Here is a 287505-nt window from a genome sequence, read left to right on the forward strand (position 1 = left end):
TACCCTAGCTTCTAGAGCTACTTCATATAGTACCCCACCATACACCAGTGTATGACCTACCCTAGCCTCTAGAGCTACTTCATATAGTACCCCACCATACACCAGTGTATGGCCTACCCTAGCCTCTAGAGCTACTTCATATAGTACCCCACCTACTTCATACAGTACCCCACCATACACCAGTGTATGACCTACCCTAGACTCTAGAGCTACTTCATATAGTACCCCACCTACTTCATATAGTACCCCACCATACACCAGTGTATGTCCTACCCTAGCCTCTAGAGCTACTTCATATAGTTCCCCACCATACATCAGTGTATGACCTACCCTAGCCTCTAGAGCTACTTCATATAGTACCCCACCTACTTCATATAGTACCCCACCATACATCAGTGTATGACCTACCCTAGCCTCTAGAGCTACTTCATATAGTACCCCACCATACATCAGTGTATGACCTACCCTAGCCTCTAGAGCTACTTCATATAGTACCCCACCTACTCAATAGTACCCATCATACACCAGTGTATGACCTACCCTAGCCTCTAGAGCTACTTCATATAGTACCCCACCATACATCAGTGTATGACCTACCCTAGCCTCTAGAGCTACTTCATATAGTACCCACCTACTCATATAGTACCCACCATACATCAGTGTATGACCTACCATAGCTCTAGAGCTACTTCATAAAGTACCCCACTACTTCATATAGTACCCCATCATACATCAGTGTATGACCTACCCTAGCCTCTAGAGCTACTTCATATAGTACCCCACCATACACCAGTGTATGACCTACCATACACCAGTGTATGACCTACCCTAGCCTCTAGAGCTACTTCATATAGTACCCCACCATACACCAGTGTATGACCTACCCTAGCTTCTAGAGCTACTTCATATAGTACCCCACCATACACCAGTGTATGACCTACCCTAGCTTCTAGAGCTACTTCATATAGTACCCCACCATACACCAGTGTATGACCTACCCTAGCTTTTAGAGCTACTTCATATAGTACCCCACCATACATCAGTGTATGACCTACCCTAGACTCTAGAACTACTTCATATAGTACCCCACCTACTTCATATAGTACCCCACCATACACCAGTGTATGACCTACCCTAGCCTCTAGAGCTACTTCATATAGTACCCCACCATACACCAGTGTATGACCTACCCTAGCCTCTAGAGCTACTTCATATAGTACCCCACCATACATCAGTGTATGACCTACCCTAGCCTCTAGAGCTACTTCATATAGTACCCCACCTACTTCATATAGTACCCCACCATACATCAGTGTATGACCTACCCTAGCCTCTAGAGCTACTTCATATAGTACCCCACCATACATCAGTGTATGACCTACCCTAGCCTCTAGAGCTACTTCATATAGTACCCCACCATACACCAGTGTATGACCTACCCTAGCCTCTAGAGCTACTTCATATTACAAACTGTAACGAGGATATACAACTATATGTACATACATATAGTACGGGTATATATTCTCATGAAAGGGACTTGAACGAGGTCGAAACCCTTCCAGTCATGTCAAAATAGTGAAAGATACTATATCTAAACATTAGAGCATTCCCATACTTCGATCTCTTACATGAGAGGTGCGGGGACTACAAATAACATTTATGTTTAACCACTTGTACATCATTTTATCTTCTGATATCATATTGTTTAGATTTTTAATTCTTTTCATTGTACTACATACTGTTTATGCCACTAAAAACTGATTTGTTCATAATACATTATTTCAATTCATGTCTTTAAGTTCACTGTCTATGTTACATAGTAAGGAAAGGGAAAGGGTTTTTAAATTATCATTTTAGAGGACTATTGTTAGACCATATGTAGGACTGGCTATAGCTAAATACACTATATGACATAGTTCCAGATTTTTGTGGATAGTGCACGATATAAAAAGCACTCAGGACAGTTCCAGACTTTTTTGGATAGTGCATATATATAAAAACACTAAGGACAATTCCAGATTTTAGTGGAAATTGCACAATATAAAAAGCACTCAGGACAGTTCCAGATTTTTGTGGATAGTGCGCGATATAAAAACACTCAGGACTGATTTTTGTTGACAGTGCACGACATAAAACACTCAGGACAGTTCAAAATTTTAGTGGAAATCGCACGATATAAAAAACACTCGGGACAGTTCCAGATTTTAGTGCTTAGTGCACGCTATAAGTATTCAGGACAGTTCAGGATTTTAGTGGATAGTGCACGAAGAAGCACTCGATCATTTCAAGATTTTAGCGGTTAGTGCACGATATAAAAGCACTCGGGACAGTTCCAGATTTTTGTGGATAGTGCACGATATAATAAAACACTCAGAACAGTTTCATTTCAGATTTTAGCGGAAAGTGCATGATATATAAAGCACTCAGGACAGTCCCAGACACTTCTCCTGATTCTTCTACGTATCAGCTATAAGGCAGTGTCTCACTGCCAAGCTGCCAGTAATCTTAGTAGAAGGACCATGTTGATAATCATAGTGTTGTATTGAAATGGCTGACTTTTTCGTTGGCAACATGTTCTGGATGAAGTGTAAATTGTTTGGAATGCAGCGTTTATGGGAGTTTCATAGAGAAAAGCGTTAAAAGTCAGGGTTTCATAAATAAGATTTTAATCATTTTGAAGTGTTAATAATAACGGATCAATGTACATTATATATTTGTACTAAACAACTGTTAAAATTTACATTAAATTATAACAAATTATAACTTGAAATGATTTACAACTGATATCACCTACGTAAATTCCTGTATAAGCGTGCCGTATTAAATATAAAATTGTGCAAAATACAGTTTCAAACAGTATAATAATCCCTTCTTAGAGATATCTTCGAATTTCAAGCGGTGGGGTTTAGACGAGCATGAAGTGAAACGAAAACGGTGTCGCCGGCAAAGCGATATCACAGCTTCTTACGTCGGCATTAAAATAACGGATGCATTAAAATCTCGTTTGGTAGACATTTATCGGTGAGATCTATCCAAATTCCCGCTACTTTAAAGAATCATCTTGTCGTCTGCAGTAGATAACAACAGAGGGGATCCTACTTAAAACTTCATATATTTTTATTCGGGACGATTGTTTGATTACTGATTTTAAATAATTGTTACGTTTATGTGATATGAGAAGTATTTTATTCGCATATTTTCCTGCCTTTTCACACGTCCTATTAGATAGCGTTTTGACATTTTTCACGGGAATTAATACTAAGTTTGAGTACTAGAAATCTGTTAAGAGTATGTAGCCCTGATAATTCAGTGTAATTTCAGCTAAGACATCGAAAACAGGGAATACACGTCTAAATGAATAAATGAACTTCCGCAACAAAAGATAAAAAGATAATTTTTTTCACTTTCGCAGTTTATGTCTCCTAAAAACAATTGAATTAGAATGGCATGTGTGCCGTTTTCGGTCCTTTGTAATTTTTATTTCTCTCAGCATTTTTCTTTGATTCCTCCGCGGAGCGTTCGTATGGTCTGTTTAGCGTCTTCCTGCACAGAGTAACACCAAATCCAGAACGGTCCGGAAGATCAATGAATCCGTCCGCTGGCAGTGGTTCATCTGGAAATAGTCCTCCGAAATATGGGACTATTTTGTCTCCTTTTGGACTCATGTTGATGTATTCGGCCACTGGGCAGTTAGTAAAAGCATACTGAAGATGGTAAGAATATACACTTGACCCATGCGGTATGATCATTGTATCGTGGGCTGCTGCCATAGAAACCACGCGCCTTGCTTCCGTTATTCCACCTAACCACGTGATATCTGGTTGTAGAATGTCAACGCATCTAGAATGTATCAGTCTATCGAAACCGTATCGATTGTATTCGTGTTCTCCCGTGGTCAGTAAAACTTTTGAACCACGAAGATTTTCACGTACTTGAGCGTAACCCTCGTAATCATCAGGTGGTAGAAACTCTTCCATCCATTTTAATCCGTACGGTTCGAGCTCATTGGCAAGGCGTGTAGCATAGGGAACAGTCAAAGCCATGTAACAATCTAGACTCAAAGGAAACTCATCACCAACCTTCTCCCTCCATCCCTTATAAAACTCGATGTTTTTCTTTAAACCTTCATTTCCAGCCGAAGGGCCGTATGGACACGGAATTTTGGCACCGACGAAACCGAACTGTTTAGCGAGATCTGGTCTGGATGTTGTACTATAAACCGGAAGTCGTTCCTTTGTTTTACCCCCTATCATAGCGTAAACGGGTTCATTCCTTATCTTTCCAAGTAAATCCCATAAAGCTAAGTCAACGGCACTAATTGCTTGGATAGGAAGTCCCTTCCGTCCATAGTTCAACGTCGAGCGAAACATTTGATCATAGATAAGTTCGACATTACGAGGATCCTGACCTTCTATAAATCTGCTTAAATGTTTTTCAACTATATAGCATCCAGGTTCTCCACCAACAGTTACCCCAACACCGGTCGAACCGTCTTCTGCCTCCACCTCAACAACAAGTGACCCTAGGGCATTGATACCCCATGATTTCCTGAATGGCTGGTATAGTTCATACATTGACATCTGATTCGCCACCGGCGTCGGATAACCGTTGATCCAGTGTTCGTCGTTGACGTCATGGCAGTCGGCTCCCTGGTCCCCCTCGCTAGCCTTAGATACGTACGCACGCACAGTCTTTATACGAGGAAAATCTCTACAACTCATTGTGACCTTTCCGACAAATGAAGGAGACTGAATTAAATTGATTATGTACGTCTTTATCTCGCTACCTACCCTATCTGTATACGTTTATCTATACGTGCCTAGGCATTAGAAGATTAAACGTTGGTCGCATATTATCGCTTTGATTAGAAGAGACTTAAGGGTCATTTTTCTAAAAATACTACACGTTGGAGCAGTCTCTCAAAATCGTGCTCCGCTTCCTGTACTGTTCAATATTTCCGCTAGGGACGCATACTGGTAGGTCTACAGTTGACTATATGAGTTTCAAACCCGTATATCTGAGACTATTAGCCAAACAACTGAAATAAACACAACAGTACAATTTGAATATGACTACTTGTGTTTTTTTTGTTGTTGTTGTTGTTTTGTTGTTGTTGTTTTTTCATTTCCCAAGCGCTGAATTTTGGCTTCTCTCAGTCGGCTGTCAAAAAAAAAAAGAAAAAAATATTACTTATTCAAAAATCGCTACAGAAAATTCCCTGCAAATGACAGCGCCAACCGTTGCTCAAACTTCAGAATGGATGCCATTCTATGAATTCCCCACGAAAAGACCACCTTTGGCCAGCTCGACGTTTTGACTCTAACTCATTTGACTTTTAGGGTCGAGAATAAAAAAGAATTACAGGTATATTCTTCATACTGCATCTTTTGACTTGAATGAGCTTTGCAACCAGATAAAAAAGGCCGGTAACAGGATGACTCGGTCGTAGATGGGGTTTCGTTGTGTCTTACGCTTAGCTATTAATTGATTGATCACTGGACAAAGCAGCAAAACCTGACGTTGTACTAAGTAATAAGTCTCTATAAACTAGCCCGTAAAATTCGTATTATATAGTGGACATGACTTTCTACATATTCTACATGCGACCGGAGACTATATTATTACCTTTCATTTATATCTGATAAGATAACATAAAACTGGGTTAATTTATACGGTTATTTGAATCTTCAAGTGCAGACGACAAGTTGAAAATTGACGAACAGCCGCGTTTGAATAGAAAAGACTGACTTTTGACATTGATCTAAATTTTCAAGATGGCGTCCACTGCAGACATCCCAAAAACAATGAAAGCATTGTTAAAAGAGACGGAAACAGAATCGTATGTATATACACAGATGCCAGTTCCAGAACCGGAAAAGGATGAAGTTTTGATAAAGGTAGACGTCGTCTCTATATGCGGATCAGACATAGCACTGTACAAATGGAGCGAGATGGCACGTGTTATTGCGACAGTGCCTTTTATCCCAGGGCACGAGACGGCAGGCACGGTCGTAAAATGTGGCCCTGATGCCACGATGAAAATTGGCTCGCGCGTTGGAGTTGAGAATCATTTTTACTGCGGAGACTGTTATCAGTGTAATAATGGAATGAAGGAAATATGTATCAACATGGGTCAGTACGGACATGGGAGGAAGACAATGCACGGAGGGTGCTCAGAATATTCTATCGTGTCACAGAAATATCTGTATGAGATTACACAGGATTTAAGTAAGTACAAGACTTTAGTTTAATTGTTTATGCATGCACGCATGTTATAAGTAAGGTACACTATGCCCAATGGTGTTTGGTTAAGTTCGTTCGGACATCAAATCACTTACTCCTCACCATTGTGGGTTCCAAACCTCGCTTAGGGTTTAGACTTTCTACATGTGAGCCATCCATCTGACATACAACAGGACGATGGTTCTACTCATGCCGAAAACAATGTTCGGAGGTGGCACGTGGAGTCCTCCAGACCTCTACAATCGGTAGCTGCAAAAGTCGCTATCAGCACTAGATGTGTCATTATGGTCAGAAGACACACCATACACGTATATTAAACCTCAAAAGACGAAAAACTATAAAATGAGGTCATACTTAAACTTATTTTTATTCTTTAAGCTGTTGCAGTAACATAAACTCCATATGTCAGCTAATCAATAAGTTTAATATAGGGCAGCGCATTTGTGCTAGGTGCGTAACCTATCATGATCTTTATTAACTCGATATTGAAAGGTCAGTATACTTACACGAACTTTCAAGGTACGTAACTCGAAATTTCTAACTAAATAGCTTTAAATTTCCACATTGTAACTCAAAGTTTCGCCTTACGTAAGTCGAGTTAGGTATCTTGAAATTTCGAGTCGTGAGCTACCATAGTATACTCGAAGTTTCGAGATACGTTACTTGTGTAACCTTAAATTTCCACATTGTAACTCGAAATTTCGAGTGACGTAGCTTGAAATTTTGAGCCGCGAAAACTACCATAGCATTCGTAGACGCGTAGGCTCTAGCCAAGATTACGATACCTTAAAGCTCTCAATAAGCTCTTAAGAAGAGTCGGTCCTCGCTCTTAAAGTATATCACTAAACTATTTTTAAGTTTGGAAGGTTTAAGGCTTAGGTTTGGCCCATTTGGTAATATTGATATACACTACATCAACGTGTAGTTATTGGTCTCAGCTACATTTTTAGACCAAGGTCTTCATGGTACCTTGGTATCTCTAGATTTTGTGGAGAGGTCGTAGAAGGTGACCAGGTAGAGATCGAATTTAGAATATTTCACATATCAGGAAGATAAGCGACCTGTTTCCAACCCCCTACCACCAGAACGTACTATAGGTGTAGGTATATTTCCTGGATACAGTTTGAAATCGGAAGTAACTTACAGGTTAGAGCAATACATTGATGTATGGTAGTATACGTTCCAAGTCCCTTCGTGGGTACCGTATTTCGATGTGTATGTAGATGTATCCACTTAAAATTTGTTACGTCTAAGAGTCAATACAATGACTTACAAAATCAAATGTTGAAGAGGAATAGCCATTAATATTTTTTGCCTTTAACAGATGGACAGACGTTCAAATTTTGTCAACAGGAAGAAAATATCTAAGTCGCATATCTGAATATTTCTAGTTACATTAGTCGTAATTTCAAGTACCTGTGTCGTATTTTGAGTTATTATCTCGACATTTCTAGTAATAAGTAGCATGAACCTGTCTTGAATGCTCTCCCGTACCAGTATGCCGGTTACTAGTGGTTGACTGTTGTTTTTTTAGATGCGGAAGAGATAACCATGTTAGAGCCGCTAGGTGTCGCGCATAATGGAGTGGAAAGGTTAAAGGTCAAGGATGAGGATGTGTTGGTGATTGGATGTGGACCTGTAGGCCTACTAGCACAGCGAGTAGCCAAAGTTATGGGTGCGAAAAGGTATCAATATAGTTCCGTTATATTCAAAATACCTTAAAGTTCTATACAATGCGAACTATCAGACGCGATGGCGATTGTTTTGAAAGAGGTAGATTGTTTCAAAGTTTTTGATAGTACATTTCAGAACCATTACCATGAACCCTGAGCAATGCCACTTGTATTTTATTTTTATTTTAAGGGCAGCAAGGACATAGAATTGTTACACATTTACTGAATGTGAGGAATAGATGTAAAATTCACTGGTACACTTTTTACTTCCCCTCGTGAACTGCATCATGCAGCTGTCATTTTGCTTGGTTGGATTCTACGCTTCCAAAGGATCTCCTTAACGATTATATTACTCTTACAACAGCAGTCTTTAAGTGCTGCGTGGCGGCTGTAAAAAGTCTTCCCTTACATGGACTCAGTGTTGTTACATTTTCTGGTGTTTTTGGATCACGGGATCCATTCAGTACGTCTGCAGAACAGAATTCCTAGCTTAAGTCAGTGCATCGGGGCGTGTAAGGTGTTGCACATTTCATTACCTCTCATGATCATGCTCGATCAAACTGAATCCTATTATTTTGCTTTGTTGCATTCTATGTTCTATGCAGATTCTGTATCAAACTATTCCAAAAAATCTTCGCAATAGTACAGTCAAACCTGTCTTTAAAGACCACCCTTGGAAGAGACAAAAATGGTATTTATTTGCAATTAGCTCTAGTCATTATTCACAGGGTACAGTGCACTGTGAATGATAAAATTTGAAACAAAACCAGCGGTCTTTAAAGCCGTGTGGTCTCTGTTCAGAGGTGGTCTATTGTGCAGGTTTGACTGTATATAGCTGCTAAATGTGAAAGAAACTGGCAACGTTTACGTTCTTGCCAACTATAACTACGTTTTAAAATGTTCTAGAGCTTGGTGATTAATGTAACAGCTACAGTTTATAGAAATAGAATATGAAATAAGTATAAGGTTTATGTTTTAAAGAGTTATTGGAGCCGACATTGAGGAGTGGAAGTTGAAGCTGGCAAAAGACATTGGAACAGATATTGTGATAAACACAAAGGAGAAAGACATAAAAGAGGTAATCTGCCTTAAAATCAGTTCTTGTCGACAGCATAGACTACAGACTGCAGACCTGTGCCGAGAGCTGCTTTATATAAAAGCAGAAGTTCGTTTAATTCCTACATAACTAACTCTAGTTCTATACCAAAGCCCTGTCGAGTACATATACCGATGTATGCCAATGACTTTGTAAAGCCATAACGGAAAGCCCACCGGACTAGAAGCTATCTGTGTACAGGTTAATCCAAACTGGCCGACCGATATGTCTGAAAGGATGATGAAATTAAATCTAAACTACGACGAGAAAGGAAAAATAAATGATGTGACGAAATACAATGCCAGTTCGCTGGTTGGTTCAAAAGTACAAATCAGATATTCGCTAGCTCTATCTCTGAGCAAGGCAGCGTTCTCTGTGGCGAGTTGACATACAGCTGTAATAATTCGTCCCCCAATCTCTGATTCTTCTTGTGAAGTTGACATCTATTAATAGGAATAAGTTAGTACTTTTACGGAAGAAAAATAAAAAGTTCACTGACCGCCGATATATAACCCCTATGTTATTTAAATTGGCATTAGTTCACCAATATAAAACAATCAAACAAAAAAAAAAACAACTGTAGTTTCATTTTTGACAATGCAGGTTATCATGGAAATTACTTCCGGCACTGGTATAGGACGTATATGCGAGTGTAGCGGGAACGCCACAATGCTCAACTCGTGTTTCTCCTACCTGAGGAAGGGCGGCCGGGTTGTGCTGATTGGGCTAACGAAACAGCCACTTCATGTTGAACACCCGCTACCGGATATCAGTACATATATATTTTTTTTTCAAATTTAAACAGCGTTTCATCTTAGATGCAGAGTATTCAGAGAGAAGCATTTTCATATGAGTAATTAGAACAGCTCTTGCTTAAATCAGCTGTCAAGCCGAAATGCAGTAATGCATAGCGTGTTGTACTAAGAAACCGGTCTATTGGGAAGAAAATATGCGCCTTTGTGGAGAGATATTTACTCCTCTAAGGTGTTGTTAACTAAGGTTAGACTATATTCTGTCAATCTATATAAGCAAAATACATTCTCACGGAGTCCACATTTTGTTATAGTACCATCGTACATGTATTTCGAAACCTCTAGCTATTCGTTTCTACGTTACATAGCTGACTAGAATTTACTTACTTCATTTTACACCTTTTACTGTCCTTGTTTTTACCCCTTTTCAGTGTTCAAATGCTTGACAATAAAGACGGTCCACGGTCGCCGTATATACCATACATGGGAGGCGCTGGAAAAAATGGTTGCCGATAAGGAGGTAGATGTGGACAAGGTGATCACACACAGGTTCCCGATGTCGCAGTACGAGGAAGCATTCAAAACCCTCTTCAGTGGTTCTGCATGCAAAATCGTTATGGACCCGTCGAAATAATTTTAAAATGTCGAAGCATTGGACAGTGAATGAAAGTTAATAGAATGTCATTTGAGCCGTGCCATGAGAAAACCAACATAGTGGCTTTGCGACCAGCATGGATCCAGACCAGCCTGCGCATCCGCGCAGTCTGGTCAGGATCCATGCTGTTCGCTTTCAAAGTCTATTGCAATTAGAGAAACTGTTAGCGAACAGCATGGATCCTGACCAGACTGCGCGGATGCGCAGGCTGGTCTGGATCCATGCTGGTCGCAAAGCCACTATGTTGGTTTTCTCATGGCGCGGCTCATTTATTTGTTAATAAGATGTTAACATTACGTTAAACTAGTCACAACAAACGAGAATAACAGGGTATGGTAAAACTTATGTCCGTACCTATGCGTGTAAGCAAAATTGATATTCACAATAAATTGTATGTGTAGCTACTAGTATTTGTTTTCAATTATCAGCGTATAATAAATATCATAACATGGTTTCTTATTTTTATAAATCATATCTCCACAGTTTATGCTATTGATCGGTCTAAAGTTCAGCATGGGCTAAAATCAAAACTTGAAAAGAAAAACAATACGAAAGTTTATTTCATATGTTATATAATAAAACACTTATTGAATGGCTTACGGGTCAAAAGCCAGAACTATTGCCCGAGGTCTGAAGCCATTCAGTAAGTGTATGCTGTTTTGCGTTGTCCCCTGCTCCTGAGAAACATGTAATTTGTTTGGCAAAGTCTAATTCAATGAAAGTGTTAGATTAAACGAAACCTGTGTGCCCATTCAAGGAATAATCAGAAAATGCGTGTTGTACAAACGTGACAATAGAAGTTTGCTGCCAAATTTCAGTTAACGCTCAAGATCCAATAAATGTTTCACATAGACTGGCCTTTACTCACATGCTGACCTTTATTCGGGGGCGACATTTACTCCTGGATTGATTTTACAATGAAATTCCCGCGTGTCGATCATAATTTTAGATAGTTGGCTGTAAGCAGCACATATCTGTTTCACGAAATTTCCATTGCGACGAAAAGCATGATATGTCAAAGTACAGTAAAATTTTGCCACGACAATAAAATAGATTGATGTAATTCTGAGCGGTCTGTGGATTCGCCACTGAATAATGATGCAAAGTTCCGAAGCAAATTCGAAGATAATTCATCCAAAGTTTCATAATTTTCTACAGGAGGTGAAAGTATGGATAGGACACAAAATTCAAGGTCCAACGTTCAGTTGTGACCTTGAACTCTGGCTAGCAAAATTAGTACATGCGTACTACAAATTGTCTTGATGAAGCGGACACGAGATCCAGTTCAGAAAATGTTTCATACAGTTGTGCCCTTGACCTTAGGCTGTCTCCTTGAAAAATCTGTTCTGCACCTCATCTTTTCTCTATAAATAGTCTCCAAGGGGTTGGTTAAAAATGATATGGACTGGTAAAACAAACTAGATGAACGGCCAACGTGAAAACTTTACCCGTCCATCTCCGTTGGGAGTAAAGGAAAAAATGAAACAGACATGCTACATGTATTTTATCTATTAAAAGCTACATCATCGGACGTACTTGATCGTCTTTTACCAAATGCAAGTGAATACAATTCGTCTAATTGCAGATGCTTTGGGTTTCGGTAGGTATTTCAACAACAACACGTATATAAGTTTTGTGTAAAGTAATTTATCGCACCAACGTTTCGACATATCGACACACTTTAAACATTAAATGGTAGAGGAAGACCCCAGTTTTCGGCTCTGTGCACTATTTCCTCGGTGGACTACAAGCTAACTGGATATCTTACTCACATGAAACAATTCTCGAGCAGGATGCGAACTCACAGGCCCCCATCCCGTCGGTGAACGACAAAGAATTGAAAACGGCAACATTAACCACTCAGTCATAGAGGCTCATAACACTGTACCCTTATTAACGTTTTTTTCAGCCGGTTATGTTAAACGTACTTAAAACTCTAACCATGGTTTCTGTGCAGTTGTGTGGTGTTGGCGACCACTACAAATCAATAAGAAATTGTACACTTAGAAACTATTTCTTTCTCTTTGTCTTTCGCCGCTTTAACATATCACGTTACTTAAGGACTATTTGTAGATACTAAATGACCTATTGTCTATTTCATTCTTATTTTTTTTTTCGTATTATATTTTGTTGAAAATGAAAGTCTTTTATAAACAAGGAAAAATTCTATCGTATAAATGAAGTAAAAACTAAAATGGTACCGTATTTTCGCGAGGACTTCATAAACCTAGTGTATTTTCTGTAAATTTTTGCAAACTGTCACCATGTGTCGTTGTGGACTATGTTTATGTTTGTGTTTCAAGAAAAAGCCGGAGGAGGTGTTTGTCAAACCGAGGGTAAGTTAGAAATGAAGCAATGTTGCCTTTAAAGTTTTTGTTTGTTTGTTTTGGGTTTAACGCCGTTTTTCAACAGTATTTCAGTCATGTAACGGCGGACAGTTAACCTAACCAGTGTTCCTGGATGCTGTACCAGTACAAACCTGTTCTCCGCAAGTAACTGTCAACTTCCCCACATGAATCAGAGGTGGAGGACTAATGATTGCAGACACAATGTCGTTTATCAAATAGTCACGGAGAACATACGCCTCGCCCGAGGATCTAACTCACGACCCCGCGATCCGTAGACCAACGCTCTACCTATTGAGCGCCTTTAAAGTGTAGTGGTATCTTTAGATGTTTTATTATTGAATAAAGACTTACTGAAAAGCTATGAAGGTCTTCTAGGTTTCGGTACGTTCGTACCTGATATGCTATTGTCTTCGAACTTCATCGAAATTTTGTTTGACATCTTACATCTCTATGAAAGCAGGATTTGGGCATAGTAAACGTGCTATCTTGATAGATAGGACCATTTGACAGTGCAGAGCGTTTAGACAAAAGTATTTCCCGAAACGCTTACTGTACAAAGAGGCATCAGTATTATCATTATGCATTGCGGTCTAGTTGACCACCAGAGTGCTGCTTGGTAAAGCTAGATACCATTGGGAAATCATGACTTCTGTGCCGTTTTCTAATAGTAGGTTCTAGGTGTTCCGTTATATATTTTTCGTTAGTGATAGTATGCAATTCTATATCATTTGTCTGAAAGAAAACAATAGAATTCTTTTGGCGGTCTACGAACCGTGGCTTTGAATGAGCGTATTGTTTCAAAAAAGTGATCGAAGTTACCGCATTTAAGTTAAGTTTCTGTTGATATGTATTGTAAATTATAATAAAGAAAAAAATGTTGCTATGTTTATGTATTGGGGAGAAGGGTGAGGAAATAACACTGCAGCCGGTAAGTTATTTTTAACTAAATCACTTCAAACAGACCATCTGAAATTTAAAGACAACTTATACTTTATGAATAATAACACCCCATTTTGGTTTTACATAATTCATACTTATTTGACTGTGAAACAAGATATTGATTATCAGTAGTGTAAAAATATCTGAAACTATTCTTACCTAAATAAAAAAAACGCCCATTTCGGTTGTTGAGTTATAAATTAGTCTGTTGTATTCATATCTCAGATGGGAGTCGGACCCAGTACCACTACCCCAAAGAACCTAATTCTGTATATTCATGGATTGAGCGCCCCCTCGCGGGCAGTATGGATGACAGCCAAGGCAGCTAGTATACCAGTCACTATACGATATCTAGATCTGTTCAAGGGAGAACATAAAACGCCAGAATTTGCAAAGGTATGGAGTTGTCATAATTAATGAACTTCTATGATGTACAGATAGCAATAATACATTTTAAAACAAGTCTGGAAATTTATTTGTATCCATTCTGTTTTACGTAATTTTAACTCTGTGTTAGATTTATTGCCGATGTAAGTCAAAATGAGCTATTTACTTGCGTGTCAAAGACTCCTGACTTCTAGCTTCATTTCTTAAAGGGATTCTGGCTTTTCTTAGAATATATCAAATGCATGCATAGTCAGCATGGCACCATGCCTAATGACCATTCTCCTCCATTATACGATTATTGATTTACAGATTAACCCCGACACAACGGTACCTACACTACAAGATGGCGACTTCTCCTTGTGGGAAAGGTATTGTCTTTATTTGTACCCTATCACTCAAAAAAGTAATATGGTGGGGACCACGGAAAAGCGGAAACCTTTAAACTTAAATCCAAACTCAAAAATTATCTTGGTTCAGAATATGTTCTTTTTTAAAAATAATAATCCCTCTAACACAAGAAACCCCTCTAAACTAGAAACCCCTGTAATTTGGAAACCCTTCTTAGCTGGAAACCTCTTAAGACTGACATTTCCCTTTGGTTCCGAGGATGTTCGTTTTACGGAGGGTTCCATAACAGTTAATACTTCAAAGATCTTCGTTTTACCTAAATAATTCATTGTTGATGTCTTACAGCCGACCAATTATGACGTATATCGTGTCCCGATACGGGAAGAACACGAGACTGTATCCCAAGGATCTGCAGCAGAGGGCTGTATGCGACAGACTTCTGCATTATGACCTCGGTTCCGTCTACAAAACGATCAGTGAATACATGGTAAGTAACCATCATTTATTTCGATGGCATGTTATATATAGAAACTTTTCCAAAACAAGATCTGAATAAAGTACAGTATCAAAGTATACGACGGAGGAATTGTTACTAGAAATGTTAACACGGGAGATGACTATTCTCACTGTTATGTTAGGGCACAGAAGTCTGTATCCTTTCAGTAATATGTTGACAATCGCCAATCTGGACTGAACCCTAAGCAAGAACCTTGGATTTTGAGCTAGGGGTTAAAGTGTCGCCGTGTTATCATGAATTAGGACAATACAAAAAATACACATTAAATAGTTGACCTTTAAATATATGACCTATCCATTTAAAATCACATGTATGGCAAAGCGGGGACTTATTGTAATGATAGTTACTTGTGCCGAGGTGTTTCAAAATTATACAAGCCGTGACATGTGATTTCAGAATACACCTCAAACTAATATGCTCATCCCCACTCACCTTCTTTAAAATGCAAGGACACAAACATGTACTCACATATGGACAAGAGTGATATTCTATGCCCCTCCAACCCACCATATTTAACTGCTGGGGCATAAAAACGGCCACGAACATTTGGCCTGAGATAGTTTTTAGGTGTTTTGGAATACCTGGCTGAAGATACCTTCTCAAAACAATGTGAATATATAGTTGGTTAGTGTAGGCAATCTTAGTTTTATTTATTTATTTACAGCAGTAATAATTTACCATTGTGTTGAAGAACTGGTGTAGACAACTAATAATGACAAAACCGTCATTTTAATCTGCAACTAGGTCATTTAGTATTCTTGTTTTTTGAAAAGCTGAGAACATTTTCAGTAATGAGATTTACGAAGCTTGCTCTTTGTCTGCAGAACGTCAAAGTCCGATCTTATTTTTCAGTATCCACAATTATTTCAAGCGAAGCCCCCAGACACAGACAAAGAAGGCGCCATGAGAAAAACGTTCGACTACATGAATCGTCAACTACAGGGCCAGAAATATATGTGCGGTGACGACATGACTATTGTTGATATTTCCATGGCAACGAATCTTGCTCTTGTAGAACTGAGAAACTATAAACTCGACACGTGGCCTCTCCTTTGCACATGGTTTCAGAGGATGAAAAGTTTGTCCTACTGGGCCGAGTGTAATGCTGGACTTTATGAATGGAAATCACCTATGTTAGAATAATTTTTATCATTACACAGAGAAAGATGCTAAAATCTGAGACATAATAAAAAATAACACTGAATATCAGAAAGTTTCAGACATATTGTAGACTTGATTATATTCATAAAGGTTTTATTTTTCTAGTATTTAAAATCAGTGCAAAACATGAATTCAGAATGTTGTTGCATATGCAGCAGTGTTTCCTCATTCTTTTTGTTTGGTTTAACATCACACTGACATGATTATAGGTCATGTGGTGACTTTCCAGCTTTTGATGAGAGAGGAAGACCCCAGATGCTCCTCTGGTCATTATTTCAAGCAAAAGTAGCCACCCAGGTTGAACCACTGACTTCCCACAAGACAGCTGGATGGATTTCTAACATACTAGTAGCAGAATTCTATGACAAGAGCAGTCTAAGGCAAGTGACTTGAATTTAAGTAACCTTAACCACTTGACCAAGGAGGCCCCAGTGTTCTCTAATAACATAAACAACTATCAATCTTGAATTTCAAACAATGCAAAAACATGTTTCCAATCAAGTTGGGAAATAAAAGTGATATAAAAAAAATATTTTGGACAAAGTGCCCTTTAAAAAATCTCACTTTCAATAACGAAAAATTTGCCTTTTGACACCAATTTGACATAATTTCATTCTGGTAAAGGGTTGGAAGACATTACACCTTGTTGGAAACTGTAACTTCACCTGTGAGAAAGGAAAGGGAGAAAGAAGATGAATGCTTTAATCATTTACATGTATTTTATGTTATAGCTCACATGTATATATATACTAAAAATCATGCTGTAAATGTACCAAGTAAGTATAGAGTTTTCTAACATGAAAAGGAATTCAAATCTGAACATAATATGTTTTATGCTTTATGTATGTATATAAAAATACAAATAAAACGAGTTTGTAAAAAGAAGCTATAATTCTCAATATTTTCCCAACAAAAAAGTTAAACTTTACATCACTTGTAGAAAACAATATTTAAGGTTTACTATAGCACATGCACAAGTTTTGCTTCTCCACTAACAAAATTCAAATAATACAAGCAACAAGATCAAATAATGCCAACATTCATCACAAACATAATCAACACGTTTCAACAGAAAATCATTAGTTCAAACTTTAAAATTATCACCAGTCGAGATAAAAACACCAACACCAGGCACTACCGGGTAGTCTCTTTTAACAGTTTTTCACGTTAAAAAAACCCATCTTTTCAGATGCCTCCTTGCAAAAACAACATATTAAGTCAAACACAAAAAGACAACTAGAGCTATCATTAAGGCGATTTTATACTTTCAGACTCTGTCCTGATACAGGGAAAGCACAAGAGCTTGAGAAAGCAGGGCAATATACTAGGACCCCAAGTTCTAGATCTGAGGAGGAGGATATATAATTTAAAGATGGGTGTGGGTGGGGGGGGGTTCTGTGCAGCAGTGAATACTATGGCACAAGAAAATGAGTGATTTTGGGGGGAAGGGGTGTTAATACTGGTGTGTGGGAGTTGGGTTTGGGGACAGTTAAGTAGACTGTTGCACTAAACAAATCATTTTATCACACACCTTAATTCCATGTTTAATGTCAATACCTTGAAAAGTTTTGAAGCTGTGCTCTGGAAAAAAATGTAATCAACAATTTTTAACACGTGATCTTGACCTCTGACCAAGTTCATGCACTCTGCACATCGTATCATTGTTACCTACCTACATGCCAAGTTGGAAGTCTATACTTTAGTTATGCTCTGGGCACAAAATATGACGGACAAATTTGACCTTGCTGTGACCTGCGGCCTACAGACCTGGTCCATGCACTCTACACATCATGTCATTGCCACCTACTTATATGCTACTTTAAAGTGAATCTATTGAATGGTTATTATGTTACGCTCTGGACAAGAAATATGACGAACAGACACACACGCTATCAGAGAAGAACAATTAAAGGTCATATGGTGATTTTTCAGCTTTTGACGAAGGAGGAAATTCTCAGATGCACCTCTGTGCATTATTTTATCATGGGCAGGCACCTAGGTAGAACCACCGACCTTCTGTAAGCCAGCTAGATGGCTTCCTCACATGAAGAATTCAACGCCCTCAGTGATGCTCGAACCAATCTCGGCGAGGTGCAAGTGATTTGAAGCTAGTGATTGTAACTATTCAGCCATCAATTATATACACTGACTGAAACTGAAAGACAACAATTATTATGGAAGGCTGACATTAACACTACTGTGGCAATGACACAAATGATATCTAGCTGTTATGGTATCTAAATTATGGAGTTGGCATCACATGATATAACAATTTACATTTAAAGTTAGAGAATGACTAGAGTAAAATATTTACACCTGTTTAAACAACAAATTTACTTAAGCAGCTTGGAACAATACTGATCACATAACATCATTTTGCGAGTTTGCGACACAATGAAATAACAACAGCACCGCCTGCGGCTGCCATTGCTCATCTGCAGGTGCTGGACAATATGTAAGAAAAATGTTATGGTTCTTGGCCTTCTTACTCATCTTAATTGATGACAAAAAAACAATATGAAGTTTCAAAGCTACTGTAAGTATTCAAAAAAAAGTGAAATTAAACAAAAAACAACCAAGAAATACTGATTAAGTTAAAAAGGTCCATAATCCTGACAAAATGCAAGAGAGTAATAGTTCTTGACCTACATACTAATGTAATGATAATTAACAAGTGTACAAACTTTTAAAATTATAGCTCTTATAGAATTAAAAAAGTGGACCTAAATAAAAAGAAATTCAAATTTTCTAAGTATATAAAGGGCCATTATTCTGACTGAATGCAAATCAGACTTATGGCTCTTGGCCTACATACTCATCTAAGGTTGATAAACAAGTCTGCGAAGTTTCAAAGCTAGTGTTCTTATAGTATTCAAGTTAAGTGGATCTAAACAAAAATTTTAACCAAGAAATTCAAGTTTTTCTAAGAACGAAAAGGGCCATTCAGATAAAATGCAGGTTAGAGTTATAGTTCTTAATCTACTTACTCATCTGATGATGATAAACAAGTGTGCAAAGTTTCAAAGCTGTAGCTCTTATAGTTTTGGGGAAAAGTGGACCTAAACAAAATTTTAACCAAGAAAATCAAATTTTCCAAGTGCAAAAAGGGCCATAATTCTGACAAAAATGCAAATCAGAGCTATGGTTCTTGGCCTACATAGTCACCTAATGATGATAAACAAGTGTGCAAAGTTTCAAAGCTGTAGCTCATATAGTTTTTGAGAAAAGGTGGACCTAAACAAAAATTTCAACCAATGCCGACTCCGACAAATAAAGTGACGACAATAACTCGTAGATTTTTTTTCAACAATCAGGCGAGCTAAAGATGTATTTTCCAACAGCATAATATATAGTATTTGTTCTCATGTACAGTTTGAATGATTGTATCTAAACAAAATTATAAAGCTTATAAAAATGTTCCGTCATCATCAATCTTGTCAATGACAGTAGAAAGAAATAAGTGGATAAATAATTGTTTTCTTAAGGTAGTGGACCTGTAACGGCATTTAGTAATTTCCGTGCAATTACATATTCTTGTATGGAGTTTCTTTATTTTTGTTTTTTTGTTTGGTTTAACATCACACTGATACAGTTATACGTCATATGGTGACTTTCCAGCATTTGATGGTGGAGGAAGACACAAGGTACTCCTCCAGTGTCTGGGCGGAACCACTGACCTTCTATAAGCCAGCTGGATAGCTTCCTTTCATGAAGAATTTTACGACCGAAGTGAGGCTTGAACACATACTGATGAGGGGCAAATGATTTGAAGTCAGCGACTTGAACCACTTGGCCATGGAGGCCTTTTGTATGATGTTTCTGTACTTTCATAAGATATTGTGGTTCAGATTTATACCTGGCTTTTTGTTCATACTAGAGAATGCCAAAGCCACAGTTTACAGAGAATGTCACATATATATATATATACCCAAATATATATATAAAAGGCCTCCTTGGCCAAGTGGTTCAAGTCGCTGACTTCAAGTTTTTCTGAAGACATACAGTTCTGTTTGCAATTTTTACATCAGTTTAATGAGTTATTGCCTCCCTTTGATATTCGTTATTACTTCAGGAATTAACTTTCTTTATCAGGATATGCTGGGTTTTTTTTAAAGTATACAGAAAGCATTATGGAACTGTAAGCACACTGACTTGACCTCTGTTGGAAACTATTACATGATTACATATTTAGAAATCACTGATCTATAGTTTGTGCTATTGACTGGACTACTGTAAGTCGATACTAAATCTTGCTGTGCTAAAGTCAAAACTTGAAGAAATATATTATGAAAATATGTTTCTGATGCCATTTAATAAATATTTTTGATAAGATAAACTGTAAGTTTAGATGTTGAAAAATATGCACTTAAGTTAGAAAACTGAAAATTATACACGTGAAGCCCGAGATTTTTCCAAGTTTCAAAAAAAAAAAAAAATTCCTGTCCTGGCTTTTGAAACAAGTATTGCTGTTTATTTTCAATTTCAGTGTAGATATAAGTAATGCATATAGATGCATTGGTACAAGTCAGATATATTACTGTCCTCTGAATAATACCTCTGATTCCCCCAAACTTTAGTTCTCTTTTGATGTATTTTTTTGACGGACCGTCAGGGGAGGTAACTAGAGTCATGGATTGGGACTTGGTCAGCTCTAACAACTTATGTTTTTGTTTCATTGTACCTAAGTGATGTTTAGTAAAAGGAGCATTACATGGATACCAATAAAGTATTCAATAAGCACTTACAAGATACTTTATGTAGTAGACCTGTAATGACAGTTGGAAATTTTGTTGGGTTACACATTAAAAGTTGATATAAAAGTTAAAATTGTATGAACCATAGAAAGTATGGAACAGCTCAAAAACACAGATTATCGAATCAGTGGAGAATTTTTAGTCAAAATTAAAATCAATTTAATTTTAATCTATGTTGCAGTTATGTTGGAGTTATGCTTCACTGTTTTCTCACAAGCCTCTGTTACATGGTGGTAGCTTCCCGAAACTTCTACTTCCAGTAATTGTCTTTATATATATATATATATATATATATATATATATATATATATATATATATATATATATATATATATATATATATAGGTTTGTTTCCTTGTCAACACCTTGTATAAACCTATTCTGCCAAACTAGCTGTTATTTTGACCTCAGATCAACTAGAATAACATTTCTATCATCTACAAATCTTGCATGGGAACAAGTCTGAAAATAAAAGAATTTTCTGTGTAACATTTTAAATGTAGTTAGAAAAAAAATACATACTGAATATTCTACAACAATCAAATTTCATTCGCTGGAGCTCAACAAGACATGAAAAATTGGTTCGAGTAATTGGTAGTTTGAGCCATCAAAAAGTATACTTTGTATGGGGATTTTTGCTAGGACCCGACGAGTTCGAGCCCAGGATGGCGTTCAAGTTATCAGACTTCGAGTGAACAAGTTCAACTATATTTGATTTTCAGTTGTGCTGAACTAGAGATGTTAATAATATATAAATTAAGTTACTTATGTGGTTTATAATAGCAGTAGATTGTACTCAAACATGTTTAAAGGCCTGGTTTAACTCTGAGTGACATTTAGCTCATTCTTGAAGAAAACCACAATCTTCAGTAAAAAATGGTAAAAATCTTGTGGAGCTGCTTGAAATCAATGTTCAGCTATAAAAGCTATAAAAGTGTCTAAAAATAAATGCGTGACCACTTCATTTAGTTTAAAGGCATGTCTTCACATCACAAAAAACATGTAAAAATCTCAATACTTTGTCTTAGATCAGGCTTCAATCAATGCCGATGTTGAATATTTAAACACAAAAGTAACACAGTAATATGGAAGAAACAATGGGAAAAAAGTTTATGTTCACTTCTTGTTCATATTACATTTAGATCTCATTTTATCCCTTGAAAAAAGGAAAATGATATAAACATGTTTATCACTAAACTGGATTAAGTAATAGAAGTTACAGGGAAAAAATTCATCAAACAACAACAGCTACGAACCTCAAACACAGGTGGATGTTTTGTGTGTTCATGGTGGCCCCTCTTACTACATCTGGCAACTTCTGGTAGACCACGATCTGGTGTCAACATGAAAACACCCGTTCTGTAATATATCACTTGAGATTTAATAATTTAATAAATGAGCCGTGCCATGAGAAAACCAACATAGTGGGTTTGCGACCAGCATGGATCCAGACCAGCCTGCGCATCCACGCAGTCTGGTCAGGCTCCATGCTGTTCGCTTTTAAAGCCTATTGGAATTGGAGAAACTGTAAGCGAACAGCATGGATCCTGACCAGACTGCGCGGATGCGCAGGCTGGTCTGGATCCATGCTGGTCGCAAAGCCACTATGTTGGTTTTCCCATGGCACGGCTCAAATGTTACAAGTAATTGATATAATAACAAGAGCTGTCCATAAGACAGCACGCATGACTTTTCTCAGTGCTTGGCTCTGAATTCGAGCTTTGCAAGTAAAAACTTTATAAACTCTTAACCAAACAATTCTAAGTTAAAAAGGGGCAAAACTCTGTCAAAACTCAAATCAGAGTTATGGGGATTGTTTCTCCTGGAGTAGACTTTAATAGTAAATGACTATTTCAGGTTTCAAGTCAAAAGCTTTGACAGTAACAGAGATAATTGACTTTATCAAAAACTTTCACAAAAAAATTCTAAATTAAAAAGGGGCGTAACTCTGTCAAATTTCAAATACTTTGATAGTATGATTATTTTAAGTTTCAAGTCAAAGCTTTAAAAGTAACAGAGATATTTGACTTTATCAAAAACTTTAACCAAAAATAATCTAAGTTAAAAAGGGGCATAACTCTGTCAAAATTCAAATCAGAGTTATGGGGATTGTTTCTCCTGGTGTAGACTTTAATAGTAAATAGTTTAAATCCTAATGTCTTTAACCTATTGATCTCAAAAACATTAGGAATTCTACTAAAGTAGTGCTTAGTCACCCTGTAAATTCTGAAAGCTGAAGCTAGTATACTTTCTGACTTAACTGTCCGGAAATGGTAAGTGATGGACTGACCATACCGTTCCATAATATGTACCTTTAATTCAAAACAGATATATAAAATACAATATCTCTAAGGAAATCTAAATTTTTGGCCAGACCCGAATGCTTTTATGGCCTTGGAATTTTTTGACAGGAAAATAATTTCAGAAAAGTCCCAAGAATTTACCAATCTACCTAGCCTAATTTTTTTGAGCATGTTACTGGAAACAAACAATTTTTTTTTAGGCCTTATATATTTTAGGTCAATTGTAAACAAGTTTTACAAAGTGTATCAGTTATTGAAGACATCTTGTTCTTGATGGTATCCTTTGCAGTGAGGAAACAAGAGAAGAGGCCGGTTTCCCTTTTCAATATTAAGCATCAAGCAAGGGAGCTACTGGTACCATTTTCCATGTCTTTGTATGACCCAGCCACAGCGAGCCAGAAATCAAACCCTAAACCTCCTGCACACGAAGTAGACATTCTTGCACTAGGCTATCAAGGTGGTATAAATTTATAGCATATTCCGAAATACACACATGGAGAGACTGCAAAGTAGCGTTCCAACACTGTACCAATTATATATGTACAAAATAATTAATCTATCCTCATCAATATTGTTGTTTGTACAATTATTTTGGAGGAAATGAATTAACAAGAGGGCCAAGATGGCCCTAGGTCGCTCACCTAAGAAACACTCCATAACAGTGTAAAACATGTTTGACCTAGTGATTTCATGGAAACAAATATTCTGACCAATTTTCATTAAGATTGGACCAAAAAATTGGTCTCTTGCGATAAAACAAGCATTTTCTTAGATATGACCTAGTTTTTGACCCTAGATGACCCATGTTCAAACTCGACCTAGATTTTATCAAGGCAATCATTCTGACCAAAATTCATGAAGATCAACTGAAAAATACAGCCTCTATCACATACAGAAGTTTTTTCTTTGATTTGACCAAGTGACCTAGTTTTTGACCTCAGATGACCCATATTCAAATTTGACCTAGATTTCATTAAGGCAATCAACCTGACCAAATTTCATAAAAATCAATTGAAAAAAACAGTCTCTATCACATACACAAGATTTTTCTTTAATTTGACCTAGTGACCTAGTTTTTGACCTCATATAACCCATATTCGAAATTGACCTAGATTTCATCAAGGCAATCACTCTGACCAAATTTCATGAAGATCAATTGAAAAATACATCCTCTATTGCATACACAATGTTTTTCTTCGATTTGACCTAGTGACCTAGTTTTTGACCCCAGATGACCCATTTTCGAACTCGGCCTAGATTTTATCAAGGTTATCATTCTGGCTAAATTTAATGAAGATCAGTTGAAAAATACAGCCTCTATTGCATACACAAGGTTTTTCTTGGATTTGACCTAGTGACCTAGTTTTTGACCCCAGATGACCCATTTTCGAACTTGGTCTAAATTTCATCAAGGTTATCATTCTGACCAAAATTCATGAAGATCAATTGAAAAATACAGCCTCTATCGCATACACAAGGTTTTTACGTGATATGACCTAGTGACCTAGTTTTTGACCCCAGATGACCCATTTTCAAACTCGGCCTAGATTTCATCAAGGTTATCATTCTGACCAAAATTCATGAAGATCAATTGAAAAATACCGCCTCTATCGCATACACAAGGTTTTTCTTTGATTTGACCTAGTGACCTAGTTTTTGAACCGAGATGACCCATTTTCGAACTCGGCCTAGATTTCATCAAGGCAATCATTCTGACCAAAATTCATGAAGATCAATTGAAAAATACAGCCTCTATCGCATACACAAGGTTTTTCTTTGATTTGACCTAGTGACCTAGTTTTTGACCCGAGATGACCCATTTTCGAACTCGGCCTAGATTTCATCAAAGTTATCATTCTGACCAATATTCATGAAGAAGAATTGAAAAATACAGCCTCTATCGCATACACAAGGTTTTTCTTTGATTTGACCTAGTGACCTAGTTTTTGATCCGAGATGACCCATTTTCGAACTCGGCTTAGATTTCATCAAGGTTATCATTCTGACCAATATTCATAAAGATTAATTGAAAAATACCACCTCTATTGCATACACAAGGTTTTTCTTTGATTTGACCTAGTGACCTAGTTTTTGACCCGAGATGACCCATTTTCGAACTCGGCCTAGATTTCATCAAAGTTATCATTCTGACCAATATTCATGAAGATTAAATGAAAAATACAGCCTCTATCGCATACACAAGGTTTTTCTTTGATTTGACCTAGTGACCTAGTTTTTGACCCGAGATGACCCATTTTCGAACTCGGCCTAGATTTCATCAAGGTTATCATTCTGACCAATATTCATGAAGGTTAATTGAAAAATACAGCCTCTATCGCATACACAAGCAAAATGTTGACAGACGATTAGAAAAACTTACCTGAGCATAATTGCTCAGGTGAGCTAAAAAGCAGACCCGATGGTCCAACGGTAAGATGCTGGAACTCACAACCAGGGGTCAAGAATCAGATCTCAAGATCCTCCAACTAAAATTACAGCAGTTTTGAAAGTGACTTTAAATCAAGGTCCCCTGTAGGGTGTTTTACACCTTGCAAGTTAAAGAACCAGGCTGGAGAATCTTCTGTATCTTGCACTACCTTCATAGGCCTAAAATAACTAACATTCTTCTGGCAACTAACTGGCAACTAAAAATAAAAGTAGAAACACACTCTTCAGGACTATACCGGTACTTACTCATTAAACTTTGGTGAGACCACAATAGCGACAGCCTCTGGCATCAGTTGTTGGTAAGGATAATGTGTGTGTAGATCTACACTTGATAAAAATGCTGTTTGGGTTGGATGGGTCTGAAAGGAAAAAGAAAAGTTGTTTAAAACCTCTAAGTAATGGCACTCCTCCTACAGTTTTTTGAAAGGGAATAGTCCCTTAAAAATAAACAAGAGGGTCATTGACTCTAAAGCGCTCACCTGTATACAAGGTTTCAAGTGTATTTGTATAAGTAGAGTTAGGTTTCTTCTATGTTAGCCTATATTATATACATGTCACACACACTTTTGAACCTAGGGCAATAATTTGAACAATTATGGTAGACATTTCCAATCTGATATCACACGCCAAATATCAAGGCTCTAGCTATCATTGATTCAGAGAAGAAAAGTGACCACGCCCCCTGGCAGCCATGTTTTTTGACAAAACGGAATAATCTGGACAATCTTGGTAGAGGGTCACACAAGGACCATTTGTACAAAATTATTTTAAAATCGGGCCAGCAGTTTCACATAAAAATTTTTTTTAAAGTTTCTACTACATACATATAGGGAAAAGTGACCACACCCTCTGGTGGCCATGTTTTTTGACGAATCAAAATAATTTGAACAATCTTGGTAGAGGGTCACACAAGGACCATTTGTGTAAAATTATTCTAGAATCGGGCCAGCAGTTTCACAGAAGATTTTTAAAGTTTCCACTATATACATATAGGGAAAAGTGACCACGCCCTCTGGCAGCCATGTTTATTGACAAATCAAAATAATTTGAACAATCTTGGTAGAGGGTCACACAAGGACCATTTGTGTAAAATTATTCTAAAATCGGGCAAGCAGTTTCACACAAGAAGATTTTTAAAGTTTCCACTATATACATATAGGGAAAGTGACCACGCCCTCTGGCAGCCATGTTTTTAGATGAAACAAAATAATCTGAACAATCTTGGTAGAGGGTCACGCAAGGACCATTTGTGTAAAATTATTCTAAAATCGGGTAAGCAGTTTCATACAAGAAGATTTTCAAAGTTTCCACTATATACATATAGGGAAAAGTGACCACGCCCTCTCTAGCAGCCATGTTTTTTGATGAATTGGTATAATTTGAACAATCTAGGTAGAGGGTGACATAAGGACTATTTGTGTGAAATTATTTTAAAATTCAAGAAGGATTTTTCTATCTGGCAGCCCCTATGTGCAATCAAGCGGAACTGTTTGAACAACTTTGGTAGAGGACCCAAGGAACATCATGGCCAAGTTTTATCAAAATCCATTCAGTGGTTTTGGAGGAGATGTCGTTAAAACACAAATGTTACGACGGCACATTTGACAAACACACGGATGACGGACACAGCATGATCACAATACCTCACCATGAGCACTTGAGTTGTCTTTCAACTGTCATTTATATCACTACATGTCAGACTAGAAATACATTCAAAGGACACAGATGTCCCCACTTTGTAATGTTAAGACAAGTAAGTGCAAGTCTGGTAATGGCACTTGACAATGGAACATATCTGTATTGAATTTACAAACTGAAAAAGAAAACTAACAGCAAATATTAACTTCATCTTTAAATGTTTAAATGTTACATCTCCTTGTTATGGTGAAAACTGTTACCAAATTATTTGAATATCCTTCTATCATAAGAAAACTATACACCATCCAAACAAGAAAAATAACATGACATCTTTGACCTCTAAATGTAATCTAGGGGTCCAAGTCTCTCAATCAACTTATTATCTTATTATGTTAATTTGTTTTTGAATCCCAATGTCTTTTGTTGAGTTTGATGTCACATCAACACAATTATAGGTCATATGGCGACTCTCCAGCTTTGATGGTGGAGGAAAACCCCTGGTACCCCTCCGTGCATTATTTCATCATGGGTTGTCACCTGGGTAGAACCACTGACCTTCGCAAGCCAGCTGGATCGCTTCCTAACATGAAGAATTCAATCCCCTAGCAAGTCTCAAACCCACATCAGTGATGGGCAAGTGGTTCAAAGTCTGCAACTTTAACCACTTGGCTGGAGAGGCCCCTTATTATGTTGATCCGACAATGCACACCAAAATTATCTGCAAGACAAGATTTTGTGCTCACACAAACATACCCACGTACAGACTCACACACACAATTATGGATAGGGTTACACTAACATTTAATGGCGGGTGCATTAAAACAAACCAGAAAGTCACAGAGCAACACAACAAAATAAATTTATCATGTTTAACTGAACAATTACTGAATGTAAAGACACTCATTCATTGAGAAAAGACTGAGGCTTTTAGCCATTACTGGGTAACAAAATTTTTTCTTCATTCTGCACAAAGTGCTCATTCACAAGAAGCAAACTGAAAGCTTTTGCTATTGTCCAACTGAACTTAACCAATATATATGAAAACAGATAATTGAAATGCAAGTAAAATTAAAACTGGCTTATCATTATCATAGAACACTGATACGGGATGTTGTATTGGACTAAAGTGAATTTAGCCAGACCTTGATCACGTGATAAGCAAGTACTGACCATTATCCACGTCTTGTAAAACCCATGAGAGCAGAATACATCCAAATGACTGTTGTAATACTAGTAATCCTTTTATTATACGTATATCATTTTACTCAAGAATGACTTTTAACCCATCTGAGACAAGGAACTATTTATAAACCAGATCATAAATATAAATGAAAGCAGTCCAGGCACAGACAAAATACTGAATCAGATTTCAACAGACTGCAATACAGACTTTGTTTGTCAGTTCTTGTTTATTTGTGTATTTTCACAGAATATTTGTAGGTATACAATACATGGACATACATGAATCCAGCCTAGGGATAGCAAGTCATTGCTGTCTTGAAATTCAAACAAGTCCTCTTCGTTTTCTGCATTACAACTGTCGGACGTACCCGTCTGCTTCGGTACCAACACATGGGTAATAAAGAACACTCCATGATCCTGGAAGTACTCAACAACATGTAAATGCAACTAATAAACTCAAAATTAAGACAAAAGGCACATTAGGTTGATAAAAACAATTTTCTACATTCAGATGAAAGAATGCTCCACATTTAGAAAAAGGAAAGCTCCTCATTCCTAAAAACTTCTGAAAGCTCAAAAATATATTATTAAAGAATGGCAGAGAACATATTTTTTTCTTTAATCAATGAATATAAGAAAGCTGACAAGAGCATATAGTTGATAGCTAATACTTCTTGCTTTCTCAAATATAAGTCTAATATTTTGATGTAAAATTTGAAAAATGATTTGTGATAAAGAACCACTGTATTGAAATAGCCAAACAAAATGCTCTCTATCTTCACTGGCTTTTAACATTTAGTGCAGTTAATTCTGTCGATTTCTTGTTACACTCAATCCAATAAACTGAATCCCAAAGGACATGTAAAATCCATATTCAATCTTATGTGCAATAGTTGATATTAATGAATTCATGTCCCCAGGAAAAAGCTGTTTTTGCAAAACCACAGAATTTCTTGCCCAGAAATTAAAATTACTCTATAGCAATCATTACTGACAAAACAGAAATTTAATGTATGTGCCCAATTTAAGTTCATTCAAACCATAATCAAAATTAGTTCAATTACCATTTTTCCTGATAAAATGCCACAAGTTTCCACATTTCTCCTTGTATTTTGTTCCGCAATATTCATAAACTTTGTAACAATATCTCTCGGAACTAAAACATTCTTCAAGCCATATTTGTTTTCTCCAAAACCATCAGTTATCCCAAATTGGTCCTGTGGAGGTTTAGTAGATCTGTCAATTTCAGGCCTGAAAGATCATTTTGTTTGGTTTTAAGTACAATTTAGGTCATATGTTAAATTTCCAGCTTTTGACGCTGGATGAAGACCCCCAGGATCCTCTTCGAGCATTGTTTCAGGCAAGGATGGGCACTTGGGTAGAACCATACCCCATCCTTAAATCAGCTGTACCATTTCCTCATATGAAGTATTCTACACTTCAAGTAAGGTTTCAAGTTCACATCAATGAGGGGCAATTCAGAGGCCCTAACAGGTCTGAAAAAAAAGGTAAACTGTATTAAGGAAGCTATTGTCACAAGTGTCAAAACAAGGACTGAAATCAATCAACTGTAGTAGTCAGTGTAATATCAATTCCATATATGGGTCAATGACAAAATATCAAAATTGAGATAACTAAATTTTCATAAGCATCATTCTTTAATCTTTCAAATCTGAACATTTGGAAAAGTAATCTTTAAGAGTTACAACACTATTAAGTAAATAACCAAACGCATTTTCAGATATAACAATAGGATGTCATTAAAGCAATCTGACGTTGTTGCTCATGTTATGTATATTTCAAGTCACTTATGAGACAAATATTGCATTTATTTTATGTTTTTCAAAGAAATACTGAAATTTATCAGTGAAACAAAATTGATATTTTCACTGCTTCAAACAATGAAAATATCAATTTTATTTTTCTCTGGTACAGAACTACACTTGAATGCAAATAAAATATAAATTATATATATAATCGTAAATTCCTTGCAAATATACTTCAGTAAAGATTTAGATGTATATAAATACTTACAGGATCGTAAACATATACCTTCCATCATAATAAAATCTGAAAGAAATCTGGAAACTTCACAGAACTATTTGACAGTTTTTCTACAAAGATATCATGACGTCATGATGTGATGCACGTGACACTGCGTGGGTAAAATGGATATAATTTGTTTAAAACCATTGAAAATACATAAAATAAAAAGAAAATTTGTTTGTTTCAATATAAAATCGAAATATATTTCACTTGTGAACACCATAATTTACATTTTCACTCCTAGCTGCGCCACTTGTAAAAATATTTAATTATAGTGTTCACTCGGTGAAATATATTTCAATCTTACACTGAAACAAACAAATATCCTCTATCTACTTTCAAGTTTCTGTTTGGTCACCAGAAAAACAATGATTTTTCCGGATTCCTAAACTGTTTATCATGTGTAATCATGCAATGTCACTGATATAGGTTTTCTCATGCAATGACCAATAAAGTAACAGTTTTTTTGTAGAATAAATTTACTAAACTTTACCTGTCAGGTATATTAGGCGTGTAATCCTGTGACAAATTTTTCTCTAATTTCGGTCGCTGACCTTGACGTAGATCATTTGGTACAAAACTCAAGCTTCCGGATGGCACGCTTCCTCTTTCATTATTCAATCCCGATGATGGTCTGTTTTCTCCCGTGTCATCGATTAAAATATTTGGATCCCTTCTGTCTTTATCTTTCTGCTTTTCCTTTTCACGTTCTTGAAGTTGGCGGAATTTCTCTTCTTGTTCTTGTAACCATAATTCCTCTGACTGTTCTCGTAGTTTTCTGCTTCTTTCCTCTTCCTCCTTTCTTTGTCTTTCCTCTTCTGCACGTATTTTTTCCTGTTCTCGTGCAATCTCTTCTGCTTTTTTCCTCTACAATACATTAAATCAAGAATATCCAAAACATAAGCAATAGAAAAAAAGTGAATGCAATAGAAGAAGTGTGAAGATGTGTGTTTGTTGAGGTGGGAGAGGAGGGGGGTAGGGGGAAGTGGGAGCTGTAATACTAAGAAACAATATCGCAGGACACAATCAAATGAAAAAGAATGAAGTGTAAGTGTCGGGATATGGCCTAAGTGTATGACAGCATATCAGTCAGAAATAAAATATAAAGTGTGTAACGTGTCAGAAATGTGAAGAAAGAAAAAAGATTTGGGTGAGGGGATGTAATAGTGTGAGAATGTGCGTGTGTGTGCTTGGGGGAGGGAAATTTCCTCAAATTATTAAAATTCAAAATTTTGATATTTATAGTGCTAACAGCATGTCAGTCATGTAAAGATGCTTTTTCGTGTGAAAAAAACTTTACTAAACTGGCATAATTAATGCCTATTGGCTACTGTTCTTAATAAATAATAAAGTCTTTAAGAAGATCAACTGGAAGCATAGAATGCAACCAAGCTAAATAATAGCAGACTCGGTTCTTAACAAAACTTTATATCTGTCCTTACTTCTTCTTCTGCCCTTTGTTTCTCTTGTTCAGTATACTTGACAGTCAATTTGCCTTTCAGTTCTTCAGCTACAGGAAACACCTGCTTCACTTTCTGTACAATAAAAATAATTACAACTTAAACTGATCAGTGAAAGATGATAGTAGATTTATTTTTCACCATTCTGATCATTTTTTAAAAACTAATCAAATGTCTTTGAAGATATATACCACTGTTAGCAGTGACCTCATATTACAATGACGTGATCAAGTATAAATGGTTGAATTTTCTAAATATTCAATATTAAAGCTATCTGACACTGTGTAAAAATGATTTACTGAACTTTAGCATAAATAATGCAAAACTAATTCTGTCACACTATAAAGAACTGATGCAGTCAAATAAATACATAAATCCTTGACTGGTATTGAGACCAGTGAAGTTAGATAAGATTATCTCAAAAGATTGAAAAAAATAAAAATAAAAAAATATGTCACGGTATAGGACTTGCAGAACGGGGGGAAAATGTGCAGCCAGACCGGGACTCGAACCCGGATCCTCAGAATACCATTCTGATGCTCTACTGACTGAGCTAACCGGGCGCAGCGGCCTACACATTTTCTCCCCGTTTTAATATTCAAGTCCTATACAGTGACAATTACATTCAAAATACTGTGTCTTACAGGTGACATATAATTATACCTGTCTGATATTGGCTACTTCATTCTGTGGAGCTTCCTTGTATCCAGGATGCCTTGGCAGCTTCTCCACAAATAATCTGAAAAAATATGTAGAACTGGTTATTCTTTTTAAAATAACAATTACTGCATTGTCTGACAAATTGACATATATAACTGTCAGTCACTTTAATATGCTTCACAGAACGAAACACAAATTTTGAATTTCAATCGTAATTACTTCACATGCTATTAGCACCAGATTTACTCTTCAACAGGAAGAAGATGAAAAGAGTGTTGTAAACAAACTATGTGGTCTAAAGATCTCTAATTTTCTACATATTAAATTACGAAAAAAGAAACCATAAAGCTTTGTTGGTCAACCCTGAAACTTGACATTCACAAGAGCTATCACAGGAGACAGCGCACTTGATTATTTTGATGATGGGTCACAAAATAGGACACATCTGAAGAAGTTGGAGTTATTGCTTGAGTGTTAATGATTTCATAGTGGATGACCATATTGGACAATAATGAAGTCTGAGTCCAACATATCATGTAATAACAGGGATAGCGTTAAAGTGTGTCACAACATTATTTAAGGTCTAAAAGGGACATAATTCATTGAATATTTCTGTAAGGTAATTCACCATCTGTCATATCATGTGGCTAATAATGTGGAACAATTATTTTACATTTGAATCAAATTCATTTCATAATAAATGAGAAATAGCAAAAGTGCATCCCAACTTTTAACATGAAATTCTTAGTTAAAAGGGGGTATTATTCATAAAATATTTGTGCCAGAGTTATTGACCTTGTGTCATATGATGCAGGTGATGATGTGGAACAACTACTTTTAAGTTTGAAAATAACAACAGAGACATAGTAAAAAAGCATCAAAATTAAACAGAAATTCTATGAAAAAATGGGTATAATTTGCAAAATATTTGTGCCAGAGATATGGACATTGAGAGATATGATCCGGACAGTGATATGGTAGAATTATCTTATGTTTGAATCAAATCCATCAAGTAATAACAAAAATATTGTGAAAGTGCATGAAATTTAACTCGAAATTCTTAGTAAAAAGGGGGCATAATTCATGAAATATTAGTGCAAGAGTGGCCTTTGTGTCATGTTATGTGGGTAATGATGAGGAATAACTAGTTTGAGTTTGAAGCAAATCCATCAATTAATAATAGAGATAAAGTGAAAATGTTTCAAAACTTTTAACCAAGATATTGATGTGCAGACAAGACACCCATGCTGGGGCAAGTAAGACAGATCTCCATATACTCCACATAGTCAAGATAGCTATAAAGCATTCTTATCAATAGATTGATAAAATGTATGTGTGGTATTGAAACAGTGTTATCAAAACATACGTGATAAACTTCATGTATAATATGAATGCACTTTCATATTCTCCTTCGTCTTTATAGACCTTGGCCATTCTCAACATTTCAAGACCAGATCGTAGGTACCGCCGTGCTGGCACAGCAGGTTCTGCTTCCACTTGACTTGCATGATTGCACAGTTCTCGTACCTTGGCTGCAGGATCTCGTATGTAAGATAGACTTAGTGCTAAATTACTCTTCACTGAAGTGGCCATATTTCACATCTGCGTGTCTCTATGCAAAAAAAAAAACAAAAAAAAACATTATACTGACAGAAATTCATTATTTTCTTTCAATAAAAAAAAATAAGCAATGTGCACCACTAATGAAAGGAGTAATTACTTCCATTACACTTGAAACTTCTCATTGAAAAATGCCTGAAAGGAAGGAAGTATTACACTGAACCATGGGTAAGATCAAATATCCTACATGTACATGACTGGGTTTCACATTTTAATACACCTTGTATGACAATGTTCTAAAACAGCAGATTTTGTTCTGTTTTAGGCCTAGGCGGAGGTGTTGAAATCCCAGTATTTTTCACAAGTGAGACTGAAAAATATACTTGGCCACAGTCAAAATTTACTAGCCCGGATTTTCAACATTAAAACCTGCATGAAACCACTAATAATTCTTTGTTTAAAACAAAAATCTACAGGTAACAAGAGCTGTCTCAATATGATGACACATGCCCCCGATGACACTTTGAATGAACAGTTATGGCCGATGTTAGAGTTTAGGACCTTTGACCTACGGAGCTGGGTTTTGCGCGCGACACGTCGTCTTACTGTGTCACACATTCATGCGTAGTTATTTTAAAATCCATGCATGAATGACAAAGATATGGACCGTACACGCCCATCAATGCACTATCATGAAAAATGACCTTTAACATCTAAGTGTGACCTTGACCTTTGAGCTACGGACCTGGGTCTTGCGCGCGACACGTCGTCTTACTGTGGTACACATTCATAGCAAGTTATTTGAAAATCCATCCATGGATGACAAAGATATGGACCGGACACGCCCATCAATGCACTATCCTTTAACGTCTAAGTGTGACCTTGACCTTTGAGCTACGGACCTGGGTCTTGCGCGTGACACGTCGTCTTACTGTGGTACACATTCACGCCAAGTAATTTGAAAATTCATCCATGGATGACAAAGATATGGACCGGACACGCCCATCAATGCACTATCCTTTAATGTCTAAGTGTGACCTTGACCTTTGAGCTACGGACCTGGGTCTTGCGCGCGACACGTTGTCTTACTGTGGTACACATTCATGCCAAGTTATTTGAAAATCCATGCATCGATGACAAAGATATGGACCGGACACGCCCATCAATGCACTATCCTTTAATGTCTAAGTGTGACCTTGACCTTTGAGCTACGGACCTGGGTCTTGCGCGCGACACGTCGTCTTACTGTGGTACACATTCATGCCAAGTTATTTGAAAATCCATCCATCGATGACAAAGATATGGACCCGACACGAAAATTGCGGACAGACTGACAGACCGACAGACCGACGGACCGACAGACGGTTCAAAAACTATATGCCTCCCTTCGGGGGCATAAAAACACTTATAATACAGTGTATCTGGGATATAAATTAACACTCAGACCCTATTAGCCAACTGGGCTCCTTACTGGCAAATTCTAGGGGCCCAGCCTAAAAGTTAGGGGCCCAGCTATTTTTAGCGGAAAAATATACTAACAGCGGTTTAGATCGACATACTTAATAATAAGTCTTGTAATTTGCTTCCTGCCAAAATACATCAATTTTTTAAATATAATTACAGAACACTCATCAAACTCACACTGAAAAGGAAAGCTGTAATCAACCAGTGCATGACATGTTCTAAATATAGGACACAGCCTCTCAAACACAGACGCATTTAAGTTTGAGCGATTTTTGCAGCACTAGAGGATTTGGGTTATTTATGGGCATTTTGATTGAGGCTGCACGCTTATGGACGTCTGCATTCTAGTATTTTGTTGTATTGTCGAGTTACAGGACTCGCAATTACGAAATTATTACTTGTACAAAAAGTACAAACCATGTTTCGGTCGGTGTTCTATGCAGCCGCAGTCTATTAACAGCCCATGTTTCATTAAAGTCCTCATTGGCCTTTAGGTCTTTAAATAATCCTGATAATATTTCCTTTTGACGCCGCGACCGACCATTCTAAGCTCTTTAACAACCTTCAATAAACCTCTACTTTCTAGTCTTGTATTTCTACGGGCGCAGCCATTGTTAGTGACGGAGTAAATGATCCGCGTATTCCGATTGGTCGTAGTATATATCGGTAATTTTGATTGGTCGATTTAAGTGACGTAGTGCATATTAATAAGACAGTCTCGGAAAAACCCAGAATATTGACATTAATAGAATCCAAAGCCATTCGCCGGCTGGGCGAATATTTTGGAAAATTGACTCGACCAGCTTCAAATCTTGTCACACTGGGCGACTGGGCGAGTGTTAATTTATATCCCTGTGTATTACTTTAACTGTGACACAAAATAAGCTGCCAACACTTTTGCTTGACAGTATGCAAGTCTGAATTTAAAACAAGTCCACGAGGCAGTGGAACATTTAACAGAACATTCTGACTTGTACTTGCGAGATCTCTTTGTGCTTCTTTTTTTGCCTGACTGTTGACTCTAGTTTTTGTCGGCAGATGAAGTTGTAACAACCAATTTTTAAAATTTTCAAAAATTGTTTACGCCTCCAGTTTCTATTTGCCAAGTTACCATGTGCGAGACCAAGACAAAGAACCCCAATCAGAATGCAGAAAGAGATGCTTTATTTAGCAGTTTATGGTTTTTCAAAACTGCAGCAATCAAGAAGCCCTCGGTGGGTAAAACATTCTTTTTGTACGTTTAATTATTTTATAATCTCCATAAACTTGAAGCAACAGCGTTTCTAAATCATTCTTCCCTTTTCTCATTTTATACCTAGTCAAAATAATTTGTTTATATTTGTGACAGGCAATCTTACCGTCAAAACTTAGAAGGACCAAAATAATGGAGGATAAATCATAGTACATCGTCATGTGAAGTTATTGGTTTTATCGCTTGCACGTATATTGCAGTGTAGGTCTACGCGGTAGATGTTTATCGTGTACAGTACATACATAGGTTAAATTCATAATTTTGGAAAATAGTTGATAATTTTTACATAAATCAATGACTTAAATCCCGGCCCTTTTGATACATGTAAGTTTCATTGAATTTTTCTCATATTCGCAACAAAATCAGCATTTAAACCTAATTCGGCAGCTATAACAATTTCATCAGAAATTTTCTCCACTATTTTAGTCTTTCGAGTGTTTGACGTGAGTGGAGATATGTCCCATTAGAAAAATAACTCAATATTTCCTAGGATCATGTCAATTTGTTGGACTAATTTTATACCTGAAAATTTATGCTTTTTCATGGGAAAACGGAAAGAAAAAATGTACATGTCTGCCATCAGAATGTCAAGACTTGGACAAGTTGGGTATAGAAATTCCATACCCCTGGGCCTAAGAGAAGGACTTCAAGACTTAAAGTAATACAATCTGTTGGCACTGCTTTCAATAATTCTTATCGTAATTGCCCCTAATTTGTCCATAGTGCATCTTTAATAGTCCTTAGTGGCCCATAGTGCCTCCTTAGTGGTCTTTGCTAGGAAAACTGCCTGAAATAATTTACTCATATCTTTTTTATTTTAACATTTATTTTTTAGATTTTTCTTAAGGGTCCTTATTGTACCCTAAGTCACCCCTTAGTGGTCCTTAGTGCTCACTTAGTGGTCCTTTGTGCCTCCTTACTGGTCCTTAGTGGTTTATTGCAGGACCGCTTCAAGAAGGTGGACTAATTTTAAGCCACTTCCTGAAACTTAGAAATGGCATTAAAACATGCCTGGTTTTCAAGGCGATAAAATGATACTGTATTCAATCTTGATTTCCATTTGAAACGAAATAATTTCACTTAACCTGAATTAAAAGGAAAAACTAAGCTTGTTTATGACTCATAGCCTTATGCATAATGATAATAAAAAAATTAAATTTGTAGAAAAATTTTCATATGCATTTTTATTTTAACTATTGTCATTGTGATTCAAGCAGCCAAAATAGAGTCAACGATTGAATGTGAGCGCATACATACATTTCTTAAACTTGCATTACTGTAGAAAGTTCCTGACGCCTTTTTGATTTTGTTAAAAGAACTATTTATCAAATTTTGCAATAAAAAATTGTGTGTATTTTTTCGATATCTTGGTCAAGTAATTTTGACGCACAAATCAGAACATATCCGACTGAACTGTGATGCACACCACTGATAAAATACGAGCAGAAAGTTACAGAAAATGCTGTTTCTCTGTTTATTGAAAAAAACTTCATCAGTCATATTTTATATCAATATTAAATATGGTGTTAAGTGATACTTTTGTTTGAAAATGAATCTGTAAGTTTTACATTGCACATCAACTTAAAAATATTATATTTTACGGACTGAAAATAACAACAAATTTGATTGGTCAAGAGGAGTCCTTGACGTTCAGCTGGAAACAAACTTTGGAATATTTTCACATTTTGCCAAAATATTTGATATTTGAACGGTATGTTTGGAGTGTTTTAGGTTAGAACATGAAGAAAATGCTTAGGAAATATTTAAATAAGGTATTGCAATCACTGACTTAAATAGACAGTATGATTAATCTGCCTGAAATGACTTTATTTTAAAAGCATGATTCTCAACATGTTTGGACTGTTCAATTCTCTTCAAGTGGCACTACCTTATTTGGTTTAATTTGTTGAAAAGTTAATGTGTATACCTTATTTTCATATCTGAATTTTTAAAATGATGCATATTTTGACTGACAGTGCAGTGTAGCTGAAAAGTGTATGAATGGAACTCTGGGTCGGAGACTTCACCAGGATTGGGTAGGGTTCTCACTAGTAATTTTAAGTTGCAGTCCTGGGCACAGGTACATGACACATACAAAAATTCCACCTATAGTATATATAAAGAGAGTAAGTTTGGTGACCTGAATTATTGATAGGTGGTACACTAAGTGTCAAAGTGGTACATAAAGTGTCTGGTACATAAAGTGACTGGTACATAAGGTGTCGCACCCGAATATAAGTGCTTATTTCAAACCTTCTCTCTTTATATATACTATAGTAGAATTTTCGGTATGTGTCATGTACCTGTGCCAGGCTGTGGTACTGGGACTCCCAAAGCTGAAAAAGTTGCAGTCTTAACTAGACTGACCGATAGGCTTTGGCTGCTATTGTACTAGCTAAAACAATTCAGCTTCAGAGTAGTTCTGGCTTCCATAACTTAAACTGACGCTATTTTATATTCTAATGGCTGTCTGATGGTCGCGTACATAAGTTATGTCATAACCCCATTTGTTTACCTAACCAGGTCAAACCACAACATCTGAGCACTGACTGTCGCGAGAAACTGATGACATTATGCGAAGTTCGTGGCACATGGTTATTTTTTGAATTTCAGGATTAAGTTTTTTATATTTAATGAATTTAATTGACTTAAAAATGAAATAATTTTTAACAGGGTTCATAAAATCATACCTTAGAAATTTTAAATTCACAAAAAATCCATAACGATTCTAAATAATTTCTAACAAAGTTCATAAAAGCATACCTTAGAAATTTTAAATTCACAAAAATCCATAAATAACGATTCTTTACAGCTAGATTTGTTTTCAAAATGAATAGTACTTTGATCACATGCCAAATGCAAAGGTGGGCAAAATATTGCAGACAGCAGTACTCACTTGAAACTTTTATGTACAACTCATTTTCAAATAGTGTTGCGTGGTTTATTTTATGCCAGATTAAAAGAAAAATGGATTAAAATATATTAAATTAAAAGTGGAGTCTGTGGCATTTGATTTGACGAAATTATAGCATGACAGACTTCTGGCACGATTTCTGGTTAGGTTTCAATTCAGGGTACATTTCAGCACAGAGATCCAAAACAACAAAATTATACCATCTCTAAAGCTGAATTGTTGTAGTTCTTAAAGTTTGTGTTACACTTGCTGTAGCAAACATCTTAAAAAAATATTTCACCTCGAGTCATGGAACTATGTACAGTGACACAAAGTCACAAAGGGTGTGGTAGATGGGTCAACATCTGGCATGGCTCCTGTTATATCAGGCGTCCCTCATGGGTCCGTCCTGGGACCTCTACTATTCCTGCTCTACATAAATGACCTACCGGGTTCTGTATCTTCCAATTTGCGTCTTTTTGCAAATGACATCTAACAATTAAGTCACAGGCAGACTCAGCTCAACTGCAACAGGACCTTAACAGTCTGTCATTATGGGAGCAGAAATGGAAGATGTCCTTTAATGTGATCAAATGTCATATCATGCATGTTTCTAGATCCAGAAAACCAGTAAATACTGTCTATACCTTACATGTATGATCAGCCTTTGTTGTCAGTCAAGCTTAGTAACTTACCTAGGTGTAGAAGTAACATTAAATTTATCTTGGTCCCCTCATATAAACAAAATGTCTAGTAAAGCATGTCAAAGTCTTGGTTTCTTAAAACGAAATATACATTCTGCTGAGAGGAGTACCAAAACAGCTGCCTATAACACCATTGTTAGACCAACTTTAGAGTATTGTTCCAGTGTTTTGGATCCTTACCATCAGAAGGATATAGATAAATTAGAAAACATTCAGAGGCAAGCTGTGAGAGTTGTAGTAAATAATTATAGCAAGACCCCGGACACAGTCACAAATATCCTAACAAATTTAAGTTGGAATTCCCTCCAATCCACAAGGAAATGTAGTTGGTTGGTTTTATTTTATAAAATGGTTCATAATCATGTTGATGTCGATCATAAACAATATCTCCCTCCAATCACTAGACAATCTGGACATTACCATCACTTAGTTCTGCAAATACCTTCTACCAAAGTTGACTACTACAAATACTCATTCTTCCCCAGAAGGCCAGAACTAGGGTAGAGTGGAACATCTTACCATCTCATGTATTCAGTGCTGAAACAATCTTCGGATTCAAATCAGCACTGGCTGCATCGATGTTCCAACCATAATGACTATATATACTTGCTTTTATCCTGTTTTTAACCCTACTAATATTTCTCTTTTCCTGCACAACAGCTTATGTATCATTGTATGTACATGTTTTACATTTAGGGCTATACGGTGTTAGGTTTTACAATTTCTTTTATCACCAACTGTCAGGGAGTACTAGGTGGACTGAGTAGCTTGGGAAGTCTGATAGTCTTTCACTTTTAACCCCCCAATGCATGGCCAAAATGTATCAGTAATTGAACAAGGCCATTATCATTAAAGAAGAAGAAGACAGGAGCGGAGTGGGGGAGTGGGGAGGGGCACCTTTGTCCTATGGACACACATCTAGTTTTAACTGCAGCTTGGTGGAAAAGATGAAAGCCTTCCAAAGGAGTAGACTCATTTAGCATGTTTAAAGGCTGTAAATATTGTAATTTGTTGTCTATAAGTAATTATGTTTGTAAACAGGAAAGTGCCATTTTGCACACCTGAATAGTTTATTCTGTGATGGATCCAAATATTATACTGTGAATCCAGTGGCAATATCAAAGAAAACTTACTTTGGTTACTGCCAAGTATTTGCCTCTTTCACAAAACATTAGAATCAGTTATGAAGTTTCAAATTAATTTATTTTTGAAATTTCAATGAATTTGTGCATTTTGTCATGCAACTGTGAAGGGGCTGAACACTACCGTAGATACCCATGTATAATGCGCAGTTTTTTGACCCCCGGGACCACCCCCGAATCGTGGGTGCGCATAATACACAGGTATAGACAATTTTCCAACTTCAAAACAAGTTTGTTACCGATGTTCGCCATTTTGGTAAAGGGAAACTACTCCCGGCGCTTACTGTCTCCGCTAAAATCTAAGATTGCCGTTACGTTCCGTAAAAGATCGAATTGTTTATTTTTCTTTCAAACAAAATTAATTTCATATAAATTTAAAAGTATTTTGACGAAAGAAATGTTTATAAATCACAAAAATTATGTTACTAATTAAAGATCGAGAATTATCTTAAACCGAGATCAAACTGTGAACAACATAATTGACACGAGGTGACACGTTGATTGCCGGTAATTACTGGCTTTATGATCGTGACAAAAAGACTATCACACCTTTTGTTATCAGTTTAAATTGAGAAGCTCATGTCATTTTGAAAGATACCATTCCGAAATATTGAATCAGCTGCTATTTATTTATTCAAAATAGTGAATTAAAAAAGGTAAAACAACAAATATAACAATAATTTACTGGTTTTATTTTCGAGAAAACAAAAATCGATAGTACCCTGAGACCGATGCTGCTCTCCGCCGTGGAGATAAAATTTATTACCGGTGTCGATGTAAACTCTACTTTCGTTTTCCATCCACCTCAAAATTGACCAAAAATTTTTTTTTTTTTTTTCCCCAGGATGTTGGACTAAGATCGGGGGTGCGCATTATACACGGGTGCGCATTATACACGGGTATCTACGGTATTTTTGTGTCTTCTATAGTATGGATGGATATGTACCTTAGACTAGTGCTTATCCAGCTGTTTATTTTATAACATATACCCACAGACAAAACTAATAGTAAATACCATTCATTTTGATGAATTGTATGTCTGTCTGGTTAGCTCATTAGGTATTTAGACAGAAGGTTGCAAGTTCGAATCCTTGGTAAATGTTCTCTGTAACAATTTGACGGAAGACTATTTTGTCTTTAGTGCTTTGTCCTCTACATTTAAAAGGTTTGTTTCATTTGGGATGTTACTAGAGGAGAATGTATCTGATACTGAATCTAGATGCTTAACTGCCTATGATTGCTTTGAATGATATCAACTTGTACAAACAATGTGTGTAAAGTTTAACTGGGTCAGTAGGTCATAGGTCAGGGTCACAGCATACTTGAGTCTGAAAATAAGAAACCCATTTATCATTGACTGGTCATCATGCTTACACTGACCTGTGGACTAAAAATATTTCCTATCAATTAATCATGAATGCTTTTTCCTTTCATATTTAAATTTCTCATCATTATCGTAGGAGGAGGATTGCCTGTGGTTCTTGAGATGAAAAGGTCAAAGGTAAAAGTCGCAGAGTACTTAAAAACTGAAAATAACATGCAGATTTACCTTTTGACATCATGAGCAGGATGGGGGTGTATGTGTTTTACAAACTTTTGTTAAGTTTTGTTGGGAATGGCACATTCTTATCAGTTTGTTTGGCAGTATGACGGTATCTGTAGAATTGGTGAATGTACTATATGAACCTGGTACTCAGAACTTACGTACTTGACCCATTAAAAAACAAGTGCAGGTTATCGAGTAAAGATCCCTGTTTGATAGGCAGCATGAGGACTGGTGTTTGCTGTCATTTGTATTACTAAAGATAATTTATATAATTATGATTGATTGCTATGAAAATGAATACAGAAAAAAAAAACGTTTTGCTGCAAATTATTTTAAATAATTTCATTTGGCTGTCAATTTTAAAGAGGTAATTTATCAGTTTCTCTTTTTCACATTCGTTTAATCAAGGTATATTTAATTAACCGCAATTTAGCAAATGCTTTCTATGTATGCATTCTTACGTATAAAAAACAATAATGGACAAAATACAGTTACATCAATTTACTGATACAGTTCAATGAAATACGTATATAGCGATACAAATTACGCATGATTGCCATGTATATAAGTACAGATAACGTTTTTTTATGCCCGTTTTGGAAATTACATTTGGGCACAAGATGGCATTGTTTACATTTTTGAATAATAGAAAGTGCATGATTAGTTCTTGAAGAGTGCAAAAGTTAATCGAACAAATTGGTATAAATTGTCCAGCGACTGTTTAAGGAACTAAATACAACTACATGCTTAACCTAGTAAACTAATTAAAATTTAGTATTTCTGCTATTAAATAGATTATTATAGAATATAGACCTGTTTAATTATTGATTGGACACAAAGGCCTATAAAACATAATCACGTTTACAGGGACCATGATATACAGATCCACCCTATGACACTAGAGCTGCATTAATCAATGCTATAACAAATACCATGTGACCACAGAAATCACATGACTGTAGAAAAGAATTCTATTTTTGATTATTTTTGCATTTGAGTTACCTACATTAGCGTTGAATCACTTCAAAATACTCAAAACAATTTCAGTAGCTATAATTCACATGTTATGTGAAATGACGAAAAAAATGTCAAAATTTTGATAAGAATGTTACAGAGGATTCTTTACTTTGAGGGATTTGGTAGGAAATTAACAAACTACTACATTAAGTCTAGAGTGGTTTGAAATTTGACCATTGTGGCAGTTATTCATTTTGGTTGTTATAAGCGGATTAATGGTTACCTTCAAGCAGTCAAAGGGTTTCAGTGTTCTGTTGTAGACAGCTATATCTCGAGTTGATGGAAATTGTCAGTGAACTGACTTGCAGGCAATATCATAATGCCAGCATGTAATTGTTGCACTCAAGAATTGATTGTTCTTTGTCTGAACTGAGCAAGGGAAATTCGTATTTTAATTTATGGCCAGTCAGCAGAAATTGGACATTTATTTGTTCATTGGCATTAAGAATTAATTAAATGCCCTGTAGGGAATATTACTCAATCTTTGTACTTTTTGGTTTTATTAATTCCTCATTTAAAAATACTTTGTTCTAAAATTGATAACAACTAGGGATGGATCTAGGACCTTGAACAAAAGGGGGAAGGTTTCATGGTAGTTCTAGGGAAAGGCTCTGTGTATAAAATCAAAGCAGAATTTAGCAGATATGTCAAGGGATGGACAGTAGGTAATATTTGTGTGTGTACATGTGTCTGACCTCACAACTGTGTCCCAATTGTATGATGCTTATACCAGGCCTTTTTTAATCCCCCGCCACAAGTGGTGGGGGGTTATAGGAATGGTCTCCGTCCTTCCGTCCGTCTGTCCGTAACACTTTCGTGTCCGGTCCATATCTCCTAAACCCCTTAAAGGATTTTCATGAAACCTGGGTCAAATGATCACCTCATCAAGACGATGTGCAGAACCCATGAGTCAGCCTTGTCTGCTCAAGGTCAAGGTCACAACTCAAGGTCAAAGGTTTGAGCCTTCCATTTTGTGTCCGCTCTTTATCTCCTAAACCCATTGAAGGAATTTTATAAAACTTGGGTCAAGTGATCACCTCATCAAGATGATGTGCATAATCCATTAATCAGCCATGCCAGCTCAAGGTCAAGGTCACAACTTAGGGTCAAAGGTTTGAGCCTTCCATTTTGTGTCCGCTCTATATCTCCTAAACCCCTTGAAGGATTTTCATCAAACTTTGGTCAAATGATCACTTTACTAAGGCAATGTGCAGAACTCATGAGTCAGTCATGCTGGCTCAAGGTCAAGGTCACAATTCAAGGTCAAAGGTTTGAGCCTTCCATTTTGTGTCTGCTCTGTATCTCCTAATTCCCTTGAAGGATTCATTTGAAACTTGGGTGAAATGATCACCTCATCAAGGCGATGTGCAGAACTCATGAGTCAGCCATGCTGGCTCAAGATCAAGGTCACGACTCAAGGTCAAATGTCTGAGCTTTCCATTTTGTGTCCACTCTGTATCTCTTAAACCCCTTGAAGGAATTTTATAGAACTTGGGTCAAACGATCACCTCATCAAAACGATGTGCAGAACTTATGAGTCAGCCATGCCGGCTCAAGGTCAAGGTCATAATTAAGGGTCAAAGGTTTGAGCCTTCCATTTTGTGTCCACTCTGTATCTTCTAAACCCCTTAAAAGATTTTCATCAAACTTGGGTCAAATGATCACCTCATCAAGAACTCAAGAGTCAGCCATGTCAGCTCAAGGTCAAGGTCACAACTCAAGGTCAAAGGTTTGAGCTCTGTATCTCCTAAACCCCTTGAAGGATTTTTATGAAACTTGGGTCAAATGATCACCTCATCAAGACGTTGTGCAGAATTCATGAGTCCATAAGCATCCATAGCAGTGGCGGGGGATTTAGCTGTCTTTCAGACTGCCTTGTTGTAAATTTCCAAAAACTGTATACATGGGGGCTTTGCATCCAAGTCCTCACCCTAAAATTACCCATTTTGTTCAAGGGATACTATAACAATATGATTGGCTAGTGACTGCCTTTGCAGATCTACATTTTTAGGTCACAGAAAATATATGCGCAGCAGGTTGTAACAGGGGTCAAGTTTAACAATAGTTTGTACTAGCTAAAATTAGCTAGTGCCCTTTTTGGTCACTAGCTAAAATGAAAAGCTACCGGCTAAAGTTAATAATATTTACTCTACTATTATTTTACTGGCCAAAACTTACTGATTGATCTCTGTTAGTAGCCAGTCACAAACAAAAATATTTTCAATTAGCTTAAAATAGCTTGTGCCATTTTTGTTGAACAATAAAATATCATAAACATAAATGATAACATTTCTTTCATGAAGAAAAATGTGTACCTTCAAAACAATTAAATTTTATTAAAGCTCTGAAGACATTTGCTTGTTATATTATTGACTAGCTGAAATTAGCTAGTACATTTCAAACCCACTAGCTATTTTAAAAATCCACTAGCATTTAGCTAGTATGCTTGTCTAAATTTGAACCCTGTTGTAAGAAGGGGGAGTTGGGTTTACTTTTTCTAGACCTGTGTTTCTCAGTTAATCACTAGCTCAGCTGTATTAACCTCTATATATCTTCTTCAAGGTTGTACTCTTATCAAATCAGGTCAGTTTATGACATACTGCAGGGTAGAATAATATGTTTTGAACATCTTAATTATTTTCCTGTCTTCAGTTTCCTCAAATACCTGGCATGTACTGTTTAAATACCATTTTATTTGGAAGTGTTCCAGACAGTTTTTGTTTTGAAGTCATTCCAGTGTAAAGGTGTAAACTCACCCTGTATAATATGTACTGCTGTGCTGGCTCCAAAAAGCAGTAGCCGGATAATACAGAAGTGCTGTTTGATCCATTGGATTAAATATCTGGTTACGAGTTATAGATATTTGACATATATAAAATATTTATAGTTTATTTGCTATTCTGTGTTCAAATTCTGCAGAGTATTGCGAAAGAAGTTGTAAATCAGTAAACATTTATGTCATATTTCTTAATTATTTTAGCCACAACACAGATTTAGGTATCAGTACCTACTTCCTTATTCATTTGTTTGTTTCTTGTGATTTTGTGAATTTTTTATTGCCATTATTCAAAAAGCACTCTATTAGATATACTTGCCACATATAAAATTTATTACAAAAATTATAAATTATTATAAAATTTACAGCAGTGAAATACATTTGAACCTGCTTTAGCGGCCACCTGTATTATACAGTCACTTGCCTGAAGCAGCCATTCAGCTTATTCCAAATTGACTTTTTCGTTTAGTTTCAATTTCTCTTAAGCAGCCATCGCCATTAAACAGCCATGCTGACCGCTTAATACAGGTGTGTCTGTATTCATTTCTGAAGCAAACAAAAATTTGAACAGTATGTACAATATGAATAAGAATTTGACACAAGACAGTTTGTCAGCAATCATTCATCCTTCACCTCAGATTTATGAAGGAAAGTTGTCAGTTACTTGTGGAGGTCAGTAGTAGACAGGTGGAGAGGCATTGCTGTTAAATTACAGACTTACTGTTCAAAAAATGGTGTTTATGCGTTGAAAATGCATTATTTACCTGTGGTTAATGCATTTAACAAAGCAACAAATATGTACATTAATTTGTACAAGTTTTACTTTTCTCTTTACTTTATTTCCCCGCTTTTCAAATTGTACACAAGTGCAGTAAACTGAAGATGTTTGCATTGTTCAATCAGGATTCAAGGGTGTTTTGAGTCCTAGCGTTTCATGTAGTACTTACAGTGTGGAAGTGTGATATTTATAACTCTTATCTTGGTCAAAGTTTTGAATTTTTTTGGCTTCATAAGTTTGAAACATGCATGATAGAGCTCAAAGATCAATAGAGACTATTATTGAATGACACCTAAAATTGTGTGCATTTAAAACTAGTGACTTGAAAACTGATTATGACTTTTTTACATACATATACATGAATATAGTTTGTATAATATTATTATTGGATTACGGTCATACAAGTGTAAAAGTGGAGTGAGTTTTTAAATAAGTAAAATGTTCATTTTTATATCCGGTATGTTTTAATGTGTGATGTTTATATTTTGTAACTTTTTAGATTAATATATACATGAGGTGTTTTATTTTAAAAAGGTAATAAAATGTAAATGTTAAATGAAATGATCTTTAGTTTAATTACAGTGACGTATGTTCATGGCTTTTAAAGGTTTTTCTGAACCTATAAACTTCTCTTTGATTAATATTGTTTCATCTGGTTATGTTACAATTATGTTTTTAATTCATGATAGTTAATGTTTTATTGTTGCAGTTCAGTGGACTCTGGCCTTGTATGATATTAACTGTCAGATCCGTGTATTTTTGAGTGTTGGCATTTTGTACTGGGAATAACAAGAAGAAAGTTTTCTGTGCAGAAAGGGAGTGTGCTGATTAAGCATTGTGTTGACAAATCATAAATAAATTGTTCATGACATGAGTGTTGACCAAAATTTTAATTGTAAATAACGATTTGTCATCCAAATAATACCCCAAATAAGGTAATTAAGGATGTGTGGCTGTTTTAAATAATAAAATTATGTGATACATGCACTGCTTTTGGTAATATCCATGAGCCCCAGTGCTGTTATTTTGGAACTATTAAACTTCCCTGTATAAGGTTTGTGTAATTAATATAATGACCATTTTCTGAATTGAAGATGAATGCTGCATAGTTCACAAAAAGTATTTCTGACCTTTCCATAGTGGTGTATTATATAAAAATTTGGTTTTATACCACTTTGAAAGTATCCTTGAAATTAAACATCCAGAAAAGTTATTTCAGTATCAGGTAAGTTATTTCAGTATCAAATGATGGAGAAATGTGGATCATTATCGTCTTGTCTGCATGGATCATGAAGTTGCTATTTAAAATGATGCTAGTACATGTCTATCAATAATTGGAAAACCTGGTTAATACTGTGGAACTCGGCTCTCTTGAGTATCGGTGTGTCGGGCATGTTGACCCGCTTAAGCAAATTAAGTTGTCCCAAATCATTTTCTGTATATTTTCTCTGTTTGAACAAGAAACCCAGGATAACGCAAAGAATTTTTCTCATCCCCTAGCTACCCAACTTTTTTTCTGGGCTTGAGATAGGTTTTCATGATGTCATTGCATCATACCAGATACAATGTTACCGCAGAAAAGCATGCAGATGATTTTCATAAAAAATTTAAGCCAAGCTTACAGGAATAAAATAATGTGAGTACTTTTCATTATAGGTGTGTAATGGTTGTGCAGAGGCATTGTTTTTAGCTCACCTGAGCACGAAGTGCTTGCTCAAGGTGAGCTTTTGTGATCACCCTGTGTCCGTTGTCCGTCCGTCGTCAACAGTTTGACTGTTAACACTCTAGAGGTCACAATTTTGGCCCAATCTTAATGAAACTTGGTCAGAATGTTACCCTCAATAAAATCTTGGACGAGTTCAATAGTGGGTTATCTGGGGTCAGAAACTAGGTCACGAGGTCAAATCAAAGGAAAAGCTTGTTAACGCTCTAGAGGCCACATTTATGACTTTATCTTTATGAAACTTAATCAGAATGTTAATCTTGATGATCTTTATGTCAAGTTCGAATCTAGGTAATGTGGGGTTAAAAACTAGGTCACCAGGTCAAATCAAAGGAAAAGCTTGTTAACACACTAGAGGCCACATTTATGACCATATCTTAATGTAACTTGGTCAGAATATTAATAATGATGATCTTTAGGTCAAGGTCAAATCTGGGTCATGTGGGGTCAAAAACTAGGTCATCGGGTCAAATCAAAGGAAAAGCTAGTTAACACTTGAGAGGCCACATTTATGACCTTATCTTAATGAAACTTGGTCAGAATGTTAATCTTGATGATCTTTAGGTAAAGTTCAAATCTGGGTCATGTGGGATCAAAAAGTAGGTCATTAGGTCAAATTAAAGGAAAAACTGGTTAATACTCTAGAGGCCACATTTATGACCATATTTTAATGAAACTTGGTCAGAATGTTATCTTGATGATCTTTAGGTCAGTAGGTCAGGTGAGCGGTACAGGGCCTTCATGGCCCTCTTGTTTTTTATGTACCTAAAACTTCGGTACGCAGTCCCCCAAATGCAGATTAACTCAGTAAGGCTTTAACTTGTGACCTTTTGTTTTGTTGTTTTATGTCTTAACCATTGAATTACAAGACAGCCTCTTATTCACTTAGGTCACAAATCAGAAAATACTGCTTGGAAATGTTAAAGGATCTTAGCAGGTGAGCTCAGTAGTTACAAATCAAGAGATCATGAGTTTGAACCCCTGGATTAGGCAATGGCCTGCTTGAGTCATCCTCTCTGTCTGATCGATGAAAAAGTGGAGAAGCTTTCACCGGCTTTTGGAGAACAATGTAGTCCAGGAACTCTGGTCAGGTTAATTGATAGGCATTGTAGAAGAATGTTTAGTTGACACATTCTTGGCCATTGCATTACAAGAGTGCAGGAAACTTGAAAAAGCTTATTGTTTTTCCCTTGAACTTATTATTACTACTTTATTCTTTAATAGATAAACATAGACAAAATATTAAACTTTCAAAATTATTATGGCCCCCTTCGAAGAAGGAGGGGTATATTGTTTTGCAGATGGTCAGTCGGTCGGTCTGTCGGTATGTAGACCAATCCGTTTCCGGATGATGACTCAAGAATGCTTTTGTCTAGGATCATGAAATTGATAGGGAGGTTGTTCAAAACCAGCAGATGACCCCAATTGATTTTGAGATCAGTAGATCAAAGGTCGAAGTCACAGTGACCTGGAACAGATAAACAGTTTCCGGATGATAACTCAAGAATGCTTGGGCCTAGGATCATGAAAGTTGATAGGGACGTTAGTTATGAGCAGCAGATGACCCCTATTGATTTTGAGGTCAGTAGATTAAAGGTCAAGGTCACAGTGACCCAGAACAGTTAAATGATTTCCGGATGATAACTCAAGAACGCTTGGGCCTATGATCACGAAAGGTGATAGGGAGATTTACCATGACCAGCAGAGGACCCCTATAGATTTTGAGGTCAATAGTTCAAAGGTCAAGGTCACAATGACCCAGAACAGTTAAACATTTCTTGTCGATAACTTGAGAATGCTTTGGCCTAGGTTTGGAAAGTTTATAGGGAAGTTGATCGTGATCAGCAGATGACACCTATTGATTTTGAGGTCGGTAGGTCAAAGGTCAAGGTCACAGTGACCCGGAACAGTTAAACGGATTCCAGATGATAACTCAAGAACACTTGGACCTAGGATTATGAAAATTGATAGGGAGGTTAGTCATGACCAGCAGATGACTCCTATTGATTTGACATGAGGTCAAGGTTACAGTGACCCAGAACAGTTAAACCATTTCCAAACAATAACTTCAGAATGCTTGGGCCTAGGATCGTGAAAGTTGATAGGGAGGTTAATCATGACCAGCAGATGACCCCTATTGATTTTGAGGTCAGTAGGTCAAAGGTCAAAGTCACATTGACCCAGAATAATAGAACTTTTGTGTACAGTGACCAAATAATTTCTGTTTCTTGTGCAATTAATGAATGCATCAAGCGGGGGCATTTTGTGTTCTACATGCTCTTGTTTTAATTTAGAAGGACATAATTAGAACAAAATATGTGTCATGAAAGTGAAGAAGTGTGTCATAGAAAGATATTATAACATAAGGATTTTTTTAAAATTTTAATTAATTTACTAAGTTGGTCAATACAGCCTGTGTGTATGGGTTTCTAATGTATTATCAAACCCCTGGATTGTTTTTTAGTGGTTGATGATATCAGTGAAATTGAAATATTTTAATGTTAAAAGATTATCTGATTACATAAACAAGTGATAACCTACTTTAAACAAAACCTTGTGTTTACATTTTTAAACCCTGTGTAAATTACATAATACTGATCCCCAGTGATAAAGTGATTCAGGACACCAAGGCATTTCATGTTTCATGATAGTCGATAAAACAGCAATTAAACATATTGCTTGTGCATTTAAATAAAAGTGATAATTTGACAGGTAAGTGAGTTTTAACTGCCTAATGGGTATATGGCAAAATAGCTCTGTTGGGTACAATGCAGATACCAGTTGTAAATCATCAAATCCTTTTGAATATGAGTTCAAATCCTCAAGAAGATTTTTTCTGATCACTTTTTGTGCCTCCCCCGTTTTAAAAAATGTAAGGGGGAAGGGGTGGATAGGGGGCACACTGAATTTGTGTTGGGCATTACATATGTAACCTCAAAAATTATTTCACCCAAAGTCATCTAAACCTCACAAGATTGTTGTTCAGCTTGTGAAGTTGTACCTGCTATTTTAATTGGGATTTCTACTGGTCACACCAGAGTCATAGCCTTTGGTATAATCCAAAAATATACATAAATGGTATACAAGTTTGTATGGCATGTATCTCAAAAAGTGTTTGACTTAGAGTCATCAGACTTTAATGGATTGTTATATAAGCCAGTCAAGTTGTTAACCCGGCATTCTGCTTTGAATTTCTGACTCAGCCAGTCCACTTTTCTTTGGATGACATCTCTTAAAACTTAACCGGTCAGTTTCAGTTACTGTTTGTTTGGTTTTTTTTGCAGAATTTTACTACTATTTTTAGTATTACTATAACAGCTGTTTTTGCTATATTCAGTATAGGAGAAGCCTCTTGTGAAAAGTACATCACAACTTGATAATTGCGCTGTGCTTGCTGTAGGTAAATTAGAATGAAGACAAAAGTCTGAGATTTCCAGATTGTACAAGTGCCATTTTCTAGAGAAGCTAAAAGCACTTTCATGTGATTATGATTTGAATGTATAATCAATAAGAATTTTGTCAGTATAATGATATATGAATTCAGAATTACTGAGTCATTTAATGTCCAATTATGCATTTTTAGCTATTTATAAAGTAGTGTTTCCATTCCTTTACATTGTGTTTTCCTCTACCAAAGATTTTACTAAGTAGAATATGTCTTAAAGCTTTGTTCACTGTCCATAAGGAGGGGGCTTTGTGTTTTAAGCATAGTTCAAAGAGGATTTTTAGCTCACAGGAGCACTTCCAACGGAGCACAAAGTGCTTAAATGAGCAATTGTTGTGCCACCCCCTCCCACCTCTCCTTCGAAGAAGGAGGGTATATTGTTTTGCAGATGTCGGTAGGTCTGTTGGTCTGAAAGTTGATAGGGAGGTTGGTTGTGACCTGCAGATGACCCTTATTGATTTTGAGATCAGTAGGTCAAAGGTCAGTGTCGCAGTGACCCATAGCAGTTAAACAGTTTCTGAATAATAACTAAAGAAAGTGCGACCCGGGATAGTTAAACGATTTCCGGATTAGAACTCAAGAACGCTTCAGCCTAGGATCATGAAAGTTGATAGGGAAGTTGGTCATGACCAGCAGATGAACCCTATTGAATTTGAGGTCAGTAGGTTAAAGGTCAGAGTCATAGTGACCCAGAACAGTTAAACCGTTTCCGGATGATAACTTGACCACACTTGGGCTTAGGATCATGAAAGTTGATAGGGAGGCTAATAATGACCAGCAGATAACCTTTAATGATTTTGAGGTCAGTAGGTCAAAGGTCAAGGTCACAGTGACCAAGAACAGTTAAACGGTTTCCAGACTCTTGGGCCTAGGATCAAGAAGGTTGATAGGGAGGTTGGTCATGACCATCAGATGACCCCTGTTGATGTTGAGGTCAGTAGGCCAAAGGTAAAGTGACCTGGAACAGTAAAATGGTTTCCAGACGATAACTTTTGAACGCTTGGGCCTAGGACCATGAAACTTAATAGGGAGGTTGATCATGACCAGCAGATGAGCCCTATTATTTTGAGGTCAATTGGTCAGAGGTCAAGGTCACATTGACCTAGAACAGTAGAACTTTTGTATGCAGTGACCAAATAATTTCTGTTCCTTGTGCAATGACTGAATTAATCAAGGGGGGCATTTTCAGCTCTATGAGCTCTTGTTATCACCCTGTGTCTGTAAATAGGTCACATCAATTTGTAACTGTGTCACAAAGGTAAAAAAACTAGGTTGCTTTGTCCTGTGTATGATTTTTATCAGTGTTTAACTAACTATGTGTACATTATATTTTCACATGTTCACCTAACAATATGTTGCTTTTATTCAGTGTATTACTGTTTAATGATTCATCTCTACCACACAACATGTGACCACCAGATAGTGGATTAAAAGAAACAAACATATGTTGCATTCATTCAGTTAATTCTTTAAATAACCCTTATTATGCTGGACATGATTGATTCTGCCTTTGCGACCAGTGTAGATCTTGATCAGCATGCATGAAAAGCATGCACATCCATGCAGTCTGCTCAAGATTTGCATGGTTTGCAATTCAGTCAGTATCTTTTTGGTAAGCACCCCTTTTAACAGTCGGTGATACTGTCCAAATTGAAGGATGGACAAGTCCATTATAGAAATTTAGCAGGTTATGGGTTAAAGCATGTTCAGGATCGTAGTGTTCAATATTTTTGTTTTGGTTTAGTAATGTAATATATTTATTAGTGCAAATGAAGATTTTCTTCACGGATGATGATATCAGACTTGAAATCTTATCATCATGAGTGTTTCAGTGACACAGTAGGATATTACAGATAAAAAACTATGATAAAATACAAGGTCGTCTAGGCTTTGTCTATATTAGAATATGCCCTTAAATATTGTCTGGGTATAAAAGTATTTAAAAGTAGTCTAAATTTATATGGCTTTAATAATTGAGACTAGAATATGATATGTCTGCATAAAGCATTACAAGGTCTTTTCTTGAATACTGTCTTCTTTTAGCAGTGTAAGGTTGACTTACTAAGACTACATGTCTATGAATTTCTGTTGTATAAAACAACACCAGTAGCCTGCATCTATATGTCCTTGAATTTCATCTGTATATTATGAGCAATACAAGTTTGTGTAGGACTTCATATCATTGAATCACATCTGAATATAACAATACAAGGTTGTGTGCATGTCTACATGTCTTTGAGTATGGTCTGCATCGGCATTTTGCTTGAATATCACATAGCAGTACAATATTACTTGCATGTACATGTCCTTAAATAGTTTTGCATCTTCATGTTCTGAAAAGTACATAGATCTGTCTTCATTTAGCAATACAAGGTCCCTTAAATATCATCTAAATGTTTAATAGCAATACAAGGTCACCTGTATCTACAAGCTCTTTAATATTAATATCATCTGCATTAAGCAGTTCTGGTCACCTGCATATCCTCTTTATACTTTTAAATGTCAGCTGTGTTAATCAATACAAGGTTGTTGGGTTCACATGTGCTTGAATATTTTCTGCATATAGCAATACAAGATCGCATGGTCTACATGATTGTGAAAAAATCTGGATATTCTTGAATAACGTCTGCAGTTTGCAATACAATGTTGTCTGCTTCACAAGCCAGTAATAATTGTCTGCTATATAGCTTTTGTTCTAATCATCAGACAATGATAGACATGGCAAAAGGTACTTTACTTGGGTTTTACCAAACTTGTTAAGGTATCATATGTCACATGCAACATGTCTCAATCCTGCTGAAAATGCAGTGTCTCATATAATTTCTTCAAAATATGACATGTGACCGCAATAGGTTGATATAATGCTGTTTAAGGATAATAGCATTCATCTTGCTTTGTAACATACCTTCAGGGGCCTCCTTGGTTGAGAGGTTTAGGTATCTGACTTCAGATCATTTGCCCCTCATTGCAGTGGGTTGAAAATGTAGAACTCTGTCCTGTGAGAAAGCCATCTAACTGGCTTATGAAAGATCATTTGTTAGAGCTACCCAAAGGGCCTGCCAGTGCCTTAAATAAGCTCTGAGTGGCGCCTAGGGCCGTCCACCATATAAAAACTGGAAAGTCACTGTTGTGTTGGTTTGACTTTAAAAGCCAATGAAGTAAAATATGTAAATAAATACAGCATATCTCGGGAAAGTCTGGTGGAAACACTACCTGTCTGTGCTCTGTGCTACTTGCACTGTTTCAGCTAGTCAGCACAAGCATTGCAAGTCTTGATCCCATGGCCAATGACTGTTCTTTGATGTCAACTGCTTACAACCCCTGATCCACTTTTGATTCAAACGTGTTTCTTTTCTGTATTTCAGTTTGTGAAGAATTAGGCTGCTATGGATGAAGTTTTGTTTTGAGCTATGAAAGTTCCAAGCCACCATTCCAGAGAACAAGTTAGCATGGCAGATTCAACCAACATGGTAAGTGCTACCTACTGAAATGAAAGTTTCTGAAAAGTCAAAAATATTGTCACCACATTGACATAAAACTTCTTGTACTGAAGTGACAAATATCATTGTCTTTAAGGTGATTTTTCAATTCCCAGGCAAGGAATCTAAAACGTGAATATTTATCTTTGAAACAGACCTTGATTACTATTAAATAAGCAGTTTCAATTCCCTGGATTGAAAAGCCCATTATTAAATAGACTTTAGCAATGCTACCACATTAATTGTTGAGCTATCAGTTGTACATTAGGGATGAATTGATCTCATGCTCCTGCAGTGGCACCCAGATTAATTAAAGTAAAGTTTCTGAATAATAATTTAGGTGATCAGCATGAGGTAGGAATTGATTCATATCATCCCTGGATTCAGTTTATCAACCTCGGGAATAAGTGCCTGCATCACTCTGGAATGAATTCTCACATCAGACTCTAAACATGATGAGTGCTTGCCTTAGACTCGCTAACTCCTGTGAGGAGTGCTTGCCTCAAACCCTAAACCTCTGTGATGACTGCACATCTCAGATTCATAACTCCTTTGATGAGTGCTTCTCTCGGACTAAACTGCATACCTCAGATTCCAGGGTTCGCACAGGCCTTGAAAAGTCCTTGAATTCGATGGTAGTCCTTGAAAACTCCTTGAAAATGACAAAACCCCTAAAAAACCTGGAAAAGTACTTGAATTTTGAAAAAAACTCCTTGAATTTGACCTTTCACTCCTTGAAAATATTCTTTCCGTAACTTTGCTTTGCAAAAAGAATTTAAGGCTTAAAATAAATCGGAGAAAATGAAAATAAATTCGTGAAATTGCAGGATCGGGTCACTCGTATGCTGTTACAGTGGTCTACGGCCACACTTTAACGATATTTACAGAGTGCTATTTCTACTATATCACCGTTTGCATGTTTCCGTTTCCGTTTAAAAAAGTACGGGGAATAATAACTCGCAATTTTTAGCTATTTGCGAGTGTTTCCAGTGAATTAAAATGAGTAAGAAAAATAAACATGTTTACTCAAGTAAGCGGGAGACAAAAGACAAATATAAACAGTGGCTGAAGCCCTATAGAGCAGACAGAACTAAGTGTATTTGTACGTCGTATGACAAAATTTTGAGGTATCATTAGTAGGAGTGTGCTAAAAAATCACAAGAATAGTGATAAACCTCAGCAGAATAGTGAATTACATCAATCTAATAATCGAATTACGTCATTTTCAAAGGTGTGACAAGTGATGGTTGTTTTATTTTTGCATTACATAATAAAAGTTTTTCAGATTAGGTCGTGGTTTTGAAAAAAAATAAAGCTTGAAAAATTGTAAAAAGTCCTTGAAAAGTCCTTGAAAAGTACTTGAATTTTGTCTCTGATATTCTGTATGAACCATGGATTCATAACCCCTTTGATTAGTGCTTTTCTCAAACTAAACTGCGCACCTCAGATTCATAACCCCCTTTTATGAGTGCTTCTCTCAAACTAAATTGTCCACCTCAGATTTATAACCCATGTGATGAAAGCTTGCCTTAAAACCCTTAACCTTCATGATGAATGCACGCCTCAGATATGAGTGCTTGCCTGTATAACAGTGTCCATGGTAAGCACACACCACTTCTGGTCTTGGACAAGGTTGATTCGTTGCAGAATAAACATATATTAAACCCCTTCTTTTAACTAAGTCATTGTTCAGTTGACTATAATATATGATTAGGCTTTTGATGAAATAATATTGCTGAAAGACTGATTGCAGCACATACTTGTGGTTTGTTTGTTGAACAATGTGTACAGATATTTTCTCAGAAGTTTCTTCTTTTAGGTTTTTTGCTTATGAAATTAGTCTTGAAATCTTGCCACTTAATTAATGATTATATTGTTTTGATATTCATTGAAGAAGATATGAGATTGTATTTCAAGAAGAAACCATACAGATTGTTGATAGTTTTTCTGGCTTCTGTCTCCTTTTTGAAAGATATAAATTTCTCTCATAACTTAATTACCTGTTGAAGAGTGATTGTTTGAACCAAAATCTGTTTGGCTGGTGCTACATTACTGTTGCGTCAAGAATTTCAAAGCTTCTTAATTGGTGCAAAAGAAGCCTGAACATCGTTTATTCATGATGAAATATGTTAACCTGTGCCCCGCTAAATTTCTAATATGGACTGGTCTGCGTATCATTCAATTTAGGCAGTACCACTTACGATTCATAGGTGTTCACTGAAAATTTTCTGACCGAATAGCGAACAGTGCAGACCATGATCAGCCTGCACTGAGGCAGAATCACTTGCGACCAGCAGGCTAAAGGTTAATGTATCGTTCGGCTGTAGTAACATTGTGAACATCTTATACTGATTACTGAAGTTTATAAAGACACAGTGTAATACTATGAACTGTTTAAACAGTTTAATGTTATATTTTATTAATAAGAGAGACAGAAGTTCATTATTAAGTTGGGGGAGTGTTGTGAATTTCATTATAACATTTTTGGGAGTGTTATGATGCACATTGAGTAACAAGATGGAAGGTTAATTTAGTGGTGTGATGTATAGCATGGACAATTAAATGTCAGCAGCAAATCACTGAGGTGTATAGAAGCCCTGGAGGGACAATTAAGGAAGCCCTGGAGGGACAATTGATTTCCGTACTTCCCACTTCTCACTTCTAACTTTTGCACTTCTCACTTCCAACTTCTTGACTTCCTACTTCTTATTTCTAACTTCCACACTTCTGACTTATAACTTCCGCACTTCTGACTTCCAACTTCCTGACTTTCGACTTCTTATTTCCAACTTCCACACTTCTTACTAACGACTTCTTGACTTCTTACTTCCTTCTTCTGACTTCCAACTTCCGCACTTCCGACTTCCAACTTCCTGACTTCTTACTTCCGACTTCCAACTTCCGCATTTCTGACTTCCAACTTCCTGACTTCTTACTTCCGACTTCCAACTTCCACACTTCTTACTTCCGACTTCCAAAGAGGGAAAGTTGGAAGTCAGAAGTGCGGAAGTCAGGAAGTTAGAAGTCAGAAGTGTGGAAGTTAGAAGTCAGAAGTGCGGAAGTTAGAAGAGGGAAGTAAGAAGTGTGGAAGCTGGAAATCAGAAGTCGAAAGTCAGGAAGTTAGAAGTCAGAAGTGCGGAAGATAGAAGTGTGGAAGTTGGAAGTAAGAAGTCAGGAAGTCGGAAGTGAGGAAGTTGGAAGTCGGAAGTAAGAAGTCAGGAAGTTGGAAGTCAGAAGTGCAGAAGTTGGAAGTCGGAAGTCAGGAAGTTAGAAGAAGGAAGTAAGAAGTCAAGAAGTCGTAAGTAAGAAGTGTGGAAGTTGGAAATAAGAAGTCGAAAGTCAGGAAGTTGGAAGTCAGAAGTGTGGAAGTTAGAAGTAGGAAGTCAAGAAGTAGGAAGTGAGAAGTGCAAAAGTTAGAAGTGAGAAGTGGGAAGTATGGAAATCAATTGTCCCTCCAGGGCTTCCATAGACAATTGATTTTCGTACTTCCCACTTCTGACTTCTAACTTTTGCATTTCTCACTTCCAACTTCTTGACTTCCTTCTTCCTACTTCTAACTTCCAAGTCAAGTCAAGTCAAGAAGTGTGGAAGTTGGAAATCAGAAGTTGAAAGTCAGGAAGTTAGAAGTCAGAAGTGGGGAAGTTAGAAGTCAGAAGTGTGGAAGTTAGAAGAGGGAAGTAAGAAGTCAAAAAGTCGGAAGTAAGAAGTGTGGAAGTTGGAAATCAAAAGTCGAAAGTCAGCACGTTGGAAGTTAGAAGTGCGGAAGTTAGAAGAAGGAAGTAAGATGTCAAGAAGTCGGAAGTAAGAAGTGTGGAAGTTGGAAATCAGAAGTCGAAAGTCAGGAAGTTGGAAGTCAGAAGGGTGGATGTTAAAAGTCAGAAGTGCGGGGAAGTTGGAAATCAGAAGTCGAAAATCAGGAAGTTGGAAGTCAGAAGGGTGGATGTTAAAAGTCAGAAGTGCAGAAGTTTGAAGTAGGAAGTCAAGAAGTTGGAAGTGAGAAGTGCAAAAGTTAGAAGTCAGAAGTGGGAAGTACAGAAATCAATTGTCCCTCCAGGGCTTCCATAGAGGTGTAAAAAAATGCCACAAACAGTGAATAACAACATGATCAAGGACATGGTTAAAAACCTTTGATTGTACATCTGCCTTTTGAACCAAGCTTTACATCAGACAGCTTGATATTTAATTTGGGTTGAATCAACTTTAGGACAAAATTAACTATTATCTGACCAAACCTTTTCCACCCCCCAAAGTTTTTAGGCGAGCACTTAGAGTTTGCCCTTGTCCGTCCATCTGTCCATCTATCCATCCGTCTGACTTTGTGCTATATGTATATAAAGTGCTTAAAACTTTTGTGTTTCATATATATTAAAAACATTTCACCTAGCATCATGAAACTATGTAGGAATATTTTTCATTATGTGAATTTGTGCACCTGTGTTCTTTTTTCACTCTGCAAGACAAGAGTTATTGCCCTTGACTGAAAAATACACATAATGTGCTTAAAAGTTTGTGTTGCATATGTCTCAAAAATATTTCACCAAGAGTCATGAAACCTTGAACATTGACAGGAAGCAGGGGGGACAGGTCTGTGTCCTATTTACAGACATCTTCTTAACATTTGTTACATTATTATGTGGTTTTAATATCATAATGTAGTTATTACATTGCTGTTATTGCCAACAGCTTGGAATTCTTTCTGTATCATACAACATTGATTTTATGTATGGTACATTATATTAAGCCAATCAGATAGCGTTTTTGTGGTTGGTAGAAGACCTCTATTGTGTTTAGGTCATTTGAGACTGGAAATGATTGGACATGTTTTCCAGTAAATAACTGAAGGATGTTTGGGCCTACAGAGATAAAGGATTGTTGCCTTGGTGACGAGATGACCCCTATTGTTATTAGGTGATTTGGTCAAGGGCCAAGGTCAAGGTCAAAGCATACTCAAGACTTGAAGGTACTGCCTACAGGTCACAATTTAGGCATATTTGTTAAACTAACAGCTGTATTTGAAATGTAAGAATCCATGTTCCAACAAAATAGCTGTTTTAGTTGGAAACAGAGAATTTTATTCTGATGATATCATAGTATTATGGTAGTGTGAATCCTTACTTTATATCTCAGAAATGTCAGAATTATGCTGAAAACATGTTTTAGTCATCGTTTTGATGTTTATAATGATATTTTGGCATTTTCTGGCTGATTGTTATATCACCTGTTATTTTGTTAGCTCTGTATAACAGGGTTATTAATGTATTTGTTGAAAATTATTCTGTGTAAAATGTCAGCTGTGTCAGACATTGATTCTGTAGTTTATTTGATTTGTGTGGTAATATTTTGGTATTATTTTGCTTTGAAATATGTGAGCCGCGCCATGAGAAAACCAACATAATGGCTTTGCTACCAGCATGGATCCAGACCAGCCTGCGCATCCGCGCAGTCTGGTCAGGATCCATGCTGTTCGCTAACAGTTTCGCTACTTGCAATAGGCTTTGAAAGCAAACAGCTTGGATCCTGACCAGACTGCGCAGATGCGCAGGCTGGTCTGGATCCATGCTGGTCGCAAAGCCACTATGTTGGTTTTCCCATGGCACGGCTCATGTGTTAATTACTTTCTGTCTGGATTGCAGTTGATATTTGAAAGTTTCCAGGCACTGCTTACAATATTAGTATAATTACAGCTCTGCTAGTAAAAAGTTATTTTGCTTGTTTTTTCCTCATCATTAATCAAATTTTTCTTGGCCAAATTTGGCACAGGAAGCCAAAAGGAGAGTCTGCCAAATAATGTTGCTGTTTTTTTATTCCCGATATATTAGCAAATAGGAGATTAACGCTAAAGTGAATTTAAGAGAGAGAATTTCCTAGGATGTTTTCTATCTCGTGGAAAAAATGATAATTACTTGGCTTTAGGTCCAGTCTGTCTTGCCAAACATAGACACTTCCCATTTTGTTGTCAAAATAAATATCCTGATATTGCATTGCCAATCTATTGTTGGTTACTTGAAGCTATTTATATAACAGGACATAGATGTGTTAACCTGCTGGCAACAAATGTGAGAACTTTTTGAAATCTCCCAGAAGCAGTTTCCATTTCTCTGAATAATTTACTAGACCTGACTTTGTACATACAGTTAAATATAATATTGTAATAAAAGAATGACAACATAATTTTACTAGCATGCATAATATTTTAATATTATGCCGCACCGTTAATCATCTTGTGCCGCACCATTAGTCGTCGTGGTGAGGACGTATATTAGAATTTAATATCCATTTCAAATGAGTGCATGCATGTGTATGTTTATGTGTGTGTTCAGAAAAATATGTCTGTGTGGTTGGATTTCAAAACAATTTGGTATATAAAAGAAACATACTTAGAGATCAATGATTTTTTGTATACGTTTAAAATGATATTCAAATGACTTGGCAAAACATTCAGCTTCCCTAAGGTTTGTTCTAATAGTTGTGCTTGACAGCACTCAGGCCCACCAGACCTAAAATAGAGAAAGAATACCCCTAGCTTTTCTCTAGAATTGTGTGAGGTATTTTCAATAAACATGGTCAGAAGTATCCTCAATTCATGGAACATTTCTCAAGTTTGTTACAGTGGTTCTGCTTGATTTCACTGTGGACATCGAACATGGTCTATTGCGTCGTTGCTTGTATATGTCTGCTACGAGTGATTTGAACTATAGGGGTTCTATATAGGCCCTTTATGTGACTGATTCGTTCCAGACGGACTACTTTGCATTGAGCTCTTTTGTATTGGTTGCAGTTGTTTCTCTCCACCTTACTCATACAGCCTTCATGGAACTTTTGTATTAGTTAAAGATATCCTCTGTGTATTTATCTTTTGCTAAAATAGTTCTTTTTATACGCCCGATTGAAAAACGGGACGTATTATGGGAACGCCCCTGGCGGGCGGATGGCGGGGCGGCGGGGCGGGCGGCGTGTCCACAGACCTTGTCCGGAGCTATCTTCTACATGCATTGAGATTTTGGATGAAAACTTGGCACTATTATCTGCCCAACTCACCCCCATTGAGACTGAGTGTCTGCGTCCATAACTCAGTTCCTCCGTCTAATGGTCTAATGTCACATTAAGTGTCAAATGGTTCAATAAGTATAACATTTCACCTGAGCATCATACTTGATATTTTCATAGTAATTTGGGGTTTTTTTTGAAGAAAGTTGGCACGAAAAATAAATAAGAAATTTGTTCATATGCATATTCACCGAGTCTGTCATGCGAAGAACAGGTCTAGGTCCTAAGCAAGGTCACACTTAAGGTCAAAGGAATATCAAAATGAATAATTTGTCCGGGCATTTCTTCTTCCAGCTTGGAGGGATTTTTGAATATAACATATGGCAACAATGATTAACCACAAAAGAAGGAGTGTCTGGAAAGACAGACCCTATTAAGGTTAGGTCACATTAGAGGACAAAGGACAGATACCAGAAATAACGAAGCATGTTTTCTACAGGATAAAGGGATTTGTTACTTGGTGACAAATACCCCATCATTGAGGTGATTGTCAAGCGCAGGTCCCTTCTTTGAAGGTACTGCTACCCTTTGGGTTGTTATACTAATAGCTTATTGAATGTAATAACCCTTTTCCAACAGTTTGTAGGGAAAACGAGAACTTTTTCTGATGAAATCATGTAATTTATGAGGTAATGTGGACCCCCTTGACTTTAGATATCTCTACATGCAGAATTTGCTGAAACTTGTTGCATCAGTTTGATGTTACCACATGAGTTTTGGATTTCATGGCTGAGAACACTGTTTTTAGTTAAAGCTCAGGTAACTTAAAAGAGTGAAAAGGTAAAATTCAAGTGTAGACTTGTCCGAGTTTATTATTTGTATGTATAGAGTATTTTGTTTGAAAGTTTGGCATGAAACAACATATGTTTCTCACATGGACCGAGTGCGCATGCGCAAGACCAGGTCCCTGGTCCTAAGTCAAGTCGCACTTCAATAGGTTAAAGCAAACCTACACAGACTGCAAACTTTGTCCCGGAAAAGCACTATGTTGTTCATGCATATGATGGGATTTTGAATTGAAAGTTGCCACACTGTTCATATTATATGATTACGGGCACTGCAGAAAACAGGTTCCTTGTCCCTAATTAATCAAACTTAAGATGGCAAAGGAACCAAGAATGAAAAATTTGCCTGACTTTCTTCTTATGCATGGAGATTACGCAAAATGAACTTTGGCACAAATTTCTAATGCACCGTAACAAAGAGTGCATAAGTAACAGGCCTCTTAGGTCCAGGTCATGTCAACTTAGAGCTCCAATGGTCAAAAAGAATACTCCGAATTTCTTCCATCTAAGTGGTTTTGAAGTAACTTATAACAGACATAGATTAACACCCATAAATGTGAGATTGAATCTCCCATGCGCAGTTCCCTTTTCTTTAATTTACTAACCTTGTTTGTACTACAAAATACTTATATTGTAATAAAATTTTTTACTAGCATGCAAAATCGAATAACCGCCCCTTATTCTGTGTACCGCATCATTACTCGTCGTGGTGAGGTGTATTTTGACAATTAATACTGTAAAGATGCTTTGATGTGTAAATTTTTGTTTGTTGAAAATTTTTTTTTTTTTTTTTAAATATTAAGATCATATTTTCTTAGTTGTTATATAAATAACTTAAAATTAGTAAGTTTTTTAATAGTTGACCCTAGGCCCGAACAAAAAGAAGAACCCCTACTTTCTCTAGTGGAGGTAATAAACTTTAGAGTATACTTTCATAATTTTAAGTTTTTACAGGGTTCTGTTTATCCTGGAACGAACTGTTTTTGTTGTGTACTTAGAAAAACAAAATACCCTTATATGATTCGTAACAACACAAATTAGACATTCCATTTGTAAAGCAGTGCTTATACTAAAGAAATTTGTATTGTGACCGGTGTATATTGTTGCTAAAACATTTGCTTTTTTTATACTAACTTACAGTGTAAATGTCCTCATTTTTAATGAGTTTGGATTGACTAAATATGTAAACTAACAGTATTTGTAGAGCTACATTCAAAATTAAATGTGATGTTAAGCAGACAGGAGTGAAAAAACTTTCAGTTTTTAACTTTACTATTCATGCAATGATAGCTGTGAGTTGGCGTCCAGCCTTTGTTAAAGTTCTTATCTTGGTAACCCATTACATGTATTGGATTGAAACTTTAAACAAGGCGTCTGAGTTACCAAGCTTACTGAAATAATTAAGTTAGAAAACTCTTAGTTGAATTTAATTCAAATTATGGCCCTTTTTAAAAATTAGAAAATTTGGTTAAAGCCTCGAGCTGTATCTTGGTAACAACAATTGGATTATAACTTCACACAATGCTGAGACTGTTCCCAGTCATAAAACCTACTTACCTAACCAAGTAAGATATAACTCTTGATTGAATCTCATTTGAATTATGGCCCTTTTTTACTAAGGTTTCAAATGCAGCTATCAAGCTGTATGTCAGTGACAACTGCATGTATTAGATTGAAACCAGGGTTTTTATGCCCCCGGCATCTACTGATGCAGAGGCATATAGTGATCGTTCTGTCCGTCCATCCGTTCGTCCGTCCGTCCGTACGAGGTTAACCAAATGGGACCGTTTCGTCTAGCATCAATACCCCTTACTAGAATGACTTGATACTAATGCAGATGTAACCTGTGACCATTCCTCATCTTCAGAAATCACCTGACCTCAGTTTGACCTTGACCTTGACCTCATTTTGGACTTAGGTTGCTTTATATGGGCCAACTCTTGGTTAACCAAATGGGCCCGTCTCGTCTAGCATCAATACCGCTTACAAGAATGGATTGATACTTATACAGATGTAACCTGTGACCATTCCTCAACTTCAAACATCACTTGACCTCAGTTTGACCTTGACCTCGTTTTGGACTTAGGTTGCTTTGTATCTACAAGGATGCCACCGGGGGCATCAAGCGTTTATTGAACGCAGCTCCTTGTTTTTTATTCTGTAGCAGCGGCCGAATATCGGCCTCGTCCCCCAGCCGAGGATTTCCCCCACAACCAAGGATTTCCCCTACCGCAGTCGAAATTCCCCTACGTCCAAAATTCCCCCCTCCGAAATGGTAAACAAAACATGGGAGATTACTCCCAGCGATTTTCCCGACCGAATATCGGACCTGTTCACAATTGCAGACGGTCTTTCACAATTTTCAGTGGGTGTGAAAACCTTTAGAAATAGTAGAAAAATGTTAGAAGAGCGTTCAGTGGACCCGAGGTTCCGGTTTTGACCGCGAAAATTGATAAAATCTCGTATCTGACCCGCACATAATATGCCGTGTGCGTCTTGCTTGTCTCGCGGTAATACTCTTTGATGCGTAACTTACAAGATTTTCTAGTACAATTGAAATAAAAAGCCAACAAAAGTATGCATTTAATAATAATATGATGACTCTTGCAAAAGCAACTCTTATTTTAAAGCATTTTTTTGTGAATAAAACCATGTGACCTTTATATATTCAATGATTTCTTTCTTGTATACGGCTAAATTGAGCATTTCAACTCTCCCCACCCACCTTGTTACAATGATAAGTGAACATTAGAGCATGCCCATCTTTTACTAAGTGACAGTGTGTATAGTTGCTAAAAGTTGCAGGAATATGTAATAAAAACATACTTTAAAGTGTTTATTATGCATAATTGTAAATTCCCCCCTGAGTGAAAAAAATCCCCCAAAAGTGCTCGTCGCGCGCTATTTTCTTCCCCCAATGACAGGCTGGGGCCCCTTCCCCCAGTCATAACAAAAACCCCTGGAAACCACGTATTAGATTGAAACTTACACATGGTTTTTTAATCCCCCGCCACAAGTGGTAGGGGTTATAGGAATGGTCTCCGTCCGTCCATCTGTCCTTCCGTCTGTCTGTCCGTAACACTCGTTTCCGCTCCATATCTCCTAAACCCCATGAAGGAATTTTATAAAACTTAGGTCAAATGATCACCTCATCAAGATGATGTGCAAAACCCATGAGTCAGCCATGTCAGCCCAAGGTCAAGGTCACAACTTCCATTTTGTGTCCGCTCTATATCTCCTAAACCCCTTGAAGGATTTTCATCAAACTTGGGTCAAATGATCACCTCATCAAGGCAATGTGCAGAACTTATGAGTCAGCCATGCTGGCTCAAGGTCAAGGTCACAGCTGAAGGTCAAAGGTTTGAGCCTTCCATTTTGTGTCTGCTCTATATCTCCTAATTCCCTTGAAGGATTCATATGAAACTTGGGTCGAATGATCACCTCATCAAGGCGATGTGCAGAACTCATGAAACGGCCATGCAGGCTCAAGATCAAGGTCAAAACTCAAGGTCAAAGGGTTTAGCCTTTCATTTCATGTCTGCTCTATATCTTCTTAACCCCTTGAAGGATTTTCATCAAACTTGGGTCAAATGATCAGCGCATCAAGGCAATGTGCAGAACTTATGAGTCAGCCATGCTGGCTCAAGGTCAAGGTCACAACTGAAGGTCAAAGGTTTGAGCCTTCCATTTTGTGTCTGCTCTGTATCTCCTAATTCCCTTGAAGGATTCATATGAAACATGGGTCAAATGATCACCTCATCAAGGCGATGTGCAGAACTCATGAATCAGCCATGCCGGCTCAAGGTCAAGGTCACAACTTAGGGTGAAAGGTTTGAGCCTTCCATTTTGTGTCCACTCTGTATCTTCTTAACCCCTTGAAGGATTTTCATCAAACTTGGGTCAAATGATCACCGCATCAAGAACTCATGAGTCAGCCATGTCAACTCAAGGTCAAGGTCACAACTCAAGGTCAAAGGTTTGAGTTCTGTTCTGCTCTAAACCCCTTGAAGGATTAAATGAACTTGGGTCAAATGATCACCTCATCAAGACGTTGCAGAATCATAAGTCAGCCATGTCAGTCAAGGTCAAGGTCACAACTAAAGGTCAAAGGTTTAGCTTTTCCCATTTCATGTCTTTCGTCTCCTATCTTCTAGACCCCTTTGAAATTTTCATCAAACTTGGGTCAATGATCAGCGCATCAAGGCAATGTGCAGAACTTATGAGTCAGCCATGCTGGCTCAAGGTCAAGGTCACAACTGAAGGTCAAAGGTTTGAGCCTTCCATTTTGTGACTGCTCTGTATCTCCTAATTCCCTTGAAGGATTCATATGAAACTTGAATCAAATGATCACCTCATCAAGGCGATGTGCAGAACTCATGAATCAGCCATGCTGGCTCAAGGTCAAGGTCACAACTTAGGGTGAAAGGTTTGAGCCTTCCATTTCGTGTCCACTCTGTATCTTCTTAACCCCTTGAAGGATTTTCATCAAACTTGGGTCAAATGATCACCGCATCAAGAACTCATGAGTCAGTCATGTCAACTCAAGGTCAAGGTCACAACTTAAGGTCAAAGGTTTGAGTTCTGTATCTCCTAAACCCCTTGAAGGATTTTCATGAAACTTTGGTCAAATGATCACCTCACATAGACGTTGTGCAGAATTCATAAGTCAGCCATGTCAGTTCAAGGTCAAGGTCACAGCTAAAGGTCAAAGGTTTACGCTTTCACTATCCATAGCATTGGCGGGGGATTTAGCTGTCTTTCAGACTGCCTTGTTCTTCCTGTTTTGGGAACATAGCCTGTACCCCCAATATTGGGAATTTTGACACGTAAATGTTCCAAATTGGGAAATATTTAGTCCCATAGGATACAGTAGGATGTGTTTAAAAACTTTCTCATACACTTGTTTCACATTGTACAACCTCTTTAAGATACTGCAATTACAAAATTGTCCATAATTTGGTCAGTGTTTGTGCAATTTTGATGAAATTTTTTTCAGAATGTAGATTGGGAATTTTTGCACTCATTTTGGGAAAAATACATACTTTTTGGTATTGGGAATATAGCCCAATAACGGCTATAAAAACGGCTGAAGAAAAACCCTGTTATACAATGTTTCTGTCAAGTGTGCTGAAATAACCAAGTTTTGTATTAATTTTTAAGTTGTTATCATATCGGCATAATAATTGTTATGAATTGTGATATAATAACTCATTTGCATAAGTTTTGAGGAGTTATGGCCCTTGTCCAACTTAGACTTCATGTTTTTCTTCAAATGAGAAGAATACGGGAAGAATGTGCTTTCACGTTGGCTAGTACTGGAACTTGCTTAAACAGCCCTTAAATGTACGTCCTCTCAGATCCTATAGAACAGTTAACAGAAACTGCAGGAGAAACATTATACTGGGAGTACTATAAAATTGGAAAAGATCGCAACAAATTGGGCAAAGTCAAGAAATATGTAAAAATATCAGCCAGCTTAAATTTCAGTGTTCACCAAGGCATGTCATTATAGTCAAGTAAAGATAAACAACTTAGCTTGGCGCTTAAGTTTTCGGTGATTCACGAATATTTCTGCTTGCAAAATGTCTGGAATCTGTAACGCGTAAATTTTTTTACCCACGAATATATCCACTTATACAGTATATTATAGTCCGCAGTCTGATACAACAATGATTCATACAATCAATAACTAATACAACTTGCTTGTTCTTTTGTTGGCTAAGGGCAGCCAGAATGTAGATGTGTTCTCCTGATTTAATTTCCAATTTCTGGAGATAGATACAAGGGCAGATTTTCTGGCATCAAATAAATTTGTTTCACGTTCTATATTGATTATAGTACCATTCATTAATGTACTTTTCGTTCATTACATGTACTTTTTGTAGGAATTAGTATAAATTTGCATAGTTTGAAGAGCGTTTTGTGAAATCATTAATATTTTTGGAGAGGTTGCAATATCATTCTTATGTGCATATATGGTTACGAATCTTAGGTGTCAAAATTCAAAGCATTGAGAGTAATTCACAAAATAAAGACAAACTTGTTCAACTTTTCCATTAAGCTTGTCAAACAATTTAAGCGAATGCATATTGTTATGGAGGGATGGAGGGGTCATGTTTTTTCATGTTATAACATCTGCAGAATCCTTCGGGGTTGGTTGGTGCCCGAGCCCAGTAGGGCGAGGGTACCAACATTTCTCGAGGGATTCTGAAGATGTTACAACACAAAATGAACATGCGTCAAGGCTATTCCAGCATTAAACATGTAAGAAACTAATAAACAAATAAATTTTCCCTCAACATCATTCAGTTTGCATGATACGCACTGGAACGTCTGCATTGTTTTTTCACATTGACATCATTTCTGTTTGAATTATCCGTTTTAGGGCTGTAATGCTATTATGCTTTGCCACGGAAAGCGCATATTATATATAAAAAGGTGTTTTAACAGCACGTGAGCGCGAGAATCTCTCTGTAAACACTAGTTTTCTCTCCTGTTTAAAACACCCCCAAAAAGTGACAAGAACATCAGTTTTATGTTAGAATGTAGCGAACTACAGGTACTACAGGTACGTGCATACATTCACATACACATAAACCACAGTAAACATCAAATTTGAAATTAAGTAGGGTAGAGAAAAATCAATCTGACTGAAGTACATCTCTTATTACGCTACGCATAGGATCTGACAACGAGCTATTGATGGCCTCGTTCTGACAACTCTTCCGCTAGCCAATCAAAAGCTACCTTACAACATTCTGCAAGCTTTAGAAAGCTTTGGGTTTTGATATCAACACTTTTTATGTCGAAAGATGTCAGATAGCCGGTTAGTTCAGTCGGTAGGGCACTTGCTCTGTAAACGAGAGGTCCCGGGTTCGAGCCCAGGACTAACTGCAAATTTTTCTTACTCTTTGAAATTCGAACAAGTTTTCTGATTGGTTCAAACAAAATAGATTTACGAAATTAAAAATAGCAATATTGGAAATCCAAAATATACAGAAGACGAATGTGAATGGGTTGTTCTCAGATCTTCGTTTAGAAGATCAAGTACTTAAGTCAGATTGGAGAAAAATATACCAGAAATTTTTGATATATAGTAAGGGTATAGACATAAATAAAAATGCCTAGGTTAGCATGCAACAGTTTACTTCAAAGTGAATGGATATCTAGGGCAATTAAATTTCTGGTGTCTGCACCATGTTCAATAAATCTAAAGATTAATGTTTGGAATCATAAAAGGCTTTCACAGTTATGAGAAATGGTAGTAAATTTCATCAATTTATTATCATTATTTTGATGACAAAAGCAATAAACCTTTTATGTGGACACCCTCGACATTATTTGCTTATCTTGGCCTTCACCTCTTTTAAATTATATTAGCCTATATTTGATTACGATTTGTTTATATGAAATTGATATATAATTATACATACTGATAATGTATATTCAGCTAATTATTTCCTGCAGATTCAACTTAAAGCACCAGATTTAGGGTGGGACAAACATGTATATTTATTTTATTTTGTTTGCACAATCTGAAGTGGTTGCATTGATAAAATGCAAAAGGGGTGTGTCCGAAAAAGGGGTGTGTCCCTACATGGAGGTTCCAATATGACTATTTAATGTGGGTGATGACTTTCATTTTTCTCGAGGAACCAAATTACTGGAATTTTTTAAAAGGATAATATACTTAGGTAAGTGTTATTGATAAACAGGAATTTAAATCTTAATAAATCAATGAAATGTGTGCCAAATATTCAAGATTGTAAATTGTTTAAATATGACTGTTTGAATAGGCTAGAGGGTATTGGCATTAGATTAGAATTAATTCTATCAGTATGACATTTACATGTTCAGGTAAACTTGATCTTACACTCTTTAATTAAGGTCATTCTGCACATTTGAAACAAGTATTGTTCTAAAATGTAGAATTTTATTAAACCATATTTTTTCAAAGCATCATTTTATACATATAAAAACTTAGGATAAGGTCATAAATTATCATTGATTTTTTTGTTTGTCTTATTTGAAAGTGATTGGTCCTCCAGACAATTTTCCCATTGGGCTTCTAATTGGGAAAATTGTACTTTATTGAGATTTTTTGAATTATAGAAGAAGTTTCACAATGAAGTCTCTTACGAAAGTCTTACGAAACTTTTTATAGTTGTAGATATACATATTTTCAATGTTTCAATGATATAGCAAAATAGAATGTTTAGGTACATCTGCTTAATTTATGCGATTATGAGACATATTGTTTTTGCCCTGTCCGTACGTACGTCACACTTCATTCCCGAGCAATAACTGGAGAATCACTTGACCTAGAACCTTCAAACTTCATAGGGTTGTAGGGCTGCTGGAGTAGACGACACCTATTGTTTTTGGGGTCACTCTGTCAAAGGTCAAGGTCACAGGGGCCTGAACATTGAAAACCATTTCCGATCAACAACTAGAGAACCACTTGACCCAGAATGTTGAAACTTCATAGGATGATTGGTCATGAAGAGAAGATGACCCCTATTGATTTTGGGGTCACTCCGTCAAAGGTCAAGGTCACAGGGGCCTGAACATTGAAAACCATTTCCGATCAATAACTAGAGAACCACTTGACCCAGAATGTTGAAACTTCATAGGATGGTTGGTCATGAAGAGTAGATGACCCCTATTGTTTTTGGGGTCACTCCGTCAAAGGTCAAGGTCACAGGGGCCTGAACATTGAAAACCATTTCTGATCAATAACTAGAGAACCACTTGACCCAGAATGTTGAAACTTCATAGGATGATTGGTCATGAAGAGTAGATGACCCCTATTGATTTTGGGGTCACTCCATCAAAGGTCAAGGTCACAGGGGCCTGAACATGGAAAACCATTTCCGATCAATAACTAGAGAACCACTTGGCCCAGAATGTTGAAACTTCATAGGATGATTGTATATGCAAAGTAGATGACCCCTATTGATTTTAGAGTCACTCTGTTAAAGGTCAAGGTCATAGGGGTCTGAACATTGAAAACCACTTCCAATCAGTAACTTGAGAACCACTCGACCCAGAATGTTGAAACTTCATAGGATGATTGAACATGCAAAGTAGATGACCCCTATTGATTTTGGAGTCACTCCGTTAAAGATCAAGGTCACAGGGGCCTGAACATTGAAAACCATTTCAAGTCAGTAACTTGAGAACCACATGACCCAGAATGTTGAAACTTCATAGGATGATTGGTCATGAAGAGTAGATGACCCCTATTGTTTTTGGGGTCACTCCGTTAAAGGTCAAGGCCACAGGGGCCTGAACATTGATAACCATTTCCGATTAATAACTTCAGAACCTCTTGATCCAGAATGTTGAAACTTCATAGGATGATTGAACATGCAGAGTAGATGACCCCTATCGATTTTGGGGTCACTCTGTGAAAGGTCAAGGTCACAGGGGCCTGAACATGTAAAAACAATTTCCGATCAATAACTTGAGAACCACTTGACCCAGAATGTTGAAACTTCATAGGATGATTGAACATGCAGAGTAGATGACACCTATTGATTTTTGGGTCAGTCTATTAAAGGTCAAGGTCACAGGGGCCTGGTCATGTAAAATCATTTCTGGAAAATAACTTGAGAACCACTTGACCTAGAATGTTGAAACTTAATAGGATGATTGGACATGCAGAGTAGATGACCCCTATTGATTTTGGGGTCATTCCATCAAAGGTCAAGGTCACAGGGGCCTGAACATTGAAAACCATTTCCAATCAATAACTAGAGAACCACTTGACCCAGAATGTTGAAACTTAAAAAACTTGAGGTCACTTGATCAAAGGTCAAGGTCACAGGAGCCTGAACAGTGACTTGAGAACCACTCGGCCAATAGTGTAGAAATTTAGTGGGATGACTGGACATGCCAAGTAGATGATCCCTATTGCAGCCAACCATCAGTGTCTCTTTGACTTTTACTCCTTACCCCTATTGACTTCTTGCCTATAGGACTTTGCATTGGGGGAGACATGTGCTTTTTTACAAAAGCAATTTCTAGTTTTGTATCATTTCATATCAGAACCTACCTATTGTCAACATTAACCATAAGGATTTAGACGGTAGGGCTGACTGTTCATCTGTTTAATACATGGTATATAAAAGATTCTGGGCAACAGTTTTGTCAACCGTATAAAGCTTGTGCATTTGAAAGAGTCGGACTTGAACAGGAACCACTAAGTCTTACTACTTAGTACCGCAAATTACATTTCTGATATGAGAATTTGCAGTGTACATAAACTAGTGAATATGCATTTACAGTGTCCCTAAACCTGTAAACAGGCATGTACAGCTTACATAAACTTAGTGAATAAGCATTTACAGTATACATAAACCTGTAAATAAGCATGTACAGCTTACATATATATGTGAATAAGCATTTACAGTGTACCTAAGTCTGTGAATAAGCATTTACAGTATACATAAACCTGTAAATAAGCATGTACAGCTTACATAAATATGTGAATAAGCATTTACAGTGTACATAAACCTGTAAATAAGCATGACATTGTACAGCTGACATAAATATGTGAATAATTTACATGTACAGCTTACCTAAACCTGTAAATAAGCATGTACAGGAGCTTGCATAAATATGTGAATATTAGCATTTACAGTGTCCCTAAACCTGTTTACAAATAAGCATGTACTGCATCTTACATAAACTAGTGAATAAGCATTTAAATTACAGTGCACATAAACCTATAAATAAGCATATACAGCTTACAATAACATAAACATTTACAGTGTACCTAAACCTATTTACAAATAAGCATGTACAGCTTACATTAGACTGGCTCCCGTCCCTATGTTTGTTCTTATTTACATATATATAAGTTTATTCATTAAGAGGGAAGTAACTCCAGGTGGTTGTTTTTACATTGGCATTTTTTATTGCCCCTGGCTCCGAACATAGGTATGGTTCAGCCATCAGATAAAATGTGCTATTTTAGAGGCTTAAGATTTACTTATTTTGCTTGCAGTATTTATTTTAAAAAAATAACCATGCAGCCAGGGAGCCAGGCTAAGCTTACATAAATATGTGAATATTAGCATTTACAGTGACCCTAAACATGTAAATAAGCATGTACAGCTTACATAAATATGTGAATAAACATTTACAATGTATATAAACCTGTGAATAAGCATTTACAGTCTACCTAAACCTGTGAATAAGCATGTACAATGTAATATAAACCTGTGATTAAGCATTTATAGGGTACCTAATCCTGTGAATAAGCATTTACAGTGTACCATAAGCTCTGAATAAGCATGTACTGTGTAATGTGAACCTGTGAATAAGCTTTTACAGTGTACCTAAACCTGTGATTAGAAGCATTTGAAGCATTTGTAGTGTACCTGTACCTGGGAATATAGACATTCTGCAAGTAAAATTTGCAGGTGGAAGTGTGGTCTTTATATACAGGGTTGACTGTAATGTCTCTCAATGCCAGAATTATGTCTCCCTCAGGAGACGTATTGTTTTTGCCATGTCCGTCCGTCCGTCTGTCCGTCCGTCCGTCCGTACGTCACACTTCATTTCCGAGCAATAACTGGAGAACCATTTGACCTAGAACCTTCAAACTTCATAGGGTTGTAGGGCTGCTGGAGTAGACGACCCCTATTGTTTTTGGGGTCACTCCCTCAAAGGTCAAGGTCACAGGGGCCTGAAAATTGAAAACCATTTCCGATCAATAACTAGAGAACCACTTGACCCAGAATGTTGAAACTTCATAGGATGATTGGTCATGAAGAGTAGATGACCCCTATTGATTTTGGGATCACTCCGTCAAAGGTCAAGGTCACAGGGGCCTGAACATTGAAAACCATTTCCGATCAATAACTAGAGAACCACTTGACCCAGAATGTTGAAACTTCATAGGATGATTGGTCATGAAGAGTAGATGACCCCTATTGATTTTGGGGTCACTCCGTCAAAGGTCAAGGTCACAGGGGCCTGAACACTGAAAACCATTTCCGATCAATAACTAGAGAACCACTTGACCCAGAATGTTGAAACTTCATAGGATGATTGATCATGAAGAGTAGATGACCCCTATTGATTTTGGGATCACTCCGTCAAAGGTCAAGGTCACAGGGGCCTGAACATGGAAAACCATTTCCGATCAATAACTAGAGAACCACTTGACCCCGAATGTTGAAACTTCATAGGATGATTGGTCATGAAGAGTAGATGACCCCTATTGATTTTGGGGTCACTCCGTCAAAGGTCAAGGTCACAGGAGCCCGAACATTGAAAACCATTTCCAATCAATAACTAGAGAACCACTTGACCCAGAATGTTGAAACTTCATAGGATAATTGGTCATAAAGAGTAATTGACCCCTATTGATTTTGGGGTCACTCTGTGAAAGGTCAAGGTCACAGGGGTCCGAACATTGAAAACCATTTCAAGTCAGTAACTTGAGAACCACTTGACCCAGAATGATGAAACTTCATAGGATGATTGGTCATGCAGAGTAGATGACCCCTAACGATTTTGGGGTCACTCTGTTAAAGGTCAAGGTCACAGTGGCCTGTTTATGTAAAATCATTTTTGGAAATAACTTGAGAACCACTTGACCTACAATGTTGAAACTTAATAGGATGATTGGACATGCAGAGTAGATGACCCCTATTTATTTTGAGGTCACTTGATCAAAGGTCAAGGTCACAGGAGCCTGAACAGTGACTTGAGAACCACTAGGCCAAGAGTGTTGAAATTTAGCGGGATGACTGGACATGCCAAGTAGATGATCCCTATTGCAGCCAACCATCAGTGTCTCTTTGATTTTTGCTCCTGACCCCTATTGACTTCTTGTCTATAGGACTTTGCATTGGGGGAGACATGCGCTTTTTTACAAAAGCATTTTCTAGTTTACTAATATTTGGAAACAGTTCATGAATGTTGCACTTGCACTCATCATGACAGTTGTACTGAAATCAGTTTTTTCAGGTTGTTTCTGGTTAAATCTGGATGAAACTGGTCCAGAAAAGTATAAATGATATAATTTATGTAAAAGTATAATTCTTGGAATCCGTACCACTAGCTAACGGATTTCCCACAAGATCATTTTTAACAGAAGTTGGCTTCTTAAACTATACACTGTTAAGATGTTATAGAATTGTTTATACATAATTGATGTTGTTTACAGTTTATGATTGATGTTCTAAAATCAAGTAATTAATTTCAAGTACTTGAATCAAGGGTGGGATTTTTCTTCAATGTAAAATGATGTATTACTCCTAATGTAAATAGTTGTTTTGATGTATTTAATTATATTTTTATAACCTGTTCTCCTTTGACAAGACAGTTATTACTTGCCTAATTTACATGCTGTTTATATATTATGTTATTGTAGAAATTGTAATTACAAATTGTAATTAATTACAATTGGTGGACATGATGAAATGAGCATCTCTCTGAAATTAATGCGTTCAAAACAGGAAAAGGTAGAACATTAAACTTTGATGTCATGATTACTCACATTACATCATGTTTACATTGTTATAGTAAAGCAATCAGCTATAGTAACATGTTTGTAGTAAATTTGTCATTGAGAAAACGGATTTAATAGTAATTAGTATTTAGTGTAAGGATAATTGGATAGGTAGTAAAATTTATAAAGATTGGAACCTAAATAATTAATTTCGGTATACAGGTATTGCCGTTTTATTGATTTGACAAAACTAGACTTTTGTGAAAGAAGATCTAAGCAAATAGGCAGATTCTTGCTGATGACTGCTCTTTTATTAAGTCTGTAGGTCTATAAGCAATGAAAATTGTAGTGGAATGATGTAGTGTTACTTTAAACTGTAACCATTAGCATATATTTTGTTCTGTTGAAAAAGAAAATAGAAATATAAGAGTAGCCGAGAATGATAAAATGTGTGTCACCGATAGTTACAGTGACCCATTAGAGAATCCTGTCAATTTCTTTACCTTACACTGATTGCCTGATTCTGTAAATATACACAAAGTGTTGTTTCAGCTGATCAGTTAAATAGTATAGTAGTCGCAACTTGACCGCGATGGTTGACCTTAGGCCGATTATTCATATTGGTTATTTCATTGTAGAAATATGGGGTGCTTAGGGTGGCCGTATATATTTATATGGAATGAGTTTGTATACAGCGTTTTACGTACACACATTTTCAATAATAGGTTGTGCCTTGTTATATATTATAATATAAAGGTCAACCATCAGGGTCAAGTTGCGTCCACTATAGCACTTTACCCTGCTGAATGTCTTAAATGAACTGGTCTGTGATTCAGTTTGGGCAGTACCACTTCAAAGGGGTGTTTAGTGAAAAAATTACTGATTGAATAGCAAACACTGCAGACCGTGATCAGCTTACACGGATGTGCAGGCTGATCTTAGTATGCACTGGTCGCAAAGGCAGAACCACTTGCTGCTCGCTGGCTAAAGGTTAAATGAAGTTGATATGAGTATTTATCAGTCTATGAATTCAGTCATGTGACTGCATTTAGACCAATGGAAAGGGTTATAAGAAACAAATTTGTCATTTGATATTTAATTTGGTTGAAAGTATTACCATTCTGTCAATGATCTTGTCAGTAAATATAATGTTTACATTTTTAGCTCACCTGAGCACAAAGTGCTCCAAGGTGAGCTTTTGTGATCACCCTGTGTCTGTCGTCCGTCGTCAGTCGTCCGTCGTCAACAATTTGACTGTTAACACTCTAGAGGTCACAATTTTGGCCCAATCTTAATGAAACTTGGTCAGAATGTTACCCTCAATAAAATCTTGGACGAGTTCAATACTGGGATATCTGGGGTCAAAAACTAGGTCATATGGTAAGGGGCAGAGTGACCCCTGGTTATGTTATGTGTAAGACCTATGGCAATAGCGTCATGGTCAGTGTCACACTTGCGGGTCTGATTATTACTTTTACACAAATGTTGATGTGTCACACACGAGATTTAGACCTTTAGGTCCAAAATCCCAATCACATTGTCAAGTACAGAAGAGTTTACCCTTATTTGGTTTACATTTCTCAAATGATTAGCTGATTACAACTTGAAGTGCAAAAAGTGTTATTTAACCCTTAGCCTGCTGGCGGCAAGTGGTTTTGCCTTTTTGACCAGTGCAGGCTGATCATGATCTGCACTGTTCACTGTTCAGTCAGAAAATTTTCATTGAACATCCCTTTGAATATTAAATCGTACTGCCCAAATTGAATAATAGGCCAGTCCATTTTAGAAATTTAGCAGGGTTAAGGTTAAAAACCAGTCCTGTAAACAAAAAAAAAGAAGAAAACCAGTAAACACTGAAATATCTGTATCATGAATATCTAATAAATGTCCGTCTTTTATATTTTCAGACCAGGGGACTACTCACCCCAAATGCCACAGTTGATAAATCAAAGAAAATGTTGAGCCCAGGCACTCGAAAAAAATTTGGTGGTGCAACAAGAACATTTAATGTACCGCTTATGGAGCTTGTGCAAAGAGCACCGCAAGGATATAAAGTGCCGTATATCGTAAAGAAGATCTGCACATACATAGAACATCACGGTAAGGGCAGAGTTTTAGTGTATATGCAGTACAGTATTACCTAGTTAATAATATTCCCATGAAGTGAAAATCTTTGTGACTAAAGCATTACAGTCAAACCTGTATTAAGCAGCCAGTCTAGGGAGCAGCATGGTCTGGCTACTTAAGGCTGGTGGCTGCTGAAGTTGATATTAGAACAAAGAAGTAGGTTTGTTAAGTAAGCTGACGGCTGCTTTAGGCAAGTGCTGCTTAAGACAGGTGGCCACAGAGGCAGTCCAGCTATATCAGTAAATAAATGTCAGTTTTCCTGATGGTGTTCGTTCTTTAAAGTGTAGATTGTATATTTTCTTTCACCCAGTTTTGATGAATGGTACCCAAAGAAAGTTTTATTTTTATTGTCGAGCCAGCTTGCGAAAGCGAAGACATAGTTGTCCAACTGGCTGTTCGGTGTATGTGCATGCGTGCGTCTGTGCGTACATCCGTCAGGATTAGTTTATCCGGACCATAACTTTCACATGCATGGAGCAATCTTTTTTATATTTGGCGTGAATGTAAACCTCAGTGAGACGGAGTGTCATGCGCAAACCCCAGGTTCCTATCAAAGGTCAAGGTCACAGAGGTCAAAGGTCAAATTCAATAATGACTGTCCGGAGCATTTCTTCATGCATGGAGGGATTTTGATGTAACTTGGCACAATTGTTCACCATCATGAGACGGAGTGTCATGCGCAAGACTCAGGCCCCTAGGTCTAAGGTCAAGGTCACACTTAGAGGTCAAAGGATACAAGAATGACAACTTTGTCCGGAGCATTTCTTCTTCATGCATGGAGGGATTTTGATGTAACTTGGCACAAATGTTTACCACCATGGGATGTAGTGTCATGCGCAAGAACCAGGTCATTAGGTCTAAGGTCAAGGTCACACTTAGAGGTCAAAGGTCAGATACAAGAATGACATTGTCCGGAGCATTTCTTTTTCATGCATAGAGGGATTTTGATGTAACTTGGCACAATTGTTCACCATCATGAGATGGAGTGTCATGCGCAAAAATCTAGAATTACTTCCCTTTGTTGTTACTATAAATAGTTTATATTGTAACTTTTTTTATTACTAGTCATAGGGAAAAATCAAGACCACTTTTCTGTAGTACAACATGCATGTTACATTCAATTTTGAGGTGTATTTCTCTACTGGTAAGGATTTTTGTGTGAACTTATTCTTTTTTTTTTTTTTTTTTTTTTTTAAGATTTACTTCCCTTTGTTGTTACTACAAATAACTTATATTGTAACTTTTTGCAATCTTTTTTTTATTTGGCATAAATGTTTGCCTCAATGAGTCAATGAGACAGAGTGTCGTGTGCAACTCCCAGTCCTTTTGACAGCTGACGGGCTCGACATGTTGCCCGTGGGCATCTAGTTCATATATTGGTTGAATTTTAGTAAAGAGATGTGTGTAAGTTTCTTAATAACCGCCACAATAGTTTCAATACTGTCCATAATGAATGTACAGTCTTAGGTATTTCAGTGACATAATGAGGAACGTTATGAACAGCTCTGGGTCGTTGCTGCAGACTTCCGGAAAGTTGTCGGTCCGACGGACATGACCGCAAAATTTTGACACGGTCTGCCGTTTTTTCACCCGGATGCGGTCCAACTGACCGGTATTTATTGTATCCCGAGAACCGCAATATCTTGGACAAAATGGCAACATTAAAAAAATACTGGTGCAGAATCCAGAAATTAATGAAAAAACATGCCTGCCGAATGTACAGAAAGCAGAAATGAGTTTGAAATGAAGATGTTCTGTCTTAGTATAAATGATAAATGGGGAAGATTCATGCCTAGCTTGTAAAACAGCGTGTTAAACTGGTAGTTTACTGAGGCTTTTTTGCTTCTGCATTACAAGTTCATTTTCGGTACGGTTGATTGTTTTTTTGGTCCGGCAGATTGCTAGATGTTGCCGGACCGAATGTCCAGCCATATTTCCCAACTTTACGAAAGTCTGTGCTGTGAAAGAATGGATTACTTTCCAGCTTGCCCCCAAAGTTCCTTGTAACCATTTAACAATTATAGAAACTTATCTGAAGGAGTTTTTTTATCCAGGTTTATGTATGTAAGTTGTAAGTTATTTGCAAACATCCAGTGAGTACCAGTCACAGGAAACTATCTTCCAATGTATACAGTGGTTTTAACTGTTAACAATTTGTCATTTTCAGGACTTGAACATGAAGGTATATTTAGAGTGAATGGAAGTCAGCGTGTAGTGGAGAAAATGAGGGCGAGCTTTGACCTTCATGGTGATGCTAACTTTGAGGAGGATCATGATGTTATGGCAGTTGCAGGGCTTCTTAAACTCTTCCTGCGTGAGCTGCCAGAATCCTGTATCCCAGAACACCTGACTAAAAAATTTGTTATTGTTCAAGAAGGTAGGGAAAATCTTTGCCTCATAAATTGGGTTGTGGTAGTGATCAGTAGATACAGTTTTACCCACTCTGCCAAGAGACGCTGTGGTTTAATCTTGTTCGACATAATTATGAAATCAATACAAGATACCAGGTAATAAAACTGAGTTTGCAGGCCAGCCTCAAAACTCCACATCTGATTGGTTGATTCTTAATCTTGAAATTAACCAATGGAAAGATTGCATTCTGAGACTGATCTGCATAGTCAGTTTTATAAACTTGGAGTCCGGATTTATCCAGGAAATGGGTTAGAGAATCATTTACATAATCTTAGGCCATTTTTAGCTTGACTATTCGAAGAATAGGGGAGCTATCCTACTTGCCCTGGCGTCAGCGTTAGCGTGAGCTTGAGCATCACACGAATGTTAAAGTTTGCGTACTACCCCAAATATTTTCAAAGTCCATTGAGATATTGCTTTCATATTTTGCATACTTGTTTACCATCATGACCCCAGTCTGTAAACAGGAGCAGACAACTCTATCAAGCATTTTGACTGAATTATGGCCCCTTTTCTACTTAGAATATGCTTATTGTAATGTTAAAGTTTTACTCATAGCTTATATTATACTATCAAGCACTGAGAATAGTCGAGCGCACTGTCCACTGACAGCTCTTGTTATATATTCTTAAGGGAGGGTATTATGCTATGACGCCGGTGTCCATTTGTATTTCAATTAGAAATTTCGTGTCCGCTCTGTAACTTGACACCACATCGAGACAATGTTTTGGATGGCTCGCTTCAGGGTTAAGGTCACACTTAGGGGTCAAAGGTCATATGACTTTGTTTCATGTTGGCTCTGTAACTCTTGAACTTCATGAAGGATTTTAAAGAAACTTAGAAGTTTAGCACAAATGTTAACCACATCGAGATGATATGCAGGGCCATGTTTTTGGTTGGCTCGCTTCAAAGTCAAGGTCACACTTAGGGGTCAAAGGTCATACCTTCGGGCGTATATTGCTTGGCATTGCAATGCTCTTGTTATATGCTTTTATAAATGGGACTTATTATGTGAACACCTGCAGTGTCGTCCATGAAAGTTTTCTGATCTTTTACTTGAGCAGTTCTTTTCCAGTGTTCATCAAACTGGTCACAATGGTTATGCGCAAAGTGTCTCAGCCAAGTTTGATAACCAGCTAGATCTCCTAGATCTCTGGAGTTATGGTTCATGAATTACTCAAATATTGCGAAAATTGACTGCGTTCTTATCCAATTTTCACCAAACTGGGTCACTGTTCTAATGGATATAATATGTCAGCCAAATTCAATAACCATCTGGATTGTCCGAGTGGCTTTATAATTATGACCGTTTAATTACTTAAGATTTCAAAACAATAACAGCGTCCATGTAATGGTATTAGCATTTCTGGGATGCTGCTTATCCAGTGTTCACCAAACTTAGTCACAATATTTATAATCCATTATCTTTGCCAAGTTTGATAACCTGATCTTTGCTTTTGAGTTATGGCACTTGAATAAGCCTAAATTTAAAATTACTTTTGTACTAAGAGTACTTTAAAAGTTAACAGTAATTTGCTGTACTAGTAATTTGATGTATGTTGTGACAGGTTGGCACTGTATTGGTATTGAATTGAAGCAAAAATGAATTAACTACTGATGTCTACTTTGTTGTCTATTTGTGTTTTGTTAACATTTTCAAGAACTGTAATTGATAAATAATTGTGTTCAATAATTGCCAACAAATATTTTTTGTCTGGCTTTCTAGATAAAGTTGTCCATTATTTACACGGAATCAGACAACACATTCAGTAAGAGATAGATTTTCACCCCTGGAATCTGTATAATATGAGAAGACAGTTCTTGGCACACTGTAAAATAATGAGCAATTACAGTTATAAGAATTCTTTGTTGCAAATTGTTATATAAAATGAGACATAATGTTTTTAGGTCAGCTGAACTTTTCGTATAGATGGATGGTGTTGGGTACAGTGTCTATCCTCCACAATTTACATAAACATCTTCTGTCAAACTACTGGTCAGAATTACACCAAACTTAGTCTGTAGCATCCTGTCAAGGCCCTTCCTCAGTTTCATTCAAATGGTTAAGGGCCAGTTTGAGATAAAAATAGGAAAACCTTTTAATGACTCTTGATGGATCTTCATCAAACTTGGTCTGTAGTATCATTGAAATGTCCTCTCCTAAATTCAGCTCTTATTGTAAGGTGATCTCTCAAGTTTATTCAAATGGGGGCATGTGGCCCCATTTAGGGGCCTCTAGAGCTTATACAGAAATACTTTTGAGGACTTTTCTCATGAACTGCTTAATGGATCTTCATCAGACTTTGGTCTGTAACATCGTTTATAAGGTACTCAGCAAATTTTGTTGAATGGGAATATTTGGCCCCTTTTACAGGCCACTGGAGTTAAAATTAGTTTTAAAAAAGCTTAAAATGAATTTTCATGAACTGCTTGATGGATCTAAATCAAACTTGGCTTCTAGAATCATTGTAAGATCCTATCCCAGTTTTGTTCAAATAGGGACACTTGGCCTTTTAGGGAATACTAGAGTGAAAAATAGAAATGCTTTTAAACAATTTTTGTCGAGCCCGCTTGAGGATGCGAAGACATAGTTATCCAAATGGCAGTTCGGTGTATGTGCGTGTGTCCGTCCGGATTTGTTTGTCCAGACTATAACTTTGACATGCATGGAGCAATATATTTGGCATGAATGTTTAACTCAGTGAGACAGAATGTTATGCGCAAACCCTAGGTTCCTATCTCAAAGGTCAAGGTCAAAGTTGGAGGTCAAAGGTCATGTAAGATCTTGTCCGGCCCATAACTTTGACATGCATTGAGGAATCTTGTTTATATTTGGCATAAATGTTAACTTCAGTGAGACAGAATGTCATGCGCAAACCCAAGGTTCCTGTCTCAAAGGTCAAGGTCACAGTTGGAGGTCAAAGGTCATTTCAGTTCTTGTCCGGCCATGGCCCATAACTTTGACATGCATTGAGGAATCTTGTTTATATTTATGTCTCCCCCAGGAGACATATTGTTTTTGCCCTGTCCGTCCGTCCGTCTGTCGTCCGTCCTTCCGTCCGTCCGTCCGTCCGTACGTCACACTTCATTTCCGAGCAATAACTGGAGAACCATTTGACCTAGAACCTTCAAACTTCATAGGGTTGTAGGGCTGCTGGAGTAGACGACCCCTATTGATTTTGGGGTCACTCCTTCAAAGGTCAAGGTCACAGGGGCCTGAACATTGAAAACCATTTCCGATCAATAACTAGAGAACCACTTGACCCAGAATGTTGAAACTTCATAGGATGGTTGGTCATGAAGAGTAGATGACCCCTATTGATTTTGGGGTCACTCCGTCAAAGGTCAAGGTCACAGGGGCCTGAACATTGAAAACCATTTCCGATCAATAACTAGAGAACCACTTGACCCAGAATGTTGAAACTTCATAGGATGATTGGTCATGAAGATTAGATGACCCCTATTGATTTTGGGGTCACTCCGTCAAAGGTCAAGGTCACAGGGGCCTGAACATTGAAAACCATTTCCGATCAATAACTAGAGAACCACTTGACCCAGAATGTTGAAACTTCATAGGATGATTGGTCATGAAGAGTAGATGACCCCTTTTGATTTTGGGGTCACTCCATCAAAGGTCAAGGTCATTGGGGTCTGAACATGGAAAACCATTTCCAATCAATAACTAGAGAACCACCTGACCCAGAATGTTGAAACTTCATAGGATGATTGTACATGCAAAGTAGATGACCCCTATCGATTTTGGGGTCACTCCATTAAAGGCCAAGGTCACTGGGGCCTGAACATTGAAAACCATTTCCGGTCAGTAACTTGAGAACCACTTGACCCAGAATGTTGAAACTTAATAGGATGATTGGTCATGCAGAGTAGATGACCCCTAACGATTTCAGGGTCACTCTGTTAAAGGTCAAGGTCACAAGGGCCCGAACATTGAAAACCATTTCCGGTCAATAACTTGAGAACCACTTGACCCAGAATGTTGAAACTTCATAGGATGATTGAACATGCAGAGTAGATGACTCCAATTGATTTTGGGGTCAGTCTATTAAAGGTCAAGGTCACAGTGGCCTGTTCATGTAAAATCATTTTTTGGAAATAACTTGAGAACCACTTGACCTACAATGTTGAAATTTAATAGGATGATTGGACATGCAGAGTAGATGACCCCTATTTATTTTGAGGTCACTTGATCAAAGGTCAAGGTCACAGGAGCCTGAACAGTGACTTGAGAACCACTAGGCCAAGAGTGTTGAAATTTAGCGGGATGACTGGACATGCCAAGTAGATGATCCCTATTGCAGCCAACCATTAGTGTCTCTTTGACTTTCGCTCCTGACCCCTATTGACTTCTTGCCTATAGGACTTTGCATTGGGGGAGACATGCGCTTTTTTAGCTCACCTGTCACAAAGTGACAAGGTGAGCTTTTGTGATCGCGCGGTGTCCATCGTCCGTCCGTGCGTGCGTCCGTAAACTTTTGCTTGTGACCACTCTAGAGGTCACATTTTTCATGGAATCTTTATGAAAGTTGGTCAGAATGTTCATCTTGATGATATCTAGGTCAAGTTCGAAACTTGGTCACGTGCTGTCAAAATCTAGGTCAGTAGGTCTAAAAATAGAAAAACCTTGTGACCTCTCTAGAGGCCATATATTTCACAAGATCTTCATGAAAATTGGTCTGAATGTTCATCTTGATGATATCTAGGTCAAGTTCGAAACTGGGTCACGTGGGGTCAAAAACTAGGTCAGTAGGTCTAAAAATAGAAAAACCTTGTGACCCCTCTAGAGGCCATATTTCTCAATGGATCTTCATGAAAATTGGTCAGAATGTTCATCTTGATGATATCTAGGTCAAGTTCGAAACTAGGTCACATGGGGTTTAAAACTAGGTCAGTAGATCTAAAAATAGAAAAACCTTGTGACCTCTCTAGAGGCCATATTTTTCATGAGATCTTCATGAATATTGGTCAGAATGTTTACCTTGATGATATCTAGGTCAAGTTCGAAACTGGGTCACGTAGGGTCAAAAACTAGGTCATTATGTCTAAAAATAGAAAAACCTTGTGACCTCTCTAGAGGCCATATTTCTCAATGGATCTTCATGAAAATTGGTCATAATGTTCATCTTGATGATATCTAGGTCAAGTTTGAAACTAGGTCACTCGGGGTTTAAAACTAGGTCAGTAGATCTAAAAATAGAAAAACCTTGTGACCTCTCTAGAGGCCATATTTTTCATGAGATCTTCATGAATATTGGTCAGAATGTTTACCTTGATGATATCTAGGTCAAGTTCGAAACTGGGTCACGTAGGGTCAAAAACTAGGTCATTAGGTCTAAAAATAGAAAAACCTTGTGACCTCTCTAGAGGCCATATTTCTCAATGGATCTTCATGAAAATTGGTCAGAATGTTCATCTTGATGATGTCTAGGTCAAGTTCAAAACTGGGTCACGTTGGGTTAAAAACTAGGTCAGTAGATCTAACAATAGAAAAACCTTGTGACCTCTCTAGAGGCCATATTTTTCATGAGATCTTCATGAATATTGGTCAGAATGTTCACCTTGATGATATCTAGGTCAAGTTCGAAACTGGGTCATGTGGGGTCAAAATCTAGGTCAGTAGATCTAAAAATAGAAAAACCTTGTGACCTCTCTAGAGGCCATATTTCTCAATGGATCTTCATGAAAATTGGTCAGAATGTTCACCTTGATGATATCTAGGTCAAGTTCGAAACTGGGTCACGTGCGGTCAAAAACTAGGTCAGTAGGTCTAAAAATAGGAAAACCTTGTGACCTCTCTAGAGGCCATATTTTTCAATGGATCTTCATGAAAATTGGTCAGAATGTTCATCTTGATGATATCTAGATCAAGTTCGAAACTGGGTCACGTTGGGTTAAAAACTAGGTCAGTAGATCTAAAAATAGAAAAACCTTGTGACCTCTCTAGAGGCCATATTTTTCATGAGATCTTCATGAATATTGGTCAGAATGTTCATCTTGATGATATCTAAGTCAAGTTCGAAACTGGGTCACGTGGGGTCAAAAACTAGGTCAGTAGGTCTAAAAGTAGAAAAAACCTTGTGACCTCTCTAGAGGCCATATTTCTCAATGGATCTTCATGAAAATTGGTGAGAATGTTCAGCTTGATGATATCTAGGTCAGGTTCGTAACTGGGTCATGTGCGGTCAAAAACTAGGTCAGTAGGTCGAAAAATAGAAAAACCTTGTGACCTCTCTAGAGGCCATATTATTCACGAGATCTTCATGAAAATTGGTGAGAATGTTCACCTTGATGATATCTAGGTCAAGTTTAAAAGTGGGTCACGTGCCTTCAAAAACTAGGTCATTAGGTCAAATAATAGAAAAACCTTGTGACCTCTCTAGAGGCCATATTTTTCAATGGATCTTCATGAAAATTGGTCAGAATTTTTTATCTTGATGATATCTAGGTCACATGTGCTCAAAAACTAGGTCACTATGTCAAATAATAGAAATAACGACGTCATACTCAGTTGAACACTGGGTCATGTGGGGATAGGTGAGCGATTCAGGACCATCATGGTCCTCTTGTTACAAAAGCATTTTCTCGTTGGCAACTGTTAATGTTCAACTCAATGAGGCGGACTCTATCTCAAAGGTCTAGGTCACAGTTAGGGGTCAAAGGGTGGGCTTGACATGTTGCCCATGGGCATCTAGTTCTCATGAACTGCTTGATGGATCTTACACCCTCTAATTTTTCTCAGACTTACTTATATAACAGTAACTTGATAAACATTTTCAGATAACCAATAGCATTGTCCTTCCGGTAGCTCTTGTTGGATTTATTATAATTTTCATCATAATCCAGCATTACTACTGTGATTCCACTGAAATGTCTGTTTTGCTGCAATCTAAGCTAATAAAATATTAAAGGTAATCAAAGAAAAATTGTGATAGCTCTTTTCTGGTAACGTGATTAATGTAGGCTCAGGTTTTGTTTTCAGGGAAGCCAACAACAGATTGTTCCAGACAAATAACAAGCTTTTTTCACAATCAAGCGAAAATAAATTAGAATAATCTAAACTAAAACAACATCATTAGTGCTAACAAGGTTTTCAACAACAAGGCCAATCTCTGTCTGAGATCATTTTGTTCCGCACCTCTCTTTACTGTGACAAGATATTGGCAATTATTTGTGGGAAATAAGTTTAAGATAGTACACAGAATGAGGCACTTTTGTGAAATGAGTTAAGGTGGTATGCCCCTAATAATTTCCATTCGATTACGTTATGTTATAGAATGTGAAGAAAGTACTTGAAAATGCCTTGAAATAGAATTTTGCCTCTAACGTTCAGTAAGAACCACTTTAAAGACAGTTTTGGATTGGCAAGTTGTTTTGGTGAAAATAAACAATAGCAAGTGTTTCTCAATCAACAGTGACAGAAGTAGTTGTGATAAATGGCACTAGAACGCGATATAAGCATATTTTGCATGATTACAACATATTTTGCTGAGTGTTATGTCTGATATATGACCATTTCTCTATCAAAGTAATCAAGTCTTTGATGAGGAAATACAATTTACAGACAAATGTTACTTATTTATTGAATTTTTGAAATTTGTCTGCAAGTAGATAAAGATACATGATCATTTATTGTCTAGAAAGGGAGAAAAAACTGTTTTTAGTCTATGAAGCGCAAGCTTTGCTTGATTATTTCCGTGTTTGCATTCATTGAAGAGCAGGCTGTGCTTGATTATTTCCGTGTTTGATTCATTGAAGGGCCTGCTGTGCTTGATTATTTCCGTGTTTGCATTCATTGAAGTGCAGGCTGTGCTTGATTATTTCCATGTTTGCATTCATTGAAGCGCAGGCTGTGCTTGATTATTTCCGTGTTTGCATTTTTTCTTACAAGCTATTTGGAAAATGTAGGAAGCTGAAAGATATTTTGGCAACAATGAAATGATTTTCATTGCATCTATTCCAAATATTTTTTTTCAGATTACAATACTTGAAAAAGTCATGAGTTTTGTTTGCCATTTATATTTTGGTAAAATGCCATTTTCAGTTGTATTTTAGTTCAGTATTTCCACTAAGAATTACCAACTTCTTCATATGCAACAGGGATCTGTTTGTGGTGTAATTGCCACCAAGGAAATGTTGTCATCTTAGTGCAGAACTATTTTATCAGCTTCTTTAACTTTATACAGTTAAGAAAGTTTAATCTTTAGTCATTGAGACTGGGGGATTGGACGGCGAACTTTAAGATTGGTCTTTCTTAGCCTTCTGTCATTTTTGGGCCTGAATGATGCCACAGTATGTGATCATTGTCACAAAGTGAGACACTTCATTGAAACTGAGGGGGCCTCTATGGCCAAGTGACTTCAAATCATTTGCCCCTCATTAATGTGGGTTCAAGCCTCACTTGGGGTGTTGAATTCTTCATGTGAAGAAGCCATCCAGCTGGCTAACAGAAGGTCGGTGGTTCTACCCAGGTGCACGCTCGTGATGAAATAATGCACGGAGGGGCACCTGGGGTTTCCTCCACCATAAAAGCTGGAAAGTCGCCATATGAGCCATTAAACCCAACAAAATGAATAAGTCATTGAAACTGAGGTGAAAACTCAATGCTGTTATAAATTCATTCTGGCCTTACTGAGATTGCCTTATGAATGGCAGTCTCTATCTATTATTGAAGTGGCTTATTTGAACAGTTTACATTTCAATAAATTTTTTTACTTGCAGAAAATCAACGGAATGCTAAAGAGTGTGTATCCCAGTTGAAAGTGTTGTTGAAAGAGTTGCCAGAGGAACATTACGACCTCCTGAAACACGTCATCCGGTTCCTGGTCATTGTATCTTGTAATGAAGGGGAGAACAAGATGAGCCCTATGGCTTTGGCTATTGTGTTTGGACCCAATCTTTTCAGGTTTGTGTCTCCTGTAAATATGTACATGGCTACTCTGTTCATTACTTGTGACATTACTATAACATCCTGAACATTATAGATACTTGAAAATTCACAATATGTCAAATTCAATTTAATTCATATTCATTTAAGTGTAAGATCATAATTTATGAAGATTACATATAAAATAGAGATATAAGTACATCAACACATAATGATGAAAAACATGCAAAGAAACAGTAGTAATTTAAAGAAAAATAAGTATGATCCTATGAGTTAAAAATAGGTATGATCTTATGAGTTGGGATAACCTATCAAAGCAACATAAATGCATATATTGCCAATGGGGGTCCCATAATTCCAGACAGACAGTATTTTCAGGCATTGCACATGAACAGAGTTGTAGCATTGTAACTTATTGTAAAGAAACTAGGATAGTTTCCTATACCATGCAAATGAATTTTACAAAATGCGATACACCCTTATGCAATAGTTACACATTTTTATAGCTTAAAGCATTTGAGCCATGAGAAAATCAACATAGTGGCTTTGCAACCAGCATAGATCCAGCCCAGCCTGTGCATCCGCGCAGTCTGATCAGGATCCATGCTGTTCGCTAATGGTTTCTCTAATTGCAATAGGGTTTGAAAGCCAACAGCATGGATCCTGACCAGACTGCGCGGACGTGCAGGCTGGTCTGGATCCATGCTGGTCGCAAATGCACTATGTTGGTTTTCTCATGGAACGGCTCATTTATTGAGTGGTAGAGCTACTTGTTTGTAGACAAATAGCACCAGGGTTATTGACCTTGACTAAGACAAAATGGTCACATTTGTATTGATAGTACATTGGGGCTACGTTCCTTGAGCAGCAATCTTCAGGAACATAACCGGGCTTCTGCGGGTCAGTGGTAAAGGTCCCTGTCTTAAAATGACTTCCCCATCATGGCTGTGGGTTTTGAGCCCTGCATGAGTCATCTTGTTACGCAGTCATCCCGCTGGCTCAGGGAAGGTTCAAGTTTTACCCAGGGGCTGACAGGTTTTTGGAATCATGCCCAGAGGAGAAACTGGGGTCTTCCTCCATTATTTAAGCTGGAAAGTCACCGTAAGACCTGAGCTGTGTTGGTGTGAATTAAGACATAAGAACATATTATCCATAACTGATATTGTTATCGTAATTTTCTATTTATAGATGTGGTAAAGGCTTTGTGGCCTTAAAGGACCAGGGCTCCACCAACCAGATTGTGTACAGGTTCATAGTGGAATACAACAGTTTGTTTAAAGAAGCCACAGAAGACCCACCAGCCGTTTACTGGGTAAGTTTATCAGTCTTGTCACTAGGTACATATAGGATGGTATGCCATATCTCGGGGTTGGGAATGTTTTGAGGATGGGTTGCCAAACCTGTGGAATGCAAAGCTTGACATGTATTTTGATTCATGGTTCTGTATATCTTTGGATGAAAACTTTCTTAAAGTCTTCTTTGTTTAATAGGAAAATGAATTGGATCATGTTAGAATGCAGTATAAAGATATTCCTGTGATGTTTTGAATAATTTATATTTGTTGCATACAGATTTGTGTGTCCTTGTATTGTCTCTTTAGTCAATTTATCATTTTGTAGAAGCACAGTTTCTTTTTGTTTTGTGGCCTTTTCTGTTTAGAATACAAATCATTCCAGTAATTTAATAGACAGAAAGATTGCAACCTTAAAACCTGATAAATGAATGTGCCTACACAAAGTGCACATTGATTGATGCAACAAGTGTAGAAGAAATATAGAGGTAGACAGTGACACACATTTAAAGAGAAATTTTGTGAATGCATCATTTTTCATTTCACATGGGAAAGGAAAACATGCATCAACTTTATTTAAAATGCAGTTTAGTCCTTTACTTAGCAAATATGTGCACAAGTTACTCTAATATGTGAATATTACATTTGCTTTCATGTGCTTCTTATTTATACTTGCATACATGTATGATTGAAAAAGGATATGAGCCGCACCATGAGAAAACCAACATAGTGCATTTGCGACCAGCATGGATCCAGACCAGCCTGCACGTCCGCGCAGTCTGATCAGGATTCATACTGTTCGCTTTCAAACCCTATTGCAATTAGAGAAACCGTTAGCAAACAGCATGGATCCTGACCATAATGTGCAGGCTGGGCTGGATCCATGCTGGTCGCAGATGCACTATGTTGGTTTTCTCGTGGTGCGGCACATATTATTATAATAGAAACAGAAACTAAACATTTATTTGTACTTCACAGTCATGTTTTCACATAAATTATATTCTCACATTTAGTTTATAGACTGCACACACTTGCATCTACTTGAAAAGCTTGTAATCTTTGACAAGAGATGCATTTTAATACTGCGTAAAATGCATACTTAACCTTGTTTGTCGATAATTTACACTGCTTTACTTACCGGATCTTACCACAGCAGTAACAACAATTTAAAAACTGGTCGATTTTGAATTAGTTTTATAATTTCCTTAAGATATTTGTGTTATTTTTAAATATTCACTGAAAAATGCCGAGTACTATTACTCAGTATTTTATACTATAATTAGAGTTACAGCTTTTATTCAGTGTTAAATTTTGACAGGTAATGAATTATCCTTAGTATTTTTTAGACCAGTCAGATTGAAGACCCAGTCTTTCAGTCGGTGGTTGTGTGGGTGAACTGGAAACCAGACATTTTGTCAAAACAGCACCTACTAAGCAGTGTATTCACAAAAAATTAGCTGAATTTTTACAGCTTTTGTTACATTTAGTCAGAAATAAATCGGAACAAGGCAGTTATATTGGTAACTTAAACACTAAAATACTGCTATTAAACCAAAGCATTTAAAAAAAATTTCTGGGCTGACAGCACTTTAAAAAATACCGACCTAATTTCGAAAGTACTTTTGCAAAGATTACCTTACCCTTAAGGACTTGATCAGCTAAACAACTAGGAGGGAAAGGTTTTTAAGTAGTCAATGTAACAAGGAGAGATTTATAACCAAACTTAGAAAGTTGTTTTTTTATGATTTGAGAGGATATCAGGTTGTTTACAAGGAAGTAGATTCTTATATTTGATAGTTTAATAAGATAAAAAATGTAAATAAAATTTTATCTGATAAATAAGATAAGTTGTTAAGTGTTGTTTCTTTTACTGTGAAGTTATTGATATTTTGGAAAGAAAATTCATGTATATACCATGACACACAACCGTATATCTCCAATTAAGGACCCCCTTTGAAATACCCATCTCCGTATTTCTAAGAATTAAAGTCTAGCCAGTCTTGAGAAAAACCCCCAGATAATTTCAAAACAATGTCCTTGCAAATCCAACTTCAAAACATAAGTTATCATTCAGATAAAGTTTTCTGGTAAAAGATGAATTGAAAATAGTAAATTATTAGAATTACATGAAAATCTGAAAAGTCGCCACAAGCTCAGAAAATGACTGACAACAAAAACGAACAAATCTAATGAGCAGTGTTGAAGAGATAGGGGATGGTATTAATTACTTCCACTGATAGCTACAGTTTGTGTCAGTGGTCCAACATATGTCAGAAGTTCAGAGTTTTTTGGTTATTAAGGACTTATTTTTTGCTAATGACTTCACAGTAATATGTTTTGTTTGTGGTGAATCGGGTGATTTATACGTAGACTAGAAGCTTTTTGTGTGAGACTAGTCATTAATACAGAATTAAGGAGAAGTGGTAAACACAATAGCAAAAAATGGAAATTTATTTCCCTGATGACAAAGGCTGTACCCTAATGGAAATTTATTGCTAAGAAGATAATGTCTATGTAGAGGCTGGCTAAATTACTTTGCAGCTAAGATTATGATTATGTGCTACCTTCCTATTGTGTAGGGACTTTGCAGTTAATTAAGGAAGGAAATTGCAAAATCAGTATATATAATATTAATACCCCTAGATAAATGCAAGTGAACATTTTTCTTGGATGATTTATACTTCTGCTGGCTTGCATGATTAGTCAGATAAACTGGTATAAAGATTTACTGATTCTATCCCCCACAAAAAACCCTCAAAACACCTTTTGTGTCAGAGCATGCTAGAGTACCAGTAGAAATTTTATTTATTTTAACATCCTGTTTTAATTTCAAGAAATACTCCTGGGATGATTCTGTTTGCCTTCTTGCATATTATTAGACATTGTATTAAATTGGTACCAAAGTTTACTGATGATTTTGAAAAAGATGTTTCCCCTGAGGTTGCTAGGCAGTAATTTTGAAAATTTGAAAAAAATGTTTGATTTATGTAATGCTGACATAATCTACAATATTTTTTGTTAAACGGTAAATCTTCAGTACTAAGATAATAAACTTGTTTTGCATATCTAATTAGGAGAGGAAAAAGCACAATTTAGTCCCGCCCCGACCTCCCCCTCCCAAGTTTGCACCTGAGGAGATAGAGGTAAACTCGAAACCCACACCAGTGCCTAGGAAGGTAAGAAATGCTGCGTGGCTTTGGCTCCCTCTGTTTAACATTAGCACTAAATGTGTCAAGCACTTAATAGGTAAAAAAAAAAGCCTTGGGTTTTCTGTTAAGGTTCGCACATAACATTTTCATTGACATGCATTTGATTTTTTTCTCTAGTGAAAGAGCTGTTTTCCTTGGTATTCTGTAAAAGTTATAAGCTGCACTGTGAGTGGAATATTGCATTTTAAACAAAATTGATAAAAAGAACTATTATTGCAAAATAATTTAATCAAATAGTAATTTCAATTTTCTATGATCGTATAAATGATTAGAGACCATTGTTTTCTCATAGCTGACTCTAATTTGGCTTTAAGGATGTATGCTGCAGTTTTGGGTAAAAATTTCCCAATAATAGAATTTGTTAAAACTTTGTATATAAACACAGTGTCATGTTAGAAACAGAATTATGAAAAAAATCGAAGGTCACCATGCTTGTTCAGGAGTTACCTGCCCTTGAATATGCAAATTTGAAGAAAAATCCAGTTTTAAGGGCAGATAGAACCATAACAAGCCTGGTGACCTATGATTGTTTTTGCATTTTTCTGTTTCTAACACGAAACTGTGTTCATATACAAAGTATGCCCCATCTCATACAAGAAACTGCAACAAGTGCCTTTAATTCATTCATAATGTGATAAATGTTTCATACTTAAGCAAATTTTGAGGTAGATTTTTGTTCTTATATCATGTCACATGCAGGCATAATGTAGCATCTTTGCTTTAGATACTCTCTGCTTCTGAGTATGAGCCTTGCAGTGCATATACACCATATATCCTTTATAGTGTGCTTGAACCTTAACATGTACATCCAAAACTCTGTGAAAGTCCCTTAGTGTTGTTTATCACTTTCTCTTGATTTGTTTCTGTGCTATTTATATTGTTAACATTTACTAATATTACAAATGGAATGCTTTAGAAAAATAAGCTATTATATCCTTAGTATATAGGGGCTATATTGGAGTCACACTTGTCTGCCCATTAGTTTCTTTGTAAAGATAATTTCATATTAAGAAAAGAAGGAAATTATGGATGTTAAACTTTTTGAAAGCTTTTTTCTGTTTCACTCTTATACTTAGAATACAGTGTAGTTGATAATTTTATTAGTTTGTATTAACTGAAAATACAAGTCACAGGGTTTGTGTTTCAACAGTAATCATTTTCTCTCAGTAGATAATGAGTTTTTTTACCATATCAGTGCCATTTTCTTTATGACCTGAATTGATTATCAGGGTTAATTTATGTACAAAATATCAAACACTAAGCTTGGTACCCAATCATACCTTAAAATTATAGGTAACCATGGCAACAGGATGCTTAAAATATATTATACTTTGCCTTTTTAGTTTTGTCTTAAAAAATAATATAAATACCAAATTGGTGCAAATATCTCAAATGATTAAGAATCTGAAGTTGAAGCAAATATCTGATAGAAGATAGGTTGAGATTTAAGCAATTTTTTCCTAATATAAGTGGTATATTGAACCTTTTTATTTCATTGTCACTTATTTGGTGTACATAATACAGGACACATCACAGTTTAATGTAGAATTATGTACAAGGTGTCTTAAAGCCTTAATTTTGTTAGATAATCAAGTGCTGGGAGAAATTTCGTCTGAAACATTGAATTGTTTTATTGAATTGCAGTTTTTTTTGGTCTCATAATGAAGTTGCAGAATGATTTCCACGAAAATCAGGCAAGAATTTGAGTCATTAGATCAGACATTCACCGAAGAGAGAAATGCCAATTAGTGGAGTCAGAATTTTAAATGAGTACTGTAGGTTTGGAAATATTCTTCAGTTTTGTTTTCTCCTAAGTTCAGGTTATTACAGTCCTTAGAAAAGTGATGATACTTACAGTACAAATAAACCATAAAACAGTAGTTATTTTTGTTTTATTTAATAATCAAACACTGTTAATTAATTTTTGTTGTAAGACGTAAGTTAGTTTAATATTAGATATTTTTCATACTAATGATGTTGCTGCTCTTGATTCTTGTTCAACACATTACTGTTTTAATCTTAGAGTCTGATAGATATTATAAAAATAATAGGGGCCTTAAGCAGGCCAAGAAGAACAACAAATTAATATTGATTTTGTAATATAGGAAATTAATTATTCAGAGTTGCTGCCAGATTTTAACAAATTAAAAAAAGCACATCCTTGTATTTCTTTGATACGGATCTTCTTTTTTTTTTTTGCTTCATTGTTTTGGCACTGCATAATCATGTGTGAACAATGTTCAGCACTTGAACACCTGTTTGATTGTTGCACATACCAGAAATATCTAGTGTAAGTATTGCCAGATATTACAATTTTTATATGCACTTTCCAACTTCAACAAAACTGACATTTTCACGTTCTAGGAAATGAACTGTTAAAGCATTCATTTCTCGGGAAATTCCTGGAAATGACATTAAATACTTTTCATTGCAAAAGAGATTATTTTTTGTCCTTGTAAAACTGCCAATAACAAGAGCTGGCATTAAAGAAGATATTTCACCTTATTTATTGATAAGATTTGCAGTACTGCATTTTAACTCATGGGGTATTATATTGATAATTTAAAAAAATTCACTAACACACTCTTAAATCTAGCTTGTAAAAAAAGAAACTAGTATGAATGTAGAATTTCTTTGTTTATTGTAATCCACAAAATTAAGATATACAGAATACCAGTACTTATAAAATAAAACAAGTTTCTGGACAGCAAAACATAATAATTAAAAGATCAATTTATACCTAATTTACTGTCTGCATGGATTTTTCCATACACATAAATATATACAGTGCCACTTGAACAACCTCTTAATTATCTACAGAACAGCTTTGTAAATTTGTAGATTTCTTTTTCAGAGCAAGTTGAAGGGTCATGACGGTTTCCATGTGCCGGAGATAGAGGAACCAGACCATAGCGAGAGTTCCATTTCCTCCAAGGGACGTTACTCTCACTCGTACAGTAGTCCAAACTTCAGCGATGATGAAATGACTGGCAGATTGTCCCCATTCCATTTAGACAGGTATATTTATAATGTAGACAGCCACAGTGCAGTTATAAGGTGGCATCTGTGTTGATTGTGTAACCATCTTGTAACTTTCTTGATGTTGAGTTTTGCAGTTACTTCTCGAATTTGTAACTTGGAACTTTTTTTGTAGCAGTTGATGCATTTGTCACTTTTTTTCACCAGTCTTCAGCCATGCACTTACTTTTGTAGAAATTTGTTTTTTGGCTGATTCTTTTTTTTTTCCAGTTCCAAAATTTGATATTAAGGTCAAGTTTTTTAGTTGAAAAAGAGATGCATTGCAGATGAATTTTGAGGGTGTAGGACAGGGACTTCCTTCTTACAGTAAAGATAAACTTAGTGGTTATAAGCAGATATGAAAGTATTGAAAATTAATCATTTCTAAGTTTTTTACATGGCTGCACAAAACAAGGGACCAATAATTATATTTGCTTTCCAGTATTTCTAACTGCTACCAGGAATTGAACCTGGGCCACATTGATGAGTGTGAATACGACAGCAGCAGTATATGAGAAGTGAAGGTGCAAAATTGTGTATTTAACTTTCATATTTCTATATTTGACAGTGACAGTGGTTTCAGTCTGGTTGAATCACCTGTACCATCAGCAAGAACTTCAGAGTAAGTACTGGGTGTAGAATTGAAAGATTATAATGTTGTTTTCTGTGTTGCCTGCGTAGTGTAGTGAAAAAAATGGTGATGTTTAAAGTTAGCTACAGATTTGATTTACTAAGTCTATGAAACAGTTTGTGGGCATATGGCTTGCTGTCATGCAGAATTGCAAAATTATTTCATCTGGGTGTTGAAGTACATTAAAAACCTAGTTTTAGAAAATATTATAAAGTCAGGTAGAGAGATCTAAAGAAGCATCAATTGTGTACTTGGGTGGAGGTCAAAAACTATTCATCTTGGATCTTGTTTGTTGCACAAATATCAAACATATGAAATATTTTTTCGGGGGTTAAAGCACCATTTTTCAAGGGTTTCTTGGTGATAAAATGGTGTTTCCTAGATTCTGTACCAGTACAAACTTGCTGTCTGCAAGTAACTGACAATTTCCCCTCGTGTATCAAAGATAGACAAATTGTCCTGAGTCAGATCATCCTTGAAAACATTTGCTTCAGTCTTTTGGTCTACTTTCTGCAGGTTAATTATCTTGTATTCATGAACTAGTGGATAGTTTTTCCCTTTACAATGAATTTTTGCAATGTTTTTTGAGGATCAATAGCTTTCAATATCTTATTTTACTTTTTAGTAACAAACTCATCTTTTTACCTCATCATTATGGAGTAGAAACGGAGTATTTTAGGGCAACTTTTTATATAATCGAAAGGAAGTTTGTTATAAATGTTTCATTTATTGACAGCATTTTGTTATGTTTTGGAATGAAACAAACAGCTGTCAGTGGCATTGTTTGTCTTTTCACCTCATCCGTGTCAGATACATTTGTTAGGAGCCTCTCTGTATACATTGAATATTGATTTTGTAGAGAAGTGCAAACATAGACAATTTCATGACATGTCTGCCAATTTAAGTCCCTCTGCAATCCTTAGAAAGCCCCTATGCAGTCCTTAGTAAATTTGAAAGCTTATTCATAGTGGCTACCAGAAACCTCTATAGGCAGCTTTCCAGAAGACTGCTAGTGATTTTCAGTTGGACTAGAAGATGTTCTGATTCCAGAAGATACCATGTTTTTAACCTATACTGTATTGGTGCGCCGTAAAACCCAAATAGATAAAAAATAAATGTTTTTATAGCGTTCCAGGTGTAAAAGATCTGTACATGGGACTCATATCCTAATGTTAGTAGTTTTAGATGGATGAGCAGTGGCTCAAACTCATTACTCCTGGTTTCATAGTTAGACAGTGTTACCACTCAGGGCCACTGCTTCTGCTCTGGTCTTACTAAAGTTCCAAAGCAATCCTTAGATATTTTGAATAGTTTTGCAGGGACAGTCTAGTACCTGAGTTTATAAATAAAAGTTATGTTTTTAAAAATAAAATCTGACATTTTTGCAAGGTCCTAAATATAGGTGTTTATACATAATATTTATAAACACTTAATACAATGAATGGTCTCAGAATGGAATCCCAAAATTGAATGTCATCAAGTATGATAAACAGTAAACAATAAATACACATTGCATACCATTGGCAAAAGTCCAATATAGGAAATTCACAAGAGGTAATAAAAACTTCGATATTTTCACATGATTCTTAAAGTTGGAATCTACTTTCATAATTCCATGTATATGATGGTAAGATTTAGTTAAATTGCATCATTCATGTTGTTTTGTAATAAACTTTTTTTCTCATTGTAATTATTACTTGCATTTACCACATAATAATTTAGGGGTACTGCACCTATTATGTGTTCTATTTATAGCATAAAATATTTGACAGGAGCTGCACCTATAAATTTGTGCTATTTATAGTAATGTGAAATGTCAGATAGGATTACATCACCAATACTGCTTGTCAATGTTAAAGGGTTTGTAACTCTCTTAAGATGGTAGTGCAGGAAACGTGCACAGAGAAGTTAATAAATTATAAATACTGCAAAGAAGGAAGATAAATTTCTGTGAATGGATTGTATAGTTACCTATTTTTTTGAATGTTCTGATCAGATAAAGATTTTATCAATGGGAAATATAATGGAAGTTATTTCAGTTGGAATAGCAGATCTGTGGCATTGGTAAGAAATATTTCATTGATATATTTCATAGGAAAAAATAAAGATGATTTAAGCATTTGATTTAAATTCAATTTTATATTATTTCTTTATTATTGATAGAATTTTCGTTCAATTATTCGAAATTTTATATTTGCTTTAAAACGTTTGCTGTGTCCTTGATTTATTTGTAGTTTGAGTATCAGTTTAAAATTATAGGCTTAGATTGTTATTGTCATGTGATATCATAGACTGACAGCAAGTATAGGTCAAGAAAAGTTATTGATAGCTATTATCAATCTGTTTACAACATAGTAATATACTTTTTACGAAATGTCACCATTTATTATTGTCATTATTTTTTTGAAAGGTAGATTAGATTGCATTTTACAAGATAGATTGCATTTTACATAAAATTAAAATATGCAACAATAAGGCAGTTATTATCATAAGACTATCATTGTGTTTTAGTAAATAACGGAGTGTCTAGAAAGCCTATCAAGCCTTAATGATTAATTTATTCCGTTTTATGGCAGACAAAGGCAATATTTCTCCCTTATTTCAGTGGCTACAGCTGTCTAAATATTTGTACATCTGCATTTGAAATGCACGGTAAATTACTAGACTGATATATTTCACTATATATTAAGTCCATGTCGAGGATTTTTAAAAAATGAATTTGAAACTGGGATATATTAGTCATCGTCTAGTATGTGTTTATGTGCTGGAATTGCAGACCGTGAATGGCCTTGAAACCACCATGTTTATTTCCTAATCCATCATCAGCATTTCTGCGAAAAGATTGGTTAGATTGGGAAATTTGATAAAACAGAAAAATTTAAAATAATGGGAAAAACCTGTCATACGAGTGGGGCAAGATTTTAAAAGATTAAAACAGTATTGTGTGTAGGTGGGGGTGATTATACAGGATACAGACAAAGATTCAGTTTCTGCCTAGCCACAGTATTACTTTAATGCTCCTGTTTGAAGAATAAGGGTATTTTGTTTTGCTAATGATCGATCTGTCAGTCTGTCTGCTGGTCAGTAGATTACTTGGTTTCTGCTTAATAACTACAGAAAACTTGGTTTCACATTGGTCAGACCTGACAGGATGATTGCCTGTAAGATCCTGTTGTCAGTAGATTAGTCCTATTTTTTGCAGGTCAGTAGGTCAGTGTTGCAGTTGTCTCAGAATTGAAAAGATTCCCAACCAGAAACCAAAGATTAAGAACACTTAGGTCTTCAGTCTACAAACTTTATAGAATGATGCCCTGTAGAAAGTAGATGACCCCTATTGTTTTTGGGGTCAGTTAGTTAGAGGTCAAAGTTGCAGTGACCTTGAGACTAAGTACTGGCCTTCAGTCAGTCAGTCAGTAGTTAGCTCCTATTGTTTTGGGGTTACTTATGAGAAAATTCAAGTTCACAGTGACCCCGAGACTGGAAACAGTTTCAGCTTAATATGTCAGTAGATGATCTCTATCATTTTAGGATCCATTTGTCAAGGTCTTTGTCACAGTTATCCTAATCTGAAAATAGTTTCCACTCAATAATCAAGAACACTTTGGCCTACAATTGTCAAACTATAGGATGATTTTCCGTAGTCTGTAGATTATCCCTGTTCTTTTGTGTGTGTGTGTGCGTGTGTGCATGCTTCAAGAATCAAGCTCAAAGTGACCTCAAGACTGAAAATATTTTGTGCTCAATAGCTAAGGAACACTTTAGCCTATGTTAAACTTCATTTTATTTTTACTTTCCTTGCAGGTTTGTGGATAAAGCCATAAAAGCAACTGTGATAGGACATTTATTTGGTGACGAGTCATCACTTCTGAATGCTAGTATAGATACAACAATTAGAGAGGACCAAAGTGAACCAGGTATCTTTTAATGAACTCAATCCAAAGTTTTATATATTATAATATAATGCTGTGTACTTTAACTGAGGTTCCTTACTACTAGGTCAGATATTGTAATAATGTTGGTTATAGTTTTATGGCAATCTTCTCAGTTTCATTACTCGTACTTAACTACTGCACCACCCACACCCCCATCTAATCTGTTCAGTTTATCAATTGCAGTCACCGTTTTCTGTCATTTTCACTTCTCTGTTGGCAAACATTTCCAAATAGTCAAACATGCTGTCTTCCTAGCAGCCCTTATTTAAATTATTATACAATGTAAGTCTACAAAGATTCAATATATAGTATTCATGACATGATTTGGTATAGGATTTTACAGGGCATTTTCTTAGTTTATTGATAACTAGAAACACAAGATGTCCAGCTTTGTTTGTACATGTAAAATATGATTATAAATTTTGGAGACACATTTAAGTTACAATGAGCCCTTTATATAGGACATCAAGTATTCCTTAGACAGGCAGGACTGTCAAAATACTGTCTACAACATGCTAGCCCAAGGTGGCTATTGTCTAATCTTAAACAAATGTCTGCTATTTTGATTTACAATGCAATATAATATGAAAGTTGTCCAAGTAAGATATAATATAAGTATTCAAAGAGTTTTCTTGAATCTGAGGTAATATTTGTAGAAATGAACATCTCATGAAGTTATCATGGAAATGAACTAGTTTTCTTGAATTAAATAGCAGGCTAGGCGACTCATTGCTATTGCTAGAAATCATGGAACGGCACTTTGTTTATTTGTTGTAACCTAATTTTTGTTCAGTAATGAATCTGATTAGTTTTGAAACTAAGCATTTAGTGTTACTTTGAAATATTGTCATACTTGCTCCAGGAAAGATCAAGGTTAACCTACGTATTAGTTACACTAGATTGTTGCCTTCTTGCGTAATAGGTGACTTTCAGTTTAAATTTTTTTATTTGATTTTGTAAAATAGATGTTAAACAGTGATTTTTTTTCTTTTCAGCTGCAGATTTACATGTATTTAGTAACAGTAGCCAAAATGATCTCAATAGGTAAGTTGAATAGTTGCGTCCAGGTTTTGTTTACTCCAAAATTAGACCATGAGCAAATAATTAAAGTTTTGTTTAACCTTTAGCCTGCTGGCGGCAAGTGATTTTGCCTTTGCAACCAGTGCAGACCAAGACCAGTCTGCACATCCGTGCAGGCTGATCATGGTCTGCACTGTTCGCCATTCAGTCAATTAATTTTCAGTGAACACCCCTTTGAATCATTGGTACTACCAAAATTAAATGATGGACCAGTCCATTCTGGAAATATAACAAAATAAAGGTTAAGTGTTACAGAGACCTGAGCATAGAATTAAGACTGGTATGATATAGTCTCAAGATTGAATCTGATACATTGAATGTGTCTTTCTGAATATTGACCTTGCAAAGTTATTTAAAGATAGCACTATACTTTTTCAGAGGTGTCACAAAAGATAAGAAATTTGTTTAATAGGTCTTCCACATTAAAAGAAATTGTTTTACAAACTTGTTTTTCTGAAAGTTTTAATCAAATATTAAATAAAAGAATTTTTGAGATAATTGCTATACCTGTGATTACAAAGAAAGACAACTCTTGCAGCAAATAGGTATTTTGAAGAGGTAGTTGTTAGGTAGTAATAATGTATCTATTTAAGTATTCTCAGTCAGGGGTTTGATTGATCATTGAAGCTGAAGGTGGGAATTGCAAAGTAGAGTGGGAGTCCAGGGGCCCTCCTGTCTAGAATTTTATTTGCTACATGAAAAGTAGCAGAGACTTCAGGCTGACAATGGAAGGGAGGTTATAATTGAGAAAAAAATGTAAAATGATGTTAAGACATCCCAGCTAAGTAGGATATTTATTTGTCTGAGTATAAATTATCGTTGCACCACAAAGGTATCTGTTTCCTGAGAAAAGGCTTTTAAAACTTAAGTTAAATACCAATGAGCATTTTACAATTCAGATATTGCAATGTTGCTTTAACAAAGTGTCACATTTATGGACATATGTGGTAGCTCAACATAGAATTAGTAAAGATGTAGGATCTCTTGAACTGTGCCTAAATAATGCGTAGACAGATATGCTGTATTCTATAATATCATTTTAAAAACTGGAATGGAAAATCCAGGAATGTATACCTGATGTTTTTCAAAGAATGATTTTCTCATTTCTCTGGCTTTGTGTTAATCTAAAAGTAAATTTAACATAAACAGTTTAAGGTCCTCTTAAATTTCTTTTTTTCTTGCAAGGAAAAGAAACATGCACTTTTGCTAGACAATGAAGTCTTGTCTGTTATCATTGATCTTGGTGAATGAGGTTATATATTAACATTAAAACCTGCCTTCTCAGCGAAAATTACAGACTTTGCAAAATTTGTTGCAGTCTTAAGGTTATAAAATTGCCATTTGTTTTTCGCAGCAAAGACACAGAATCTGATTTATGTTTTCAGTACTCCGGTGAATGCTGGTGTGAAAGATCGAATGAAAATGTTCGAGACGTCCAATAACCAGGACAATGATGCTTTAACAAAACCTGTGAAACAGAAACCTAAATCGAAGGCATTTGAAATGTTCGAGAATAAAGGCATTATCATAACTCAGGTACTATTGATATTTGGCTATTATGTTTGTTTGTTTATTTATTTGAGGTAAAATTATTTTTGAAACTTGATATCTTGAATTTCAAGGTAACAAGATAGTTTTAATGGTAGTTTTAATGGTACTTAGATATGGATGCCTTGTAACAAATATTTTAAACTTTCATTATTTTCAGTGAGATTAACATATACAATGACTGAAGTGTAGTGCAAAATTTGTTTTTGTCACTACTTGCCTTAGCTCCAGATGACCTTTCTGAATAACTTTTCTATTGCTTTACTGTTAAAAAAAGAAAATGAAGTTAAAGACTGATATAAGTCTACGCAAATTCTTCTGTAGACCTTATAAATGCATTCTTCAGTGTAGAGATAAAATGCAGTACTTGCATGACAATTTCATGGCTTGACAAGAATCAACCATTTTGAGAACTATGTTGCAGTTTGTATTACAAGGATTAAAAAACCAAGAAAGCCATTCAAAACCCTGATTACTTTCAGACTCTATGAAATTCCATCATTTCCTCAGTTTATTTCCAGTAGCAGAAAAATATTTGTCAATCTGGCTGTAGCATGATTTTTCGATTGACAAATTGTTACAAAAATTGTTGGTAAAACAATAGTCAGTTGTATCATGTAAACTTTTGAAAAATAAAACGAGACAATGAAAAGTTACACCCTTTCCCACACTACTTTATATTGTGAACATTCTTACAAAGGAGGAAAAGAATTTTAAAAAATGCAGGACCGCAAAACATGGTGTTTCAATCTATGGGGGAAAAAAATCCAGGAAAATTTTGAAAAGGAAGAAAATATTAGGGAATTTAAAAGTTACCAGGGAAATGTCTTGGAATTTTATTAAGGATCATTTTGTATTTCAATCAAGGTTTCATATTGAGAATGTGAAACCTTGTTTGAAGTACAAAACATAATGTATATAAATGATGCAGAATATACAAATATGTCTGAAAAATTCACTTTCTTAATTGGAAAATGACACACGTTTTCTTTTAATGTATGCTAAGAAGGATGTCTGGACAACCTATTTATAGCAGCAAAGAAATAGTGCTACTATATTTGATGAACTATTTTACATAGAAGACATATAAGGGTTAAAATTATGTATACTATAAAAGCACATACTTTCACTGGGTCAAAATTTCACGAATTTGAAATTTTGATCGTGCGAGGTTTAGTATTCGTGAAATTGTAAAAATGGTATCCTACTTTGAATTTGAATTATAAAATGGTGAAATTTACGTGAGGTTTAAATTTTTGCGAGATGGGGGGGCCTTGCGATTATACGAAAAAAAAACCCCTTTGAAAAATATTTCGCTTTTACGAGGAAAATTTCATTTAATTTAAAACCTCTGCATTGATTGTAACTGCAAGAACATTTACTTGTTTTCCTTTAAATAGGAATATATATTGAATCCCCCTTTTTCCCTTTTTTAATTTTTTCTTTACCACCAAAAGTTGCATTAATGGGAAAAAAACCCCAAAAGTTTATTTGAATATTTAACAAAAAAAAATTTGTTTAAATTGGACATTGTACCCAATCCAAAATTTTTCAGAACATTTCAAAATGTATTCAGTGAAACCAATATTAAAAGGGTTTTTAACGGGTTTAGATAAAAATATATCCAAAATAATAATGCACGTCAGAAAAAAATAAGAACTTGAAACAAATCATGTTTTTGTTTTTAACCTGCCCTCATTCTCAGTGGATCTCAAAGGGTCGAAATTTAATTAATTAGAAAATGACAAAAATAAAATAGCATGAAGCGCCTTTACTCATTGGGGAAAATTTATAAATTATGTAACGGAAATGGTGCTCTGATTGGTTTGTTTTCTCTTCAAAGAAATGAAAACCCCGGGGAGTTAAGTGTTTTTTCATTTGAGCTGTGCCATGAAAAAATAAAACATTGTGCATTTGCACCAGCGTGGTCCTGACCACCTGGCACCACCAGTCTGGTCAGGACCATGCTGTTCGCTTTAAAGGGCCTTTTGCGTAAGAGAAACCTTTAGCGAAAGCATTGATCATGACCAACGCGGGGGACGTGCAAGCGGGTCATGACCCATGAGGGTTGCAAATGCACTATTGGTTTTCTCATGGTGGGGCCAAATTTATTTTATGGGGGAATTTTATGAAAAAAACCCTTTTCCCGGTTAACTTTTTTTTACTGGAAGATATATGGTAAGTGATGAGCTTGTCATGAATTCTGCAGTGACTTGGTCGTTAAAGGGATAGAATTAATGACTGAAGTCTCAAATTAATTTCTAATGAAAATTTGCAACAAAAAATTGAATGATATTTTTTAGGAAAAAAACAGTTTTCATTATGGGGGAAAATATTTGAGGAGGATGTTTAGTGAATTCTGACATATGACAGTTGTTTGAAAACGTGATGTCTCGCTTCGGTAAATTTCTAATGAAAATAAGCATTGAATGCATGTTATAACAGCCTCTTGCATTATGGGAAAATATAGGTGATAAGACTTCAGTGAATTCTGAAATGATTGTTTGAAGGATAAGATTGTTAATTAGTGACTTGATGTCTCATTTGTCTAAATTTAAAAGAAATTGATCAGATGTATGTAAAAAAAAATCTGGCAATTTCTGATTTAAAAGAAGATATCGTAATTTATTACATTGATTAGCTGCAGTAAATTTTAAAAATAAGGACTAATTGCTTTTTCATTTCGGGCGCACCAGAAAACACCAACTTTAGTGTTTTTGTGACCAGCATGGACCAGCCAGCCGCGCCCCGCCAGTCTGGTGGGGATCCATGCTTTTCGCTTTTAGACACTATTCAATTGAGAAACCTTTACCAAAACATATGGACCCCTGAAAAGACTGCGCAGTGTGCGGTGGTCTGGACCCATCGGTCGCAAATGCACTATTTGGTTTTTAACAGGGGGGGGCTCATTTATTTTATTAGGGAAAAAAATTCAGTTAAAATTTTATTTTACGGGGAACTGTAATAGTGAATTCTGAAATAAGGGGTTTTAAGAATGCAAATTTTTTAAAATTGATAAATTTTACAAAATTTCAGAAAACATGAAAAATATTAAGAGAAGGAAAAGTTACATATTTTTACTGAAAGAAATATTTTTTCTATTTCAGTGCCCTAATATGGACAAAAGAAAACAAAGTTAACCAGAGAGGTGGAGGATGAATTGATCAAGGAACAGGAAGGATTTGAAAAAATAAGGAGAACATCTGATCCACCCCAAAATGATGCATCATATTTAACTTACAGGTTTGATTAAAACTTTTTTTTTATTATGGTTTCATAGTTACGGGAATTTTACTAAAGAATGAAATATATCTAGTATTTTCACAGTGAAAAATATCAAGTTTATTTTTCACTGGGATTTTTCAGTGGTAAGATATAAAATGGGTACAATATAGTTCAAGAAAGTTTGTTTGTTTTACATGTATTACTCTGGTCCCCACAACACACAATTTCTTTGTGGCAATGTCATTTGTGAAAGCTTTTCTTTTTTACACAAAAACAAATAAATACCTGTACCTAATAATGATCCAATAATTTAATTATTTTGAATTGTTTTTTAAAAACTTATACATAAGAAGACAAAATAAGATAATTGAGGGAATTTTCTGCAGTAGACTGTATTTCAAAGGATTTATTATAAAAGTCTTTTTGCTTTTTTGAGTCAGCTAAACGCTTAAACGTTTGACAGTCCTTGCTATCGCCCGATTTCTCTTTCTTAAATGGCCTCACAACACAGCGAAGTGTGTACCCATTAGATTGTCTCTAATTTAAAAGGGTTCATTGATCGAATGAAGTTCATTTATTTTTAAAAAACCCTATTTGCAACCAAATACGAGTTCGTCAATTTATGACTTGAAATTGGCTCCGAAGAACCAGTATTTTTTTTTCCGCGGTAACTCTTAACATAAACACGCATAACGATTCTGCAGGATTTGGAAATACATTTGCGCATATGATAGGGTTTTACAAAAAAATTTTTCCCCTTTTTGTCACAAAAAGCAAATATGTTTCACAACTTAAAATAAAAACGCATATAAATTACTACCAAATTATCCATTTGTTACTCGCCTTTCAAAAAAAAAAAACTTTAAAATTTTTGCGCAAAAAAAAAATTTTTATTCGCTGTGCTTTTTAAAAATTGCGCAGGCTTAAAAGCTTGGAAAACATCCACGAAAAAAAAAATATAGTTCCAGAACATACTGCTAGTTTTTTATTGAGTGGGTCCCTTTGAAAGCTTTGGGAAAAGGTCTCTTATAAAAGAGTTTACCACATCGATGAAATTAAATTAGACAGCTTCATTTTAAATACCCAATAAATATGTGCAGTACGTTAATTCTTCCCGCGGACTTCGCGGAAAAATCCTTACTAATTTGGACCTTGTCTCAAACAGGGGCGTGACCTGTTAAAACAACGTTTTCTATGAAAATTGCGGGGGTTAAATTTTTGCAGTCAGTAAAGGATAATTATCGGAAGAAGAACTCTTACGGGTTTTGTTTAGTTACTACTGATATTAAAAATGATTTTATTTCTTATTTTTCGAGAAATAAACAAACCCGCAAAACTTAAATTGTTTTTTCTTGTTTTTAAAATCGAAAGTAGTTGCTATGGGGGGGCTGTTTTGACTGCTTTTTTTATAAAAAGTTTAAATAAGAGGAAATTTAACCCGTAAACTTCAAGAAATACTGCCAATTGCTGCTAAATGTTTCGTACATCACAATTTGTAAAATATTTTGTTGAAACGGAGAAAAGTGAATCGCCCCGGATAAAATTTTTGGGTAAATATCAGCTGTGTTATAAAATTTTTTAAACATTCAAGTAACATACGATAGAAAATATTGTAACAGAAATATTCCAGAATTTTTTTTTATTACACCTACAATAATCAAAATCAGACTCAATTCTATCTGGGGATGATTGAAAGAAAAAGATGAAGTGCATAAAATTTTTTGGGATATTGTAATACTAAAAAGAATTAGGTAATATTTAAAATTAAACAGAAGTTTTTCCTTTAAAAAACGCCCGAAGGCTTATCAAGGGTCTGCATTTTCAAAAATTTCTTGTGGAAATACCCCAAAACCCTACTTGCAGGAGGGTTCCTCCCACCCCCTTCCCCCCTTTTACAGCCCTAACAGCGGAAAGAACACCCCTTCCCATCCCAAACCCCTGCCCCGACCCGAAAAAAATGGCTCAAAAACATTTTTCTCCCAGTCAGGCCTGTTGTCTAATGAATCAAAAGGGATAATTAAAAGTGGATGGCTTGGGGGATAACGACATTTTTTTTAAAGGGGGTTTAAAAAACGAAATAGAATAAATTATATTTTAACAAAAAAAAACGCATTTAAAATATGGGTTTACATAATTTGACCCCGCAACATTTAATACATTTATCTCTAAACGCAAAAGAAAAGTATACTTAAATTGACATCACTTATAATATAAAGAACAATACCTAACATATGAAAAGGCTATCGCCAAGCCCATTAAAATCGTAAAATACATTCTTTTCGTAAAAACCGTTCAAATTGTATGTGGCAGTCCGCGCAAAAATTTTAAATTATAAATTGTCATTTTTGTCAATTAACTTAGTGTCAGCTGTCAAATTTATTTGTATTTTCAACATTTTTATTTTGCAACCCCCCAAATTTTAGAGAAATAATTGGGTTTAAATATTTTAAAATTCATCAAAGACTAGGAATCGACCGAATGTTCTTTTTTTTTTGTAACAAATCTCTCTTTATTTGGGAAAAAAAACTAAAAACAACTGAAACGGTAGATTACGCAGAAAAATCATTAGCCACTCAGGCCCTCGGGGCCTTTGTTTTTAGATTGAAAGAAGAAATAGAAATTCTTGTCTTTGCACTTTATATAGTATTCTATGAATATTTTAATTCTGGTAAAACACTTTGCTCTTTATAATTCAGTTGAATTGTATAGCTGGGTGAGTGTTTATTACTATGTTATTGAATTAAAATTTTGCTCTTGTTTATAGTTTAAGAAACCAGCAGGGCCTCCCAATCGTCGCTCACCAAGCCGTAGACTGCGTAAAAATTCCATGGATATGGATGAAGAGTTTATGGATCAGCAAGATGATCTTGAAATCATACCTAATGGTACAGTTAAACAGAACGGAGTGATTGACGGACCGAAATCTAGGGAACACCGAACTGATGTGGATGTTAATCAGAATGATGCTAGAGCTCGAATAGCATTCCTCGATATTCGGCAAGAACCCTAAAAAAACCCAACCCCTCACCCGTAATCACCTCAAAGGGGTGCCAAACCGTTTTTTCCCCTCCTCAGATTTCTCGACTTACATGAAAATGTTGGCGGCCAAGGATTATATAGAAAATTCAATGTAAGAAGTCTTTTGCTTGTATTACAATTTTAACCGGGAGAGGAAAGATTTTTTTTTAAAACTTCAGGAATCCAAAACCTAAAGGTAAAAAACGGAAATTTTTTGGCGAAAAAAAGCGTTTGGATAATTTTTTTGCTTTGGGAAAAGTTTTAAATTTTTAAAATTTTCAAACTAAAAAATGGAAAAAAGTAGATTTTTTTTTCGGGATTAAAATTTTTGCCAGGTAACCGGAAATTTTTTTCCACGAAAAAGACTACCCATTTGGAATGGACAGCATTTACCCCTCCTGGGAGAAATTTAAATCCAAAACCCCCTTGGTAGAATTTTTGCTTTTTGATTTACTAAGGGGAAATTTTTTGTTTCCTAAAACAAATAACAGTAATAGGAAATTTTGGGGTTTTTAACCCAGTATTCTTTTATCATTTTTGGTAGAAAGCCGTTTTTGCAGTTTTGATAAATTTCTTTTTGCTCCCACTAAAACTCTTTCCTTTCAAGGGAGTTTTAAAAAAAATTTAAAAAAATAAAAATTGTTTTTAATTTTAGCCTCCACCTCAAAAGCCAGTCAATCATACCAACGTCTGCATCTACCAAGCACGCCAAGCGGGAGGAGAAGAAAATAAAAATGAGGCTCCGCACCGCACCTAGCAAAATTAAACGGAAATGGGTAAACAGGAATCCCTTATAACAGTTCCCGGTAAAATTCCGAAAGTCAAGTTTATGACCTTTAACCACAAGTGTAAACAGTAGAAAAAATAAAAAGTGAAAAAAGTTGGATTTTTAAAAGATTGTAAAGTTTGTTTTTTTCATGATACGTATAACTTTCAACTTAATGAGTGATGTTTATTATTCTTGTTCGTTAGGGGTGGGGGCTTTTACGTGCTAAAGAAAATAAGTTTTGCTAAAAATCCTTAACATTGTAATGTAACTTATTACATTCAAAAGCCACAACTCCCCGAGGGGAAATGGTCATTAATTTGGCATTTAAATCTTCTTTTTTTTGGTGGTAAGGAAACAGAATTCACTTAACACGTCTCATTGAATCTTTTGCACCATGTCTGTTTTTAGTCTAAATAATCAAGTAATACTGGCCTAAAGAAAGAAATTACTTCCTGTGGCTTGTTCCTGCAAATATTTAGCAAACAAAATTTCATCTTTCACAAGATTTAGAATTGTCTGTCTAGACTGAATTGTCCAATAAGTTTTCCATTTCAACATAAAACTTTCCTAATGATTGTTTAAGAACTATACCAGTTCATCTTGATCAAAGTACTGTCAAACCTGTATGTAAGACCATACTTGGGAAAACCTAAAGGTGTAAAGACCATAACTTAAAAAATCTAAAGGTGGTAGCCAAACGAAAAAAGGGCGGGGCGCTGCGCCCGCTTTTCCACTCAAAAAAAATCCCTGGGAAAAAGACCATACGGGGAAACAATAGGTGTAAGGCCCCATACTTGGGGAAGAAAAAAAGCTGAAAGGACCAACGGGGGAAAACCCAAAAAGGTGTAAAGACCATACTTGAGAAAACCAAAAGGCGTAAATACCATACTTTTGGAAACCAAAAGGTGTAAAGACTATACCTGGGGAGACAGAAAGGGGTAGACTATACTTGGGGAAACCAAAAGGTGTAAAGACCATACTTGTGAAAACCAAAAGGTGTAAAGACCATACCTGGGGAAACAAAAAGGTGTAAAGACTATACTTGGGAAAGCCAAAAGGTATTAAGACCTTACTTGGGAAAACCAAAAGGTTAAAGACCATACTTGGGGAAAACCACCATATATAAAGACCAAACCGGGGGAAAGCCAAAAGGTTTTAAGACATTTTTGGGAAACCCAAAAAGGCAACTAAAAGGGGACCCAAAATTTTATTTTATTAAGACCTTATTTTGAAAGTCAAAAGAAAATATTAATTTGCAGTCAAAATTGTTATAAAGACCAAAGAACGGGGATGTGGTATGTTGCAAGGGTCTACTGTTTGGGTTCAAATAAATTTGAAATGATTGTTTGGGGTTAAAATTACTGAAATATAAATTGATTAATATGAACTGAAAGTTCTCAATTTTGAAAATGAAATGAGAAGTTTTTAAAAACAGATGGCTATAGTGCACGGGTTTTTGTCCATAAATCTTTTAAAATTTTTTAAAAAAATATGGACAAGCCCTGTTGGATCTTTTTTGGGCCTAATTGCATTTTTTTTTAATACCTGTTTTTATATTATCGGAAAAGGGTATAAAATAAAAAATTTATATGCTGATATAATCTAGAGAGGAAAAATGTATTTGTCTTAAAGCTACACTTAAAATAGATTTTATTTTGAATCACATTAAGCTTATTTGTAACTTGCTATATAAGTAATTGTAGAATTACAGATTTTGTCAAGGAAATTATGCTTTGGCAAGGTGTAATGTACAGATTTTAGTACATTATATTTATTTTCTAAAAAGGACGAGTTATGATAAAGAAATGGGTAGAAACAAACATGGAAGAAACCCAGGGTAAAGTCATACAGCCTGTGATTTTAGATGTTTGCTCATAAACCACCTATGATTTTTAGCTTAAGCTTTATTACCATTTCTAAAAATATTAATTCCATGCAAAAACAAAAAATGGTACCATTTTTAAAATCATGCTGTGAATTTTTTTAGGTTGATAAAACAAAACTGAAACTATCCAGAATTTACTTTAAAAGTAAAAAGAAAAAAAACAGTTGCAGTTCTTTTGAAAAGGGATTAAGAAAATAAAATTTAAAGGTCCTTTCCGAATTGGTATTCACTTACTTTGTCTGTTGGACCCTGTAGAAAGAGCAAATAAACCCTGTTTTTGTCAAAAACCTTAATTAGATGTGAACTCGCAGCGCATTCTGCAAACTAGCACATGGCGATTAAGAATTTTGCTAGGAAAATTCAAAGGAAATCTTCACTGTTTTGGCTTTTGGCCTAATTTCATAGTTTTGAAGCTAGAAGTATATGTTGCTTTGAGTAAGTTTATAAATGGGGGCAAAATCTCCCTTGGAACAAAAATGTGAAATATGTTTTAAAAATTTTAATGTCCTTCGAAAAGGCCTTCAGCTAAAGCTATAGGGAAAAACATGTCCCAAAAAAGCAATTAAAATTTTACCTCCCTTTAAAACAGCGTTATAGAAAATAGGAACATCACTTACAAAGTAACCGTATAAACTTATTTTGCATATACTTAATGATAAACTACAATCCAATCATTTAGTGGAAAACTGTTTTAACTTGTTGTAAGTTGAAGGAGTTACAACAGTTTTCCTGCCAGCCAGCAAATTTTGAAAGCGCATAACTTAACTAGTAAAGAGAACTCTCCAATGTTCATTTTTAAAAAAAAATATGATAAAAAAAGGAAACTATGAACTAACCTAAATCTTATTACCTTTTCTTATCATAGTTGTTAGGGGTTTGTTTTTTTTCCTTCTGCGTCAGGGGAAGGGAAAAAAAAAAAAGGTGATGTTTTTTTGTAAATTTTTTTGTTTTTACCAAATACGGAGAGACTTTGAGACCCTGATTGACAGTTTAAATGTATGATTGCCTTTTGATAAAAAGGGACCCCTATAGACAATGTTTTTTTTGGTTTTTTGTAACAGTCAAGGCCCGAAATTTTTAGGTCTAAAAGGGTTTCAGATCAAAAACTGAAGGGCCGTTGTTTAGCTCAGTGGCAAAGCACAGAATGTGGATGAGAGATAGTGACTCTCAGGGGGAAGTGTATGTTCTGCAGTTAGATAGAAGACAGTGTGCCTTCATTTTTCTGCCCTGCCAGCTACCTGTGAAGAACAAGGCAGTATAGGAACACTGACAAGGTGATCTGCCAGCTGTTGCATGACAGAAATATTGTTGAAAAACGGCATTAAACTAGTCAGAGAAACATAAAGTGGAGAAAGTATGGAACTTAATGTCTGATGATTTCATGAGATTAAAAAATTACCTTTTATTGTGGCTAAAGGTCAAAAGTAAAAGTGACCTTTAGAAATATTTGCTTGAGGTCATTGAATGACCCATATTATTTGGGCTCATTTTTTCAAAGTTTGACTCTTGATATTTCTTGGCCAGTTGTTTACTTACCACTTTACCTTTGGTTGGAAATATGGAGGGCATATGTGTTCGAGAAACAACTTTTGTTTTATTTGAAGTGAGGTGTGTTTTATTGAAGTGTGTGTTAGTATTACACATATAATACATGTTAAACATGTTAATCTTATAAAGCAAACTTCAATAACTTACAGTCACAAAAAATAAAATTTTTAAAATTAGTACTAGAACAGGTTAATTGAGTTTAAAAAGTACTAGAATACAAACATTACAAAGACGGTTTAAAAATTATGCCAATTTTTCAATTTTTTTTGGTGTCTTAATTATTGCTTTTTTTCATTTATAAAATACTTCATATCTTTTCACATTTACGTTCTTTGCTGAAAATTAATGCTTTTGTATTTTAAAATGTTTCATTTTTCAAGTGTCATTCATTAACACCCAACATATTCATATGTTTTAACACTGATATTTTTTTTGGATGATTTTACCGTTACGAGTTCTGTTGAAAGTTTCTCACCAAAGTTTTGGTTTTTGCCATGTTATTACAGCACCACAATGGATGATGAGGACTTACCTCCCTTTTCACAAGTGGATCAGGACCAATACAAAATGCACAGGTTGGTCACATGATCAGTCAGCTGATCACACAAATAAACCCAAATTTTTTAAAAAATTATTTTTTTTTAAAGCAAGGACCTTTTTTCTTTTTTCCTTTTTAATTTTTGCAAAAACTGTAATTTTTTTTTCGGCATTTTCTGAAAAAAAACCCCAATTTTGTTTAATTTCTGCTTAATTTTTAAAAAAAAAAAAACAGAAATTTTTTTTGTTAGAGATCAAAAGGTTGTAACGCAAAATTTTGATTTTAAATGACAAAAAAATTTTTTTATTTTTTAATTTTTTTAAGTTCAACAGTGTTGCTTTTAATTAATTAAAAATTATAATTCATTTTTTGTTTTTCTTTGGTTTAATACCCCCCCCCCCCCCAGTCCCCATTTTTTTAGCTCATTTTTTTTAAAAAAATGATATTTTGTTATTAAAAAGGGTTGCCTTGGTTTTGCTCCCGGGTTTTTTTATGTTTGGGTCAGGCTTTTTCCTCTTAAAAAGGCTTTTTTTTGAAATTTTTATGTTAATAAAGGACCCTTATCAAAAACAAACTTTTTTGCTTTTTGAAATTTTCCCTTTTGACCCTTAGGAAAAAAAATCTTTTTCTTTTTTTTTAAGTTTAGGCCCCTTTTATTAAATTTCAAATATTGTTTAAAAATGAAACTTTTACCTAAATTCCCGAAAAGAAACAAAAACCCTTGCTTTTTCAAATTTTGGGGCCCCTTTTACTTAGAAAATATCGTTTTTGGGAATTTTTTAAAGTTTTCAAAAAAATTTTTTTTAAAAGGAAAAAACTATCAAAGCATTGCTTTAAAAACTTGCAACACTTGTTCCCCATCATAACTGACCCTTTTCAGCAAGCAACATAACCCCACGCTTTTTGCAAAAATTATTCCCCCCTTTTTTGACTTAAAATCATTTTCTTGGTTAGTATTATTTTAAGCAATTTTTCTAAATAAACAAAGCTATTGTTTTAAAAACTTGCAACAGTTTTTCCCCACATAAGTGGCACGAACATCAAGAAACATAACCTATCCTGCTTTTTGCAAGAAGAGGGCCCTTTTTTGGACTTAGAAAATCAGGGGTAGGAAATTTCTTTTAACAAAAAAAAAATCAATGAGCGCAGCCCCCCGAAAGGGCGGTGCTCTTGTTTAATGTTTGGGTAGTGGGTAAATTTAAAAAAATACCATTTTTTCCTTTTGCAAAATCTTTTGTGAGTTTGTGCTCAATGTATGTGTTATGTGTGTGTGTAATATTTTCACTTTACTTGCATCAATGCACACTATGTATGTGCACGTCTAAGCACATAAGGTATGTGCAAGTGGTGATGACCAGATATTATTAATAGTCAGAATGGTTTGATATTCAAAAGTGTGTTTACCACCAATCATTGTCAGATTTCCTCTGTTCTTTCGCCACAGTGAATTCTTGCTAAGATTTTATAAAACAGATTATGTTTAGCCAAGGCCTGGAGTCAAACCAATATTGGCACGTCATAATGGCCTATGCAGTAGCAATTTTATTCACTCAGTGAAAACTTAATTACAACCGAAATAAAAGCCGTAGGTCACAACGTTTTCTGATGCCCCCTGTTATTACCATATCTCATGTCCTTAAAAGTGCATTGTTGAAAGATTAATTGAAACAATGACTAATCAATTTGTATCATGACTCAGATAATGTTTACTTTTATTAATGAAATGAATGAAAACAAAAAAGTTTCCAGATTCACACATTTTTGACAGTTGGAAGACATCTGTTTAATAATTGCTAGCTTAAATGGCACAGTAACTGATTTTAGTCATAAGTATGAGCTGATGTAATAGTCCAGTGGTGGCACTGTCTGGCTATTATACCAGGGGTCATGAATTTGAGCCCCCCCTTCCTCCCTTTTTAAAAAAAAAATTTTGAACAATCAGAAGAAGTAAAAATCTGTGTACGGTGCTTTTTAAAACCCCGAAATGCTAAAAAATGGGGGGGGTTGGGGGGGGGGGGAAAAAACGGGGGGGGGGTTTATTTTATCATTTTTATTTTAGCTTATTGTGATTTAAAAGCTTAAAAATTCGAGGGCCGCTTCCTGGAATAACCAGACGGGGGCTTGAGAATCATGATTTTACCCCAAAAGGCTCGAACCCATGACCCCTGAATTGAGTGGCCAACACCTTATCCACTAGACCACCGCTCCCCTTTGGTTTCCAATAGGGATACAGGACGGCCATCATGGTGATTTAAATAAGCTTAAAAACAAAGAAACAAGTGACATTTGTATTTTTTATGCAGTTGTGTTTTTTCTATGGATCCTGTGAGAAAAGGGTTATTTTACCCCTGTCCCCTTTTTTTTAGGGAATCACTTGTCGGAAATCTAAATGGAGTATAGTTTTATTTCTGCAGGTGAAGTCGCGTAAATGTGTTGAAATTAAGTGATATACCTGTAAGTTATATTAACAGACGAATATGGTATATCATACATCTTTTATGCTGTTGATGGAAGGAAATATATTTCTTGAAAGTGAGAGCTTTTAAGAATAAAACAGGCCAACTTTTCCTATTCTTTTTAATGACAGTTATTTCTTGTTAGGTCAAGGTCACCGTGAAGTTGCTTGCAGAACTTGAGTATTGTTGAAATATGACAAAATAACTACACATTACGCTATCTGTTTCACATAACACCAACAAATTGCAAATATATTTTAATTCATTTCACTATAAATCTTTTATTAGGAAAATGTCAAAACTATAGGGGATTTAGGGCTGAAATACTCTGTGCAGTTTTAGATCGAGGGCAAGAAATTTTGCATACAAACTTTAACAGTGCAGGAATTCAGTTACAACAGGGAGAAAATGGGCTGTATTAAATATAAATCTTAAAGCAGCTAAAGTGGAAAAACTATGTACATTTTATAGTTATAAATCAACATTTTATTTATAGTCCCCCCATTTTATGCCCCCGGCTCTATTTTATGCGAGAGGGATATATGACGTCCTGTCCTTCGTCCTCCGACGAGGTTAAACCAAATGGAACCGTTTGCTAGCTCTACCCCTTGCTAGAATGAAATTGATACAATGCGAGTAACCTTGAACATTCCCCACTTCAGACAACCCGACCCAGTTTGACCTTGACCTTGACCTATTTTTGGGCTTAGGTGTTGCTTTATATGGGCCATTCTTGGAACCAAATGGGACCGTTTTTTTTTTTAGATCAATACCCCTTGCTAGAATGACTTGATCTAATGCAGATGTAACCTGTGAACATTCCTCCTTCAAACATCACCTGAGCTCAGTTTGACCTTGCCTTGACCTCATTTTGGACTTAGGTTGCTTTATATTTGGGGCCCTCTCTTGGTTAACCAATGGGGCCGTTTCGTCTAGATTAATATTGTTTAAAAAATGATTGTACTAACAGATGTAACCTGTGACCATTCCCCATCTTAAACACACCTGACCTCAGTTTGACCCTTTACCCCGTTTGGGCTTAGGTTTCTTCGTATTGACAAGGATGCCACCAGGGGCATCAAGCGTTAATTGAACGCAGCTCCTTGTTTTAAAATGTAACTGCGTAATTAATAGATACTAAGTTTTGTCTGGAAGACCATTTTGATTTGTACTATAGTAATAATATCTGAATATTGACTGACTGATCAGAGAGTATTTCTGTATATTTTTTAAATGAATAAAAAGGGCAATGTAAGTCCTAGTTACCATTTGTTATAAACCCCCCCAAAGGCGAGGGAATATTTTGGCTTGTCTGTCCACCCGGGGCCAACCCAGGAAGCCCGGTTTGGGAAAATTTTAAAAAAAACTTCATTTACTGTTCACCACTATATGGAAAGGGGAAGTCAAGTTTCATCAGATTGCCCAAGTAAAAACCAAGTTATGGGGCCCTTTGTATTACTAGTGTTTACTATACGGGTACTTAAATATGCAATTCGCTTTTATAAATTGTGTATCTTTTACCTAGAACTATGAAACTTAAAAGAATTTAGATACCATAATGTGGAGTGAACCCCCAATTTTTGTCAGGGTCATAAGTAGTGCCCTTTTAAATGTTTTTAAAAACCACTATTTTACATAACAAACAAAACCATTGGTAGAATTTCATTAAAATTCTTTATTTTTTTTTAATGAACATTTTTATCACAGTGATTGGGGTACCCAAATCCTGGGGCACTCCACCACCCAGTCACATTAAGTTTAAAATAAAGAAAAATTTTTTGCTTCTAGAACATCCTTAACTTTTGCTGATTTTTTTGCCCTTCCCCAAACCACAGACCATTCAGCAGGGGGGTACCAAACAGAATTTGCTTGTTCTTTCCCCCTCGGTAAAGTCAGAAATCAAGTAACCGGGGACCTTTTGGGGACATTTCATCAACAATTTTTAGTCTCTCACCCAAGTTCTTTGTGCTCAAGGTGGGCTATTTTCGATCATCCTGTTTCCTGTTTGGTTCATTGTGCATTGTCAGCAATTATATTGCTTATGAAATTCTAGAGTTCAAGAATTTTGCCAAATGTTAAGGAAACTTTGTCAGGACATTTCGCCACACTAAAATATCTGATGAATTCAGTGTTGGGTCATCAGGGTCCAGTTGTTCGAAACTTTAATAGGTGATTAAGCTAACGGTTGATTTAAATTTTAGAGTTTTTTTTTTGGGATTTATACGACTTTGAAAAAAAAATGTATAGGTAAAACTAGAACAGTGAAAACAATTTACAAAAAATCAAACATCATACCTGTGTTTCTCAACAAATGTAGTATTTTGAATCAAAATTTAACTGGGGGTTAGTTTAACAGCCGGGTTAAAATTTTGAACAACCCGGCCCCTGGTGTCTGTAAGTAAGACGGTAGGTCATATCAAAGAAAAGTCTTAACTGTCAAGTCCCGTTTTTTTTTATCTACATGAATCTTAGTCTATCAAGTGTGAAACTAGATCAGCTTGGGCCAAAAATTTGTTTTAGGGCATCAAAAATGCCCTTTCAACTGCAGAGGCCACTTTCCCACCCGATATACATTAAGCCCGGGGTTTTAAAGTTTTTTCTTTTATGTAATCTAGGCCAAGTTTGATATTATGTGGAGTAAAACAAATATTTTTTCTTGAGCCTTTTTTCTCTCAAGATGTCACATTTTCTGCCTCTGGTCAAAATATTTATCTTTATGAATTTAAGTTCTAAACTGGGTCATTTATATTTGAGAACAAGGTCAGAATGTCATAGAAAAAAAACCCGTTTAATCAAGGCCACATTTTCCTCCCCGAATAACATAAACCTGGGCAGAAATTTGGGTTTGCTTTAAATGTTTATATACATGGAAAATTAAGCCAAGTGTTATTTTTTCAGGGCCTTTTAAAGAAGGTAATCAGGGCCTTCATGTTAAAAGTTGCATTTTGAATCTTTAAAAATTATTTTTTTGCTGAACTTTTTAGAGCCTTTTTTTTATCCCCCGCCACAAGTGGGGGGTTATGGGTGGTCTCCATCCATCCTTCCCTCTGTCCCTAACATTTTATTCCCCCTCGTATCTCCTAAATCCTTGGAAGGATTTTCATGAAAATCAAGACTACGTGCAGAACCCATGAGTCAGCCATGTCGGCTCAAGGTCAAAGGTTTGAGCCTTCCATTTCATGTCCCCTCTGTATCTCCTAAACCCCTTGAAGGATAATCATTAAACTTGGGTCAAATGATCACCTCATCAAACATGGCAGAACGCATGATAGCCATGTCGTAAGGTCAAAGGGTTTTAGCCTTCCATTTCATTCCCCCCTTAAAACTCCCCAAACCCCCTTTAAGAATAAACTTAAACTTTGGGGCAAATGATCACCCCCTCAAGACTGTGCAAACCAATCAGCCATGTCGCTCAAGTCAAAGTTTGAGCCTTTCCCTTTCATGTCCCCTTGTTCTCCTAAACCTTGAAGGGTAAACCCTTAAAATTGGGTCAAAGATCACCTCATCAAGACATTGGAAAACCTGATCAGCCAGTCGGCTCAAGGCAAAGGTTTAGCCTTCCCTTTAGTCCCCCTATATCTCCTAAACCCCTAAAGGGTAATCTTAAACTTGGGTCAAAAGACACCTCAACAAACATGTGAACTCTTTAGTCAGCCATGCGGGCCCAAGGGCAAGGTCACAAACAAAGGGCAAAGGTTTTTGCCCTTCCATTTTGTCCCACCTAATTCCTAAACCCCTTTAAGGATAATATGAAATTGGGGGCAAATGAAAAACCATCAAGACAATGTTTAGTAACCCTGAGCCACCATTTGGCTCAATGTCAAGGGGCACAACTCAAGGGCAAAGGATTTAGCCAAAATCCAAACACGGCGGGGGATAAAGTTCTTTCAGACTGCCTTTTTTTTGTACTACATGTCCATATGTATTTTTTTTTAAAAACCCTTTACTAACCTGATACGATTTTAAAGGGAAAATTTAATACACTTTAGGGTCAAAATATTGGGAATATGACCCGATTCCCATCATGCTTACTATAAAAAAGAAACAGCAAAAAAAAAACACAGCACATCAGATTGCAATATTTCATTTTTTTTTTCCCCCACCCCTAGTACACAGGGATACAGACTTGTTTTCATTATTTATTTAAAAATCTTTTTTTTTCATTTTTTATGGTTTTGGAAAAAAAAGTAAAGTAAAGGGCAAAAACAATTATAGAACTAAATTTAGCAGCGTTTTAAATTTTTATTTAGTTCTCCAAACCCCCCCAAACCCCCCTGTACCCTGTAGCAGAAAAGAGATGGTGATTTTACCCCCACCATGCTGGGGCCCAATTTATCTGCCCTTGTGACCAATTTGATCATGACACCTGCACACGGGAGTCTGACATATCTCACATTTTCTGTTTTAGTATGTCTGTTTTGGTAACAACCCCTTTTAAAAAGTTTAATGGCAGTTCAAAAGAAATGTTACAAGTTCTTTTTAAAAATTTAGCAGGGGAAGGTTAAATACTTTTCTCGTTTAACTACAAGCAAAATTTTTTTTGCTCACCGAGCACAAAGTGCTTTAAAAGGGAGCTTTTGTGAAGCCCTGTGTCTTCTCCCGCCGCACAACATTTTGACTTTAACACTCTTTAGGTCACAATTTTGGCCCAAAATTAATGAAATTGGTCAGAATGTTACCCCAAATAAAATCTTGGACAGTTCATATTGGGGGCTCTGGGATCCAAAAAATAGGGCACCAGGTCAAACAAAGGAAAAGCTTTTTAAATCTCTAGAGGGCACAATTTTGGCCCCAAACTTGAAACTTGGTCAAATGTTACCCTCAATAAAAACTTTGGTGAGTTTGTATTGGGTCATCGGGGTCAAAACAGGTCACAGGTCAAATCAAAAGGAAAAATTGTTAAAGCTCTTTAGGTCACAATTTTTTGGACCAATCTTTAAGGAACTTTGGTCAAATATTAATTTCAATAAAACTTGGACGAGTTAGATAGGGTCTCTGGGTCAAAAAATAGGTCCCAGGTCAAAAACAAAGGAAAAGCTTGTTAACACTTGGGCACAATTTTGGCCCAATCTTTTTGGGAAATTGGTCGAATGTTTCCCCAGTAAAAAAACTTGGACGACATATTGTTTTTGGGGGGCAAAAACTAGGTCCCCAGGTCAAACAAAGGAAAAACAGTTAACCTGTAGAGGCCAAATTTTTTACCTACTTTAAAAAACTTGGTCAGAATGTTATCTTGATAACTATATCAAATTCAAATCTGGACATTGGGTCAAAAAATAGTCACAGGGCAAATCAAAGAAAAAAAATTTTTAAACATTTTAGAGGACACATTTTTGACTGATCTTTAGAAACATGGTCAAATTTAATCTTTATGACTTTAGGGCATGAATTGGGTCATGTGGTTCAAAAACTAGGGCACCGGGTCAAATCAAAGGGGGAAAAAAAGATTAACACTTTAGAGATCACATTTATGACCCTACTTTTTGAAACTTGGGCGGAAAGTTAACTTATGACTTTAGGTCAATAGTTCAGGTGAGCGATACAGGGCCTTCATGGCCATCTTGTTTTTTGGAAGATTTAATTTTGTTTTTGAAACAGGATTTAGTGTCCCCTTTTCAAACTGCATCCTGTATAATTGTATTATAGCTGAATGTGTTATCATTCTGTGAAAAAATCATGATGAAAAAAATAACTGCAAAAAAAAAGCTGCAAAGCATTTGAGCGCACTTGAAAAACCAAAATAGGCTTTGTGTTCAGCCTGGGTCCCGACCAGCTACGCATCCGCGCAGTCTGTTCACTATCCATGCTGTTCGCTTTCAAAGCCTATTGCAGCTAGAGAAACCGCTAGCAAATAGCATGGATCCTGACCAGACTGCGCAGATGCGCAATCTGGTCTGGATCTATGCTGGTCGCAAACGCACTATGTTGGTTTTCTCATGGCGTGGCTCATTTGAAGATTTCATTGGTTATATGTACCTGTGTGATTTCAGTTCTGTTTTTCGAGTTCAAAATCACTTTATTTTTATTTTCGAAGAAACAAGTGGGTCACTATTAAATTTATATCTATTTGTAGAAGTACAATGAAAAAAATAAACAAAAGTTTAGAACTTGTTTTATGTACGGTTTATGTAAGAATGCTTTTACAGTCTGCATATTTATTGCTTTGCTGCACTATTTCTAAAAGATGTACAAGACAGCTTTTGTGAGATTGTATCTCGGTTAATTACCTAATCAACTAAATCCTTTAAAAATATCCCAGACTAACTACCATGGGGGGTATTTGGCACTATTTTTGGTTTTCTAATATTTTTATTTGTTTATTAGAAACGTGTAATTTGCAGTTTTTAGAATTGCGTTTTTAAAATTGATTAGCTTATTGAAATCTTTTTTAAGTAATAAAACTTTTCTTAGTAACAAAGAAAAAGAAAAGGAAATATTTTGAAGAAAATACAGTTTGATAATAGGCATGATACATGATGTAAAATTTTGTATTTCAAATTCATTTTTTCACATACAATTTTTTCAGTTTTCATTTAAAACAAATTTGTTTGGAGACAAACAGGACGTACATAGATTGAAAAATATTTTTATGGGGTTTTTTTTTGCAATAATCAAAAAAAAAATGCTAGTCTTGAATATTTAAAAAGCAAATGGCCTTTTTTGAAAAAAAACAGTAATCAGCAAAACCGGAAAGAAAACCTTACAGCACTAATTACCTTTGACAGTCAAATTGGAAATAAAACATAACATGAAAAAACCCCTCTAAAACGCTTCCTGTATACAAACTTTTTAAAAAATTTTCTTAAAAATCACTTGTGCAACAAAATTTTTAGGCTTGGGATTTTAAATATATATTTTATTAAAAATATGCTTTTTGTTTGATTCGTACTTTTTTTTAAAAAAAAAAAAACCCTTGAAATGTTTGCCATGGATCTGTAAAATCTATTTTGACAAATTTTAGAATTTAAACTGTTTTTAATTAATATTAGATTGTGAGATGCGATTTAATTGAGAGAAATTCTTTCTTCTAAACCCCCTTAAGCTGACAGAATTTCAAAAAATGCAGAAGTTTTTTGCCTTAAACCTACAAAATTCAGTGTTAAAATTGCATTTTAAATTTTTTGTGCAAGATATTATTTTTTGCTGATAGGGCATTTGGCAATCAGTTTATATTTATATAGATACAAAAAGCACCAATGTTTATAGCTTTTAGATATATCATTTATATAGCTGCATGCCTTTAAATGAATGAAACTCGTGTTACTTTTAAGCACATTGAATGCTTTTTTTTTTTCAGTAAAATAAATTTTTTATAAGTTTTTGTATTATCGCAACACGCACTGATATTTTTGTCATATCTTTATCCGCTTTTTAGAATGCTTGCCAATATTAAATTTCATAATTTTGAAAATAGTTTAAATCCTGATATAGCCCGAAAAAGGGGGGAAAATTTCAACTGTACATCAAAAATTAAATGATATTTGATGGGGAATTTGATACAGCTCTCTTTTTTCTGTCTGTTTAGTTTTTAATTGTGATTGGAAGAATATTTATCCCAATTATGTTTAAATTTTTAGTCATGGAAACACGATGATGAAATCACCGCCAAAAAGAAGAGTCAATGAGAAAAATACAAGGTATAGATTTCAAAAATTTTTACAAGTTTCTGCTTAGCCAGGCCAGTAGCTTTTGGGCCAAGAGATAAACTTGAGTTTTTTGAACCAGTCCAGAATGCAGCTTGGGAGGTTTAGTTTCAGGATTGGCCCCAAAAAAGGTTTTAGACTGGCTCCCAGCCGAGTTTTTAGTCTTTGACCCAGGACATTTAAATTTTAAGGCTAAATACAAAACAAATTTTCACCAACACATATTATCATACAACATTATATAACTGGGGAATTCGTAATAAAGTTGTTGAGGATAATCTGGAATTATTAGCATGTATATGTAATATAGTTAGGATTAACTGACTCTTTGGTAAAAAGAAAAAATATCAACTAAAAAAAAATCAACTAAAAAAAGAGGTCAGTAGGATAAAAAAAAACAAACAACAACAAAACTTTTATACAAAGAAATAGGGGAGTATCTGGTGCCTCTGCATTGTTACCATTTATGCTTTTCGGTTTTTGTACAGTAGAAAAGTTAAAATGGCGAATAAAGTCTAAACATAACTTCTCAAAATTTCAGGCTTGAAGAAGAAAATCCGACAGTTTGAAGAGGCGTTTGAAAAGGAGGGAAAGGTTTTAAAATAAGTACTTTCTTAATCAACGGCTTTAGTTATGAAATGGGGGGTATCTCTGATTAATGGTTAAAGGCCTGATTTTAATAACTTTCCCCTCATTACTTTGGTGCAAAAGTTTGCCGATTGTAGAATTCTTTTAAACTTTTGTGAACGAGAGGTTGTGGTTTTAACCAGGTGCCACCCTTGATGAAAAAAAAGCCTTTCCCTTTAAAAGGGGAAAAGGGGGAAAACCCTATGGCCCCATAAAGAAAAAAGAAAAGGTCAAAAAATTTTTAGAAAGTGAAGCTAAATTTGTGTATGTTTTGTCTGTGACATGTGAAAATGTTATTCTAGTGTCTAAACAGCATTCCTTTATGGGAACATTGGTGAACTGTGGGAGTTGATATTTGGAAACAGAAATATATCATCAAATTAGTAGTTCAAATTTATTTAGTTTTGCACAGATATTAAAACAAACAAGTAGTTTTCCAGTCTGTATCAATTTCAGTAGGCCACAAATATAACTTTTTCCATTAATGTTATTTTCTGGAGAATGCCACTATAATGTTTACCTTGGCTTACTACTGTCACTACATTTGCGTGACAGATTTTATCTTGATAGGGGATATTAATGAAATATTTGAATGCAGACAATAGAAACTAAAAGCAGTCTACTTTTAAGTCACTCTGTTCCCCCATAGTCTGAGAAGTGTGATTTTTTTTTCAAATATTTGAAAGGTGTACTTCATGTTATATACATGTAAACGCTGTATATATTTTAATGAAAATAGTAATGTGGGTGATTATATTACAGCCATCGCATGCTGAGAAGGCAGCTAAACCAGAGATAAAGAAGTTTATGATGGAGCTGAGTAGGACAAGAAAAGAAGCTAAAAGTAAGTGGTTTATAAAAAATTGTTTTTATTTTATACATAATTTATTTTAGGTCAGTTGTGAAAAAAGTTCTACAACTTATATTAATCACTCTCGACACCTCATTCCTGATGGAATCCATCGCCACGAGGGTATGAGAGAAGAGGCCAGTTTCCCTCTTAATGCAGAGCGCCAAGCAAGGGAGCTACTGGTACCATTTTTCACGTCTTTGGTATGACGCGACTGGGGATCGAACCAACGACCTCTCGCACTCGAAGCAGACGCTCTACTACTAGGCTATCAAGTGGTTAAAAAAATTGTTTTTGAATGCAAATATAATTTAAGAGCTAATGTACTAAGAATCTTCACTTAGTCAACAAAGGTGTTCTACTTGATCAATGTTATTCCTTGTATTGAAAACAGACTGTTTATTAATTCATGGGTCTGTGATTCTGTTGTAGACAAGTATCATTTTTTGTTTGATTTTGCAAGTTCAGAATATCAAAGGTCTTCAGATTTGTCTGAGTGTTGACTAATAGAGATGACAGAGAATGAAATTGGTCCTTTTGTTTTTGGAAAATGTGAGAAAGTATTAGAACATTCCATTTTGCTTTTAGAATTGAAAGAAGAGGCTGAGATGGGTTCACGGTCCCGGCATGGTAGTGGTGCTTCCTCCACAGGTGAGCGGACGGATCCGCCTGACTTCCTCCTAAATGATCCGAGTATGTCACAGACATTGGATGTAATACTGAAAAAGCTGAAAGAGAAAAGGAAAGAGTCCCAGAGGCCTGAGGATATTGAGGTACAGTGTACAAGTTTTTTTAAGGGTTACAAGACACCCTCACAAGAGTTACAAGAGAAATCTTGTCATAATTTGTGCCACAAAAATTCCACTCTGTAATAACCATACATTTGTATTGGTATTGGTATATTCAGTTGAATTTGTACGGCCTCAGCATTAAGAACAAAACAAAACCTGGCATATAAATTTATTATATAGCAATACATGTTAATCCAAAGGCGAATAAAGTTCACCTTGATACTCTGGGAAGTATTCTTAGAAGCCGAAGAATTTTTAGCTTGACCATACAAAAAATAGAAAGAGCTATTCCACTGGAACATGCATTATAGTGGGCATCCTGATTTGGTTAAGTTTTGATTGTAATATGGTATCTCAGTATCCAATTAATGGGAATGGATTGAAACTTATCACATTTGTTCATTTTAATGATCTGAGATAAAGTGCACATGTTCGATCTATTTTGCATTTTAACTATTAAAGTTATGTCCCCTTTTCAACTTAGCAGATTTGTTATCTCTTTAAGTATCAGAAGAGTTTAATGTGTCAACTGAAAGTTATTGCCTCTTTTGTACTTATATAACATGTCTATGTTTTCATTATTTTAATTTCTTTTGTTGACAAAGATTTTGTTTAGTCAAGCATTTCTGTCCACAAAGAGCTCTTGTGATTTTAGATAGTTTTATCTTCAGTTTATTGTTGTCACTCTCTTATTCTACAAAGACTCACTATTACTCTTGATATATATTTCAGCTGATGAAACATGAACAGGTACAGGATGAGAAACTGGCAGTACAGAAAGCTCTACTTCATTTTGAAGGAATTCATGGCCGACCGGTAAGATTTTTTGATTGTGGGGAATGTAGATTAACCCTTATCATGCTTGACACAATTGATTCTGACCAGTACAGATCATGATTAGCCATGCAGTCTGATCATGACCTGCACTGTTTGCCATTTAGTCAGGTTCATTGTAGAAATTTAGCACGGAATTGGTTAAGTTAAAAAAAATTGAAGTAATACCAGTTTTACGTGTGTTTGATTTAAGACCTTTAGTCATGATTGTTGTGATTTGCTCAGTCGCAACCTCTATGATATAGGAGAAAATTTTGTTGTTTTGGCCCAAACAACTGTATCACAAAGACTCTTACTTTATGTATTTCCAGTTTTACCTCCAGCCTGATGGCGGCAAATGATTCTGCCTTTGCAACCAGTGCAGACCAAGATCCGAGCAGGCTGATTATGGTCTGCACTGTTTGCTATTCAGTCAGTAAATTTTCAGTGAGCACCCCTTTGAATAATAAGTGGTACTGCCCAAATTGAATGATGGGCCAGTCCACTTTAGAAATATAGCAGGGTAAAATAGATGGGAATTTTATTTGTTCATTTGAATTGGAATGTACGATTTGTTTGAGTATGGGTTATGAAACATTACATGGGTTATGATACATCACATGGTATGTGAAACATTACATAGTATATGATATATTACAAAGTATGTGTACCATACATTAAAAGGTATATGATGCATTACATGGTATATGATATTAAAATGTGTGTGATGCATGACACAGAATTCGACAAATCACACAGTGTATAGCCCATAACAAGGTGTATGATATATTAACTGGTACCTAATACACAGTGTACGATACAGTCACAGTATACAATTACCCGGTATATGATACATTGTAGGGAATATGATATATTACAAAATATATGATACACTACACAATGTATGATACACTACAGAAATTATATAGGATACACAAGGAAATGTATGAACTACACAATGTATGATACAGTACATGGTATATGATATATTACACTGTACATGATACAATACACAGTATATGAATGATTCAATTATTACACAGTATATGAAAAACAGAGGTTGTAGTAAACATTTCACAGCTTTAAAGCAATGATAAGATTTTCTAACATACACTGTTAATTTCAGAAATCGAAAGATGAAAAAGATTTGATGAGACCACTTTATGATAGATACCGAACAATAAAACGATTGTTGTCACGGCAACCAATGTCAGTAAGTATATTTGAAGGAGGGATCTGTCTTCTGTTAACCCACTATATCACTATATTTGCGAGGCCCTACATCTCGCGAAAATTAATCCTTGCATAAATATTCACCATTAGTATAATTCAAATGAAAGTAGGATACCATTTTTACAATTTCGCGAATATTGAATGTTGCAAACATACTCAAAATTTCAAATTCACAACATTTTGACCGAGCGGAAATATGTGCTTTTACAGTATATCTGTAGTGTAATTTTCTGATAGGCAAGGTCAGATAGGTTACCAGATCTACAAATAGATAAGTGGCCTTTGACAGAGTGGCCTATGACAGAGTTAATATAACTGTTGAAAAGAGATGAGCACTATTGACAATAACATTGTTGATATAAACACAAACAAAAATTTGCTCTATGATTTCAGCCAAGAGGAAACTTGGAGCTTCAGTCAGTTCCTGAAGATAAACCTATTGATATTCACTCAAAATTTGTAAGTTTATAGCTTATTTTGTGCGATGCAGTTTTTAAGGATTATCTATTCTTTGTTTGTTTGTTTGTTTTGGGTTTAACGCCGTTTTTCAACAGTATGTCAGTTACGTAACAGCGGGCAGTTAACCTAACCAGTGTTCCTGGATTTTGTACCAGTATAAACCTGTTCTCTGCAAATAACTGCCAATTCCCCACATGAATCAGAGGTGGCGGACGGTAGATCTTATCTATTCTTTAAATAAATATAGATAGTTAATTAGTTTCACAATATTTGGACATCATTTTGATCTCTGTAGGAGAAGTTTTGATGTTGTTATTACAAGTTATATTTGATGTTAGGGGGTTTATTTTTTTTGTGAACCAACTGTATGTATCAAAGAACTGGTCAGATTTCTAGGGTATTAAATTCTCAGAAGTGTCAGTATGAAATTTGTGTCAAAAATATTGATAATACTTTGGCTGTTTTGGTTTTGTGCTCTTTGATTTATTTCATTTTTGTCAGTTTGTCATTTCTGTCCTTAACAATCATGAAGTAAATTAAGAGATTTAATTTTTATTCAGACCAAGTTTACATTACTGCTTTACATCCAACATTTAAAAGATTAATTTGCCAGTTTGTAGTAACCCCATTTCTTAATGTTTACCAAGGATGAGGAGCACATTTTTTCTGAGAACAGACAGACCATGTCAATCCGAGTGCCGACAGCGGTAATGGAGAATGACGAGGAAGATGAACATGTGGCACCACTTGGTACGATGGAATTTGCCGTCACGCGGGACTTCTCAATATTGAAACAACGGCCGCTATCAGTGGATGACCAGGGACCTCATTCTCCGAAAGCTCGTCGGAAACTGGAGTTACGGGAAGACATAGAAAATAGAAACACAACACACTCAAATCTCCATGAATTAGCTGTGTATGTAGACTGTGTTATTGTATTTGTTAAAATACAAATTTGCGCTGAAAATAGAGTATATCACCTTAAACTTACCATGATATGCACTCTTACTAATCTATAAGTCATATCAATAATTTGGAAAATGAAGAACTTTGTTTTTAAAGTGTTTTCATGTTCAGTTAAAACAAACAAGTTCTTTAGTTCCAGCAAAGTATCATGTACTTGATTTTAAGGTTTTTAAAAATTCAGTTGGTGTGAGACAAAAATCAGGTCTAACATCACTTCAAGCAGCACTACCAAACTTGGAGGTCAAAGTTCAGTAGGGTTTTTTCCTGTGTGGTCCATTACTCTGCCATCTGTCAAGGGATTTTAATACTGTTTGGCACAAATATTTCCAAGAATGAAACAACTGGTGCAGAACACCCGTAACCCCTGCTCAAAGATCAAGGTCATAATTTATGTCCAAAGTTCAATAGGGTTTTTTCTCTGTCTGGATTGTAACAAATTTGACAAAACATATACCCTGATATTACATATCAGTTACCACTTCCATTCAGATGAAGCTGTATTGTGGGGATGCACTTTTTATGCGCCCGTCTCTGAAAGAGCCGGGCGTATTCTGTGAACACCCATGGCGGGCGGCGTCCAAAGCATATCCGCTTTAGCTTTTTAGCTCACCTGAGCCAAAAGCTCATGGTGAGCCTTGTGACTGTTTGATGTCCATCATCCATCAACAATTTCTAAAAAAATCTTCTTGAAAACCACTGGGCAGATTTACACCAAACTTCACAGGAATTGAAATTAAATTGAATTAAAAGAATTGAACTCCACGCAGAACTCTGGTTTCCATGGCATCCAAAAGGAAAAACTTAAAAAATCTTCGTGTCCAAAATTGCAAGGTGTAGAGCCTCGATATTTGGCATGTGACATCATCTAATGGTCTTCAGTGAAGACTGTTCAAATTATGCGCCTGGGCTGAAAAGAGGCCCAACCCTGGGGGTCCCAAGTTTTACATAGATTTATATAGGAAAAAAATTTAAAAATCTTCTTGTCTGAAACCACAGGACCTAGTCCGTCCTTTGATATTTGGTATGTAGCATTGCTTTATGGTCCTCTACCAAAACTGTTCAAATTGTAACCCTGGGTTGAAAAAAAGCCCCGCCCCAAGGGGTCTCAGGTTTTACATAGACTTATATAGGAAAAAACTTTAAAAAATCTTCTTGCCTGAAACTGCAAGGCCTATGCTTTTGATATTTGGTATGTTGCATTGCCTTGTTGTCCTCTACAAAAATTATTCAAATTATTACCATGGGGTGTAAAGAAGCCCCGCCCCTTGGGTCCAAAGTTTTACATAGACTTGTATAGGAAAAATCTTCTTGCCTGAAACTGCAAGGCCTAGGCTTTTGATATTTGGTATGTAGCATTTACTTGTGGTCCTATACCAAAATTGTTCAGATTATGCCCCTGGGTCAAAAAGAGGTCCTGCCCTGGGGGTCCCAATTTTTACATCGACTTATATAGGAAAAAACTTTAAAATCTTTAAGATACAGCCTTGAAATTTGGGTGACATGTACAGTTTTGCACACTGATCTAAAACTGACTTTCAATGACCATGAATAGTTAATATTTTAGCATCAGTTTGACATTTGATACATGTAGCTCATATTACTCAGGTGAGCGATCCAGGGTCATTATGACCCTCTTGTTTATTTTTTTATCTTGTAAATCAGCCTGAGAAGTTAAAAATTGGTGTAAAAAAAAACGAGAAATCAGCAAGTTTCGAAGGCCTGCTTGATTTGATTAACATGAATTTGTGAGGGGAATATGTGAACTATACCTAAATCAAGTTGAGGTTATTCCTTTTTAGCTCACCTGTCACAAAGTGACAAGGTGAGCTTTTGTGATCGCGCGGTGTCCGTCGTCCGTGCGTGCGTCCGTGTGTGCGTGCGTGCGTCCGTCCGTAAACTTTTGCTTGTGACCACTCTAGAGGTCACATTTTTCATGGGATCTTTATGAAAGTTGGTCAGAATGTTCATATTGATGATATCTAGGTCAAGTTCGAAACTGGGTCACGTGCCTTCAGAAACTAGGTCAGTAGGTCTAAAAATAGAGAAACCTTGTGACCTCTCTAGAGGCCATATATTTCACAAGATCTTCATGAAAATTGGTCAGAATGTTCATCTTGATGATATCTAGGTCAAGTTCAAAACTGGGTCACGTGCCATCAAAAACTAGGTCAGTAGGTCTAAAAATAGAAAAACCTTGTGACCTCTCTAGAGGCCATATATTTCATAAGATCTTCATGAAAATTGGTCAGAATGTTCACCTTGATGATATCTAGGTCAGGTTCGAAACTGGGTCACGTGCCATCAAAAACTAGGTCAGTAGGTCAAATAATAGAAAAACATTGTGACCTCTCTAAAGGCCATATTTTTCATGGGATCTGTATGAAAGTTGGTCTGAATGTTCATCTTTATGATATCTAGGTCAATTTCGAAACTGGGTCACTTGCGGTCAAAAAGTAGGTCAGTAGGTCTAAAAATAGAAAAACCTTGCAACCTCTCTAGAGGCCATATATTTCAAGAGATCTTCATGAAAATTGGTCAGAATGTTCACCCTGATGATATCTAGGTCAAGTTGGAAAGTGGGACACATGCCATCAAAAACTAGGTCAATAGGTCAAATAATAGAAAAACCTTGTGACCTCTCTAGAGGCCATATTTTTCATGGGATCTGTATGAAAGTTGGTCTGAATGTTCATCTTGATGATATCTAGATCAAGTTTGAAAGTGGATCACGTGCTATCAAAAACTAGGTCAGTAGGTCAAATAATAGAAAAACCTTGTGACCTCTCTAAAGGCCATATTTTTCATGGGATCTGTATGAAAGTTGGTCTGAATGTTCATCTTGATGATTTCCAGGTCAAGTTCGAAACTTGGTCACGTGCCTTAAAAAACTAGGTCAGTAGGTCTAAAAATAGAAAAACCTTGTGACCTCTCTAGAGGTCATACTTGTGAATGGATCTCCATAAAAATTGGTCAGAATGTTCACCTGGATGATGTCCAGGTCAAGTTTGAAACTGGGTCACGTGCCTTAAAAAACTAGGTCAGTAGGTCAAATAATAAAAAAACCTTGTGACCTCTCTAGAGGCCATACTTTTCATGGGATCTGTATGAAAGTTGGTCTGAATGTTCATCTTGATGATATCTAGGTCAAGTTTGAAACTGGGTCAGCTGCAGTCAAAAACTAGGTGAGTAGGTCTAAAATTATTAAAATCTTTTGACCTCTCTAGAGGCCATATTTTTCAATGGATCTTCATAAAAATTGATCTGAATGTTCACCTTGATGATATCTAAGTCAGTTTCGAAACTGGGTCACGTGCGGTCAAATACTAGGCCAGTAGGTATTAAAATAGAAAAACCTTGTGACCTCTTTAGAGGCCATATTTTTCATGAGATTTTCATGAAAATTAGTGAGAATGTTCACCTTGATGATATCTAGTTAAAATTCAAAACAGGGTCACATACCTTTGAAAACTAGGTCAATAGGTCAAATAATAAAAAAACTTGTGACTTCTCTAGAGACCATATTTTTCAATGGATCTTCATGAAAATTGGTCAGAATTTTTATCTTGATAATATCTAGGTAGGTTTAAAACTGGGTCACATGAGCTCAAAAACTAGGTCACTATGTCAAATAATAGAAAAAACAACGTCATACTCAAAACTGGGTCATGTGGGAAGAGGTGAGCGATTCAGGACCATCATGGTCCTCTTGTTATTTGAAATATCTGATTTAGTTTCGAACTTTCTATTTGCAGGCCTGAATTACAGGATGAGCTTATTCGGTCTCGGAATACAAAGAAAAGATTAAGGAAAACACTTCGAGATTTTGAAGAAGCTTTTCACAGAAAAACAGGAAGGTAAATATATAGCTATTTTGTGTTTATTTTCTGTACTACTTGGCTATAAAATGATCCGTGTAATAGAAGTAGTGCTAGAGATCAATCAGTGACGTAAATAATAATTCTACCTTGCATTCATCTATACACCTGTATGACACAAATTAAAAGGAACAGTGTAGTAACTGTATGGTTAAAAACTTAGTGATAAGTCACTTCATTGTAATGTCAATTTTCATGAAATTGAATGAAAAATATCTGAAAGTCTTAAACAACATGCTCCAAAATGATAAAATCAAGACAGTATTGTACTCTGTCATAAATATTATAATTATATAAGCATCCAATGCTAGTTTTTGAATTGTTTCTCATAGTTCACAATTTGAGTTACTATCTCTACATGTAAGAGTAGGAACAGTTTTGAAAAGGGTTAAAGTTTAGGGGCATTTATAGGAATTTTAGTGTACATAAAAATAGATCTAAGTATTTATTGTTGAGTTTCATGTAAGATGGACGTGTTGCTCGTGATAAAAATATATAATAGTTAAATAACAAGCTTCACAAATTGTTGTATTTTGAAGTGTTAGAGAAGATAATTCTGCTTAAAGTGATTCATTTGATGTATTTCTATTGTAGAAAAGTTGTTAGAGATGACAGAATACCTATGCAAACAGAATATAATGAATATAAGGTAAGTCTTTCTAGAAAGCTTGTAAGTTATTTTGGTAGTTTGTTTTACAAATTCCTCAAATAAGTTAGAGAATTAGGGGTAGAGGACAAAGAACTACGGACACATATACTTCCGTCAAATCAAGCTCCTGACTTTAGTTGTTGAGTAACTTGTGAAGATTTCAACATTAACAATGTATAAAGGATAATTGACAGCTTTTGTTTTATGAGACTAAAGTGAACACCCAACATGTCTCTTGATTCTAAGCTCAGCTTTGTTAGGAGTAGGTGGAACTATTGCACTCATTCATTCATCAGCGTCCTCGTTTCGATTTAGATTAATATTTATATGTAGATGGTATCTCGGTAACCACTTGTGGGAACAGATTGAAACTTCAAATGCTTGTTCTATTGTGACAATATGGCATGCATTGTTCTATTTTGCTTTTTAGCTCACCTGTCACATAGTGACAAGGTGAGCTTTTGTGATCACCCTTCGTCTGTCGTCAGTCTGTCCGTCCATGCGTGCGTCAACAATTTCTTGTCTGCACGATAGTGGTTTCATTTATGATTTTATTTTAACCAAACTTGCACACAACTTGTATCACCATAAGATCTCGGTTCCTTTTTTGAACTGGCCAGATCCCGTTATGGGTTCCAGAGTTATGGCCCCTGAAAGGGCCAAAGTTAGCTATTTTGGCCTTGTCTGCACAATAGCAGCTTTATTATGCCCCCCTTCGAAGAAGGAGGGGTATATTGTTTTGCAGATGTCAGTCTGTCGGGTCGGAATGTAGACCAATCCGTTTCCGGATGATAACTCAAGAACGCTTGGGCTTAGGATCATGAAAGTTGATAGGGAGGTTGGTCATCACCAGCAGATGACCCCTATTGATTTTGAGGTCTGTATGTCAAAGGTCAAGGTCACAGTGACCCTGAATAGTAAAACGGTTTCCGGATGATAACTCAAGAACACTTGGGCCTAGGATCATGAAAGTTGATAGGGAGGTTGGTAATGACCAGCAGATGACCCCTATTGATTTTGAGGTCAGTACATTTAAAGGTCAAGGTCACAGTGACCCTGAACAGTAAAACGGTTTCCGGATGATAACTCAAGAAGGCTTAGGCCTAGGGTCACGAAAGTTGATAGGGAGGTTGGTCATGACCAGCAGATGACCCCTATTGATTTTGAGGTCAGTACGCCAAAGGTCAAGGTCACAGTGACCAGGAACAGTAAAATGGTTTCCAGGCAATAACTCTAGAATGCTTGGGCCTAGTGTCAGGAAAATTGATAGTTAGGTTGGCCATGACCAGCAGATGACCCCTATTGATTTTGAGGTCATAAGGTCAAAGGTCAATGTCACATTGGCCAGGAACAGTTAAAACGGTTTCTGATCTTCTTGTCCAAAACCATAGGGCCTAGGGCTTTGATATTTGGTATGTAGCAAAATCTAGTGGTCCTCTACCAGATTATTCAGATTATTTCCCTGGGGTCAAATATGGCCCCACCCCGGGGATCCCATGGTTTAGACAGACTTATATAGGAAAAAACTTTGAAAAACCTCTTGTCCAAAACCACAGGGCCTAGGGCTTTGATATTTTGTATATGACATCATCTAGTGGTCCTCTACTAAGATTGTTCAAATTATTCCCTAGGGTCAAATATGGCTCCGCCCTGTGGGTCACATGGTTTACATAGACTTATATAGGGAAAAACTTTGAAAATCTTCTTGTCCAAACCACAAAGACTATGGCTTTGATATTTTGTAATGTAGCATCATTTAGTGGTTCTCAACCAAGTTTGTTCAAATTATCCCTCTAGGGTCAAATATGGCCTGCCCCAGGGGTCATATGGTTCATATAGACTTATATAGGGAAAAACTTAGAACCCTCATGTCCATAACTTACATCATTCAAATTTGGACCACATGTATAGTTTTGAGTGGCAAGATGAACCTTGACATGAGTTGACCTTGATCTTGACCTAGTGACCTTCTTTCACATTTCTGTAGCTACAGCCTTCAAATTTGGACCACATGCATAGGATTGTGTACTGAAAAAAAACTTTGACCTTGTTATTGACCTAGTGACCTACTTTCACATTTTTGAAGGCACAGGCTTCAAATTTGGACCACATGCATAGTTTTTTGTTCCAAAGTAAAATTTGACCTTGATTTTGACCTGGTGACCTACTTTCACATTTCTCAAGCTACAGCCTTCAAATTTGAACCACAAGCATAGTTTTGTGTACTGAAATGAACTTTGATCTTGACATTGACCTAGTGACCTACTTTCACATTTCTGAAGGTACAGGCTTCAAATTTGGACCACTTGCATAGTTTTGTGTTCCGAAATAAAATTTGACCTTGATTTTGACCTAGTGACCTACTTTCACATTTCTCAAGCTACAGCCTTCAAATTTGAACCTCATGCATAGTTTTGTGTACCGAAATGAACTTTGATCTTGAGATTGACATAGTGACCTGCTTTCACATTCCTGAAGCTACAGGCTTCAAATTTGGGCCGCATGCATATTTTTGTGTTCTGAATTGAAATTTGACATTGATTTTTACCTATTACCTACTTTCACATTTCTCAAACTACAGCCTTCAAATTTGAAGCACATGCATAGTTCTGTCTACTGAAATGAACTTTGACATTGAAATTGATCTAGTGACCTGCTTTCACATTTCTCAAGCCACAGCTTTCAAATTTGGACCACATACACATTGTTTTGTACTGAAATTAAATTTGACATTGATTTTGACCTTGAGCTAGTCTTGAAATTTTGAACATTCAAAAATGGCTCATTGGATGGCGCCAAGATCACTCTGTAATCTCTTGTTAGGTTAATAGATTAAAGGTCAAGGTCAGATTAAACCAGAATGGAGAACTTTTGTTTACAGTGAGCATATAATTTCTGTTCCTTGTGCAATTACTGAATGCATCAAGGGGGGCATTTCATGTTCGAGGAGCTCTTGTTTATAACTTGATTTTTACCAAACTGGCACACAACTTGTATCACCATAAGATCTTGGTTCCTTTCTTGAACTGGCGAGATTCCATCATGGGTTCCAGAGTTATGGCCCCTGAAAGGGCCAGAATTAGCTATTTTGACATTGTCTGCACAATAGCAGCTTCATTTATGATTTTATTTTAACCAAACTTGCACACAACTTGTATCGCCATAAGATCTTGGTTCTTTTCTTGAACTGGCAAGATTCCTTCATGGGTTCCAGAGTTATGGCCCCTGAAAGGGCCAGAATTAGCTATTTTGACCTTGTCTGCACAATAGCAGCTTCATTTATGATTTGAATTTAATCAAACTTGCACAAAACTTGTGTCACCATAAGATCTCGGTTCCTTTCTTGAACCGGCCAGATCCCATAATGGGTTCCAGAGTTATGGCCCCTGAAAGGGCCAAAATTAGCTATTTTGACCTTGTCTGCACAATAGCAGCTTCATTTATGATTTGAATTTAACCAAACTTGCACACAACTTGTATCACCACAAGATCTTGCTTCCTTTTTTGAACTGGCCCGATTTCTTCATGGGTTCCAGAGTTATGGCCCCTTAAAGGTCCAAAATTGGCTGCTTTGGCTTTTGCAGCCATATAGAGACTTCATTTATGGTTTTATTTGATACAAACGTCCAAAATGTCTTCAACAACAATAAATCTTGGATTCCATGATAAATCAGATCCAATCGTAGGTTCCAGAGTTATTTTATATCTGATTACCTCCCCTGATTGTAATCAAAATGGATTTATATCAGTTAGTACTTATAGGACGTATTTGAAATTTCATTATTGTTATTAGTTGGAGTGAGACAGTCAGGGTAGATAACTATGGACTGATTTTATGTCAAATTACCTCCCTTTATTTCAAATTAAAATGGGTATATCTCTGTAACTAATGAAGATACTGATCTGAAATTTCATTTATGTCAACAGATTTATTTGGTGGATCTTTCTTTTGTTCACTTACAATATATTTTTTTTTTAATTACTTCCCTTTTTCGTTACTATAAATAGCTTATTTTTAGTAACTTTTTTATTATTGGCCGTAGGGAAAAACCGAGACCACTTTTCTGTGGTACAACATGGATGGTACCTCCAACTTTTAGGTGTATTTTGACACATCTTTTCCTTGTAAGAATTTTTTTTTCTTTTTGTTTAAATTCTTCCCTTTGTTGTTCCTGTCCTTTGGATTTAGATATTTTTTCTGAGGACCTTCTTGTCCTCAAGTGCAATGATAACAGTTGAGCGATATAGGGCCATCATGGCCCTCTTGTATGTAAACTGGTTTCCCCAGTAACTACTAGTTGGAATTGACTGAAACTTCACACACTTGTTTATTAGCTGATCTGACATGGATTGTCCAGGTTTCATAATGCTGTTTAGCTCTCTCACAAAAGATACCCATTTGCCAAATTTGGTATTCATGCATTGAATTATTTTCATTGGTAAGGCTTTTGAATAGTCAGGCATATTGCTGTCCTCTTGTAGTGTGAACATTGAGATGAGTTTGTCTTACTTTATTCTGAACAAGCATTTATGTACCATTTTTCTCATCATTTCAGCAAATAAAAGCCAGATTAAAGTTATTGGAAGCCCTATTGTCAAAACATCATCATTCAGACCTCTAGTCAGAACGCACACTCTCCCAGTTCATAGGAGAGAGAGACAGAACCAATGTTGTGATATTGCAGCCCTGAGCTAACCAGTGACCAGTTGTGAAGTTACGTTCAGCGGTTGTTTCTTAGTGCCTACATGTTGTGCATGTGTATAAGCCATTGTGTATGTGGCATTTACTATGTTACGGCTTCCAAGTAGATATATATATGCTCATTCTTACAATTTATTGGAGAAAAGTCGAAATCATCAGATACGTTATGTCACTTGAACTACACGTAATGTCTACTTTTTGATTGATGTCCAGAAATAACGTGCAGACAGGTGCTGAAAGTGGTACTTCGATGTTTTGAGGGATAAACGAGTGGTATTTAAAAATTCATTTTTGCGGCGCCATAAATTCATTTCCAGAGCATGCCAGCAGATTGAATAGTAGCGTCACACATGGTTTGACAGTCATTTGTTTAATGGTGTCAACAAAAATGCTGTGGGGAATTGAACAAAGATTGTTCTTGTGTTGAAAGATCTTCATTTTTGTTTGGCTGATATAAATTGAAATTTTGTCATTTGTGCAAACAAAGTGGGGTATATATCATGGGTAAAGATATGTTTTGGGGTATATTGAGTAAGAGATATTTTTTGGGGTATATTATGTTTAAATTGAGGGAACAAAGCTTTAGTGCCAAAGGTATAGTGATATAGTGAGAGTGTAGGGGGATGCATTGAGTGTGGGGGGTACATAGTTGCCATAGTTATCCAAGAGTAAAAAGGAAGATATTACATCATGTGTAATATATATTGTTATTTACTCGCTTGCAGTATCATACATTTAGTTTAAACTTTGTCAAAGATTTCATGAAGCAATAATAAACACTTAGTCATTTCCATTGTAAATGAGTGTAAGCACCATAATATGTTCATTTGAAATCAGGATGTGCTAGGTTCGGAAGACAAAGATAACTGTACTGGTTTCGAAGCAGTTTCCGTCATAAAATGAAAGTTTTTAAAATATCTTTTTTCTTGAACGTTTCAGTTCCGTAAAATGCTCCCAAAGAGAACACCTTAGCTCTTCTGCTTTACGAAAACATGAATATCAATAGTGTCTAGCGCACGTGATAACACACAGAAGGGCTCCAAAAGGGGTGAATAAATAGAGCTGAATCGGTTGATAACAGAAGCAGTTTCCGTCATCAATTTTTGTTTTAATATTTATGTACATTTTTACAGTGAATACGACTAGAAAAGCACCATTCGTGTTTTTTTTAATCTTTCTGGTGAAATTTATTAATACAATTTTAAGAAATTTGAAGGTTCATGTGTTAAATTAGGCTTGTTGATAATAGGAGGTAAAAAAAAGCAAAACCTGAGACTCGAACTCGCGATCTCATGCTTGTGAAGCCGATGTTCTACCGATGCACAAAAATGACTCATTTTTATCTTTATTATGTATTTTTGGTAAATCATCTGGTTTCGACTGCCAAAAGGAGGAACTTTCAACTTAATTGGGGATTACGGAATTATTCTTTGCGCATGCGCATTGGTTGCACGTGAAATCCCCCATGTGCGGAATGTAAACAAAACAATTATGGAATGAACAATTTGAGTTTTCTTGAAAAGTTTTTACCCTTTGTTGCTGAAATTTCACAGAGCTCTGGATTGAAGGGTAGTGTTATGGAAACAATCTCGACTTCATTGTGAAGAACGTCACCAAACGTAAAATAACGCGTTGACGGATACTACTAGCCGACGGAAACTGCTTCAAAACCAGTATTGGTGTTAGAGGCAGATAATTTTAATTAATTCCCTTTTATTCCTATATGTTCCTTATTTATTTAATTACTTACCTTTTATTCCAGTATGTTCCTTATTTTTGAATTCTACAATTTGATACAAGTCGAAATTTAAAATCATTTATGAAATATATCTTTGTTGTTAGTTTTGCAATGAAGACATGTTGACTTCATTTTGAATATGTATTTAGATAATGCCTCACCAGTGGGAGACACTTTGAATGTTCAGAGTGTATGATAGATATGGTTTAAAGGAATGTTAGAATTTCTGTTGAATTATTATCAGTTAGTTACCACCATGTTAAAACCAAACTGTATACTTTATTTATTTTGGGTAACTTTTTACTACACTGCTTAAATTTGAGGGTAATGTTGTAAACTTAAAATTGTCTTTGACAAGGTTAAAGAAGTGTCAACCAAACATGTTTTTATGCCCCCGAAGGGAGGCATATAGTTTTTGAACCGTCTGTCGGTCTGTCGGTCGGTCTGTCCGCAATTTTCGTGTCCGGTCCATATCTTTGTCATCGATGGATGGATTTTCAAATAACTTGGCATGAATGTGTACCACAGTAAGACGGCGTGCAGTGCGCAAGACCCAGGTCTGTAGCTCAAAGGTCAAGGTCACACTTAGATGTTAAAGGATAGTGCATTGTTGGGCGTGTCCGGTCCATATCTTTGTCATCGATGGATGGATTTTCAAATAAATTGGCATGAATGTGTACCACAGTAAGACGACGTGTCACACGCAAGACCCAGGTCCGTAGCTCAAAGGTCAAGGTCACACTTAGACGTTAAAGATCATTTTTCATGACAGTGCATTGATGGGCATGTCCGGTCCATATCTTTGTCATTCATGCATGGATTTTAAAATAACTATGCATGAATGTGTGACACAGTAAGACGATGTGTCACGCGCAAGACCCAGCTCCGTAGGTCAAAGGTCCTAAACTCTTAACATCGGCCATAACTATTCACTCAAAGTGCCATCAGGGGCATGTGTCATCCTACGGAGACAGCTCTTGTTTATCAAGTTTCAAGGCTTCTTTAAAATAAGTTTTTTTTTGTAATGGTTCTCTTGTTGAATATTTTATTTGTTCATCATTGTGCTGAAAGCTTTAAACCCATGTCTACAGAAGTAAGGCATAAAAGCTTAGTAAGTAAAATCAAAAGTAGGGGTGTTTTTAAGCAAAATCACTGGGCTTTATTTCACCAAGGTGAACACAATCTCGCGTTGGATTTTAAAAATAACAAAATTATCAACATATTATTAAATTAAAATATTGAAATTTTAAAGTTAGTTATCTGAAAATAAGGATAAATGTTGAAATTTAAGATGAAGGGGAAATTTGTCCAGCTTGGCCATTAAGCAGGGGGATTTTATCCACCTTGATAAAATTAAGCAGGAGTGACTAGGGGGTGGGGGAATTCTATATGTATTTCAGTAATACAAGGTAGTATTTAATCAACAAATAGCAGTGAAAAGTGTTTATTGAACTCCGATGCCAAATTGTAGCAATGCTAGTGTACATTTTAGAATATGAATTACAGTTCCTGTTCTGGTTACTTCTTACACATAAGTGTGAGTACAATTAGCAGTTTAAATCAAGCTGTTGTTATCGAAAAATTGTTGAGTTGTTTTTGTTTTACTGTTAATTGGACTGTTCTGTTAGTAAGTGCCCATTGTTACTTTTTCTTTTACAGTACCTAGATTTATACAATATAGTGACTTTGTACAAATTGAAACTTATTATTTACACTATTTGGTTATTTAACATTGTCCTGTGCATGCCGCATGTTTTGACAAGTACCAATTTGAAACAACATTGGCTGACCCAAAATGCTTTTCGGATCGGTACAAGTTGTAATACATATGATTTTAACAGGACAGTATTATATAATCTTTTTATTCTACACTTACTTTTCTCAGTACAAAAGGAATACAATCAGAGGGGTACCATTCCTTAAAAAGCATGGTGTCAAGTGTTTTTTGTTGCTGAGATTGGCTTTTATTGTTTAGTTTATATGGAAATTCAATTCAAACTTGAATAGATTGTATCCGACACAGAGGTCTCGTGGTATAAATGGGAATCTCTGATTCTCTGAAGGGAAAAATAGGAATAGATTACTTTAGTTACGATTTGAAAAAAACAAAGTGGTGAACTTGATTATTCAGATGTCCCGTTAAGAAGCTCATATATTAAATCCAAATGTTTTTTTTTTTTTACAAAATATGTTTTAAAATGTGAAAACTATAACATGCATGAAAGGTCTGAAATGTTTTGTACCTGTTCATAATCCGGCGATGTATAGTTTTTCCTTGTAAAAAGGTTCATCTTTGTCTCAGAAAGCATGTTAAATTTATCATTTATTATAAGCCAGAAATATTTTTTTGAGTTAAGGCCCCTTGATTAATTTTTTATAATCTCATTATCAACTACCAATTTAAGGTGCACTTAGCCTGGAAATCCTATCTGAAAATTTCATCTTTTTTGGAGGTAAATTGACATTTTACATAATATAAGAAACTTGGTCATGGTCAATTAACACTTGTTAGTGGTGTGTTTAATTCACAATTTTTTTTTTTTGTATGGACAAATCAGAAATTATCAAGGTTTTCCAGGTTAGGGAGGCCTGTGTTTATTGGAAACGTACCTAGTTTCATTGAAGTCCCGCTTGTGTCTCGCTCAGTATTATGATATTGATGCCATATAAAGGTTGGTTAGTTTATTTATCTGTTATACCTTTTTGTTAGTATAAAGTTGGTTGTGTATTCATGCTGATATTGTAACTAGCTATTGACAAGCTTTTATGCTTCAGAGTAAATCAAGACTTTTTGGTCATCCAGTTTCATGTTTTTGTGTAAAATCCCGATCATAAATTTGGTATTTCCGTATCAGTAAATAAGAAATGCTCCATTTAAGACTGTATATCTTGAATCTGCAATGAAAAAAATTCAGTGAAGGCTGGCAGTAGATGAAAATTCAAGAATATCAGTAATAAAATATTGATTTAGTTCACAGTTTTGAGATTTCAACAATTATATAACACCTTGAAATTAAGAGTAGCCTAAGTTTAAACAGATGTACCTTTATTAAGTTAATATATTTTTCATCATAAATTTTTGCCAAAATCTTTATAGATGATTATTATTCTGAAGAAAAGTTGCAATAGACTTGATAGATGTTTTAACAGTGAGTTGAGAGAATGTATGTAAAATCATGATTTTATAAGGTCGTGGAAATGCTTATTGACTGATATATATTGCATACAGAAGCACAGCATTCCACAATAAATGTATGTTTTACAAATTTATATTTAGTTCTAGAAAGTTCAGTTACAAGTTATGTTTACATATATATGAAAAAATCATCATAAGGGGGCCAGGAACCAGGCATTAAAAAAAAAATGTAAGATTTGTACCCGGTTTGACATCATTTGCCATATGCTGTAACAAATGTGTAAATACCTAAAATCCCATTTTAAGCTCTTCTGAATTCAAATAGACACATTCAAGGTAATTATATTTGGATTGTTCTTTATTTCTTTGTACAATTTCTTGTTTGTTAAGGACGTGTTGTGAAAGTACCTTGTGGTAAAGTGTTATAACATCATCAGTAGATCACGAAGGAATGACATTTCTTGTGAAAACTGGATTGACTATTGTTTTTAACTTACTTAAACTTCTATATCGTTATGAAATTTGTGGAAAGTTTAGCATGTAGTCAGTCGGCATTCTCATCTGCAGTAAATTAACCACTTAAATATAGAACATTGGAAAAGACCATCCTATTCAATTTCTTTAAAAAAAAAAACAATTGGCAGATTATTGAAATATATGTTCCTTCTGCCTAAGACAATACATATATACTTTATGAGTTTGAAGTAAAAATGATCAGCAAGTGATGAGACTATTAGTGTTAATTAAAGTTTTAAACCTAGTTTCACAACTAGTTGGTGATCTGCAAGATGACTTTTAAAGGGGCGTACCTCAAGATGAGCAATTTGAAGTACTGTAGGAGTGCTTTTTTTTAAAAAACTTAATGGCTTGTATGTCACATCATTTTTACATTTTATTTACAATAATTAACTAATTAAAGCATTTTCTTGTTACATACTGTGTCATTTAGTTACTTTCTAGTTACATCTACAAATTTTCAAAAGTTTAGAAAGTCTTTCACAAATCTTGAAGTGTGCCTCTTTAACTAGATGTATTTGCAGATGAATAATTATGGTACTCACTTGTTACAGGTTTGGAAAAAAAAGTTCTACTGACAAAAATGTTTGGTTCTCTCCCTTTAATGTAGGTTGCTATTAAAAGTCCTGTTATATGCTACAGTTATCTAGTTGTTTGTTGATAAATAGAAATTATTTATTTTATAAGTTTTACATGTTGACAAATACTGTATTGATGAAAATATGTTCAGTGATCTGTATACAGTTCTTTGAAAAAAAATCACATTATATTAAAAAATTTCTAAAATTCAAGTCATGGACTTTATTTTTACTTTTGAGTCGGGAGGTTTGATTTAAAAGAAAAAGCCTTTAAGTGGACAACAAACTAGAATATTATTCAGAAATGGCTAATTTCACAAAGTGCTCTGGGTGAGCTATTGTAATCACTGGGCTGTCCACACGTTTCTTCAAACGACATCTCCTCAGAAGGCATTAGGTGGAAATTGATGAAACTTGGCCTTGATGTTCCTTGGTTGTTTTTCTTCCAAAATTGTTAAAACTGTTTCACTTGATTGCACATACCAGCTGCCAGAGCTAAAAATACAAAAATCTTTAAACATCCCCAAAACTGCTGGTCCGGTTTTGAAATAATACACACAATTGCCTTTATGTAAACTTCTACAAAAATGTTCAGATTATCCTGCTTTGTCAAAAAAAAACATGGCTGCCAGAGGACATGGTCACTTTTCCCAATATGTATATAGTGGAAACTTTAAAAAATCGTGTATGAAACTGCAGACCAGATTTTAAAATAATTTCACACAGATGATCCTTGAGTGACCCTCTACGAAGACTGTTCAAATTATTTCGATTCCTGAAGAAAACGTGGCTGCCAGAGGGCATGGTCACTTCCCCTGTATGTATATTATAGTGGAATCTCTTCTTGGTCCGATTTAAAAATAATTTTGTGACCCTCTATCAAGTTAAAATCAATCTGATTCTTCAAAAAGCACGGTCTAAGTTTACACAAATGCTTTTTTGGGTGACCCTATACAAAGATTATACAAATTATTGTTTCGTCAAAAAACATGGCCATAAGTGGGTTTGGTCACTTCCCTCTGTATGTGTGTGTGTGTGTGTGTGTGTGTGTGTGTGTGTGTATATATATATATATATATATATATAAAGTTGATAAAACTTTGTTGTGTTTTTACGCCCGTTTCGAGAAAAAATGTATATATTGTTTGTCTCATTTTCTGTCAGTCAGTCTGTCCATTTGGTTTCCGACCAATAACTAGAAATTGCAATTGCTATGCACTTCAAAGGATGATTTCCTGTGGTCATTAAATGACCCCTCTAGTTTTAGGGTTAAGTAGGTCAAAGGTCAAGGTCAAAGCCGAAATGTTAAACTCTAGAACATAAGAGCTGCCATTGCTGCAAATTTGTTTTGAAACTCACAATTCATGTCCAGAATGCTTGTTCTTCTATACATCTTAGAAACGAGCCGACACAACATAGTAATACGCTTCAAAGTTTGAACAGTTGTATCCAGTAGGTCAGAGACCACCACTTCAAACACTGAAAAGGTATAGGAAATACTACAGCAATGAATGTTTCTCATTACAGATCTGGTGCAGCCGTTCTGCGCATGCCCGGAAGTGATTATCAGTTGGAGCGCACGGCAGAAATACGCAAATTTTTGCATGTCCGCACGCATTTAATATATAATATATATGATATAATACTGACTAAAGGTTAGGGTTAGTATCACCATGGTTACAAAATATATACATTTAAGATACTTTTCGTTCAAATTGCTTGAATCCGGTATATATTTTCAGTCACAGCCTTTACTACGGGAATAAGTAGGCGAGACCTTGGATAAAGGTAACATTTAGTCCGTTCCGATTGGTCAGTAATGGTGGATACATCGACGTCCGGTGTTCATCGTACTTCTTCAACAGTTTATTTTCATTAACCGTATCATGGATATTCAGCAACTCGGTCAGGAGCATACTTGACGGGACCTAGCTCAGTGTAACATTGGATAAGTTACACTACTGTTCACTAAATTTGACTACTATCGAAGTCCTTATCCAATCCAAAAATTGTCTAGCCTATCATGATCATAGGCATTCGGCGCATTTGTTTGGTCAATAATGATGAAATATATAAAACATTTATTGACAGTCCAGGACCCAAAAATAAGTCAATCAGTATATAGTAAATGGGTGCTGGACTTATTTTGGGGTCTGTTTTTGACTGTCTATAAATGTTGTATTTTTATAATATATATCATCATTATTGACCAAACAAATGCGCCGAATGCCTATCATCAAGATCATCTGAAATTTAAAATAAAACTGACAAATCTGACGAAATCATTTAACCACCACTTTGTACTCTGACCTTTCATAACGTCATAGATAGAATTAAATTTTTGATGATTAAAGTATGGCACAAACAAATCTTATCGAAACTTATCACATTTGGGAGCGTTTTATTTGAATTTAAATATTGGGATGTATATGTTTAATCATGACTGACCTTTGCTTTGAAGATAGGAATATTTTTAACGTCGCCTTACCGTAGTCTGAAATCGTGCTCTAAGCGAAAATATTCAGATTTATGTATCGCTGAGTTCGTCTTAGAAACAGTTTCTAGAATATTTGATCATTCCAATAGTAAGCCCCGTTAAGAATTATATCTCGCATATTGCTCTGTGTCTGTTAGAATATACGAATGTGCCACTAGAAAAGATCTGACAGTAGGTAACTGTTTAGGTTTATCCATACCTTCAACAAATGATAGATTTCTTTTCTTGCATTCCGAGTTCTTCAAACGCATTTATTAGAACAAAGAAAACGTAGCACCATTTCATAACAGTAGTTTGTGAATTTAGTCAACTCCAGACGAGTTTCCCATCACCGACGAAAGCACGGGAAAATCCTGTCCAGCATGCAAAAATGATCTCTCCTCTTCAGCCAATAATATTTCACAATTTAATCAAATTGACCGTGTTTTTAGCCCACCATCATCAGATGGTGGGCTATTCAAATCACTCTGCGTCCGTGGTCCGTCGTCCTTCCGTCCGTCCGTCCGTCCGTCAGTCCGTCCGTCCTTCCGTCCGTTAACAATTTCTCGTTATCGCATCTCCTCAGAAACTACCGGGGGGATTTTAACCAAACTTTGTCAGAATGATGTATTGGTACCCTAGTTGTGTCCCCCTGAAAATCAGACTGGTTCAACAATTTTTTAGTGAGTTATGGCCCTTTGTTTATTTCTATAATTTACATAGATTTATATAGGGAAAAACTTTGAAAATCTTCTTGTCCAAAACCACAGAGCCTAGGGCTTTGATATTTGGTATGAAGCATCATCTAGTGGTCCTCTACCAAGATGATTCAAATTATTTCCTTGGGGTCTAATATGGCCCCGCCCCGGGGGTCACATGGTTTATATAGACTTATATAGGGAAAAACTTTGAAAAACCTCTTGTTCAAAACCACAGGGCCTAGGGCTTTGATATTTTGTATATGACATCATCTAGTGGTCTTCTACTAAGATTGTTCAAATTATCCCCCTAGGGTCAACTATGGCCCCGCCCCAGGGGTCACATGGTTTACATAGACTTATATAGGGAAAAACTTTGAAAATCTTCTAGTCCAAACCACAAAGCCTAGGGCTTTGGCATTTGTAATGTAGCATCATCTAGTGGTTCTCTACCAAGTTTGTTCAAATTATCCCCCTAGGGTCAAATATGGCCCCGCCCTGGGGGGTCACATGGTTCATATAGACTTATATAGGGAAAAGATTTTAAAATCTTGTCAATAACCTACAACATTCAAATTTGGACCACCTGTATGGTTTTGAGTGGCAAGATGAACCTTGACATGAGTTGACCTTGATTTTGACCTAGTGACCTACTTTCACATTTCTGTAGCTACTGCCTTCAAATTTGGACCACATGCATAGTTTTGTGCACTGAAACAAACTTTGACCTTGACATTGACCTAGTGACCTACTTTCACATTTTTGAAGGTACAGGCTTCAAATTTGGACCACATGCATAGTTTCGTGTTCTGAAATGGAATTTGACCTTGATTTTGACCTACTGACCTACTTTCACATTTCTCAAGCTACAGCCTTCAAATTTGGACCACATGCATAGTTTTGTGTACCGAAACAAACTTTGACCTTTACATTGACCTAGTGACCTACTTTCACATTTTTGAAGGTACAGGCTTCAAATTTGGAACACATGCATAGTTCTGTGTTCCGAAATAAAATTTGACCTTGATTTTGACCTAGTGACCTACTTTCACATTTCTCAAGCTACAGCCTTCAAATTTGGACCACTTGCATAGTTTTGTGTACCGAAATGAACTTTGACCTTAAGATTGACCTAGTGGCCTACTTTCACATTTCTGTAGCTACATGCTTCAAATTTAGACCACATGCATAGGATTGTGTACCGAAATAAACTTTGACCTTGACATTGACCTAGTGACCTACTTTCACATTTTTGAAGGTACAGGCTTTAAATTTGGACCACATGCATAAATTTGTGTTCTGAAGTGTAATTTGACCTTGATTTTAACCTAGTGACCTACTTTCACATTTCGTCCTTGAAATTGATCTAGTGACCTACTTTCACATTTCTCAAGCTACAGCTTTCGAATTTGGACCACATGCACACTGTTGTGTACGGAAATGAAATTTGACCTTGAGCTAGTCAGTAAGTCTTGAAATTTGGAACACTCAAAAATGGCACATTGGTGGGCGCCAAGATCACTCTGTGATCTCTTGTTGTTTTTAATAATCCTACATTTAGCTGTTTTCACTTTGGACAATTACAGTGAACTATGTCAAACAAAAGAAATATGCGAATTAACGCATGTAACTGTATCAAATAGTCAATGAAAGGTTTGAAATAGCTGAAGATGCAGTAAAATTATCCAGAATCATTGATTGACTTATTTTAAAGTGGAAATAGGGCATTTCATTTTACAAATTGGGAGATGTGAGAAAGAAAAAAAAGCTATGGTAACCTTTGGAAGTATGTTTTCAATACTGGTTGGGAACCATTTTCCGGACAGGACCAGTTTCCGGAAACATGTAATATTCGCTTTATTTCGTTGTTATTCATGTAATTGTTTCATCTAGATCATTTAGATATTTGTTCTTCATGTCTACAAAAAATTACTATTTTATAAGGCTGTAAAATGTTAGGTTTTTTTTTTATGATAATTCACCTGCGTTCATAAAACATCTTTTTGACTTAACGGGGCATGAAGATAGCATTGCGCATACGCAGTAGTTCACACATGCCGAGGTATCAAGTGGGGAAGAAATAATCAAACTACATAATGATTGTCCGCTGATAACATGTTCTACTTTTAATTTCACGCTAAAAGTTACATACGATGCAGGGTTGTCGATTTTTGCACTAATTTTATTCTATATCTATTGGAATGATCAAGAATTCGTATAAGACGAAATTCGAGTTTTTTATAGTCAACCTCGGTTTTCTTTCGTAGCTGGTATTGAACGTCGGGTTATGTTTCATGTGCAATTTTGAAGAGATGAATGATTAAGAAATGTGTAGAAATAGTATAATTACTTATTTTGATATCAAATTAACAACAAAACACTGTCAAAATATTTGTCCGGATACTGGTTTACCTGACGGGAAAAATAACTTATTTTAGTGACCCCATTTGAGGCCCCATAGAAACCATATTTTACGTCACAACGCGATGCTGATTACAACATCAGATGTGGAAAGAGCTGAAGTTTGTGTAGTGTGGACTTCATTTATGTTGAATTTGTTTTTAGGGAATAATGGAGCCGAAATATGAAAATGTGTCCGGAAAAAGGTTCCCAACCAGTACATAAATTTATTCACATTTAGGAAGTTCTGGACAGACATTCATACTAAGGATTAATTTCGTTTACTAGTCCAAGCATAGCCTATATACTTCGGGGATAATAATAATGTTCACATTCAAAAACTTGTTTAACGATTATATGATATGTAATTTTTTTATTTTTGTAACTTGAAAAATAAACCCGCAGTATAATGAACAAGCTGGAGATCTACCCGATGATGACAATAATTTGTAAGCGTATCATAAAGACGTTTGACGTGACTACTCAACAGTCCTTTGCAATATGCTAAGTGAATAGTTAGCAAGTCAATAAATCGTACATTGCCTTGTGGTTGCGGTTTATTAATCTGGGACCCGTTTCACAAAACCTCATAAGTTTTATCCGAAGTTCTCTCCTAACTTTTAAAACACATTGTGTTCATGGCATATTAATAATATCAGCTGAATAAGATGTCCTTAATTCAATTTTATGAACTATCATAATTTCGTTCCAATAAGGTATTACCAATAGTCAAATAGATAAAATAATTTTCATGAAACCCCCTTATGCCTACGTTTTGTATTTATCCTTAGCAGACCTTGTACAACGAGGCACAGCCTTTATATTTCACTGGTCATTTACTGAAATACATATTTAATGGTTTTCCCGGGCAAAATTCTTTTGTTTCTCAACTCTATCATCGGTATCAAGGAATAACTCACTGGATCCTTTCACAACATGAGGCAATTAGTTTTGACTGTTGTTCAACAGGTATCACCGGAATATGTTACATCACAAGAGATCAAGTATGAACATATACAATTGTTTAAAGTAAGCAGCTATTAACAGATAACTAGATTCTAGAGGGACAATGCAGATTTTAACGAACATGAAACAACAGTTTTTCCACATTTATCAGGAAGTTGAAGATTCAATGCAACTTGTTGTAGAGTTGAAGTCAAGTTTTGTGTTCTGTTGTGTAACTGTTGGTTGCGTGCTTGTACCCGCGCCATTCCTCCTTGTACGCAGTCTTGCAGTTGATGACGTCATGTCCTGCTTTGTGCATCGATGATTTGTCAGTTTTGAACTTAGTAAATGTTTTATCTTTTGTAGAAATTTCACATCTTTAGACAATTTATCATTTTCTCTCTCAAGGTCTTCCACTTCCTACAAAATAACAAAAAATATGTTAGAATCTATCCTGGTGGTGAAAATTATTTCACAGGACAATTCATATCATTGGCAGTTAATATGATTGATCTAAATTTATGAAACGTATTTCGCTTATTTCTTATGCAAGGTGATCCTTTGGAAGAATACAATACAAATAAGCAAAATAATAACAGACAAAGTTTGATTGAGTCTGCTCATGAACTGTATTTAAAAGTGTAACACCTCTCACGCCCCCTAGCACCGGTGTAAGCGAAACAACAGGAAATCCGTTTGTTCATATTTGCAAAAATTGACACAATGTTATAAAATGATTAACTGCATGACTTCTGCTATAAATTGCTGGTCCATATGTTGAGCTATTGACCGGTCGACAGTTCAACACTAAATTTTGCTGGGCTAACGTCAAAACAGAAAGAAAGAAATAATATGAAAATTTGCTTCTGATGTCATTTAATAAAACTTACTGAATGGCTTGTCGACCAACAGCCAAATCTATTCCCCGGCGTCCGAGCTATTCATTAAGTGTTTCATTACATGATATCAGAAATCAATTTTCAGGTTTTAACTTTAGCCTAGCAACATTTATTGTTGAACCACAGATCGGTCAATAGCATAAACTTATATAAAGGAGCCATGTAATCATAAAGTATATTTTCATCCAACAATAAATAATCTCTCACATATAGTGTATTTATCACAAGTTTTAAGAAGGTCAAGGCTTGAGAGGACAGTTCATTATCTGAATCACATTTATAAGTAGAAGAATATGAAATGCAGGGATAATGTTTGCCTTTGCAGATTTTATTTGTGGCTTTAGTGGGCGTTTTGAACTTCTTTATGGTCACATTTAGTATTTTAAAACGTCTAAAACTTGAAGCGCGGCTACTGATTCTTATCTCAACGATGTCTTATATTTTCGAAGTTTCTTTCTGGCTTACGGGTCATCAACGATAATTATTAATATAAGCCAGTGTGGAGCGTTTGCAGTGGCAGCACATACTGTAAAACAATATAATGCCTCGGCTCGGCAAGATCAACCAGTCATGATATTCTATGAGATTTATTTTCCTAGGTTTTGACTGTGTATGGGGGGTAAATATTTTTTTAATATAATGGTTACTGAGCACTTGTTACTTGACCAAGAAAATAAACAATGAAGTTTATTAAATCATAAATCTTACATTTTACATACTATGTAAAAAATAACTTTTCATTACCCAGGTAATTTTAAGTTGTACAACTGGGGAAAATGGTTTGAATTCTACCAAGAAATTAAATATTATTTTCTAGGAAAATCGGACTTTCTTTTTTTTATGAATCTGTAAAGGTTTGCAACAATTTTAATAGCTTTGAAATTTGAAATTTGTAGTGGTAATAATGATGTTTAAAATCAGCAAGTACATAATAAATTACGGTCTGTTTATGGAAAGTTTATCTGAGTAGAAGTACCTACACGATATGAATGATTGTTAAATTGTTTACTTTTGTTGGTAAGCGAAAAACTTATGTGCATGAAGTGATTTTCCTTATATGGTTGTTCTAGGAATAACACCTGTTACGAAACCATTTGATATACTTCCTACGTTGTACTGTAAAAGCATATATTTTCGCTGGGTCAAAATTTCGCATATTTGAAATTTTGTGTATGTTCGCGAGGTTTAATATTCGCAAAATTTTAAAAATGGAGTCATTCTTGAATTTGAAGTATACTGAATATTTACGCGAGGATTAATTTTCGCGAGATGTAAAGCCTCGCTATAATAGCGAAAATTAAACCCTCGCGAACACTTCTGCTTTTACAGTATGTGTATTTTAGTACCTCCAATGTTTTCAGCATTATTATGTTTTATGTTTATTTCAGTATTTCCTGTGTTACAAGTGTATTTTCCTGGGACAATGATATTGTTAGGCGATTCTTGATAAATGATTCAGCTAGTAAGTTGACTTCTGAGTACAAATACTATGACTGTAGTCGAGTGCTTATGGCGGTGGACCAATAGTTGTGTCTCTGAACAAACTTTCAACCTTACTAGTTATAACCATTAGCTCTAACTACCAAGCTAAACACAGAAAATCTTGGCTTACCAATGCATTTTTTTTTATTTCCATAACGCTGGTCAATTCCAAAACATCTAACTTTTAATTCTAGAATAAACATGCTTCTTGGCGGAAAACAATATATAACAGTCGCTTTTTTACGTGGCTAAAAAGAACAACAGAGATACCTAAGGAGTAGCAACATAACTGTACCGCAAGATTGTCCGCCTGTCCGCCCGTCATATTTAGTGTCCGGAGCATAACTCAATAACTATTCAAGGTGTTGACTTCAAACTTGCATAGGTAGGTGGGGATTATTAATTATTGGGTTTGTTACTGACCCTCTACGGAAATATGTAGGGTCAGTATGCTTTAAAGAGAGCTCTCTATAAAGCATACTGACCCTACATATTACCGTAGAGGGTCAGTAACAAACCCAATAATTGATTTGTTTAATCGACCGCTTAATTACTTCAGCAGTAATCTACATGAAATTTACAAAATTTCTTGTAATTACTTTTACTTTATCGTCATTTTAATATCGAAAATGCAAATTTTCGCCATTTTGAATTGCAATTCTCATGTAGTGTCACCCACTGACCACCTATAGAAATATAGAGGGCAACCACGTGACACTACTCAACCAATGAAAGGGCTAGAATCTGGTGGGAGGTAAAACAAAAGACGATATGCAGAGTGTATAAACCAGGTCGGTAGGTCAAAAGTAAATGTCACAAAAGGAACTCAGTTGTCAAATTTAACCCTCACATTTTGTGTACGGAGCATTAATTAATAACTATAGAAGGTATTGACTTCAAACTTGGCGTATAGGTAGGTAGCAGTGACACAATGTACAGAGCAAATTAACCAGCTGGTAGACACAAATGCAGGTCAAAGGTCAAATGAGTCCTTCATATTTCGTTCCCGGAGCCTAACTTAACAACACCATTGAAGGTACTGACTTCAACCTTGGCATATATATATAGATAGGTGGCAATTAGATGATGTGCAGTTTGCAGTAATCAGGGCTGTAGGTTAAAGGTCAAGGTCACAACAAAGCGAAATCTGTCCGTCATATTTTGTGTCCAGAGCATAACTTGATAACTATTCAAAATATTGACTTCAAACTCGGCATATAGATATAGGTAGGTGGCTATGAGACGATGTGCACAGCCCAAGAACTTGGTCCGTAGGTGAAGGGTCATGGTTACAAATTGAATTCAAATCTGTTCTTTGTATTTGTGTCTAGAGCACAACTTCAAAACTGTTCAAAGTATTGAGTTTATAATTGGGACAAAGGTGGGTGGTGATGAGGAGTGCAACAATCCACATTTCTTCCAACCCTATCACCCTCACCCCACCAATCACTTTTATGTTATTGTGCCTCAGTATTCCAGCGCATGCACCTGGTTAGGGTCGAAGGTCTAGGGTACAGCAAGGTCAAATCTGTACTTTATGTTTTGTGTCCAGAGCACAACTTCAAAACTATTTAAGGTATTGACTTTAAACAACGGAATAAAGGTTGCTGGAGATAAACACATTACTAACCCTACCGCCCTCCACCCTCCCCACGCCCACAACATTCACTATCAGTTTCTTGTCCCTTAGTATTCCGTCACCCTGCACCCCCAAACCCCCCCCCCCCCCCCGCCACCGCTATCACTTTATATCCCCACCCTCACCCAAAAATATCTTAAACTTTACTTCCTCCTCTGGATTGGCCCGCTTTACGGATCTATACTCTTGTATTATCTATATTTCAAAATTTCTTAAGCTATTTTTAATGCTGCAGTCATTTTTGTCCAAACTGTAATACAATAACTTATTTAAGAAACTACGACACTGAAATAAGACATCTAGATAATTACTATGACAGGGCCTTTGTATTTCACGGTGGTTGTTTTACGCATGAGAAGATTTGTGTACTAAAGTACCCCACTAACCCTGTTTACATGTCCCGGTATTTCGTCTTAGCAATTAGTACGTCTAAGTTGAATTTAGCGTAAGTGCCTTAAACACAGTTAAAGCTTCCTTAACAAGGGCAACTAACCGACCAAGACAATGAACATATTTTTATCTTTTTGACATGTTTTGAAAGTTGTATTATATGTTGATGTTGTTAGTCCCCTCATCATTGTCTCTTTCATCATCCTTTCTCCCTTGCACCCTCATAATGATGAAATGTAACACGTAAGTACAACGTATGTTATATCTTTCATCTACTGACTGAGCACAATGCCCCTTACTACTGACTGAGCTCAATGTCCCTTACTACTGACTGAGCTCAATGCCCCTTACTACTGACTGAGCTCAATGTCCATTACTACTGACTGAATTCAATGCCCCTTACTACTGACTGAGCTCAATGCCCCTTACTACTGACTGAGCTCAATGCCCCTTACTACTGACTGACCTCAATGCCCCTTACAGCTGACTGAGCTCAATGCCCCTTACTACTGACTGAGTTCAATGCTCCTTACTACTGACTGAACTCAATGCCCCTTACAGCTGACTGAGCTCAATGCCTCTGACTACTGACTGAGCTCAATGCCCCTTACTACTGACTGTGCTCACTGTGCTCAATGCTCCTTACTACTGACTAAGTTCAATGCTCCCTTACTACTGACTGAGTTCAATGCCCCTTACTACTGACTGTGCTCAATGCCCCTTACTACTGACTGTGCTCACTGTGCTCAATGCTCCTTACTACTGACTAAGTTCAATGCCCCTTACTACTGACTGAGTTCAATGCCCCTTACTACTGACTGTGCTCAATGCCTCTTACTACTGACTGAGTTCAATGCCCCTTACTACTGACTGAGTTCAATGCCCCTTACTACTGACTGAGCTCAATGTCCATTACTACTGACTGAGTTCAATGCCCCTTACTACTGACTGAGCTCAATGCCCATTACTACTGACTGAGCTCAATGCCCCTTACTACTGACTGAGCTCAATGCCCCTTACTACTGACTGAGCTCAATGCCCCTAACTACTGACTGTGCTCTATGCCCCTTACTACTGACTGAGTTCAATGCCCCTTACTACTGACTGAGTTCAATGTCCCTTACTACTACTGACTGAGTTCAATGCCCCTAGCTACTGACTGAGCTCAATGCCCCTTATTACTGACTGAGTTCAATGCCCCTTACTACTGACTGAGCTCAATGCCCCTTATTATTGACTGAGTTCAATGCCCCTAGCTACTGACTGAGCTCAATGCCCCTTATTACTGACTGAGTTCAATGCCCCTTACTACTGACTGAGCTCAATGCCCCTTATTATTGACTGAGTTCAATGTCCCTTACTACTGACTGAGCTCAATGCCCCTTACTACTGACTGAGCTCAATGCCTCTTACTACTGACTGAGCTCAATGCCCCTTACTACTGTTCAATGCCAGTTACTGCTGACTGAGCTCAATGTCCCTTACTACTGACTGAGCTCAATGCCCCTTACTACTGACTGAGCTCAATGCCCCTTACTACTGACTGAGCTCAATGGCTCTTTCTACTGACTGAGTTCAATGCCCCTTACTACTGACTGAGCTCAATGCCCGTACAGCTGACTGAGCTCAATGCCCCTTACCACTGACTGAGCTCAATGCCCCTTACTACTGACTGAGCTCAATGGCCCTAACTACTGACTGAGCTCAATGCCCGTTACTACTGACTGAGTTCAATGTCCCTTACTACTGACTGAGTTCAATGCCCGTTACTGCTGACTGAGTTCAATTCCCCTTACTACTGACTGAGCTCAATGTCCCTTACTACTGACTGAGCTCAATGCCCCTTACTACTGACTGAGTTCAATGTCCCTTACTACTGACTGAGTTCAATGCCCGTTACTGCTGACTGAGTTCAATGTCCCTTACTACTGACTGAGCTCAATTCCCCTTACTACTGACTGAGCTCAATGTCCCTTACTACTGACTGAGCTCTATGCCCGTTACTACTGACTGAGTTCAATGTCCCTTACTACTGACTGAGTTCAATGCCCGTTACTGCTGACTGAGTTCAATGTCCCTTACTACTGACTGAGCTCAATGCCCCTTACTACTGACTGAGTTCAATGTCCCTTACTACTGACTGAGTTCAATGCCCGTTACTGCTGACTGAGTTCAATTCCCCTTACTACTGACTGAGTTCAATTCCCCTTACTACTGACTGAGCTCAATGTCCCTTACTACTGACTGAACTCAATGTCCCTTACTACTGACTGAGTTTAATGTCCCTTACTACTGACTGAGCTCAATACTCCTTACTACTGACTGTGCTCAATGCCTCTTACTACTGACTGAGTTCAATGCCCCTTACTACTGACTGAGTTCAATTCCCCTTACTACTGACTGAGCTCAATGTCCCTTACTACTGACTGGGCTCAATGCCCCTTACTACTGACTGAACTCAATGTCCCTTACTACTGACTGAGTTCAATGTCCCTTACTACTGACTGAGCTCAATACCATTACTACTGACTGAGTTCAATCCCTAACTACTTGACTCACTCAATGCCCCTTACATGACTGGCTCAATGTCCCTAACTACTGACTGAGTTCAAATGCCGTTACTGTCGACTGCAGTTCAATGTCCCTACTACTGATCTGAGCTCAATGCCCCATTACTATGCCTTTACCTACTGACTGAGTTCAATGTCCTTAATACTGACGACGTTCAATAATGCCCGTTACTGCTGACTGATTCAAATTCCCCTTACACTGACGAGTTCAAATTCCCTATACTATGACTGGTCAATGTCCCTAATACTGATGAACACATGTCCCTATATAACTGACTGAGTTTAAATGTCCCTTTCTACTGACTGAGCAAAAACTCCTTACTACTGACGTGCTCATGCCTACTTACTACTGACGAGTTCAATGCCCCTTACTACTGACTGAGTTCAATGCCTTACTGCTGATGAGTTCAATTCACCTTAATACTGACTGAGCTCATGTCCCTTACTACTGACTGGGCTCAAAGCCCCTTACTACTGACTGAACTCAATGTCCTTACTACTGACTGATTCAATGTCCCTAATACTGACTGAGCTCAATACCCTTACTACTGACTGAGTTCAAGCCCCTTACTATGACTGAGCTCAATGACCCCTTACATACTGACTGAGACTAATGTCCCTAACTACGACTGAGTTCAATGCCACTTACTACTGACATGAGCTCAATGTCAAAATTACTACATGACTGAGTTCAATCTTTACCGTTACTACTGATGTAGTCAATGCCCTATACTACTGACTGATTCAATGTCCTTACTACAGACTGATTCAATGCCCGTTACTACTGCATTGAGTTCAATATTCCTTTCTTTTGACTGAGTTCAATGTCCCTTATACTGACTAGCTCAATGTCCCTACTTGTATTTTAAAAGTAATACCTTCTAAACCTTGCAAATTTCCTTAAGAACTTGTCCATCTTTCAATTTTGACAGTGCCATTTACTTTTAATGGGTGCTTATCAAAAATATCCGACGAATTGCGAAAAGTGCAGACCATGTTCAAGACTCACGGATGTGCACGATTTCAGACTGTAATTTGGCGCTTCATTGAGTCGCAAAGGCCAGAATCACTTGCTACTCAGTCAGAATTTGGGTTAAGGTCCTAGAATGTCCCTTACTACTGACTGAGTCTCAATAACCCCTTACACGATGAGTTCATGCCCCTACTACGACGACTCAATGCCCCTTACTACTAACTGAGCCAATGTCCCTAACTACTGACTGAGTTCAATGCCCCTTACTACTGACTGAGCTCAATGTCCCTTACTACTGACTGAGTTCAATGCCCGTTACTACTGACTGAGCTCAATGCCCCTAACTACTGACTGAGTTCAATGTCCCTTACTACAGACTGAGTTCAATGCTCGTTACTACTGACTGAGTTCAATATTCCTTTCTTCTGACTGAGTTCAATGCCCCTTACTACTGACTGAGCTCAATGTCCCTTACTTTGTATTTTAATAGTAATTACATTCTTAACCTTGCTAAATTTCCTTAATGAACTTGTCCATCTTTCAATTTTGACAGTGCCATTTACTTTTAAATGGGGTGCTTATCAAAAATATTCCGACTGAATTGCGAAAAGTGCAGACCATGTTCAGACTGCACGGATGTGCACGGATGTGCAGACTGATCTTGGTCTGCAGTGGTCGCAAAGGCAGAATCACTTGCTACCAGCAGAATAAGGGTTAAGGGGTCTAGAATTTGTACAAACGTCAAATATGAAATACTTAGTGAAAATATTTTCAAATTAATTTCAACCTTGACAACAAACAGAAGGGATGATCTGGGGCCTGTAAGATATAATTTCATAAGTTTCATCATTCGTTCTTTCCTAAAGTACCTTTTGATAGTGATGATTAAATGTACTGACCTTTACGGGTAAACATCTATAGAGTTCTGCGTATTTGCGATGATGAAAATATCTTATTTTTGTTCCCGTGTCGATCCTACTTTATAAAATGATTTCCATGAAGCACTTATTTCACCTAAGTTCTAATTTTATCGAAAGTAGTTTATGGTTTACAAACGCAATAACACTGCAAAAGTACATTCAGCCTAGATGCACTACTTTACCAGCGAATCGAAACTAGTGTATGTGTGTAGTTAAGCAGACGGTTATACATCAGTTTGATAATACGATGTTTCAATTAGGTGATAGATACCCAACTATTCGAAACTTTTAATCTCTCTCAAGTTTAAAGGGTTACACCTCATACATTGAAGAGAAGAAAACAACAACAACAACAAAAAACAATTTATGGAGAGAAGCAATAATGTTCATATATAACGTATATGTAATGCAATTATAAAAAAGAGAAACACATACATATAGACAAAAAAAAAAACGTACATGTAATCTGGAACGATTAATACGTATTAGACCTTCCTGATGTAATGTAATTATAAAAAAGAGAAACACGTATATATATATGAAAAAAATATATGATTATACTGATAAATCATGTATGAATCATGAATTAATCAAGAGTTAAACACCAAAATATATATGCATTTATTTCAATTTCATTTACTTCTTTATCACTATTTTGAAAACTGTTCATCTATATGACACAAATTTCGGACTTGTATTTTTAAAACAAACCTTTCGTAAATTATCCTCATGCATTTTTCTTTTAAAGCGACTTCTGTTGGCTGACACCCTATTACGATGTTTTCTTTTCTGTATTTTATCTCTTTCTTCCGGCGTTAGCTGTAAATAAAAAGATGCAAAATATTCATGAAAGTGGAACATTTTTTTTTAATTCAATAAATATATTTCCACGAATCGAGCGATAAATATTTACCTACCGGGTAAGATTTTGGCGCTTCGAATTGAACGCGTAATTCGCCAACTCCTTCAGACTTTCTTCTTGTTTGAATTTTTGCCTTTAATTCCTCCTTTAGACTGTTTGTTCTACTCGAACGAGTCTGCTCTGAAACAGACGGCTGGTCCGGGGTTTGAGCTTCCAGTGAACCCCGAGCGGCATCAATTGACCGTAAAGCATCTGCTAAATTAGTGTCGCTGGACGCCACGTTCATAACCTCACTAACTTCGAATGAATCATCATCATCATCCCATTGTACAGAACTATTTTGGGATACAGGCACTGAACTATCGAACGATACTGGCGATTCGTCTTGCAGAATTTGTAAAAATGACTCGCTGTAAAACGCCATCTTCTCAGTGGTTTACTCTATACTTCCAAACATGCTTTACCTTAATATCGTGTCTTGTCAATTTTCAATAATTTGATATTTTTGTGCGCCGATTTTTTTTCTAATTTAAAGTAATTTCATAAGTGTTACGAATTCCTTTGCCTATTTATGAACAGTGTCAAAATAGTTGCAAAATGAAGGCATTGTATTATATTTATATTTACAATCGCATTTTAGTCACTCTCGGTATGCAGCTTATTGTGCTATACTCCGCTCATTAATTAGAAAACGGGATTCCAAATTGTATGAATAAAATCACTTTATCCGATTTATTGTAACAACTTCTTCACTCGTTCATGAAAGTTGTATTATTTACGCATTAATATCATTCTTTTTTTTTTAAACAAAGGAAGTAGATTGTGTTCTAAGAAACATTTATTTTTTTAAGATTTTAGCTAAAAATAGATTGAGGGGAAACACCTAAATTACTCTTATATCTTCAGGTTTTATTAAACAAAACTAACTCAAGCATGAACTTCTATAATAGTATGATGTATAAGTTGCATATACGTAAATGTAAAATAATAGTATGATGTATAAGTTGCATATACGTAAATGTACGTAAATACGAATGAATTCAAAACGAAAGTACAATCGAAACGGAAAGCGTAAAGCTACGGTATACCTTTCGGGCCATTGGTTTCTCTCTAATAGACCTTAAAAACGAAGCATGAGATCACGATGACGAAGTATTACTGTCAACTCGTGTGTGGTGCATCACTTGCAACGATACGCCATGGGCAAGGTCACGACTGCCACGTGTCGTTATTTCACGCTTCGCGACACTATAACACGCTTCGCATATCGCTTTCGTTTGTTTGCGAAGCGTGGAAGAGATCACTACGGCGACGCCTATATCGCGAAATATTCATAATTTCTTGCTTCAACACTGTGACCTCGCGCTTCTCGAATCGGAAATTTAGCGCTTCGCCAACGTGATCTCTCACTTCTGGTTTTGCTTTCGCACGAAGCAGATTATGAATTCGAAACGCTATATCAAGATAGCAAAATGCAAGATCACGATGGTGAAGCGCTATATCGCGAAATATTTGTAATTCCATGCTTCACATCGTGACGCTTCGCCCATCGTCTCGCACATTGTAGTCATGCGAATGCAAGATCACAATGGCGAAGAATGAGGCCGAGAAAAAAATATTTCGGGATTTCGCGCTTCGTCACAGGGACTTTGCACTCCCCAATTGTGAGCTTGCGCCAGTATTAGATAGGAGTCAACGGCCTTAACAGAACACCGTATAAACCAGAGTGAACGAGACGGGTTACATTATTATACACTTCCTTTACTTTACATTAAATTTCTAGTTTTGCCTTCGCACGAAGCAGATTGTGATTGCGAAATGCGATATCACGATAGCAAAGTGCAAGATCACGATGGAGAAGCGCTAAATCGCGAAATATTTGTAATCTCATGCTTCAACATCGTGACCATGCGCTTCCCACTTCGCTCATTTTCTCGCACATTGTAGTCATGCGAAGGCAATATGAGAAATGCAAGATCACAATGGCGGAGAACGAGGCCAAGAAATAAAAAAAAATATTTCGGGATTTCGCGCTTCGTCACAGGGATCTTGCACTCCCCAATTGTTAGCTTGCGCTTCTCGCGCGGCCAGTATTAGATAGGAGTAACGGCCCTAACGGAACACCGTTTAAAGCAGAGTGAACGAGACGGGTTACATTAACGGTAGTTGCATTTTATACACTGCCTTTACTTTTAACTTTACATTAAATTTAGCCAGTCAAGCATCCAAGGTCGGTGTCGAATACTTAAAAACAACTGTTTGCATATCGCTGTCACCGTTTAAGTTTAATAGGATACAAATTTCACCGATTTTATGTCAGCGAAAAATAATCTGTTGGAAATTCATACGCTTATGAATATATTCTATTTGTATAAACTAGTACTAGTGCTGATATTGTCCTGTCCTTCTTGTCACTCCATTAAGTCCATTTGTAACAATAATGTAGAAAAATCCGTAAACTTAATCAATATATAAAACTTTTGCAAAATTTATTTCGGTAATTTGAAGGACTGAGGCATAAATGCTTTAATTAAACTATCTGACATGTCTAAATAACTTCGAAAACTATGACACAATTTTTAACAAAAACACAAATTTCTTTCTAAAACAGCTTCCTCTGAAGTAAGCGAATAACCTTGGTTCTTACTTAATACCTTATATGATGATAAAAAGTGAACCAAACACCGTCCCTACCGTTTCTTTCTGGTTGACTGATAACCGACCTTTTGTATAGTTGCTGACCCACACATGAGCTCTCACTTCTATTTTTGCCGAGTCCTGATAAATCATAATCAAAGACATCATCTGTAAGTATTGTTTCCTTTGTGGTCGACCCATTGACCTTGAACAGTGACAGTAATCAACTCCAGGAAATAAATAATTAACGAACAATATATGATTGTTAGCCTTCAAATTATATGTTTTCATATTTAGTATAACAAAATGGTTAAGCTATAGCCTGCTGGTGGCAAGTGATTTTGCCTTTGCGTCTGCAATGTTCGCTATTCAGTCAGTAAATTTGCAGTGAGCATACCGCTTTGAATAAGAAATGATATGGCCGAAACTGAATGATGGACCAATCCATTTTAGAAATTTAGCAGGGTTAAATCAATCATATGAAGCATACTCTCATGATTTGAAGAGCCCATGATTTTCATATGACACACACAATGGAATATTATACAGTTATTGACTTATGTTGAAGTCAATATGTGTTTTTACTGCGTCCTCGGTCAATATCATTTTACAGGTCCGTAAAACACATATTGACCGAAATATAAGTCTATAATTGTTATATTATGTGCCTTTCTCAAATGAACTCATTTGACTGGCCCATATTTCATACATTTAAAAAAAAGTGATATCACAAGAGTCATTATTACTTTTGCGGGTCAATATCGCTTTTTGCGGACCCGCGCGTGCATCCCTTTCGGCCAATCAAATGAGCGCATTTGAGGTGGGTATATAATATATGATGATAAACGAAGAATGAGTAATAATGATTTATCGTCACACTGTAGATGATAAACAAACATTAATAAACTATGTTTATGCTTAAGAAAACACATGCTGAAACTTGGGAAATTTGAATGATTTCATTCAGGTTCTTCGGATAATATTTATACTTGGCATTAAAAATATAAAAGTATATGTGAAAATCGTCATAAGTATATTTGTCAAAGCTCCTGTGGGATGATGATCTTCTTCAGTATTCAAAAAAAAAATGTCTGAGAAGCAAACGATATACCTTCAGACAAAACTGACGTCATTATTTACCCATATGCCCCTCACACGCACGTGTTTCTTCAAGCGACCCGCACACCGCTTTGTCCTCAAATTCTCCGAAAGATGTCAGAATCAATCTTATTCTCTTTTCGAACGATTGTTTATTTCAATAAGCCGATGTCAAAGAGCGACTTTTAAAACAAGTATGAAAATTTGAACAAATTTTGAGAGAACTATTTTTTACTAAAACATATGTGAAAAAAAAAAAGATTGTAAAGTGTTATACCTCTTGATTTATGTAAAAATATATCTTAAAGGTAAAATGATTTATCAGTAAAAAAGGTAAAATTGAGGTGATTCAATACGTTCTTGGTTATAAAAAGCACCCGCTAAATCTGTAAAAAACTGTCCATTGCTAAAGTCTCGCAGTACATAACAGATGTCAAAAAGAGTAGGGAAAAACGCTGTACTTTACGTATTATTTCAAATAATCGATGGACAAATAAACGTGATCCACGATTCTTTGTACATTTGATTTTTTTTCCACAGGTTATTGTTCTTTTTTTAATTATTTTGACTGCATCTTAAGACATACACCTTTAGAGAAAATATCGTCTGTTCACCCACTCACGTTCCTGAATGAATGTAACAAGTAATACTTGATAGTTAGATAATATACGCTGTGATTCTACGAACGAAATCAAAATCTATATCCTGTTTGCGACGAAATAAACATTATATCATCAGCAGCTGCATACCGCATAAATACCTTTTAAGCATCTGGTTTATACATTTATGTAATAGGCGTAACGACCTTTTAAGCAACTGGTTCACACATTTTAGTTACACACATAACTACATTTAATGCAACTGGTTCACACATTTTCCTGACACGCATAATTACCTTTAATGCAACTGGTTCAAACATTTATTATTTCCTGACACGCATAGCTAACTTCAAAGCACCTGGTTCACATTATTTCCCTAACAAGAATGAACTGGTTCACACATTTCCCTAACACGCATAACTACATTTAAAGCAACTGGTTCACAAATATCCTAATAGGCATACATACCTTTAAGCAACTGGTTCGGCTCACACATTTTCCTAAAAGGCATAACTACCTTTAAGCACCTCGTTCACATATTTAGTAACGCACGTAACTACCTTTAAACAGCTGGTCCTAAATTTTCCTAACAGGTTCACACATGTTTCGAACATATATAACTACTTTTAAAGCAACTGGTTCAGGCTATTTTAATAAATGTAAAATAATTTTATTTTTGTTCAAAAGTTTATTTTGTCAAAGAAGTATTTGTGTATAAAAGAATAGTCATTCGAACTTTTTAAAGATCATATCGACTGCAGCTCGCAATTTTTTTACTATTGTATTACACTTGTTTTCAATTATTTGGTCATATTGGACTATTGAATAAGGTAAAAAAAGGCCGCAGAATAAAAAAAAATGTTTTATATAGTGTATCATATTCTGTATAATACATAATATACCCGGCATATATCTGTAGCCTTATTTTGATAAAGTAGTTCTTACTGTTGCCCTCATTTGAGTGCGTGATTGTATATAATGTATTAGTTATATGAATATGTTTGTCTCATGTTTTTGTATATATTTACAAACAAAATGTAGAATGAAATAAGCTTTGAAACTTTGGTTATATCTCAATGTCGTTTAGTACATTATGTTATCAAATTGGGTACGAATAAAGATGTGGATATTTCAAAAGTATAAAGATAATTACAATGTTAGACTTTATCCGTCAAAAACACAGTTGCTATTTAGACGGATTGATTGCAAAGATATTCATTGTGTAACAAGCGGTAAAACAGACTCAACATGTTGTCAGAACAGAACAGAACAGAACAGAACATCTTGTTTATTCTCTCAATACATGTACATACATGCAAATATGAGGAATTTACAATAGACAATATGATCTATTACGAGGCTACCATATATAAACACATCAAAGTACAGTATATCAGTTATAAACAATTAATATTAAACACATGATATATGCACAATTCATATTAATAGAAATAATAATCTGTAAATATGGAGGAAAGATTACATTCTAATTTCTAGCAATTCGTAGGATAAACTTTACAAACTTACAAAGCTTCAAAAATTCCGATTTGTTGCTAGTACACATTAATTTTTCAAGTGTCAAGTGTTTTGTTCATAAACGCATTTTAAGTGATACCTTTCAAAATATAAATCTTATAAAATCTTATCAGCTCGCTTCATGCATACAAAATGTACAAAACTGAAACAAAAGAAATTTTCTCACATTTTGTTTGTGAAGTATAGTGATTGACAAGTGGATATTTGCATATCAAGTACAAAAACTGTTTCAAAATATGTTAGGAAGCGACAAAAAGAAAATCAGTGGGCAGGACAGGGTACCTTTCTGATATGTTAATAAACCATTTGGCCCGATAAAATAAAAATCAGTGAAAACATTTTTTAGCTTCTTTGAAATCAAAATTGTCAAAAATGACAGCTTTAAAATGTCCCAAAGAGGTGACATGAAATGCGTTTAAACAAGAATTGCCTTTTAGAAATATTGTCCTTGGCAGTGTAGTTGGAAAATAATGAAAACATGGCGAAAACGCCATGTTATTCGTAACACTATGTGTCTGAAACGGCTTATGTATTCCGCAAATTAACCATATACGGGATACCTCCTTTCGTTACGGCCATATCTTTCATGGAAAGTTGTACTTGGGATTAAATCATTCAAAGTGGTTCTTCTCTGCAGGTGAACATGTTACAATAAGAACATCTTGCACTAAAATGGCTGCGAAATGGCTGCAAGGGAAAATATTGTCACTAGAATCTCCTCTCTACCTGGCAAATTTACTGTTAATGTAACATGTAGTATGTACTAGTTACACGACCGTACACCATAGTACAGAACTCTTCAGCGGGATTTTCGTGTATTTATTACACATACTTATTACTGTTACGTTCATATACTAGTAGACATACCAATTACTTGCTAATTAAACTGATCGACGCATACCTTTAAAACAGTAAACAGTACCATTCAGGATGAGCACTTTGTGAGAGAGAGAGAGAGAGAGAGAGAGAGAGAGAGAGAGAGCAAATTGAAAACGTTCACCTAGTTAGCATGAATATTCGTATAGCTAACAGCCCCTTTCATACATTATATCAAGCAGTACGATTCACATAGCACAGGCCATTCGCTAAATACGGCTGCGCAAAAAAGATGGAATGTATCGTAACTTCACGTCCATTTAGAAAGTGAAAGTAGACATCTATATTTAACTCTTAACCTATATTTATCTTGGATCTCATAAAACATTTTTGTTCAAGGACATTCAAAGATCGTAACCACAATCATTGAAACGTTGACTGCCACACACAGATGCACGAATGATAAATGAATGGATTTATGGAAAACACAGATATAACAGACATATAAAGCCAGCAGTTCTAGGAATCTTGTAGCTTCTACAAGAGCAGTAAACAGTTCTTGCAGCTAAAGAAAGGACGGACTCACATACTTTTAATTATTAATTTCTAGAATTAAATATTTTTGTTCTGTCTTGTAAAGCGTCATAAAAATTTAGTGTTGTTGTAATTTCTGATCCGAGTCTGGTATTATTATGCTTGGTTGCAATCTGTGCTTGCAAAGGACCCTCTTATATAGCTGTTACTGGCTGTTGAAACAAGTACTCTGACAGGTTTAAATGAAAGGAGCGATTATTGGAAACCCATTTGAAGAAAGACGGGAATTCAGTTCTTCATGCTTCAGTCAGACATTGTTTCTTTCCGCGTCATTCAACATTTTATTCTTTGTTTGTTTCTTTCCGCGTCATTGAATACTTTTTCTTCGTTTATTTTTTTCCGCGTCATTGAACATTTTTCGTTCATTAATGATAGTAATCGGCGTATGGCGCCCATTTTATGTGGTGTAAAATCATAATATTTACCATACCCTTTGCTTAATATTGTTTTTAGAACATCTGTTATCCGCTATGGAGGAAATCTTGTAACTGATTACAACAATCAAAACAAAGTTGTGTGTATGTACTTGCGTGCGCGTGTGTGTTCAAGACTACAATTTATCCTAAGTGTTTGAAAAGATGGAAGTTAATACCAATGTCTCAACTTAACCAAAATGAATTCATTATTTTGTACATTCACGAGATTTGATATTACTGTTTTTCAACTTTAAACAATAAACATTTTGATAAAATTATTAAAATAAATTTCATTTTTGCTATATTTTCTGGTCTTTTGGGATTATGGTGTCCTTTCAATGATTATGGAGAATAGATATCAGCTTAAGCCGGCGCCAGGGTGCGTGAGGATTGTTGCAAATTTCACTACCTCCAATGAACAGACTCAGTCAAACCGAGTTTGACAAAACTATTTAATTCCAATTTAATTGAAGCAAGTTAACATCAAAATCGAGCAAAAAAGAGAACTCTCAGAAAAAGAAAGTAAGATTTTGCATAAACGACTTTATTAATCTTTTTAATAAGTTCAGAGTCACGGCCAATATTTCAGGACAGTTACTGATTATGAAATATTGCCTATGACTATGAACACAAGACTGTAACAGTTCTGCATGACCAATATTAGAATAAATCATCTTCTCAATATACATGTATTAAAAGTTTACTGTTCATGCCAATGAATAAAATTTCCATCGTCACTAAAAAGAGCTGACAATGCGTTTAGTATTAATATCAACATCTTTATAAGGTACAACATGAATATGGGTTACTCATAAATAAACGGCTTTTGGAATATGTTATTTGCATTCTAACAGAGGGAGAAGAAGATATTATTCCAAGTTTTCGTATTTGTTACTTTATATTTCAGACATCTGCATTCACTAGGTAAGATCTGCACATCTTCTTTAATTTTCTTTGAAGTCTCCATCCCCACCATTTGTACAGGAAATATCTACGTAATACCTAAGCATATAACTAAATATGCAATACGTATTACAGGATCCAGACAGTAACTTTGTGCTTAAAGTCAGAAAAAATGTATAGACCATGTTGTGATGCAAATAATATTTTTGGACAACAAATCCTAGAGAACTGATGCAAATAACACTATCAGCAGTTACAGCGCCAGAGGCTATATATCAAGTATAGGTTAATATATGGAAAAGCGGTGTCATTGAGTGATAATGGCCCTGGCAGGGCCATTATTACTCAAAGGCACAGCTCTCCCATGTATTTACTTATTTATTACAGTTTTATTTCTTTATTTACGTCTCATTCTTGCATACGACATATAATTACAGTGTACAATTACAACAAACTATTGCAAGACCATTCTATTTAAGAATTATAAGAGACTACAAATATAATATAATTTCTGTACATATCATATAAAATATTCAAATAATTTACAGTTAAGATTCATGAATAACAATACTCGACTTTTCACGGTGTTTGCCTCTGAATAAGAGCTTTGCCATTAAAAGGGGCATAAATCTCTCAAATTTCTAATCAGAACTATGGGAATTGTTTATAATGGGGTAACCTTTAATAGACCAGTATTTAATTACCAGTTCAATGGCTTGATAGCAACAGGGATCTTGGACATTATGTAAAAGGTAAAGAAAAATCTAAGTAAAAAAAAAAAAAAAAAAAAAAAAAAAAAGGCATAACTCTGTCAACATGTTTACCTATAAATTAGACTAGTAAGAAAAGTTTAGTTTGTCATTTTTATGTGTACTAGCATCTACTGGCATAATAACTTTCAGCTTTTCAGTTTCTATATTATTTGTATAAGAGGCTATTTATTGTATAAAAAGTTGTACTATGTCGCTTAGAACATAATTTAAGGTTGAACATAAGTTATTTCACGGAGAATACACGACGTTATGCTCAAGATAATAAAATTTAAACTGAAATATTCGCTGTTTTACCTCCATGAAACGTCATGACGTCAATTTTGTTTACTGAGGTTAATTTCCCCCGCTAACGTCAAGGCCATTATCGATCATGGGCCCGGGTCATTTATGATAATTTGATAAGGCATGGGATAATATAACTGACAGTAGGTATCATAATGTCAAGTTTTGAAATGAATGTTTTCAGGGATCAACAACTTCGTGATTTGTATAAGATGGAGAGTAAAACAAGTCCAGACCAAATTATACATGAACTTGGAGGCTGTGGACGCTACCAGATCCACTTGAATGTTATTGTCCACCTGGTCAAAACAATTGTCTGTTGGAGTGCAAGTTCCATGGTCATTGTAGCAGCAACGCCTAACTGGTGGTGTGAAGATGACGTTGTTTTGAACGAATTAAATATGACAGCATGCAATGCGATAGAAAACGAAAGTGAGGTCATAATGTGTCCATTGAAGTCATGTTTTGCAGTTAACGATACCAAATGTTCCGATTTTGCTTTCGCTTCTGGAATGAACACGATCGTCAGTGAGGTAATGACACAGATTATGTTGTACTTTGCTTGTTTAGTTTTAACCACATCCAGTAAATTGTTAACAATATCCAGTTGTCATTTTATGCTCAAAATATCTTTGCTTGTAATCCGATAAATTTAACTCATTTCATTTAATGTCCAACACTTTTCTACCTTGTAAAAATGTCGGTATCCTGCCTCGTAAAATGGAAAAGTTTAAAATGAACTACAAAGCTGGTAAACATTTGTATTATGATTTTTAAAGTTTGAACAGATGTGCGGCAAAGACTTTATTCTAAGAACACAATCGTTTTTTAATATCGCCTGTTTATTTCAGTTTGAACTGGTTTGTGGTAAGGCTTATATTCCCAGTACAGTGATGACTCTACAGGTAGCTGGAAAACTCGCTTGAAATACTATGTCGGGACAAATTGCGTACTTAATAGGCCGAAAATACCATTTCTTCGCATCAATTGTGATTATCCTAGTCTTTAATCTGGTTGGTTACTTACTGGATAATGTTTAGCATTACAAGGTTTTACGTTGGCTTTGGATTAAGCTTTTCCTATCAAACAGTACAATCTTCTATCGGAATTTTCCCTGGCGAAGTGGCGGCGAGTATGGATAATAGGTTTCCATCGTGGCCTATTGAAGCGTGTCTTTTTGCCCTGTGTGCATGGCTTGTTCGAAACTGGAAATATATACACCTGATTATTGCCATAATGTGTGTGCCTTGTCTTTTAGTAGTTAGTAGCATTGATCTATACTTTTTCTTTTATCATATATGTTTACAAGTTGTGTGCTTGAGGAGTGGTTTGATTTTCTCATTTATTCAGCATTGCGTTTTATTCTACTTTATCTGTTAACAAAGGAATACGAATGTTTCCACTGTAATTGAAATTTTGCGAAGTTGCAAAACAATCGGTGCTTTCAAAAATGAAAGGACATTCCTAAGGCAAATTCAGTGAATTAAGATATTCATTCTATTTTTCTGTAACTAAGTAAAAGGTCCAAAATCAGTGCTACCACTATAATTAACATTTTAAGATGTTGCGATTATTTCAATATGATTTTTTTTTGTCTGTTTCCAAAAGTGAACAAATTGGAACATTTTTCCATGGAAAACATTTGTTTCTGAAGGTTTAATTGCCAAAGAAATAGCCCCAAATTGCAAGACTATATCAACCAATTTCAGCGTGATTCCAGAAAGTTTCCGTTGGTATATTGCTCATGACAAATCCGACAAAGCTGAAAAGATCATCAAAGAAATAGCAGCATATAACAAACGTGAGCTAACTGATATTGCACACCATCAGGAAAAGCCGAAAGATACAAAGGATAGAAAATACACATTTGTTGACTTGTTCAAATCACGGAAGCTGATTATAATCACCCTGCTATCCGCTTTAAACTGGTAAGTTTGCTTGGTAAGCTATTTTCAATTTATGAATATGTTTGGTATTGTTATACATGGTATTGTCATTTTTTAAGTTGTGAGAATGCTTGAGAAAGTGAATTGCCCCGTTGTTGTAACTTTATGATAACATTAGTTGACATATTGTTTTGAATTTGTGGTTTTGCTCAATAATGTTAAATTAACATGGTCCAATGTTTGATAACAAGAAATTGCAAATGTCGTTTTCAGTTTGTGATTATGCACGAAAATGTGAATTTGTTGCATTGTTTGCTAAGTAACAAACGAGCAGTTTTTGTTTTTTTACCATCTTTCAAGAGTATTTCTGTAATAAAACGGCGGACACTTAGCCTGACCGGTGTTCCTAGATTTTGGACTAGTACTTACCTGTTTTCCGCAGATGAATTCCAACTTCTCTACATGAATCAGAGGTAGAAGACGATTCATTTTAGACGAAGTTTCTTTTATCAAAACGTCACGGAAAACAAACGCATCGCCTTGGGCTAAAAAAAACCTTTGCAGATCTGTGTTCTATTATTTAGCTAAGCGTAGGGACGTAACCGGGTAGGGTTTAAGCTGGAAAAACAGTTTATAATAGCTCTCTGTTATTGAGCTAGTTTATAATAGTTCTCTGTTATTGAGCTAGTTTATAATAACTCTCTGTTATTGAGCTAGTTTATAATAGTTCTCTGTTATTGAGCTAGTTTATAATAGCTATCTGTTATTGAGCTAAGCAGGGGGACAGAGCCGAATATGGCTACTTACCGAGAAAAAAGAAACAGTTTACTATAGCCAGCAGCTATATTATTTGGTTAAGTCTATATTGTAAACAAACCGTCTGTAAGATGTTGTGAAATTATATATTTCACCATCACGTGGTAACTTAAACAAGTGAGTATTCCTAAATTTGTTGTTTTTTCCAGCAAGAATTCTACCCTTGCACGTTACAACTGATGAATAATTTTTGTTATATCACTAGAAATATTCACTATAAGTACGACTTATTTCCTAATTAAATTCGAGCTGTAAGAAATCTAAAACCTGTTTTGCATTATGTAAGAATCCAGTCCCGTATTTTTCCTGTTCCAACCGTTACTATTCTAATTGATAATGATAACGGAGAAAGAAATAGTTTTTTTTTTGGTGTCAGAGGAGTTTCTGGCTAAATTTATTCAAAACCTTAGAAAGTCTGGTGGGGCGGGTCTGGTACATTTATTTTCTGTCTTATGACACTATTGTGTACCTAGTGAGGTCTTCTTTCATTTAAAACTAAAATTGTAATGGATTTGTTTTCAGTTCTTCTTACATCAGTATCATCTCGACAAAGTTTCCCCAGGGAAGTAAATTCCGACTGGAATTAACACAAATTGAATTAAAAAATTTAGAGAGCAGTTCCCAAATTCCATATAACTTGCTAATGTTTGTGTTTAGTTGGTTTTTGATATTTGTGCACCATTTTGTTTACATTAAAAATATAATCCTTTTCATTCCAGGACAGGTCTAGGCCTTGTGTCATATGGCATTGGTTTTGGTGTGCAAGCACTGTCTGGAAACCTTTTTTTTGAACTTCTTTCTCTATTCTCTAGTCGGCATTCCGTCGAAAGCAATCGCTCTTTGGCTACAAAATAGGTATGCTCATTGCTTTGTAGAAATAATTACAAATATTTGGAAAACAAAATAACATATTCTCATTTATTTAACAGACGATAATTATGACAAGAATGTCTTGAACAAGTGAAAAATGAAAGTTGAATAGCATAACGATCTTAAAACATCAAATGTATATACATGTATAACTTTGCATTGTATTGTTAATGCATTGGTTTTGCATACTTTTGTGTGAGTATATCATTTCCGTCTGATTTTTGCAAAGAAGTTACATACGTTATCCAAGAATAACTCACGTCAATTGTATAAAAAGAACTCACAAATAATTGTTTTATAAATTATCATGCTTAGGTTTGGTCGGAGAGGCACAATAATTATGTGTTACTTTTGTGTAGCTATTGGTGGATTTGTTGTCGGTATAGTGCAAACAATTGGTAAATAACAGCTATAATAATTATTGTTCAAAATCGGTTCTTCACGGAGCGGTCCTTATAAGATATAGCTATTTTATCTATTAAGATTAATTCCTCGGCCACAGCGACTGCTTTCACGCTATCAAAATCAAAAGACTATAGCATTGTTCATGTGAAAAAAGCCATCTAGCTGGCTTACGGTAGGTCAGCGGTCCTACCTAGGTGCCCAGCCTTGGTCTTCACCATCAACAGTTGTAAGGGTCGCCGAATGAACTGAATTATGTCCGAGTGACTCTCAACACAGCAACAACAAAAAAAATCTGAATGTAAGAAGTATCTCATAAAAAAATGCCTATTATTCTTGTTGTAAAAGTTCTATAATGGCAATTTTTACACAGACGCACCAAACAAGGATGCATTAACAGATGCGTTTGCCCTCTTAGCAATTATTGGTATTAGTACAGCCTGGGGACCAGTACAGACAATGACAATTGAGGTTTATCCGACGGTTGTCAGGTAAGTCCCTATAACGAAAATTCCAAACACGTCCGTCTTGCTTACAGATATTTGAAATGCACCATGATTAGCTAATTCTGTACAAGATTTGATGTCAGAACACATATCCATTTCTAATTGGATTGATTATTTATATACTCTATTAAATCATATCACAATGTGCATGTTTCAACATTTTCATTTTCAAAACAATTATTTAGCATATTTAAATCATGTTGTTTTTTTTTGGTTTTAGGACAATCAGTTTTGGCAGTTTAAGTGTGATGGCGAGAATCGGTGCAATGATCGGGCCTCAGTTAGTCTATATGGTAAGTATAAAGCGGCACTATTTAAAGAGTTGAATATGTAAGAAGACAACTGGATCAAGTTTAAAGACAAAATAAAGATGAATTAAATGGAATATTTAAATATTATTTAGTATGATCGATTGGGACAATGTGGTTTACTGTGAAAGTCCGAGCCGAGTGAAATATTAGCAATAATTGATAAGCAAGGCATACACGTATTTAAGCTGATAATATCTAAAGCTTTTTCTACTATATTGTCATTTAAATTGGATATCAGATTGAAATTAAGTAAAATCAAATAAACAAATGATATATACGTATGAATGATATTATTTTATTTGTTTCTTAACAGAATATGTACGTAGCTGGGATACTGTATTATGTTTGTGGTGCTGTGGCTGTACTGTGTATAACTGGATGCCTAGGACTGCCAGAAACCATGAATTCAATTCTAAATGATAAAATAACAGAGGAAAACGAAAACCTTTCTTCTGAGGTTAACCATAAAAATGTTGCTGTGTAATACAACACGCATTAGCCTTTATTTGCTTTAAAGTACTTTCATTTAGGCAGGGATACTTTGCATTGTATTTTTGTAACAGTTTTATGAAGTTTCATATTTTCTTTCTCTGTACTGTAGCACAGATTTTGAGAAAAATGTAATTATAATTGTTTGCACAACTTATCAATTACCTGTATTGTGATGATTTTCGAAGTAGATCATATATATCATTCAATGTTAATTGAAACTATAATTATATACAATAATGGGAATATATTCTCTAATTATGTAACGTTGTTTTTGAAATATAAGTAGTTTTAAGAGTAATCTTCAAGGTACAATATGTAAATACGTTTAATTTTAATTGGATAGAGTTGAGTAAGATACAAATGTAGTGATTACTTCATAAATACAGGATATTACATGAGCGCATTTTCATTTTGAATTGAATATAATTATGAAGAATTATAAAATGCGAAGCCCAGAGTAGAAAGGCACGAACGAAATCATTTTTGTTTCGAATAAGGTATAACGGTGGTGTTCATCATATTCGTTATGGTCATTAGCAAAACTGTATGCTGGGGAAAAGCCATGCGATTGATGCAGTGCATTAATGAAGCTGACCCATTTCATACATACAAAATTCATATACGGTATATAAATGAAAGCTCTCGTATTGGATAGTATATATCTATATAAAAGTAATAAAATAAGGTCTAAACTCGCGATATCAGCACAAATACATGAAATGATAAAGTAATTTGATATTGCACCATGTTATTGTCTGATATTCGTGAAAACACAAATAATAACAGTAGTACTACAGTCGTGGGCAGGAACAATGTGGATGATACACGGCATTGCGTTGTGTTAAATGTCATAATAGGAACAAGCGATGTTGCTAATGTGTCAATATGGCCGACTTATAGTTAACTTATTATTTGGAGGATAGTGCAAGTTTCAATTACTGGAACGTATATTGTCCTTTGTACGTATCAGGTGTGACCCTTTTCCCGAAGAACAGTAGTAACTTTTCTTAGTTGAACGATGGCTCTAAATTGAAAATCTTGAATGAGTACCGCTTGACCAGCTATGTGATAGATTCATATTTGGAAATCATACATAATTTAATCTGCTTTACCAAAAAGTCTGTGAGAAGATCCTCCGGGAGCATAGAACATAGCCAAGTAATATAAGAGCAAACTCGGTTTACATTAGTCTGATCATGAAAACTAATAAAATATGCAACATCAAACTCGCTCCTTAGCACCGGTTAGAACCGGTTTAAGCTGAATTCTATCATACAGACACTTCCAAGCGGACTACATGATTGCAAAGGCCCAGAAACTATAATACAATTGAGTCAAAGCTTGGTGCCGCAAAATTATATCTACCGTTGTGATAATAATCAATTTTTTTAGAAGACCTTTAAATAATGACATATTATTATTGTAAGAAATTTATATTGAAGCTATATATATATCTCATGACTTTTATAATCAGATAGGGCTATGTAATATGATTCTTTTTAAGTACAGTTACCCGTGTCAAAATATGTTAAGAAACGACCAAAAAGAAATCAGAGGGCTGGACAAGGTACCTTGCAGAAATGTCAATAAACCATGTGGCCCGATAGAAATCAGTGAAAACATTTTATTGCTTCTTCAATTGCAGCTTTAAAAGTTCCAAATACATGTAGGAGACATGAAACAGTAGATACATATGAATTCATTTTTTTCTGATATTTGAAACTATAATGCAGACACGCAGCATCAAATAAGATGCGTTTAAAAAAAATGTCCTTAGCAGTGTAGTTGGAAAAAATGAAGAAAAAAATGGCGAAAGCGCCATGTTATCGGTAACGATAGAAAGCCATAGTCACGCGATTGAAACAGTTTAATCTGGTTTAAAATCATAATATTTACCGTACCCTTTGCTTAATATTGTTGCTAGAATATATGGTGGCCTGTAGCGTCCATTTTAAAGCCGCGAGAAATTTTACCGTCAGTTTATAAAATGTCGCGGGCAACTTCCAGATCCGCGAGACTTTATGTTGAAATTGTATAAAATATCGCGGCCAACAGAAATTCTCGATTTTTTCTGTCACACTCCTGTCGTAAAATGTCGCGGATTAAAGACGAAACCGCGACATTTTCTGCCTACATAGTAGAATAAGCACGCAAACATATTCTTAATTTAGGTAGCCGATTGCGGCCATTTTACTCCGCGATATTTTTTCCGATACGTACCTTATAAAAAGTCGAGTTTAAACATTTAAACATCGAGTTTTTATACTAAGAAACGTCTCATAAAAAGTCGCGGCTTCTTTAAAAAAAGTCGCAGATTTCCTTCATGTTTTTGTTACTGCTACTACTGCTACAGCCAACTTCATTTCAATTTTTAATGTAAAAAGGACAGGTGTAAAACGGGTTTAAAATGGCCGCAACCGGCCACCATAAGAATAGCTGTTATCCACGGCAAAGAAACACCTTGTGATTGATTCACATTCAAAACAAAGTTGTGTGTATGTACGTGCGTGAGTGCGTTCGTTCGTGCGTGCGTGCGTTTGTGTGTGTGTGTGTGTGTGTGTGTTAACGACTGCAATTTATCCATAGTGTTTGAAAAGATGAAAGTTAATGCTGATGTCTCAACTTAACCAAAATGAATTAATTATTTTGTACATTCACGAGATTTATTATTGTTTTTCAACTTTTAATAATAAACATTTTAATATAATTATTAATTAAATTTCGTTTTTGCTATATTTTCTGGTCTTTTGGGATCATGGTGTCCTTTCAATGATTATGAATAACAGATATCAGCTTATTCAAGCTGAATTAGTTAAGGCCAGTTAAACGAGTTTGACAAAACTGTTTTATTCAAGCTGAATTAGTTAAAAGACAGTTAAACGAGTTTGACAAAAGTATTTAATTCAAACTGAATTAGTTAAAGCCAGTAAAACGAGTTTGACAAAACTATTTACTTCAATCTGAATTAGTTAAAGCTAGTTAAACGAGTTTGACAAAACTATTTAATTCAAGCTGAATTAGTTAAAGCCAGTTAAATGAGGTTGACAAAACTATTTAATTCAAGCTGAATTAGTTAAAGCCAGTTAAAAAAGTTTGATAAAAATATTTAATTCAAGCTGAATTGCTAAGCCAGTTAACACCAAAATCGAATTAAAAAACACTCAGAAAATGAAAACAAGATTTTGCATAAACGACATTATTAACCCTTTTTTAATAGGTTCAGCGACATGGGCAATAATTCATTGCAGTTACTGATTATGAAATATTACCTATGATCATGAACACTAGACTGTAACAGTTCGTATGACCGATACTAAAATAAATTATCTCCTAATTATGCTTCAAAAGTTTACTGTTCATGCCAATGAATAAAATTTTCATCATTGCTTCATATAATGAGAATTGACAATGTGTCTTGTATATATATCATTATAGGATACATGTGCCTCATGAAATTGGGTTATTTCAATTAAAGTTTTTATAAGTTAACGACTTTTGGAATATGTTATTTGCATTCTGACAGTATTAGAAGAATATATTATATAAACTCCTCGCCTTTGTCACCTTATATTTTAGACAACTGCATTCACTAGGTAAGATCTGCAACTGTTCTTTAATTTTCTTTGAAATATCTATCCCTACATTTTGTTAAAAAATATCTGAACGTAATACTTAAGCGTATAACTAAATATGTAATATGTTTCACATGGATCTAGACAATAACTTTGTGCTTAAAGCCAGAAAAATGTGTAGACTATGTTGTGATGCAAATCACATTTTAGGACAACAAATCCCAGATGACTGTTGCAAGTAGCACTATCTGCAAATAAAGTATCAGCGGCTATATATTAAGTTGGGATTTATGTAACTGAAAGTAGGTATCATATGTTCAAGTTTTGTTGACATTTAATATATGTGTGACGAATATAGCATGTACTCATAGATGAATATTTTCAGGGATCAACAACTTCGTGATTTGTATAAGATGGAGAGTAAAACAAGTCCAGACCAAATTATACATGAACTTGGAGGCTGTGGACGCTACCAGATCCGCATGAATGTTATTGTCCACCTGATCAAAACAATTGTCTGTTGGAGTGCAAGTTCCATGGTCATTATATCAGCAACGCCTAACTGGTGGTGTGAAGATGACGTTGTTTTGAACGAATTAAATATGACAGCATGCAGTTCTATAGAAAACGGAAGTGAGGTCATAATGTGTCCATTGAAGTCATGTTTTGCAGTTAACGATACCAAATGTTCAGATTTTGCTTTCGCTTCTGGAATGAACACGATCGTCAGTGAGGTATTAACACAGTTTATGTAGTATTTTGCTCGTTTAGTTTTAACCACATCAGTAAATTGTTAACAATTCACACACTTAATTTGTTTGTACGTTTGTTTCTGTGGTTCTTATACCTAACTACTTTATGCAAAAATATCAAATATTTATGCTCAAGATATCCTTGCTCGTAGTCCGATAAATTCAACTCATTTCAATTAATGTCCAACACTTTTCTACCTTGTCAAAATGTCGGTATCCTGCCTGGTAAATGCAAAACATTCGTTTTATGTTTTATTAAAGTTTGAACAGGTATGTGGCAAAGACTATATTCCAAGAACAAACTCGTTTTTCAATATCGTCTATTTATTTTAGTTTGAACTGGTTTGTGGTAAGGCTTATATTCCCAGTACAGTGATGTCTCTACAGGTAGCTGGACAACTCGTTGGAAATATTATAGCGGGACAAATTGCGGACTTAATAGGTCGAAAATATCCTTTATTCGCATCAATTGCGATTATCCTAGTCTTTAATCTGATTGGTTACTTTGCCACTAACTGGATAATATTTAGCATTGCAAGGTTTTTCATTGGCTTTGGGTCAGGCTTTTTCCTGTCAACGCAGTACAGCCTCCTATCGGAATTTTCCCTGGCGAAGTGGCGAGTATGGATAATAGGGTTTCCGTCGTGGCCTATTGAAGCGTGTCTTTTTGCCCTGTGTGCATGGCTTGTTCCAGACTGGAGATATATACACCTGATTATTGCCATAATGTGTGTGCCGTGTCTTTTAGCTTGGTGGTTAGTAGCACTGATCTATACTTTTTCTTTAATCATATATGTTTACAATTTGTTTGCTTGAGGATTGGTTTGTTTTTCTCATTTATTCAGATTTGCGTTTTATTCTACTTTATCTGTAATAAAGGAATACGAATATTTCCGCTGTGATTGAATTGTTACGAAGTTGCAACAATTGGTGCTTTCAAAACTGAAAGGACATTTCTCAGGCAAATTCAGTAAATTAAAATATTCATTTCATTTTCTTTTGTGTAACTCAGGTAATAGTCCAAAATTAGTGTTACCACTAGAATTAACGTTTTAAGATGTTGCAATTATTTCAATATGAGAAATATTATCTATTTTCAAAACGGAACATATTGGAACATGATTCCAAGGAAACCGTTCGTTTCTGAAGGTTTAAGTGCTTAAGAAATAATCCCTAATTGCAAGACATTATCAACCAATTTCAGTGTGATTCCGGAAAGCTTCCGTTGGTTTATTGCTCATGACAAACCAGACAAAGCTGAAGAGATCATTAAACAAGTAGCAGCATATAACAAACGTGAGCTAACTGATATTGCACACCATCTGGAAAAGCCGAAAGACACAAAGGATAGAAAATATACATTTGTTGACTTGCTCAAATCACGGAAGTTGATTATAATCACTCTGCTGTCCGCGTTAAACTGGTAAGTATGCTTCGTTATATGAAACTGCCTTGCTGTTTTCAATTAATGAATATGTTTGGTAATCTGAAATGTATGACTTGGTAATCTGAAACTGCCATGCCGTTTTCAATTTATGAATATGTTTGGTAATCTGAAATGTATGACTTGGTAATCTGAAACTGCCATGCCGTTTTCAATTTATGAATATGCTTGGTAATCTGAAATGCATGACTTGGTAATCTGAAACTGCCATGCCGTTTTCAATTTATGAATATGTTTGGTAATCTGAAATGTATGACTTGGTAATCTGAAACTGCCATGCCGTTTTCAATTTATGAATATGCTTGGTAATCTGAAATGTATGACTTGGTAATCTGAAACTGCCATGCCGTTTTCAATTTATGAATATGCTTGGTAATCTGAAATGTATGACTTGGTAATCTGAAGCTACCATGCCGTCTTCAATTTATGAATATGTTTGGTAATCTGAAGCTGCCATGCCGTCTTCAATTTATGAATATGTTTGGTAATCTGAAGCTGTCGAGCTCTTTTCAATTTATGAATATGCTTGGTATTGTAATATTGTCATGCAGGTTTTAATTTGTGAGAATGCTTGATAAAGTGGGATTGCCCTTTTGTTGTAAATTCGTGAGTATGCTCGATAATATAAGTTAGCATATTGTGTTGAATCTGTTATGTTTAATAATTTTAAATTAACATGTTGCTATACTTGATAACAAGAAATTGCAAAACTTCTGTTTTTCTTAGCAAGAATTCTACTCAAACACAGTACAACTTAAGTAATAACCTTTAATATATACCTAGAAATACTCGCTCGCTATAAGTACGACTTGTATTTCCATATTAAAAACGATCTGAAAGAAATGAAAACCTGTTTTGCATTCGTTAAAAAATCCAGTTCCGTATACCTGTGCTAAAAGTATTTTAAGTAATATTCATGACAGAGAAATAGTTTTTTTCTTTGTGTCAGAGGAGTTTTTAGCTTACGCTAATCAAAGCCTTAGAACGTCTGTTGGGGTGGGTCTGGTAGATTTATTTTCTGTCTTACGGCACTATTATGTACGTATTGAGGTCCTCTTTTATTTTAAAATCATCAGTAATCATTCTGAAAATTGTAATTGATTTGTTTGCATTTCTTCTTATATCAGTATTGTCTTGACAAAGTTTCACCATTGAAATAAATCCCGAATGGAATGTTTTGACTTTGTTAAAAAATTAGAGCAGTTCCCAAATTCCATATAACTTGCTAGTGTTTGTGCTTGGTTGGTATTTGATATTTGCGTACTGTTTTGTTGACGTAGAAAATATAATCTTTTTCATTCCAGGACAGGTCTAGGCCTTGTGTCATATGGCATTGGTTTTGGTGTGCAAGCACTGTCTGGAAACCTTTATTTTAACTTCTTTCTCTTTTCTCTAGTCGGCATTCCGTCGAAAGCAATCGCTCTTTGGCTACAAAATAGGTATGGTTATGTCCCTAAATTTGAAGAAATATTTGCCAATATTTGGAACTTAATAACGTGTTCTTATTTATTTAACAGATGATAATTATTACAGGAATGTTATTTAAAATCAAACAAGGGAAAATTAAATAGCAAAACGATCTTAAATCATCAAATTGTTTTTGCATTGTATTGTTAATTGCATTGGCTTTGCATACTTTTCTGTGATTATATCATTTCAAACTGCTATCTGCAAAGAATGTACAAACGTTATCCAAGAATTACTCACGTCAATTGAACAAAAAGAGCTACCAAATGATTATTTTATAAAATATCATGCATAGGTTTGGTCGGAGAGGCACAATAATTATGTGTTACTTTTGTGTAGCTATTGGTGGATTTGTTGTCGGTATAGTACAAACAATTGGTAAATAACAATTATAATAATTATTGTTCAAAGTCAGTTCCATTATCAGCTGGTGAATACTAAATATTCTATACTAATGGCAATGTAATGGTAAATGTAAGGAATATTTTCGTTTTGCTATAACTACATTTCTGTACTTATTTTTTAATAGTGCTTTCAGTTTTGAAAACAACTTATGGTTGTTTATGACGGAACGGTCCTTATGCATTATAGCTATTTTCTTTATTAAGATTAATTCCTCGGCCTCAGCAACTCCTTTCACGCTATCAAAATCTGAAGACTATATCATTGTTCATGTGAGGAAGCCATCCAGCTGATTTACGGAAGTTCAGCGGTTCTACCTAGGTGCCCACCCTTGGAGAAGCAACTTCATCCACCATCAGAAGCTTGAAGGGTCGCTATATGAGCAAAATTATGAGATTCTAAACGCAATATAAGTCTGGATATTAAAAATGTCTCATTAAAATGTTATTGTTTTATAATAGCTATTTTTACACAGACGCACCAAACAAGGATGCATTAACCAATGCGTTTGCCCTTGTGGCAAATATTGGTGTAAGTACAGCTTGGGGACCAGTACAGACGATGACAATTGAGGTTTATCCGACTGTTGTCAGGTAAGTTTATAGCGATAATGTCCAAATACAGATATTTGAATGCACCATGATTAGCTAGTTCTGTACAAGATTTAATGTCAGAACACATGTAATCCATTTCTATTTTGATTTCCTATTGTTTATACCCTATTAAATCATAACACTATGTGCATGTTTCAAAATTTTCATTTGCAAAACAATTATTTAGCATATCTAAATCATGTTTTTTTTTTGGTTGTAGGACAATCGGTTTTGGCAGTTTAAGTGTAATGGCGAGAGTCGGTGCAATGATCGGACCTCAGTTAGTCTATTTGGTAAATATGAAGCGTTACTATTTAAAGAGTTGAATATGTAAGAAAAACAACTGGATCAAGTTTAAAAACAAAGCGAAGATAAATTAAAGGGAATATTTAAATACTGATTAGTATGACCGGGACCTTGTGGTTAACTGTGAAAGTCCGAGCCGAGTGAAATATTAGCAAGAACTGATAAGCAAAGCATACACGTATTGATGCTGATAATATCTAAAGCTTTTCTACTATATTGTCATTTGAATTAAATATCAGATTGTAATTAAGTAAAATCAAATAAACAAAGGATATGTACATGTGAATGATATTATTTTGTTTGTTTCTTAACAGAATATGTACGTTGCTGGGCTGCTATATTATGTGTGTGGTGCTGTGGCTGTGCTGTGTATAATTGGAAGCCTAGGACTGCCAGAAACCATGAATTCAAATCTAAATGATAAAATAACAGAAGAAAACAAAAATCTTACTTCTGAGGTTAACCATAAAAATGTTGTTGTGTAATAGAAACACGCATTAGCATTTATTTGCTTTTAATTACGTTCATGTAGGCAGGGATATTAACTGTTAAGTATTTTCATTTAGGCAGGGATATTTTGCATTGTAACTGTGGTTGAAGTTTCATATTTTCTTTTTCTATACTGTAACAAAGATTCTGAGAAAAAATGTAATTAGAATTGTTTACACAACTTATCAATGACATATTTTGTGATTTTTGGAGAAGAAAAATTTCATTCAATGTTAATTGAAAATATATTTATATGCAATAAAGGGAATATACAAAATGTATTTATTTGACTATTCAACGCTGTGTTTGAAATATTAATAGTTTTAAGGTAAACTACGATGTAAGTGCTGAAAATTTATAATGAAATCATTTTTTTATTTCAAATACGGTATAACGGTTATGTTCGTCATATTTGTTATGGTCATTGGCAAAACTGTATGCAGCAGAAAAAGATGTGCGACTGATGTAGTACATTAATCGAGCTGATCTATTTCATCTGTAAGAACGAAATTCATATACTGTATAGAAATGAAAGAACCATCTTCGTATTGGATAATACGTATTTATATATAAATGGTAAAATAAGATCTAAATTCACATTCATAAAATGTTATTGCACATGTTATTGTCATGATATTCATGAAAAACACCAATAATAATAGTAGTAATGCAGTCGTGGGCAGAACCAAACAAGGATGACACGTGTTAAGGTATGACCCACCTAATGGTGAATATTTCAAATGTTCAAAACAATGTTTCAGCGATATACTGTATTCAGTGAGAGACTTGTATGCAAAATTTAAACAACTTTTACCATTTTACCGTTTTTTCTTACTATAAATTTTGTATAATTAATGATTTTTCCTCAAACTCGAGTAGAGACAAAATTCAAAGTGATGGCCACTGTCCAAAATGTTTGCAGAGAATTCATAATACCAATAAGTTTGATAAATGAAACGGCAAACTATTGGTAAACAATTATAAAACACAAAATAAAACGGTGAATGTCATTTTTTCGTGGGTGCCTCAAGTAAAAGGATTTGTGATAAATTTACTTTGAACAGCAAGAAATCACTTATCAAATGAAATAAAAAAAAACAACAACAAACTGTTGTACGATAAATCAATAATAAGTCTTGAAAAAAGTAAAAACTTATATACAAATACAAATACATGGCATTTATATAGCACAAAAATTATAAAATATTCTATTGCGCTTTACAATTACTTAACACACATTTAAAATATATACATACAAAATATGAACAGGATTCTAGAACTTAGATTTAGAGATTTGGACATGTATAAATACTATTTTACACCACCTCTGATATTTTGTATTTTAACAAGACTACACTCATTGTTCATGAAACTGCATAAATAAATGTGTTTTCAGTTTTGATCTAAAGCAGGCTTCAGACTGAATGATTTTCAGATAGCTAGGCAGATCGTTCCACCATTTGGGACCAACGTCCGCCATAGATCTGTCTGCTAATTTTGTTCGCCGTCTAGGGATGTTAAAGTTAGTGTCACTTTGTGAGCGAAGTCTGTATCGTTGTCGAATAGGTACAAACATTTCCCTCAGATATACTGGAGCTGTACCATTGATGACACGAAAGATTATTACTAAAACTAAAAAGGGGCTCATACAGAAACTATCTTCTATTGGTATCCGAGGTACACTTTTTACTTGGTTTAAGTCTTATCTCTCTGACAGAAAACAACGTGTTGTCATTAACAACGCTTATTCTGAATGGCAAACAGTTCCCGCTGGAGTGCCACAAGGTTCTATCTTAGGCCCCATTTTATTTCTTATCTACATCCATGACATAGTCAATGAAGTAAACTCAAACATCTGACTCTTTGCAGACGACACAAATCTTTATGTAATCGTAGACCATCCATTAACTGCAGCTCATACTCTAAATACAGACTTAGATAAGATTCACAACTGGGCGAACAAATGGCTCGTAGATTTCAGTCCTTCCAAAACTGAAACGCTCCTAATCTCAAGAAAAAAGAACAAAGTAAATCACCCAGTCTTAACAATGAACAACATTCCAATCAAAGTTGTCGAACATCATAAACACCTTGGCATTACTTTTGACAACAACGGGAAATGACAGTCACATATCACATCTAAAGATTAGGAATATAAAGATCTCTGTATACTTAACAGAAAGTCTCTTGAACAGTTATACATATCCTTTATCCGACCTGTCTTAGAATATAGTGACTCTGTCTGGGACAATTGTACCATAGAAAAATGAAAAAGAAAAGAAATATTGAATCCGTACAAATTGAGGCAGCGAGAATTGTAACGGGTTCAACAAAATTATGTAACATAGAAAAACTTTATACTGAACTCAAATGGGAAAAATTAGCCGACAGAAGAAAAAAACATAAACTGACAACCTTTTACAAAATGAATCACAATATCGCCCCAGATTACTTATCTCAACTCATTCCAGATCAAACACAATTAAGATATAATCTCCGTAACATTAATAATACCCCTCAAATTAATACACGTACTGGAATTCTCTTCCTGAATCAACAAAACTAGCCCCATCTCTGTCTGCTTTAAAAAATCAAACTCAACACAAACTGCCACCCCCCCCCCTTTCTTACTATTATCATGGTACAAGAAATGAACAAGTTCTTCACACAAGACTCCGGCTTGGATGTAGTTCTTTAAATCATGACCTTTTTCGAAAATCAATTACTGAATCACCCTATTGCTCTTGTGGTGAAATCGAAACTGTAAATCATTTTCTTCTCGCATGTCAAAAATATTCTGCTCAAAGTCAAAGATTCTTTTCAACTTTACCTTGTCCTGTTACGTACCAAAACTTGATATACGGGTCGGAAAATCTTTCTTCTGATCAAAATGCTCTTGTCTTTTCAACCGTACAGAAATACATCCTCGCTACTGGGCGATTCACATCGTAGTCTGATCCACATACTCCATAACCTACTTGTATGTTGTCTTCTGAAGACGAGTAGCACTCAGCATTCAATATCTTTGAAGTATTAATTTGATCCTACAATTCTTTTGTCCCCTCTTCTTTGATGGTCAATTATTTTATATATATATATTTTCTTCCCTACTCTCCAAAATATGTTTGTTTAAGTAGTCGTACACTAAACATCGCAAGACAAACTTTCAAGGAGCTGTATTAATATAAGCCTCTACAGGCTTGTTTACATATCCTTAGACTAGAAAGCTATGTTCATGTTATTAGTCCCCTACTGGTTGAAAACCAGTTTCGGGGACTATAGGAATGCACTTTTCCGTCATTCCGTCCGTCCGTCTGTCCGTCCGTCCGTCTGTCCGTCCGTCCGTCCGTCCGTCCGCAATTTCGTGTCCGGTCCATAACTCTGTCATCCATGAAGGGATTTTAATATTACTTGGCACAAATGTTCCCCATGATGAGACGACGTGTCATGCGCAAAACCCGGACCCCTAGCTCAAAGGTCAAGGTCACAATTGGAGGTCAAAGGTCAACAGGGCTTTTTTCCTGTCCGGTCCACAACTCTCCCATCCTTGAAGAGATTTTAGTTTTACTTGGCACAAATGTTCCCCATGATGAGATGATGTGTCATGTGCAAATCCCGGACCCCTAGCTCAAAGGTCAAGGTCACAATTGGAGGTCAAAGGTCAACAGGGCTTTTTTCCTGTCCGGTCCATAACTCTCCCATCCATGAAGAGATTTTAATAGTACTTGGCACAAATGTTCCCCATCAGGAGACGACGTGTCATGCGCAAAACCTGGACCCCTAGCTTAAAGGTCGAGGTCACAATTGGAGGTCAAAGGTCAACAAGGCTTTTTCCCTGTCCGGTCCATAACTCTCCCATCTATGAAGGGATTTTAATATTACTTGGCACAAATGTACCTCATAATAAGACGATGTGTCATGCACAACTTTCAGACCCCTAGCTCAAAGGTCAAGGTCACACTTAGCAGTCAAATGTTAACATAGCATGAACAGGGTCTGTTTCGTGTCCGGTCCATAACTCTGACATTCATTAAGGGATTTTAATATCACTTAGCACAAGTGTTCCCATGATGAGACGATGTGTCATGCGCAAATCCCGGACCCCTAGCTCAAAGGTCAAGGTCACAATTGGGGGTCAAAGGTCAACAGAGTTTTTTTCCTGTCCCGTCCATAACTCTGCCATCCATGAAGGGATTTTAATATTACTTGGCACAAATGTTCCCCATGATGAGACAACATGTTGTGCGCAAAGCCCAGACCCTTAGCTCAAAGGTCAAGGTCACAATTGGAGGTCAAATGTCAATAAGGTTTTTTCCCTGTCCGATCCAGAACTCTGTCATCCATCAAGGGATTACAATATTACTTGGCATAAATGTTTCCCATGATGAGACGACGTGTCATGCGCAACACCCAGTACCCTAGCTTAAAGGTCAAGGTCACACTTTGAGATCAAAGGTCAAGAGGATTTTTTTCCTGTCCGGTCTGTAACTTTGTCATGCAAAGCAGGATTTAGATATCAGTTGGCACAAATATTCCCCTGGATGAGACAACATGTCATGCGCAAGAACTAGGTCCCTAGGTCTAAGGTCAAGGTCATATTTAGAGGTCAAAGGTCAAATTCAAGAATGACTTTGTACGGACAATTTCTTCTTCATGCATTGAGGGATTTGATGTAACTTGGACCAAATGTTCACCACCATGAGGCACCCTTGTTTTTAGAATTACGTCCCTTTGTTATTACTATAAATAGATTTTATTGTAACTTTTTTATTACTGGCGGTAGAGAAAAATCGAGACCACTTTCCTGTGGTATAGCATGCATGTTACATCCAATTTTTAGGTGTATTTTGACCTATCTCTACCTGGTAAAGAGTTTCTTGTGGACTTATATTATATAGATTTTTTTTTTTTTTTTAATAAAGATTAATTTCCCTTTGTTGTTACTATAAATAACTTACATGATAACATTTTTATAATCTGCCAAAAAAATTCAATATTAAAAGAACTGTGGGTTTTTATATATGCACATTTTAATCCAAGTGTGTTGTTATAACATACTGTATATGTAGTACAATATTGTTTATACATCATTGACAGATATCAGTTCATTATGTTATACTGCAGTAGAGAAAATTAGGTGCCTTCCAGTAGGGGACTTTGTATTGCATGGCAATACTTCATTCACTTGTTATTTATTGCTATATAAAACTGTTTGACTTTGTGTATAATTTATAATGAAAATAAATATTGTTTAAACTAAAACTTTGAACATGACTCTAGCCTTAACTGGAAGCCAGTGTAATTTTTTCAGAAGTTCGGCACTTGGGTTTTCATAGGAAGCAAATCTTGACTACTCTAGCGGCATGATTTTGGACTCGCTGTAGTTTATTGATTTGGTAGGCTGGAATTTCTGTAAATAAACTGTTGCAGAAGTCAATGTGAGAATGAACCAGTCCATGCACTAATGATTCAGTTGACTTTTGTGTGAGATGTTTCCGTATAGCCCTAAGGTTTCGTAACTGCACATGAGCTATCTGACACTTTTTCTGAAGGTGATAGTCAGAGTTGAGTGTATTGGTCATAGTTACACCCAGGTCTCTGACATAATCGACGCATTTTACGTCACACCCACCAACGTTTACACTTGTGATGTTCAATTTTGCTAACTGTTGTCTGGTTCCATACATAATTATTTCAGTTTTAGACTAATTCATTTTCAGTTTGAAGGTTGTCATCCATTTTATGATTTCATTGAGACAACTGTCGAGTTGTTGAAGAACAGTTGTCTCATTTTGAGAATTTCCCGCTTGAATTTTTAACGCAACTTGTGGTCGTCCGCGTATCCATAGAGATCAGCTGGATATTTCTGCACCACTCGGTTGAGAGCCGATATATACAGGGTAAAGATCACAGGTCCGGCACAAGAACCCTGCGGGACACCAAACCTCAGTGGCTCCGTGTCAGATGCTGACTGTTCGACTAAAACTTTCATTTATCTGTTTATGAGATAAGATTCTATCCATTTCAGGGGAGTGCTATGTATACCAAAGTCATCTTGAAGGATTTGAATCAGTATCGGGATATCGATGGTATCGAACGCTGCACTCAAGTCGATCATGACCACGATTGTTATTTGATTTTCATCTATGGTTTCCAAAAGATCATTATACATTTTGACCATTGGTGTTTCAACCCCATGATATTTTCTATAGGCACTTTGGTAAGCTGGGATGGGATTGTTAGCTTCAATATGCTTATTTGTTTGGTTTATTGATTTGGTTTAGTGTAGCTTTTTCAAGAATTCTGGAGAGGAATGTTAAAATTTGACACTGGGCGATAGTTTTGCAGTTCAAGTAGGAGACCTTTCTTCTTCAACAAAGGTTTTATCACAGCACTTTTCCAATCCTCAGGGAACACACCAGATAGCAGTGACCGATTTACAATTTCTGTCACAACAGGAGCAAGTTGTGAAAAATGCTCCTTTAATTTCTTAGTTGGTATCACATCAAGTTAACAAGTTGTAGATTTTGATGCATATACAAGTTTCAAAATATCGTTTCCGGAAAGTGGTTTGAAGGCAGTAAATGTATTCATAATCACAGGTGGATTTGAGTAGGAAGAATTACTATTGGGTGTTTCAGTTGATATATTGTCAAGATCATTTCTCAACTTGATAATTTTATCAGCAAAGTATCGTAGAAAGTCATTTGGCAAAGCTACTGCATTTTTGTGTAATGGGAGTGGATTGTCCTTCGTCCTTCCCAGTAAATCGGATGTTACAGCATATATCTTTTTGATGTTTCCTTCTGCCTCTCCAATCTTGTTCTGGTAGTACTCATCCTTGGCCCTAGAAAGTTCAGCACTATATACATTTCTTACACCACTATATACTTTCTTTGACAGGTCAGATATTTTCTATTGATCGTTTGTATTGTTTCAGCTGTTTTAGGTATCCTGAGTATCAAGGAACTGTCGGTCTACAGAGAATAGTTCTTTCCTTTAGAGGGACATGTTTCTGAACAATGTCGGACGTGATTCTAGTGAACTAAGACACAAGATCATTGACATTGGACGAGTTCACTACAATGTTATTTAACTGACGGAATTCTGCTTGTAATGTGTCACTGGATTTCCAATTGCGAGATTTGATTTCTTTCTTGATCAAGGGAGGGCGACACTGTTCAATGTTACAACTAACAAAGCAGTGGTCAGAGATGAAATAGTCTGGCAAAGGTTCTGAGACATTCACACGTTTGTCTTCTAGCTTTGTGATCATCAGGTCAAGAATATGACCACCAGAATGAGTAGGAGCATTGACATAATTGACTTATTATCCATGTGGATGTTAAAGTCACCTAACAGCACCAGAGACTCAGATCTTGTCGTTATTTGTTCAAGAAACTAAGTGAATTCTTACTAGAAAAAGGAATATAAGGAAAGAAATGGGTCCTAGTGGGGCTTGAACCTATGTTTGTTGTAGGAATTGAATACTCTTCAAAATACTCTTCAAAAGGAGGTACAATATTACAAGGGCCAGTAACATAGTAACAGAGAACGATGTTGCCAATGTGTCAATATGGCCGAGTTATAGTCAGCTTATTATTTGGAGGATAGTGTAAGTTTCAATTACAGGAACGTCTATATATTGTCTTTCATTCGTATCAGGTGTGGCCCTTTTCCCGAAGTACAGTAGTAATATTTGTTAGTGAAACGATGGAAATTTCCAAATTTCAAGACTAGCTCAAGGTCAAAATCAAGGTCAAATTTCATTTCAGTACACAACACTGTGCATGTGGTCCATGTATGTGGTCCAAATTTGAAAGCTCTAGCTTGAGAAATGTGAAATTAGGTCACAAGATCAATTTCAAGGTCAAAGTTCATTTCGGTATACAAAACTAAGCATGTGCTTCAACTTTGGAGGCTGCACATTGAGAAATGTGAAAGTAGGTACTAGGTAAAAATCAATGTCAAATTTCAATTCAGAACACAAAAATATGCATGTGGTCCAAATTTGAAGCCTGTAGCTTCAGAAATGTGAATGTAGGTCACTAGGTCAATCTCAAGATCAAAGTTCATTTCGGTACACAAAACTATGCATGTGGTCCAAATTTGAAGGTTGTAGCTTGAGAAATGTGAAAGTAGGTCACTAGGTCAAAATCAAGGTCAAATTTCATTTCGGAACACAACACTATGCATGTGGTCCAGATTTGAAGCCTGTACCTTCAAAAATGTGAAAGTAGGTCACTAGGTCAATGTCAAGTTCAGAGTTTTTTTCGGTACACAAAACTATGCATATGGTCCAAATTTGAAGGTTTTAGATTGATATATGTGAAAGTAGGTCACTAAGTCAAAATCAAGGTCAAATTTCATTTCGGAACACGAAACTTTGCACGTGGTCCAAATTTGACGTCTGTACCTTCAAAAATGTGAAAGTAGGTCACTAGGTCCATGTCAAGGTCAAAGTATTTTTCGGTACACAAAACTATGCATGTAGTCCAAATTTGAAGGCTGTAGCTACAGAAATGTAAAAGTAGGTCACTAGGTCAATTTCAAGGTCAACTCATGTCAAGGTGCATCTTGCCACTCAAAACTATACATGTGGTCCAAATTTGAATGTTGTAGGTTATTGACAAGAAGATTTTAAAAGCTTTTCCCTATATAAGTCTATATGAACAATGTGACCTCCGGGGCGGGGCCATATTTGACCCGAGAGGGATAATTTGAACAAACTTGGTAGAGAACCACTAGATGATGCTCCATTACAAATATCAAAGCCCTAGGCCGTGTGGTTTCAGACAAGAATTTCAAAGATTTTCCCTATACAAGTCTATGTAAACCATGTGACCCTCAGGGTGGGGCCATATTTGACCCTAGGGGAATTATTTGAATAATTTTAGTAGAAGACCACTAGATGATGTCACATACAAAATATCAAAGCCCTAGGCTCTGTGGGTTTGGACAAAAGGTTTTTCAAAGTTTTTCCCCATATTAGTATATATAAACCTTGTGACCCCCGGGGCGGGGCCATATTTGACCCCAGGGAAATAATTTGAATGATCTCGGTAGAGGACAACTAGATGATGCTTCATACCAAATGTCAAAGCCCTAGGCTCTGTGGTTTTGGACAAGAAGATTTTCAAAGTTTTTCCGTATATAAATCTATGTAAATTATAAAAAAAACAAAAGGCGATAACTCGCTCAAAAATTGTTGAACAAGTCTGATTTTCAGGGGACACAACTAGGGTACCAATACATCATTCTGACAAAGTTTGGTCAAAATCCCCCCAGTAGTTTCTGAGGAGATGCGATAACGAGAAACTGTTAACGGTCGGACGGACTGACGGACGGACGGACGGACCACGGACGCAGAGTGATTTGAATAGTCCACCATCTGATGATGGTGGGCTAAAAAGCTGAAGATCGTCTGTCGTCATTTTCTGCGTTGTCAAAAACATACGTATGCCTCGCGAGAGTGTATAAAAATGTGCCCATCTTCCTATGGATATAGATGTTTACCACTATGAAGAAATGGGGCACGTCAAGTTTCAGTCAGATAGCCCAAGCAACACCAGAGTTATGGCCCTTAGTGATTAACTTGTGACATAATAGACCTAGAACTATAAAACTTAAATTGAATTTAGATCACCAGAATGTGATAGTGCACACACAATTTCGCCATGATCTCTTTTTGTTACTACAGAGTTATTTATTTATCTCTTTTTAAAATCTTTTGTACATAACGAACTAATCAATTAGTAGAATTAATTAAACTCTTTCATTGTTTTCCCATGAACATTTATAATCAATATGTGAAGTTCTGTTCTCACACCACATCACCCCTACCGCCCTGGTCACACCCCTCCCCCTCCCCTTAGTACTTTTTTTCATTTTCTCTTTTTTTTAACCTTAAACCTTCGGTTAATATTTATCAACATGCAAAGTTATACCTTCCCTCTATCCCGCTCCTCCACCCAGTCACCCCGACAACCCCGACCATGCACCCTCTTCATTATCTTTTATTAATATTTATGATCAACATGTGAAGTTTGTACCCGTCACCACACACGTTCCAGTTTTCTTAATTGATTGTGCTCTCTTAAGGACATCTGTTCTTTTAAGGTCAAATGTAATGAAATTATTTGCTTCTTAGTAACAGCCTTAACGTTTTGTCGGAAATATTTCTTTGCCATTCCTTACCACAAACCTGTTCGGCGGGAGATACCAATTCATCGAACTTGCTTGCTTTCATAATACGATTGCAGTTACGATCCCTATCTGATATATATTCATTTCATGAAAGATGTAAAACGTTGGTACTCTCACACAGCTTACACTTTTGCTGTCAGTGTTTGGACATGTGTCTCAGAAAACAGAAAGAATGTGGGACATTTTCTCGGTTTCATACATCTCTTGCAACGTATAAAATATTCTCAGTCTGTAAAAACAACTAGATCTCTTCTGGTCGTTATTTGTGTATACACTAAAGTGTCTTTAATACATTGTGATATTGATTTTAGATAATTGTATTTATAACACTGATAAGATCTTGAACTACCATAATGAGAGATTTTCTCAATGGATTGAGATTTCATTTAGGATATCTTATATTTATTCTCAATACTGACAAAACTTAAATACATTTGTTTGACGTCAGCTTTTTAACAACTATATACATTGTTCTTGTATGAACTCCCGTTGATTGTACTCTGCACGAGGCTCTAATTTATTTCCAACCTTGTCCAGACACTTTGATCTTATTGAAGTTAATTCTATGATAATCTTATGTTTAATATCGCAAGATATTTTCAACCGGTGCAGTTTTATCTTTTCTATAAACATAAATGAAACGAATACAGAACTCTGGTTGGAGTTGGGTAAGGGCGGTGGAGGGTGAAGGGGGTGGGGGCGGCGGAGTCAGGGTCAGACTCCTACGCGCATAGTTGTACGGCTAGGATTGGAGAACTTAAAGTCATTTTGCACATATAATATTGTTAAACTTAAAAAAAAAGACTGCTGTCGTGATTAAAACTTTGCGAAAAGATCGTATGGAAGGATAGAAGAGTACCAAGCAAGATAATAGAAGGCTCAGTTACATCGAGTCTGTTCATAAGCGGTAAGTATAATTAGATATGCTCAATGGACAAAGCAAATATAGATTCTTGAAAGGACATCGGGCATTTTCCTATTCAGATTGCTTATCCAATTAAGTAAAAACTGACCTAGGGCTAGATTTCTGAAATTGCATAGAAAAGATTGTTAAAGGCCATTTCTTGATAAATTCGACTAAAGTTTACAAGTTTGTGAACAAAAAAAGAAGACTTTGTAGATCTTTCTCATTTTCATTTCTATTGAAATATGAACACTAATAATCATTTTTACGTTTTGAACATCTTTCCCCCAAGTGACGCAACAAAATATTTCACTTGTCTTTGTAAGTAATTATTATATACGTATGCTGCAAAAATGGCACTTGGTCGCGGGGGGAAAAGTGTTCAAACTTTAAAAAAAAAAAAACAACTACATACAGGGTGTCAGCAAATGAATTTTACATAAAATATTTTGACACTGACTGCATATGTTTCTTAAACCTTACATATCTACAGCTTTGCTCGTTTTTGTAAATATTTCAAGCATAGAAAACACTATAACAAATAATAGAAAGTCCAGCTAGAAAGCAGACTGATCTTGATAAGTATATCTTATGAATTTTTCAATCAGATCTGTTGCCTCTTGACAGTCCAAGTCCGTCGATGGAGTATCACCAGGATTGAGACAACTGCGTCTGTTGCAAGTCGTGAACCAAGCAAGTGACTTAGACATATACAACTAGATGTATGTGTCTTCAACCTAAATACGACAAAGAGATATAGACGAACTTCTATGGGAATAGTGCCACTGTGGTGCAAATGCCTTTTTACCTTTTGTAGGACACAATTATGGCGCACCTAGAATGCATTTTAAGAACAACCTTTGCTTTAATTCGAACCAAAGAACCACTGGATCCAGCATCCTAATCTGTAACAGAACTACATTAGACACCAACTCCTGAACTGACCCTGGTGCCTCCTGAGCTAACACTGACGCCTCCAGAACTAACACTGACACCCCCAGAATTAACACCAATTAAGCCACACGTCTGAAACTCTGAAGTGAAGTTCTGTTTCATTGATATATTGGACCAGTCGGTGTTTTATTACTACATGTATTGTTATGTTGCTTTTTTCTTTTTTCTTTTTTTTTTGTACTGGAGTAACAGAAAACACATTTAAATGTTTGCTAGGCATTAAAAAATATAGGCTAGAAGCGGGACAGAACTGTGCCTACAGATGATTTAGGAAACTGAAAAACTAAACACACCAAAAATGCAATATTAAGGGACCTTGAAAAGAGCAAACGATGCATCTAGAACGTGCCCAAATGCATAAAATGCTTAAACCAAGGCACCCCACAGTGGCTTAGGCAGTCTCCTACACCCCTCTGCTACAGCTGGAAAAAGGCCAGCTATGCAACAGTTTCTCAAAAATGTTGAGATCAGCTACACCACTGCATATATTTAATATTTGAGCCGCGCCATAAGAAACCAACATAGTGGTTTTGCGACCAGCATGGATTCAGTTCAGCCTGCGCATCCGCGCAGTCTGGTCAGGATCCGTGCTGTTCAAAGCCTAAACTGTTAGCGAACAGTATGGATGCGCAGGCTGGTCTGGATGCATGCTGGTCGCAAAACCACTATGTTGGTTTTCTCATGGCGCGGCTCATATGACCCTCCCATTATTGTATGTGTGTAAATACAGTATAGCAATAGAACATTTTATAATAGACATATCTTAGATGCATATGCTTATTTCACTAAATATACACATTTTAAATCAAACTGTTCTAATTTCAAGAAAACGAATATGTAATAAAATGGTTATTTGTGACAGACTGACAGGAATATAACTTATTTATGAGGCATCCTGGGCGCTGTTTGGCGGTTTCTGGTCGCCCGGATATAGAAAACTATCACTGATGTTTAATCTCTTTTACTTTTATGGTATTTTAATAATAAATACCCTTTATTCAATTCAATATCTGTTGTTGAGTTTTCTATACAGAGTGATACTTCAGTAACCTTTGGGGAAACAATAGGACATAAATATATTTTATATACGTATAAAATGTTTTATGTACTTGTTTCTTATTCTGTTCTGCATATATGTTTTAACCATGACTCATGGTTCAACGAAGGGGCTTATGTTAAGTGTACTGTAAAAAGGAGCCAATGAGATCCATTCCTTTATGTCACATGGTTATATGAACCAATCGCTTGCTGAGTAGTCAGTCTTTATTTAGTTGCGGAATCTGTTAAAGGTGATTCATTTTCGTTTAGACCTCCACCTCCCCAACCACCTCTTTTTATAACTTTTTTGAACATTTGGATCCGTTAAGACAATCAGTCCATAGTTTTTTAAAGATTCTCATTGGCTCTTCATTTTATATAAAAAAACGTTGAAATGTTCCATTTTCTAATTTGCCTATTTGCTTGAAATTTGAAGCCTTTTACATTTGTTAAATCTGGTTTTATGACAATTTTCATTATACTGTGTTTTACATACGGGTCGGCGGTTTCTGGTCGCCCGGATATAGAAAACTATCACTGATGTTTAATCTCTTTTACTTTTATGGTATTTTAATAATAAATACCCTTTATTCAATTCAATATCTGTTGTTGAGTTTTCTATACAGAGTGATACTTCAGTAACCTTTGGGGAAACAATAGGACATAAATGAGGATTTAAACCATCATAATTTAATTAACTTGTTAGGGCATTTGCAAATAAAACGTCCGCCTTTTGAGAAAACAAGTATATGGAGTTTACAAAGTGAACATTTTAGGGTTTATCTCTACATTTTCACGTCGGAACAATCTGGATTATCTACTCAACATATGGAATTGACTCTCAAGCTTTCAAGTTATTGATCGGACAGCTGGTCTTTCTAACAAAGCTGGTATAAGCATCTTTAAACACCAAGAAAATGTATATGAAGAAAGGAATTGTATTTACATGTAAGTAATAAAACTTTAACCCAAATCAAAAAAGGTTCTTTTCTTCAAAATACTTACGTGACAGGAATTATAACATAAACACAAGGTGATAAATAAACATGTTAAACCTGTAAAAATATCCATGCAGATTTGATATCAAAATTTGTCAATATGCCCTACAACACACTTTACATATCTTTGTGTACGCACACCAGTGACATATATATTCTTGTAAACTCATCAGTGATACATATTTGTGTAACTTTTGAAAAACATGTAGCCCTGAATCGGACAAATATCGCACAGTAATAAGGCGCTTTGATATGTAAACAAACAAAACAATAGCATAAATTTAAGTCAATACACTTCGTTTACCCTGCAAGTAGTAAATCCTCGGTGGCCGAGTGTGGTATTGGTATTCGTCTTATACTTTTTCGTCGGGAGTTCGATTCTCGACCCGTGAAAAAGTATTTTGAAAACTATATTTAATTTCTTTTTTTTTCAATACGATTCAACGCAAACAACAAAAGTCTGTTAATCTGGTTCTAACTTGTTAACTAACTTATATGTCATTGTTAACACGTAATCATGTTTAAATCAGTAAGCTTCATCTTTAATATGATTTAATGTTTTTAAGCTTTCGTGAATAAATTAGATATCAGAGAAAAACAAACTTACTCAAATATATAAATTATATGCAAAATTAAAAAAGTGACGGATGCAACGTTCGAACCATCAAAACTATTACTGCAAAACTATTACTGTCCACTCAACCAATCTGACTAAAGTACTTGATCTTCTAAACGAAGATCTGAGAACGACCCATTCACATTCGTCTTCTGTATATTTTGGATTTCCATTATTGCTATTTTTATGTTATCCAATCAGGCGACTTGTTCGATTGTCAAAGAGTAAGAAAAATATGCAGTTATTCCAGGACTCGAACCCGGGACCCCTCGCTTACAAAGCAAGTGGCCTACCGACTGAGCTAACCGGCTATCTGATACATTACGACATAAGAATTGTAAATATCAAAAGTCAATGCTAGAGGTAGATTTGCAAGATGTTGTAAGCTAGGCTCTGATTGGCTAGTGAAAGGGCCGTCAGAACGAGGCAATGAATAGGTCGTTTTCAGATCCTATGCGTAGCGTAATAGGAGATGTACTTTAGTCAGATTGTCCACTCAACCTACTGCGCCATCAAGCCAACTATTGTTTTTACATTCAATATCTTTCCTTTTAGAAGAGATTGCTTACGACTGATGGTTTTTATTAACTGTTGCTAAAAATAAAAACGCCATAATACTGTGCGGTACTTGTACCATTAATCAATTCCGAATTGGGCGTTCAAGATACAGTACGATGCATCAACATGGTGAATGAAAATGAATTAATAGTGGCCAAACTATTTTGTATGATGTTTGAAAATGTATGGTGTCTAACGTTCCTTCAAAACGCAGAATGTCATTTTTTGAAACTTCCTGTAAATTAATCAAGATTTAATTAATTGCCAAGAATAAATCACCACTATTATTCTCCTAACAATTAAAAAGCATAAAATGAATGGCATAACTTTATCATGACATCACCATATATTAGGGGTTCTAACTGACCAAGCAGAGAGCTGTATTTTTGAGTACCTGCCAGCTTCCACTTGAGAATAACAAAGTATATTTACAATGAACACATAGTGACTTTAGAAATAAATATCACAATATTGTATAAATCAAATTAAAATGTTTCACTGCGCATGTCCTAGTTGATGCAACAAACAACAAAACTGTGAAGTTTCATTGAAATATTATATGGATTTAATACCTTTATTTTAGTTATAAGTTTGAGATTTTACACTGAGTGAAGTCTATGATAATGTCCGAGTAAAATGTAATCATTACCCAAGTGAATTTAGTATCATTCCGCAATGTTTTGGACCTTTTAAAATTATGAATATGTTCTCCTAACAGTTAAAAATCATGAAAAATGAATGGTTCACTAGATCTACAAGTACGGTACTAACACCTAAATATTCTCCACACAATGGTCTCCGTTAATGGCTCAAAACATCTTGATGCAATGCTGCAGCTGTCTGTGTGCTAGTACGCCCACCAATGCATTTGCTGTTCAGCGCTGCCAGTGATGACGATGTTACATTTCTTTTTGTGAACAGATGATTAAATGATGACGTCATGTCCTCTTTAGTGCACTCATGACTAGTTTTTATTGACGAGCCCATATCTGATTTAGTGCACAGATGATTGGTTATTGATGATGACGTCACGTCCGGTATAGTGCACCAATGGCTGGCTATTGACGATGATGTCGTGTCCTGTTTAGAACATTTATGGCTTGCCATTTTAGTACTAAGTAGACGCTTTATATTTTGCAGAAGTTTTACTTCGTTAGAAAGTTTATCATTTTCTGTCTCAAGATTCTCAAGTTCCTGTAAAATGACAAAAATATGGAATCTGAGCGGTAATAAAAGTGATTTCAATTGAAAAATATCAGTACTACTAATGCATTACAATAATTATTTTCTCCACTTTCTGAATTTGCTTAAACTTATGATATATGAATAATTGCTACACCGCTACAACACAAAGTATTTAAAGATGGAAAGATTATTAGACAACGTTCGTGACACATCGTTCTCAGTTGTTTCTTTTATTCATATCCCCAGTCACCGACTGCAGACCAAATTGATGTTGAAAGCTACATACATAAACCAGACATATGATTCAATCAAGGGTATGAGTCTTACTGATCAAATAACGTCATCATAGTTGCTGGTTTATTCTGTTCCAAAATAAATACACACGATGGAAATACCTAGCAAGAAAAACTAAACAAAACAAAGCTAACATTATTCTTTTTTTTTTTTTTGATTTCTTAATAGTTAACAACTAACGTAGAGCTGCGCAAACAGCACTGCGAGGTGTCTCAAAATGGACTCCCGAGTTTTTCTACTTTTCTTGTATAGAATCTATACAAATAATAACCGGAAATATAGACACAAAAAGATACACAAGACAAACAAATGCAGGTGCAGTTCTGTGAATGTACAACAAAGCAGAATTCGGCCTCATTCCTAAGCAAGACCAAAATATTTTTCATCCCATAAAGGATATGTTTTGAAATAATCTAGAAATGACTCAAACAGAAAACCGTAAGAAAGCATAAACAGAAACTTTGTATTGAAATGTACAACGTATTGACACGAGAAGTACAATTTCTGAGTCATTCCATTGTGTTCATTGTGTGTATATTCACATGACAAAAGAAACAAGATTTCTTCTCTTTCTTGTGCACCATTCTTAAATCTGAGAAAATAAGACGATATTTCGAAGTACAGAAGGCAACCAAGTAGAACGCTTTTAATCAAAAACAACAGCAGATTTGGTTTGCATTGACTTTTACGGAATTCTATCATTAATAACCTTTACCCCTCCCAAAACATGTAATCATAATGACACTTAAAGACTACTTTGTGAATATGTTTTGTTTTCAGGGTAGTTGATAGTTTATTTGGATTATTCTTTAAAGTCAGCCTCAAAAATATACCTCTTTACCAGATCACGTCTCTAGTTTGTTTACACTTATATCGGTACATACCAGCCATTCCTACATTTCATGTGCATTTACGATTTTTCCTTGTCTTTGTGATATTCCTTCAATGTACGCTACTCAATTCATGCCGAAAGCCTTAATTTTCTTTGACAGTATTGCGAGTTATCATTTTCAAACAAGTTTTCACTTGTTGAGTTCTAATAACACATCAAAATGTGCTCCTAAACATGTAGAAATTATTAGATTTTGGCTGTATCAAGATTGGGTGCGTTAAGTAGAAATTGATCTTTAACAAGACACCTTCTTATAAAAAGCGGATAGTAATATTAATGATTTGTTAGAACATATGTCTATGCAAAAATATCAAAAATCGTTTGAATTATCATCTTTTTAAATGAAATATTGAAATGTTACAAGTGTCGCCAAAACCATGTTAATATCCGTGTGCTTTGAATACGAGTTATTTTGTTCATACACTCTATGTTTTGGCTTCCGTTCATCATTTATAGCCCCACTAGGCAATACAAATACACAATCAAATGATTTTATTCATGCTCAATTCTCCGTTAGCATCAAAATCATCTCATGTGAATTAAGACAAAAATATTAACATCCGTTGATCATATTTACTAAAACTTACGCAGATAAGCACATGTTTGACATGTCTGAATGTACAAATAACATATATATAAATCAAAATAAAATGAATGAGGGACAATAGGTCGCCTTGTTCGTCTTACAATACTTAGAAAAGAACGATTTTATAAACGTCCGTGACCATTTACTTCCGTGATGTTTTTAACGGTATGGTATCGGTTTTTATGGCATCCTCACAATGTGCAGTTAGTTTAACAGACGCACCGTCTCGCCTGAAGTTGAAGTTGAATCGCGCCATCACTTAGAAAATCAATTCATGCCCTTGGAACTGAATATTGTTTAACTTTACGGATTTTAGAAGATGTAGGTTAATTATGTTTCCCCCAGAAGACATATTGTTTTTGCCCTGTCCGTCCGTCCGTCCTTCCGTCCGTCCGTCCGTCCGTCACACTTCATTTCCGAGCAATAACTGGAGAACCATTTGACCTAGAACCTTCAAACTTCATAGGGTTGTAGGGCTGCTGGAGTAGACGACCCCTATTGTTTTTGGGGTCACTCCGTCAAAGGTCAAGGTCACAGGGGCCTGAACATTGAAAACCATTTCCGATCAATAACTAGAGAACCGCTTGACCCAGAGTGTTGAAACTTCATAGGATGATTGGTCATGAAGAGTAGATGAACTCTATTGATTTTGGGGTCACTCCGTCAAAGGTCAAGGTCACAGGGGCCTGAACATTGAAAACCATTTCCGATCAATAACTAGAGAACCATTTGACCCAGAATGTTGAAACTTCATCGGATGATTGATCATGAAGAGTAGATGACTCCTATTGATTTTGGGATCACTCCGTCAAAGGTCAAGTTCACAGGGGCCTGAACATTGAAAACCATTTCCGATCAATAACTTGAGAACCACTTGACCCAGAATGTTGAAACTTCATAGGATGATTGGTCATAAAGAGTAAATGACCCCTATTGATTTTGGGGTCACTCCATCAAAGGTCAAGGTCACAGGGGCATGAACATTGAAAACCATTTCTGATCAATAACTTGAGAACCACTTGACCCAGAATGTTGAAACTTCATAGGATGATTGGTCATGAAGAGTAGATGACCCCTATTGATTTTGGGGTCACTCTGTGAAAGGTCAAGGTCACAGGGGCCCGAACATTGAAAACTATTTCCGGTCAGTAACTTGAGAACCATTTGACCCAGAATGATGAAACTTCATAGGATGATTGGTCATGCCGAGTAGATGACCCCTAACGATTTTAGGGTCACTCTGTTAAAGGTCAAGGCCACAGGGGCCTGAACATGGAAAACCATTTCCAATCAATAACTTGAGAACCTCTCGACCCAGAATGTTGAAACTTCATAGGATGATTGTTCATGCAGAGTAAATGACCCTTATTGTTTTTGGGGTCACCCCATTAAAGGACAAGGTCACAGGGACCTGAACATTGATAACCAGTTCCGATCAATAACTTGAGAACCATTTGACCCAGAATGTTGAAACTTCATAGGATGATTAAACATGCAGAGTAGATGACCCCTATTGATTTTGGGGTCAGTCTATTAAAGGTCAAGGTCACAGTGGCCTGTTCATGTAAAATCATTTTTTGGAAATAACTTGAGAACCACTTGACCTACACTGTTGAAACTTAATAGGATGATTGGACATGCAGAGTGGATGACCCCTATTTATTTTGAGGTCACTTGATCAAAGGTCAAGGTCACAGGAGCCTGAACAGTGACTTGAGAACCACTAGGCCAAGAGTGTTGAAATTTAGCGTGATGACTGGACATGCCAAGTAGATGATCCCTATTGCAGCTAACCATCAGTGTCTCTTCGACTTTCGCTTCTGACCCCTATTGACTTCTTGCCTATAGGACTTTGCATTGGGGGAGACATGCGCTTTTTTACAAAAGCATTTTCTAGTTTTATATTGTTTTTCCTCAGATCGTTTTAACCACCGCCTCGGTAGCCTAGTGGTAGAGCGTCCGCTTCGAGTGCGGGAGGTCGTGGGTTCGACCCCCGGCCTCGTCATACCAAAGACATAAAAACTGGTACTAGCAGCTTCCTCGCTTGGCGCTCAGCATTAAGGGGGTAGTGCTAGGACTGGTCAGCCCGGTGTCTGTATAATGTGACTGGGTGGGGTATCATGCCACGTGTCTACGGCGTGATATTATAGTGAGGCAGCACTATATAACGGATGTTAAACTTAAATGATTTTCTTTAAAGTTTATTGAAAATGTTCATTTATAAAGTACATTACCTACATTAATTGTCAGAGAACAATGTCGGTTATCAGTTAAAATAGTTTACAGTTAGGATAACTGGCTTGTTCATCAATTCTGATTCGATTTCAGTTGTATCAAATGTAACGATTGTTAACACAATAACTGTTGTTGTAATTTCCGAAATAACTGTTGGTATATTGATGATTTGTTATTAATATTAACCTTTTATATCTCCATTGATACCGGTGATTGTCATAAAGTAGTCTTTAGAATGTGTTATTCTTTCTAAAACAATGAATACACTGACAATAAAGATTAACATGAATTTATGTAATGTTTACTAAGAGTCTTAAGCGGAGACAACGCTTTTATGCAGGCATAAACGTAGTACTTCAAACATTGTTTTTTTTTATATCTATTTCAGAATGGTTTTGTCAAGAGTAGAAATCCAAAGAAGATATCGAGAGAGAAAGAAATCAGAGTCGGGAGCATTCTTGAAAAAGGATAGAGATCGAAAACGAAAAGCGTACATACCAACTTCTGAACTAGATGAAAAAAGTGCTAAGAAAAGAAGGGAACAAACTTTAGAAAGAATTAAACGTCACAATCACATTGGAGTAGTTACTGATATTGATAAATCAAAGGAGAAGACAAAGATTCACTTTATGGAAGAATCAGGGAAAATTGGAGATAGTTTTCGCTGATCTAACAAGAGAGATGAAATATGGATTTCTAATCAGGATATCATTACTACAATACCTGAACCATATCCATCTGGGAAAACTAAGAGACAGTTTAAGTTGGCCAAAGAAATAATTGATCTAAATTAAAACGCTTTATGAAAAGAAGCTTCTTGAGATAAACTTGAAATAATAGTGTAAAACGTGGTCAGTCATGACGATTTTTAAATATGGTAGTCATTTATTAACCTCCGTTACCAAACACAGTTGAACTTGGCAGCACTAAACATACTACATGGAATGTTTATATGTTTCTATATAAGCAGGAACTTTTAATTTTAATATGCAGCTGCTTTAAGTGACAGTGATTTAGATTGCTATATATGAAAATGGAGATTTTTATCAGTCTTCGTCATTATTGTTTGTTTGGTCAGCCTTTTAAAATAAAAATAGTTTCTCTCTATATTATTTTATTTGTTCATATGTTAGTTATTGCAAAGATGGAAGTTGCATTATAAATTAAGCACAACCCTATTAATATGACAGAGTGTTTTAATGTACGAAATTAAAGTTTTAAAGTAGTTAACAAGTCTATTAACATCCGTTACAATATGAAGATGCTTTAAATTATGGTTTGACTTGCATGTCATTTGTTCTTAGATAGATACCTATCTCAATCTGAGTTCTGTTTATTTTATTGTTTCAAAAACGACAACTAAAATGGATCTGACACTTCAAAAATATATATTTTATCAAACATGAAGTAAAAGTAAACATGAGACAAGAGATCACAGAGTGATCTTGGCGCCCACCATTGAGCCATTTTTGAATGTTCCAATTTCAAGACTAGCATAAGGTCAAATTTCATTTCGGTACACAACACTGTGCATGTGGTCCATGCATGTGGTCCAAATTTGAAAGCTGTAGCTTGAGAAATGTGAAAGTAGGTCACAAGATCAATTTCAAGGTCAAAGTTCATTTCAGTATACAAAATTATGCATGTGCTTCAAATCTGGAGGCTGCAGCTTGAGAAATGTGAAAGCAGGTACTAGGTAAAAATCAATGTCAAATTTCAATTCAGAACACAAAAATATGCATGTGGTCCAAATTTGAAGCCTGTACCTTCAAAAATGTGAAAGTAGGTCACTAGGTCAATGTCAAGGTTAAAGTCTTTTCGATACACAAAACTGTGCATGTGGTCCAAATTTGAAGGATGTAGCTTGAGAAATGTGAAAGTAGGTCACTAGGTCAAAATCAAGGTCAAATTTCATTTCGGAACACGAAACTATTCATGTGGTCCACATTTGAAGTCTGTACCTTCGAAAATGTGAAAGTAGGTCACTAGGTCAATGTCAAGATCAAAGTTTTTTCCAGTGCACAAAACTATGCATGTGGTCCAAATCTGAAGGCGGTAGCTTGAGAAATGTGAAAGCAGGTCACTAGGTCAAAATCAAGGTCAAATTTCATTTTGGAACACGAAACTATCCACGTGGTCCACATTTGAAGTCTGTACCTTCAAAAATGTGAAAGTAGGTCACTAGGTCAATGTCAAGGTCAACGTTTTTTTCGGTACACAAAACTATGCATGTAGTCCAAATTTGAAGGCTGTAGCTTGAGAAATGTGAAAGTAGGTCACTAGGTCAAAATCAAGGTCAAATTATATTTCGTAACACGAAACTATGCATGTGGTCTAAATTTGAAGTCTGTACCTTCAAAAATGCGGAATTAAGTCACTAGGTCAAAGTTTTTTCCGGTGCACAAAACTATGCATGCGGTCCAAATTTGAAGGCTGTAGCTACAGAAATGTGAAAGTAGGTCACTAGATCAAATCAAGGTCAACTCATGTCAAGGTTCATCTTGCCACTCAAAACTATACATGTGGTCCAAATTTGAATGTTTTCCCTATATAAGTCTATATGAACCATGTGACCCCAGGGCGGGGCCATATTTGACCCTAGGGGGATAATTTGAACAAACTTGGTAGAGAACCACTAGATGATGCTATATTACAAATATCAAAGCCCTAGGCTTTGTGGTTTAGACAAGATTTTCAAAGTTTTTCCCTATATAAGTCTATGTAAACCATATGCCCCCCAGGGCGGGGCCATATTTCACCCTAGGGGGATAATTTGAACAATCTTAGTAGAAGATCATTAGATGATGTCACATACAAAATATCAAAGCCCTAGGCCCTGTCGTTTTGGACAAGAGTTTTTTCAAAGTTTTTCCCTATATAAGTCTATATAAACCATGTGACCCCCGGGGCGGGGCCATATTTGATGCCAGGGAAATAATTTGAATAATCTTGGTAGAGGACCACTAGATGATGCTTTATACCAAATATCAAAACCCTAGGCTCTGTGGTTTTGGACAAGAAGATTTTCATAGTTTTTCCCTATATAAATCTATGTAAATTACAGAAATAAACAAAGGGCCATAACTCACTCAAAAATTGTTGAACTAGTCTGATTTTCAGGGGGACACAACTAGGGTACCAAGACATCGTTCTGACAAAGTTTGGTCAAAATCCCCCCAGTAGTTTTTGAGGAGATGCGATAACGAGAAATTGTTAATGGACGGACTGACGGACGGACGGACCACGGACGCAGAGTGATTTGAATAGCCCACCATCTGATGATGGTGGGCTAAAAATGTTAAATATATTATGAAGGGTGATGTTTATCAATCCTCCCTCGTGATCTGATCAGTGTCTGCAATAAAGTATACATGATATCTAGTCTCTTGATATCTTGAAAAGTCATACTTTAAGAATAATAAACTTTCATATCGATTTCGAAACCTTACTTTTTCATTTTTTTTCCAAACCCAAATGGCACAAAAAATATAGGAATGGCTGATACGTGTAGGTGTTCAAGACATTGTGGCAAAAAACCAAACACTTTATGTACATTTTTATCATTTATACGGTGCATTATGGCATAGCGGATAGCTAATTAATTTTTCCAGCATTTCAATTCAGACAAATGAAATTAAGTAGTTTTTTTATATATCATACAGAAAACAGTTTTCCTTTTCAAAACATTCAGCTTTTAATAGAAATTCATGTGTTTTTCTCTCCATGCCATTGTTTACATATGCACTGATTTAGGGTGTACAGGATAGCTTTGGTCATCTTTTCTATTATTACTTTAAAGTCCACATACAAAAGAACTTCTCAATTCCTATTTACTATATTATCAGAATAATAATGTATTCAAAAACATTTAGCTTTTTAAATTTCTGTCAAATAGTTTTCATCCACTGATGTTTATTTTTTTACATACTCACTGGTTTAGTCGGTAACGGATAGCTTCGATTTTCATTGACTGACACATGAAATGTAAACAAGCAAACATTTAAAATGTATATCAAAATGTCTATCTGCATGCCAGTAAAAGAATGATATGAAAATTAATACAATGATTCAAGTCTGAATACAAAATTTATCAACCTATCCTGTATACCATAGAATCCGCTATATCCTAAAGCACTGTATATTTAAATGAGATTGAAACGCAATACGATATACGTGTACAGTAAAAATAAGCTGAAATATTTTCAATTCATTCGTTCATTACTGACTTTGTTAAAGTCTTTAGAATCACTAATCCTAATGAATCAAACTATATTTCCCTGTATAGTTATAACGAATCGCTCGGTCTGTGTACATGAAACAATCTTCATAATTTTACCCCCTGCTAAGTAATTTCAATGTGACAATTATTAACCTAAATTACTCCCCTTTCTCGGTCTTCAAAAACAATTATTTAATAGTTAGATGTAAGTGGTAAAATGTTCCAATATTTTCTATAAAATTAGCTTGTGATTTTTTCTTCACTAGGTAAAAGGAAAAACTACGAGCTAAAGTTTAACAGAAATGTTTTAAGAATATTTTATTGGCCAAAACTTACTAAGTGATTAATGTCACAAACTAAAACAATAACATTTTAAAACATTTTTTTCAATATAATAAAATAAAGTCGCGCCGAGATTCCAATAGCGCAGTCAATCTGTAGTTACCAAATTTAATGTACAGATCATCTCATTGGTATTTTTCGGTTACCTGGGGTCAAATTTATCAATATTTCATAAAAGCTAAAGATAGCTAGTGACATATTTATCTAAATGTTCAAGCTAACGTGAAGCCCGAAAAAAATTGCAGTAATGCAAGCTGTTCTAATTTTGCATCATTATGTTTATATGCACATCATGCATGAAGTTCGTTTAACAATAAACATAATTTATAAACATAAGTCATAATGTTCTATTCATGATTAAAAATGTATACTTTTAGGACAAATTAATGATATGGTATTGCCTAGCTAAAATAAGCTAGTGCTTTTCAACTTCAAGACCACTGGCTATTCCAAAATTCAACGGGCATTTTGCTTGTATGTTTGTTTAAATTTGTACTCTGCTTTACAGAAGTGATCACTTTGTACACAAAAACTTTTCACTAAAGAACTGGAGCACTATTGAGACATTTCTTGAAAAATATAATCCTAAAATAACAAAAGAAAAAAAACCACCTTTATCAGGAAAAAATAACTTCTTGTCAATATTCAATTTGATATATGAATTCTGCTAAAATTACAAGTGACCCCAAAATCACAGTCTGAAATCAATTGTCTTTCTTATGACATACATACATAAAGATCACTTATGATTTCAGCATTTTCGCTCGATTTTTGTTTTGCATTTACAGATAAAATAATCCATATATTAAAAATATGTAGATTTGTAGATTTTTTTACATATCATATAAATACCATTTTTGTAGACCTGAGTATATCGCACAGTGATATATTTCATAAAAACATGCAATACAAATTTAATAGTAAAAATAAGTATAAAATTTCGGAAAAAATATCCCGCTTTCTCGATGAACAAAAAAGTATTCGCCTCTCAAAATGTCAAAATTGACAGAAAAGATAAATAAATTTTTTGTTCCTTCTCTCGTTTCATTTTTCTTGAAAATTTTCCGAAGAACTATTGATAAATTCGAAGTGACCTTTACAGTAATCATTTTATGCTTGTGCGTTTTAAAAGCCCTTACGCTTTTAACACGAACAAACATAAAATGAATAATGAAATATGGTATGATAATGATAATTTGTAATTTCACATATTGTCAGACCATGGTTTTACTGACAAATGACAACTATATTTAGGAACATTTATCATGATCATCAGTTGTTATTACAACGTTTTGTAATAAACCATCGTATGATAGTCAGTAATATTTTTTGTGCACGACAAAGCTTTACAAATGTTTGTAGATTTTGTACCAATATTTACTTATTCTTCGCAGTATAAACATATCCTCTTGTATTTATTTGCAACAGTTATTCATTATATATGTATAAAAACATGTTAGAGCTCTATTGATTTAATATTTTAAGTTCAAACTGGCAAACAAATATAAATTTGCTTCAAAAGCAAATGCGCCAGATCGTACTATCTATATTTTTATGACTTTTAATATGCACACTTTAAATTCTTAAACAGTGATAAACAAATTGTTCGAGAACAATATAATGTACATGACACTACATTTCCGACAGAGTGCAGATATACCAATGTGTATGTATCTAAATAAATAATAACCTTGATAAAATTTATGTATATTTATCTTAAACTTAAATTTAACAGCATCAAATATTGAAATGTAATATAAACAAACACTGATGTTTAAACACGTGGATAATTAACCAAACTGCACATGCTGCCTAAAGAGATACTATCAGCGTATCGAAACTAATGTATTTACGTCTTTGTAAACCTGTCTTTACAACAGTTTTACATTACCTGCGAAATACGAAGTATGAATCACTTTAAATGAATTAACTGAAGGAGAAACATACATAAAAGTACGATTTATATATCGTCACCTTTATTTTACGCGTTTTCATTCTTACCATCAACTCCATAGATGTAAATTTATAATATCATAGCTACTGTTTATATAGAAACGATTTCTAAAATGCAATTAAATGAACGCCAAAATGAAAACATAATAAAAAATTCATTATAGGCTAATTTCATTTATAGTCCAAAATATAAAAAAGAGATAACAGACATAAATTTGTATATGAGTAACGATGTGTTAAAATATAAAAATTAAAACGTACATTAACACAAAAAAGTGTAGACAAATAATTATCTGAGAACATTAGGCTATAAGGCTGTGGTAGAAAATACATTTATTCTCATATAATTTATTCATAAAGTCGTTTTGTTTCGCGCTATTTCTTTCCATAAATATGTATAATAAACTGACCTTTGTCATGGCCGCAATTGCTATTAAAAATACTAAGGTAGACCCTCAATTTAGACAGAATTCCTTTGATATTTGAAAGTTTAATAAACAGAACATAATTCATGAGACTATTCAAATTTTGTATAATTATGTCCCTCTCAAAACACTTGATAGATCTGTCAGAATATATGAGAGCAATGATGAAAAATTGAAGACAGTATCTAGTCGGTAGCCAGGCCAGATTACTTTTAAAAATAACGTTTCCTCCCCCCCCCCCCCCCCACCACCCTCCCGCCGAGAAAAATTGTCCTTATCCGGACGGGTCACGTGTAAAAAACGTAACTGGTCTGCACAAACCTTTTGCAAATTATCTTCGTGCTGCTGTCTTTTGAGGCGACTTTTATTTGCTGACAATCTGTTACGGTGTTTCCTTTTCAGTACTTTATCTCTTTCCTCAGGTGTTAGCTACAAATATAAAAACAATCGCAAAATATCAATAGAAGCGTTTTCTTCAGATGTTAGCTACAAATATAATAACAATCGCAAAATATCGGTGGAAGTGTTTAAGTGTTTTCTTCAGGTGTTAGCTACAGATATAAAAACAGTCGCAAAATATCGATGAAAGCGTTTTCTTCTAACACCTATAAAAACAATCACAAATTATCAATGGAAGCGTTTTCTTCAGGTGTTAGCTACAGACATAAAAACAATCGCAAAATATCAATGAAAGCTTGTTACGAGTATTTTTGTTTATTTCAGATATACTTCCAACTCAACCTACCGGATAAGATTTTGGCGCTTCGAACTTTACCCGTAATTCGCCAACTCCTTCTGATTTCCTTCTTGTTTGAATTTTTGCCTTTAGTTCTTCTTTTAAACTGACTTTTCCATTCAGATAAGTCCGTTCTAAAGCCGACGGCTGTTCCGGGGTTTGAACTTCAAGTGATCCATGGGCGTTAACGATTGATCGTAAAGCATCTGCTAAATTAGTGTCGCTGGACGCAGAGTTCGTAACTTCACTTACTTCGAATGAATCATCATCATCATCCCATTGTACAGAACTATCTTGGGATATTTGCACTGAACTATCCAACGACACTGGCGATTCGTCGTCTTGCAGAATTTGTAAAAACGATTGGCCACGAAGCGTCATGTTTAAATAAGGAGAACTAAATTATTTCTCAGTGTTTTACATAAATATTCCATATAAGATTAATCTTTTTATTGATTTTATTAAGATTTTTGTCTGATAACATACTTTTGCGTGCCAATATATATATATATATATATTTAAATTAGAATACTTCGCATTCCACGAATAGTGTCCAAGTGATCTTAAAATTTTTTGCTTATGTTTTAAGCATTTTTGTAGCCTAATTTTTCAGGTATTTGACCGCAAATATTCCACACCTTTATGCAAAAACGGGATTCCAATTTTTTTTTGAATAAAATCGTTTAAAAATCCACGCAATTTATATCGACTATTCTATAATTTTTCACTCGTACATAAACTGAAATATGTGCAATTGAAAGCAAGCTTAATCAATAAGCTACTTCTGAGAATGTAGGAAGTAGACTATATTTTAAGAAACTCTTTCCGTAGCGGGAAATTCATTTTGGGAAGTTTTTCTGCTAAAAATAGATAAACTGGAAACCCCATTATTAAACTATTATTTTTTTCGTGTTTTGACAAGCGTTTAACATATTCTAATATATACTTTGTATGTATTTGTTTTGATAATACACAATTATGCACACATACACACACATACATAAATGTAAAGAAAATGAAAGTAGAACCGAAACAGAAACTTTAAACGTATGTTGATTGAATAAATAAGTCGGACAAGTACGGGTTGCGGCATAGCTGCACTTTCAATACTTCCATTTTTTTTATTCTGGTTACGTGTTAAAGGTTATTAAATTTAAATATTTTTGATTTTCTTTTTAAATTCATTGTAAAGTGTTTTGTGCATTACTGTGCCATAACTGAGGTTTAAATGATTTAATTGTTTATAGATAGTTAAAGTTATGTATGTGCTAGAGATCAAAACATTTATCGATTATACATTAACTATCTCACTCTTCAAAACAGCAATGTTTTAAGTAATATAACTGGTGCTCTTTAGAGCCTGTCGTCCATTTTCATAGGTGGTTAAGCACAGGTTTATTGATGTAACAAATTTGAAAATTTCATTAAAATTTTAAACCAGGTTGATGCACAAGAAAGTTAAATAGCAGACATATACAATTAATGACTACACTCTTACAGAACTAAACTTTCCTTCCACTGAACTAAAAATACGTAAATAGATTGTAGTAATCATAATACATTATATATGGTATTCAGAAAATAACGAAGTTGTGAAACGTAGCGCTAGTCCCAAAATGAGCCGCACCATGGGAAAACCAACATAATGGCTTTGCGACCAGCATGGATCCAGACCAGCCTGCGCATCCACGCAGTCTGGTCAGGATCCATGCTGTTCGCTTAAATTTTATATGATTCCAATTGGCTTTGAAAGCGAACAGCATGGATCATGACCAGACTGCACGATTGCGCAAAACCACTATGTTTGAATTTCCCATGGCGCGGCTCAAATATGTTTTATCGACAGATGGGTCTAGTTAAATAATCAATGGCTGACAAATACATAGGAACTTCTTTTTCACTCGGTAGTCGAGCGGCGTTACAATATGCAGTATTTTACAAAAATATTTGACTTCACGGCAAGAACCTTCAACAGTAAAAAGAATCAAGCCATCGAAAGAAGAAGAAGAAAAAAAAAAGAAGAAGAAAAAAAAAAGAAAAGCAATAAAAAGCAAAGCGACAAAAAGAGGGTGGAAAACAACAACAACAACAACAAACAAACGAAAAAGGTAAATGTCATTTATTCATATATTTCGTAAAAAAAAAAGAAAAAAAAAAAAGAAACAATATGATACACAATCTCGTGCTTCGATCTCGTGCTTTGATCTCATGCTGTGTAGAACAAAAGATTGTCGTATGACATAGAAATATTCATTGTAGAATGGAATATGAATAAGGATTTATAGAAAAAAGATTAACCTTAGATTTTGTCCATATACAATTATTATTTATTATCATTATTTATTTATCATAGTCAAATCTGCATACATACATATATACAATGTATTCATATACAAAAACAAACTAAAACTTTTGTACGCAGCCGGTCTTTACAGACTTATAAATGACTATCATAGATAAGTATCAAACTTATCTATTATATATTAAAAAGCATTTAAATAAACCACACTCTACCAGTGATACGTATTTATAATCGCAGCTGGTACAAAGAACCATACTAATAGACACAAGATAAATTTGTGAAGTTGGCATTAATCCTGACTGGTTCATGTTTAAAAAAAGATGTACAATGTACTTAGAAAGTATACACAGACTATGAAAACTAAACTAAAAGAATGGCATACAAGTGCATTAAAATATTTAAGATAATGGATATAACTTCAGATCAGATCTAGAGCAACCTGGTTAATACCAACTTCCCAAATAAATTTACCATCATAGCATTTCAGAAAGTGATTAAAACTAATCAAATGTTTAAAAAAAGGTCTAAAATTCTATGTAAAATTATTTACACAAATACAATTTGCTACTGTCCAAAATTTTGCAACAGGTTTTGGCAACAGATCTTATTAACATTGGGTTTGGAAATTGGTATTTCAGTTACAATGTTTTCGATACATACACTTCAGCCGCGCCATGAGAAAACTAACATAGTGGGTTTGCGACCAGCATGGATCCAGACCAGCCTGCGCATCCGCGCAGTCTGGTCAGGATCCATACTGTTCGCTAACAGTTTCTCCAATTCCAATAGGCTTTAAAAGCGAACAGCATGGATCCTGACCAGACTGCGCGGATAAATTATATGTTAATCTTATACGTCACCTTAAAAAGCCCGGTCAATTTTTCAGAACCGTTCAATTTGAAGATACTGTCGTTTTTTATGGTAACGAGAATGCTTCAGATTGTTCATCCACGTACTGCTAAAAATATAAACGCCATAATACTGTGCGGTACTTATAGCTATTTTATAAGAGAAGTAATAACGTATTAGAAAACAAACAGATGGAATTAAAGATAATCCGTTCTTCTTGGGGTAGAAAAAGTAAATATTTCATTAACATGACATAAGTTTTTATATAAAAACAGAATAAAAACGTGATGTAAAAATGTAGTAGACTGATTTTTCATTTATCAAATACAGGTACAATCAAACCAACTTAACTGAAATGAAACCACATTTCTGATTTTCATATTTTATATAGGTTGTTGTTCGCAAATGTTACTTATATACCATTTTAAAGATCTCCGGATGTGGATGGGTCGGGGTGAGGAGAGTATAAAGGTCTTTTTGATATTTTGAGATGTCTTAGACAATATTAGATTTTTGGTCAAAAATGTATTTTTTCCCAGAGTATGGTAAATGAACATTAATTTCGAAGATGACATTTTGTTTTAAATGAAATGTTGATTTTGGTTTCATACTGCGATATCCATCAGCAATTATTTTAATCAGTAATTAAATATATTCTGGCCTAAATGGTTGAAATTTACAATGGAAAATACCCCACCATCCGTTTTGACGACGATAAATTTTATATAAAAAATCCGATTACCATGCTCGCTGTTCTTTTAAATAATGCCTAGCATGATAAATATTGTCTTATATATATAAAGGTGTCTTATAAGCCAAATTGTCTGGCCCTTTCAATAGGGGTGGCACTATAATAAACAAAACCTTTACCTTTTTACCTTTTATAAATAGAAATAAAGGAAAAATGAACATGGGCAGATATCTAACAGGGAATGCCACTTTCCAAGAACACACTTCCCCAAACTTTTACTCACAGCAGTGCACGCATGGTAGTGCACACGACCAACAAACAAAATCACTCAATACACGATACATGGAAATATGGGTTTAAAGAACATGCAATGGGAAAAAAGTACAAAACATTGCATGGCTGTTAAATACCTTGACTAAAAATAAATGTTTTGCATAATATTTTGACAAAAAAGGAACAAAACTATATTACAAAATGTTTTACAAATCAACAAACCCTAGCTCCCAAAATGGTTTATATTAGGCCTAACTAAACTAAAGGAACCAGCGTGGGAGCCATCTGGTCTAGTCGCGTAATGGCTGCCAGGTATTTGAACACTTATTTTTCACTTTGCATGGTAACAGAGGTCTAAATTGAAGCTAGTTTCTGTTTAAATTTCATTGTGGATGTATTTTTGACATTTTGGTAGGAAAAATGGGAGAGCAGGTTGTATTTGGTGAAGTGAAGCTCAATTTTAGTATGAGTAGTACTTCCAGGTCACAGCAGTGTGATTTTGATGTCAGTTTACAGTAAGCAAATGTGACCAGAGAAATCTCTCTTAGAAGATACATGACCCCTACTTTTCTCTTCATTTTATATCAGTTTTATCATAACTCTTTAAAATGAGGAAAGGATTTGTTCTTTGAATGGGTCTAGCTATGTTTGGTAGCTCTTTAAAAAAGGTCAGTTTTATATAGAATATATAGGGAAAACTATTTAGCTAATTGTGACCTATTAAAGTCACTGGTGGTAGTTTTTTTGGTCGGGTCGATATTTACCCCAACACCGTGCCAGTTCGGTTGTTCCTAAACCCCGTACCGTACCCGAACCGTACATCCGTATTATTCGGGAACTATCGGTTTTGTTCGGAGAATGGTGGAAACCTACATCTATGGTATCAAAATACTTCAGTTACACTTCCGCTTATTAAGAAATCTGCCGGTTGATAATTTGATATATCTCTAGGTCACACGTTCAAATCATTGACGTCTAAACACTGAAAAGAGTTTCCGTAGCATTTGTTGAGAAGCCTTTAACCGGCACCCTTCAAACTTAGTTGGATGATTGGCAAAATGGAGTAGATAACACTTATTGCTGTTATGATCAATATGATAAAGGTTATAAGGATGCAGCAACAGGAATAAATTCCTCTCTGTTTCTTCCTTTAAAAGTACAGAGAATAAAAAACACACAAAACAAAACAGTTTCTTCAGTCACACTTTCAGCGAGTGTATTCCTAGGTGAGCGACCTAAGGCCATTTGATCCTCTTGTTAACTATCTTTGCCTTAAGCTGTGTTAAAAAACCAGAATACTGTCAATGATTTTGGCTGAATATATGCCCTTGTTTGAAATAAAAATTGATTACGTATTTCATACCAGCCTGCGTTCTATAAATGCCCGCCACACCCCTACCTCGTTGTAATTTGATTTAAGCCAAATCTAATATGGTGAGCTACACACTTTCTTCTTGTTTTCGATTAGGTAGACAACAAGAGCTGCCACTAATGGTGACAAATGCCCCTACAGTACCTTGACCTTTAACCTGGTGACGTTGACCTTTGACCTGGTGACCCCAAAGTCAGTAGGGGTGGTGTATTCAATAAGTACTACCAGCATGTGAAGTTTGCAGGTCCTGGGTGAAGTGGTTCGCGAGTAAAGTGCCTTCATGCAAAAAGTTAACGTTGGCCCCTGTGACCATGAACTTTGACCTGGTGACCCCAAAGTCAGTATGGGTGGTGTACTCAGTAAGTACTGTCAGCATGTGAAGGTTGAAGGTCCTGGGTGAAGTGGTTCGCGAGTAAAGTGCCTTCATGCAAAAAGTTAACGTTGGCCCCTGTGACATTGACCTTTGACCTGGTGACCCCAAGGTCAGTAGGGGTAGTGTACTCATTAAGTACTATCAGTTTGTGAAGTCTGAAGGTCCTGCATGCAGTGGTTCGCGAGTAAAGTGCCTTCATGCGAAACGTTAACGTTGGCCCATTTGAACTTGACCTTTGACCTGATGTCCCCAAAGTCAGTACGGTTAGTGCACTCATTAAGTACTATCAGCGCATGAAGTTTGAAGGTTTTGGGTGCAGCGGTTCGCAAGTAAAGTGCCTTCATGTAAAAAGTTAACGTTGGCCCCTGTGATATTGACCTTTGAGCCGATGACCCCAAAGTCAGTAGGGGTCGTGTACTCAATAAGTACTATCAGCCTGTGAAGTGTGAAGGTCCTGGGTGCAGTGGTTCGCGAGTAAAATGCCTTCATGCAAAAAGTTAACGTTGGCCCCTGTGACCTTGACTTTTGACCTGGTGACCCCAAGGTCAGTAGGGATAGTGTACTTAATAAGTACTATCGGCTTGTGAAGTTTGAAGGTCCTGGGTGCAGTGGTTCGCGAGTAAAGTGCCTTCGTTCCAAAAATTTACGTTGGCCCCTGTGACCTTGACCTTTGAGCTGGTGACCCAAAGTCATTAGGGATGGTGTACTTAATAAGTACTATCAGAATGTGAAGTTTGAAGGTCCTGGGTGAGTAGTTCGCGAGTAAAATGCCTTCATGCAAAAAGTTAACGTTGTGATGAACGAACTAACAAACAAACTAACGAAAGTTGAAAACTAATATGCTTTCCTTCGGGGGCATAAAAACAAATACATGTGGAGAGTTTGATTAAGTTCTATTATGTGGAACTCGATAAAATAGCAGAAATACCAACTAAAGATTGACAAAAGAATTAAAAAAATAACCATCGGTCTGCTGAACAACTATTGTTCATTTTTACAAAATCAATTTCTTTTGTTTTCTCTGAGCATGTCTCCACTAGAAATATTGTTTTCTGTTATAAAAATGCTTAGATTACAAAATAATACTAATTATTGTACTTGACTGAAATACATGGTAGGAGTAAGAAAAGCATCATATCTGAGGACAAATACTGGTGATCTAGTATTCTTATTTCATTTTTCATTATCTTGTAATACAGAACATTTCATCAAAATCTATTATTGCGAAAACAATGACGAAACTGCCGCGTCTTTAACGTACACAGCTTTTTCTATGGCACGTACAATGTATTTTAAAGGGATCTGTGATTATCATTTTCGTCAAAATTATAAAATTTAGGATTTCTATAGGCAAGTTCTGATTTATCTTTTCCTGTTTCAATTAATTATAACATACTAATTATTAATATGCTTTGGTTGCATAATGCGCAGTTTTTCTATTCTTATGGAATTAAGACGGATCTAATACAGTCAACTCGCCAGTAGAGAATCACTGCCAATAGCGGGTCACTTGAAAATAAAATGTGAATCTCCCTTAAACATATCAGAGTATTCAATATTTAAGTATCCAGTTATATAAACTTATCATTTAGCAATTATTAGACAAAAGAAGACGGATCTTATCTAATGAGTTTGAGTTCCATGAGTAGATACCTCTTGCAACCATGTTTCATGACTTGGATTTTAGCACTCTTGAATTCTTCAAAGTAGAATATTTTTGAGCATACCTCACAATTTCTTAGATAAAACCACACAAATTTGGTACCATTTTGAAGAGTGAAACGCACACTTTCGTAGGAATAATATGATTATGAATTCTTGATTGACTTCGATGAAAAAAAGTGCCATCAAACAGAGGCGGTCATTCAGCCAATAGAGAATCCCCCATTTCAGGGATAATCAAAAGGTTGTTTATTTTGCTTAAAAATACAAATCAAAGGTTGATTTGATGTTGTACTGGTTTGAACTGGCAAATCTAGATAAATAAATAAGGTTCCATGAATCAATATTTTGATTTTAGTTTTAGATATAGGTGGTGCTAATTATGCATAGAAATACAACTGTGAAAACTAGTGCTATATATTCTTTGACTTAATATCTCCTCTTTGAAATGTAAACATTCTGTTTCTCATTATATTCTGTCTTGAAATGTTTATTTCTAATACCACAGTCATGTTTTGTCAGAAAAAGACAAATTTCAAATGGATAAAAAAAAGATAAACAAGGTGACCCCCTATTGGCAAAAGTGACCCCCTATTGGTAAATCAGACAGGTATAAATATTTCATCATAACTTCAGACATAAAAGAATGATTCAAATAGATCAAACATTGATATGAATGTGAGCAATAGTTTTAAATGTTAGTAAGTTTAGATATCATGAAAGTCTAAACATTCTTCACTATATGCTAAAAGTTTAGATAGTGACCCGCTATTTGCGAATTATCTGTATAAGCCTGATGAAATTTTGCGATGAAATGGATAATTAGGAATCAATTTATATCGCTTTTTTATAGCCATATTATTTCATAACTATTTATTTATTTATTTTTTGTTGGATTTAACGTCGCACCGACACATGATAGGTCATATGGCGACTTTCCAGTTTTAATGGTGGAGGAAGACCCCAGGTGCCCCTCCGTGCATTATTTCATCACGAGCGGGCACCTGGGTAGAATCACCAACCTTTCGTAAGCCAGCTGGATGGCTTCCTCACATGAAGAATTCAACGGTTTTAAATGAAGCGGGAGTTTGTTTCCAATTTTGACTGAGTAGTTTGAATAAAACTAGTAAATTCATATTTTTCACTATTTATATATTTCAAGACAGTATTTATGGCAAGGATACTGACTCAAAGCAACCCATACATTCTTCCAATATTGTTAGTCTCCCTTATGATAAAATTTAAACGGCAGATCATACAGTTTGATACAAATTAGATGCATCCCTTAAAAACCCACGATGTATGTTTACTTGTCTCACTGGTAACATTTCTAATCAAATGAAAGTATTAATTTAACAAACGAAACACAGTGGGATTTACTTCACATGCATGTCCAACACACACACAGAGACGGTTAAATGTAAACGTGAATTAGTTTTAAAATGTTTGCATGAACAAATATAGCTTACAAATAATACGGCACATTTATTTTAAGGGTTTGTTAACAAATCATCGAACTTTATTCAACTTTATTCAAATTGTCATATTTATGTTGATGCATAGCATAAGAGTTTGGTTTTGCAAATAACCACAGCGGTTTGATATTTCGATTGTATATCATTTATCTTTTTATTAATTGGAAATTGTTGTCCTGCCCTTAAAATGTACCTACTCGTATGGAGCGGAAAATGATTGTTAGCTTAATTGTAAACTGCACAAAGTCAGAGACAACTTTAACAAGCCTAAATAGTTTAATAAGGTAACCTGAAAAGAAACAGTTTTTGTCACGTTGGTGATTTTATTGTTTTTATAAAACATGTGATGTGATGAGAACAAGCAAATCTTCGTCCGACTTCTCCTTTTTGTTACAAGCTTACTTCTAGACTTGTTCCTAAAAGCTAATGAGTCTTGCTTTCTTATTCCATGAAACACGTCACTGGCGCCTAAAACAATGAACAGCAATCTTTCTTTTTCTTAGATGGTGACTCAAGCGCAATTTTTACAGCTTCTTCGAACACAGTTGTCAACCCTTGTTGAGCTAATGCCGAACACTCCAAATAACGTCTTGCACCAATTTCTTCCATTAAATGAACACCTTGGTCATTTGAAACACAGTTCTTGTTATGATCAGCATTGTATTTTCTATTGTATTCTCTTTGGTCAAGTTTCGCACCCACTAAAATAATTGGTGTTGAAGGACAATAATGTCGAACTTTTGGAACCCACTGGAAAATTAAATAAAATGTAAACGAATAGATATCAACTGACATAAGCCGTACAAATAATTCTCCTGTCTTGCTTTACTATAGAAATCATACGAAATAAAATTTGAAAAGTAGATCCATCGGAAGCACAGAGAACAAGGCAAACAGTGAAAATTGCAGACTCGACTTGACTGAGTCTGTTCATAAGCAGAAATGGAAACTGAACACTGCCCACGCTCCCTAGCACTGCTTAAGCAGTATTCAATCTTTGAATCTTTAAATCTAAATGAATTAACATCAATGATCTCGAATGACCAGAAAATATAACAACACTGGGGTGAAATCGGGGCGACTTATTACGGCCGCCACACAGCACTTTACATCCGCTGTTGTGAAGTCAATAAAGTCTGAAAAGTAGATTCCTCGGAAGCACCAAGAACAAAACAAACAGTGAAAATAGCAGACTCGGTTTGATTGAGTCTGTTCATTAACAGTAATGGAAAATGCAACATTGCCCACGCCCCCAGGCAACGGCTTAAGCAGTATTCAGTCTTGAAATTTAAATGAGTTAAACTCAACACCTGCAAGATAAATACATGCTTACACTTACTGTGTGATAATTTTACCGTACAAAAGAAGCGTAGGTTGAGACAAGGGGTGTAGCCTGCAGGATCAAAACCTTACACTCGTTAAAAGATTAAAGATCCTCTTATGGAGACATGTTTTAAAGCAATAACTCGTGTATATTTCTTAGGCAATACAAACACTAAAGAAATATATACTACTATAAGCCAGAATAAGCTCATGCATCTTTCATTCATTGGTCTAAATGGTATATAAAATATAAGTTAGTGTGACTCGATTTGGGTTTGCATCCGATAGTAAAACGTATGTATTATAATATGTCTATAAAATAAAATGAAAATAGCAATGTCTAGATATACTTCGTATTTGTATTGACAGACTGAACTTCGACTAGTCAGTCATTTGTTAAACGACTTATTTGTTTGTTACAACATATATTCATAAAAACCCGTGCCCGACAACGGGACACTATTTCTTCGACACTGCATATTAGAACATGGTAGCTAACTCTCTCATGAACACCTTATCAATAGGAAGATTTCCAGTAGTGCAGATTGTGCAGTTGCAGGCACAGTCATCGGGGTCAATGACTTGAGCTCTTCAATTTTTGTCCACCCATACCCGTCTGGGTAATGTTTTTGCAGAATCGGATCCACGGCATGTTTCCTTACACAAGCGTAAAAATGCGCTCGTTTACGATTCTGTCGTAATTGAGTGTATCTTTAGGACAAGTGCAAGCTATTTTCCTACCCTTTTAGCCCGAGCTGAATAACTTCAAACTCGTCAGACATTAGGTTCTTCCCAAGTATTCCATAACAAGAGGCAACACCAGTCGTTGATTCTCTAGCAATATCTGCCTGATTTCTTAATTATCTCCATTTACATATGAGGAAGCCATTCAGTTCCCTTATTAAAGGTCGGTGCTTCTGAAGAAGTGCCCGCCTGTGATAAAATAATGCACGAAGGGGCACTTTTCAACCGATGTTTCTCATTACAGTTCAAGTGCAGCCGTTCTGCGCATGCCCGGAATGATTATCAGTTGGAGCGCACAGCAAAATTACGCAACTGTTTGCATGTCTGCACGCATTTAGTGTACAATATGCATAACATACAGACTTAAGGTTAGGGTTAGTATCACCATGGTTACAAAATATATAATTTTTTTTCCCCGTTCAAATTTAGTTAATTCGGTATATACCGAAGTCTGTAATATATCACAGGCGAACCAAATCTGTTTTTAGTCACAGCCCTTTTCAACTGGGTATCCTCTACCATAAAAATCTGGAAAGTCGCAACATGACCTAAAATTGTGTTGTAATATCAACCCAACTGTCCCCCTAAGAACTCCCCGCACTGACTGGACATTTACAATATTTAAGAGATCTGATGGCTTTGTATTTTCCTATCAAATGGCAATGCCACATTGTCACATAATGTGTGTGCTTCTCATAGATTGTGTATTATGTCCTTGTTGGCATCAACCGTCAAATTAATGTCAATAACGGCACTATCTGGAGTCCAGTATTTTCTGCACAGGCATATTGTGGCAGATGTTTCCGTCTGTAAGATTGTTTTTTACATTGTTACTTAGACGTGGCAAGTTTCACTGATTCTATTTAATATATAGACGTGGGAATGTGTAACAATTCATACTAAAAACTCTTCCAAGAAGTCTTTGAAGATTGGTGTTGTAAGGTCATTTGACACAGAAATAATCTACACTAAGGTACATTTGTAATTGGTTTATGAGCTAGTTCTGGAGACATTGACTTAAAAGAGGTTTTGTTTTATTTGTTGTCATTTGCTCCCACGTGTATGTTTACTGAATTGGGGAAACTTAAAATTTCCAGGTCTAAGTCACAACTTAAAAAGATATTTTAAAGACGGAAACACCAGCCAGAAATCCTTTAAACAGATAATTGATGGGCCGGCCCTATTTGAAGATGTAGCAAACGGACAAAATAACATAGATTTGAAAAAGTTAATACTGTTTGTAAGCATAATGACATATCTGTTTGACAAGATTATGGTAAGTAAACAAAACTGTATAACAAACGGACAAAATAATACAACCAGACAAGACAGTATAGCAAATGTACCAAATAACACAACTTCAGACAAGTTAATAATGTATATTAACGTAATGGCATGTCTGTTTGACAAGATAATATGGTCAGTAGACAAGACAGTACACACGGTGCACAATCACGTGACTTGTGACGCTTCAACTAGGGTATCACGCCAAGCAGAATTTGTAAACAAAACGGTGTTTTTTAAGGTAAAAATTTTAAAGATATATTTTTGTGAAATGACACCTAGCTGCGAGTCCTTATATCAATGCGTACCTCCGGTGATATAACATATGTCCGTGTCTGCTTTAGTTTTGCTGTTAACCTGGACAAACTGCAATGCTTCCACAGCAAGCGTATTTTCAAATGATTTGAAAACCAAAACCAAGCGACTGTTCCTTGATAAACGACCAACTGGTTGTCACCGCTGCGTTCTCTTTGATATCTTAGATCATTTTGGTAGGATTTTTGCTCAAAAATGGCGTATTTCTGGATAGATCGCCGAACTCGAAAAATGTCCGTTCTAAAGTCCAAAAGCTCTCACAGAAAGCACCAGTTTAAATTGCGATTTTCTCGTTCTTTTCGTTGAATGCAATGCCACAATTAACGCAGGTAACGTTTCTCCCTACCAACGCAATACTTCGTAAAGTTTACTGCACGCGGATGGTGATATTTTCAAGAACATGTCGGTAGCTAAAAACATGCTCTCAAAGCCAGTTACTTTATGCCAATGCTGTCACATCAGGCAAAAATCTTTAGCTGACAGTTTAACCACTTCCTCTTGTTAATTTTGCCAAGAAGATAAAGTAAAATGATTCTTATGGAATCTTGCCACCGATTATTTACTGTATTTCGCACTTGTGTAAGATGTTATTATTATTATTATTATACCAGATTTATATAGCGCCCTTTTCATGATAAACACGTTCATAGGCGCTTTACAACAACTGCAGCCACACAGGGCGCGAAATCATCCTCCACTAGTACAGACACAGAGCGATCTGACCAGAGGGACAGAGTGAGATAAAGCCCCCAGAACAGACAGAGAGAACTTTTCAGATACAGACGTGTCCGGCTAACTTAGCCTAGCTCTTTCGAATAGACAGTCTGGTTCTTTAACGTGCCCGGTGTATAGCACCGATACTCGCGAAGCCGTCTTTCCTGGGAAGAACCAGTACAGGCCTCTAGTTAGGTGGGAGACACTCAAGAGCATCTCAGAAATTTCCAGTGCCTGGACCGGGATTTTTGATAAATCAGGTCTAATGAAATGACAAACCTTGTCAGCGTCTGGACATGATACATGTATGCTTTAAAGTAATGCCGTTGGCTCAACAGGACTTTTCCAAAACCGTATTTCTGTAGAAGTTGTACTAGATCAATATAGATCTTCTATACATTTTCGTCAACTGACCGGCAAATTTTCCGAATATTTGGTTGGACGTGGGCTTATGTTGTAAACAGCCAGCCTAAACGAATGAAAACACGACTTAGATATGCGTAAATATCGGGCATTCTTATACGCCATAAAGGATTTCCAAATGGAACGGGAAGCAGACGATCATTTTCGCGGGAAAACAACACGTGCCTTCCACGATGCTCCTTTTGTATTGACCGTATGTTAACAGCAAATTTAGTATTTGCGTTATGCGTTATTTCTTTTGATTATTCAAGTGTTGTCTCGATACAACTAAATTCATGTGAAATCCAATTGGGAAAGGACTATATGTCAAATAAGAATCATTTTGCTAAAAATTATCTTCTTGGCAAAATTAACAGTAGAAAGTGGTTAAACTGTCAGCTAAAGATTTTTGCCTGATGTGACAGCATTGGCATAAAGTAACTGGCTTTGAGAGCATGTTTTTAGCTACCGACATGTTCTTGAAAATATCACCATCCGCGTGCAGTAAACTTTACGAAGTATTGCGTTGGTAGGGAGAAACGTTACCTGCGTTAATTGCGGCATTGCATTCTTCGAAAAGAACGAGAAAATCGCGATTTAAAATAGTGCTTTCTGTGAAAGCTTTTGGACTTTAGAACGGATTTGAAAATACGCTTGCTGTGGAAGCATTGCAGTTTGTCCAGGTTAACAGCGAAACTAAAGCAGACACGGACATATGTTATATCACCGGAGGTACGCATTGATATAAGGACTTGCACCAGCTAGGTGTCATTTCACAAAAATATAACTTTAAAAACTTTACCTTAAAAAACACCGTTTTGTTTACAAATTCTGCTTGGCGTGATACCCAAGTTGAAACGTCACAAGTCACGTGATTGTGCACCGTGAGTACAACAAATTGACAAAATAACACCGCTTCAGACAAGTTAATAATGTATGTTAACGCAATGGCATGTCTGTTTGACAAGATAATATGGTCAGTAGACAAGACAGTACAGCAAATGGACAAAATAACACAGCTTTAAACAAGTTAAAACTGTATTTTAACATAGTAAAACTATATCAGACAGTCCCGGCGTTCTATACTCTCATATGAGATAATCTGTCAATGAACACATCAATGCCAAACAAGACCACATGTTAACACAAACGTTGACAATCTGTGGTGTAACAGGGTCTATGGTTCACTCTACTAACTACAACAACAACAACTCTGTTCTCTATGATAACTACTATTTAATATTGTACTAAATTCTAAGATAATATTTACATCAATGTCTTCTTCATAATTCTCTAACATAATTTTCTAACATATTCACAGTTATTAACAGAACTTCTATTCTTCGATATAATTACTTCAACGTTAATTGCCTCAGTCCTAATCTAACCTAATTCATTTTGCGAGTATCGAACATACGCATCTACCTAACTGAGTACTAGAATGATACTAAAGTTTTGTCTCAAAACTTCTGCTTATGAAAGAAATGATTCGTGACTTGAGTCATGCGGCGTGATCAAAAGACCGGGTGTTTATAATTACCCTGTCATTTATCCAACTAGTCAGTTGTCAAAACTATTAGTAATTTTGAAACATGCATTGCTGGACAATGCATTAACTGGGCGATATAATGTAACCTGTCAGTTATTGCACATGACTAATTTCTAGACCGGAAAGCTAAGTGTGAAAAGGAATGTGATATATTTTCTCCAAGTACATGACCTATTCTTGACCGAAAAGTTTTCTGAAAAGAATGCATAAAAATTATTTGGTATAATGAATTCTTAAAGTCATTTTATTGAACACAACGTATCTGTTCAGGTCATAATGGAATCGCCAATACATGATAGAGCTGTAATTGGCATACATGCTACCGGTGATGCCAGTAACGACATAATTCACGATCTACCAGCAGCTCACACATTATCTGGAGGTGTCACTGTGGCATGTTGCGATTTGACAGGACAAACGTATTAATAATGGTTTCTGATCAAAGTGGCAGATGTAAAAGTGTTCGATTGTCGTGAAAGTTGTTTGTGTTTATGGAAACAAAGAATTCTGTTGCAAGGTTCAAAACAAATCGCCGAGGCGAACAAATGACTAGCTGAAGTTAAAGATTTTAATAAAAATACGAAGTACGTCAAGTCGCCGTTATTTCCATGTTAAACTGTAGACGTTTCATTTTACATATATTCTAGTCTTAGACATCTACTTAAATGGAGCCACACTACCATGTTTTATATACTTTTTTTAAACCAGAGTAATGAGTGTTATACTTATTCTAGTCAATGTGAGTTTTATTTGTTTTTGCATTGCATAAGAAGTGTATATATGTGTTATGATTTAAAAGTAGGTAAGGCGCCGTTACAATACGATTTTCCAATTTAATTAAAAACATACAGCAATAAACATTATTTGGTAATACAGTGTAACTTCCGAAAACCGGACCTTCTGAAAACCGGAAACCTTTGAAAACCGCACGAAACTCAAGGTCCCGATTTTTTCTGTTCTTATTTCTATTTATTTTTAACTTCTGAAAACCGGAACTTCCGAATTCTGAAAACCGGACGATTTTTGAAGGACCGTTTGTATTTCAACACTAAAATTGACTTCCGAAAACCGAACAGCAAAATTTTTGCTGGGTTAAAATGTCACCTGTTAATCCAAAAACGCTGTCAACATGTTCTTTTGTTTATTTATCAGCAGCCCGCGTTTATTTTGACACGCTAGATAATCACAATGATCATTTGATGCAAAAGTAAGCAAGTAATCAGTGATTACTTTCATTTGTATTCATATTATGAAAACGTGATAAATTAAATATTTTAGTGTGAAAAACTTTTTTAATGTTTGAACGAAAGAAAGATAGGTGTTTTAGTTCATTTAGTTACATCGATTAAACAATGCATTGTCAACATTAATGAAATGTTGACGAACTCCAAACTCCAAAAATGGTAAATGTAGGTGGAAAATATTTGCGTAAATGCTATTATTTAAGATATGTTGTTTCTTTTTATATTTGTTATTTATGTATTTATTATCCTTAATGTTTGTAATTAATTAATAAATTAATTAATTATTTACTTTAATTAAATTGTAAAATTAAAAAGGATAATAATCTCCTTCATCCTAGGTGTAAGAAAACATAACTCTTGTGCACCAAGTTCACTTCGCCTACAAACTTTCAAACTTCTGAATTTCGGAAACTTCCAAAAACCGAACTTTTAGGCTGGTCCGGAGGTCGTTCGGTTTTCGGAAGTTACACTGTATAGTATAAGTAACGTATTAAACCCTAACGAACATTTACATCCAAGCAGTGGTCTTGGAATGTGTACATTGGTTAAATCATTTCAGTTATATTTTTTGTATTAGTCTTCTTTTGACCTCCATAATTGCTGCCATCTTGTTTCTAGCTAAATGCTCGATAGTGCCACTTCCGCAACAACCGGATTAATTATCTACATCGTTATACCTACACGTAAATAGTAACATTTTGTAAAGTGATCAATTCAAGGTCCAACTTATATTCTGCCAGACTATATGCAGAAACAAAGGATGACACGGCATCGGATCGGTAAAATACCAAAAAACATACGGTAACGGTCCCATCATATTATACAGTCATGTATATTCAGATCACTTAATTTTTGATGAACCAATAATAAACTCGCTGAGAAAATTGTAGACCCAACTTTTATTTGCAAGTTACCATTCACATTTAAAAGACATTGTTGATGAAAAAGATCATCTTCCATATTTTGTACTGATACAGCAAATTTTACCGTGACTGAAGAAGAATTTTATTTTAACTCACTTACGATGATGATAAGTCTAATGTAGTTACATACCTGACTAATCAATCTTTCACTTATAGCATGATACTCTAATGTATACGATAGAAATTTTGAATAAGACAAAAAACTGTTTTTTATATCCCTAAACAAATACATCGGATTGCAGAGAAAGTAAGTTTATACATTGCACATTCTTAACAATGTGATAAACTATATGTTTTCTTTTACAGGCATGCATAGAATATTATGAACTGAGATCAAAATTATAAACATACCTTTTCCATTACATTATCGTAAGAAGAACGGCTATCGATTGCAAAACACAGCAGAAACACATCCTGAAATCGGTTAAAATCCAAACATAACTCCCGATTGTCTCTTCGACTATTCTAACATTAATTTGGACTGAAATTCGTAGCAAAACGTCTGTCTGTTTTTATTCTTTTGATATCAGCATTCAAAGAGTATATTTTCCTTGCATATTAATAGTTCATTTATCAATTTGTCAAAACAATGTATTATGTTTTTTGAAATATTTTCTCAATACATTAAAGGAATTTTAATGTTTCTTCTGCCTTACTTCTTGTTGGTAAACGATATCTATGCAGATATAAAAACATCAACTGCTTTTTTAATTAACCGTATGCATTAATGGAAGCATGAATTAGTATGCCTTAAGTTGTTCTGAACTTTTTTCTATAGGAAGTTTATATTTTGTTCCAACCTCTCATCAAAATCTTGATTACAAATAAACATTGTCTGGTTTCCTTTTCTGAATCGTTTTGTCTCAAACAATTGCCCAAACATAATTATTTTTCAAGCTAATTCACATCGTAAGTTATTGTTATTTACAGCTAGATATTAACAACAAACGACTAGTTTATCTGAAAGGTAATTACTGCGAAAACACGCATTAAAACACAAGATTTACAGTATTAAAGGAATTTATATGTAAAGAGCTCGTGTTTATAACGTGAATGACCATACTGTTATGTTTTCACATTTTCTGGCATTACTGTCTTTTTTCATATTTGCAGATATGTACCATTATACATTATACTTTAACAATTGTATTCATGAATAATTGTCAGATATCATGAAATTATAAATATTCGGTCCTGCAGGTGGTAGAGTGATTGTTCCTTTTTACATGGTTTTAGACAATTGTTGAACACTGAGTTAAATAAATATGTGAAATATACATATCGGTGTAATAATCTGGCAAATTTTCTGTCAAAATATATCCAGTATTTAGAGATTAAAAGAAACGATAGCATTTACCCTTCTGCGGAACTACGAATTACAAATAATTTGGTTGAAACCATTAAAAACATAAAAGGAATGGGAAATTCGTTTATTATACACTGACGAGATATGAAAACGCAACAAACATGCCTGAATATATTTTAACTACAAAAAGCATCACCTTGAAATGTTCAACACATACACATCTCGAAAGTCTATACCCATAGTGCTACTTGTACGGTCTGTTGTGCTGATTACATTTGAACACAATGGGTATAGATTATCGAGATGTGTATGTGTTGAACATTTCAAGGTGATGCTTTTTGTAGTAAAAATATATTCAGGCATATGTTTGTTGCGTTTTCATATGTATGTAGGATTAAAACTATATTTAATTTGTGAAGCTGTTACGCCAATCGTTAAAATAGTACACTAATTTTATGTTTACCCGGTCAAAGGCATCGCAATTATAAACCTAAACAACCAAAATAATATTCTCTCTTATGGCATATAATCGAATTTTTATGTTACCGTGTGTGGGTATACCAATGGTCTTAATCTGTCATAACTACAATCACCGGCAGTGTCCCACAAGCCTAAGTTGATGTGTCGTCCTTCTACAGTTAGATCAGCAGCATAATTATCTGAAAACCTGAGACATAAACAAGAAAGTCAATGACCCTAAAGTGCTCTCCTGTTTAAAAGGTTTCAAGTATGTTTGTATAACGTAATGATACAAATACAGATTTAGGTTTATATAAAGAATATAGCTATACTGGATTCAGAGAAGACGACAGTTAAAGTTTCTGTTATTTTTGCTTATATTATATACATGTGACTAAATTGCCAGTTTTTGAACCTAGGATAGTAATTTGAAGAATCACGGTAGAAATTCAAACCCAAATCTCATATTTCAAATATCCAAGAAACATTTATGTAAAAATGTTTTAAACTTGGGCATGTCGTTTCTGACAAGAACAATTCTAAAGTTTCAAATATTGGGGAAAATGTGACAACTCCCGCTGGCGGCCACGGTTTAAGACAAATCAAAATGTAATTTATAAAATCTTGGTAGGAGTTCACACAAGGACTGTGTGAAATCATTTTAAAATAGGGCGAGTGGTTTAATACAAGAACACTTTTAAGTTTCCACGATATACACTTTAGAGACCACGCCCTCTGGTGGCCGTCGTTTTTGACGAATCAGAATAATTTGAACAATCTTTGTAGAACAATCTTTGTAGATGGTTGCTCAAGGACAATTTATGTGAAATTATTTCAAAATCGGGCCTACAGTTTCATACAAGCAGATTCTTCTAAATTCCTATTAAATACATATAAGGAAAAGTGACCACGCCCTCTGGTTGCCATGTATGTTCGTATTTTGACAAATCAAAATAAAATATATTTTGAACAATCTTGGTAGATGGTCACAGATGAACTATTCATGTGAAATCATTTCAAAATCGGGACCACAGTTTCGCACAAGATTTTTTTTTTAACTTTCAACAAGATACATATAGGGGAACTAACGACTCCTCCTGGCGGCCATGTTTTTAAATAAATTCGAATAATTTAAACAGTCTTGGCCAAACAAGGACCATTTCTGTAAAATTATTTAAAATAGGACCAGAAGTTTCACTCAAGAAGATTTTTAAAGTTTCACTTAATACATGTAGAGAAAGGTTACTAACCTCTTCCTCCCTCTGGAGGCCATGTTTTAAACGAATCGAATTAATTTGAACAATCTTTGTAGAAGGTTGCATAAGGGCCATTTGTGTGAAACCATTTCAATATCGGAACAGCGGTTTAGGGAGGGATGCAGTTTGAAGATTATTCTATTTTAACTCTGGCGGCTCCTATGTGAAACACAACCATATAAACAACATTGGTAGAGGACGATCCAGGAAATATCCAGTCCAAGTGTCATAACAAGAGGGCCATGATGACCCTACATCGCTTACCAGAGTTGATTGACCTACTGGCCTTGTTTTTGATACACATGACCTTGTTTCAAACTTGACATAGAGAACATAAAAAGACAAACATTCTGACCAAGTTTCATAAATATAGGGTTACAACTATGGCCTCTAGAATGTTAACAAGTTTTCCTTTGATTTGACCAGTGACCAAGTTTGTATTCCCACAAGACCAAGATTCGATCTTGACCTAGGAGTCATCAAGACAAACATTCTGCCCACTTCTCAGGAGTTTCAAACTTAAACCGTGGACTGTATAGAGTGCTCACAAGATTTTACTTTGGTCTGTCCAACTGGCCTAGGTTTTGATCCTACATGACCAAATTTCAAATTTGACCTAGAAATCAACAAGACAAACATTCTTACTAAGTTTCATAAAGATTGGGTCACAACGGTGGCTCCCAGTGTGTGCACAAACTTTTCCTTTCATTTGACCAGGTGACCTGGTTTTTGAATCCACATGACCCATATTCAAACTTGACCTACAGATCATCAAAGCAAACATTCTTACTAATTCTCATGAGTTTCTTAACTTAAACTGTTGTCTCTAGAGTGTTAACAAGATTTTCCTTTGATCTGGCATAGTTACCCCTTTACCCCATAGAGATACAATAGTATTGATTATTGATAACCAATACACTCAATAGCAACCAATACACTCAATAGCATTATCTGAGCATTATCTCGATACAAATTATTGGAGAAATATGCAAAATTTACACCTATGTTACTCAGACCAAAATTAGTCTATGAATACTTGTTTTAACCATTTAGCATCCAACATTATTTATTTTTAATATCAAATTGTCTTTCTGATGGTATATTTTTGATAATTTTGTGATAAATATTTTTCATAATAGAAAGATACAAACCGAAGACCTAAGAATATTATTATAATTTAGCTGTTTTCAGCATGTGATACTTTAGAAGAGAAATATTTTTACTGTTTCAAATGCACAATTTTATTAATTGGAGGTTAATTGAAAGACTAGAAAGGTCTATATCAAGGGAGTTTCAAAATAAACAAACTTATCTAATTAATAATTAAAATCTACACCCAACCAACAAAATAAAAAAATTAATTAATTACACAATGTTTTGACAAGAAGCATTGATCAAAGACACTTTCTATAAAATTGTTGATCCACATCATCAAAAATGATGCAAACAATATCCTAATTGCTTTGTTTTGACAGCTTTGCACAATATACACACTTCCAAGGGGTCCAGATCAACTCGCATAAATTCCATAATGTTAACAAGTGATCTATTGATTTTAATGGTTGTTATAGTAACCACACCTTTTATTACACTGACCTAAACTCAAATCTAATGTCTTACTTTTACATAATTTGAATGTTAGAATGCAAATAATGACATGTTTTCGGGTCACCTATGTACTTTTCCATCCATCAATAGCTCTCTTATTACATATAAAGTCAATGTGACTTTCAGAAAATGCCACCTGAATTAAAAGGGAAAATTATCAATAAATTACAAGTATGACCACAAGTTTTTTTTCTGAAATTGATCACTTATTAACAGTTAAAACTTCACAAATATGCCTTTGTGGGCTCCATTGCTGATATAGTTTATTGGTATTTTGCATTTAAACTATCAGTGTAGTAAAATATGATAAAAGTAGTATCTATGGGGTAGTGTATACAGGAGTTAAAGGAGTCTATGGGGTATGTGTTGCCTAGTTTTTGATCCCTTATGACCCAGTTTAACTTGACTTAGAAATCATCAAGACAACATCCTGACACAAATTCATAAAGATTGAGGCACAACTGTGGCCTCTAATGTGTTCATAAGCTTTTCCTTTTGATCTAGCCTACCGGCCTAGTTTGTTAACCCACTTGACCCAGTTTGAAACGTGACCAAGAGACCATAAAAACAAACATTCTGACTAAGTTACATAAATATTGAGTTACAAAGTGGGCTCTTGAGTGTTCACAAGCTTTTCCTTTGATCTAGCTTACTGACCTCGTTTTTAAACCCACATGACCCAGATTCAAATTTTACCTAGAGATCGTCAAGACAAACAATCTGATTAAGTTTCAAAAAGATTGGGTCACAACTGTGGTCTCTAAAGTGTTCACTAGCTTTTCCTTTGATTTGACAGGGTGCCTAGATTTTGACCTCATATGACCCAGATTCAAACTTTACCTATAGATCATCAAGATCTTAAACATTCTGATAACTTCTCATGAGGTTCAGACCTGAAGTTTGGTCTCTAGAGTGTTAACAAATTTTCCTTTGATCTAACCTGGTGACCTATTTTTTGATCCCACTTAACCTAGTTTCAAACGTGACCTAGACATCATCAAGACAAACATTTTGATTAAGTTTCATAAAGATTGAGGTACAACTGTAGCCTCTACAGTGTTAACAAAATTTTCCTTTGATCTAGCCTAGTGACCTAGATTTTAAACTCACTTGACCTGACCTAGAAACCATCAAGGCTAACATTCTGAACAAGTTTCATATATTAGGTCACAACTGTGGCCTCTAGAGTGTTCGCAAGGCAAATATTAACGGACCACGCACGTCGCACGTCACACGTCACACGAAGAACGCCAACTGACACATGTGGTGGTTGAAATTACATTTGAATGTTTATTATTATATAGTTCCAAATAATAACGCTGAAGTACGAGAACGAATCTTTTAGTGTTATACGCGAAACAAGATTTTTGAGGGCAATTGATAATATATTATGCAATTTATTATTACATAAACTCAATATTTCAGTCATTAGATAGGCACAATGTTTTGTACTGATTTCTAAAACTTCACTGCTGTGCCATATTTCACCCTTTTATTAAATTTAAGCCATTAAAGATCATTAAAATGTTCTAATGCAGGTGATCTTATCGGTCTTTTAAGTATAATCTTGGTACTCTTATTTGTATTACTTGTACTTTTATCATATATTTGGTGGACGGATAGCTCAGTGGTTTGCACACTGGCCTTCCAATCCTGAGGTCGGGGGTTCGATCCCCGGCAGCTACTCGGGAATTTTCAGAAACGCTTTTCAGTGTTTCCCACCCAACTAGAGGTGTACTGGTCAGGAACCCAGGCAATCCTTGCGTGTATCAGTGCTATACACTGGGCACGTTAAAGAACCAGGCTGTCTATTCGCAACGAGCTAGGCTAAGTTAGCCGGACAAGCCTGTATCTGATTTCTGATCTCTCTGTCGTGGGGGCTTTGTCTAACTCTGTCCCTCTGGTCAGATCGCTCTGTGTCTGTACTAGTAGAGGATGAATTATGCGCCCTTTGTGGCTGCATTTGAACTATGTAAAGCACCTTTGAACGTGAAATTGATCATGAAAAGGGCGTTATATAAATCTGGTATAATAATAATATAACATTTTGTATCTTTTCTCCAAATAGTACAACAGTAATCGAGAATGGGAAGGATATATGCTTAACAGTTTTACTTCTTCGCTATTAAAAGATAATATTTTCAGAAGTTTTGCATTCAGTTTTATACATACATTGTCTATCTGAGTATGCCAATTTAGTGTATTATCTAGATTAATACCTAGTTTATTTTGGCACTGAAACTTTTTTTGTATTTCTGTGTCATTTATTTTTAATTTTAGAGCATTACGTTTCCTTTCCTTCATTGAAGGATCGATTATCATACATTCTGTTTTCATTGGGTGTAAGTACATGCTGTTAAGAATACACCATTCATTTAAGTAGTCGATGTTTTGTTGTAAAAAGTCTTGCATTTTAGATAACTGATAACTGAAGCTATACAGAGTAGAGTCATCAGCACATACCTCTAAATTAAGATCATGATGTAGCGTTGATATGTCATGGAAATATATAAAAAACTGTAAAGGTCCTAGAATAGACACTTGAGGAACGCCTGATCTGACGGTTAGTATAGCTGATTGTAAGTGAACAACTTGGACTAACTGTTTCCAGTTTGACAGAAAAGACTTGAAAAGACTTAGTGTATTTCCAGATTAATGCTGTATTGCAAGAATGATTTTTCCTGAAACCAGACTGTCTGTCGTGTATTCTGTTTGTATTTGAAAAACAAATATTGAAGATGTGAGGCTGTATGGCGGTTATATATTTTGGAAGTGGTAGGTAGAATGGAAATTTGGCTTGAGACTACAAAACAAATGTAATACACTCACGGTGGGGAAACCAAGAATGCAACGTCATCAAAAACCAGCGCAAATGAGCTGACCACACACAAATTTACGCCGATTCAGTTAAGAAATGTCTTGTAACTTTTTTATCACTGCAACTTTCGACTCGAGATAAAGAGCATCGTACCCGGCCTGAAGTATACTATTCTACTTTGGTGTTCCATCTTGTACGTATACCCGAAAACGCGAACAATTGGCAAAGAGGGCATGAGCAGTACCACACTTTTGTCTAAGAAAGTGAGTTTTGACCGTATGTTCGTGAAATAAGGACAGATTTGACGCTTATTTAGTATCAGTGACTAGCATAATACTCAACCTTTTTTTTTGCTGTTTTCAAGGATATCCGACGATATCTTACTCAAAACAAACAACATTATTAAAATGAGAACATCCACACTGACGACTTTGTTGGAGAACATCCACACTCTTAAGTATCTTGCACTGTTTAGAAAAATCTAAGCCTTTTCTTTGTTTTTTAATCTGACATGTATACAGTAAAAGTGATAAGTTTTGCTGCATTCTATGCGTCATTTGATATTTTGTTTCGGATGACGGTATTTGTGTATTTTCACGACATACATTTAATAATGTCAGTTTGAAAACATCGTTGCAATCCGTAGGTCGTTTGATCTATATAAATATTTAGCAGAGTAGAATCTACTTGTCATTTGATAAACTTTGCATTTTCAATAAACTATATTATTGTTTTTGAACTCTTTCATTTGTTTGTTTTGGGTTTAACACAGTATTTCAGTCCTATAACGGCGGGGAGTTAACCTAACCAGAGTTCCCGGATTCTGTACCAGTAAAATCCGGTGGCAAGTGACTGCTTATGGAAAAAAAATTAAGTTAAACGTGAAATTAAATGCGGCAAGTGCAATCTAACGGTAAGATAATATATTGTATTACAAATAATCTACAAACTAATTCTCCTATAAAAATTTACTATAATATATTGATTTAAAAAAAGATTTAAAATTATATGAAAAAAATTAATATTATTAAATGTTTTGGTTTTAAGATGCTTAACCACACATGCATTACTAAATGTTATGTGGTTTCTATTAGAATGTGCTTCAACTACGGCTCGTGTCTCAAAGATATATGATTATTCTTATTATATTATCATTATTATTATTATTATCGTTATACCGCGTTTGTATAGCACTCTTTTCATACACATGTACACGTTCAAAAGTGCTTTACAGAATAAATTGAAAAAAAAAAACAAAAAAAAAAAAAAAAAAAAAAAGAAGAAGAAAAAAACAAAACAAAAAACAAGTACGCATAAAAAAAATAATGCATTCCACATTAACAAAAATCATGAATGTAAAACGTATAGATTAAACAAGATACACATACATACATGTTTAAAAGTATTTAAAGATGTTTTTCACATTTATTTCTAGCAGACAGAATATTTTGTAACTTTGCATATTTATAGACTGATGTATGACAAGTTAAAATAAAAAATAAAAATAATAGGTACCCGTGCTTCTTTTTTCAATATTCAAAGTTTATTAAGAACACCAAATCGGTATTTTTGTCTGAAGAAACAGTACATACATGTCATTTAAAACTACTGCAAACAATTATTTATTCGAAGTTTCACTCTGATATTACTGTTAATGCATCCGAATTAATAACACCACTATAACTATGCATAAAATGTCAACATATAGATATATTAACTCAGAAAAATTACTCTTGACAGATGTCGAAAGTATCTGAAACTGAGAAAAACACGAAGTATTTCTTAATGATATGAAAAATCTAGCGGACAGAATTTTTCCAAATTTTATATTATGTAAGCTAGAAGACAAAAAAATCTAAACCAAAAAAATAAAACCAACCCGTGCTTGTTTTCAAGAAAAATTAAAAAATATCCACTCCACTCACAAAAGTATTTTTTCATTACCCCACCCACCTAAAAATTATGAACATTTTTTTTCTTACAAAACAAATTGCACAATGTTATTATCAGTTCCTTAACCAATATTCTTACTCACATGCGGAATAATGCTCCTTTAAGGTTGCATGCCTCTAGGTCAAATTCTTTTTGAGATACGTGCTACACAAGCTTTCACATCCCATTTACGTATATATCTGACCACGTCAAGGGACATAAATCTGTTTTTATTGAGTGAAACCTCAAATAAAAGCACTGGTGCACAACTTCGCATGCTGAATTTAATTCTTGTATGGTTTCATGATTCTTGGCGCACATAATTTTGAGGTACATGCGACACAAATGTTTAAACCCTTTTAATATGTATAATTTGACTATCAAGGGCCATAACTCTAGTCTTACTACGTGAAATGCGGGATGGGGCACAAAAAGTATAACAACGTTTTTAGGAAGTCACATTTGAACTTAAAGGAGATATATCTACGTTAAGATTTTCTGGAATTTTATTTGACTTGGTGTCGGCTGCATCATTACTGGACGAAATAGTTTACTTTCAAATTGGCTGTCCACAATGTATTCGATTCGAGCACTTCCTACAACTACTCCTCCAGTAAAACACCATCACTTTTAAAGGTAAAATATGGATGCACGACCTATATTGTCAGTACATACGATATATTTTGCGCGAGTGCGCTGCATATCCGACAATTATGCACTTTCGGTGGCGAATTCTGAACTTTACAGTGGATATCGCTTGCTGCGCGATTGAGCTGCGCACAAAATATTGTGATGAACTCCTTTAAGTGATCCTAGGATACTGTTCTACGTTGTTTTATGAAAAGAAAAGAAAAAAACATCAATGTATCGGTTAGTTAACAAAATATTGTACAAAGAAGTGAGTTTTTAGCAGGCTTTTGAAAGCAGCTAGGAAGTCAACTTTTTGACTGAAGTGCGTAGTGGCGTAGCTTTAACCGGAAAACCAGCTCTATTGGGAACACTTAGACAGTCGCATCAGAGAGAAAACCCTAAAATGTTAGGAGTGTGGAATGGTGTATAAACACTGGCGAAATTTTAAGCCGTAACATTGTCACAAATTGACATACGGGCCTTATTTTATCTGTAGTGTAAATGCAGGTATTGCATCATCTTTTTGTAAATTTTTGAGTTATTGAGGTAAATGTTAGATTTCACGCATGAAATACCTCTCATGTTTTTCTGTATTTCATAACTTAAATTTCCATGTAAATTTCATTAAATTCTGTTCAGTAATAAGAAAGTTGATATTTTATAAACTTCAGTAATTTATGTTTTTATCCCCAAAACCACTATAATGGGCCTCAAATTGTCAATTTAAATTCGCGCCAATGTAGTTAGATTCCCCGGCTATATCGTGAATCCCGTGAAAATGACAATAGTCGGAGTCCACGGCTTAGCCGTGAATCCCATGAAATTTAGTATTTGGCGGGACATTATCCTTTAAATAGACTGGACTAGATATGCCTTGCGCACACCACCTTACGACTTTATAGACGAATCTATGTCTGAATTATTTTCTTGCTAGAAATTTATGCTCGATCGAGGTAAGAAATTTATTTGTTAGATTTTTGTATGGAGCCCGCCCGCTTAGCTCAGTAGGTAAGAGCGTTGGTCTACGGATCTCGGGGTCGCGAGTTCGATCCTCGGGCGGGGCGTATGTTCTCCGTGACTATTTGATAAACGACATTGTGTCTGAAATCATTAGTCCTCCACCTCTGATTCATGTGGGGAAGTTGGCAGTTACTTGCGGAGAACAGGTTTGTACTGGTACAGAATCCAGGAACACTGGTTAGGTTAACTGCCCGCCGTTACATGACTGAAAAACGGCGTTAAACCCAAAAACAAAAACAAAAAAAAACAAGATTTTTGTATGATTTTTGCATTACGATTTTTATTTGGTAAATTTTTGTTCATTCTACACAATTCTGTAACATTTACTTTTCGGCATGTGATTTTGGCTAGTTTCGGTATGTCAGGATAACTTATTAAATGTTTCCGACTTTTGTAAATTATTTCAAAAGAGGAATCTAAAATGTTTCATTTATATAAGATGTTAAATTTGTACTGAAATTTGTATCGTGTTAATTGTAAAGCACTGTTTCAAAAACTTATGTCAAACATTTCGTTGTTATGGAACGCCATTACTGCACTGTATTGTTATGTATAAATCTATATGGCAAGTCTAGCACCATGTATGTAATATATTATTGTAATTTGTAATTGTGTGCCAGTCTATAGCACATCTAATTAATGTCCGTTGTAGTGTATGGCATTAGATATTATATGGATGCCAACTATGATATAACGTTTGATTTATATTGAATTTTGTTAATTTGTAGTTGTAAATAATAGCTGCAGTTTATCATGTCCGTATCTATAATGTTTCATCATATACTTTTCATATCTTTTTCATACTTTAACTTTAGTCTTTTAAGTAAACAATCTTTGTAATAATGGAAGTAATAAGTGACGTATTTTAATCATGTGACGTTTGAACTTAGTAGCACATATGTTTTGTATAAGTAGCACGTATTATTTATGGGAGCCTACGGAGGTATGGTGTACCCAAAGGAGCAGTTTTATGCCCTGACTTATTTGTTTTGCTATGGTGCTTACCATATGTTATATATTTTAGCTTCTTCCGCCAGACGATTTTTCCTGGTGATGTCATAACCCGGAAGTACAATGCCCGAGGTTCACTTGTCTTCACTCGCCTGGCTGTGATATTCCCAGCGCAGAGCTTACGTCCCATGGTTGTGCCGTAAACCGCAAAGACGATGATTTTTGTTATCCTCTGAAGTCAGCTCAGGGATGCAATCACCTACCACCATAGGGAGCCAACACGGAATCAACGTATTCACGGTTTAAAGGGACTGAATTTAGAAATCTGTTTTGTTTGTGCTACTTAAAGTTCACAATTACATTAAAGACCTGTGTCACGTCAGATTAGAATGGACTATAAGAACTTTTGTATCTAGAGATACTGAACTTTCTTTTTTTTTTCTTATAATCAGTTTTTTTTGTTTTGTTTTTTTCTTCATATCATCTATTCATTGTAAATAATCATCTTTTGTAAATAAATTTGTAAATATTGTAAAGGGTGTTGATTTGTTCTGATGGTTACTGTCGCCGGTACGGCCTTTCCTGTCACAATGGTGTCAGAAGTGGGATTGGTCGACCAGACACAGTAGCTATTCGAACATTATTAACACCCATTTAACTGCAGCAATAATTTGTAAAGATTCCTCTTGTTTTGTTCTATTGGTACACATATAATAGTTTTATTCATTTTTCAGAGTGACGTCTTACCTCAGACAAGACAAGACAGATCCGTAGCTTCAGCTAACCAGCTTTTGTGGTCACAGACTGATAGACAGTTGTTTACGACACTTGGATTCTGGGGTGAGTTCGTTCCTTTTATTTTTCTTTTGGGTTTTTGTGTCACTCTATGATTAAGCCATCATATATCTGTGCTGAGAGTGACCGCCCTTGACAAGGAGAGTTATCCTACTCACTCTTACTTGTGCGTCGCCCTACTTCTCCCAGTGATCCTATTAGGTATTAGTGTGCTGTATACATACCAGATACAGTATTATTTTTTTTTTATTTGTGAGTGTTAGCAAGCTTATTTACTTGCATATACTTTTACCTACTTTTAAGTTTTAGTGCTACACAGTTGTGTTATACCTATACTTTATCTTAGGATAAAGCACTTTGATTTATTTTTGTTTATTTGTTACACTAAAGTGTTAACACTAGTTACAGTTGATTGATATTTGATAAGGCTAAGGTATTGTTACAGCCTACTGTCACTGTACTTTGTTGATTGTTGCCTATGCAACCTTGATTGACACATAGTACTGTTGCGCAACTTAGTGTATTATTATTTTAGTGAGGACGTTTGGTGTAGTATATACGTAGAGTATAGTATTTTGTTTTGGCTCCAGTGGTAACTGTAGAGCTTTAGTGTAAACTAGTGTAGTCTAGTATTCCCTCACGATTGTTAATTTAGTGTCTCAGGTTGTTATAGTAGCTGTAGTGCGTAGTGTTATATAGTGTTAACGTAGTGTAATCATGACTAGTGTAGTAGAGTTAACGAAGGTAGGAAAGGAGTTAGGTTATGAAGGAGAGGAGTTACGTAACTTTGTTAAGGAAGAGCAGGCTAGGGAACGTGATGAAAGACATAGTAGATTAGAAGCAGAGAAAGATAGATTAGAGTTAGAAGCTAGGTTGCAGAAGGAAAAGATAGAATATGAAAAACAAAGTAGTTTAGAAGCAGAGAGAGAAAGAGAGAAGGAAAGGTTAGAAGCAGATAGGGAAAGATTAGAGTTAGAAGCTAGATTGCAGAAGGAAAAGATAGAGTATGAACGTAAGTTAGAATTAGATAAGTTAGAATACGGACGTAAGTTAGAACAGGATAAGTTAGAAATGGAAAAGGAGAAGTTAATGTTAGCTAGGAAGTTAGAAACAGAGAAGGAGGAAGCAGAAAGTAGGAAATTAGAAACAGAGCATAAGTTTAAGACAGACTTAGAAAAGATGAGTAAGAAAAAGGTAAAGGTTAAGATGACTCCCTTTGATGAGAAAATTGATTCCATGGATGCGTACTTGAATGTGTACGAAACGTACGCTGTTGCGCAGGATTGGGATAAAGAGATATGGTCACTTAACTTACCGTTCCTTCTAAAGGGTACGGCAAGAGAGGTTTTTGATAGACTTCCGTTGGAAGATAGGAAGGATTATGATAAACTGAAAGCCGCTTTGCTACGTCAGTTCGAACTCACTGACGATGGCTATAAGAAAAAGTTTAGAACTGAGAGGCCTCGGGATAATGAGACCTTTGTGATGTTTCTAGCCAGAATAAGTAGATATTTAGATGGTTGGCTTAGATTGAGTAAGGTAGAGAAAACGTACGAAGGATTGTTAGATTTTATTCTTAGGGACCAATTTTTAGATGTATGTAATAGAGAACTATACCAGAATTTGAGTAGTAAGAGGTTAGTTAAAGCTAAGAATGTAGCAGAAGATGCAGATTTGTTTGCAAAGACTCGAGGAGGTCCCAAGTATGTCGTGAATCGAACCAATAAGGACCGGAGCTATAAACCATATGAAATACCTCAGAGACAGTATCCTAGTAGTCGTAATGTAGGCACTAGTAATAGAGGTAGTAGCAATGTTGCTAATAGAGGTAGAGGTTTTCAACCCTTTGGTGTACTGAAGTGTAATAAGTGTGGTCGAATAGGGCATAGCTCATATTACTGTAGGAGTGAAAAGTACGGCGGTAATAGTGCCAATGCAGCAGCAGAGTTAGAGGTAGAGCAGGAACAGGAAAGTAGTAAAGGGGAGAATAGAAATAGTAAGGAAAGTAGAAATAGAGGTAGAGGCCGTGACCGATCTAGGAGTAGAGGTAGAGGAAGAAATAGAGATAGAGATAGGAGTAAGTCAAGTAGGTCAGAGAGTGGAAATAGTATTATAGAACTAAGTGATGTAGAGGAGTTAGGTATGCTTAGTGTAAGTACATGTCCTACAAAACCCGGTACTTGTAATGGTAGGGATGTAATCGCTATGCGGGATACAGGTTGTACATGTGTGATAGTGAAACGGGACTTAGTAGAAGCAAGTCAGTTTTTAGAGAAAACCCGTAGATGTAAGTACATAGATGGGAGTGAACATAGGCTAGATGTAGCTAGAATAGATATTGATTGTCCGTATTTCAAGGGTACAGTAGAGGCGTTAGTTGTAGATAATCCTACCAATGATGTTATAATTGGTAATGTAGAGGGAGCTGTAGAACCTCAGTTTAGTAGCTTAGCGTCAGCAGTAGAAACTAGGGCGCAAGCCAAAGTTAAGAAGCAAGTAAAGCTTAAAGTTCCGTCTCAGATTTTAGATGTATCTAGAGAGGAATTCTTAGATAAGCAACAGAAAGATAGCACGTTAGATTTGTGTAGAAAGAAGGCTGAGGAAGGTACGATTAAGCAGTGTAGAGGTAAAGGTTCAGTTAGGTTTGAGATAAGGAATAGATTGTTATATAGAGAGTATACCGCCCAGAATTTAGACAAAAGTAGACAGTTGATTGTACCTAAATGTCTTAGAGAAACTGTGATGAAAGTTGCACATGATTCGTTACTGTCAGGCCATTTAGGTATAAGGAAAACTAGTGATAGGGTATAAGGCGAAATTTACTGGCCAGGAGGAATGGCAGAGGTTAGGAGGTACTGTCAGTCATGTAGTATTTGTCAACGTACTATAGCTAAGGGTAGAGTGAGTAAAGTTCCGTTAGGAAAAATGCCTTTGATTGATACTCCGTTTAAGAGAGTTGCTGTCGACATCGTTGGTCCGATCGAACCTATGACTGATAGGAAAAACAGGTACATTTTGACTATGGTAGATTATGCTACTAGATATCCAGAAGCTATAGCACTACCTAGTATTGAAACCGAGAGAGTAGCAGAGGCATTAGTAGATATGTACAGTAGATTAGGAGTGCCAGAGGAAATGCTTACCGATTGTGGATCGCAGTTTACGTCAGAACTTATGGCAGAAGTAAGTAGGTTATTGTCATTAAGGCAGTTAACTACAACACCGTATCACCCTATGTGTAACGGTTTAGTAGAGAAGTTTAACGGTAGTTTGAAGCAGATGTTGAAGCGTATGTGTAGTGAGAGACCTAGAGATTGGGATAGGTATTTGATTGCTATGTTGTTTGCTTACCGTGAAGTTCCGCAAGAAAGTTTGGGATTTTCTCCCTTTGAGTTACTTTACGGCAGAACAATCCGTGGACCGATAACTGTGCTAAGAGAGTTATGGGCTGGTAAGACGGAGAATGATGAGGTTAAAACCACTTACCAGTATGTTATGGATTTGCAAGAAAAGTTGGAGGATACGTGTAAGATAGCTCAGCAACAGTTAGCAAAAAGTAGTGCTAGATACAAGAAGTATTACAATAGGAAGGCTAGAGATAGGAGGTTTAAGGCAGGAAGTAAGGTACTTTTATTGTTACCTACGAAACATAATAAGTTGTTGTTACATTGGAAGGGTCCTTACGTAGTAGTAGAGGTAGTAAATAGACTAGATTACAGGATAGATGTAGACGGAAAGTTGAAAACGTTTCATGCAAACATGCTGAAACAGTACTGTGAAAGGAAGGATGATAGTAAGTCTATACCAGATAAGGGTATTTTAAGTAAGGTTGGAGCAGCTATTGTAGAGGAGGATCAGAGATATTATGACAGATTAGATCCGAATGAAAGTAGTGATGAGTTTTCAAGTAGAGTAGAAAAGGATATAGTTTTGTGTCCTATAAAGCAGGGTACAGAAACGTACAAAGATGTAGAGATAAATCCGGAGTTACCAGTAGAATGTAAGCAGGAAGTAGTAGATATGTTAGAAAATTTCTCAGATGTACTGACAGATATTCCTGGAAATACTAACTTAGTTGAACATGATATTCAGTTGTCAACTACAGATCCGATAAGAGTAAAGGGTTATCCTATTCCTTTTCATTCGCAGCCAGTAGTGAAAGAGGAAGTAGATAAAATGTTGGAGTTGGGAGTAATCGAACCATCAAATGCTCCATTTTCCTCCCCTATTGTCCTCATAAGGAAAAAAGATAACAGTATTAGGTTCTGTATAGATTTTCGTCAGGTCAACAAACTGACGGTTTTCGATGCTGAACCTATGCCAAACATGGAGGAGATGTTTTCAAAGCTATCTAAGTATAGATATTTTTCTAAACTAGACTTGAGCAAAGGTTACTGGCAGGTTCCTTTGTCTGAAAAGGCAAAACCCATGACTGCTTTTGAAACCCCGAAAGGTTTGTTCCAGTTCCGTAAGATGCCCTTTGGATTAGTTAACGCACCAGCAACGTTAGGTAGACTGATGCGGAAGGTTTTGAAGGACCTAGGGCACTCAGATAGCTTCATAGATGATATCCTGGTGTATACAATCACATGGCCAGAACATGTAGTAGCACTTTCTGAGTTGTTAACCAGACTAAGAGAGGCTAAGTTAACAGCAAAACCGACTAAGTGTTTTATAGGTTTTCAGAAGTTAGAATGTTTAGGGCACATGATAGGAGATGTCCAAACCCTTGAACCAGTTTCAAATAAAGTACAGGCTATACAGGATGCCGAGAGACCGAAAACCAAGAAGGCAATACGTTCATTCTTAGGTGTAGTTGGATTTTACAGAAAGTCTATCCCCAATTTTGCCGCCATTGCAGTTCCGCTCACAGATTTGACGAAAAAGGGTCAGCCAAATCTTGTAGAGTGGGGTGAAAGTCAAGAAAAGGCTTTCCAGACTTTGAAGGCTAGCTTAATGGGTCCGCCTATTTTGAAGTTGCCAGATTTAGATCAGACTTTTATATTGAGAGTAGATGCTTCAGATTTAGGTTTAGGCTCAGTATTGCTTCAGGAAAGTGATGGAGAGAAATTACCTGTAGCGTATGCTAGTAGGAAATTGCTACCTAGGGAACAAAAGTACTCAGTGATAGAGAAGGAGTGTTTAGCGATAGTATGGGCAGTAGCTAAGTTTCACCGGTATTTGTTCGGTAAAGACTTTGTATTAGAGACAGATCATCAGCCGCTCACTTATTTGAATAAAGCGAAACTTAGCAACTCCAGGCTGATGAGATGGGCATTGGCATTGCAGCCATATAGGATCAGTATCAGAGCAATTCCTGGTAGAGAAAATGTAGGTGCAGATTATTTAAGTAGAGTGTAGACAGGTGGCTATATTATATGGTGTACAGATAGTGACAGCGTGTTTTTTTTTGTTGTGTTTGCTATGTGCAGTATGCCAATTTGTTTTCATTTAAGAAAATTATAAATTTTCTTTTTAAGGGGGGACGTGTGTCACAAATTGACATACGGGCCTTATTTTATCTGTAGTGTAAATGCAGGTATTGCATCATCTTTTTGTAAATTTTTGAGTTATTGAGGTAAATGTTAGATTTCACGCATGAAATACCTCTCATGTTTTTCTGTATTTCATAACTTAAATTTCCATGTAAATTTCATTAAATTCTGTTCAGTAATAAGAAAGTTGATATTTTATAAACTTCAGTAATTTATGTTTTTATCCCCAAAACCACTATAATGGGCCTCAAATTGTCAATTTAAATTCGCGCCAATGTAGTTAGATTCCCCGGCTATATCGTGAATCCCGTGAAAATGACAATAGTCGGAGTCCACGGCTTAGCCGTGAATCCCATGAAATTTAGTATTTGGCGGGACATTATCCTTTAAATAGACTGGACTAGATATGCCTTGCGCACACCACCTTACGACTTTATAGACGAATCTATGTCTGAATTATTTTCTTGCTAGAAATTTATGCTCGATCGAGGTAAGAAATTTATTTGTTAGATTTTTGTATGATTTTTGCATTACGATTTTTATTTGGTAAATTTTTGTTCATTCTACAGAATTCTGTAACATTTACTTTTCGGCATGTGATTTTGGCTAGTTTCGGTATGTCAGGATAATTTATTAAATTTTTCCGACTTTTGTAAATTATTTCGAAAGAGGAATCTAAAATGTTTCATTTATATAAGATGTTAAATTTGTACTGAAATTTGTATCGTGTTAATTGTAAAGCACTGTTTCAAAAACTTATGTCAAACATTTCGTTGTTATGGAACGCCATTACTGCACTGTATTGTTATGTATAAATCTATATGGCAAGTCTAGCACCATGTATGTAATATATTATTGTAATTTGTAATTGTGTGCCAGTCTATAGCACATCTAATTAATGTCCGTTGTAGTGTATGGCATTAGATATTATATGGATGCCAACTATGATATAACGTTTGATTTATATTGAATTTTGTTAATTTGTAGTTGTAAATAATAGCTGCAGTTTATCATGTCCGTATCTATAATGTTTCATCATATACTTTTCATATCTTTTTCATACTTTAACTTTAGTCTTTTAAGTAAGCAATCTTTGTAATAATGGAAGTAATAAGTGACGTATTTTAATCATGTGACGTTTGAACTTAGTAGCACATATGTTTTGTATAAGTAGCACGTATTATTTATGGGAGCCTACGGAGGTATGGTGTACCCAAAGGAGCAGTTTTATGCCCTGACTTATTTGTTTTGCTATGGTGCTTACCATATGTTATATATTTTAGCTTCTTCCGCCAGACGATTTTTCCTGGTGATGTCATAACCTGGAAGTACAATGCCCGAGGTTCACTTGTCTTCACTCGCCTAGATGTGATATTCCCAGCGCAGAGCTTACGTCCCATGGTTGTGCCGTAAACCGCAAAGACAATGATTTTTGTTATCCTCTGAAGTCAGCTCAGGGATGCAATCACCTACCACCATAGGGAGCCAACACGGAATCAACGTATTCACGGTTTAAAGGGACTGAATTTAGAAATCTGTTTTGTTTGTGCTACTTAAAGTTCACAATTACATTAAAGACCTGTGTCACGTCAGATTAGAATGGACTATAAGAACTTTTGTATCTAGAGATACTGAACTTCCTTTTTTTTTTCTTATAATCAGTTTTTTTTGTTTTTTTTTTCTTCATATCATCTATTCATTGTAAATAATCATCTTTTGTAAATAAATTTGTAAATATTGTAAAGGGTGTTGATTTGTTCTGATGGTTACTGTCGCCGGTACGGCCTTTCCTGTCACAAACATGAAATCACACAAAAAGGCTTAGAAGAATCTTTTTCCCGTATGATGCTTATGGTAGTTCTACAAGATCGAATCCATTTTTTCTTCACTGATTTGAAATTTGATTAAAGCCCTGTTCCGCGGCTATTCAAATTTTGTTGTGTATGCAACCCATGATTACAATAGATAATAGATAACGGCCACGTGCCATACTTTAGCACGCAAAACCACAAATATTTTATGCAGAATTTTATATAAAATAGACTCAATTTCGACAGACGTCACTGTTCATAGTCAAGATTTTCATGCTTTTTCAGTGACAATTTAAGGTTAAAATGTAGGATGGAGCAGGTCTTTAAACCCCGGTTGTTTTAAAAAATTATAGTAAAAACTGCGGCAAATGTAAAATAATATTGTCATGTGCTTATTTTGCTAGAAAGAATGTTTTAGCCTTACTCAAGTTTTAGTAATAGGTGCCTATGGGAAATCATCTTTTCAAAAATAAATTGTTCCCAATGCAGCTTTTAATGAAACTTCTCTGTCGGAAATATAAGCTACGGTCTTACATATAATTAAATCAAATGTATAAGTCCGTGTGTTTTTATGTTTGCCTTCAATTTCAAGCTGGTTTAAAGACACTATTTAGAATTATTTAACATTCTAACAATTTTAATACTATGTTTTATGTTTAGAAATATAATACTGTTGTCATTTTCAGAACTTTACTCATGGGGTTGCCATACAAGAAATGAATTCGAATCCGGGCTTTAGCCTATGTAATGCTAATACATTGTATGCCTTACTTCCGGAATAACTTGCAGAATAACCTTAAGTGATAATGCCTTTCGCATGTATCAGGTTAGATTGTATTCGATATTCGACTTCCATTTTTTAAAATAAGGTTTAAAATATCTTACAGTTATAATATTTAATTTAAGTAATGAACTAACTAACCGTGTTTTATGCACTTGGGCTGGATATTATTATAAACAAAATAACAATACAATAACTATTACAATCCACTATTTGCTTTTAAACTTTGTGTGCAGGACTTTTAATCGAATTCATCTTGTTATCCTATAATAATGTCTTTCCTAAGAAAGCAGCCAGTCTGAACGCCGTATGTCCATATGTTACACCATACACAGCGATTAATGTTAGTCTAACATGTGCTCAGCCGTTGCTATATGATTTTGCAGATCTATTTTGACTGGTCTACAGCCTTGCGGTAAAAGTTTTTAACTGCTGATTGTATGTATATTTGTTGTTGAACAACATAGTGAATGCCTAAGAGACATCTTTTAGTAAGCATATCTACAATAATGGTAATTAAGAGTGTGGATGTTCTCCAAAAAGTCGTCAGTGTGGATGTTCTCATTTTAATAATTTTGTTTGTTTTGAATTAAATATTGTCGGATATCCTTGAAAACAGCAAAATACAACAATGGTTGAGTATTATGCTAGTCACTGGTATTTAACGAGCATCAAATCTGTCCTCAATTCACGAAAATACGATCAAAACTCTCTTTCTTAGACAAAAGTGTGGTACTGCTCATGCCCTCTTTGCCAACTGTTCGCATTTTCGGGGAAAAAACAAGCTATACGTACAAGATGGAACACCACCGCAGAATAGTATACTTAAGGCCGGGTACGGTGCTCTTTATCTCGAGTCGAAATTTGCAGTAATAAAAAAGTTACAAGACCTTTCTTACTTGAATCGGCGAAAATTTGTGTGTATTCAACTCATTTGCGCTGTTTTTGATGGCGTTGCATTCTTGGTTTCCCCACCCGTGACCCTTGTATGTCTGACAATTACACGAGAAAGCACCGTATTTCCGCAATGTACCTCTGTGTGCGAAGCGACAAGGTCAGGATAATAGCTAACTCTCCGCGGAAATGTAGAGGATTTATATGTAAATACCCGTTGACAAACGGAAACGGTAGAATCTTGTGGGAGGAATGTACAACAAAATAATTTGCACGACTTCGCTAACCCGACTGTCTTAGACTATGTCAGTTGAGGGTAATACCTGAAAAATGCTAATTAAAGTTACTTTTATTTCCTACCAGTCTCGGGCACAATCAATCCCCCAGCATTCTGTGGAAGTTATAAGACGAAGAAAAGATGAAGAAAAAGAAAACCGTTATCCCTACAATATTATTTACTGTATTAGTAATATAGTCTCCATTTAAATTTTGGATAAATATAATGAACATTTACTTTAAATACTCACACAGTAGGACCACAGTCCCGCTGGAAAGAATTGATTACGTAAGTTTTTGCCAAGGATGTCTTTCCAACACATCTGCAAACAAAAGAAACAACAAATAAATCAATCCTTTTATCTCACTTCACACGCACGCACGCACGCACGCACGCACACACACACACACACACACACACTATTAATACATAGACATTATAGACATATATTAAAATACTGATTTGCCGATAAAACATCCGTAGCCAGACATTTTCCGTTTAACTTCTATCTTCGATTTAAAACAAAGTTAGCATGAACTGCTATAAAACAAAAGTAAAACCCAGGAAGGAAAGTAAATGTCATTGGTGCACAGAAAAGAAGCTGTTAAAAGAATGTATACCCTTTGAGGACGTGGTAAAATAAAATATATTTTTACAATTGATTTATATGTTAAAATTCTAAACACACTTGCACAGAAATCGGGATCTGGTTTACAAAACAACAACAACAACAACAACGCAGAAAACAAAACAAATGCAACAAACAATAAGAAAAGATATAGTCATTATAACTTGTACTGGACGACTGAAAAGCATGTCATATTGAGACTCTGTCTGACATTACGTTGTGAAAAGAGAACAAAACCTTAACAATCACATAATGTCAACAGCCATTGCCGATCAAGTCTATCAAGCTGTGAGTAATGTGTTCACTAGTTTACAAACAGACATAACGTCAACAGCTAATGAGGATTACGTTTAGTCAGCTGTGAGTAACACGTTTACTGGTTAACAAACAGACATAACGTCAACAGCTAATGAGGATTACGTTTAGTCAGCTGTGAGTAATACGTTTACTGGTTCACAAACAGACATAACGTCAACAACTAATGAGGATTACGTTTAGTCAGCTGTGAGTAATACGTTTACTGGTTTACAAACAGACATAACGTCAACAGCTAATGAGGATTACGTTTAGTCAGCTGTGAGTAATACGTTTACTGGTTCACAAACAGACATAACGTCATCAACTAATGAGGATTACGTTTAGCCAGCTGTGAGTAATACGTTTACTGGTTTACAAACAGACATAACGTCATCAGCTAATGAGGATTAAGTTTAGCCAGCTGTGAGTATTACGTTTACTGGTTTACAAACAGACATAACGTCAACAGCTAATGAGGATTACGTTTAGCCAGCTGTGAGTAATACGTTTACTAGTTTATAACCAGACATACCGTCAACAGTCAATTAGGTTAACTAACCAGGTATGAGAAATGTGTTTACTAATTAAGAAGGCATAGTGTATCTGCTATGAAGTTCAGGATGTAAGTTGATAGGCTATAGCTAAAAAACGAAAAACTGTTTACATCTCATCGATTCATGCTATAGATAAAGCATAATCAGTGTCGTATGTTTTTGACATTCATATTTATCATATAAAAAAGAATGTATTGGACTAACTGAAACAGGGTACATATCAGTAAGTTGGTCCATTCGCCGAACAAATGATAATGAAAAACTGAATAATTAGTTTAGCGATACTAAGAAATGTTTAGATATATTTTTGACCTACTTCAGTAGATAATTAAATGAAAGTATCCAAATGCTAACTTGATTTTTATACAATTTACTATGTTATTGCTTTAGAGTTCTTAGCGTTGCAACCACCCTCACCCCAAAGAATACATATCAGTTTTGTTTTAAAATGTATCTTTTGGATTGTTAATTGAATCATCTCTCCACTAAAGTTGCGGATGGTTCAGTTTGCGATGAATGTTGCATCGATTATACTTGAAGTTCTTAATGCTTCAATTTTGTTGGGTTTAACGTCGCACCGACACAATTATAGGCCATATGTCGGCTTTCCAGCTTTGACGGTGAAAGAAGACCACACATGCCCCTCCGTGCATTATTTCATCACAAGCAAGCACCCGGGTAGAACCACCGACCTTCCGTAAGCCAGCTGAATGGCTTCCTCACGTGAGGCTCGGACCCACATCGATGAGGGTCAAGTGATTTGAAGTCAGAGACCGTAACCACTCGGCCACTGAGGCCCCCTTAATGCTTTAAAAAGAGTCACAAAAAGAAGCACTGAAGTGTCTACTGGAGAAACATAAAGATGCTTTTTCCAGTTCCTCCACAGATTTAGGGCGTACTTCTATAGTGCGACATACAATTGAAGTGCCAGAAAATGTTCGACCAGTTAAAATACCACATAGACGGGTGCCAAAAGCGTTCGAAGGCCAAGAAGAAAAAATATTCAACAACAACTTGAAATGGGAATAATTTAAGAAAGTAAGAGTCCATGGTCTGCACCTTTATGCTTCGTAAGGAAAAAGGACCCACAGGGAGAAGTTCGCGTCGTTGTCGATAATAGGGGTTTAAATGATCTAAGTAAAAAATGTGCCTATCCATTGCCAAGTATTGCCAGTTTTTTAGAAAGTTTGGGAGGAAATAATTATTACAGTTCATTAGATCTTTTCTCAGGATTTTACCGAATAGAATTAGATGAGAGAGATCGTGCAAAGACAGCATTTGGCACCAGCAGGAGCGGTCTGTGTCAATATGTTACTATTCCGCAGGGCCTTACAGGGCTCCACATACATTTCAGCGGTGTATGGAATTAGTGTTTAAGAACTTACAATGGAGGACAATGATTACTTACATGGATGATATTTGTACTTTTGCCGAAACTTTTGATCAGGCATTGTTTAGGTTAGATGAAATTTTAACCAGATTTGAGAAAAGTAACTTGAAATTAAAACCGTGCAAGTGCAATCTACTCAAAAGGCGCATAAACATATTGGATCACAAAATTGACAGTTCTGGAAATCGTACTTCAGAAGAGAAAGTTAAAGCTGTGAGAGAATGGCCTGTGCCGCGGAATTTAACCGAACTCAGAAGTTTTTTAATTTTTTTTGCAGTTATTACAGACGTTTTATCAAGGGATTTAGTGCTAGGGCGTCACCACTTAATCGCTTAACAGAGACCGGTCGAGCGTTTATCTGGGGACCTACACAGAAAAATGCTTTTATGGATTTAAAAAACAATTCCATGGATTAAAACAGACTGGGAAGTACTTCCGAAATCGCGTTCAACTACTTCGATTCCGTAATAATCTGGATAACAAGGAGGTGTTGAACAATGACGTAAATTCTATACTGAATGACCATGTTGCATTTATCAAGAATGCAGTGCAGACATCTAACTCAGGTTGTCTCAAACAGTTTAAGACCGTTAATTGTTCACCTGTCAAAATGACCAAATAACAGAGAGCAGACCCAGACTTAGGAATAGAGATGTACTTTAGTCAGATTGAGTGATAGGGTGGCTTGAAGAAAACAGACGATCCTTGAGAGATAAGGTTGCTGGAAATTCACCATGTGCGGAATTATTGACTAAATTATGACCTGTTAACTCTGATTGATGCAGTGTTATTTCAAAAGTACATTGTCAGTGAAAAGGACCATCGGCTTTTGTTGATAGTGCCTAGAGTAGTATATAAGGAACTTTTGATATCCTTACATGATTCAATTACTGGAGCACATTTAAGAATTTCAAAGACATATTCCAAATTACGACTCAAATATCACTGGTATAAAATGAAGGTATACGTCCAGTTGCATATAAAAAGTTGTGAAAAGTGTGCATTCCGAAAAAGGCCGAAAAACATACCGAGGGCACCATTAACAGAGTACAAATTTGGCCATCCTATGGATCGTATACAAACGGACATAATGGGGCCACTTAATGAGACAGAATCCGGAAATCGGTACATTATCGTGGTCATTGATGGATTTATCAAGTGGGCCGAGTGTTACGCAACCAGAGATCAGCTAGCAAGTACAGTTGCTCATAAGATTGTATCTGAATTTTTGTCCAGATATGGTATGTGTTTGGACATACATTCTGATCAAGGGACAAATGCATTAGCAATCCAAGTTGTTCTGTGAAGTCTGTCGGATTTTGGAAATTAATCAAACTAGGACTAGTGGATATATGCCAATGGCAAATGGTGGACCAGAGAGATTCAATCAAGTTTTGCAAAATATGATATCTACTTATGAAAACTCCAATCAAACAAACTAAGATGAAAATCTTAATTTAATCACATCCGCATACAGAGGATGTGTCCACCAGGCGACCGGATTCACGCCAAATTATTTAGTGATGGGACGTGAAGCTATTATCCCGGTTGACATTTCACTCGGCTGCATTACAGAGAACAAGATAAGTGATAAGTTCAGTGGACTATGGCATTCAACTAAAAACAAGTTGACAGATGCGCAACAGATAGCACAAACTAGTTTGCAAAAGAATGCTGTCAGACAGGAGCGTGATTATGACACCCGGACTTCAAAAACACATTTTAGTAAAGGACAGTTAGTTTTGTGTTTAAAGACGTCAAGACATAAAGGAATCAGCAAGAAAATTGCCCCCTTTATTTTGAAGGGGTCTTATGTTATTACAAGGAATATCACAGACCTTTTGTATGAGATAAGACTTTCTCCAAATGGAAAATCAAGAACCGTTTCATGGAAATAAAATGAACCATTGGCAATCAAACATGGTGAAGTCTGAGGAAAATAATCATAAATCAAAAATGAAAGGGTACCAGCAAACTTCCAAATCCTGCCTGGACAGTACCAGTCAACAAGTGAAGAGAAGTTATGGAACAGGACCCAATACAGACCATACCAACATGGTACACAACAGTAATAAATATTAAAAGTGTTAATTGTATTCATCGTGAGGGTACGCTTTGTATATCCAAGGGACTTGCACATTTGTGCAATCATTTCTAAACATTTCGGATTTCCCAAAAAATCAAAATATTGAGAAATTAAACCTGGATTTTTAAATTTTAATGAACATGTGCACAAGTTGCAATATAATTTATACTTTTCGTTCGGGACTAAGCAGGCATAAAAGAATGTGTTCGTACGTCATGAATGACAATAATTTTGAGAATCTTGCAGGGGGGACAGAAAAGAAGTTGCATCGTCCAGGATTCGTGCCGGTTTCTTCAACACCGACCAGGGCGGTACCTCAACCACCATACATGATGTACCTACCACCTCTAGAACAAACAACACCAAAATCTGCTAGCATGCACATCCAGCAACCTTCAATTTGAAATGTGGACATAACAAGTGCTCCACTTGAAACAATACCAGCGAACGCCAAGCGGCCAAGGACAGTACCAAAAAATGAGGACATTTCCTCCATGTTACATCAACTTAATGAACACATTGTAGGCATAGAAAGAAAGCTTGACACTATGTCAAGAGACATACACCTCATAGCCCAGGAAATTACCTCAGATCTTCTTTCCGAGCTCGACTGTCTCAGGCAGAAAATTCTGGACTTAAAGAAATAAATTTGTAAGTAGGTCACTTTTGGATTTAGTTAATATTCCTTCTATATTTAAAGTTTAACTAATATTCATCCTTGAGTATAAGTGTGTAATATTTAATTTCATTATTCTTTGTATGGATCAAATAATAATCCCATTCAGCCTAAGTGTATTCAAATGGATTCATTATTCTTTGTACGATTTAATTAGTGACTGCATTGGCAATAATAATCCCATTCAGCCTTGGTGTATTCAATTGGATTTATTTGTGGGTTTCATTTTCAGATATGAAAATTTGTGCCATTTATTAAAATCATTTGTTGTACAATTAGATATTCTTGGTACACAGGACTTAAAACGTTTGTAGAATTGACTACCATATCCATATAAATTAGACATTGTGCCTATTCCTTTTTTTTCAAATTAATTTAAATAAATTAAAGGCACCAGGACTTACATAATAAATGGTAATGACGACTACCATATCAATGAAATTAACCAAAATTGTGCCTGTTTCTATCGTCATACTGTGTTAGTGTTAAAATAAATAAAGGAACCAGGACTTAGTGTGAGAGAAATAAACATTGTATGAAAGTGCTTACCAAATATATATTCACCTTATTAGATGAATTGAATTCAACACTGGATCTCATTAGGACAGTTTGTGTTTTTATGCTTTTTAATTTTTCATACACACATTAGTATAATAATATGATACTTTGAGATGTATTTAGTCACGTAGTTCTTCCGAACTATAATCCTGTGTTTTATTAAAGCACAGAGTATAGCATGTTTGCTACTATTCATGACACTTAATCATTTATATTGAGGAGCAGTTTCAATGATATAGTAGTTTAGGTATTCATATTCTTATGTATCTTCTTCATAGTATTTGAGAGCAAGAGTCTGGCTCAGTAGTCACATATATTTTAATGTTTAAGCTTAATTGGGAACAATTAAGAATCTATGGGTGGGGGAGTGTTGTAAATTTAGCAGTCTTATTAAAGCTGATTTATTAATTGATTCTACTGATGAGAAACATTGGCCTCTGCTACTTGAGTTGTCATTCACCAATTACCCTCATAAATTGCTTGGGACTGGAGTGTGTATCATTTTGTATCATTTTATCTAGGTACATTGTCATCATGTACCATTGTAAACATGTCTGGTTTGTTAGAGTTAGAGGTGGCTCCGTATTTGGTATGGTACCATCAATCAACGGTTTATATCCTCATAAATATTAGGGGTAATCTTTGTCTTTCATTACTATGATACACTTTAGTCTGCCAATATATTGGGAAAATGTGACTTCTGATGGCATTTTTTGTTAATGCTCGGATATAAGTATTAAAGTGTTCCTTAGAAACGAACATGAAATTTAAAAGGGGCTGTCGCCTTCTAGGGTTCCTCATTACAGTACAATGGGGTCAAAGGTCAAATAAGTGCATTTACAAATAAATTATGCCGCTGTGCACTAGTTTTATTTTCATATACCATCTAAATTGGTTTAAATACTGTTTCTCAATGCTCTTTACTATTTTGTAAATAAAACTGATGATAATATATAAAATATATATCTAATATATATATAATATTATATAGAATAATATATATCTGGGGAAATATGACGGCAAAGTATGTTTTACTTGATATGTTTGCTAATCTTTATATGTGGAATATTTTTAAAAATGTTGTATCAAAGGGCTATTTCAGTGTAAATTCAAGGTCACAGACATGTCAAGGTCAAAACTGAACTTTTAAAAATGACTGCTAAGTTATTAACGGTAGCAAAATGGTGCGCATATTAACAGTATACACAACAACTTTTCTGACTCCACACCTGTTTTTCCCTTGATCGCCAAATTTGACAGATTTGAATGAATGTTTTACACAATGTTAAATGATTATTTTATTATAATATAACATAAAAACCACCATAGCCTGATGTAAATTCATTTAACTGTAAGGGTAACAATAAGGTAACCCTTAAATTAAAAGTCACATTAGTAAATTCCAACTCACAATAGTACACTTTGACCCTATTAATTCAATGATATTAAAATTGTTATATTCTGAATGTTCAACTCTGTTTAGTTGTAAGGAACATCTGTTAATATTTTCTGTTTGTACATATTAATTTTTATCAGGTTTGTGACGTCATTAATGACACCAAATTAATGACAAAATTGTTTAATCCCGCAGATGACAGTATTGCCGTATACAGACCAGCACCAAGTTGCATTCTTTCGGTGACATTTTTTGTAGGGGGACGAGGGGTGGGGTACCTTATTTTAACTGTCATGGCACAACGAATGTACGAACAATTGATATCGTTGTTATGTTTATTTAATTGAACTGGTCATTAAACAGTGTGTCCAATTTTCATTCAAATCTATCAAAATTTGGCAGAGATAAAAACAAAAGTCTGGTGTGCAGTTAGAAAAATTGTTGAGCAAATGATTACAAAATGACACTGCAAATGCATTTCTTGCATTTCAGGCAGCAATAAAACTTGAATTTAAGCTTTGAACTGACTATAAAAAGAATGTTTACATATTGTACAATTTTTGAGAAATGTGTGCGAAAGAGAAAATATGATAGGTTTTGTAGAAGAAGACTAAGCGGAAAATGAATTACATATAAATGTATAAACTTCTCACGTAAATAGTATTTTAGCTCAATCAGTAGAGCACATATCTAATAATCGAGGGGCCATGAGTTCGATCCCTGGCAATTTGATCATTGTCATGAGTGATTTCGTCCTCCACTTTCTGAATCATTTGGAGATGTCGGCAGTTACTTGCAGGGAAAAGGCTACTACTTGTAGAGACTCCAGAAACACTGATTAATTAATGATAATAAATTAATTGACCGCCGTTACATTTATAATAGTATATAAAATACTTCTCCGGCTCCTAAAGAAATGATTTCAGATCTGGTGATGATTCATTATTTGATATATATTTATGCTAATTCGTCCACGTGACGATGGTTGAATAGGACATTTTAGGAGAATAACTGAAATATTGGTCAGAGCATAGGTTTACACAGTACATGTACGGTAATCAATTAATCAGAAGAGATCTGTATGATTTCAACTAGTTAATCTTTACACTATTCCCTTGATTCACTGTAATATAGTTTTTTTACCATAAGTCAGGCTTTTATCATCATATTTTAGGTATTTTCAATTAAGTAGCACTTTCAAGAACTAGATTTTCTATCACCGAAGCTCTTAATGCGATATTTGCGTCATTTTAGTCTAAAAATTCACCACGTTATTTGTGTTTCGATCTTTTTTATCTTTGGCTTTGCTTCTACACTCTCACTTCTTATTTAAATCAAAGTCGAAAAACGAATCAGATCTGACATATGGTTTCAGAAAGGATGTCCTTGTCAACATTGTGAAAAAAGTGATACATTGAAATTATACCTTCCGATATTTTCATGATTACTGACATAATTATGATGGTTCAACTAATCAAAATGATGAAATATTGTGGTTCGATCGTTGCCATGAGATATAAAAAGCGTAAAAATAACTTCCTGCAGGATGAGAAGAGCATGAAGAAGAGATTTGAAATTCAAAATGAGGGATTTATAATAAACAAATAATGCCGATTGATATATTATGTCAGGCTAACCCGTCAATAGCTTGTGAAGTGTTATAGAGTTTATTCATTTTTTATGCAAGGGTAAGAAGTTATTTCTGTATAAGGGAAATTCATTACAACATTCCGCACTGAATTTAATTGACAATATAGTTTACACGTTTAAGGCTACAATAGCATTAGCTCACAATTGCTTATTTTATAACAACAGTAGATTCCTTCTTGATACAGTGGTAAGTTTCTCCACACGGTTCTATCATCAACCAATCACTTGGAAATCTAAAGGTGTTGTAACAGGAAAACAAACATGCTTTGCCCCTATATTCACGGTCATAAAGATCATACTAATAACATTCGATATACTATCGAATTCACTGAGAATTATCAAGCCTTTTTAAAGTTATGACATAGATCTAAAGAACCAACATAAACAAATATTTACAAAGTTGTAGATATTGAAACACTTGAAGAGCGGTTACAAGCTCTTATAATAGCCTAATGTCAGTGTGCAAGGAAAATTTTTTTAGCTGATTCAAAAATATGAAAAGTACTATTTTTCATCATGCGTAAACCAATGGAATAGAGTTTTGATTGACAGCATGGACAGTTTTAGATGATGCTTGAGAAAAATTTCACATTTCATTTTATCTCACAAACAGACTTAATCAAACCGAGAGTTTGATAGGACAAGCAACATGTGTTCGAGATATCAGTAGTACAAGCTAACGTGACGTATACATTATATAGACCTTACACCGAGTTCGAGCAAGCAAATTTTGACTTTGCTAGTCTTTATAAAATACAGTCAAACCTGTCTATAAAGACCACCCTTGGGAGAAACAAAAAGTGGTCTTAATTGACAGGTGGTCTTTGTTCACAGGTAAAACGTAAGTGTAAATGTTAAAATAGGAAACAAAACCAGTAGTGTTTAGAGACAGGTGGTTTCTGTTCAGAGGTGGTCTTTAGCACAAGTTTGACTGTACGCGCCATAGAATTTTTCTACCTGTACTGTTCATACAGACAACCATACAGGTAACCAACCAGCCATTATGGAAACTGTTAGCCAGAAAACGGAAATTTTAGAAGCATGAGAAAAATAACTTTCATAAATAAACAAAATATTCGAGCGTATGACAATTTAAGCTCATTCTATAGAAATACCTTTATTCGTTTTGAATTTAGTCAGTCTTAAATGCAATAAATCTATTTGAAGTAATTTATTTTACTTCTGAAATTCATAATTATCACCGAAAAAGTACAAGTTTGTACAGTGTAACTTCCGAAAACCGGACCTTCTGAAAACCGGAAACCTTTGAAAACCGCACGAAACCCAAGGTCCCGATTTTTTCTGTTCTTATTTCTATTTATTTTTAACTTCTGAAAACCGGAACTTCCGAATTCTGAAAACCGGACGATTTTTGAAGGACCGTTTGTATTTCAACACTAAAATTGACTTCCGAAAACCGAACAGCAAAATTTTTGCTGGGTTAAAATGTCACCTGTTAATCCAAAAACGCTGTCAACATGTTCTTTTGTTTATTTATCAGCAGCCCGCGTTTATTTTGACACGCTAGATAATCACAATGATCATTTGATGCAAAAGTAAGCAAGTAATCAGTGATTACTTTCATTTGTATTCATATTATGAAAACGTGATAAATTAAATATTTTAGTGTGAAAAACTTTTTTAATGTTTGAACGAAAGAAAGATAGGTGTTTTAGTTCATTTAGTTACATCGATTAAACAATGCATTGTCAACATTAATGAAATGTTGACGAACTCCAAACTCCAAAAATGGTAAATGTAGGTGGAAAATATTTGCGTAAATGCTATTATTTAAGATATGTTGTTTCTTTTTATATTTGTTATTTATGTATTTATTATCCTTAATGTTTGTAATTAATTAATAAATTAATTAATTATTTACTTTAATTAAATTGTAAAATTAAAAAGGATAATAATCTCCTTCATCCTAGGTGTAAGAAAACATAACTCTTGTGCACCAAGTTCACTTCGCCTACAAACTTTCAAACTTCTGAATTTCGGAAACTTCCAAAAACCGAACTTTTAGGCTGGTCCGGAGGTCGTTCGGTTTTCGGAAGTTACACTGTACTAGAATGTAACAAAAATTGCAGATATCTGAAGTTTATAACAAAAATGCACTTACTGACCTTTGACCTTGTGCTGTGACCTTACTATGACCCTTAGAAGGCGACAGCCCCCCTGAAAAGTTTCCAATTTTTATAAAGTTAACAATGAACATGGCTGTCGGGCATTAACAAAAAATGCCATCATAGCCAATTTCTAGGACTCTTTTTTGGATATATAGGCAGACTACTTCAAATATGGAAGGGTACGTACTTTTGTATATAAACCTAGGTCAGAATTTAGGAGGGAAATTTTACTTTTGGCTCGGAATTTGAAAATATAGATATTTGGATCTAGAAACAAGAAATTTAATATTTTACAATTATAATAAAATAAGTGACTTTAGACCAGAGGAATGAGAGAATTATAATTTTGATGACTATATTTCCATCACTTAGACCATATATCCATCTCATAATAAACTAACATAGAAAACTGGAATAGAAGTGTTATTATATCAATGGTGTAGAAACCCTCACTCCACGTTTCAAACACTTGTCGTAAAATATATGACACAATATTAAAAATGATACAGCACCAGTTCAAAAAGTAAATGGATTGCAGACCTGAACTTGAATAATAATTTTGACGGGAAAAATACTTATAAACTGCCATTTAAAATAAATAAGGATTCAAAACTCCAGTGGTTTATATTCAGATTCAACCATAGAGTTCTGGGGACAAACTATTTATTTAAAAAAATGGGACTTAAACAAGACGATTTATGTTCGTTCTGTAAGCAACAGCCAGAAACTATAGTTCCTTTATTCTGGGACTGTAACACAACACAATTGTTTTGGCAAAGTGTCAAAAATTGGATAAGAAGAAATTATAACATTATAGAATCAGATTGGTCAAAAACAAATGTCATTTTAGGAAATAGAATTACCCAAACTGCCTTAAGTAAAATAATAATGACAGCTAAATATCATATTTATCAAAGTAAAATGATTTTTTCTGACCCAAATATCTAGGTTTTATAAAACATGGAAAAGTTTCAAGCAAAGCAATCAATGTCAAAGAATAAATTTAATAAAATATGGGGTGGCCATGCAGTATTATTTGCAGAGGACAACTTAATACATAAAAAGGCATATTAATAATAACATTGTTGTAACATTATTGTAAAAAATCTGATTATCATACACCATTCCCCCCTTAGTAATGTTGGTCTTTGAAACACTAACCAAAGACCACCTTTATACCTCTATATATTATAATTTAACATACATTTTATATAATAGTGTTTTCTCATGATAGATTATATATCAATGCAAGGGAGAGAAAACCCTTAAACCACATTATTGAAAATGTCTATGAGTTAATTCCCTTGTTTGTATGATGTGATCTGATGTCTCATTTTCAATTTTCCAAATTGTTGAGTCTCGCTGTTTCGAATTTCGAGCAAGGCACAGAATTATTTATCTATTCTGAAATTAAGATTAATTCCTAAGACTATCCTATATCTATATTCACAAACGTATCGGATAGAAGTATGCAAATGGATTAGTAAAATGGATATAAATGCAAGATATTCTCGTTATTATTCTCAGCTCGTTCAGTTATTCTACGTTTTTGTCAAAGTCGCAAAAAGGTTTTGTTTATTCTAAACCTTTTTATATTGAACAGTACGATCAAAATTTCTTGCTCACAAGTATATACAGTGCTATATATATTTTTCACATTTATGTATATTTATAGGTTTTCATTAATTAAATAAGAAAAATGTTAAGGGACTCGTCCCATTGATAAAAGGCTAGAAAGCTTGTTTGTATATTGTAAGTGTGGCTGAATAATAAAATGATATAAAAAATCTCTTCGATGGCCTTCAGTCCGTTCCCTTTCAAGTACTGCCTTAGTTGTAAAAGGTTGTATTCTGTTGTAGCCGGTGCATTGTCGACACACGCCATGAATGCACTTTTCCAAGTTTCGTAATTTTTTGTTTCGCCATCGTACGCTGGAATCGAGACCCGTTTTAACTGCTTCCATAGGTCTTTTCCGAGGCCAGCTTTGTCACTTTCATGTGTTTCAATTTTATCATCACTTTGTAACTCATGATATTGCTGCATTACTTTATCATATTCCTTTTCAATCACCTCGACTTCCGACAATGTCGTTACTTAGGTGAGCTGCAATCTTTGTATTTTTTCATGTTCTTTTTATCAATTATCACAACATGATGAATCACGATTATTTCACTGTTTTGGTAAGTGTCATGTTATCTCTGTCGCTGGTGTTCTCGCGTGCTTTAGCTACAGATAAACAGAACGTTATCTCTGGAATGCAAGAGTTTTTTTTCCAAGTGAGCAAAACTTATAGAGAGTTATATTGTACATGAATATCCAGTTTAAACTTGCATGGTTTAAAACTGTAGCAAAGTAACTTTAGTTAAAAATCTATTATTGCCACTGATATCCAATGACTGTTTACTTGTTGTTGTTATTTTATTTGTTTATGCATAAGATATTTCAGTTATAATTTCAATACACCTCGCTCTGCTACCATAATGTTCTGGAGATATTAATACTGTTTATCCGCTGGGCCCAAATAAGAACACTATAAGTCCATTATAATACTATAACTTTATTTTCACTATATGAGTTTTTTTATGTCTATAAACTCTTAGTTTTTGTCAACGATTAACACTATAGAAGTCCTATTATTCGATGAAAAATTGGAGTTCAACTCCTGTAAACTGACTCAACGAAAAAGATAGCTTGCTAGCACTTATGTTTGAATGTAGATAAAACAATAAAACTTTGCGATTATCTCCCATACACTAGGTGTGATCTTTTACATATTTATTTTCAGCAGAAACATAAAACATGAAAGTAGCGTAAGTAATTGTTTCAACAAAACGTTTTTCTACATCGAAATACTTACCCATCTCCTATTACAACACATTTAATGTTGGCCTCAACTGCCATCTGTGAAAAACTACTAAGTTCACTCAATTAATATATGATGTATTTATAATCAATTATATTTGACAAGAAAATTATCAGTATCTAATCGTTTCCCTCAGTAGGTCACGTTTAACTGTGTATCTACATCAGTTAATTTCTTATTTCATTTCCTCTTTAAACAATAAATAATTCAATATGTTATAAAAAAATTCCTTCCTAGAACATGTCAAGAAAAAAAATTGGCATCTAAATTATATCCTTCATAACGACTTCACCCATCCTAAATTTAAATTATAACATTCTTTATAATTAACCTTTTTACATAAAATATCTATAAACTATGAGAGTAATAGCATTATGCACTTTGACTTAACATTCATATGTACTCGAGATAGAACCTAATTTTTTTTATCAGAAATACATTAAACAGAGTCTAGAAATTGATCTCTAAGTCCTTTAAATAACCAAAACAAAAGATGACTTTATAAATGTGAAATGCATGAAAAACAAAGAAAAATATCAAACAGGGAATGCCACGCACCAAAAGCTCAGCCTCCTCAAAACGAACCCCCCAGCACGCAAACGCGTGCACCACACACACACACACACACACACACACACACACACACACACTCAAAGCGTACACATCAGGACAAAACGAACAACACACATACACACACACACTCAAAGCCAACACATAAGGACAAGACGAACAATAAGCATACACACACGCGCGCACACAAAGCCAACACACAAAGACAAAACGAACAAACAAAGGAACACAGTGGGGCACCGCCTTGGAACGGTCAGTGGCAAAAACACCACTGGGGAGCTTAAACCGGTTTATGGTGCGCACCCAACCTCACTCTTATCCCGACCATGTTCCAAAGACATGGGACAGTGTAAATAAAAGTAATCCCCTCCAGGTGAATCTCTAACACACGTAATGGAAACAAAAAGGCATGGCATGTAAAACACAAAAATGCTCGTGTATAAATATATAAAAAGAGTTGTGTTTATATTAATAACTGAAGTTTTAAAACTTAATACTGAATTTAAAGTTGTGACCACAAGAGTGACAACACTTGCTTTATAGAGCAAGTACTTTCAAGCAGAAATGTATTTTACTTCCCTTGCAATAATTGAGTGGACAAAGGAAAATTCGTTAAGACACAATTTCGAAACAAGCAAACTCATCATCGAAATAACACGAGTAAATCAATATCCAAACTGCAATTGATATGTTGTTTTTTCATTTTTAGAAAGACGGCAGTGCCACGATGATTCTTCATCGAAAGATAGTTAAGGGTTAAAATTTCGCAACACAATTTTCACAGATACATTAACAATGAAAAATTAGAAACATAAGTAACTTCACTGAAATAACCAAAAATGTGTATTCTGGAATGATTTCAACAATGTTATCTGTTCAGAACCATCTGGACATAGTATGTGTTGAGAGACCTATGCTGTGCTTACATTTCTTGGTAATGAAAGTGATGAAGATGATAATTCTGAAATAAGAACTGCGAAAATTGAAGATTTACGGTTTAGAGAAATTCAGTCATATAGTATTCAAATTCAATGCGACATTTGTCGACAACCTACATTGTAGCTAAAATAATCTACATTGTCAAGTATCAGTGTTTCCCGTGTGAAACATGACGCGTGCATTTACCATTAAAATTAAGAAATCAGTAATTCATTCGGCAATCATCATTTACATTTTGTACACTTCAGTCTATAATAAAATCAAATTCACTTGCGAAATTTATTGCTTCTGAAATCGGGGTTATGTCAAATAAAATCAATAGTCAAAAATATTTTTGATATCCATTTTATTTTAGGCACATTCAAACTAGTGTATAGAACAAAAACTGAAACAGTTTTATTTCTTATTACTGTATTTACATAACATAATTACAATACAACAAGTCCCGCTACTAAGATTGAAATGGAAATTAAAAGATAAAAGCCAAGTAACTTGACCTTACGGTCATTTTTAACAGCTTTACAATCAAAATTTCTAAGTAACAGAAAAAGTATACTGATTCTAGCAAGTTTGTCTTGAAACATAAATAAGAACATTCTTCTATTTAAGACACACATTTGTTTTACTTTGAAAACAAAAGTTTTCTTGCAAATTTGATTAGGCATAAAAGCCCATAACTAGTTATTTTGGATTATGGTATTTTTTCTAGAAAGACATAAAATTTATTTCTAAAATATAAAGTTTAGTAATTTTTGAATCCAATTTTGAACAAGAAAATGTGTTCAGGCACTCATGAAATCTTTCTTTATGAATGTTCATTTCGTACAGATGTATATGTAGATGTGTACATCATTATGTATCAAACCAATAAATTCATAAAATACCATTGAATAAAAAAGAAGTTCCGAATATAGATAAATGGAAAACGGAAAACCAGTTGATGCACATGAAATGAAAGTTCATTAGTAGACACAAGCATGGACTACCGCTTTTCTTTCTTGGTGTAGTATCTTTTTTATATTTTTATTCATTTAAGTATACACAGACTGCACATGTTTGACGTTTTAAACACTTACATATATTGTATATTAACAATGCGTGTTACAAAGACGAAAAAGTAAACATACTGTGTAACAAAAACATAATATAAGCAATACTAATATAATGTAATTTTCTTCTTCTGACCCTAATGACACTGTTCTATAATTAAGAATACGTATTTGAATATTTTACTTCTACGAAACCTTTGCCGATTGATCCAAAATTGTTGTATTATTTGACATTCTAAAAAAGGTACCTGTTGGTTTCTGATGAACCATTGAACAGAAATAATATAACCTAGAACTTGTGAGTTTGCATTTGTACAGATATTTGTTATTTGGTATTATTCTCATCAGATGTTAATACTGATATTCTTTTAACTTTCAATAGATAGTGCACTTTGTTGGAACGGTAAAAACATGTTTCCATCTAGTCTGTTTCCCTGAAAATTCTGGATCCCATTTATTTAGAGTTTTGTTGCTAATGTGTTTTGGTATAATTTTGTAATTCATACAACATTTTCCTTACTTTATAGTTTGAATAATCTCCAGTTCCAATTGTTGAGCTGATTTGCTTATCGGCTAAGTGCTTTTCTCATTTTTTGTCAGTTGCTTTGCTCAGTGTCAAATAGATAAGAAATTCACCATTCTCAATGCCATATATACATCGCATTTGTTCAAATGTTACATGTTTGGTTCAAAAACGTGTTTCATGTATAAAATGCCTCTTTCCAACAAAGATTTGTAAAGAAATATGTGTCCATTTGTCTGTTTTATATGCGAGTTATTCCATATCATTTCTATATATCGCAAAGGCCAAATAAAAAAAACAATAAAAATCAAAAACACAAAAACAACAAAACAAAAAAAAAAAAAAAAAAAAAAAAAAAAAAAAAAACAAAAAAAAAAAAAAAAAAAAAAAAAAAAAAAAACAACAAAAAAAAACAACAAAAAGACAAATAAACGACAACAACAAAAACAACAACAAAACATCAAGCAAACTAAAAAGGTAATTGTCATCTTTTCATTTCTTTGGTAAAACAGAAACAATACAAGGCACGATCTCGTGCTGTATAGAGCACAAGATTGTCGTATAACACAGAGATATTCTTTGTGGAATGAAATATGATTGATGATTAATGAGGATTCAGCCATTTTTATCAGAGAAATTTTTACTAGTTAGAAAACCAACAGGTGGAATTAAAACTAGTCCGTTCTTTCCGGGATAAAAAACAGTAAATTTCTTCATCAACATGGCATAATTTTTTGTATCAAAACAGAGTGAAATCGTGATGTAAAAATGTAGTAAACTGACTTTCCTTTTTCAACTAAAGATACAATTAAGCCAACAATACTACCTGCAGTGGAACAACATTTCTGATGTACTGATATTTTCATATTTTACATAGTTTGATGTGTGAAAATGTTCGTCTAACTATCGACTGTTTATCCATTTACTGATTGGGGCCTCCGTGGCCGAGTGGTTAAGGTCGCTGACTTCAAATCACTTGCCCCTCATCGATGTGGGTTCGAGCCTCACTCGGGGCGTTGAATTCTTCATGTGAGGAAGCCATCCAGCTGGCTTACGGAAGGTCGGTGGTTCTACCCGGGTGCCCGCTCGTGATGAAATAATGCACGGAGGGGCACCTGGGGTCTTCCTCCACCATTGAAGCTGGAAAGTCGCCATATGACCTATCATGTGTCGGTGCGACGTTAAATCCAACCAAAAAAAAAAAAAAAAAAAAATCCATTTACTGACACACAGCATGTATAACCTGCAAAACTAATATTTGAAGATAGCTTGATCCGCCGAAACCATAATAGTGTTTCCCGTGAATTTCGACTTTATCATACAAAATTCAGATGTTAGTTATACACCATTTTAAAGATCTCCGGGTGTGGGTGGGTCGGGGTGTGAAGAGTATAAAGGTCTTGATATTTTGAGATGTCTTAGAAAATTTTAAAGCATTTTGGCCAAAAATGTATTTTTCCCAGAGTAAAATTATGGTCAATGAACATTATTTTCGAAATTTACATTTTGTTTTAAATAAAATGTTGCTTTAGGTTTTATGCTACGATATCCATTAAAAATTATTTTAATTTATGTTTAAATATTTTGTGGCCAAATTAGCTTAAATTAACAAATGGAAACAACCTCATTATACGGTTTTGACGACGATGAATTTTATTTAAAAATTCCGATTACCACTTTCGCATTTATTCGAAATTATGCATAACATAATAAGCATTGTCTTTTATACAAAGAGAAATAAAGGAAAAATGAACAAGGGTAAATATCTAACAGGGAAAACCACGTTCCAAAAACACAGCCTTTCCAAACTTTTACTAACGTTAGTGCACACGAGACACGACCAACTAACATGATTTCAAGATTTTATTGTTTCACTCAATACAAGAAACTATATGAGGTTAAAGAACATACAATGGGGAAAATAATATAGGTATAAAAATGCTTGGCTTTTACATATCTGGACTAAAACTAAATGCTTGGCATAATATTGATACAAATTAGATGCGTCCCATAAAAGCCCACGGTGTATGTTTACTTGTCTTACTGGTAACATTTCTAATCAAATGAAAATACTAATTCCAACAAACGAAACACAGGGTGATTTACTTCACAAGATGCATTGTCAACAAACACAAAGAGGGTTAAATGTAAACGTGAATTAGTTTTAAAATGTTTGCATGAATAAATACAGTTTACAAATAATACGACCCAAGTATATTGAGCCTTACTCTTCTAAATTTCTATAATGAACTTGTCCATCTGTCAATTTGGACAGTACCATTAACTATAAAAAGGTCACATCTGTGAAAGCTGATCTTGGTCTTTACTAGACGCAAAGGAGAATAACTTGCCGACAGCAGGCTAAGGGTTAGTTAACAGATTATCGAACTTTATTCAAATCGTCATATTTATGTAAAGTTGATGCACAGCATTAATATTTTGGTTTTGCAAATATTCACAGCGGTTTGATATTTCGAACATTATATATCAAATTCATCTTTTTTCTAAATTGGAAAGCGTTGCCATGCCCTTAAAATGTACCGGTAATTGATTGTTATATATTAAGGGGACGTTTCACGAATTACGTTTACAGCTTAATTTTAAACTTCACAAAGTAAGTGACAACTTTAAAAAGCCTAATTAGTTTAAGGTAACATGAAAAAAGAAAGCTTTTGTCACGTTGGTGATTTTACTGGTATTATAAAATATGTGATTAGAATTAGCAAATCATTATGAGACTTAGTCTGATTTCTCCTTATTGTTACAACCGTACTTCTAGACTTATTCCCATAAACTAATGAGTCTTGTTTTCTCTTTCCATGAAACACTTCACTGGCTAAAATAATGAACACTTATCTTTTGTTTTCATAGGGGGTGGCTCAAGCGCAATTTCTACAGCTTCTTCGAACACAAATGTCACTCTTGTTGAGCTAATGACGAACACTCCAAATAACGTCTTGCACCAATTTCTTTCATTAGATGTACACCTTGTTCATTTGAAACACATTTCTTGTCATGTTCAACATTCCTGCCTCTTTCGTCAAGTTTCGTACCCACTAAAATAATTGGTGTTGAAGGACAATGATGTTAAACTGCCGGAACCCACTGGAAAATTAAATAAAATGTTAACGAATAGTTGCAAGATGAATACATGTTTACCCTTACGGTGTCATAATTTTATCGAACAAAAGAAGCGTGAGGTTAAAATATTTCACCTAACAAAAACTGTAATCACATTTCACAAAAAGAAAATAAAAGCAGGATACAAAAAAAAAATAAAAAAAAAAAAAAAAAAAAAAAAAACAACAAAAAAAAACAAACAAATAGGAACCCACATTTGCTCATTACAAGTAGCATCACTTTATGGAACTCTTATGTCTTTAGTAATGAGGCAAGGGGTGTCGTCCACAGGTTCAAAATATTTTGGCGCCAACCTCACACTCGTCAAAAGATTAAAGATGCTCTTATGGAGACATGTTTTATAAAAAATAACACATGTATATTTCTTAGGCAATACAAAACAAATGAAATATATATTGACCAGAATAAACTCTTACATCTTTCATTCATTGGTTTAAATGATATATAAACTCTAAGTTATTGTGATTCGATAAGGGCTTGCACCCGATAGTAAAACGTATGTAATATAACGTCTATAATATGAAACGAAAAAAGCGATGGATAGATATACTTCGTATTTGTATTGAAAAAAAATGGAAGGAAAGTAAATGTCATTGGTGAACAAAATAGAAGTTATTGAAATGAAAAAAACACAGTAGTTTAGGATGTATACTCCTTAAGCACATGGTAAATCAAAATTTACCTTTTACAACGATATATATGTTAAAAGGCCAAAGACCCTTACATAGAAATTAGGAGCCGAATTACTAAAACCAACATAGGAATCAGTAACCTTAATACTGGACGACTGCACAGCCCGCCATTTTGGGAATCCATCGGACATTAGGTGGTAAAAAGAGAACAAAACCTTATCAAGCTATGAGGAATGCGTTTACTGGTTTACAACCAGACATACCGTAAACAGCCAATGAGATTAAGTTTAACCAGCTATGTGGAATGTGTTTACTAGTGTACAACCAGTCATACCGTAAACAGCCAATGAGATTAAGTTTAACCAGCTATGAGGAATGTATTTACTTGTTTACAACCAGTCATACCGTAAACAGCCAATGAGATTAAGTTTAACCAGCTATGAGGAATGTGTTTACTGGTTTACAACCAGTCATACCGTAAACAGCCAATGAGATTAAGTTTAACCAGCTATGAAGAATGTGTTTACTAATTAAGAAGGCATACGGTGTCTGCTATGAAGTTCAGGATGTAAGTTCAGAGGTTATAGCTATAATACGAAAAACCTGCTTACATCTCATCGATTCATTCTATAAATAGAGCATGTTCAGTGTCGTATATTTTGACATTCATATTTATCACAAAAAAGTACGAGTCAAACTGAAAGAGGAAATATTAGTTAGTGAATAAATAACGTTAATAAAATACGTGTTTCATCTTAGCAAATAAGTTTTAGAAATGTTTAAAATTATTTTTGACTTATTTCAGTAAATAATAAAATAAAAGTATTAAAATACAATCTGAAAAGTAGATCCCTCGGAAGCACCGGGAACAAGACAAACAGTGAAAATTGCAGACTCGGTTTGATTGAAACACTTACTTGATATTTTCATACAATGTATTGTGTTATTGCTTTTGCTTTAGTTTTCTTAGTTTTACAACCACCCTTATCACAAAGAATAGATTTCCTTTTTTGTTTTAAAATGTGTCTTGTGGTCTGATGATTAAATAATCTAACAGTTGCGGATGGTTCAGTTTGCGATGTGTGTTGCACCGGTTGTGTTCGAATTGCTCAATGCTTAAAGGAGTCTCAATTTTTGCAGTTGCTAATATTCTTCACTACAATTTGCTATTTCAAAGACTAAAATACTTTCCCCGTGTTTATTATTTTTCATTTGAATTGTTTTATTTTATATTTACAGATCAAGCTTACTTTCTCACTCTTTGTCATTTTTCATTTGGATTTTTCCATTAGTTAAAGATTAAGTTTACTTTCCAAATTATTGCTGTTTTTTTTTTCAAATTTGAATTCTTACTCTTCTATTAAGGACGAAGTTTACTTTCCAAATTTTTATTATTTTTCATTTGAATGTTTACCTTATTTTCAACGACCAAGTTTTCTTTTCCAACTATTGACATTATGATGAACGATAAAACTGCCAATAATTGATAATCTTCCTTATGTTTTCATATATTTTTATCAATGAAGTGTCAATTCACAGATTCAGAATTTGGTCTTTAGAGTCAAAATAATTGTTAAACTTTTCATACATAATTCATTAAACTTCAGTTTTAAAACGAAAGTTCCCAGAAACCTATTTACTGTACAAGGGTTGACATACAGACACATTATCTAGTGATACCTGCATGTCATAGGTGTGATCTTGTACATAACAATTTTCAACTAAATACATGAACTGAACATAACACATGAAAGTTAAGCGTAAGTAATTGTTTCAACAAAACGTTTTATACACCTAAATACTAAGGCATCTCCTATTACAACAGCCTCATCTGCCATCTGCGAAACACTACTAAGAACACTCAATTAATATCGATCAGTTGTGTATGATGTATCCTAAAATCAGTTATATTAGTCAAGAAAATTATCAGTATCCGATTTTCCCCTCATAAAGTTACGTTCAATTGTATATTTTCATCGTTTCCTTTTTCTTATTTTATTTCTTTTTTAAACAGTAAACATTCCATTATACTTTAAAATAAATTACTTCCTTGATGATAATCACCCATTCTTTAAAAAAAAAACAACATTGTCATGTGTTGATGAATCTAAATTATTTTCCTCATTACGACTTCACACATCCTATATTTAAGTTATAACAGCTTTTATATTAACGTTTACATAAAATCTCTATGAACCTAAGGTTGTAATAATATTATTCACTTTTATATAATATTCATATGTGAGGAAGCCATCCAGCTGGCTTACGGAAGGTCGGTGGTTCTACCCAGGTGCCCGCTCGTGATGAAATAATGCACGGAGGGGCACCTGCGGTCTTCCTCCACCATTAAAGCTGGAAAGTCGCCATATGACCTATCATGTGTCGGTGCGACGTTAAATCCAAAAAAAAAAAAATATTCATATGTACTAAAGACAGAACCTAAAGTTTAGATCGAAATACATTTAATAAGGTCTAGAAGGTTACATTCTACCAATTCAATTCCTTATTTATTTCATATTAATAACAAAACATTCAGACCTCATTTTCAGCACTTTAGAGCATTTCAATGATATGAAAACCAGATATGGTCATTTAGTATAACATGTCTTCTTATCAAAAATAGAAAAATATTGACATGTTATGTTGAATATAAGAAAAATAATCTGTTCTGAGAAACATCACCCTCTAAAAATGCCCCCATGAAAACAGCCGTTTAGCAGTTACGCGTAGGTAGTCATTTTTCGCAAAGAATAAAACTTATTCCAAGAAATTTACAATGAAAATGGTCTAGATCTATTCTCAATGCTATAAGCAATAAACATAAGCCAAAAATTTAACTGTCACCTCCTCATGTCACTCATTATACCAGATTTCATCCATAGCATGGAACTACATTTTGGACTACTTCACATGTAACACTGAGTAGTCACTTCCGGTTTGGTGTAATCCGTCCTAGAAATTGATCTGTGACAAATCTTGCCTTAGGCCAGTGCTTTCAAGCGGAAACATCTTTTTTACTTCCCATGCAATTACACAATTGAGTGGACAAAGGAAAAGGGTTTTAGACACAAAATCATAATTAGCAAACTCAATATTGAAATAACACGATTAAATTAATATCTAAAATGTAAGTGATATTTTTTCTTTCCATTTATATAGACGCCAGTGACATGATGAATTTTCAACGGAAGATCGTGAAAGAATCGCAATACGTTTCTCACCCGGTATCAAACTATTTTAAAAACATACCTTAACAATGAAAAATTAGAAACACTAGTTACTTCACTGAAATAAACAAAAATGTATATTCTGGATTTATTTCAACACTGTTACCTATACAGAACCATCTGGACATAGTATGTATTGATAGACCTGTCTTGTGCTGACATATTTTGGTGATGAAAGTGACGAAGAAGATGATGGTCCTGAAATTAGAACTGAGAATGTTGAAGGTTAACGCTTGGAGTAATTAAGTCATACAGTATTCAAATTCAATACCGAAAACAATATTTGGTTAAGACATACAACATTTGTCGACAACCTAGCTAGAATAATCTACATTGTCTCAAATAACTGTGTTTCTCGTGCGAAACTTGACGCGTGCATTAACCATTAAAATTGAGAGATAATTTAATCATTCGACAACCGTTTTTTTTTGCATCATTTACATTTTATACACCTTCAGCCTATAATGAAATCAAATTCACTTGCGAAATTTATTGCTTTTGAAATCGGGGTTATGTTAAATAAAATTAATAGTAGAAAATATTTTTGATATCAATTCTATTTTAGGCACATTCAAACTAGTATATAGATCACAAACTGAAACATAACATAATTACAACACAACATGTCCCGCTACTAAGAATGCAATGAAAAAATAAAATATAAAGACCAAGTTAGTTAACCGTGCGGTCATTTTAAACATCATTATAATCATGATTTATAAGTAACAGAAAAAAGTATACTGATTCCAGTAAGTTCGTCTTGAAATACAAATAAAAACATTCATCTATTTAAAACACACATTTTTTTTACTTTGAAAACGAAAGTTTTCATGCAAATTCAATAAAGCATAAAAGCCCATTACTAGTTATTTTGGCGTATGGTATTTTTCTAGAAAGACGTAAAATTCATTTCTAAAATATAAAGATTAATAAATTTTGAATCCAAGTTTGAACAAGAAAATGTTTTGAGGCACTCATTGAATCTTTCTTTACTGAATGTTCATTTCGTACGGAAGTACATGTAGATGTGTATATAATTATGTATCAAACCAAGGAATTCATAACATACCATTGAATAAAAAAGAAGTTCCGAGTTTAGATACATGGAAAATGCAAAATTTACTTACCAGGTTAATGCAATCTGACTAAAGTACATATCCTATAATGCTACGCTTAGGATCTGAACACGAGCTATTGATAGCCTCGTTCTGACGACCCTTCCGTTAGCCAATCAAAAGCTAACTTACAACATTCTGCAAGCTTAAAAAGCCTTGATATTCGATATCTACAATTTTTATGTCGTAAGATGTCAGATAGCCGGTTAGCTCAGTCGGTAGGGCACTTGCTCTGTTAGCGAGGGGCCCCGGGTTCGAACCTTAGACTGACTGCAAACTTTTCTTACTCTGACATTCGATCAAGTCGTCTGATTGGTCCAAATAAAAATAGCAATATTGGAAATCCAAAATATACAGAAGACGAATGTGAATAGGTCGTTCTCAGATCTTCGTTTGGAAGATCAAGTACTTTAGTCAGATTTCAGGTTAACGCACAATGAAAGTTTATTAGTAGACACAAACAAGGACTACCGTCTTTCCTGTCTTGGTGTGGTGATTATTTTTACATTTTTTACTCATTTAAGTATACCCAGGCAGCACATGTTATACATTTTAAACACTTACAGATATTTTATATTAACAATGTATGTTACATAGACGAAAAGTATACTTATTTTTAATACTCAAAACAACAAAGAAACACCTTGCTGTATGCTTCACATTAAATTTTATTCAACACATTAAATAATATGTATATGTAACAATATAGATCAAATGATTCATTGAGATGTATTTTAAACAACATATAAATACAGCAGTATCTAAGATTGGTTTTGTTGGCCTCTCGAAAAAAGAAGGTAGAATTGTTCAACCGGAAGGAGACCAGGCGCGTCAAAGCAATACAACAAAACTATAGGGGTATAATTAACAGTGCAATACCAGAAATACTTTGAACTGACACTAACACCACTGAACGATACGGTAGAACTGAAGTACACCAAATCCGATGGCTGTGCATTGCAACGACGGAGCCAGTGGGTTCACACGACAGGGACCGACCGCCCACAGGTAGCTGTAAACGACCGGCAACTACCATACGGACCACTGCGTGAAGGTAAGCACATAGTTGCATGCAAAGGGTTACTGTTTAACAGTGAAGCACCAAGTAACGTGGCAGATGTACACAAGTACACCAAAACCGATGGCTGTACATTGCAACGACGGAGCCAGTGGTGTCACACGACAGGGACCGACCGCCCGTAGGTAGGTGCAAACGGCCGGCAACTATCATGCGGACCACTGCATGAAGGTAAGCACATAGTTGCATGCAAAGGGTTGAGAACGCAATACATATAGCAATACAGCAATACCAACTAGATTCCGCCTAACACTAGGGCAAAACCTATTCAACCCGAGCCACCCAGCCACGAACTTGATTTGAAAGCAGTACGCCAAAGTACGGTGCTTAGGACGAGCTTTATAGCAATAATTTGACGCGCCTGATCGCCTTTTGGTATGCACAAATAGAATTTTCCGCCACAATAAATTTCAATTTATCCCCTAAAATTCTTTATGTGAAACTGCAATTGTTAATTTTCTAAGAATTTAATTATTGAGTCCCGAATGTAATCCAAATAAAACTCCAGACCGACCAAGTTTAAATGGACACTATCGTTTCGAAAGAATGGTGTCCGCGCATCAGTATCTGGACTAATAATGTCACTTGTCCCAGATGACGTCACAATTGTTTTTCTTGCTATTTGGTTTAAGTGCTTGTTGTTTTAATGGTTAGGATTCGAACGCGAGTAACCAAGTACTAGTCCGTCTGTTTAAAAAAAATAATCTATGTGTTAACGTATCCTATCATAAATTCAAACCTACTTCCGGAAGTAAAGATTAACTTAGCTCGAAGACCATCTACAAAGATTCATAATAACCTCCAAATGATAACCCTCGGAAGTCAGATCTAGCTCTGCCTATTCTGAAACTGTGTGTTGTATAATTTGCACCTGCCATGTTAGACTTACGGATTGCTTGCGACAACACAGCTGAAAACTGAGCCCTAGTCACAACCGAGCCATCACAATTACAAAATAAAGGAGACTGAACTTTCCGCCTCATTTTAACAAAATCTTTAACCGCAGCTACAGGACATATGTTATTTCCCTGTCGAGGTATTTTTAAGAAAATGGGTTTTCCATTCTGATGTGTTTAAAAATGCTTTGTCGGACAACTATATAACTTTCGTCACTGGCGACATTCAAATCAGTCAGGCGTAATACCTTTTCTGATACATGCCTGCTGGTAGAAACTAACTCGCTGACAGTAAAAGGCGTTTTAAATAATTTACTTCATAGCTGTTATAGCAAACTTGCCACAAAGAATTACAGACAGCTAACAATACGGGCTTAGTAAGTGGAGCACGATTATCACGTGTAATGCGGCTTCTGTTATAGTCTTCAAGTATTTTTTTTTAATTACAAATATACGACCTAAGTCATAGAATCCGTTAAGTTTGTGGTAGAAATTAATACCCGCATTCTATCATTCTATATTCACCCGGTGTTTTCTTTGGTACTAGTCCGATGGGAGGGACTATAAGATTTAGTAGCGGCCTTGAATTGAACAGACCGGCTACCCGGCCTGCCATAATTTCTTTTTTAATTTTCCCTCTTATTATATCTGGATTCAAAGAAGTTGAACGTAAGTTTTTAGAGTCACGTGGTGCACGAGGACCCGTATACTGAATAGGGAAGCCGTGTAGAAAGCTATCTAATAAAAAATTTGCTTCTTCTTTATCATACAATTGTAAATATTTTTGCAAGGAAGAAACCTTAATGGGCGAGTTAGCCAGTCCATGAATGTCCCAGTTTCCAGAGTCGGTAGAGTCTGGCGCATGTAAATTTTCCTTAGTTTTTTCTTTGACCCCTGCCCCGCTTCTTCAGATAAAAGGTCTGCCACGAAAATAGTTTTGAAACTGACCCGACTGAGCAGTTTAAACTTTATCCCCTTTTGATTTTGGACAAGCAACTACTGGATGAGTCGCTGTGCATGTGGAGCAGACATGGGGAAATTTACAGTTAAACAACGTGCATTGATCTTTGTTATAGTCATGACATGTGTATCGGCCCGGATTTGAAACAGAATTTCCGATAGTATGAGTTGGCTGACTTGGATTTTGCATACAGCGCCACAATAACTCATTATTGACACGTGCCCAAGATGTTGGAGTAATAGGTTGGCGCTAGCGAAATTGTTCGTTGTATGTTCGCCAAGCAAAAGGGGCCCAAGGCTGGAGAACGCATTCCCTTATGTTAAACATATAGTGCAACATTTCATAAACCTTGTCAGCATGAGTTGACAAATAAATAGACATATAGATAATAAATGCATTTGTCCATTTCTCGATGCTCAAAATTTTGTCCTTGCATTCTTAAAGGGCCGTTACAATGTGACCTTCAGCATTCAAGCGGAACACTGTTCCTGAACAGAACTCAAGTAGTTCTATGGCTCCCTTAAGTAACAAAGATAAATCGACATATTCCCCTTGACAAATCTGTTGCTTTAAAGAAGCGAGGACATGTGCAGCTAAATCGTCATCGGCCAATCGGACCATGCTGATACGCGTATTGGTACAAACTTGATTATCTAAATTTGAAGAAAATGGGACACTAAACGAATTGGTATCGCCACACCCCCTACGATTTTGTGGACAGTTATTAACATTTCTAAGTAAAAATTCTGAATCTTGTAAAGTTTGCTCAAAATCAATAGTATTTAACTCACCGGCATTCTGAACTAATCGTTCGTCCACCAATTCGTCCAGCGCTTCAGCAACCCTCTTTTGACACCTATCCGTCCTTGGGTTGGCGTCTGGCTGGTCTGGCTGGTCATTCCTCTGTGGAGGGTCCTCTGGCGACAATGCATCTGCCCGGACCTCAGGTAGCTGAGGGTCCTGGCGATTGTGCGCATTATTCGCCTGGCGACGATTATTCCTCTTTGAAGTGTCCTGTGGTTGTAATGCACTTTCATGACCTTGCTGAGCCTCAAGCAACCGAGGTTCTCGCCGGTTTCGAACGTTGTCTATTACTTGGGCTTGCTTACGCCCTGCCTGTGCTCTCCTCCCACGTCCAAGTGGCATTATTAGGAACTGCTGGAGTTCTCCTCAATATTCCTATTCCGATAATAGCGATGCCACAACTTTTTCCTTCGCCGAAGTTTGTGTTGGCTGTCAAGTTTAAACGAGTTAACTGAGCAGATAGCACGGGATTTTCGCTTTTATACGGCTATACGATGTACATGTCGCATAACTGGTACCCGATTTAACGGGTCAATAATTCAACAGAAACAAGTCGAAAAGTGTAACAAGTAGAAATTGCCTAGTAACGAGAACGACGCCGTTGTTTCTCGAAAATAAAACCAATTATTTTTAGTCGAAAATAATTTTCAATATTGCAAAGCAATAACATAATATAACCAATACTAATATAGTGTGTAATCTGATAGACTTAAATATTTTTGTTTTATGATAGGACATTGAAAATTTGGAAAAAAGACCCAAAAGATTGTGAGCAAGAATGTTTTGAAAATACAAATTGTACGATATCATGTTCTGCGTTTCCGCATATACATATACATTTTTATAAAAAATATAAAAGTTCAAGTTATAAAATAATTCCATTTTATGTGCATCTGTTCCCAACGAAGCACTGATCCTGAGGACTATGTATGGGAAAATATAAGAGTGAACTAAGTGTTGACTGAGAAAGGGCGTTATTCATTTTGCCGAACAGTACCTTAACAAATATATATTTTCACATATCTGGGCAAAAAATACCGCCCGCGTAAGATAAAACCAGAAATTAGCCAAAATAAACTTAGAAAAAGAAGCGTGCTTTTCACTCTAGAATGTTTACGAAGAAGGAAGATGCCGTTTCTCGATTGGTTAAACGGTATCATGTGATAAAAGGAACTCCCTGATTGGCTTTTACCGTAGTACATACATTAACATAATTCAGAATGGGACTCATTCGCCCAAATATACAACAATGACATAAATAATTTTATCTACCTATAAATACATTTATGTGCATCTGTTCGCAACGAAGCACTGACCCTTAAGAATATGTAGAGTGAACTAAGTGTTGACTGAAAAAGGGCAATATTTATTTTGCCGAACAATACCTTAACGAATATATATTTTCACATATCTGGGCGAAAAATACCGTCACAAAGGACCAGGGAACTAGTGACCTGGGATGCCGTCTAGAGACCCAAAGCCGTGTACAGGAAAACATCGAAATTTATAAGTATATCCAATCCGTACTGCAGTGAACCAGAGTGTAAATGTTAACAAATATATTGTGTATTAGATTACCATAAAAATTCAATCGCTTCACATAAGATAAAACTAGAAATTAGCCAAAATAAACTTAAAAGAAAGAAGCGTGCTTTTCACTCTTGAATGTTTACGAAGAAGGAAGATGCCGTTTCTCGATTAGTTAAACGGTATCACGTGATGAAAGGAACTCCCTGATTGGCTTTTACCGTAGTACATACATTAACATAATTCAGAATGGGACCCATTCGCCCAAATGTACAAAAATGACATAAATAATTTTACCTACCTATAAAATACATTTGTGTTAAATATATCTATTTTGTCTTTCAAGGTTGCTATTTTTCGGCGAATAATACGCCGTGATAAATAGTTTGAAAAATTCAGTTTCGGATATAGCTTTGTTGTACTTGCACTTACTTCAACATTTTGTTTACTTTTATAGTTTGATTAATCTTATCTATTAGATATCCTGTTCCAAGTGTTAAGTTGATTTGCTCATTTTTTGTTAATTGCTTTTCTCAATGTCAATAGTTAAGAAATAAACCATTTTCAACGCCATACACATGTTGCATTTGTTCAAATGTTAAGAGATGTTTGGTTCGGAAATCAAAAATGTGTTTTATGTATAAAATGCCTCTTTCCAACCAAGGTTTGTAAAGAAACTTGTGTGAAATTGTCTGTATTATATGCGAGTTATCCATATTATTTCTTTCGAGTAGTTTTGTATACATGGTTTATAATTATTTGGTGTGATAAATTGGCTGACCAAAAGACATGAACTTTTTCTTCACTCAGTATTCCCGACTGATCGTTCGAGCGGCGTTACCATCTACAGTAAACAGAATCAAGCAATCGCGATCTCGTGCTATATAGAACACAGTGTGTTGTACGACATAGATATATTTATTGTGGAATGAAATATGACTGATGATTAATAAGGAGTTAGCCATTTTTATAAGAGAAGTAAATACGTTTTGGAAATAATGCTAATCCGTTAGTTTTGGATTAGGAAAAATATCTTCATAAACATGGCATAATATTTTGATATAAAAACAGAGTAAA

General features: G+C 35.4%; 10 protein-coding genes and 1 long non-coding RNA gene across 15 annotated transcripts; 6 read left to right on the forward strand and 5 right to left on the reverse strand.

Moving 5' to 3' along the window:
* Window positions 1–2649: 2649 nt before the first annotated feature.
* LOC123564809 (L-rhamnonate dehydratase-like) lies at window positions 2650–4791 on the reverse strand. The gene has a single exon (XM_045358637.2). It carries the CDS (start codon window positions 4719–4721, stop codon window positions 3438–3440), a length of 1284 nt encoding a protein of 427 aa, XP_045214572.2. The 5' UTR covers window positions 4722–4791; the 3' UTR covers window positions 2650–3437.
* Window positions 4792–5675: 884 nt separating this feature from the next.
* Window positions 5676–10871, forward strand: LOC123562953 (L-threonine 3-dehydrogenase-like). Its single transcript, XM_045355531.2, has 5 exons — window positions 5676–6228; window positions 7778–7928; window positions 8898–8994; window positions 9616–9784; window positions 10196–10871. The coding sequence occupies exons 1-5, from the start codon at window positions 5775–5777 to the stop codon at window positions 10396–10398; spliced, it is 1074 nt and encodes a 357-aa protein (XP_045211466.1). The 5' UTR covers window positions 5676–5774; the 3' UTR covers window positions 10399–10871.
* Window positions 10872–12476: 1605 nt separating this feature from the next.
* LOC123564812 (glutathione S-transferase 1-like) lies at window positions 12477–17004 on the forward strand. Of its 2 annotated transcripts, none has more exons than XM_045358641.2 (5): window positions 12477–12755; window positions 13932–14102; window positions 14403–14461; window positions 14787–14928; window positions 15811–17004. In XM_045358641.2, the coding sequence occupies exons 1-5, from the start codon at window positions 12684–12686 to the stop codon at window positions 16099–16101; spliced, it is 735 nt and encodes a 244-aa protein (XP_045214576.1). In that variant the 5' UTR covers window positions 12477–12683; the 3' UTR covers window positions 16102–17004. The 2 variants fall into 2 exon arrangements, with proteins under 2 accessions (XP_045214576.1, XP_045214577.1); XM_045358642.2 differs by lacking the exon at window positions 12477–12755 and adding an exon at window positions 13541–13695.
* On the reverse strand, window positions 16815–38289 carry LOC123564810 (STAM-binding protein-like). 3 transcript variants are annotated; one of them, XM_045358638.2, is made up of 10 exons: window positions 38144–38289; window positions 33977–34222; window positions 32614–32689; window positions 31933–32025; window positions 30984–31357; window positions 29509–29695; window positions 28724–28861; window positions 25871–25983; window positions 22130–22232; window positions 16815–21335 (listed from the first exon to the last, which is right to left on the reverse strand). In XM_045358638.2, the coding sequence occupies exons 2-10, from the start codon at window positions 34201–34203 to the stop codon at window positions 21270–21272; spliced, it is 1377 nt and encodes a 458-aa protein (XP_045214573.1). In that variant the 5' UTR covers window positions 34204–34222; window positions 38144–38289; the 3' UTR covers window positions 16815–21269. The 3 variants fall into 3 exon arrangements, with proteins under 3 accessions (XP_045214573.1, XP_045214574.1, XP_045214575.1); XM_045358639.2 differs by lacking the exon at window positions 38144–38289 and adding an exon at window positions 37782–38060; XM_045358640.2 differs by lacking the exon at window positions 38144–38289 and adding an exon at window positions 36052–36510.
* A 212-nt stretch (window positions 38290–38501) lies between these two features.
* LOC123564813 (protein FAM13A-like) lies at window positions 38502–148067 on the forward strand. The gene is made up of 23 exons (XM_053527603.1): window positions 38502–38597; window positions 56276–56380; window positions 79597–79789; window positions 81984–82193; window positions 90965–91148; window positions 92319–92442; window positions 95496–95597; window positions 98485–98648; window positions 99217–99270; window positions 103081–103193; window positions 104207–104255; window positions 105677–105860; window positions 111829–112072; window positions 127463–127515; window positions 128311–128392; window positions 128987–129171; window positions 129922–130005; window positions 131129–131215; window positions 131629–131694; window positions 132342–132610; window positions 136413–136514; window positions 137130–137184; window positions 141741–148067. The coding sequence occupies exons 2-23, from the start codon at window positions 56321–56323 to the stop codon at window positions 141804–141806; spliced, it is 2730 nt and encodes a 909-aa protein (XP_053383578.1). The 5' UTR covers window positions 38502–38597; window positions 56276–56320; the 3' UTR covers window positions 141807–148067.
* Window positions 148068–154428: 6361 nt separating this feature from the next.
* LOC123564814 (transcription factor kayak-like) lies at window positions 154429–164912 on the reverse strand. The gene is made up of 3 exons (XM_053537435.1): window positions 164164–164912; window positions 163958–164065; window positions 154429–154793 (listed from the first exon to the last, which is right to left on the reverse strand). The coding sequence occupies exons 1-3, from the start codon at window positions 164530–164532 to the stop codon at window positions 154542–154544; spliced, it is 729 nt and encodes a 242-aa protein (XP_053393410.1). The 5' UTR covers window positions 164533–164912; the 3' UTR covers window positions 154429–154541.
* A 10273-nt stretch (window positions 164913–175185) lies between these two features.
* On the forward strand, window positions 175186–179451 carry LOC123564817 (uncharacterized protein F23F12.3-like). The gene is made up of 5 exons (XM_053524112.1): window positions 175186–175690; window positions 177184–177319; window positions 178110–178227; window positions 178463–178535; window positions 178867–179451. Exons 3-5 carry the CDS (start codon window positions 178196–178198, stop codon window positions 179035–179037), a joined length of 276 nt encoding a protein of 91 aa, XP_053380087.1. The 5' UTR covers window positions 175186–175690; window positions 177184–177319; window positions 178110–178195; the 3' UTR covers window positions 179038–179451.
* Window positions 179452–182454: 3003 nt separating this feature from the next.
* Window positions 182455–188867, forward strand: LOC123564815 (organic cation transporter protein-like). Of its 2 annotated transcripts, XM_045358662.2 has the most exons (9): window positions 182455–182638; window positions 183003–183351; window positions 183703–184124; window positions 184574–184792; window positions 186118–186252; window positions 186576–186658; window positions 187158–187275; window positions 187496–187568; window positions 187896–188865. In XM_045358662.2, exons 2-9 carry the CDS (start codon window positions 183031–183033, stop codon window positions 188064–188066), a joined length of 1542 nt encoding a protein of 513 aa, XP_045214597.2. In that variant the 5' UTR covers window positions 182455–182638; window positions 183003–183030; the 3' UTR covers window positions 188067–188865. The 2 variants fall into 2 exon arrangements, with proteins under 2 accessions (XP_045214597.2, XP_053393411.1); XM_053537436.1 differs by lacking the exon at window positions 186576–186658 and having other exon boundaries at window positions 187144–187275; window positions 187896–188867.
* A 13113-nt stretch (window positions 188868–201980) lies between these two features.
* Window positions 201981–209643, forward strand: LOC128555327 (uncharacterized). The gene is made up of 2 exons (XR_008369987.1): window positions 201981–202120; window positions 208925–209643. It is a non-coding gene; the product is annotated as an uncharacterized LOC128555327 (long non-coding RNA).
* On the reverse strand, window positions 203887–217007 carry LOC123564818 (transcription factor kayak-like). The gene is made up of 3 exons (XM_045358664.2): window positions 216221–217007; window positions 215797–215904; window positions 203887–204538 (listed from the first exon to the last, which is right to left on the reverse strand). The coding sequence occupies exons 1-3, from the start codon at window positions 216590–216592 to the stop codon at window positions 204146–204148; spliced, it is 873 nt and encodes a 290-aa protein (XP_045214599.1). The 5' UTR covers window positions 216593–217007; the 3' UTR covers window positions 203887–204145.
* Window positions 217008–225049: 8042 nt separating this feature from the next.
* Window positions 225050–234115, reverse strand: LOC123562425 (ras-related C3 botulinum toxin substrate 1-like). Its single transcript, XM_045355062.2, has 2 exons — window positions 234058–234115; window positions 225050–225958 (listed from the first exon to the last, which is right to left on the reverse strand). The coding sequence occupies exons 1-2, from the start codon at window positions 234064–234066 to the stop codon at window positions 225677–225679; spliced, it is 291 nt and encodes a 96-aa protein (XP_045210997.2). The 5' UTR covers window positions 234067–234115; the 3' UTR covers window positions 225050–225676.
* Between the last annotated feature and the right edge of the window lie 53390 nt (window positions 234116–287505).

This window comes from Mercenaria mercenaria, chromosome 2 (genome assembly GCF_021730395.1).
Source record: "Mercenaria mercenaria strain notata chromosome 2, MADL_Memer_1, whole genome shotgun sequence".
NCBI classification, from domain to species: Eukaryota; Metazoa; Mollusca; class Bivalvia; order Venerida; family Veneridae; genus Mercenaria; species Mercenaria mercenaria.

Coding starts and splice junctions, on each gene's coding strand:
- LOC123564809 (XM_045358637.2), bottom strand. CDS start 4,721: ATGAGTTGTAGAGATTTTCCTCGTATAAAGACTGTGCGTGCGTACGTA.
- LOC123562953 (XM_045355531.2), top strand. CDS start 5,775: ATGGCGTCCACTGCAGACATCCCAAAAACAATGAAAGCATTGTTAAAA. Junction 6,229..7,777: donor TGAGATTACACAGGATTTAA/GTAAGTACAAGA, acceptor TTGTTTTTTTAG/ATGCGGAAGAGATAACCATG. Junction 9,785..10,195: donor ACACCCGCTACCGGATATCA/GTACATATATAT, acceptor ACCCCTTTTCAG/TGTTCAAATGCTTGACAATA.
- LOC123564812 (XM_045358641.2), top strand. CDS start 12,684: ATGTGTCGTTGTGGACTATGTTTATGTTTGTGTTTCAAGAAAAAGCCG. Junction 14,103..14,402: donor AAACGCCAGAATTTGCAAAG/GTATGGAGTTGT, acceptor ATTGATTTACAG/ATTAACCCCGACACAACGGT. Junction 14,462..14,786: donor GACTTCTCCTTGTGGGAAAG/GTATTGTCTTTA, acceptor GATGTCTTACAG/CCGACCAATTATGACGTATA.
- LOC123564810 (XM_045358638.2), bottom strand. CDS start 34,203: ATGGCCACTTCAGTGAAGAGTAATTTAGCACTAAGTCTATCTTACATA. Junction 29,696..30,983: donor ACGCCTAATATACCTGACAG/GTAAAGTTTAGT, acceptor ATGATCTTTCAG/GCCTGAAATTGACAGATCTA. Junction 28,862..29,508: donor GCATTTTATCAGGAAAAATG/GTAATTGAACTA, acceptor GAGTACTTCCAG/GATCATGGAGTGTTCTTTAT.
- LOC123564813 (XM_053527603.1), top strand. CDS start 56,321: ATGAAAGTTCCAAGCCACCATTCCAGAGAACAAGTTAGCATGGCAGAT. Junction 132,611..136,412: donor AATCTCCATGAATTAGCTGT/GTATGTAGACTG, acceptor TTCTATTTGCAG/GCCTGAATTACAGGATGAGC. Junction 136,515..137,129: donor TTTCACAGAAAAACAGGAAG/GTAAATATATAG, acceptor TTTCTATTGTAG/AAAAGTTGTTAGAGATGACA.
- LOC123564814 (XM_053537435.1), bottom strand. CDS start 164,532: ATGGCGTTTTACAGCGAGTCATTTTTACAAATTCTGCAAGACGAATCG. Junction 164,066..164,163: donor AAGCGCCAAAATCTTACCCG/GTAGGTAAATAT, acceptor TTTTATTTACAG/CTAACGCCGGAAGAAAGAGA. Junction 154,794..163,957: donor ATGAGGATAATTTACGAAAG/GTTTGTTTTAAA, acceptor GTTATTTTGTAG/GAAGTGGAAGACCTTGAGAG.
- LOC123564817 (XM_053524112.1), top strand. CDS start 178,196: ATGACAATTGAGGTTTATCCGACGGTTGTCAG. Junction 178,228..178,462: donor GTTTATCCGACGGTTGTCAG/GTAAGTCCCTAT, acceptor TTTTGGTTTTAG/GACAATCAGTTTTGGCAGTT. Junction 178,536..178,866: donor GGCCTCAGTTAGTCTATATG/GTAAGTATAAAG, acceptor GTTTCTTAACAG/AATATGTACGTAGCTGGGAT.
- LOC123564815 (XM_045358662.2), top strand. CDS start 183,031: ATGGAGAGTAAAACAAGTCCAGACCAAATTATACATGAACTTGGAGGC. Junction 184,125..184,573: donor CCGTGTCTTTTAGCTTGGTG/GTTAGTAGCACT, acceptor AACCAATTTCAG/TGTGATTCCGGAAAGCTTCC. Junction 186,253..186,575: donor GCTCTTTGGCTACAAAATAG/GTATGGTTATGT, acceptor TATCATGCATAG/GTTTGGTCGGAGAGGCACAA.
- LOC123564818 (XM_045358664.2), bottom strand. CDS start 216,592: ATGACGCTTCGTGGCCAATCGTTTTTACAAATTCTGCAAGACGACGAA. Junction 215,905..216,220: donor AAGCGCCAAAATCTTATCCG/GTAGGTTGAGTT, acceptor TTATATTTGTAG/CTAACACCTGAGGAAAGAGA. Junction 204,539..215,796: donor ACGAAGATAATTTGCAAAAG/GTTTGTGCAGAC, acceptor GTCATTTTACAG/GAACTTGAGAATCTTGAGAC.